The 228,770-nt window shown below is 42.1% G+C and overlaps 1 protein-coding gene across 1 annotated transcript; it reads left to right on the top strand.

The window, feature by feature from the left end:
* Positions 1-64,419: 64,419 nt before the first annotated feature.
* Positions 64,420-174,098, top strand: LOC124606459 (aspartate aminotransferase, cytoplasmic-like). The gene is made up of 8 exons (XM_047138440.1): positions 64,420-64,591; positions 102,608-102,789; positions 118,512-118,620; positions 118,857-119,074; positions 119,192-119,342; positions 119,428-119,593; positions 160,120-160,262; positions 173,851-174,098. Exons 1-8 carry the CDS (start codon positions 64,420-64,422, stop codon positions 173,991-173,993), a joined length of 1,284 nt encoding a protein of 427 aa, XP_046994396.1. The 3' UTR covers positions 173,994-174,098.
* The last annotated feature ends 54,672 nt before the right edge of the window (positions 174,099-228,770 follow it).

The raw sequence follows: 228,770 nt of genomic DNA, 5'->3' as shown, positions 1-228,770 counted from the left end.
AGGGAGGATTCGAACCTGCGACCGTAGCGGTCGTTCGGTTCCAGACTGTAGCGACTAGAACCGCTCGGCCACCCTGGCCGGCTGTCACGGTCAACCCCATAAATTCAAAAAAGTTTTAATATAGTTTTGGTAAAAGTATTTGTTCGAATCATTGTCCCAAAGCCATATACCGAACCAAAGTTCCCTGCCCATTTTGTCAAATGTAACTTTTGTGTCATTCTGTAGTCTAAGAGTATAGTTAATTAATTTTCTTGTTATAACAGTCATTCAGTCTCGTATAAAAGTAACTTCCAAGAATAACTGTTTACTTTCATTTTGAAGAGACAGTGTGGTCGCTTTGCTATGTCATTGTAAAGTTCAATTTTATGAGATTTCTTACTTTTAAACTTGATTTAGCGGAATATTAATTTTATGTATTTATTCAAAGTAAAGATGGCAGAACTTAACTTTATTTCTGGCACGTTCAGAAACATAACCTGAAAGAAAATATTTAAATTGCTCCATCGGAGCTGGTGACCAATCTTTATAGCTACAATTTTCTTTCAGTGGATCTGTCATAAGATAGAGTAGAACCAGACATGAAGAGCAACAAATAGCATTAAGAGTAAATGACACATTGGTGACAGATGTGTATAGTGTTGCAGAAATTTTTAACAAACATTTCTGAAAAGATGGGGTTGTCAGATCCGGTAGATGCTGCTATGGAATACCTCAGATTTGACATTTCAAGTCACTTCCATAATATGAATTTGACCCTCACTACCCCAGCAGAAATAATGTCCATCATAAAATCTTTAAAATCAAAAACATCTAGTGTGTATGATGAAATATCAACAAAGTTAATTAAAGAATATAATTCTGAGCTAAGTAACATATTAAGCTATCTTTGTAACCAGTCGTTTGTCAGTGGAATATTTCCTGAATGGTTGAAATATGCTGAAGTTAAGCCACTATTTAAGAAGGGAGATAAAGAAATAGCCTCAAATTTCTGTCCAATTTCGCTGTTGCCAGCATTCTCAAAAATTTTAGAAAAAGTAATGTACAATTCGCTTTATAACCATCTTATCTTGAGTAACATACTGTCAAAGTTACAGTTTGGATTTCTGAAGGGTTCTGATATTGAGAAGGCTATCTACACTTACAGTGAAAAAGTGCTTAATTCATTAGACAAAAAATTGCAGGCAACTGGTCTATCTTGTTACTTGTCAAAGTGTAAATCACAATATCGTTTTAAATAAATTAGAATATTATAGTGTAACAGGACATACGTGCGTCTCGCGGGCCCCGAGGAATCGCTTCATGACGTCATCAGTAAGGCTGAAAGCGTGACAGCGCTGCCTGGTGACTAGACCTGTAAACAACTCTGTTGACGTAAGTGACGTCACACGTTGGACACAGCGTTTGTACAGACTTGCCATCAGCTATTGTTTTGGAACGTCAAATCAATCCAGATTGTTTGAATGAAGCTTCCATTAACAGAATGAAATGTAGAAAGAAGGTTTGAATGCCAATAATCTGGATTATGGTGACATAATAATCCGCAGCGTAGTCAAAGTTACACATTAGAGTCTTACGTGATTGATTGAAGCCAATTGATAACAAATTATTGGTCGAAAGGCAGAGTGATTTATAGCATAACACATATTACGCATTGAGGACAATGTGTATAAATGTTTTTTAACGCATTAACTGCAGCTTACCAATGTAGGCTAACTACCACTGAGACGTTTGCAGCACGAATTTGTCTTTGAACCCATACCAGCAGTAGTAAATGCGGAAAAACAAATCAAATATGGTAAAGGATACGTATTGGAACGCCCATTGCATTTTTCCAGTTTGTGTACGATATCTGTAAATAATATGCATCAAAACACGTCGGATGATTGTTCATTTTCTAATATATGTTTTTGGGGATGACCCAGTAGTTTTATTTTTTTATTATGAGAAATGCATTAAATGTGGGAAAGTGCATTTAAATACGCCGCAAACAAATATTAGGCAAAGCCACACGTCTGTCTGTTATCACAACCGTTATTTCTCATTCGCTGTGTTACACAACTGTCGACGAAATTATCGATTTTCAACCTAATGTAGACCTCAGACTATGCTACAAATAGTTATTACTCCAGCCAAGGTTTCTAGGGGAAGGGGGCGAAATCCAGTATAGTGCTCTAGCCCAGATATGTGCTCTTGCCCAGTGTGTGTTACCGATATGCTTAAATTTTGATCGCTGTTTTTCTGTAAACAAACAGCTATATGCCAACATCTCCCTGTATGTAGTTTCTCAAAAATCCAGTTTATGTGATCTTAAGATAAAAAGAGCTCAATGAGGGAATATTAATAGATCCAAGCAGTAAGCCTACTGAGATCTCCAAATTGTAAGATTGCTATAGATGTAAGTCACTGATTGTCAGAGTGTATCAGTGGGGCAAAACATTTGAAGTAAATCACAAAGCTTAGGTTAGTTCAACTATTACTTCTTAATGTAGTAGGCAGTCACAATTTTCTTCCGTATTTTGATGTACATACATACTACACAAGCAACCAAATGGTACCTGGTGGAGGGTACCTTGTACCACTACAAATCATTTTCTTTCCTGTTCCACTCGCAAACAGAGAGAGGGAAGAAAGGCTATCTACCATCCGAACCCAGATTTCTCATGCCTTCTAAATTTTCTCAATAGTGTTGTACAAAAAGAACATTATTTTCCCTCCAGGGATTCTCATTATGCTCACACATAGTTTGAAACTACTGGTAAACTATATAGCATCCAGACTCTGAGTTGCTTCAATGTGTTGCTTAAATCTGACCTGGATCTCAAACATTGGAGCAGTACTCATGAATGTGTCACATAATTGTTCTATACGGGTGGTGTAAGTGATCTTCCCCTCATTTCCAGTCACAAACTATATTCATCTTCCCAGAGGAAGGAAGTAACAACCCTGAAAGCTAGAAAGGTTGTTTTTTTTTAAGTGCTGTTTTTCTCTCATACTTTGTAAAAGTAATTTCATAATTTTACAATGAGTACTGTCAGCGGTTCATATAATGGTAACATTAAAATCCTGTTAATTTGAACCTTAGTGTTAACATTAACTAGCGATTGCATTCGTGAGTCGAAGCATTATGTTTAATTATAGTTATAGAAGGAGAAGCTAATAAAATATTTTTTTTACTTTGTATTTTTTTATTACCTTAGGATTTTCAGTTTTCTGCCTGATGTCTAGCAGCAACCTGTTAAAGACTTTCAATCAGAATGTGATATTCCATTCTGAATCGTAGGCAGGGATGTATAGCCTACATGGACATTGTTTTTGCTTCCAGTATTTTGCAAGTTCATTTCACTGAACAGAGTAAAATTACCCCTATTATGAACAACAAATACTATTAGGGAGTAAATATGTTGACATGTAAGTGAAAGACTCCGAAGGGCTCTGAAAAGACTTCTGTAAGAAGCTGCGCTATCAATTTTACACAATAATTTTACTCACATGGATAAAATGTTTTGTTAACTTGCCACATCAGATTTGAATAAAATCGCAAGCTTTTCATAGCAGCCTCCATCACCGTCACCAGTAATGGTACTGGTGTGGTGTGGTGTAGCAGCACATTAAAAGTTAAACTTCCTGGCAGATTAAAACTGTGTGCCCGACCGAGACTCGAACTCGGGACCTTTGCCTTTCGCGGGCAAGTGCTCTACCATCTGAGCTACCGAAGAATGACTCACGCTCGGTACTCACAGTTTTACTTCTGCCAATATCTCGTCTCCTACCTTCCAAACTTTGCAGAAGCTCTCCTGCAAACCTTGCAGAACTAGCACTCCTGAAAGAAAGGATACAGCGGAGACATGGCTTAGCAACAGCCTGGGGGATGTTTCTCATTCTGGAAACATTAAAAGTGTTTCAATTGAATTGATTCTGCATTATTTCTCTTGCTCATGTCCTTGACATTAATGCTACCAAGTTGTGTTCTTGTACAGTAATTAGTTTCCATGTTATAACATGTTAAATATAGAAAGTTTAACTGTAACCAAGCAGTAGTTTTCTTTGATGACAATATCAGTTCCAGTGCACAACTGAATTTCAAAATCTGTCTTGTGGGGTGAAAATCCATTACTGCTGCTATCTTGTGCTGACAGTGAGATGACTTTCATAGAAATACTGAATTATTTCATTTGTAATACAGTTTCATAGTTTTTGTAGTTGCTCATGACCTTTACACTTGCATGCAATAGATGTAGCATCAGCATACAGAACTATCCTTGAATTTGGGGAGCAGTATTTTGTCATTTACATAAATCGACAAAAGAAAGTATCCCAGTACAAAGTCCTGGGTACCCTGTATTACATATCAGTAATTTTAGATCAGTGTATGCCACTCGCCATTCTTAAGAGTGAAAACTGATTTGTGTTAGATAAGGTTTTATTAAACTGTGAACAATTAGCAGTATTATTACCCAGCTGTTTTCCCAGAGTATTTACTATCTCTCTCTACAAGCAATTGATAGAGATTAGCTTTCCCATCTATAGCTTATCGCAGAAAGTTCAGTAACACCTTCAACATGTAAGGAATTGAGCACCAACTATTGGCACTTTTGCAACATCACCATAAGGTTTGATATCCCTATTGAAAGACGAGCAGAAATTTTTTGTTAATTGGTGCATAATAAGGTTCTTTTTTGGTATACCAGTGCTCAGTAATAACTGAAACATCTGGTTTATTAAAACATGCTATTATGTCCAAATCATTGTGCTTACTTCCTAGGCTCTTTAAAGTTTTGGAAGATGATCTTTGTTCGCAGGCTGCATTGTCACCACATGTTTTTTCTTTTTTTTGTTTGTAACCATAAATATCCTCATTAAGTAAATCAGATGTACTTGTCAAACTGGGAAGAGGACACAAAAAGGTCACACATGTACAAAATAATAATAAAAGGAAAGATTCAAAACGAATTTCTTACAGCAAAATGTAAAACTTAATTGTTTTTGGATATATTACTTACTTATATCCTTCATTCAAAAACTTAAGAAGGCTGTTAGTTTAGTGTCTTCAAGGCATAATGCTGTTTCACTGAGCATCGCAACAATCAAGCCTGAGATAGTAGTGTACTATGATACTACCTATGAAGAAATTGATGCACTGGATGCAAAGTGCACTGTTTAGTCTACCCAGCAGGTGTTCCAGAAGATGGCCCTGCACTATTCTATAGCATCATGAATATTTGTGTGGTATATACATTAATGATATATTCATCACTGACAGAAAATTTAATAATCACATTTTTCCGAAATGGCAGTTGATGAGATCATATCTGAAGAGACAGCTATCAACCCACACTTTCAGCATGAAGTAGGACTACAATTACCAGAATTCTGAAATGTGGATCTAGTAAACCTAGAGTTGCCCTAGGAAAATAAGTAAGATGTGACATGTGTCCCAGATCAAAGATGAGAAAATGAAAGGTTGCTGTATTAGTTATAGCACACAAATATGCAGTGACTAAGAAGTGTGAAATGACTGTGTTCAAAGCTATGTAGACTTGTTTAATTCCTAGTTTAAGTCATTCACATTATTTCATTGCTGTGTTTCCTGCTGCCATCCATCAATACCAGAATGTCAACAACTACTTTGTTACTTCAAAATCTTCAACATGTTCACTGTGGCTGACACAAAGGTCAATAAGAGCTACTAGCCACGAGCTTTCAAGTGTCAGCTGCAGTGAATGTGCAAAACAAGAAAATTTTTGCTATTTAATTTAAAGTCCTATTCAGCTTCCTTTTTCAGGCGTCTTTATTTTTAAATATTAAAACTGATGAGAGTTTCATTACAAGACGCCTATTTTTGAAATCTGGATGACATCATCCCAGCACTGCAACAAAATATGCACCATACACAACAGGTTCAATGTAATCTCTCCTCTCCACAAATTGGCACCTCAGATGTGTTATATGTCATATATATGTTATACATCATATAATACTACAGTTAATTTTCCATATATCTGAGCAAAACGAGTTATTGTGTGTCCATGTTTATCTCATCTAGGCATTGCATCTTTCCCTTAACTTCAGTATGCTTTACAATAAAATTTGTATGAAAAGTTTTCTGCGTAAATTACCTATTCTACAGCTAATGCTTGTGTAACCCAATGTGCCATTCAGGTGGGTTTACTGGTGTGTCAATATAATTGTCAGGTTTGGTTTGAAAGGGGTTCTTGAAATATATTCCCACATAAATTTTTATCTATTCTCGGTTGCAAAATATATTACACACTGTCAGTGCCATTCGTGAAATCTTCTCGGGTGATCAGCCGAGTAAAGGCGTCGTCTTCTCGCAACGTTTCGAAGGGTTTCGTACCCATCATCTTCAAGCGAAGTGTCGAGATGCTGTGTTGCGCGGTCCTATAAAGGCTCCTGGACCAGTGACTGATTCCGGGCGCCGACCAATCAGGTACCTGCGGAATCGGCCGCCGCGCCAGTGGTGGAGGGTTCGCGGCGCGGACCGGGCGTCGAGTCCCTGCCGGTTCCTAATACGTCTGTGGCCGCTACCGTCTTCTTGCCGGAGCGTTCTCTTCTAATTTTAGTTATTGCGGGATTCCAAGCTGTACTAAGTTGGAAACCAGTGTCTCGATTGATCAGGTTGCTGTTCAAACGAATTTCTACAGCCTCTTTGAAAACTGAATCCCAAAATCCTTTAGCGTCACACAGCTTCTTCGTACCCTCAAAGAGGAAGGTGTGTCCTTCGTTAAGGCTATGTTCCGCTACCGCCGATTTTTCTGTCTGACCAAGGCGTACATTTCTAATGTGTTCCGAGCGTCTCTGCGTTATGCAGCGCTGCGTTTGTCCGATGTATTTCGTACCACATTCACATTCAATACTGTATACGCCCGGAGTCTGCAGTCCTAGGTGGTCTTTGACTGAGCCAAGTATGTCCTTAATTTTACTTGGAGCATGAAAAATTGTCTTGATGTTGTGTTTCTCCAGAATGCGGGCAATCTTGGCTGTTGGCGGTCCCGCGTATGGTAGAAATGCCAGGCATCTGGTCTCATCTTCTTCTTCTGGTGTGTCTACCTTCCTGCTCTTGTGTAGGGCGCGCGAGATTTGCGTCTCATTATAACCGTTGCTGCGGAAGGTCTTCCTTAGGTGTTGTAACTCTGCAGGTAGGCTGTCATCATCACAGATAGACTTGGCCCTGTGCACAAGTGTGTTAAGCACTGAGTTGCGTTGTGCTGGGTGGTGGCAACTCTGTGCATGAAGGTATAAATCCGTATGTGTCTTCTTCCTATACACAGCGTGACCCAAGGTGCCATCAGGGTGCCTCTTGATTAGAATGTCAAGGAAGGGCAAGCTTCCGTTTTCTTCCACCTCCATGGTGAATTGTATGTTGCTGTGTATGCTGTTGAGATGTCGCAGGAAGTCTTGCAGGTTCTCTCTGCCATGTGGCCACACGACAAAAGTGTCATCCACATATCTGTAGAAGGCTTTAGGTTTCAATGGGGCGGTGTCCAGGGCTATGTCTTCAAAGTGCTCCATGTAAAGATTAGCGATGCCTGGAGCTAAGGGGGACCCCATGGCTACACCATCCACTTGTTCATAAAATTTGCCTCCACACTTGAAGTAGGTGTTTGTTAACACATGCCGGAACAGCTTTATTGTGTCCTCACTAAAGCGTGTTTCGAGCAGCGCTAGGGAGTCTTCCAGCGGTACTCGTGTGAAGAGTGAGGTGACGTCAAAGCTGACAAGAAGATCTTCTTTATCCAGGCGAAAGCCTTGTAGTACCTTCACAAACTCTGCCGAGTTCTTGACATGGTGCTCACAGTGACCCACGATCGGTTTGAGCAGTTGTGCTAGGTACTTGGCTAAACCATATGTCGGTGAGTTGATGGTGCTCACTATGGGTCGCAATGGAACTCCGTCTTTGTGGATCTTAGGGAGCCCATATAGCCGTGGTGGTGCCGGTGCTCTGGGGTACAGCTTCCTGATGACGTCCTTTTCCAGTCCAGAGTCATTGAGCAAGGCGATGGTCTTGCGAGTCACGGAAGCTGTCGTGTCCTTGTCCAGTTGCTTGTAGGCAGTATCTTGTAGCAGTGAGTTTATCTTCTGCCAATAATCTTCTTTCCTCAGTATCACCGTGGCATTGCCTTTGTCAGCAGCTAGAACGACAGTGTCCTCATCCTCACGTAGGGCCTTAAGAGCCTTCCATTCAGCAGACGTTATGTTGTTCTTGGGCATTTTTGCCTTCTCCAGGACCCTGCACGTCTCTCTCCTAACTTCCTCAGCTGCCTCCGTAGGGAGGCCGCGCACGGCTTGCTCGATGCTGCTGATAATGTCTCGCTTAGGTAGTGTCCTGGGTACTGGAGCAAAATTCAGTCCTCTCGACAGCACTGATATTGTGGTCTCGTCCAGTTCTTTGCCTGCCAGATTGATGACAGTCTTAGCATTGGTTGTGTGGTCAGCATGTTGCCGGGCTCCAGACAGTCTGGTGAACTTGCCACATTGTTTTTCCGTGGCTTTTCTCTTGTGGATCTCACTGCTTGCATATGTGTTTCCGTCGATCCACTCCCATGTGTGTGGTGGGAGATAGGATGCCAATCGAAGGTGTTGAGTAAGCAGCATCCTTGCGTTCTTATCTAACTCCTGCCTGGTGACCCGTATGTGTTCGCGCACCAGGGCCGCACCGGCTCGTTGTAGTATGCGTCTGGATCTTGTCGTGCTCACAGGGTGTCGCAAGTTGGCAAATTTCGGCAACACTTCTTTATCTCGACACCGTTGTAAGAAGGCCAATCTGCTAAGCAGCTTGCCCGTCTTGAGTCGTAGTTTGTGTAGCATCTGGTAGCTGCGATGGATATCCTCCCCGTAGAGGTATGTTAAATGTGATTTGAGACTTTCTCGGCGTATTCCATTCGTGAAATCTTCTCGGGTGATCAGCCGAGTAAAGGCGTCGTCTTCTCGCAACGTTTCGAAGGGTTTCGTACCCATCATCTTCAAGCGAAGTGTCGAGATGCTGTGCTGCTGCACTCATCTTTTGCTTTCCCCACTTTGGGGAAGTGTGAGGGGGAGTCTGTAGCCTTTTGGCTTTTACTCCCCTGTGTACATGTGTGTGTGGTTTTTCTATATATTTTTGGTGTCTGTGATATGTGATGAATTGTTGTGTGTGTATCTGGGACTTGCCTGAGGTAGGCGAGATGATTGGTGATATATGGGAAGGAACTGGATTAGGGATTGGGTATTGGGATTTTTCTCTTTGACTTAATCGTCGAAGATCGTCATAGGGCGCTTGTGTTTATCGCGGGACATGTCATACCGACCAAGGGAGTGGATGAGTGCATTTCCGGATCTGGAAGTACCTTCATAGAAGGCCCTTGCCAGATCCTGGAAACGCTCTCTCAGGAGTGGGATATCGGCTGCAGCGTGCAGGTCGTCTGTGGGGAATCCGAGAGGTAGATGCAGTGCCCTTCTGAGGGCGCGGTTCTGCAGCCTCTGGAGTTTGTCCAGGTGCTGCTTCGCCGCGTATCCCCAGACAGGGCACGCATACTCCATTACTGGCCGGATCAGGGCCTGGTAAACGTTTACTGCTACTGGGCAGGGAAGGGAGCTGTTTGTGTTTAGGATAGGGTATAGGATGGACATTCTGGCGCAGACATTCCTGTGGACCTCGTCTATGTGGGGTTTCCACGTAAGACGAGAGTCCAAGGTTACGCCAAGGTACTTGGCGGTTCTGCGCCAGGGGAGTTGGGTTCCATTTAGGTGGAGGTGGAGGGGGGGACGTTGAGGAGGTTCGCGCCTTCCGAGCCTGCGGGTAATCAGCATTGCCTGCGTCTTCTCCGAGTTGATGGTGATGCGCCAGCGACGGGCCCAGGTTTCTGTGTCATCTAAAACCCTTTGTAGCCTACGAATGACCAGGTCCTTGTTCGCATTTCTTGTGTAAAAGGCTGTATCATCTGCGTACTGCGCAGTGTGCACCAGGGGGGCCGTTGGAGTGTCCGCAGTGTACAAGCTGTACAATACGGGCCCCAGGACCGATCCCTGTGGCACCCCGGCACGAATACGCCTTCTGGTGGAGGTGGCAGTTTCTACTTTGACGGAGAAAGTCCTATTCGTGAGGTAGCTCTTGATTAGCTGAACTATGCTCCCTGGAAACCCTTGTGAGTACAACTTGTAGAGTAGCCCTCTATGCCATACTGAATCAAAGGCTTTGGCTACGTCTAGTAGCACTGTCCCGCAGTAGCCTCTGTGGTTGAAGCCCTCTGTGGCTGCTTCAACCATTCTCATGACCTGTTGTGGGGCAGAGTGGTTCTGCCGGAATCCAAATTGGAAATCCGGCAGAATTTGCTCTCTGGTAATATGTTCTTGTATGGGTTTTAGCAGGAGGCGCTCATAGATCTTGCTGAGTGTTGGCAAGAGGCTAATCGGCCTGTAGTGCTGCGGGAATAGAGGGTCTTTTCCTGGTTTGTGTATCGCGACCACTTCCGCATGTTTCCAGCAAGCTGGGAACTCACGGGAACGAGTAATCTCGTTGAGGACGTTCGCGAGGTGTGTGATCGCTGTGGGTGGGAGTTTTTTGACTAACTGGTTTGTGACACTGTCGTGCCCTGGCGCCTTTTTTATAGGGAGAGACCTGATTACTCTTGCCACGTCCTCGGGGGCAAAAAGTATGGGTTCGTCCTTTGGGTCCTCCTCAGCATTGAGGAAGACAGCCAGTTGACGACTGACTACCTCTTCATGCTCTTCATCCTGGGGTTCTGCCGTTTGAAACTGCTTCTCGAAGGAGTCGGCGAGGGCGTTGGCCTTCTCAGCATTGCTGTAGACCAATCCCCGCTCGCCGTGCAGTGGCGGCATCCTAGCGCGTCTTTTTGTGAATTGTTTGGTTGCTTGCCAAAGTGTATGATCGTCTACTTTGAGAGCTGTGAGGCGGTTTTGCCATTGCTGGTTTCTGTGCTCATTGAGCGCTACCTTCAGTTCTCTCTGTAGACGATTGAGCAGCCTCCTTGTGGCCTGATTTCTGGTGATCTTCCACTCTTTTGCCACTCTGTTCTTGTGACGGATTTGAGCTAGTAAGTGTTCCGGGAGCTGTATTTGCGGTGGAGGGCCATCCCTTTGTGGTGGGGTGGCCTCTTCCGCTGCCTGCAAGATGGTGCCTGTAAAGTCTAGTAGCGCTTGATCTACTGTTTCGGCAGTAGGTGGCGGAGCGCGAGCGATATCAGAGGCGACAGTTTCTTGGTATCGCTCCCAGTCTGTGCGTTTGTAAGACGTCTGGTACCGTGGGAGTGCTACCCATTCTCCCACATCGACTTCTAGAATCACTGGGTTGTGGTCGGAGGACATTCTGTTGATTGTCCTTGCGGTCACAAATCCTGCGATCCTCCTAGTGAGAGCTATGTCTAACACATCGGGCCTGCTTCCGTTTTTCGGAAAATGTGTGGGCTCGACTGGACCCCATGTTTCGAAGTGGTGGGCGCGCGCTAGTTGTTGCAGTTTGGCGCCTGCTCTGGAGGTTACTCTAGAATTCCAGTCAGGGTGTTTGGCATTGAAGTCTCCCCCTATTACGAGTTTGCCTTCAATTTGCCCTAGAGCAGCTATGTCTCCCTCATCTATCTGGTCATGTGGGGGTCGGTAGACTGCAACAATTGTTAGGGGTCCAGTGGCAGTGGTTACTTCCACCGCCACTGCTTCGATTTTGTTGGTAGCTGGTAAGAATACCTGGTGGTGGGGGATCCCTCTTTTTACATATATGGCCACTCCTCCGCCTTGGGTTGGCCTGTCTTTACGGTAGCTAATGTAGTTGGGAACTGTCGCTTTTACTCCCGGTTTTAGGTGGGTTTCCCCCATCATGCATATGTCGATGGAGAACTCCTTCATGAGTTCTCTGAACTCGACCTCTTGATTGACAATGCCGTCTGCGTTAAAGACGCACATTGTCAGGCCTTGGATGTTTGGTCGTCTATCCATGATGGGGTTTTGACGCTACTGAGGAAGTCGCAGAGGGGAGCGACTGCTGGACTGTTGCCTGAAGGGCAGCGAGGATCTGTGTGTTCTGCTTCTGGGCTTCCCTGAATTCCTTCATCATTTCCATGACGAGGTTCATGGTCTGCACCATTACACCTAACAACTGATCCATGGGGGGGAAGTGTGTCTGGGGTTTCCTAGGGCCTTCTCCGTCAAGTTGGACCTGGTTGTTGTTGCTGTGTTTTACCCGGTGTTGTTCTTGTGTTGGTGTCTGGTGTTGTGGTGGTTGGGCAATGCTTTCATGGTTCCTCGGGGGAGAAACCACTTCTGCGTATGTTGCCCTGGGTGTGTCTGGCCTTGGTTTTACCCAGGCCTTGTCTGTGTGTGTTGTCGTGTTTTGGTTTCTTGTGTGTCTGGATGGGTTCGTGGAGTTTTCTTTTCGTGTGTGGGGGGCGGCCTTAGCGCCCTTTGCCTGCTGTGTGTGTCTTTTATGGACCTCGCAACCTTGGTAACCCGCTGTGTGGTTTTTGCCACACAGCGCGCACCTTATTTGCGGGTCCGTGTGTTTCATGTTGCACGTTCGTGTGTCATGGGCCTCGGCGCATTTTCTGCACCTCACTGCCATGGAGCAGTGTGCCGCAATGTGGTTGAGGCCCTGACATCTGAAGCACTGCACCGTCTTGTTTTTGCGGCGCAGTGGTTCAGTGGTCACAGGGACAGCCAGGATCGTCTTAATGTCCCTTTTGTTCTGTGGGACGTCCGGCAGTGTGACCTGATACAGGGGCCATTTGCTCCCTATGTTTCCCATTTGTTGGACCGCCTTGACGATGTACCCCTGGGCAGTCAGGTCTGTTTTGATCGCCTGGGGGGCCACTCGTCTTGGTAGGTCCCTGATGACTATGTTTTTATTACGTGTTTTTGTTGTGGGGAAAGTGTAATGGGGTATGTTTTTGCTGTTGAGAAGTGTTTTTATTGTGGTGTAGTGCTCGAGTGTCAGTAATGTTATTTTTATTTTGTCACCACCAGCAGGTTTCGCCTTGAAATTGCCTCCCCCGATTGCTGTTTTTAACATTTCGTAGAGTTCCTCGTAGTTCTGAGAGAACTCTGCGACGATCGGAGGGAGGTGGTGGGTGACATGATTTTGTGTTTGTGTTGTTGTGTCTTGTGGTGCCTCTGGCTCATCGGCCACCGCTTGGAACCTGTTCGGGGTGGGTTCCACTCCCCGGGCCGGCGGGAGCCTCGGCTGGCGAAAGGTTTTCCTCGCCAGCACGAAACCATCCGAATCCTGCCCGTTTATGCGGTTCCCTTCCAGTTCCGGTGTTTCCTGGTCCCCTCCTAGGACGACGACAGGTGTGTCGGGGGCGCGGGCTCCTCAGAGGGTGTGGAAGTGGTTGGGATGGGGGTGGTGGATTGTTTTTTCCCCTTGGAGTGCTTCTCCTGCTTGACCTTCCTTACACGCCTTTGCCGGGATGTGGTGGACTTGAGTGGGGGGGATTTGAGGAATTGGGATCGGGTAGGGGGTTGGGTGGCAGTCGCGGGTTTGGGGAGGATTTTAGTCGGTTGACTGGGCTTCTGCTTGCCATTTAGGCTGCGGATATGTTCAGCAAGGAGGCCACAGCCGTTGGCAAGCAGAAGAGGGCTGAGGAGAGGGGAGGGAGGGGCGGGATCGCAAGTTCTGACGACGTATTTGTTTGTCTGTGTTTTGTGTAGGTTTGCCATGTCCGTAGCGGGAAGGGGGCTTGCTGCCAGGTTGTTGTCAGTTGCCGCCTTTGTTGTCACCGTTAGGTTTTCCGGTGGCATTGCTGACCCTACTATCACGATGGCAGACGCGGAATTCTGGACGGGGGTGGCGGAAAACCTCTCTGTGGTTCCGCGGCCCGCTTCCAGGTCCTGGCCTACATTTTCCCTGTTCTTGGGGGGGGCAGAGACTGACTCTGCGGCAGCCGAGGTGCTAGAGACGGCCGGCCGCGCGGCCCGCGGCAACAAGAAAACGCGCCTCGTGTCGTCGGCGGAAAGAGACCGCCGCGACCCCAAGGCGCCACCCAAACTCGGCATATCACGACGACGAGAGGACACGACAACTTTGCCAGGCGACGCCATGCAAATGTTTTTCCCAGTGCCGTCCGTGCTAAGACCTAGGCGCAAGTGCCCGTCAATGTTTTGATAAAAACAGAGCCGGAGAACACCTCTGTTTGTACTCCCGTGCTAGCGGGGGCCTATGGCTGACAGTACGCGAGTGAGAGGAGCGATGCTCAACCCTCGACTGCTACTCAGCGAGTGTCGAGATGCTGTGTTGCGCGGTCCTATAAAGGCTCCTGGACCAGTGACTGATTCCGGGCGCCGACCAATCAGGTACCTGCGGAATCGGCCGCCGCGCCAGTGGTGGAGGGTTCGCGGCGCGGACCGGGCGTCGAGTCCCTGCCGGTTCCTAATACGTCTGTGGCCGCTACCGTCTTCTTGCCGGAGCGTTCTCTTCTAATTTTAGTTATTGCGGGATTCCAAGCTGTACTAAGTTGGAAACCAGTGTCTCGATTGATCAGGTTGCTGTTCAAACGAATTTCTACAGCCTCTTTGAAAACTGAATCCCAAAATCCTTTAGCGTCACACAGCTTCTTCGTACCCTCAAAGAGGAAGGTGTGTCCTTCGTTAAGGCTATGTTCTTTGAGGGTACGAAGAAGCTGTGTGACGCTAAAGGATTTTGGGATTCAGTTTTCAAAGAGGCTGTAGAAATTCGTTTGAACAGCAACCTGATCAATCGAGACACTGGTTTCCAACTTAGTACAGCTTGGAATCCCGCAATAACTAAAATTAGAAGAGAACGCTCCGGCAAGAAGACGGTAGCGGCCACAGACGTATTAGGAACCGGCAGGGACTCGACGCCCGGTCCGCGCCGCGAACCCTCCACCACTGGCGCGGCGGCCGATTCCGCAGGTACCTGATTGGTCGGCGCCCGGAATCAGTCACTGGTCCAGGAGCCTTTATAGGACCGCGCAACACAGCATCTCGACACTTCGCTTGAAGATGATGGGTATGAAACCCTTCGAAACGTTGCGAGAAGACGACGCCTTTACTCGGCTGATCACCCGAGAAGATTTCACGAATGGAATACGCCGAGAAAGTCTCAAATCACATTTAACATACCTCTACGGGGAGGATATCCATCGCAGCTACCAGATGCTACACAAACTACGACTCAAGACGGGCAAGCTGCTTAGCAGATTGGCCTTCTTACAACGGTGTCGAGATAAAGAAGTGTTGCCGAAATTTGCCAACTTGCGACACCCTGTGAGCACGACAAGATCCAGACGCATACTACAACGAGCCGGTGCGGCCCTGGTGCGCGAACACATACGGGTCACCAGGCAGGAGTTAGATAAGAACGCAAGGATGCTGCTTACTCAACACCTTCGATTGGCATCCTATCTCCCACCACACACATGGGAGTGGATCGACGGAAACACATATGCAAGCAGTGAGATCCACAAGAGAAAAGCCACGGAAAAACAATGTGGCAAGTTCACCAGACTGTCTGGAGCCCGGCAACATGCTGACCACACAACCAATGCTAAGACTGTCATCAATCTGGCAGGCAAAGAACTGGACGAGACCACAATATCAGTGCTGTCGAGAGGACTGAATTTTGCTCCAGTACCCAGGACACTACCTAAGCGAGACATTATCAGCAGCATCGAGCAAGCCGTGCGCGGCCTCCCTACGGAGGCAGCTGAGGAAGTTAGGAGAGAGACGTGCAGGGTCCTGGAGAAGGCAAAAATGCCCAAGAACAACATAACGTCTGCTGAATGGAAGGCTCTTAAGGCCCTACGTGAGGATGAGGACACTGTCGTTCTAGCTGCTGACAAAGGCAATGCCACGGTGATACTGAGGAAAGAAGATTATTGGCAGAAGATAAACTCACTGCTACAAGATACTGCCTACAAGCAACTGGACAAGGACACGACAGCTTCCGTGACTCGCAAGACCATCGCCTTGCTCAATGACTCTGGACTGGAAAAGGACGTCATCAGGAAGCTGTACCCCAGAGCACCGGCACCACCACGGCTATATGGGCTCCCTAAGATCCACAAAGACGGAGTTCCATTGCGACCCATAGTGAGCACCATCAACTCACCGACATATGGTTTAGCCAAGTACCTAGCACAACTGCTCAAACCGATCGTGGGTCACTGTGAGCACCATGTCAAGAACTCGGCAGAGTTTGTGAAGGTACTACAAGGCTTTCGCCTGGATAAAGAAGATCTTCTTGTCAGCTTTGACGTCACCTCACTCTTCACACGAGTACCGCTGGAAGACTCCCTAGCGCTGCTCGAAACACGCTTTAGTGAGGACACAATAAAGCTGTTCCGGCATGTGTTAACAAACACCTACTTCAAGTGTGGAGGCAAATTTTATGAACAAGTGGATGGTGTAGCCATGGGGTCCCCCTTAGCTCCAGGCATCGCTAATCTTTACATGGAGCACTTTGAAGACATAGCCCTGGACACCGCCCCATTGAAACCTAAAGCCTTCTACAGATATGTGGATGACACTTTTGTCGTGTGGCCACATGGCAGAGAGAACCTGCAAGACTTCCTGCGACATCTCAACAGCATACACAGCAACATACAATTCACCATGGAGGTGGAAGAAAACGGAAGCTTGCCCTTCCTTGACATTCTAATCAAGAGGCACCCTGATGGCACCTTGGGTCACGCTGTGTATAGGAAGAAGACACATACGGATTTATACCTTCATGCACAGAGTTGCCACCACCCAGCACAACGCAACTCAGTGCTTAACACACTTGTGCACAGGGCCAAGTCTATCTGTGATGATGACAGCCTACCTGCAGAGTTACAACACCTAAGGAAGACCTTCCGCAGCAACGGTTATAATGAGACGCAAATCTCGCGCGCCCTACACAAGAGCAGGAAGGTAGACACACCAGAAGAAGAAGATGAGACCAGATGCCTGGCATTTCTACCATACGCGGGACCGCCAACAGCCAAGATTGCCCGCATTCTGGAGAAACACAACATCAAGACAATTTTTCATGCTCCAAGTAAAATTAAGGACATACTTGGCTCAGTCAAAGACCACCTAGGACTGCAGACTCCGGGCGTATACAGTATTGAATGTGAATGTGGTACGAAATACATCGGACAAACGCAGCGCTGCATAACGCAGAGACGCTCGGAACACATTAGAAATGTACGCCTTGGTCAGACAGAAAAATCGGCGGTAGCGGAACATAGCCTTAACGAAGGACACACCTTCCTCTTTGAGGGTACGAAGAAGCTGTGTGACGCTAAAGGATTTTGGGATTCAGTTTTCAAAGAGGCTGTAGAAATTCGTTTGAACAGCAACCTGATCAATCGAGACACTGGTTTCCAACTTAGTACAGCTTGGAATCCCGCAATAACTAAAATTAGAAGAGAACGCTCCGGCAAGAAGACGGTAGCGGCCACAGACGTATTAGGAACCGGCAGGGACTCGACGCCCGGTCCGCGCCGCGAACCCTCCACCACTGGCGCGGCGGCCGATTCCGCAGGTACCTGATTGGTCGGCGCCCGGAATCAGTCACTGGTCCAGGAGCCTTTATAGGACCGCGCAACACAGCATCTCGACACTTCGCTTGAAGATGATGGGTACGAAACCCTTCGAAACGTTGCGAGAAGACGACGCCTTTACTCGGCTGATCACCCGAGAAGATTTCACGAATGGAATACGCCGAGAAAGTCTCAAATCACATTTGTCAGTGCCATTTCAATGCAAAGATTTTAAATCTGCAACACAGTTGCAGCATACCTCAGAAATTTAATTTTAGTTGCTTCAACCAATGACAATTACGGATCAAGTCTTGCACTGCCCTGTTTTGTGTATTAACCCGTTGGCTGGCATGAAGGTGCCGGTGGTCACAGCAGATTGCTCTGCTGGTAACAACCAGGTATCAGCAATTTTACACTTTAATCTTACCGAGGAAAAATATTTACTTATATTTGATATCCCTTACCATTTCAAGACAATTTTTCGGTTTGCGGTATTTGTATTTAAATGACTACAAAGTTATTCATGAATTCAGTTTTAGATACATATTTTACATAGTATATTTAACTGTGTAAAGGATAATTCCTGAAACAGTAATTAGCATTCTAGCTGTATCTTTTTAGCCAAGGCTGTACAGATGCATATACTTCACACTAGTTCCTAAACGACTGCTTAACACATTGACTACCATGCTGCTGACAGCAGAGCAGAACACTTAATGCTGTATTCCAGACCTAATCATGTCAGGGCCAAGAAATGCAGAAGATAATCTCTCAGGGAGTACTATATTCTAATAATGTAAACTTATAACTAAAAAGGCCATTTCCAATTACGTCTACCAAGCAAATTATGCTTTGAGTCAGTGATTTCTTTTGCCATAACTGACTAGTGAACACGCATGCCATAGGATGGTGAATATTTATACTTTGCCTGTGAGAAGCAGCTATGCACATAGTCCAATTTATGTTGAAATTATCACCTGGGTATTTTAATTAAATTTGGTCTACTATAAGCAACATGATAAAGGAATCAAAAGAAACACACACACACACACACACACACACACACACACACACACACACACACACTGAATTAATTTCTTTATTAACAATGCTCGGATTTCGACATCACCATAGAGGTACCAAGCTTGATGCGCTACTCGTTTTTTTACATGGCTTCCCCAGTAGGCCTATAAACCATGAAACAGACAAAAAGCTACTTCTCGCTGTCTTCTCTTCTTTGGATTTTCACTTCAGAAACTGAAACATCCATTACAAAAACAGATTACATCACTCACAAATCTGGATTCAGTCATTGAAATTCATACCTATTTTACTGTAAAAAAATACTGACTGTGATGAATGATGTAATTTTGAACATTCAAAAGTTTTCAAATGTGCAGGCTACTGACGTTAGAATACAGTTACTACACACTTTTTGATCAGGAAAAAGTTACGATGATTGCAACTTAAATACCGAAGCCATTTGTTATGAGAATACGCCATTACCACAAATAATAGATGCATTGAAATAAACTTTACTGGGTAACATAATGCATCAGAATACTATAGGCAGAAAGAATGAAATTTCTGTAGATTTACCATACACTTTACTTTTCTTGAGCATTATAAGATTACTAACGGAAGTTACTTACCGCCCATTATCTGGAATATAAACTATCCCTTCTCCTCTGCAAACATCTGCTTTTGCAGCAAGTATTATCAATTTTTTTCCGTGATTGAAAAGCTTTAACGCACACAAATCACAATATCCGCCATTATACACACACACCCACAATGCATTAGCATGTCATGTTCAAAGAATATCCGCGTTTCGAAAACTACCAGCGATATTGGCTAGCGTGAGAGACGACGTCATGTCATGATGTGACGTCATGATTCCTCGGGGCCCGCGAGACGCTTCTAACAGGACATGCTGCAAAATGGTTCAAATCTTATATCTCTGGCAGGAGACCAAGGGTGTTATTAGGAAAGAGACACATTTCAAGCTATCAGGCATCATCCAACTGGAAACGAATTACATGTGGGGATTGAGATGTTACATACGGCTATATTGAACCCAACATTAAGTATTCGCTCGTTTATAATGAATTAACTTTATTTTGATCATGTTGGTACAAACATATCCGCTCGAATACAGAGTTCGGAACACACTAGGATCAACAGTTTTCAAAGAAATTCGTTCTCAAAGATGAGGCGGTTGACTCTTGCAGTCGATAACCGCCACAGAGCCCCCGCCAGTAGTGCGGAGCACGGTAAGGATGATGAGAGGCGTGTGTGCACCCAGCCGGCTGATAGCGCAGGTGCGCGTGACAGATCGTGTCGTGACAGGCGCTAGTGCGAGGCGCGATCGGACCATTTCTCGATGTCTCGGTAGGCGCGACCAGCGGAGGGAAGGAGGCGCGGAAGACGTCCAAAGGTTGATCGTGGCATGCTGCTGATGGCACGGTGGAAGCAGAAGGCAGCGGCATGTCGGTGGGGAGAACACCGTCGTACCGAGGCCGTGTTGCGCAGCGGGGTTTTGATCCGATCAAAGGCGCTGAGTGCGTCGAAGATGCGATGCGATATATTGCCAAAGTATTTGCCGGCGAGCGCCGCGGTAAGTGCAGCGTGTCCGGTAACAATTTGTTACTGGCCGTATGACATAAAGGAGCAAGCATGCTGTAGCTTAACAGGTTGCATAAGAGATGCCGGATGAGCAACACTCGCGGTAATGACAGAGTTATAGAAGCACTTGATGTCGCACCAGGGGAGAAAACAGCAAGCTGCACATGACTGACCTTGGCGGCGGATGACTTCGGTGTAGACGGAAGTGTCACCTCAGAGTCCGAGGACGGTGAGTGTGTTACAGCGGTGTTACTACAAGCGGAGTTGACACTGTCGGTGTTTTGATGTGCGAAAGAGCCGTGATCGAAGGTTGGGGGGCATGCCCGTGAGCCCGTGCATGATGCATGGCGACGGCGAGAGGTGGTGGAAGGCGGACGTGGTCGGTGAAACCATAGTCGGAGCAGGAAGGCGATGAGACGTAATGTGAACATAAAGAAGTTGAATCGGCGGATGAACTACTGGTCCTTGGCGGAGAGGCGACACAGTTTGATGGAACTGGAGCTGCGTGTGTGCTGTCGCTGTCGGCGCTGCGGTCGAGTGGTAAGGCTGCAAGCTGCTTGCGCGAAACTGCTGCACGGTCGTGTGTCGGAGCAGAAAGGTGCTCACTCGTCGAAGCAGAAACGGCAGATGTGTTGGTCGTGCATTGCAGAGGTAGTGAAGAGGACGGCAAAGCAAGCGGCACTGGAATGTGGCTGGTTATGCCGTGGTACAGAAACGAAGTGTCTGGAACTACCAAGGAAAGGTGGCAGCGGTGTAAATAAGTTGCTTGTATCACATCAGTAACGTAGAATTTCCACTTGAGGCGGCGTGATGATGATAGTTGTGACATCTGGGACATAGGTCCATGTAGCGTGATCGTTAGGGCATTAGTTGTAGCTGGTAGTAACAGCAAAGGATCGGAAGCAGTCGGAGGTAGAACAATGACAGGAGCATCTCGTTGTATGCCGTGCTCGGTCGGTGTCGGCTACAGCATGTGTAACTGATCTTGTACCAACAAGTTGTATGTCGCAATTTGCTCACGTAGCTGTTGCAGTTGTTCAGGTGAAAATGTATGTCATGAAGCAATCTGCTGTGTATCACTGAGTAAGATGGGGTCGAAATCGGGATCTGTCTCTATCAAAGGGTAACCTGGCGTACAAGACAAGGTCAGTGGTACAGTATTGACGTAACAGTTCGAGTAGAAGAGATTGTCTGTGCGATCGCGAATGTGAAACTCAGTACTCGGCGGCGGCGGAGTGAGAACACGTTCACTGCTGTATGAAGCATCGATACAGATGAAATCGTCTTCTGGGGTGGGTGAACAAGTTGCGGGCGCGATCGAGTAGTGAACGGCCGGGCGGTAAGCGTGCGGAGTGTCGGCGAGTTATTGGCAAGATGCGGGTGCAGTAGCAGTGGCGGGATCGTATGTCGCGCAGCTGTTTGTTTTGCCAAGGTCGAGGTCAGTGAGCCAGCAGGCCGTGACGTCGCTGTCGGTAGCGGTCGAGCAGAGTCGGTGCGTCTCGGATGCTGCGTAGAGGTAGGCGTGGCACGTGCAGTGTTGCACTGAGAATCAGCCGGCATTGTCATTGGTGTATTGTCGTTGATTGGTAGGATGCCCTTGATGAAATTGTTCCTGTGATGTTGGTGACAGGCGCTGAATTAAAGCGGCTTTCGCTCTGGTCTACTTGTCACTCAAATTGCCACAGATAATGTCCATAATTATATAATGATAGTCCTTTAGGTGCCTGAAGAGTACGAGGTACTTTCATTTTCGTTGGGGATACCATAAGAGGAGAATATATACTCCGCGGCCATGAACCACAATGGAAGTTGGTCCGAGAGAAATGTTGGTAGTTGGATGCTGCAAATGAGGGACAAGCGCGGAGAAGTGCAGAAAAGTTGGCGCGTACATTCGAACTCTGGATGACGGGCTGTGCGGAAACCGGGTCGAACGAATTTGCACGCGGCGCGGAAGACGCGGTAGCCGTGACGGGCGTTTGTGAATTCGACCGAGCATGCGATTTAGCCGTAGTTCGGAGTTCGTGCGAACTGGGATTTGCAACATCGTCCCCGTTTGTTGGAACCCATTGTTTGGCATGATTGTCCGATGTCGAAGCACTGCACAAAGTTCATTCATTACACAAAAGCAAGTCAAAATTGTCCAAATTAATCGGCGAAGGTGCACTGCACTGTTCAGAAGTGAAATTACCGACGCGTTGAGCGGGTTTCGACGGACGACGTGTGTGCTTCGGTCGCATTGTCGATGTGTGAGAAGGTGACGAAAGTTACCAAAAAGCACGATTCACACAAGAGTCGGGAATTTACACACTAATTACACTTCCTGTACACTGCATCCAGATGTGGCGTGATGCGAAGTCGATGGACGTAGAAATCCGACAAAGGGTTGCTGCATTGTTTGTCCATGGTGATGTTCCAGTACACATTTCTGGCATCATAAGCGGCGTTTGTGAGTGTCGGGGTCACCAGTGTGGGGATCGAGATGTTACGTACGGTAATATCGAACCCAACATTAAGTATTTGCTCATTTATAATGAATTAACTTTATTTTGATCATGTCGGTACAAACACATCCACTCAAATACAGAGTTCGAAACACATTGAGATCAACAGTTTTCTAAGAAGTTCGTTCTCAAAGACGAGGCAGTCGACTCTTGCAGTCGATAACCGCCACATAGTCGTGGGGTCCCACAAGGTTCCATTTTGGGGCCTTTACTTTTTCTCGTGTATGTCAATGGCTGTTCATCAGTAACATTACCAGATGCCCAATTAGTTTTCTTTTTTTTGCCGATGATACAAACATTGCAACAAATAGCAAATCAAGTGTAGTCTTAAAAAGATGAGCTAATAAAATATTTGTGGACATTAATCACTGGTTCCTAGCCAATTATTTGTCACTAAACTTTGAAAAAACGCACTACATGCAGGTCAGAACTTATAAGGGGTGTCCCACAAGTATATGCCTAACATATAATGACAAGCAGATAGAAGAAGTGGACAGTGTTAAATTCTTGGGATTACAGCTTGATAATAAATTCAACTGGGAGGAGCACACAACAGAACTGCTGAAGCGTCTTAACAACTCTCTATTTGCAATTCAAATTGTGTCAGACACAGGGGATATAAAAATGAAAAAGCTAGCATCCTATGTTTCCTTTCATTCCATAATGTTGTATGGTATTATTTTTTGGGGTAATTCATCAAGCCAAGTTTTCCAACTCAAGAACATCCTGCAGAAGCCTGTTTGGGGAACTAGGGATACTAACTACTGCTTCCCAATATATTTATTCCTTAATTAAATTTGTCTTTAAAAATATACCACTTTTTCAAACCAACAGCTCAATTCATGGAATCAGTACTAGAAATGTGAATAATCTTCACAAGGATTTAAAGTCTCTTAGTCTTGTTCAAAAAGGTGTGCATTATTCAGGAACACACATTTTCAATAACTTGCCAGCAGCCATGAAAAGCTTAACAACCAATGAAATTCAGTTTAAGCGAAGCCTAAGGGATTTATTGGTGGCCAACTCCTTCTACTTCATTGATGAATTTCTCAGTAAAACCAACTGATTTGTGTGTGTATATATATGAGTTCCTGCCAAACACATCCGCCCCCTGCCCGAACGGGTTGAGGCCATTAGTACGGTGCCTTTACCCAAAGATTTTCAGGGCCTCCACCGCTTCCTTGAAATGGTAAATTACTACTGTAAACACATCTCCCATGCTGCTAACATAGAAGCCTCGCTGACGGATGCTGTCGCAGGAAAAAACACTTCAGGGTCTCGTGCAGTCACGTGGACTCCAGATATGTGTTGCGCATTTGATAACCTAAAGTCAGCCTACAGATGGCCATTATGCTTACTCATCCCATTCCTGACGCTCCCATCTCACTTACTACAGACAAGAGTGATACAGCTGTGGGGCGGTAATTCAGCAATCCGTGGGTTCTGTTGTACATCTGCTCAGATTTTTCTCCCATGAACTGCCCGCTTCCCGATGTAAATGGGCGACCTTCAACCAGGAACTGTTTGCTATTTGCAACACCACCAAATATTTCCAAGACGATATCAAAGGTCGCCAGCTCGTCGTGTTTACTGACCACAAGACATCGGTATATGCTTTCCGTAACCCAGGCGAGGACTCATTCCTGAGATGTTTTTGACATATGGACCTCATATGTCAGTTTATGAACGACATATGTTACATCAGAGGGGCAGACAACGTCATCGCCAATTTTCTATCTCGTGTGTCGGTTTTATCTTACAACTGGACCTCAGTGAACTTCCTAAATTGCAAATGGAGGATACTGAACTTATAAACACTTCCTGGGTTATCATCACCCATCTGGTGTGACATTTCAACAGGACACATACATCCAGTGATTCCTGCACCTCTCCGCCGGGACATTTCTAATAGTATCCACAACATGGCACACCCTGGCATTCGCGCCACTGCACATCTGGTATCTGAACGTTTCATTTGGCCTGGGGTGATAAAACAATGTCGCAGTTGGGCGCGAGCATGTGTGGCTTGTCAGTGCGCAAAAGTAGATCGTCTCGCACAGCCCCCCATGGGTATGTTCGATGTGGTGACAAGATACACATCGATATCATCGGGCCCTTGACTCCCTTGGACCCCTTCTGTCCGCCACTGACAAGTTTACCCGCTGGGTAGAGGTAATTCCTCTCACTACTATCACAGCTGACGCAGTGGCCCGAGCCCTTTTATTTATGTGGATCTCATGCTTCGGCTGCTCAAGTTCCATCACCACTGACCAGGGACATCAATTCGGGTCCGCCCTCTTCTGACAGATTTGTGAACTGTGTGGGGTGAAACAATTTAGTACTACCGCATACCACCCCCAGAGCAATGGGCTTGTCAAATGCTGGCACCAAACGCTTAAAGCTTCCCTGACTTTCCATGGAGGTGAGTGGTTCAACGCCTTACCGTGGGTAATGTTAGGCATTTGGGCTGCCCACAAAGAGGACCTTAGCACATCCCTGGCAGAAGTACTGTATGGAGAACCCCTCACATTCCCAGCAGAGCTAGTCGAGCCTTCACTTCCTCCAGATCAAATCTGAAACTCGACATTCATGTTAAGTAGCTAATCACTAACATTCGCGTGCCCCCTCCTTGACTGTACTCGCTCCCTCCCGTATTTCTGCATAAGGACTTGGCGTCTTGCAGTGCACAATGACACCATTCGACCGGCACTCAGACCTCCATATTCAGGTCCACACAGAGTCATATCGTGGTGTACCAACACATTCAAAGTGCTCATTAATGGCAAACCTCAAAAGGTATCTGTCTGCCATCTCAAACTGGCGTGGTCTCAGGGAGAACTGCCTGATACCCCACCCCGTCAGCTCCCACCCCCTGCTACACCCACCTCACACGAGTCATCTACCAATGGTCCGCAGATAAGTGACACCAATTCCCGCATGTGCGACGTTATCCACTCCCAGTCGTGTGACAGTGCTACAGGTATGTGTGACATTCCCCTACAGAGTTACGCGTATGATGACCCCCCCTCCTACAAGCAGCCCCCCGCCTCTCCCCTGTTAGTATTTAGTGATGTATCAAGAGCCAGTCTCAGAACGTGTGATGTCGCCGCCGCCGACTCATGTGGAGATTCTGTCAATCCGTATACGGAAGTGGTAGTGAATGTTAACACAGCTCTAAAGTGTTTTTTGTTATGCAGTCGGATAATGTGTGTTTCTTCTATGAATGAGCCACCTCCCTCAATGACAACCCACATTCACCTTATCCAGTCTGTCCACTAGCCTGTTGGTCCTGACCCATCAATGGTAAAAGTCGTACTGCAACAGGCATTCAGGTCCACTACTCTGGCTCCTCACAACCCACTATCTCCTCCCCCTGATCCCTCGATTGCTGTTCAAGGATTCGCCCGGTCAGGCAGGACCATCTGCCCCCTTGCTTGCACGAAGAGTTCAGTTACTAATGTGATGTAAGGTATGGTTTTGGTTTAAACACACTCTTCCTCCCCCCTGGGTGTTTCCTTTACATGTATGCCCCAATATTTATGTTTTGTGCTCCACATTCTAGGGGGGGCTAATTTGGCGACTATTGACCAAGTTCCATGTAATATTTTCGTTTTGGTAAGCTTTTTGCAACTAGTCTGTGTCTGTGTGCGAATATAGTACAAATGTGCAGGGAGAATCAAGAATGTATATAACTATATATGTGCTTCCAAGTAATAAAATAGTGCTTATTAAATGTGGTATACTGTGCATCATTTGATCCGGCAATCCTACAACACTAAACCCATAACTTCTTATTCCAGCTCCAATGTGGGCATCTCATATATGACCATTTGCAGACCACATTGGCTTATAATGTACTAAGAGTGCATAGCATGGTTTCAAAGGGGGTAGGGCCACTAAAACAGCAGTAGCAGATTTCGCAACACATTTAATCAAAGTACTGAAAGACCAGGAAGAAGTTTGTCGTTTATTTCTAGAACCATTTTTTAGATTATGCTTAAATGAAATGCTGTGAGCTGTAAATGAGTAAAGGAGTAAGTATGCTGAAGTCAGTCTCTGGTGGCAGTCAGTCAGGGACTTGGAAATGAGATTTATGAAGAGACTGAAATAGCAAGAAAATACCCTGGAGGGGAATAGCTATTCATGAACTGAAGTTAAACAACACACATGAAAATAGAACAATCAATACTGAAGAGGTCAATATTGACTTTAGGAACCCAGTTTTCATTGAGGATCAATGTTTTAAAGAATGGAAAGGTCATACATAAAACAGGGACATTGGCTCGAAAATGAAAACAAACATATTTTTCATGAAAAACATATTCTCTAACATTAAACACTGCCACATTGTTTTAATATACTACTATGGCTTTATTTATTCTGACAGCCGTAAGTCCAGAATACAAGGCAGATGGTAGCTCAACCAACATTATAAATAAGATATGGTTGATACATGTTAGTCATCAAGTATAAATGCTCTATGAAAATATAGCACAACAATATGACACAATAAAAACATTTTAAGAAAACTCAAATAATACAATGATCAGAGTATACAGAAATTTTAGAGTATTAGGTCACTTTTACTATAGATTTTAAATTCTTCTATTGTGTAAAAAGGTTTTTTTCCAAGCCACCTTTTTGTAATGTTTCTGAAGAAGTTCCGTGTTACACTCCATGCTGTGATCATTAAGATATTAAATAATTGTATCCCCATGTCTGTGTAACTATTTTAGATTTTTTTTAAAGCCTAGTCACTGGGATGTCAATCATCCGTCTTTGACATGTGTTATATTTATGTATAGATGCCCACAGATCATTGCTGTCTTGGTTTTTCTTGATATGCACCTGGCTGCTGAGAAAGAAACAGTGTTACAATTATTAGTATCTTGAGATCTTTAAAGTATTTCCTATATGATACATGATTTCTTACTCCAGTAATGCACCTAATGGTGTTTTTCTGCTAGATAAAAATTCTTTTCACCCCAAAGGAATTGCACCATATCAGCACTGTATACATGAGGTGACTGTGACAAAAAGTATATTAAGAATTTACCAGTAGTTTGTGACTCACACAAGTCCTAAGTTTACTCAGCAGGTAGGTGACTTGGACTAACTTTGTGCATACATAATTAGTGTGAGTTTCCCAAGTTAATTTTGGATTGAGGTGAATGCCAAGAAGCTTGCCACAGCTAGTATAAACAATCAATCAACATCATCCATTTCAAGTAGGAAAAGCAACAGAAACAAGATGCCTGTGGTACAACAGGATTTTTGGTATCCGGCCTTAATGAAAACTCCAAGTTAACGGTGTTAAACGAAAGGAGAAATACCATCAGTGCTCACTCCCCTGATCTAAAGATTATGACTCTAAATGTGCAGTGCCTCAAGAACAAATATTGTGAACTCGAAATAGCAGTAAGTAACACCCAACCTGATGTCTTGTGTATTACTGAACACTGGTGTAAGTACTATGAAATTAGTAGTATTTATATTAATCCATTTAAACTGGCAAATCATTATAGTAGGAAAATTGCAAAAGGTGTTTGTGTTGGTATTTGCCTTAGACAAGAGTTAGAATTTAAAAAGAGATGTGAAGCAGAGAACTTAAGTTTTGAAAAGTTCTTTGAAGCAGGTGCTGTCCAGCTATATAGCCTGATGAAAAAAGTCATAGTCATAACAGTGTATAGGTCACCATGTGGAAACATAGAAGACTTTTTTCACAAATTAGAATTGTTGCTAAATACTTTTTACAAAAAAACTGTGATTATTCTTTGCGGTGATTTCAACATTAATCTTCTAGTTGAAAGTCAACAAAAAGGCAATTTTTGGACATATTAAAGAGTTTCAACATGGCGCCACACATAAACAATTCAACTAGAATAACAAACACCTCCAACAGCCTCATAGATAACATTTTCTCAAATATGTCAACAACTGACATAGAGGTAACAAACGTAGATTTAGGATTGTCTGGCCACAGTGCTCTCACCATTGATATCCCTTTAAGGTCAAAGGAAGATTAAGGTGTAAATAATATTTACAAAAGAAACTTCTCTATGGACATCTGTCATCAGTTCATAAGTATCTTAGAAAATGAAAACCGGTTAGATGTTACGAAACAAACAAGTACAGATGAGGCATATAGTGTACTTGCATTGAATTATATGATGAACTTTAAGATGTGTTTTCCAAAGAAACTGACCACAGTGAAGTCTACTGGACACAAAGTCAAGTTCTCGGATGACTCTTGGCATTAAGAAATCATGTGAAAACATGAAAAAACTCAATACAGCGTTGAGGGAGTGTGCAGATACTGATTTTACAGAATATGTAAAAAGGTGTACGAAAATATGCCGCAGAGTAATTGCAAATGCAAAGTTACTAAGTAATGACATGGAAATAAAACAGTCTAGAAATAAAACTAAAATAGCATGGGAAATTGTGAGAAGAGAAACCAGGGTACCTAACAAAGATAAGAAAATTATTCTAAAAGATGAGGAGAATAAAATGGTAGATAAATATGCCATGCCTAATCATGTACATAATTACTTTTTAAATATACCCCAGACATTAAGCAGGAATTTTGGGGAGCAGACTAAGAGAGCAACACCCATGGTAGTCAGCAGTATGATGGCAGTCCCAACAAATGAAAAGGAAGTTTTAAACGTGATTAAAAGTCTGAAGTCCAAGATGTCAGCTGGAGTAGATGAGGTGCCAATAATACTAGTAAAGAAAACAGCTAATCAAATAGCAAAAGCATTGGTGCACATAGCAAACTTGTCAATGGCTGAGGGTGTGTTTCCACAGAAACTGAAAATTTCTAGAGTCATTCCCCTATTGAAAAAGGGTGATAAGATTAAAATAGAAAACTACAGACCTGTCTCACTTCTCCCAACTTTCTCTAAGGTTTTAGAGATACTAATGAAATATAGAGTCACACATTTTCTTAATATCCACAATCCGATAAACAGTAATCAGCATGGAATTCAAGCTGGGAGAAGTACCGAAACAGCTGTATTGGAATACACAAAAGAAATAATCAGTAAATTGGATGAGGGAAAAAGTGTAGTCAGGATAAATCTAGATCTGTCAAAAGCCTTTGACAGTGTTGACCACAGCATACTTTTGGAAAAGCTTGAAGCTATAGGTTTCAGAGGACCAGTAAAAAAGTGGTTTGAGTCGTATCTGAAAAAGAGAATGCAGGTGGTTGAAATTTGCAGCACCAAATATTAACCAAAAAATTAAACTAGTATCAGATCCAAGGGAGGTCACAGTAGGAGTACCCCAAGGAAGTGTATTAGGCCCCTTGTTGTTCCTCATTTACATTAATGATATTCAGGTGTCAGAGAGAAAAGCTAGAATCATGTTATTTGTTGATGATACTAGTTTAATAGTTAGTGATATGAAGCAGTCATTGCAAAGTACTGTGGACTATGTCCTACAAGATATACAAAAATGGTTTAATGCAAACAAGCTAACACTAAATGCAAATAAAACTAATTATGTGCAATATGGAAAAATAAGTGATCTTGATGACCTAAATCCCACCATGGAGGGCAAACAGCTTGAAATAGTAGTGTTCAAAATTCCTGGGTATTCACATTGATGAGAAGATAAACTGGAAGGACCATGTGGTGATCTTAGCAATAAAACTAAATTCAGCATGTTTTGTACTTAGAATAATTTCAAGAGTTTGTGGTAATGACTGTACAAGATTAGTATATTTTGGCTATTTTCAGTCCATTGCTTCCTATGTGATAGTATTTTGGGGAAAAACAAATTGTCATCTAAATGAGATTTTCAAATTACAAAAACGCGCTATTCGGATAATGACCCAGAGCCCACCTCAAACACATTATAGGTCCCTTTTTAAAGCATTGAAAATTTTAACAATTCCATCATTATACATTCTGAAATGTCTGTTGGTGATCAAAAGAAATCAGGACAAAATGAAAACCAATACAGACTACCATAATTACGATACACAGCAATGTAAAGATCTCCACTTACAAGCGGTAACAAGAACTCGAAGTCAGGAACATGTATGTAATCAAGGCATCAAACTTTTTAGTGCACTACCAAAACATATCAAAGAGCTGGAAAATGAGGATAAATTTAAAACTGTTATAAAGAATCACATGCTTGACAAATGTTATTACAGCATAAGTGAATATCTCTGCGCAACTATATAAGAATATATCTAAAAACAAAGATGATGTGACTTACCAAACGAAAGTGTTGGCAGGTCGATAGACACACAAACAAACACAAACATACACACAAAATTCAAGCTTTCGCAACAAATGGTTGTTTCATCAGGAAAGAGGGAAGGAGAGGGAAAGACTAAAGGGTGTGGGTTTTAAGGGAGAGGGTAAGGAGTCATTCCAATCCCGGGAGCGGAAAGACTTACCTTAGGGGGAAAAAAGGACAGGTATACTCTCGCACACACACACATATCCATCCACACATTCACAGACACAAGCAGACAAATCATAAATAACGGTCTGGGCTTCTGCAAAGTGGATGCGAACCACTTAGGGATGTGTGTAGAGTCATGTCTTGAGGTTGCTACCTTATTTATTTTCAAAATCTTTGGGCAACAAGTCTTAAAAATGCCTGTGGGTACACTGATAGAAACTACAAATGCATTCTCAATGTTCTTACCATTAAACAGGTTGTCATTCCATCTAATCACCTGCAACAGTTTCATGTAGTTGTCAATATTTTGATCACACAGTAGCCTAATATACTTTGTTTTGATGCAGTCAAACCTAGTCTGTTAATTTTTAATTTTAACCATACATCTTCGTGGTTGACAGAAAATAAGTATTAAAGAACCCTAACTCATTTAGATCTTTTTCAACATTGGTGATGACATTATCAAGACAGGATGACAGAGTTATTGCAATTTTATTAACACAATTTGTGATCTAAACGTATTCAGTAGGTGAAGCTGCTTTGATGTCTTTAGCCTTACCTTATCAATGGTCATACCTCCAAAGATTAATATTCTGTATTTACATGGTTTTTTAAAGTTGAAGATCATTTTCTTCTAAGACCTGTGTAAATAATTCATGGTCCTATCTGGAGTATGGTATACTGGTACTGTTATGAGTTTTAATGCTGGAAGTAGTATTGCAGCTGCTTCAAGCACATTCTCTATACAGTAATCATCAACATTAAAGACAGTATATTGCAGATGTAGGTCACTACTAATATTTATTAAAAATCTCGTAAAATTCAGTCATATGCATATCTGGAACATTTCTCAAATCTGCAGTTTCTGCCTCATAATCTCTCTAATCAACAATTCATTATTATCAAAGTATTCCTAGGTAAAACTAAACTCCTTTCACTAATGTACTCATGTGTATAATAATGTACATCTTCTGTGCCATATATCTGGCGCCGGTGCTGCCACGGGTAATAGCTCTGCTAGATGCCTGGGTCGACCTATGCACTTGTGCTGCATTGGGTCTATCTGATTGGCTGTTGATGATGTCATCATGCGTATATAAGCAAGAAACCATAGCAGCCCCGGGAGTCAGTGAACTCCTGATGACGATGGGAGAGGTGGTCATCAAAAGCTTGAGGATTTTATTTGAATTGACATGCCTTGAAAACTGAAAACGTTTTATTCATGTATGCCACTGCGAAAGACTCCAAGTATACAATATTTAATACTTTAGTTAAATCAACGAAGATGTTGCAGTAACTTTTCAGCAATATGCCTGCCTTCTCTATATGCATGAACAAAATTTTATTTTCTTATGTCTAAGTAAATAGAACACTGCTTGTGCTATTACAGTCATGAAGATGTGTTGGTAAGAAAGCATCTAGCCTTGATGAAACATTACTAGTACCATAATATATGACTTTATTTTGTACATGAATATAAATGTGTAAAATTTTATACTGTCTTGTACTTTGTCAGACCAGTCCAATATCATGAATTTGATAAAATGAGCGCTAAATAAATAAACAATTAAAATAAAGTCTCAAGTACAAAGGTCAACATAATTCTGTGGGGGGACATTAACATCAACACTAAAATCGTAAATGAATCCAGCAGCATCTTTATAAACATCCTTCAAAGTTTTGGCATGTCCCTATTGGTCAATAGTGCAACAAGGGTTACAACAATGACTTCATCAGTAATTGATCATGTGGCCACAAATATGGACAGGTAAAAATGTGATGTAGCTGTAAAATATCTTGGACTATCAGACTATCTCTGTCAAATAACAACAGTAAAGTCAGGCATTGAATCATTCCCTAAACTACAAGCCTACAAACGACATCTATCAGAAATCAAAATAAAAGATTTTTCAAAGGAACTAGAAAACAAAGCTGGTATGAAGTGTATAAGGAAACCAATGTGAATATGAAATTCTCAAAATGGATAACAGTAGGTATTAAGAAGTCCTCCCAAACACTTAAACACCACAGTTCCATGAAAAAGATTCGCAATGATCCAGAATTCCTAAATTTGTATCATAGATACAAAAAGATCTATAGAAAGATGCTGATTGCTGCAAAAAAGTCATTTAATGACAAAATAATATATAATGCAGAGAATAAAAGCAAAGCAGTCTGGGATGTTATAAAAAAGGAAATGGGCAGAGGTAAACAAACACAGAATAACATACTGCTAAGGGAGGGGGAGAAAGTAATAGATGATCCACAGCACTTAGCAAACTATGTAAAGGGGCATTTTTCAAGTATTGCAGAGAAGTTACAGCAAACATTCCCCCACACAAATATAACACCTGTAAATAATGTTGCACTAAATAAAATGATGTTAATTCCAACCACAGAGAATGAAGTCAGTAAAACTGTTCAGAAACTAAAAAATAAAAGGTCAGTAGGCTTAGATGAAGTACCAATGTGTGTACTGAAATAATGCATAGGGATTATACAAGACTATTTAACAAATATAATAAATGAATCCTTCTAATCAGAGACATTTTCAGAGCAGTTAAAACTGGGAAGAGTTGTACCTTGGCTTAAGAAAAGTAATGCAGAAGACATAGAAAATTACTGGCCCATTTCCCTGCTGTCAGCATTCTCAAAAAATAATAGAAGTAATTATGAAAGACAGATTAATGAATTATCTGAATAAATACAATCTTTTAAACGAATCACAGTTTGGGCAAAAATATGGAGTCAGCGATAGCAGAATTCACAAAGGTTGTACTTGATGCTTTTGATAAAGATGAGTGTGTGACAGGCATGTTTTTGGATGTTTCTGAGGCATTTGATGCAGTTGACCACAAGAAACTATTAAATAAATTAGAAGCATTAGGAATAAGAGGGATAGCTAATGACTGGTTTCGATCATACCTAACAGATAGGGTCAAAGAGTAGAGATAACACATACTTCAAATAGATCTACACATTTAGTAAAACACTTATCAGAAACAAAATACATTAATATAGGGGTTCCGCAAGGTAGCATATTAGGACCAATACTGTTCCTGATATACATCAGTGACTTTCCCAGTTGTGTTACTCATGGTGAAAAAATCCTCTTCGCTGATGACAGCAATATTATAGTCACTGAGAAAACGAGAACGCCCTGTCGAGAAAGCAAATGAAAGTCTCAAGGAAGTTTATGACTGGTCGATAAGTAATAAAGTGACATTGAACATAAAGAAGACTAATGCCATGAATTTCAGTTTGAAGAGGAAAAATAACAATGATAAATTAGATGTAGATGGCACCTCTATAGACTGTGTAACAAATGCAAAATTTCTAGGAATGAATATTGATTCTCAGTTGAAGTGGTATGAACACACAAAGGTACTTGCAAAGAGAATATCATCAGCATGTTATGCCCTTAGAATCCTATCATCAGTGTGTAATATGCAGTGTCTTTTAGTTACATATTATTCATATGTACACTCAATACTAGTCGAGCTCATTCTAAAGATCTGTTCAGAACACGGGATTTTAACTGGTCCATGTGAATACATTTACCAGTCAGTTGTACACATCAAAAATAACATTGGTAATTACTGCACAAACAGCTATGTCCATGACCATGCAACAAGAGATACACTCAACTTATATTTACCAAGAAAAAATAAACATAAAACTCAAAACAGCATTTTCTACCAAGGAATAAAACTGTACAATAAATTACCAAAAGAAATCAAAGAAATTTCAAAAACACACTTATTTAAAAAGGCAGCTAAAAAGTACCTGTTATGCAATACATTTTATACATTGAAGGATTACTTAGCTAAAACAGAGTAGGAGTTTGATAAAAAATGTTATACAAATAATAATAATAATAATAATGATTATAAAATATCCAACATTCCACACAACACTTTCACTTTATGTTTTTTTCCTTTCTAGAAATACTTACCCCAAGCTATGCATGGCATGATACTAACATCTCCTCCTCTTTCGGAGCTCAACATCTCACTCATTATGGAGGGATGCTGACTCAGTTTTTCAGGATCGCAAATGGGAAGTTGTGATACAGAAAATGGCCCAGAGATCGCCAGTGTGCGTGTGTGTAATGAGTGACGTGTTATGAAACAATGCGTGTATAATGTGTGCAGTGACTGATAGTGAGATATGAGTGAACAATGTGGCATTACATTATTTAATAAGTTATTTGTAAAAAAAGTGCTGTATACCAGGAGTAAATCTAATGATTGACTCTAACTAGAAGTCTGTAAATATATGAATTAGCTTATTTTAAATTGATCTAAATTTGTAAATACTTTGACAGGTCCTATACCCTTGTAAAAAGCGATCTACGGATAATGAAGCAACTACTACTACTAACACTATATAAATACCACCAACTTCCACTTTCTCAAAAATAAAAGCTCATCTAGTTTTGATGGTGTTCCCAATAGGATACTAAAGACTTGTTTCCATGTGGTAAGTGGTGTCTGATCTGAAATATGTTATGCATCGCTAACTCATGGCCTTTTTCCAAGAGAGACTGAAATGAAACTATATTGCTACGGTGTACGTGGTACTGTTCACAGCTGGTTTAAATCATACCTGTCAGACAGATACCAGAAAGTAGAAATAGTTCACGAAGGAACCTCTTACTTTTCAGAATATAAGAAAGTTAGTAATGGAGTGCCACAAGGTTCTGTGCTAGGACCCCTCTTGTTCTTGATTTTCATAAATTACCTGCCAAACTGCTTAACACTAGCTAATGCTGTATTGTATACGGATGATACAAGTCTTTTTTATTAAAGCTCATAATGAGACTGACTTGCAACACAAAGTAGAAATAACAAAAGAAGAAGCAGGAAAAAGGTTTAGAGATAAATGTTTATTTGTAAATGAGAAAAAACAGTGTGGGTGAATTTCAGCCATGTATTGAAAAAAGTAAAACCCAATATAGTTTTGAAACTTCAAACACAAAATTTTTAGGTATCTGGTTAGACAAGCATTTAAAGTGGGATAAACATACTGAAATGCTGAATAAAAAGCTAAGTAAATGCTGCTATATACTCAGAATTCTGAAAAACTGCTGCAGTGAAAAAACAGTAATATGTGCTTATTATGCTCTTATGCTCTATTGTGGCATGGTGTCTTATTTTGGGGTAATTCAAATTTGGCAAATTGCTAATTCATTATTCAAAAACGAGCATTAAGAATAATGAAAGGGGCTGCACCAAGAGAAATTTTCAAATAATGTCACTTCCATGAAAGTCTTTTCGGGTTTGCTGCTGGATCCTAAAATCAACTTGACTCGATATTTCGGCGATCCAACTGTTCGCCACTACGTTGGTGTGGTGGATGACAGCTCTTAGGGTGCAGATACAAATCTGTGTGTGTCGGCTTTCGGTGAACGCTGTGTCCCAAAGTTCCATCTGGTTTTTTATAAACCATAACGTCTAAAAATGGAAGCATCCCATCATTTTCAACCTCCATAGTAAATTTGATACGGGGATGAAGACAGTTGAAGTGGTCCAAAAACCTGTTAAGGGCATCACGTCCATGCGGCCATATGAAGAAGGTATCGTCCACGTATCTCCAGAAGCACGTTGGTTGCAAAGCTGAAGTTCTCAGTGCCATAGCCTCGAAGTAGTGGCGTCCTTAGGACTTTGGTACGGAGAGCATATACTATTTCCGACGCAGACAGCTTAACCCAAGAACTTGAGCATTTGATGACTGTTTTTAAGGAAAATGGATACACTGAGAAACAGATTCGTCCGGCTATGGAATTTGGACCGTCTCCAGAGGTGTCCGAAGAGGAACATAGATCTGTGGCCTTTCTTCCTTATGCTGGAGGCTTATCGTTTAAGATTGGACGAATTTTAAGGAGTTTTAACATTAAGAGTGTGTTTCGTCCACCCTCTAAGATTAGGGCTCTGCTCGGCTCTGTGAAGGATGATTTGGGACTTAAGAAACCCGGGGTGTACAAAATCCCGTGTCAATGTGGGAAAGCTTACGTTGGCCGTTCTATTCGCACAGTGAATGACAGGTGTGTGGAACATCGCCGTCACACGAGGCTACAACAGCCGGAAAAATCGGCCGTAGCAGAACACTGCCTGAATGAGAGACATAAAATGAAATTTGAGGAAACTGTTGTAATTGCCAACATTTCCGGTTTTTGGAATAGTGTGTATAAAGAGGCGATCGAAATTAGGTTGGCTGATAATTTAATCAACAGGGACAATGGGTTTCCTCTTAGCAAAATGTGGAATCCTGTATTATCTCGCATCAAAACTGAACGTTCTTCGATGCGGCCTTGATTGCGATATATCGTTGCCAGCAGGGTTTCACTAAGGGCGGCGCCACCTCCCTGTTTTGGAAGTCAGAAACCGTGATAGGTGGCGCATGCGCCGTGTACTGAACGGTGGCCTATATAGGACGTCGAATTGCAATCTTGCGTCAGTTCTCAGCGGGACTCATCAGCAGAAGCAGCATTTCCTGAAGATGGCGAACAGTTGGATCGCCGAAATATCGAGTCAAGTTGATTTTAGGATCCGGCAGCAAACCCGAAAAGACTTTCAAGACTTATTACGCCGGGAAAGCCTACGTAGTCACAATGTCACTTCCATCTTTATACATCTACATAAGTATCTGCTTTTTCGAATCTCACTCCCAGTTTTCTTCTTCAAATAGTGAGTGCCATGACTACCCAACAAGACACAGGAATGATTTCCACAAAGAAACACACAAAACAGCCCAATATCACAATAGTGCAATATATCACCCCAAAATCCTTTTTAGTGCTCTTCCCTTAAGCATCAAAAAGATAGAAAAGTTTTACATTTTTAAAAATGAGCTTAAAAATGTAATTAAGAGAATGTTTTTACAGTGTTACAGAGTACATGGATTTTCAGAACATAGTGACATAGTGGTCAACGATAATTCATATTTCAACAAATGTATGAAAATAGCCTGTCTGTACACACTATAATTAATTAATTATTGTTTGTTCTGTTATTCTCTACCAGAGTGGTCAATGATAATGATAAGTCATATCTGAAAAACAAATGTATGAAACAGTATACACTATAAATAATTAATTATTGTTTGTTTTGTTAGTATCTACTATATGCTGCATGATATATATATTTAAATATGTTTTACCACCGTAGTCCTATGTTATTAATTTACTGTATAATTAAAAACTCATATAATGTAACATGACAACTCCTATATCATTGTATATGATAAAATGGATGCCAATAAATTACATTGTTAATCCCCATTTTAAGAAAGGTGATAATAATGTCAATAACTACCAACCTGTTTCACTGCTGACATCATTTTTCAAAATTCTTGAGAAGGTGATGTATTCTAGAATAGTATCTCACCTTAGCAACAATAATATCCTCAACAAATAACAGTTTGGGTTTCAGATGGGTTGCTATACTGAGAAGGCAATTTACACTTACACTCAGCAGATTTTACAGACATTAAATAATGAAAAAGTCCCAGTCTACAAGTCATTTGCCCCAGCAGGCAACTGACTTCTTGTAATTCATAAATCATAGTATTCTCCTTCATGTATCAAAGTTTTATAGGACTGAAGGTACAGCCAACCAAACGGTAATGTCATTTCTGAAGAAAAAAAAAATTAGGTCCACTATTGTTTCTCACATATATAAATGACCTTTCATCTAATACACAACAAGCACAATTAGTTTTTTTGCAGGTGACACTAGTATTACACTAAGTCCAAACATACATACAGAAACAGGAGAAATGGCACACAAGGTTCTTAAAAGTATCACTGACTGCTTTTCTCTGAATTGGTCTCACCCTCAATATTAAAAATACACAACATATTCGTTTCTCCACATCTAGGGTACTACACCAGTGGTAAGTGTAACACATGTCAAGGAAATAATAAATAGGTGGAGACTTCAAACTTTTTGGGTGTACATATCAATGAGTATTTAAACCGAAAAAAGCACATTCTGGAACTCCTAAAACAATTTATTTTAACCACAATTTCATTCAGAATTATTGCAAATCTTAATGAAAGACAAATCTGTACATTGGCATATTTTGTACATTTTCATTCAATAAAGTCATACAGAATAAAGTTATGGGGTAACTCATCTTTAAGAAAGGAAGTCTTGGTTGCTCAAAAATATGTTGTAAGAATAGTATATGGTGCTCACCCATGATCATCTTGTAGACATCTATTTAAGAAGTTGAGCATCCCAATTACTACTTCACAGCATATTTATTCTGCCATGAAGTTTATCGTAAATAATACACCACAGTTCAAAAGGAACAATAATGTACACAATTACAGTACCAGAAGGAAAAATGACATTCACTACTCCACATCAAGGTTGTCTTTAGCAAAAAAAGGGGTGCATAATGCTGCAACAAACATTTTAGATTGCTTACCAGTGATTTCAAATGTCTGACAGACAGCAAGTAAAATTTGAAACCAAACCGAGAAAGTTTCTCTTTGACAACTCATATTCTGTAGAAGATTTTCTATTATTGTAGTGTGTGAAATGTGACACACACACACACACACACACACACACACACACACACACACACACACACACTTAAAAATGTTCAGAATGTAACCATAAGTACAAATTCATTTTCGCTGTGAATGTAAAATGAGTTTCCATATCATCACAAATTAGTGTGCAAAATGATCCATGGAACACAAAACTAACTAACTCCACTATGCTACTGTGTTTTTCTGCAGGCATGTGGTACATTCAAATCCAACAGATCTTCACTTAGCCAATTTTCATTAACAAATGATACAATGTTCTTGTTCTTTCTTACAAGAATACTCACAAATTCAATATAAACAAACTGAGAGGGTAGCTGTCAACAAATTTTTAGGTGTGCATATTCACAAAAATTTTGATTGTAAAGCCAACATCCTATAGCTCACTAAGTGCATAAGATCTACCTTCTTTGCATTACATGCAATTAGTAGTGTATATAGTGGTCACTGTAGAAGAATTGTCTAGTTTGTATACTTCCTTTCTGCTATTACTTATGGTCTCAGCTTCTGGGGCCATAATAACACAAATTTGAAAACAATCTTCACTATAAAAAAAATGAACTTTTAGAATAATTACTAACAATTCTATGGTAACACCCTCCAAACAATTATTTCAACAGCTAGATATTCTAACCTTGACATGCCTGTTTATAACAAAGTGTAATTAATATAAAAAAGGTATAGTGACAGTTTCAAAACCAAGTCAGATCTTCATTCTTATAATACGAGTACAAGTATGTGCTTTGACATCCATATAAAAGCAAAAACAAGTCTTTGAAACAAAAACAAACATTGAGTGTATTAGATGCTACAACCAACTTGTGGCACAGATAAAAGAAATAAAAAAACTGTCTTCACTAAAGGAAACAGTTCCAGTATTCAAATTTTTAATGACTAACTGCTGCTGTAGTGTAAATGAATAGCAGCGACAAACTTGTAGCCAATAACTATATTCATTTCCAATACGCTAATAAGGTTTTTAATCAAGTGCTTGCTGCAATGTGAATGTATTTTTTGAACAAAAGTGTTACAACTCAGACTTTATTTGTATGTAAGTATCAACTATGTATGAGGGTTGTCCAGAAAGCAAGTTCAAATCAGTCGCTAAATGGAAACCATACTGAAAATCAGGAACATTTTATTTGCAAGAGTTAGCTACACTTTCCAGATACTTCTCTACATAGTCGCCGCTCCGTCTTAGACATTTGTCGGAGCGTTATACCAAATTTCCAACACCATTGTCATAGAAGGCAACTGCCTGTGCTTTCCAATAATTCTCTACGCTGGTTTATAGCGCGTAGCCTGTGCCCAAGTGTTGTCTTCGTATCCAGCATTTCATGTGAAAGAGATGATACTCAGGACGAGCCAATTAGGGCTGTGTTGCGAGTGATCGAACACTTCCCATCGGAAAGGCAGCAGGAGCGTCTTCACTACCCCCGCAGAGTGCAGCTGATAATTGCCATGAAGAAGGAAGTGCGTGGCAGTTGTGTTAGGTGGGCTGCATTCATTAAGGTGTAGCCTCTCAGTGGGCCCTCCTACTTGGCGCGAGACATCGTTATTGTAGGCACCTTTACTCGCTCACAGTGCACTCACAACTGAAAAGAGCGCCTTGATGCGATCGACGCTCATACTAAAAACACTACCCAACACATCTGTGCAAAGCTTCTTCGAGTTTTAACTGCAGTGTCCATTTCGCGACTGATCGGACAACCCTCGTATTACATACAAAATAAGTCTTTACGTTGGGCACTGCACACAGTTGTGTTATGCAAGGTACTGTACACCCTTGTATTTTTTATGCTATGTATTTTCTGGGAAAATCTATTCAGCGTATAGTGTCTCTGGCTAAATAAACTACTATTACTACTATTGCTACTACACTCCTGGAAATGGAAAAAAGAGCACATTGACACCGGTGTGTCAGACCCACCATAATTGCTCCGGACACTGCGAGAGGGCTGTACAAGCAATGATCACACGCACGGCACAGCGGACACACCAGGAACCGCGGTGTTGGCCGTCGAATGGCGCTAGCTGCGCAGCATTTGTGCACCACCGCCGTCAGTGTCAGCCAGTTTGCCGTGGCATACGGAGCTCCATCGCAGTCCTTAAAACTGGTAGCATGCCGCGACAGCGTGGACGTGAACCGTATGTGCAGTTGACGGACTTTGAGCGAGGGCGTATAGTGGGCATGCGGGAGGCCGGGTGGACGTACCGCTGAATTGCTCAACACGTGGGGCGTGAGGTCTCCACAGTACATCGATGTTGTCGCCAGTGGTCGGCGGAAGGTGCACGTGCCCGTCGACCTGGGACCGGACCGCAGCGACGCATGGATGCACGCCAAGACGGTAGGATCCTACGCAGTGCCGTAGGGGACCGCACCGCCACTTCCCAGCAAATTAGGGACACTGTTGCTCCTGGGGTATCGGCGAGGACCATTCGCAACCGTCTCCATGAAGCTGGGCTACGGTCCCGCACACCGTTAGGCCGTCTTCCGCTCACGCACCAACATCGTGCAGCCCGCCTCCAGTGGTGTCGCGACAGGCGTGAATGGAGGGACGAATGGAGACGTGTCGTCTTCAGCGATGAGAGTCGCTTCTGCCTTGGTGCCAATTATGGTCGTATGCGTGTTTGGCGCCGTGCAGGTGAGCGCCACAATCAGGACTGCATACGACCGAGGCACACAGGGCCAACACCCGGCATCATGGTGTGGGGAGCGATCTCCTACACTGGCCGTACACCACTGGTGATCGTCAAGGGGACACTGAATAATGCACGGTACATCCAAACCGTCATCGAACCCATCGTTCTACCATTCCTAGACCGGCAAGGGAACTTGCTGTTCCAACAGGACAATGCACGTCCGCATGTATCCCGTGCCACCCAACGTGCTCTAGAAGGTGTAAGTCAACTACCCTGGCCAGCAAGATCTCCGGATCTGTCCCCCATTGAGCATGTTTGGGACTGGATGAAGCGTCGTCTCACGCGGTCTGCACGTCCAGCATGAACGCTGGTCCAACTGAGGCGCCAGGTGGAAATGGCATGGCAAGCCGTTCCACAGGACTACATCCAGCATCTCTACGATCGTCTCCATGGGAGAATAGCAGCCTGCATTGCTGCGAAAGGTGGATATACACTGTACTAGTGCCGACATTGTGCATGCTCTGTTGCCTGTGTCTATGTGCCTGTGGTTCTGTCAGTGTGATCATGTGATGCATCTGACCCCAGGAATGTGTCAATAAAGTTTCCCCTTCCTGGGACAATGAATTCACGGTGTTCTTATTTCAATTTCCAGGAGTGTACTACTACTACTACTACTATTAATGTTTAACACTGCATGCCATTAGGCGAAGTGTAGCAAATGGGCACAATAAACAGAAGGAAATTATTGAGTGCAGTGGAGGTCTTGTTATAGTGTATGGGAATAATTATAGCACACAAGATGTCATTATCTTCAACTGTGTGAATTCTGAAGCTATTTTAATAGACCTCCACATGTTATCTGGACGAAATTAAAAGACATTGTGATGCCAGCATTAAATGAAGAAAATGGATTGAAATATTCGAAGGATTTGAACAGTACAGAAAGTTTCCTCATTGCATCGGAGCTCTTGTTGGTAAACATGCCAGAAAACAAAATTCAGAACATTCAAGTTCCTTATACTGAAATAAATACTTTTTTCTCTAGTGCTGCTGGCGCAACGTGGATCAGACTATCGTTTTATCTGGGTGGACACAGAATCTTATGGAAAACACAGCTACTCAGGAACTTTCAGAGATTCTGTTCTACATCAAAAACTCTCAGAAATTTTTTGGATGTACCAAAACCAAGAGCTTTATTAGAAAAATACGACATGGCACTTACGTGATTGTTGTTGGTGAAGCACTTAGCTGACGGGGAATTTAATAAAACCGTATGGCGGAAAGCAGCTAACTTATGGGGAAAAGAAAGATATTTAACTATCGGCTAACTTTAGCACGTAAGTATATTGAGCATAGTTTTGGCTGCTACATCACCCATTAGCTGTCAGTGTGTATCGTGTCGAACGCATTGTAAAAACGGTCACAGTACTTCACCATGATATTCGCACGAGAGGCGAATTTTTTATACCGTCACGCCACTACCCCTGCCCGGTAGACTGCCCTTCCGTCACGGTGATGTGCAGGTTTGGCCTACATCAAGGCGAAGCCAGCGCACTACGTGGAAGAAACCAAGGAAACCAACACCAGCCTCTCACTAGTATCGCTATCATTCTCTCATCAGAAAATGCATATAATTACAAACAGCAATTTGTAACATTGGTTTGCACGCCTCGTCACGTGTGCAGAGAGGTGACATCATTCCGCCTGGGAAGCGAACAAGAGAGACGCACGTTACCGCTCGGCGGCCAAAGGCAATCAGGCGCATTCTCAATATCAGCCCATATAGCTGTTTAACTCGCGCCCCAGCGAGTTAGCGCTGGTTCATAGGCAGTCTGTGAGCTCTCGTGTGGAGTTCGAGTGCAAGCAGCAGTCAGTAGAGAACAGCTATCAATCTGGAATCAGCAGTCTGCAAAACCCAGTCCACAAGTCTACTAGCCACTGCAGCCAATATTACGCAGCGTCGCCGGTAATGGACTTAGTTAGCTCTGGATAGTCTGTAGCTACTTCTGGGAACTGGCTGTGGGTCGTAAGAATAAAACGCCGAACGTACTTTACCCTCGGAATTTCGGAGAACATTCTCACGTTTGCAAGAATAAAGCGAGTCAGAGAATAAACTTCACTTGGGGATGTTATCGGCTTGAGTAAAAGGGTGGGGGAATCTGCTCGACTCGAAGAACTTTCTCCGATTTTGAATGAATAAAGTTAAGAGAAGTTTCACACAAGTGGAGAACGTTCCCCATTTTTTGGAATCAACTTGTAGCTTGCTTCGAGCTGAGTAAATTTTGTCGAGGTCAAGAATTACCGAGGGTCAACGACAAAACCATTATTTGGTTGGCGAATTTCCTTCCCAAAAGTCATGGAAGAGAAGGGAGCGACGTTCCAGACGAAGCGAAAACATTTTTATGCTATGTAGCAGACCCAGATTTTCGAAGGCGTAGGAGAAGACAGGTATAAACCAGACAGCTGTATCGTTGACATTTTCAGATGTTTTTCACCACGTTTTCTGAAGCATATATCATATATTTTGCTATGGAAAAATAAGTAGGCGGATCCAAAAAAGTAATAACTGGTTTATTACAAATCTACTAATTTGTTTCTCGTAACGAAATCTCAAGGGCGACCGCTGAAGTCCTTGACGCGCGGGAGGACCATTATGCGTCACATTTAACCAAAATTACCTAGTGTTAGGAAACCCTAAAAAAAAGGGTTCGGTTTGGAGTAGATGAAAATCTGATATATTCTTCAAATATAGTTCCCATAATATGTTCAGCTAATATCAATAACAAAAAAAATCCGGCATGTCCAAAATTCCGTGACATTTTCAGAAAATGCATTTTCGTAAACTATTTGTATGTTGTCTTAAATGCTTATTGCCGCATATAAAACTAAAATAGAAACGTAGTGCAACTCTTCTAGAACACATTGACTTGTAGATTGAATGGTTTGCTTGTTCCAGTGAGCTGAAAGAAATGTAAAATTACGTGTGTGTTCTGTGATGGACGCAGCAAAGACACACACTGGATTCCTTCTCAAGAAGGAGGGGAAGTAGTGAGAAACAACTCGCTCCTCAGAGAATATGCTTCAATATTTTTTATTCATGCAAAGCTGAGAATTTTCTCAAAGACCGTTCTTTTGCTCTGATACTCTTTCCAAAGGGTGATCCATTTTTTTATACATACCACCCTATATTGTGTCCTGGACTTAGTCTCAGCATGAACAGGCCATATTAATGCTTAACCCTAACTGGATGTTATCCTTGCTGTGTGTCGCAATAAATGAGTGTGTATGTACATTGTACTAATTTGGCAGCCGTATTCCAGAACGCAGCCACTACAGTAGTGTAGCTGTAGGAAACCAAACCGATACACATCAGATTTAAACTTGAAGACACCTTAGGAGGGAATCTCATGAGTATAAATGTTGCTCGCAAAGGACGACCCACTTCATCAGCAGATAACGTTTGGGCTAAATTTACCAATTATTTTGTTAATGAATGTAGACTAGAACACGTATATCATGTGATATGAACGAAATTGTACTTATTAACGATAAAGTTTTTCTTATTTATATTCATCTTTTTTTCTGAGAGTTCTTTTCCCTATCATAAGATCAAAACCAATTCTTCCCAAGCTCTTCGCTTAAAAACTTAATTTTTATACGATTCCGACGCTGTATTATAAATTGTTGGCTTTTTTTCTACTTCGTCGATTAGTAGCTCGATATCAATTTTCTCATCTTCGGTTTCACTCATTTTCGCAATGTACAACAAAGAAAAATAACAGAAAATACGTGTGGTAACAACGGAAATACGTGGTCAACTGAACAACAGCATAAGAGCGCCATCCATTTTTCTATCCGCACATCAACGTGTATTCGTCTGCGTCTAGAGATTTATTAAGACGACTTACGGATAGTTTACGAAAATGCATTTTGCGAAAATGTCACCGAATTTTGAAAGCTGCGCTAACGCACGCTCCTATGATCGATTCTATGTTGAATGTCAGATACCTAAATGCTTGATTTCTGTCACCTTAACTTGAGCGTTGTGGGTTGGACATGCGCTATGTGATACCCAACGTCCACCATAAGGATGCTCTTTCGTCACACAAACTGCCCTTCACCTCCACAAAGTAGGCTTAAGAGAAACACCTCAACATCAGAAGATGATTAAAATAACATAGCAATTTCGTTTGACTGGCATTACGATCGGTAACACATTGTTAGCAAGAGATTAAGGAAACTGAAACACGAAGTACTCAGTAACATCGCACCGTCTCTCATAACAGAATGCACAAACTTACAAAATAATCATGTATTTATTAAGAGCTTGTAACCTACACATATAATACGTATATACTCTGTACATACTAAGATAAATTCATTGGAAATAACAGATGTACTGCTAATGTAATACGGAGCTGCACACAGAGGCACTGGAAAGAGGAGAGGGGCTTCAAGAAGTAGCACTTATCCTCCCTGGAATCTGGATGGAGAGTTTTTATTCATTGCATAATTCTCATAAAACATGGACAGCCATAAATGCTCTGGGAAATAATGAGTTTTTTGTCTCATCTAGAAAATTAATTTGTTGTGGCATGACACATCGCGAAACTGACTGACTCATTTATAGCCAAATTTTCAATTTTAGATTCTTGCAACCCCTGGAAAAATTTTTGCTGACGCCTATGTCTGCGCGGAATGTTCACCAAATGCCAATGAAATTAAATTTAAAAAAACCTTTCCCAGTAACCTGTCCCATGTGTTTCATGGCGCTGTGTGGGAAAGTATTTGTTGTTACTACAAACTGTTGATAGTAACGACTACATGTGGAAATCCTCCTTACGGTAATTTACTGCGGATACCTTCAGCAGAGATATGTTCCCTGTAATTGAAAAGTAGAGCAGAAATCACAGCTATTTAAAAAAAACTGATCCACCGAACTCGTATCATATCTGTTGGCGGCAGCGTACTGGAACACATTCTGAATACAACGTACCTGGAGCCAAAGAACCCTCTTCGTGGAAACCAAAGTAATAACATAGTTAAGTAAGTTATGAAAGCATAGATCATATGAAACCCAATATGCACTTTTCAAACATGATACACTCAGTGCCATGGACAGATGAAACCAGTGTGATTCTGTTTCTAGACTTTGCATGTGGTTTGGATCACTACCTTGTTGATGGATTCTGCGGAAAATATGTTCCTATGGGGTACTTACCCAGGTTTGCAACTGGATCGAACATTTGCTGCCAGGCAGAATGCAGCGTTTTATAGTGGATGGGAAGACATCTACAGACAACGAGGGGTGTAACCCGACTGTTGCCGTTCATACTATCTGTTAATTTCTGAGAGGATGGCAGAATATTATTTCTTGACCTCAGTTTAGCTGTAGTCTTTGTTAGATGCTGCTTAAATGACAAGGTACAAAGTGGGGTTTAGCAGCTTCGACCATATGATTATCCCCCTTTGCTTTTGTCTACTTCGTGGTCTGGATAAACAGCCACACGAAGCTGGTAGATACGCAACTAAATCAAACGATGCGGATTGTTACTGCCACAATTAAGTCAACTCCAGTATTGTGGCTACTTGCCCTGAGAAGCATTCCAGTACCTAACCTTAGAAGAAGGAATAATCTTCTGAGGGAACGTAAGAAAATCTGCAACAACCAGCAGCTGCCAATTCGTGACGACATACCTGCTATCTGAATCAACAGACTCTGCTGCAGACATCCCTTACTCAGAACAGCTAGCAACCTTCTGGATAATAACTTGAATCTGCTCGAAGCCTGGACGCAAGAATTGTTTAATACGACTCCACCAGAGCTCCGTAGCTTTCTCCAAGTCAGCAATATACTCCATCTGTCCAGAGGACAGGGAGCGCACTCAACAGAATGCGGACGCACCGCGGGAGATGCGGTGATCTACTACACACTACACGGGTGAGGGAAGGCTACCAGGGCTGAGTGCACCTGTGGCTTTCCAAGACAGATTGTCAGACACATTATTAAAGAGTGCTCTCAAATTTCGCACCCTGGAAACCCCTCGGAATTCTTGGACACTACAGCAGAGACAGTAAATTATATAACTAATATGTCTGTGCCGGCAGTTGTGGCCAAGCGGTTCTAGGCGCTACAGTCTGGAGCCGCGCGACCGCTACGGTCGCAGGTTCGAATCTTGCCTAGGGCATGGATGTGTGTGCTGTCCTTAGGTTAGTTAGGTCTAAGTAGTTCTAAGTTCTAGGGGATTGATGACCTTAGAAGTTAAGTCCCATAGTGCTCAGAGCCATTTGAACCACTTTAATATGTCTGTAAATTTGTAAATTATGTAATCATTTTTTTGTCTTCGTGTATATAAAGTGATGTGTAACTGTCATAAGATTAATTATATGGGGAGGTTTTATGAAATTGACCTTACAGTAATATCCAGGTAGAGCTCGACAAAAATACAGCAGCTTGGTGGAGATACTGGAACTGCACATAAAAAGTTAAGTCTGTAGCGAAGAACCCGAGAACGAGCTGCTGACCTGATTGCAGGTAGAGGGCAGCCTTTCGTTCGCTGTTCGCTGTAGCACTCGATGGTTTGGGGGGGGGGGGGGGGGGGGGATAGCCCATCGCCCCGGAAGCTTTCTACGCCAGTGAGGGATCCCCAGTACTCAATTTGACAGCAGAGAGGGTGTACCTGGAGCTGTGGAGCTGTCCTGGGGGGACCGAAGAGGGAAAAATTCCCGCTTCTGCCCGGGATTAAACCTGTGGCTTCCAACACTAGAGTTTGGAGCTGGAAAAAAGTGCAGGTGATTCCTGTATATAAGAAGGGTAAAAGAACAGATCCGTAAAATTACAGACCAATATCCCTAATTTCGGTTTGCTGTAGAATCCTTGAACATATTCTTAGTTCGAATATAATAAATTTTCTTGAGACAGAGAAGCTTATGTCTGCGGATGAGCTTGGTGCGAAGCTCAGTTTGACCTTTTCTCACATGATATACTGCGAACTATGGATGACGGGCAAAGGGCAGATCTTATATTTATAGATTTCCGGAAAGCTTTTGACACTGTGCCCCAAACGAAGGAACAAGAAGATCGAATAAGATCACAGATATGTGAGTGGCTCGAAGACTTCTTAAGTAATAGAACCCAGTACGTTGTCCTCGACGGCGAGTGTTCATCAGAGACAAGGGTGTTGTCAGGAGGGCCCCAGGGAAGTGTGATAGGACAACTGTTGTTCTCTATATACGAGGGCTGTCCAGAAAGTAAGTTCCGATTGATCGCGAAATGAAAACCACAGTGAAAATCAGAAATGTTTTATTTGTAACACTTAGCTACACCTTCCAGCTACTTCTCTACGTAGTCGCCGTTCTGACTTCGACATTTATTGTAGCGTTGTACCAACTTTCCAATACCCTCATCATACAAGGCAGCCGCCAGTGCTTTCCGCCAATTCTCTACGTTGGTCTAAAGCTCGTTGTCTGTGCCAAAATGTTGTCTTCATAGCCAGCGGTTCGTTTGAGCAGAGATGAAACTCAGTGGGAGACAATTACGGGCTGTATTAAGGGTAATCAAACATTTCCAATTGAAACGATGCAGGAACATCTTCATTGCCCTGCTGAATGCGGCTGGGAATTGTCTTGAAGAAGAAACCACACGACAGTTATGTAATGTTGGCTGCACAGCTTCAGTGGAAATTTCTCACCAGGCCCTCGTACTTGGCGGGAGACACTATTTTCTAGACATTTTTACGAGCTAAGGAATGAAAAGAACGACAGAATTCTACCTAGGGTCACACTAGAGACACTACCCAACACATCTTTGCAAAGCTTTGTCGGATTTTCATAGTCGTTTCCATTTCGCGACCGTTCGGAACGTACTTTCTGGACAGCCCTCGCACATAAATGATTTGGCGGACGGGGTGACCAACAATCTGCGGTTGTTTGCTGATGATGCCGTGGTGTACGGTAAGGTGTCGAAGTTGAGTGATTGTAGGAAAATACAAGACGACTTAGACAAAATTGCTAGTTGCTGTGATGAATGGCGGCTAGCTGTAAATGTGGAAAAATGTAAGTTAAGCCGGATGAGTATGAAGATCAAACATGCAATGTTCGAATTCAGTATTACTAGTGTCCTGCTTGACACAGTCAGGTCTTTTAAATATCTGGGCATAGTGTTGCAGAGCGATATGAGGTGGAACGAGCATTTGAGGACTGTGGTAGGAAGGGCGAATGGTCGACTTCGGCTTATTAGGAGAATTTTAGGAAAAAGTGATTGATCTATAAAAGAAGCCTGCATATAGGACGCTGGTGCGACCTGTTCTTGAGTATTGCTTGAGTGTTTGCGATTCGAACCAGGTCGCAATGAAGGAAAACATCGAAGCAGTTCAGAGGCGCTAGATTTGTTACCCGTAGGTTCGAATAACTCGTAAGTGTTAGGAGATGTTTCGGGAACTCAAATGGGAATCCCTGGAGGGAAGACGACGCTCTTTTCGAGGAACACTATTGAGGAAATTCAGAAAACCGGCATTTGAAGCTGACTGCCGAATGATTCTTCTGCCGCCGACATACATTGTGCGTAACGACGACAAAGATAAGATACGTGAAATTAGGGCTCATACGGAGGTATATAAATAGTCGTTTTTCCCTCCCTCTGTTTGCGAGTGGAACAGGAAAGGAAATGACTAGTAGTGGTACAGGGTACTCTCCGCCACGCGCCGTATGGTGGCTTGTTCAGTATCTATGTAGATGTTGATGAACCCGCTTTTATTTTCATTTTGGTGGTTATTGTTCTCGGCATTTGATCTGGGCAGACGTCACAGGACACCTTTTCAAGTTGATCACTCAATACTTGTCAGTTTTCTTATTACAGAGGGCAGTCAGCCCTGCGACCGAAAACCCTGAGTTACCCAGCCGGCATCCGCTAGACCACTTTGGCTGCTGAAATCCCATGTAACGCATGTTTTCAAAACAGTGCACTTCAAGAAATGGAAAAGCTTGGTATACTTTGACTACAGCAGAAATTAGTCGGTGACCTATGCCCATATCCCTCTCGTGGTTTACGTGAATTTGACTTGTTACTTTTTTTTAGTGTCAAACAAAACAAAACGCATCAGTTTGCTACGAGAGAAAATAACGGCGGTCCAAGTCCTAGACACCAATGTACTACACATAAACTGCCTGTGTCAGAGGTGCAGAGATCTTTTTGGTGCTGCATCTTCGAAGTCCAACTGTACATTCCTCACCGGTCAAACTCACCCGATCGTACCTGCAAGACAGCTACCACCACGTCGCACTGCAGCATATAAACTCAGGGAACGAATGTGTTACGACAGTACCCAAGTACTGTGGGGTAAGCTGGTACACTTGTAAATCAATCACAGACAAATCTGCTAAAAGCGTAATACATTGTCGAGGTCCAACGTCCTCCAATATCGTAGGTGTAAATTCGTTACAGTAGTTGAACAAAGTCACAAATACTTCGACCAGAATCCACAGTGCTCACGCGAACGTAGCATTTTACTCTAGCTCCGACAGGACCCATACGCAAGAGAGAGTTACTTGCAACATAATGCAAATTACTAATCTGTCACAGTTTAAAACCCGTACCTGCAAAACGGATCTTGCTACCACACCACCAGGATAGTATAGAAAATGCTGGCACTTTCTCAACAAACAAAAAATAACAAAATTCTCTCCCTGTCGCGACCAAATGATCATCAGCGATACCGAGGCAGTAAACACTGGAATAGTAAGGACGTCCAACTTACATACTGTAGACAAATTGTAGTAATGGCGCCGCGACTGGGGTAAGCTTTGCGCAATGTCTTACATCGTCTTAAGTGTGCGAATTTGTCAAAAATCAAAAACTACATGTAATCAGCAAATAAATTCACTTACCACTCGACTTGACTTGCAAATACATTCTTTATCTAATATGCGCAAAGCCAAAGAGTATTTTTCCATAACTTTGGAGCTGCCTCTTGGAACATGTCCAACTGCTTCAGGCTTCCGTCGCGTTATCCTGAAAAATGGCGGATCCTCCCCATTGCTGCCCGTCCTGGGTGACGACGATGCTACACTATCATCCTTACGACCTGCTAATGTATTTGTTTATTAGAATACCTTCCGTCAATCGCTTCATGTGATCCACTCACAGAATCATATCTGCCAGAATCTTGTCTATCTTCTAACAATTACAATTCGTAACTTTATCATGTCCTACCTTACCTCTGTCCTTTTACGAGACTTTAGACTCTTCCGGCCGCTTGGAATGAAAGAAAGTGTGTCCTATGCTGCAAATTTTCACACTATTTTAACTTAGGACCGAGTTCGCATCCATTCGCCAACCTTCGAAACTTTCCCGACACCATGGCTTCACCCTTGTCCCATCGACTTCAGTTATCGCGGCCAACAGCACCCAATTCTGCGGTAATGTCAGAGTCTGCTCGCATTTGTCACTCACGAATTTATATCAATCAGCTCAATTAAAACTTGAATTGTAAGTAGGCTCTTTAGGTTTTTATGTTGGTAACGCCACGTAGCGCTCTGTATGAAAATCACTGACTGTGCTGTGTGCAGTCTGTGGCTGGTTTGCATTGTTGGAATATTTGCTATTGTACTGCTGGGCAGTTGGATGTGAACAGCGCGTAGCGTTGCGTAATTGGAGGTGAGTCGCCACTAATGGTAGACGTGGGGAGAGAGATCGCAGAATTTTGAGAGCGGTCGATCTTGGACGTGTGTCCATCAGAGAGAGTAAATTTGTAATACTGTATATCATGAACTGATATATATATATATATATATATATATATATATATATATATATATATATATATATATATGATGACTTTTGAATATTATTAAGGTAAATACATTGTTTGTTCTCTATCAAAATCTTTCATTTGCTAACTATGGCTATCAGTAGTTAGTGCCTTCAGTAGTTACAATCTTTTATTTAGCTGGCAGTATTGGCGCTCGCTGTACTGCAGTAGTTCGAGTAACGAAGATTTTTGTGAGGTAAGTGTTCATGAAAGGTATAGGTTATTGTCAGTCAGGGCCATTCTTTTGTAGGGATTATTGCGCTAAAAATATTGTGTGTCAGTTTAATGTTGATCAGAATAAGTAAGGAGAGAAATGTCTGAGTACGTTCAGTTCTGCTCAGCTGTTTGAAAATCAATTAACGTAAGAGGTTTATCAGCACAGTAATTCATTAATTTTTCTAAGGGGATGTTCCAGAATGTCTCGTGATTCGCAACTCGGATCACTCTGATGTTTTTTCCACAATTCTTATAATAAAATTCTCTATACGTCTAGAAACGATTATACGTCCTCTGTTATTTCTTTCATTATTTTCATTTATCCAGCTATGGATGAGGGGCACAGTGAGAATTTACACTGGACAAACATACCACTGCTACGTCTTATGTCTCAACTAGAGGCAGTCTATGTGATTCAAATGTTTGGGAGGAATAATGACTTGAAATGTTAAGAAATGTAGGAATGCATTTTCGGTTACCAAGAGAGTCAGGATATTAATTCCAGAGTATATGAGTACTCTGCATCAAATATTCAGCTCTGAGGACGAAATGGTGAGGCACAAGTGGATAAAATGGAAAATCATTGCGCAGTGCACATTAGATCAAAGTGCTCTGAGGAAGGTTGTGAGTGGTAGGGAAGATCCATCGTGGTTCAATAGCTGTGACAGAAAGTTGCTAGACTTAACCGAAGTCAAAGCCTAGTTTTCAAAACAAAAGCTGAACGAAGTCAACACCCACATCAGAAGAGCAATGTGAGAAGCCATCAGTGCATTCAAAAGTAAAATTTGTACCCGATCTGACTAATAATCCTAAGAAGGTTTCGTCTTATGTAAAGTCGGTAAGCGAATCGAAATTATCTCTTCAGTTTCTCAATGACCATATTGGCTCTGAAAGAGAGAGAAGACTAATTCTGAATCCGATCTTCCGAAATTGTTACCCTACGAAAGATCGTAAAACTATTCTTCCTTTCAAACATTGCAGGAAAGCTTAAATGGCAGATACTAAGATCCCAAGTGACCGAGGAGCAGGAAATCAACTACAACTGATCAATATTGGAAAGAAATCTCGAGTGGATGAGACACCTAAAAAATTCTGCAGAGATTCTGAGAAAGAAGGCGCTCCCCTTCTAGCAATAGTCTATCGTAGTTCGCTGGAGCAACGAAGGGTACCAAACGATTGGAAAAAAATCGCGTCATTCCTGTTTACCAGAAGAATCACTGGGCAAGATGCACATACTGAAAGGCCTATATCACTGACATCAATTTGTTGTAGAATTACACGACATATTTTACGCACATGTATTACAACGTTTTTTAAGAACGAAACTCCCCTCGATGAAACTAACACAGATTCCGCAATGAGAGACCGTGCGAAACACAGCAGAATGTTCCAATCCGACGTACCGAAACCTACCCTAAAATTTTTCACACTAGAAGAATACGCAGAATGAAATGCACCGTCAAATTTTTAGCTGTTAAGGCACACTGCAGGTAAAAAACGTCAAATTCACTCGTTTTTCACACTGGGAAGAATACGCAGAAAGAAATGCACCGCCAAATTTTTAGCTGTTAAGGTACACTGCAGGTAGAAAATGTCAAATTTACTCGTTTTTGCCGCACGAAGAGCCGCTTATAACAGTGTTTTGAACTATTTGTACAGCCATTCCTGCCTAACAGGCGGATCGGTCAATGCACGGACGCAGCGTTGACAAGAGAACATAACGCCACGTAGCCCCAAGTCCAAATTGCACAGGCGCGGAATTTAAGCACTTAAACAGTACCAAAAATGCCTCAGATAATTAATTTTTTTGAATAACTGGCAGTTCATATCAACGGCTAAACGGTCACGGCCTTATTTGTTACCCAACAGACTTAGTAGTGGAAAGAAAATCTAGGCAGGGTATGATGTTACACTAGAGACGACTTTCGTCAACTGGTTCTTTAATCTGTTGACATGAAATATTTTATAATAATTCTTGTACCACAGTTGTTATTAATAATTTTTCAATAATGTATATTTTGCTAACAATGAAACAGTTCCTTAATTATTCCCTGCAGTCGTAACAAAAATGTGAAGTGTGTGTTGGATGACGAAAACAAGCATTTTCCTTAGACCCTGCACACCTGATGAAAAAAAAATTAATGCATTCAGGCACTTCACAGCAATTACTAGTTGTCTTTAGTCAATGGAGATACTATCGAAAACAGTGCTGCCAAAGCAGAGTTACTAAACACAGCCTTCCGAAATGCCTTCACAAAAGAAGACGAAGTAAATATTCCAGAATTCGAATCGAGAACAGCTGCCAACGTGAGTAACGTAGAAATAAATATCCTCGGAGTAGTGAAGCAACATAAATCACTTAATAAAAGCAAGTCTTCTGGTCCAGACTGTATACCAATTAGGTTCCTTTCGGAGTATGCTGATGCATTAGCTCCATACTTAACAATCACATACAACCGTTCGCTCGACGAAAGATCCGTACGTAAAGACTGCAAAGTTCCACCGGTCACACCAATATTCAAGAAAGGTAGTAGGAGTAATCCACTAAATTACAGGCCCATATCGTTAACGTCGGTATGCAGCAGGATTTTAGAACATATATTCTGTTCGAACATTATGAATTACCTCGAAGAAATCGGTCTATTGAGACACAGTCAACATGGGTTTAGAAAACATCGTTCCTGTGAAACACAACTAGCTCTTTAATCACATGAAGTGTTGAGTGCTATTGACAAGGGATTTCACATCTATTCGGTATTTCTGGGTTTTCGGAAGGCTTTTGACTCTGTACCACACAAGCGGCTCGTAGTGAAATTGCATGCTTATGGAATACCGTCTCAGTTATGTGACTGGATTTGTGATTTACTGTCAGAGAGGTCACAGTTCGTAGTAACTGACGGAAAGTCATCGAGTAAAACAGAAGCGATTTCTGGCGTCCACCATGGTAGTGTTTTAGGCCCTTTTCTGTTGCTTATCTATATTAACGATTCTGGAGACAATCTGAGCAGCCGTCTTCGGTTATTTGTAGATGACGCTGTCGTTTATCGACTATTAAAGTCATCAGAAGACCAAAACAAACTGCAAAACGATTTAGAAAAGATATCTGAATGGTGCGAAGATTGGCAGTTGACCCTAAATAACGAAAAGTGTGAGGTCATCCACATGAGTGCTAAAAGGAACTCGTTAAACTTCGGTTACACGATGAATCAGTCTAATCTAAAAGCAGTAAATTCAACTAAATACCTGGGTATTACAATTACGACCAACTTAAATAGGAAGGAACACATAGAAAATGTTGTGGGGAAGACTAACCCAGGACTGCATTTTACTGGCAGGACACTTAGAAAATGTAACAGATCTACTAAGGAGACTGCCTACACTACGCTTGTCCGTCCTCTTTGAGAATACTGCTGCGCAGTGTGGGATCCTTACCAGATAGGACTGACGGAATACATCGCAAAAGTTCAAAGAAAGTCAGTACGTTTTCGAAATTTGGGAGAGAGTGTCACAGAAATGATTCAGAGTTTGGGCTGGACATCATATTTCGTTGCGACGGAATCTTCTCACGAAATTCCAATCACCAACTTTATCCTCCGAATGCGAAAATATTTTGTTAACACCGACCTACATAGGGAGGAACGATCACCATGATAATAAGGGAAATCAGAGCTCGTATGGAAAGATACAGGTGTTCATTCTTTCCGCGCGCTATAGGCGAGATGGGAATAATAGAGAATTGTGAAGGTGGTTCGATGAACCCTCTGCCAGGCACTTAAATGTGATTTGCAGAGTATCCATGAAGATGTAGATGTAGAATAGGGATGGAGGAAGAAATAGTGGTGGTCATTGTTCTGCATATTGTGCTGTGTACCATTTGCTTTGTTGATGACATTTGTAAAACATGGAAATGCAAGCTGGCAATGCAGAAATGACTAAAGTATAACAATACTTTACGCTGATAAACATGAAATGACAAAGAGCTCTCGGAAATTACATTGTTCGACAGTTTACTGAATAAATACTTTGCACTGTCGAAAAATTTGTTTATTTGGAGTCTGAATCACACTATTAGTTTTGGGTGGAGGCCAAGAGTCTAACAAAAGGAATGAATTGTTTTCTGCATCTGGTAAGAAGATGTTTCAGATGTAATACTTAAACTTATCCTCTCCAGTATTTCCAGATTGCTTTTTTAAAATTTTGATCCCATTTTTCCTCAAGGATTCTGAAGAAAGATATAAAGCTGTGGAAACAGTAATCCACTGATATTTACCACTGGAACTGTTGTCTACGAATGTGTCATGGCATTTATCGACCTCAAAACGATTCCGTGTTTTTTCGCTCGAAATTATAAAGCTTGGTTTGCATGCAGTTCTTGCACCAAACCTGACTGTTGGCTTAATGCACATCATTTTAGGGGTAACAAGAAACTTGGTATTAAATCACATACTAATTTCTCTATAGTATTTCCTATGAATGACATCCCTTCCACACATTTACTTGAAGTAAACTTCGTAATTTTGCGACTTCCTTGACCATACAGTTTCCTGAATCTGCTTAACTAGATCGAAGACACCTGTAAATCAGTAATGTTCACCTCACTTTCAAGTCGGAGGGCCCAGTCTTGTATATTTCCGTTTCTGACTGATGCAATGACTCTTACGAGCAGTGCTAAGTCTTTCGAACATTTTTTGCTTTCATACTTTTGCGAGTTTCATTTTGGCACAGATTTCGTAGCTCATATGAATCTTTCTCCCGTTTATACAATTCACGTTCAGATTTTGTGAAACGAAACTGGTTTTGCACACTGTTCAACTAGAAGCATTTTTCCCCTGCTTCATTTAACCAGAAAATTTACAGCCTTCTTTTTATCACTGAGAGCTATTATTGTAACGGAATCTTTGGGCTAGGAAGATACTGTTTTTGTTCTAGACTTTAATTAGCAAAACAACCATCGTTCGAACCAGCAGTCACGAAGTCGTCAGAATTATTTCCCATTTCTTCTAATGTTTCCTCAATTTCTAAAGAAATGCCGACGTCACCGAAATGAATGTCCGAGAAATGAACAACTAAATAAAGGATATGCAGGTCTTCAGGAGAAGTAGGTGATTTTGATTGGTACCACACTCTTCATATTTCATCTTTGCAAGCTCCTAAACATTAATTGGGTTCCACTTTACTGTGGAACTCCGAAACCTGCACAAATCAGATGCTATTAGCAATCATAGACGAAGGAACCACAAAGAAAATTAATTCAGTTTCATCTCCATTGTTAACACTTAGCCATATCACAAAGGCAACTGCTAATTATTATGGATATTAAATGAGTTGCAAATTCGAGCGAATAGTGACTGTGAACAGTTGCGTCAGAGACAGTATTAACGGAAACTGAAATTCGCTTAACAAATTACGACTGCGTTGTGGCGTGTTGTCTGTATACCGATGCACCGTCAACCGAGGCTATGGGCCGGCCGGGTTGCACGTGTGTTGTCTGCTACAGTTACGGTAGGGATGTACATTTCTCCAGCCGCCTAGTGAGCTACGAATTTGGCTGTTGTCAACATTATAAAAATGCTTGTAATGTGTCTTAGCAGCTAAAATTTTGAAACTGTGTTTCTTTCAGTGTGTTCTTTATCAATAAAATATTTCAGGGCAGGTTTCGACATGTATTGGACCACTCCATGACAAGCTCGCTCCCTTCGTCCATGAGATCCAGACCTCCATAGACAACGTCGTCCAGGTTTATGACGTACTCTTCGCGATGAGAAGATCAGAGACTGGAACTCTTACGGAGGTTTATCGCCAAGCATTCTTACCATGCGCCAATCGCGATGGAGTGGTCAGTTATAATGGTGCTAGAAGTACGCTCCGCCACACTCCTTAAGGTAGCCTACGCAGTTTAGATGTACAAGTAACGGGAATTTTGTAATCATGCATGTTGCATCAGTTCGATTCGCGTAATTTTGTTGTTCTTACTGTCGGTAAACATGTATGAAATGTATTTTGCATGTCGGATATTTAGTCTATTGTCACCTGTCAAAAAGGTTGCATGAGTTTTGGTAGTATCTGCAAATATTTTTGTGTATAAAGGTGGATCAGGGAATTTGTATTAAATTTTGTTATAAGAACGGAATAAATTGCAGTAAAGTTTTAGAAAATATTAAATATTGCGTTTGGTGACTCCGCTAGGAGGAACCGAGCGAGGTGGTGGAGTGATTGTCACACTAGGCTCGCATTAGGAAGGACGACGGTTCAAATACGCGTCCGGCCATCCAGATTTAGGTTTTCAGTGATTTCCCGAAACCGACTCAGGTAAATGCTGGGATGATTTTTTGAAAGGACACAGCCGATATCCTTCTCCATTCTTGAAACAATCCGAGCCTGTGATCCATCTCTAATGACCTAGATGTCGTTGGGACATTAAACACTAATCATCCTTCCTTTTTTTTCTATGAGGAAAGCGTAGGATTGCGAGTGGTGTAAGCATTTTGAATCAGGCCATGAATACGTCGAAGATGACGAAAGACGAGCGTCCTGGCCGCCACTACACAGCATCAACTGATGAAATCACGCAGAAACCGTAAGGAATCATCATGAACGATCGCCTTGAAAGAGGCTTGTTCAACTCTCTTTTCATATACATGTTATTTATCATACTTTATTTAACTTGGAACCAGTCTGACAGCTTAGTCTTCCGCTACCTTTTACCATACTTCTGTCCTGTGCTTGAGGAAAGAATTCGTACGGACAAGTTTGTTTTATTTGTGTCTCGCATCATCAACCTTTTTCCTCTTCCTAATTCACATCACGAATAAACTCTGTAGTGTGTGGAAAATTGAGTGCGCATATGTACCGGTAGAAATTACAGTAGTTCCTTTCCCTCTGTGTAAAGTCATGGAAATTTTCCACTGAGTCCTGTTCAGACACGCCCTGTAACCTGGCATGACGTAGTGCAACGAACATGCTTTTTTTTAGCGTCTTCGGACCGTGCAAGCACTCACCATCTGTATTATCAGTTTTTCCATTCACACAACACTCACTCGCCGTGGTAAAAAAGGAAAAAAATGGCACACCTCGGCGACTACAGGCCAGTGGTTAGAAAGTTTTCCGGACACTCATGTTCGGAATTACTTAAATATTCGTCTGCGATCTATGTAACTATCGCGCTTTACTCGAGCTGATAACCAAGAACTGTATTCGAGAAGAACCAAATTTCTATTCTAAAAGTTTTTCAGTAGTATAATGTGGAATTTCGTGTTACCATTGGTCCCGGCGGAGGTTCGAGTCCTCCCTCGGGCATGGTGTCCTTAGGATACTTTAGGTTAAGTAGTGTGTAAGCTTAGGGACTGATGACCATGGCAGTTAAGTCCCATAAGATTTCACACACATTTGAACATTTTGTGTTATCATTCTCTTCTATCTGATGCTGAACACATTTCCGTTTGTAAATTGGTGCACACTTGTGTTGTGCGGAGTGATTACTGACTAATTTTTTTTTTAATGAACCATGAGTGCGACCTTCATACTGACTTATCTTTGTGTGAATTTCTCAATTCTTTCTATTTACTGATCATCTTCAGCGAATTGTCTGTAACTTCAGTTTTCAATTTTAATTATTCTAGTGGCCGAGCGGTTCTAGGCGCTTCAGTCTGGAACCGCGCGACCGCTACGGTCGCAGGTTCGAATCCTGCCTCGGGCATGGATGTGTGTGATGTCCTTAGGTTAGTTAGGTTTAAGTAGTTCTAAGTTCTAGGGGACTGACGACTTCAGATGTTAAGTCCCATGGTGCTCAGAACCATTTGAACTATTTAATTATTCTAATTGTGTTTCACGTTTGTGTATGATAATTCGGGATAAACTTGTACATCTGTGGGCAGCCGAGTACCACACGAATCCGAGCAGGGGAGTTTCGCTAGAAGACGGGTTAAATGAACAATTTTTCACTGAGTAGAACAAATATCCACACACATGCTCAGGTTTATGGGTACTGAACTTCATCGATTTTCTTGTACGTTTCGGCTTGGCTTTCGATCTGTTGCCCATTCACTCTAGACACACCTAACTGCGTTACACCCAACCACGTGAGCAGAACTAATACCTGTGTGGCTGGGAATGACTCAGTAGACTTTGGTTTATTGATATAACTGACGTTTACCAAGTGTAGCGGACTTTGATTCCTATCTCATTAGATCCCCTCCTGCGACTGTAACACATGTTGATATCAGTACATGGTGGAATTTCTCCGGTGATTTTATGTCGGTTCCTAATGTCTAGACTCCTTATTTCTTTCCGCAGATTCACGTGTTGTTGTTACAGATAAAGATTGTCTGTAGAAACCTCCCCTACATCTTAAGGAACCAGGATGATTCAGTGTTGTTTCTGCATGCATGGTATTTGGTGTGAGACTGAAGGGCTTTTCTAGCAGTAAATGCCCATTTTATAGAATACGAGTCACTTCTTCTCTGGCCGGCCGAAGCGGCCGAGCGGTTAAAGGCGCTACAGTCTGGAACCGCACGACCGCAACGGTTGCAGGTTCGAATCCTGCCTCGGGCATGGATGTGTGTGATGTCCTTAGGTTAGTTAGGTTTAAGTAGTTCTAAGTTCTAGGGGACTTATGACCACAGCAGTTGAGTCCCATAGTGCTCAGAGCCATTTGAACCATTTGAACTTCTTCTCTCAGCCCCAGTCATGAGTCTGCGTATTTCTGTTTCCTTTTTGAGATCGTTAATAGAAAGAATACTCTAATTAGGAAATCTGTGGCAAACATGTAACGAAACAGCCTCCGTGCATTGTTGTGTCGAAGTCCAGGCCTTAATTCCGTTCCGCTTTTGATTAATCTACAGGGTCATAAAACAAATTTCAGCCGGAATTCGCACGACACTGCACTTGGTGGAACTGAAGCATAGAAATGCCAGTTACCCCAATTTGCAAGGGTCATAATACTCTTCAAAATTCTTTGATATATGGCGAAAGGGATGCCCCAGAGAATAATACATAAATACTAACAAGAATCAGGAGTTCAAATAACAAAATAACAAGCGTAGGGATCCGTTTTAGCCTGATCACAATCAGGGAAGTCGATGATGATGTTGGCCTACCAATTAGTTTATGCCATGGAATTTTTCGGATGTGTTGTGTATGGAATAAGTGACTGCAAAATCTTTCCGAAAATTGTTGAATTTCGAACAAAAGTAGTGACGACTGCAAGTAGTTCAGCAGTCGTTAGTTCAAGTTAACAACGATGCAGAACCATTAAAACGTGTCATAACAGGTAATGAGACATGTGTTTCCAGATATGTCGAAACTAAACCTCCATCGTAGCAGTGAAAACATTCTGGATCGCCAAGAGCGATAAAGCTCGCGAAGTGCGATCAAACGTGAAAGTTATGCTCACTGTGTTCTTCGATTTTTAGCAGTATAGTGTGTTTGTGCGTGCGTGTGTGTGTGAATTCCTAAGGGACCAAACTGCTGAAATCATCGGCCCTAGACTTACACACTACTTAAACTAACTAATGCTAAGAACAACACACACACCCATGCCCGAGGGAGGACTCGGACCTCCGACGGGAGGGGCCGCGCAATCCGTCACATGGCGCCTTAAACCGAGCGGCCACTCCGTGCGGGTACAGTGTACCAAGAATTCTTGTCACAAGATCGAATGATTAATAAGGAATAGTACTTTCATGATGAACGTCACTGCCCGAAGCAATCCGAATACAAGCTCGAATTTGTGGGGAAATATTTCATGGCTTTTAGCACCACGATGATGCATCTGCTTGCACTTCTTTGCTTGTTTGTGAATGTTTGGTCAAAAACAATGTCGTTGTCATGCCCAGTCTCCATATTCGCCAGACACGGCTCTATGTGACTTTCTCCTATTCCAAAAAATAAAGGAAGCCGTAAAATGGTTCAAATGGCTCTGAGCACTATGGGACTTAACATCTGAAGTCGTCAGTCCCCTAGAACTTAGAACTACTTAAACCTAACTAACCTAAGGACATCACACACATCCACGCCCGAGGCAGGATTCGAACCTCCAACCGTAGCAGTCGCGCGGTTCCGGACTGAAGCGCCTAGAACCACTCGGCCACCGCGGCCGGCCGAAGCCATAAAGAGTCGAGGTTTTATAAGCGCTGACGAGATTGAAAACGCATTGGCGACGGGTCCCAAAGAGCAAATTTCGGTTCCAGAAGTGTTGCGGAGCAAGGAAAAAGCGCTGGCAAAAGTGTATGATATCTAATGGGGACTAGTTTACAAGAGATAGCATTTATATCGAGGAATAAACAAAACTTTTTCCAAAAAAAGGAATAATTCCCATTGCTTTTGGAACACATGTCGCGTATGTAAAAATATGAATTGGAATGACACATGGACACCGTTGAAGATAATGGTAATAACAGGTTACGGTTCGCTGCTGGGATCTTAGGTAAAGATATTACAGACCGGTTGCACAGATCATACCTGAATGCTGCTGAAGGGATTGAGACCAGCATCAGGTTGCACCGAGAGGGTACATCGAATGTACTGGTGTGTATATATACTATAAAAGGCGGTGTGAATGATCACTAGCTTGTTTGACTAGCGAAATAATGAAAAAAATCGTAAGTGTCTGACACTCAAAGAAAGACACAGTGTACCTCATCAGAACGTGCTTAGAAAACTCCAAGAACTGTTCTTAGGGCAGAAACTGATAATATTCTTCAATCCTTTGCTATCGACCCCGCCCACATGTCTCAGACAAAATTAGGCATATGGCTGCTCGCATACAGAGGCATAAAAGCAGTCGTTCGTCTCACAGTACATCCACCTGTGACTGGAACAAGGAGAAACCTCAATATACGATACAGTAGGAAGTACCCTCTGCCACACACTTAACAGCGGTGTATAGATGTAGATGTAGCAGTCCAGTGCAACGATAAACAGGGTTGATGTTAAGTGCTGTAGATGTGACGGCAATGTGACGAGTGTCTCCCTTGTTGCGTAACGCATTCAAAGGTCGTTGTTTTGCAGCAGTGTAATCTCTCCGGCTTGTCTGCGTCTGCTCCTCTAAGCTTGGGCGGTGACGAAGTACGAGCGCTCCCGAATAGTAACGAATCCTCTCTTGTTTACGTATGACGTAATGTGCACGGGTCAGCGCCGGCAGTCGTGGTAAAGCCATGCGGCGGGCAGCTTCGCTCATTCCCCGGAGCCTGCGGACGCAGCTGGCCACGAACGCCGAGGGGTCCGTGTTCGACCCCGTGCAAGCTGCGCCCCCTCTGGAATTGTGGAAAGTGAGGACGGGGTTCGCGCAGGACACAAGCGAGAACAAAGTCGATCTCGGCATCGGAGGTATTTCGTTTTTAACTTTAATTTCACTCGCGTCTGCTGTGCGTACCACGCAGCCATAGCTTCATATAACATTAATAAAACATCTGTGCGGTAGCGTTCTCGCTTTCCGTGCACGGGGTCCCGGGTTCGATTCACGGCGGGGTCAGGGATTTTCTCTGCCTCGTGATGATTGGGTGTTGTGTGTTCTTCATCATCATTGACTCGCAAGTCGCCGAAGTGGCGTCAACTAAAAAGGACTTGCAATACGGCGGCCGAACTTCCCCGCATGGAGCCTCCCGGCCAACAATGCAATACGATCATTTCATTTTTTCAGTACATCTGATGATTACAACAAATTTATGTCAGCATATACAGAATACACAGCACCTGAGAATTGTGTTGATCCCTACATGTTGCAGTCTCTTAAAAAAATCAATTTTAAATTGTTATACAACAGCCCTAAAGCGCAAATCAATTTCTGAAATATTTTGAAAACATTTTTTTGTATCTTATCACTGAAAAATGTCAATTGCTTCCGAATAATAAGAAATGTGAGGTCATTCACGTGAGTTTTGAAAAGCATTCGATAAATTTCCATTACACAATAAATCATACAAATCTGAACGCTGTCAATTCAACTAAATACCTGGGGATCAGAATAACGAGCAACTTAAATCGGAACGATCACATAGCAAATGTTACGGATAAGGCGAACCAACGACTGCGTTTTATTGGCAGAGCACTTGAATATGCAACACGTCTACTAAAGAGACTGTGTGCATTACGCCAGCTCCTCCTCTACTAGAATACTGCTGTGCAGTATGCCTAGTTTACACGACGACATTGGGTTGCGCCACTCGTTGCGTGTAATGTGTTGCACGCAAATGGTTTCATATTCCACTGTAGACACGGCGAAACCAGTATACACTTCAGTTTCGTCGTTTTGTGGGTTCCTGAGTTGTGTCTGAAATGAAAGTTTTGGCTGCTGCACGTCGCACGTGTTGTGATTGAGTTAAAGCTTGTTGCGTGGAATCACTGCATAAGAAAAAAATAAGAAATGTGTTTCGATTCGTGACTGGATGAAGAAAAGACGTCAGCGCGATTGCTTAGCATCCTTGCTGAAATAATTTGTAATGGAAGACCCAAGAAGTTCTTTTAACTATCTTAGAATGTCACCAGAACTGTTACCGTTTCTTCTAAATAGAGTTAATTATGCGATAAGTAATAAAGATATTGTAATGCATGAAGCACTGTCGCCAGAACTGAAATTACATATCACATTGCATGCACTGAGCATGCTATAAGATGCTGTTTTAGTTGGGGACGACGCTTTTTCATTAATACCAATAATTATTAACAGTAATAATTGTTAACATTAACATCAGTAATTATTAGAAGTAGGCGGCATTAAGAAGAGGACGGTTTGCAAACGAATCCCTTGAAGTGGCAATATTTCAAAATTCCAACATTTGTGAATGGGGAGCAATGCTGCGACATTTTAAATAGATGAATATTGAATAAAGAATTTAGCTTCTTGAGTTGTGTAGCCTTCCATCCTGTTAACAATGTTCCTTAAAAAAAAAGTGGGCTAACTCGAACTATAGGATTTAATCTTGTAGACAAGAGCACTTCTACAGCTAGAATTACATTTGCTTGTATTTTTCTTAATTCAAGTTGTAAATGTGCTCCTAATTCAATAAATTTTGCCCTGCAGCTAAGATATTGTCAAACTATGTTCTGATCACACATGATGGTCTCAGCGGCAGCAATATGTTGCTTATTTTTGTAACCAGCATCACTGAAATCAAATGGTTCAAATGGCTCTGAGCACTATGGGACTTAACATCTGAGGTTATCAGTCCCGTAGAACTTAGAACTACTTAAACCTGACTAACCTAAGGACATCACACACATCCATGCCCAAAGCAGGATTCGAACCTGCGACCGTAGCGGTCGCGCGGTTCCAGACTGAAGCGCCTAGAACCGCTCGGCCACACCGGCCGGCTCACTGAAATCCCACAAACACTTATGCAACTCATAGATATCCAAAAATTGAACATCATTCTCCGTTCTCCACTTCATATTTCAGTTTTTCTACAATCTACGAACACACATAACCTCAAAACTCATGCAACTAGTGTCGCCAAAGTTGGAACACGCCGAAAGTGTTGTTTCACCAACGAGTTGTGCAAACGCGCAGCGCGTGCAAATGCGCAGTGGCCGGTAGTGCAGTTGCCTGCAACCTAGTGTCGTCGTGTAAACTAGGCTGTATGGGATCCTTACCAGGTAGGATGGACGGAGGATATCGAAAAAGTTCAAAGAAGTGCTGCACGTTTTGTATTATCGTGAAATAGGGGGGAGAGTGTCACTGAAATGATACAGCATTTGGGGTGAACATAATTAAAACAAAGGCGTTTTTTGTTGCGGCGCGATCTTCCCACGAAATTTCAGTCGCCAACTTTCTCTTACGGATACGAGAATATTTCGTTGACGCCCACCTACACAGACAGAAATGAGTAACGTAATACAATAAGAGAAATCAGCGCTCATACCGAAGGTCTTTCTTTCCTGCTCGTTTTTTTCCGGGCCCTATTCGAGATTGGAACGGTAGAGAAATAGTTTGAAGGTGGTTCAATGGACGTTCTGCCAGATACTTACAGGGTGTTTCAAAAATGACCGGTATATTTGAAACGGCAATAAAAACTAAACGAGCAGCGATAGAAATACACCGTTTGTTGCAATATGCTTGGGACAACAGTACATTTTCAGGCGGACAAACTTTCGAAATTACAGTAGTTACAATTTTCAACAACAGATGGCGCTGCAAGTGATGTGAAAGATATAGAAGACAACGCAGTCTGTGGGTGCGCCATTCCGTACGTCGTCTTTCTGCTGTAAGCGTGTGCTGTTCACAACGTGCAAGTGTGCTGTAGACAACATGGTTTATTCCTTAGAACAGAGGATTTTTCTGGTGTTGGAATTCCACCGCCTAGAACACAGTGTTGTTGCAACAAGACGAAGTTTTCAACGGAGGTTTAATGTAACCAAAGGACCGAAAAGCGATACAATAAAGGACCTGTTTGAAAAATTTCAACGGACTGGGAACGTGACTGATGAACGTGCTGGAAAGGTAGGGCGACCGCATACGGCAACCACAGAGGGCAACGCGCAGCTAGTGCAGCAGGTGATCCAACAGCGCCTCAGGCTTCTGTTCGCCGTGTTGCAGCTGCGGTCCAAATGACGCCAACGTCCACGTATCGTCTCATGCGCCAGAGTTTACACCTCTATCCATACAAAATTCAAATGCGGCAACCCCTCAGCGCCGCTACCATTGCTGCACGAGAGACATTCGCTAACGATATAGTGCACAGGATTGATGACGGCGATATGCATGTGGGCAGCATTTGGTTTACTGACGAAGCTTATATTTACCTGGACGGCTTCATCGATAAACAGAACTGGCGCATATGGGGAACCGAAAAGCCCCATGTTGCAGTCCCATCGTCCCTGCATCCTCAAAAAGTACTGGTCTGGGCCGCCATTTCTTCCAAAGGAATCATTGGCCCATTTTTCAGATCCGAAACGATTACTGCATCACGCTATCTGGACATTCTTCGTGAATTTGTGGCGGTACAAACTGCCTTAGACGACACTGCGAACACCTCGTGGTTTATGCAAGATGGTGCCCGGCCACATCGCACGGCCGACGTCTTTAATTTCCTGAATGAATATTTCGATGATCGTGTGATTGCTTTGGGCTATCCGAAACATACAGGAGGCGGCGTGGATTGGCCTCCCTATTCGCCAGACATGAACCCCTGTGACTTCTTTCTGTGGGGACACTTGAAAGACCAGGTGTACCGCCAGAATCCAGTAACAATTGAACAGCTGAAGCAGTACATCTCATCTGCATGTGAAGCCATTCCGCCAGACACGTTGTCAAAGGTTTTGGGTAATTTCATTCAGAGACTACGCCATATTATTGCTACGCATGGTGGATATGTGGAAAATATCGTACTATAGAGTTTCCCAGACCGCAGCGCCATCTGTTGTTGAAAATTGTAACTACTGTAATTTCGAAAGTTTGTCTGCCTGAAAATGTACTGTTGTCCCAAGCATATTGCAACAAACGGTGTATTTCTATCGCTGCTCGTTTAGTTTTTATTGCCGTTTCAAATATACCGGTCATTTTTGAAACACCCTGTAAGTGTGAATTGCAGATCAGTCACGTAGATACAGATGTATCTTGCCGTTACTGGTGTCAAATATTTTGTTCAGTATTTTTAGCATGCAAGTTTTCGGCAATAATTGGTAAATCACGGCGTTTTACATTCAACAATTGATCATTCAATACGGTTTAGCTGTCTGACGATGAACAAAATGTTCGAAATCGGTAATAAGTATGGCAAGAGACGAGAAAATAGTTTGGAAATGTTTGATGAGTTGGTTTGTGGATGGTAGCTGCTATAAAACGTTTTATAATACAATTTTGGAATCATAAACATGTCATCTACTAACAAAGTAGCTGTAGTCCACAATTAGTTTGTAAAAGTGAGTTCGGGAGCACCACAGGTTCGTGTTATACAGTGTGTTTCAGGAGGATTAGTAAATATGCCATGTAACATGTGCCCAATTTTTATTGAGTACAGAGATAAGGCTGTTAGTATGTGACCCAAACAAACTTAAACAAAGGCAATTGAGGACGTTCACACTTAATTTTCTTCCGGGGAATATCAGGTTTAGACGAAGTGTCTCCCGGCGACTGCAATGTGCAGGAGCCGCGTCATGCTGAATGAACTTACGTATTCTTGTTGCCAAAGGAATCTGTTCCAATAATGCTGGAAGCTCATTTTCAAGCAAGTGTAGATAACGGGTCCTGTAAGACGATGCGGTAACACATCAGGCCCAGCCAACTCATTGCATATCAAGCCAAACCACACAGTTACAGAGAAGCGTTCTTGAAAATGTGTGTCCACAGTGGCATGTGAGTTTTCTTCAGGCTACTAATGTGAATACGAGTTTCATTGATGTCGTCCTGTGTGAAAGTGGCTTCATCAGTTAAGAGGAAAAATGAGATCACCTGGCGATTTTCAAGTCTCCAATGACAAAATTCGAATCGTCTCCTGCTCGAAGCTGTCGGATGAGTTGTAATTGATACTGATGGAACACGTGCATAAGTAATGTCCGCCATACTTCTGTACACTATGTGATCAAAAGTATCCGGACATCTGGCTGAAAATGACTTACAAGTTCGTGACACCCTCCATCGGTAATGCTGGAATTCAATATGGTGTTGGCCCACCCTTAGCCTTGATGACAGCTTCCACTCTCGCAGGCATACGTCCAATCAGGTGCTGGAAGGTTTCTTGGGGAATGGCAGCAGCCCATTCTTCGCGGAGTGCTGCACTGAGGAGAGGTATCGATGTCGGTAGGTGAGGCCTGGCACGAAGTCGGCGTTCCCAAACATCCCAGAGGTGTTCTATAGGGTTCAGGTCAGGACTCTGCGCGGGCCAGTGCATTACAGGGATGTTATTGCCGTGTAACCACTCCGCCACAGGCCGTGCATTATGAACAGGTGCTCGATCGTGTTGAAAGATGCAATCGCCATCCCCAAATGCCTCTTCGACAGTGGAAAGCAAGAAGGTACCTAAAACATCAAGTAGGCCTGTGCTGTGATAGTGCCACGCAAAACAACAAGGGATGCAAGCCCCTCCTTGAAAAATATGACCACACCATACCACCACCGCCTCCGAATTTTACTGTTGGCACTATACACGCTGGCAGATGACGTTCACCGGGCATTCGCCATACCCACACCCTGCCATCGGATCGCCACATTGTGTACTGTGATTCGTCACTCCACACAACGTTTTTCCACAGTTCAATCGTCCAATGTTTACGCTCCTTACACCACACGAGGCGTCGTTTGTCATTTGCCGGTGTGATGTGTGGCTTAAGAGCAGCCGCTCGACCATGAAATCCAAGTTTTCTCACCTCCCACCAAACTGTCATAGTTCATGCAGTGGATCCTGGTGCAGTTTGGAATTCCTGTGTGATGGTCTGGATAGATGTTTGCCTATTACATATTATGACCCTCTTCAACTGTCGGCAGTCTCTGTCAGTCAACAGACGAGGTCGGCCTGTACGTTTTTGTGTTGCACGCGTCCCTTCACGTTTCCACTTCACTATCGCATCGGAAATAGTGGACCTGGGAATGTTTAGGAGTGTGGAAATCTCGCATACAGACATATGACACAAGTGACACCCAATCACCTGACCACGTTCAAGTCCGTGAGTTCAGCAGAGCGCCCCATTCTGTTGTCTCACGATGTCTAATGACTACTGAAGTCGCTGATATGGAGTACCTGGCAATAGGTGGCAGTACAATGCACCTAATATGAAAAACGTATGTTTTTGAGGGTTTCCGGATACTTGTGATAACATAGTGTATGTGGAACACCGATAGATGCAGAAATTCTACGTGCACTTTTTGAAGGACTACGTTCTACCTACTGAATGATGTCTTCTGCTTCATCCACAGTCTGTTCATTTACACATTCGATAAATACACCCATAGCAGTCTATAGCAACCGGTGTAGCAACACACGAAACGAAAATGCATTGAACTCAACCGTATCCGTGTACTCGATAAAAGCGGACACATAGTTATATGGCTTTTTTTATTGCAGTTCTTCTGCACTACCACCTCGTAAAATATTTACCATTGCTCCTGAAACACCCCGTAGAGTCGTTAGAGTTTACAACATATCATCAAAATGGTTCCTTTTGAGGGCGTTGCTGCAGCGTATATACAACGTAGCGCGTCTACAAAGCAAGTATATAAGCACTGACATGCAGGCACGGATTAGTGTAGTGTTCGTGTCTTTCTGGCATGTGTGCGGTAAATGCTGAAACGAGAATTATGGCGACGTTATTACCAAATGCGTCCAAAGAGTACCAGCGGGAGGAATGTGTATGAGGCAGCATGTCTGTCAAAAAGGAATGTTCCTGATTCGTGATAACGCACGTCCCTATCTCGCAAATGTCGTAACGCAGCGAGAGACACTCGAGCACCCTCCCTATAGTCCTGATCTCTCTCCATGCGATTACAACGCATTCGGTTCCTTAAAAAAGGCTTTGAAGGGTCAACGATTTCTGTCAGACGAGGATGTACAGCAGGCAATTACGGACTTCTTCACGCAGCAGGACACGGTGTTTTACCAAACGGTATCTTCAACCTGATGCGCCGGCGAGATCATTGCCTCAATGCTCTCGGCGATTTTGCCTGATTGGCGTATCGAGTCTGGACTGTAGGGCCTTCGAACGGAAACTTTTTGATCGCCCCTTACATATAGCCTACTCACATAGTGGATAGGGTTGGTAGGTCTGTGCTGTTGGCCGCGGACGATGCTGTTTCTACAGCCATGTTTCACCGCCAGAAGACTTTGACGAAATGCAGGAAGACCTGCACAGGTCTGGCACAGGGACTGGTAGTTGACCCTAAAGGTAAACAAATGTTTCACACTGCGTGTAAGCAGCCGAAGAGATCGACTGCTGTTCCATCGGCGATAAATAACTGGAGAGAGTAACAATTGCAGGATACCTAGGAGTGGGCGTTCGGCGCGGTCTAAAACGAAGCAGACGTCACGCTCAGATTTGTTGGTAGAATCTTAAGAAAATGGAGTTAATCCACCAAAGAAGTAGCTTACGAATGCATCGTTCGATCGATTCTTGAGTGTTGCTTGCCGGTCTGGGACCGTTATCAGGTAGGATTAGTAGAAGAGGCAGAGAAGATCTAGAGGAGAGCGGCTCGTTTCGTTACGGAATCCCTCAGTAAACGCAAGATAGCTTTCTGGAAGTGATCATCAAATTATAGTGGCAGACTCTACGTGAGAGGTCGATCGAGCATCACTAGTATCTTCCACAGCGAGAGTTTCAAGATCTGCTGACGATATCATTAGTTCCTCTTACACATATTTAAGGAAACGTTCGTGACGGTAAAATCGGAGTAGTAAGAATTTATAAGGCGGCATACGGACAGCGTTCTCTATGCAGAACAACTGCGAATGGAACAGGTGAGGGAGGATATAAAGTCGTAGCAAAAATGCCTGAAACTGGCCTGCAGAGTTTGTATGTACAGGGTGACAATTATTGAACTACATGAAAAAGACGTAAATTAGTTACAAACTACTACGTGCACACACTTTATTCAACATTTAAACTTCACTACAGATTTTCACATTTAGGTTATCACATGTTCGATATACCTGCCATCGTTGGGGATGATGTTGAGCAGACGAATAGCGAAATTCTGCATCACCCACTGGAGTGTCGGAACATCGATGTTGTCGATGACCTCCTAAATAGCTGTTTTCAGCTCAGCAATGGTTTTGGGGTTATTGCTGTACACCTTGTCTTTAATACAGCCTCACGAAAAGGAGTCACATGTGCTCAGATCCGGAGAATATGGCGGGACTGGACATTGCACACCACACAGTCACCCGTCGACGGTGAAGAGACTTCTCGATCGCGCAATGCGATTTCTCAGTCCCCCAAATGTCGCCAACTTTGATTATTGGCGAACCGATTGAAATGAAAGTCGGCTTCGTCACTAAACCAAACCATACAGTGCTTAGTAATTCCCATCATGCTTCCGCGGCCAACCCTGCAGTTTGAACGTCCTAACGCAAACCCTCAGAAGTTATGACGATTTTATTTCATATAGTTCAGTAATTGTCACCCTGCAGATGTCAGTTTTTGAATTTTCTGACGAGAGGGTAACTGTGGTAGTAATAAGGAATCGGTGTTTCAGCTTTTTAATCATGTGAAAAAAGTAACTTTCTGGCTGAGATGAGAGGGAACTGCAGAAAACAAGTTGTACTTGTTGTCCCACGCTAAGTCTGTTGCGTAAGAAAGGAGGCGCATTGTCACAAATAGTACATGTTGCCGGTTTCCTGTAGAGACAAATCTGCTCAGGTTCAGATAACAGGTGCATCACAGTGCAGGACTGAAATGGCCCCAAAACTGGAAACATAATCCAAATATGAACTGCGTTGGACAGTACGATACTTGTGGGCAAAACGCTAAATTGCACACAGATTCACAGTGAAATTTAGGCAGTATATGGACTGCATGCAGTGTCGCGTGCAGCCGTAGTGAAATGGTGCCAACAATTGAAGACAAGCGCGGAAAAATAGAGTAGCCATCAAATGTAGAATCTTAGAGATAAGTGTTGCCATCTGTTTCTGGGTACGGGAAGTATCAAAACTGACATTGGTCTCGCCCTTAAATATCACTTAGGGGTACGACCAATGTCAATTTTGATAGTTCCCGTACCCAGAAACAGATGGCAACACTTATCTCTAAGATTCTACATTTGATGGCTACTCTATTTTTCCGCGCTTGTCTTCAATTCTACCAAGGCCGCAGAGACGTGTGTCAGACTGATCGGGAAGGAAGGCCGTCGATAAAGGCCACAGAAGACAATCTCCAGGCAGTTGGAGAACTGATTCGCAGCAATCCGAACGATGAGGACGTTCACACAGCTGTTCTCGAACGGCCTTGTGACCGAGGAGCGTATTTCTATCGTCTAGGAGTTGAACGATTGGTTGAACTTCTCGGCTGTTGTTTACTGAGACTCGATGGCTATGTTGAAAAATAGTGCCATGAATCTGTGCAACTTTGATGTACAGTGCAGCAATCAATAAAACTTACTTGGTCTGCCATAATAATATGCAACTTACTATTTGAAGTAGTCTTGTACCACTCACATGAGGAGAATAGGTGATTTAAATCATCTTCTGATGTTGAGTGTCACGAATAATATAGGTGGTGATTGGGGATACATCCATGTTGAAAGCTAACTTGTATCGTTGTCCTTACATACACCCTGTCGCAGGTACAAGGAGTAAATCATGGTCTTCTGGGCTGGGAGTTGGGGAGGGGAGAGTGGTGGAACGGGGGTTGAGGGAGCAGGATCCACTAGCCGCCTCTCTGGTGCTGTGTGTTTGTTCCCAGACTTTATTTCCAGGCGTTCTCGGGTCTTCGCTTTGAGTTCACTGACGTTGTTGGAAACTTTCAAGTCAGGGTTAAGCGAGTCCCCCCTTTCCTTTGTGAGGGAATCCACATTGTCTTTTCGTTGGATACCTTACTGCGATGGATTCCAGAGAAACTCCACCAACTTTTCATACTACATCAGTTCAGTCCCTCTATACTGCTGGGATGTAGACAGGCGACACTCCACTTAACGATATCTTGTTCAGTCCTGTAGTGTATGTACCTAAGAAATGGGGGTGGTGGGATGATACGCAGTAACAAGCTGTGATGTACATCATCATCAGTTTTCTAATACGTACCAGTAGGTCCTTTGCGTCTCTATTTCCCGCGATCCACTGCTTCCTACTTAAATATCGCTGTATCTGCTGCCATCCATCACATCACCGCGGATCTGAAATCTCTTCTTCCTTCACCTTCTCTACCCTTCCACTCTTCTCAGTACATCTTCATTTTTCACTCCAAACATCAAACTTATTCTTTCCACACTCCACCAAGTCCACATTTCAAAAGCCTCCAGCCTCGGTGTACCTCTCTTCTTCAATGCCCACATTTCAGCACCGTACAGGAGGACATTCTAAACTCAACATTACTTTAGTGGTTTCCTCAAATATTTGTCCATGTTGTTACAGAAAATTCTTTTTTTCTTGCAAAACGCCTCTTTCGCCATTGCTATCCAGGTTTCAATTTCTGTGCTACTTTTCCCAGCCAGTTTCTCTCCTGTTTCCTAGGAATTGAAAGCTTTGCCCATGTTCTAATATTTCTCCCTTCAGCATTATCTTGGCCCTTTTATTTCCTCCCAGTACCATTACTTTAGTTTACTTTGTATTGATTTTCATTCCATATGTATTTCCTTTAGCTTCAATGACACGCACTACATCCTGCAATACTTTTGCACCTGTTGACAGAAGTGTCATATGCAGACCTCAGATGCCATGTTCTGTACCGCGTGACGTAATATGAAGTATGGTGAGAGAACTTAGCCACTGTAGTGTTCATTAGGGGTGCTATAACGAAAGCACTCCAAGTATTTTGTGAACAAGTCACAGCGATAGGTCCCTGAACATTTAAATTGCTGTAGTGAGAGTCAAAAGCAGAAACAGTGGCCCAGTGTGACATTTACCCCAGCGTTGCGTCTGTATCTCACGCCCCCCTTCTTACAACTGTAGCAGCCTGCAAAGTGGAGAGCCTGCACGTTGACCACTGCCTCTGGAGTCGGCGATGGCGGGGTGAGACCGTCCCACTTGGAGATCAGGACAAAAGAAGGCGCAACCCACATTCGATTCATAACTTATTTCCGACCTGCTGCTCCATTTGCCGAGTTGTCTTGAATATGTTGTCAATGTCAGGCGTTTAACTCTTCTGGATCAGATGTGTGTTGCACGGAACGAGTATCTGAGAAAAAAGAATTTCGAAGTGCTAGTAGCTCTGGTGAACATGCTAGGAACGAAATGTCCCCGTTCAACAGTGGTTGATATTCAGCAGCGCGCTTTTTGTTTCAACTCAGAAACGGAAATTGGCCTTGAGAAGCTCCATTAGTTCAATTAATTTCTGAACAACTGACGGATTCCCAAGTTAAGAATTTTCGCAACGTAAATCTCTCTGCCAGCAACTGGCGACAAATATAAAGATGCATCTCTGCTGCTTTCAAGAGCAAAACAGTGATCTGTATTGAGGGCCTCGCTCCGATACATATTCTAGCGCAGCGGTGCTGTATTCCTTCTAATTTGGCGAGGCGGTGGAGTAAAGTGAGACGTCCAAACTAACAATGCAGTGCCTTGTTACCCGGGTCATGCTTGAGCGCGCGCGCGCGCCCACACACACACACACACACACACACACACACACACACACACGCACATAGACAGACACACAAAAACAGCCCCCCCCCCCCCCCCCCCACATCATGTTCCCAAGCCACAGCGTTATGTAAGGATGACAAATCTACGGAAGGCATTACTTAACTGAGTTCAGTTATTCATTCACGCGTCGTGCTATGTAAAGCCCTTTAGAAACAAAATCCTCCTGTTATGTGGAACAAATGAACGTATGTATTAACAAAAGAGAAGCAGCAACTCTTATAAACCTAATGTTAACACCGTGTTACAAATAACCTGTCACAGTACTGATTAACTCTATTTGTGCTAAGTTTAGCCTCGCAACTTAGGAGGAAGGTGGCTACTTAAAATAAATAAATAAATAAATAAAAACTGCTGTTGGCCTCCTACTGGTAGTCCAACGTTTACTTGATTACATTGGTACTTTTGAAACAAAATAGTTACCCGTGTCTGTTTACAATACACTACTGCTTGTCAAACACATTTACAAAGAGCACTGCCACTGGCATGTAGCTAACAGGGAGTTTCAATCCTTGTATCTACATAGTCATATAATGTGCAAGAGCACCTAGTGATGTAGTAGAGATTACCAATTTATTGCTTTATATTACACGGGAGCTTGATGACGACCTGTGTACTTGGGTACTTAAATGCACTCTGATACCAAGAAAAGATAGCGAAGTCTACATTGAACTTATTTCTCTGGTTTTTATCACAGTTGCGAAAATCAAAGTTTAGCGGAAACAGATTAATGTTATCAGTAAAAAGAACTGTAAGGAGTAAATATACTGAGAAGTGAGTGTAAGAATTCAAAGATCCTTGAAGGGCTTCTACAAGATGTTTGCAGACAGTATCCACATATAGCACTGAATGTCCTTGCAAAATAATGTAGTTGTACGACATGTAACTCAGGAGATACATGAAAAACAGCTTTTGTTTGAAATAGAGTGCGTATTACCCAGAATATATTCATCCAGTGTTTCATGCTGAGACCACTTAAAGAGTTCCAACACATTTTAAACGTAATTTCAAACCTTTCATAAATCACCCATCGTGTTGGTATGGGGTGCCATTGGTTTCACGTCTCGGTCACCTCTTGCTCACATTGACGGCACTTTGAACAGTGGACGTTACATTTCAGATGTGTTACGATCCATGGCTCTACCCTTGATTCGATACCTGTGAAACCCTACATTTCAGCAGGATAAAGTACGACCGCATGTTGCAGGTCCTGTACGGGCCTCTCTGGATACAGAAAATGTTCGACTGCTGCTCTGGCCAGTACATTCTCCTGATCTCTCTTCAATTGAAAATGTCTGGTCAATGGTGGCCGAGAAACTGGCTCGTCACAATATGCCTGTCAGTACTCTTGATGAACTGTGGTATCGTGTTGAAGCTGCATGGGCAGCTGTACCTGTACACGCCATCCAAGCTCTGTTTAAGGGGCTCCGGAACGCCCTATACTTGCAATGTTAAAATAACACTTATAAATTACATCTTTCCTCACAAAGTATTTGAGGTAGAAAGTTGAACTTTTTACAGATTATTTATTGGAATATGGGCTACAACTTAACACAGGGATTTTACAAAATTTTAGTTCAGTTATTAAAGATGATTTTTTTTCAATTGTAATGAAAATTCACAACATTTTTTTGCAATTTTTTATTTATATATTCAAAAATATACAGTTTTTTGGAAAAAGGCTGTGTTAAATTATGCAGAAGGTACTGTGTAACATTTACTGAAAGTTTGAAACAAATATGTTTGGAAGGTCCTTAGAAAACATGTAATTAGTATGAGAAAATAAAAGTTTTGGGAATCGAGCGACAAAGATTGGATTAACTTTTTAGTGCATTCCAGGTCCATAGGATGGATTATCTTCATCCTCTGCAAACTCCTCCTCCAGCTTCCTCTTGTTCCTCCTCCTGTTTACTCTTGCTTGTATTTCTAGACTCTTTACAGCCCTGTCTGCAGCCCGAAGGCGTTCCTTGTCTAAAGCAAGCATCGCTCGTTGTTGTGTTCGTAGATTTTGCTACCATTTTCTTCAGTTGCAGTTACTGCAACACTGTTCCAAAAGGTGGTCATGTATGAACACTTATCACATTTAAGTTGTATTTCACTAGCAAGTCCTACGTGCTTTATTATGGAGAGTTCCAGACCAACTTCACTACAATGAATACATCTTACACAGTTTGAAAAAATTCCTTTGAGAACCGACATATCAAATATTTCATTCACATCCGATTCGCCCATAAAACATTCATAGTTTTCACTCATTGAACCAAGCTTCTTCTGTGAAGTATTTTCTTTCCCACTTTGACTGCTATGGGCAGGTGTACTTGAGAGGTTAGGTTCACTCACTTGGTTATCGTCTTTATTGTTTACAGTAATAACACATACCTTTGGCTTTCCAACATTTCTCCTTTTCTTAAAAGCCTTCAGAGGATTTCTAATAACTTTACTTTTACTCATTATTATACTTCAACAAAACAGAGACTCAAGAAACAGAATTAATTACGAATATTTTCGAGATAACGACAGAGTAAATAAACATGAAACAATCGACAATCACACCAGCGATATATATTGAACCATCACAGGTTAGCCACAACACATACTTTATCTCACATCACTAAAATGTACCTGATGAACACGGACGTTAATAATAACACCATTTGACAGCAGTTTAACAGCGCCACAGTGGGTCACGCCCATGTAGAACACATTTCAAAAAAAATTTAAAAATAGTTGTAGTCATCGGAATTGAATAAATTATATATCTATTAAAAGGTAATAGTCTGCAGATTCAGAAAACGCAAAAAAGTAAAAATTGAACTTTTCATGATTTTGAGCCTTTTTGGAGCCCTTTAACTCAATGCCCAGGCGTATAAAGGCCGTTATTACGGCCAGAGGTGGTTGTTCTGGGTACTGATTTCTCAGGATCTATGCACCCAAATTGCGTGAAAATGTAATCACATGTCAGTTCTAGTATAAAATATTTGTCCAATGAATACCTGTTTATCATCTGCATTTCTTCTTAGTGTAGCAGTTTTAATGGCCAGTAGTGTATTAACCAGATGTCACCTTCAGAGTTAACGGCACTGTTGTGATGTGACATTACTATAGTTTCAAAATTTATAATTTGTTATTATTAAAATAATGGCAGCACAGAAATTGGACGAGTAGTTTTTGTGCAATAAGCTTTCACAGAAATTATGTCTGGAAAGAAAGAAAAACCAACAGAAGTGGTTTGTTCGTGAAGCACTTCCGAAATAATGTTCATCTGTTTCTTTAGTTACACCGGACATTCCGCGACCATTACTTGAGGCATTCGAAGAACAGTTAATTCTGAAGTATTCAACAATTTATTCGCAACAAATCATCAATCAGGCTGCGCTACAGACGGCACCTTTGTCAATCGCACGCGCCGTACCATGCGTCGTTCACAGCTACTCGGGAGAGAGACAGCACTTCTAAATTTATAACGCAGTACCACAGAAGAGCCTATACCTATACAAAGTTACGTACATCTGAATTATTAAGCGTCATATTGTAAATAAGCCCATTAATGTGTTATTTTTTTCTAGATGGTTGATGGTATTCAATGCCCATCTCAACTAATAATACATCAGACATCAGATAACAAGCCAGAAAAAACTGTACCATTCTTCTTCATGACAGTACCCTCGATGACAGCCTGTCAAAATTTCGGTTATTCGACAATGAAAAACATGGAAATAATGTCTCATTGCCTGTACTCATGTGATTCGTTCACAAATGGCACTACCAAACTGATAACAGCCTTAGCCAGAAAAGCCCTTCAATCATCAACAAACACATCACTGATGAAGCTAGCACACTGTTATGAAAATTAAAATAAGCGTATAATAAACACTGAAAATACTTTAGCCACGAGTGTCCAGAGCAACAAAATGACAGCTCCTGGAAGATAGAGTTCAAAACTGGTTGATGATGTGAAATTCTTAGGTTTATATTTACAGAGTAGTCTAAAATGGAACCCATATTCTTGTTCCTACAGCTAAACTATCATCTAATTGCAAGTCTGTATGAAAACATTAATGACAATTAAAAGCCATCTGAAACTAATTAGACATGAATTCGCTGAATCTGAATATCTAGGCATCAGCTGTCTTAGGTATATATGTATTGGTCCGGTACAAATTTTCATGTGTCACTAATAGGTAGTACATCTATACTTACACAGGTTACGCCTAGATTTTAGCAGTCAGGGAATTTATTTTGAACTATCATAAATCTGCTATGTGCTACAGATACTGAAAGCTCATTTACCGTCAATATACTGGGGAAAAGCACTCAGTACTGTAAACAAAAATAAAAAAAAAAAACGAGATACCAGTCATATGCTACAGGAAGAGACAAAGTTCATGTCATCTTCTTTTCCTTACACTATAGATCCTCCACCTTCCATCCTTACTCTATAGTTCCTGCATCTTCCATCCTTACACAGGGGGTGGACAAAAATATGAAAAAACCAAAAGCACGACACGTTACCATGCCACAGACGGTGTAGGAAAACAGCTGGCATTCAAAACAGCTTCCAGTCCTATAGGAATGGATAAAAAACACAGCCCATGTAATTATGGTTTTCAAGGAAATCTCATAACATTCTTCCAGCAAAATAGTGGCAAGTTCCGGTAAGATGATGGAGGTAGATAGCGATCACGCAGCCACCTCACCAAAGGTGGATGGTGTGTTGGAGACCTTAGTTGTGCAGGGTGGGTCAGCGTTGTCTGATGGTTTTGAATCTATAGCACACTGTCACATTTTAAGATATACAATAAATGACAGATTACATCTTATACACTGAGCACCAAAGAAACAGGTATAGGCACGCTATTCAAATACAGAAAGCTGCACGGGATTAGCCGAGCAGTCTCAGGCGCTGCAGTCATGGACTGTGCGGCTGGTCCCAGCGGAGGTTCAAGTCCTCCCTCAGGCATGGGTGTGTGTGTGTTTGTCCTTGGGATAATTTAGGTTAAGTAGTGTTAAGCTTAGGTACTGACGACCTTAGCAGTTAAGTCCCATAAGATTTCACACACATTTGAACATTTGGTATACAGACATATGTAAACAGGCAGAATACGCCGATGCAGTATATACACTCCTGGAAATTGAAATAAGAACACCGTGAATTCATTGTCCCAGGAAGGGGAAACTTTATTGACACATTCCTGGGGTCAGATACATCACATGATCACACTGACAGAACCACAGGCACATAGACACAGGCAACAGAGCATGCACAATGTCGGCACTAGTACGGTGTATATCCACCTTTCGCAGCAATGCAGGCTGCTATTCTCCCATGGAGACGATCGTAGAGATGCTGGATGTAGTCCTGTGGAACGGCTTGCCATGCCATTTCCACCTGGCGCCTCAGTTGGACCAGCGTTCGTGCTGGACATGCAGACCGCGTGAGATGACGCTTCATCCAGTCCCAAACATGCTCAATGGGGGACAGATCCGGAGATCTTGCTGGCCAGGGTAGTTGACTTACAACTTCTAGAGCACGTTGGGTGGCACGGGATACATGCGGACGTGCATTGTCCTGTTGGAACAGCAAGTTCCCTTGCCGGTCTAGGAATGGTAGAACGATGGGTTCGATGACGGTTTGGATGTACTGTGCACTATTCAGTGTCCCCTCGACGATCACCAGTGGTGTACGGCCAGTGTAGGAGATCGCTCCCCACACCATGATGCCGGGTGTTAGCCCTGTGTGCCTCGGTCGTATGCAGTCCTGATTGTGGCGCTCACCTGCACGGCGCCAAACACGCATACGACCATCATAGGCACCAAGGCAGAAGCGACTCTCATCGCTGAAGACGACACGTCTCCATTCGTCCCTCCATTCACACCTGTCGCGACACCACTGGAGGCGGGCTGCACGATGTTGGGGCGTGAGCGGAAGACGGCCTAACAGTGTGCGGGACCGTAGCCCAGCTTCATGGAGACGGTTGCGAATGGTCCTCGCCGATACCCCAGGAGCAACAGTGTCCCTAATTTGCTGGGAAGTGGCGGTGCGGTCCCCTACGGCACTGCGTAGGATCCTACGGTCTTGGCGTGCATCCGTGCGTCGCTGCGGTCCAGTCCCAGGTCGACGGGCACGTGCACCTTCCGCCGACCACTGGCGACAACATCGATGTACTGTGGAGACCTCACGCCCCGCGTGTTGAGCAATTCGGCGGTACGTCCACCCGGCCTCCCGCATGCCCACCATACGCCCTCGCTCAAAGTCCGTCAACTGCACATACGGTTCACGTCCACGCTGTCGCGGCATGCTACCAGTGTTAAAGACTGCGATGGAGCTCCGTATGGCACGGCAAACTGGCTGACACTGACGGCGGCGGTGCACAAATGCTGCGCAGCTAGCGCCATTCGACGGCCAACACCGCGGTTCCTGGTGTGTCCGCTGTGCCGTGCGTGTGATCATTGTTTGTACAGCTCTCTCGCAGTGTCCGGAGCAAGTATGGTGGGTCTGACACACCGGTGTCAATGTGTTCTTTTTTCCATTTCCAGGAGTGTATAAGACAATTATAGATCAATTATTTTATCTTGGCGGTTCGCGCATGCCCGTCCAGACGCGGGAGATCGCTGCGTTGCCAGTTGCACGCGCCAAGAGAAGCAGCGCCATAGTATAGTTCACAAACTTACGTTTAGGGGGCAGCGCGCAGTTTATGACGTAAAGCCACCACGGCCGCATTAACCATTTCGCTGCTACAGAGACGTGCTCCCCGCATTCCGCGCTGTGCGCGATTTTGTCATCACTGCACTGCTCGCCTGTGCAGACACTTGGTGTTTCGACTGCTTTGACACACTTTATCATTCGATTTCACAAAAACTATTTGGCCCAATAATTTGATTTTTACACATCTTATTGACTGATACCTTCCACCCATAAATGACTTAATTTTGTTTCGATGTTCAACGCAGTTATTGTGCAGCATAAGATGTAGTAAACCATTGCACGAAATTTTGAAGAGTTTGCAGAGGTAAACTTTCCGCATGGTCGATTTTAGTTGCCACTACAAATTTCAAAAAATTACATTCAAACGAATAAAATTCATGAAGTAAGACACTTCGATGTTGTTTTTAAATAAAGAAAATACTAAGCACCGAACAAGGTTTGTACTCAGAACCTTTCGCGTAGCAGCCAAACACTTTAACCATTACCCTTACGCAACTCGTCATTCAATAGACCTTCCAAAGGACTTTAAAATAGCATGCAAAATACAGACAAACACTGTTGGTGTGACTATGAATTACTCACGTTTCATCGAAGTACAATAGGAAAGAAACAATTACCGCTGTTCTTTATTGCGAAAAAGAGGTTAGTAAGAATGATACAAACACCTTTCGTTGCTATCGCCTGAATTAGGAGGCTTATTGCATGTTTGGTTTAATTAATTAATAGAATATGAAGCAATTGGTATAAAGAATGCTTTTTCCAAACTTTCTATAAAAGAAAGTCTGCTATCAAGACATTGCTTTTGTTCAGTTACTTTATTTATGACTGAACGTTTCTAAAACTGAAGACTCTTGTCTGTGCTCTGCACTGCAGTCGAACTCTGGCAACGTCGCTCTCTGTTCATTGGCTGACTGTATTTTGTGACGTCAGATGCGCAGAATGAACCTAAACTCGGCCGCCATCGCAAATGACGCGCACTTTAGGGTCAAGTGCAGTTGTTAGACCGGTTACTGCTGCTACAATGGCACGTTATCAAGATTCAAGTGAGTTTGAACTAGGTCTTATAGTCGGCGTATGAGCGATGGGACACAGCATTTCCGAGGTAGTGATGAAGTGGGGATTTTTCCCATACAGCCATTTCACGAGTGTATTATGAACATCAGGAATCCAACAAAACGTCAAATCTCTGACATCGCTGCAGCTGGAAAAAGATTCTGCAAGAATGGGTCCAACAACAACTGAAGAGAATCGTTCAACGTGAGAGAAGTGCAATCCTTTCACAAATTGCTACAGATTTCAGTGCCAGCTCATCAAGAAGTGTCAGCATGTGAACCATTCAACGAAACATCATCAATATGGGCTCTCGGAGCTGAAGACCCACTCGTGTACTTTTGTTGACTGCATGACACAAAGCTTTACGCCTTGCCTGAGCCTATCAACACCAACACTGACTGTTGATGACTGGAAACATGTTGCATGGTCGGACGAGTCTTGTTTCAAATTGTATCGAGCAGATGGACGTGTACGGGTATGGAGACAACCTCAGAAATCCATGGACTATGCATGTCAGCAGGAGACTGTTCAAGCTGGTGGATGCTCTGTAATGGTGTGGGGCGTGTGTCTTGTTTCAAATTGTATCGAGCAGATGGACGTGTACGGGTATGGAGACAACCTCAGAAATCCATGGACTATGCATGTCAGCAGGAGACTGTTCAAGCTGGTGGATGCTCTGTAATGGTGTGGGGCGTGTGCAGTTGGAGCGATATGGAACCCCTGATACGTCGAGATACGACTCTAACAGGTGACATGCACTTAAGCACCCTGTCTGATCACCTGCATCCATTCATGTCCATAGTGCATTCTAACAGACTTGGCTAATTCCAGCAGGACAATTGCTACAGAGTGGCTCCAGGAACACTCTTCTGTGTTTAAACACTTGTGTTGGGCACCAAACTTCTCAGACATGAACATTATTGATTATATCTGGGATGCCTTGCAACGTGCTGTTCAGAAGAGATCTCCACCTCCTTCTACTCTTCAGGATGCATGGTGTCAGTTCCCTCCAGCACTACTTCAGACATTAGTTGTGTACATGCAGCATCATATTGTGGCACTTCTGCATGCTCGTACACAATATTAGGCAGGTGTACCAGTTTCTTTGGCTCTTCAGTGTGTGTTAATTTTGAAAGAAATTAATTACTTGTGTAAGATAATGTCCTTTAAGTACTGTCCCTGTTTTTGCCACACTTGTCAACTGTTTGTGCGAAGCTTGTCATCACAGTCTCCAACATGTTTGGGGTGTATGATGAATCTCTCACTCAGTGGTATGCTTTAACTGAAGCACAGTACATGGCATACTGGTGTACACTTTTCTTGAGGAAGCTCCACAAGAAGAAGTCACACAGAGTAAGGTCTGGAGAACGAGATGGCCAGTCAACATCTCACCTGTTAGATGTCACCTTCCCCAGAAACAGCTTCTTTATTTCAGACATACACACACGGGAAGTGTGAGCTATCGTACTGTCTTGCTGAAACCAAGAACTTTGACGACTTACGCCACGGTGATGAAGTTCCAGGACGAGAAATAACGTTCTGAGTTCACAGGGACGGCTCTCCCATTTTCTTTGAAGAAATGAGGCCCTAAGAAACCAAATTTCCACAATCCTGCCCGCAATGTTGCACTGTCACAATATGGTGGGGGCTGGTGCAGCTGCGGAGGGTTGTTTGGAGACCAGTAACGGCAGTTTTGTTTATTAGTAATGATGTTTAGGTAAAAATGAGTCTTATCTGATATTAAAATTACAATTCCAGGTTCTTCTACCAACATCTTTCTCATTACTTCAGCAAAACTTCTCATTCTCACAAAATCTTGAGGCTTCAACTCCTAAACAATCGCAGTTTTGTAGGGATGAAAATTTAGACGGTGTAAAATGCGTCAAACGGACGAGTTTGATAACCCAAGAGACTGTGCATGTCGTTTCGCAGATCCGCCAGTGCTCTGCCAAATTGCACGATGCACAACTTCAATGTTTTCAGGCTGACGTGGCTGTGTTTGCACTGCAAAAACTGTTTCATGAAAGTTCTTAACCTATAGCAGAGTGCGATTGCAGGGTGGAATTGCACGATTATGTAGAACGTCTAATTGGAGATAGAACTTCCTCTGAGCGGTGGCCATACATTCTGCATGTTTAAAGAATGTCTCTACGATGCACGCATGGTGTTGTGCGGTCCACCTCTCCGTTGTCACTAAACTGCTGCTGTCGGGAAGACAATGAGTCCAAGCAAGCTATTCCACTTCTCTGACTCGAGCGCTACTGCTCAAGTCAAAGGTATTGGGTAATGCTGACTCACCCTTTAGAAGTCTACATTTTGATTGTCCAGGAAATGTTTCACGTCGAAAATTACCACGTCGTCATTCTAGAAATGCCTGCCACGCAATGGTTTCTTCATCAAAGGGAAAAGTAAGAATTTGCTGGATGCCGTGTCAGGAGAATATGAGGTGAGGCAATATTTGATAACCCAAAGAAGCACAATGTATATGATGTGAAGAACAAGCTTGTAGCGAAAAGAACCTCGTTCAACAATTTCCAGCTTAGACAGGCTATTGTAACATCGCCAGGGGATTTCGGTAGTTTACTTGAGTGACGTAGCATCACACCATAGTAGCCCCAAAAACACACAGCATCACCTTGGCTGATGATTGGTGTGTCATCGACTTTAATAACACAATAGAAGCATATATTTCTGTTGTTGTCTGTTGTTATAATAGGCGCTTTAAAAATTCTAATGGAGTCCAATGATTCACCATTTCTTACACTTCATTCTACTTTCTAATACACATATATTTTTGTAAATGTAATTACTTGTGCTTCAAAACCGAATTTGTTGAAGATTCTTGCCGTTTGTGGCTCAGATTTAGCAGCAATTGTGGAAATGGTTTCTCCTGTGTTGGGAAACAGTTTTATTGCTGTTGACGATTTACTATCACGTTTGTGTGGTTTTGCCTTAAGCTACAGTTGTAGTGGCTTATTTGATACGTTAAATAATGTAGGTATTACATTGCACATAGGTTTCCTACGTTCCACGTTTGCTGATATGGCTGAAAGAGTAGTGAACAAAACTCTGCTTTGTCGGGTGGAAATAAGACGTCTTTCTGTTAAAAGTCGGGTCTTCTGGAGTTCGCTAATAGTGTTTTGTTATTAAAGGAAAACGCTGTTATTCAGTAAATGTTTGTATGTTACAAGAGAATTATAAAAAACTGTCCGGTAATGCGCGGTTTTGTATCTCCCAGAACCCTCAGGGCACTAAAGAATCACAAATGTGGTGTAATTAATTTTTTACTTATTGTCGACTTATAGCGCACTGCATATACGGTACTTCCTGTTGTAAGAGTTATGTTACATGTCAATATAAACGTTAATATTCGCACTCATCTTACATCGTATTCAGAAGTGTCGGTTGCTGACCGTTTGGGGCGCTGTTATCACTGGGGATAACGAAAACGAGGCTGAGTGTTGCGAGTATGTTATCCGTTCAAATCGCACAAAAAGGGAATTCCGCGCAACAGGTCGGATAGTGCCAGAGGCAGTCCTCTAAAGTCGGATTTTTAAATCGGACTCCGATATCACTAAACACATCTCAAAATCAAAATGATCCAAGCTTTTGCACAGTACGATATATAATTTTCCTGGACTAATATTCGAGCAAAATAGATCTTCCTGCAGGAACACTGATCTAAATCTAACGTCTCGCTCCATAGAGGGAAGTAAACGCCAACAAGAACTAGTGGCCATCATAACAGACGATTTTCAACCACCGTCAGTCGTTGAGGACACTCGTTTTCGACGTATTGTTGCACTGTTACCGGTACACCCAAATATTCGATACCAAATCAAAAAAAATTGCGCCACATGACTTAAGAAAATTACCAGAAAGTGAAAGAGACTGCAACCTAGGAAGTGAAAGATTCCACCTGTGTTTCTTCAACAGCTGATATTTGGACCTCGCTGAACTGTGAGGCATATATGGCTGAAACTCGTCATTTAATTAACAGTAACTGCGGCCATACAGCTTATCCACAGTGGCAACATAAACATAAAACAGATTGTTTGTTTTGCACACGTAGTGTTATTTAGTTGTGAAAAGTTCTTTGTGCAACTACGGTGAACTCTCTATTATACAGTAAAAATCCAGAAAAATGGTCAGTTATTTCAAAACAAGCTACAATGATAGTGAAAAACTTCATGAGTTCCAGTATCTAATGAAAAAACCCGTAGGTAAATTAATTCAGGAATCGTAAGTCCGATTGTACGGTATGTTTAATATGGTACAACGCCTACTGGAGCAAAATGAATGCATTGCAGCCTGTTTATCATATTTGCATTCAGGTGTTCTGAGACTGACAGCTGACATTGGCGAATGCATTAGTGTTTAAGTGCAGACTCTGCAACTGACGCACGAAGGGCTTGCGTTGCTAAAAAAGAAGACTAATGTATACCAGTGACTGTTTGCTGGGCCCTATTTTGATTGTACATGAGGTTGGCTTCTTCGTACCCATCGGTAAGGCGGCCTGAAGATGGCATAGTGAAACGCCAAAACCAGTCGCTAAAATAAAATTGAAAATATAAACGGCTGAAGGTGTTTTTGATTTGACATTTATAGTGAACAGCAGAAGTCCTGCACCCATCCTGTGTAGATATGGACTTTTTACAGAGAACTACGATTGATGATGGCTGGCCCCTGCCACTAAACTCAGTGAAACATCACTCACAAAGTAATTTTAATTGGACTATAAATGCAGAGATATTTTCTGATGATCAGTGCCTGATGTAAACGTTGATAGCGGATGTTAAAGACAAATAAATTTAAGTGAATAGATGAAAACATCTGATATCGTTAGACTTCACCTGTAATCGTCAGACTGCGGCACGTGGCACAAATCAAGTATTCATGTGGCCCATAATTCTCGAACAAAATTTACGATATTAGCCATTCGGCACTAACAGAAGAATCCAAAAAATCAACTAATGATAAGAGCTTTCTAAGAGTGTAGTTTTTCTGCTGAGTAACAAACAAAAATAACTACAAAGACACAATGTAACATTTTAAGATGTGATTAATCTTACTTGATGATGGTGAATTTAGCCATGAGCTAAGAAAAGTTGGCTGCCTACCCCAGGGACAGATGAGTATGTAGCAAGGCCACTCCAGGGCTATAGGACATGAGAGGGGAATGTTTTCTATTATTTGTCTTTCAGTACAAATAACTCAATGGGCATGTGTAAATTGTACTGATTGACACGATCCAGCAAGACTTGACACTCTGCGGCAGCAAATCGAGGAAACTCGGGCAGCAGCAGAGGCTCACGACAGATGGCAGACCATTGGCCAATGAGATGCACACGGCAAGGTCAACAAGCAGTCTCTGACATGATGTTGGTATTGTTTACGTTTTGAACAGGCAAGAAACTACACATCCCCTTGCAGTTACCCAAATGTTAACAGCAACCTGGTGTAGGCCCGACCGGTCGCTATGAGACGATGTTCCTATCCACCAATGGTTACAAAACATGAGTATGCAACTTGTAAAGAGACCCAATGCTTCCGCTTTTAATTATGACTGTTCCTAGGTTGAATTTACATATAACATACACAGGTGGAAATGGAAGGTGTTACACCATGAACCCTTGACCTAGTGCTGCCAAACTGGTACTGCAGTATTTACATGCTTGTGTGGTATGTCGATTCCAATTTCATACTTTGGTGAACTTATTTCCTCTACAGGGAAATCATTTCCTCTAAATAAAGAAATTTGGGACTACATGATGACTCTTAGGCGTGTGTAACATCATTGGAACTTTTCAGATGGAGATAACAAAAGAGCATGCCAAGAGAGTGTTAACATGCAGCTTATTAACATCTTTCAAAGTTTGAGAAAATCTGAATCAATGACATGATGGACATGGGAGCATCATACCAACACCCTGCATAGACAGTAGACTCTAGCACAATGTCTGTACAAGTGAAGAGTGATGGGGAGTTGAGCTCAGGTTGGCTCCCCCAATGGGGGAGGGTGCCAAACAGCAAGGGCATCAGTCCCATTGAATTAGGGAAGGAAGTTGGCCATGGCCTTTCAAAGAAACCATCCCAGCATTTGCCTGAAGCGATTTAGAGAAATCACAGAAAACCTAAATCAGGATGGCTGGAAGTGGGTTTGACCCGTCATCCTCCCAAATGCGAGTCCAGTGTGCTAACCACTGTGCCATCCCGCTCAGTGATGAGGTCAAGACAAGAAGAGTGGGCACATGTCCTTCCAGAAGGACTACACCATGACAGGATTGTACACTTCATTGACTGGCTTTGACGAATAGATGGATGATAATAGTTGAGATCAGAATGTCAGAATCAGTTAGAAAGTACTAAAAGCTGTGATGAGATATCAGGCTGCCATGCACTATTTACTGTGAACACTGTACCACAGACAATAGAGATTTTCATGCTGTAGAGCCGGAGGCAGCTGGGACATTGAGTGATGTTCTGTGGTGTTCAGCGATGGGTCTCACTTCTGTTTGTGGCCATCAGATAGATGTCAATGTGTCCTTAGATGACCAGGTTCAACCTCAAAAGAAATAACAATTCTCGAGACCCACAGTGTGGGGAGCTACTGGATATGACAAAAGGACTGACCTGGTAATTGTTTTAGGGAGAGACAATGCCTGAAAGTCTGTGACATGAATGGTAAACCGTGTTGCCACACCTTTAATGACCAGGATGCCAAATGGCATACTCCTGCAGTATAATGCAAGCCTTCTATAAGCAGTCTTCATTTAACAACACAGCACGTGTTTCAGGCATGGCAAGAGATACCTCACACTGACATTTGGATGCTATTTGCCCCTATACCACAACAAATACAAGAGTGCAATTGTTCTCAAGAGCATTACACCTCATACTGATGTTGGTGATGGTCACCAGTACTATATGGAATGAAAGTTCAATAATCTAATACCAATTATGTTGATAAATATTGGATTAGTGTTTCACAGTGTATGACTTTCTTTTTCTTTCAGGAAAGAGCAGCCGCAACATTCATCATGTGTTTGTAAGGTCACAGTGAAAGTGACAAAGAAATGCTCAACAAACTGCAGTGGAAAAAGTTACAAGATAAACCTCTTGCATCATGAAAAGCTTCACTCAAAAAATTTTAAGATCCGATGCTGCAAAACAAGTCAAGAACCAGACATTTTCTCCAACATAAATCTTGCATTATGAGCAAAACGCAAAAAATTAAATAAATTTGGAGGTTAGACAGAACATTATCATCTGTCTTCCTTCCTGCATATCATCTACGAATGGAATAGGGAGTATTAGAAATGAAATGGTACTGGTACACTACGTACTGTCTGCCGCACACCTTATGTTAGCCTATGGAGTATAGATGTAGGTGTAGATTTGGTGCCTATATTTTCATAGGAAATGATTTCTCTTATGTTACCAGAAAAGACAGATCCTCAAGTGTCATATGCTGTGGGTACAATGGCAGTGATCGAGCGGTATGGGAGTAGAGTCCCTTCGATGAGGCTTGAGGGTATAGAAGAAGATGTTGTACTTGGACACACAACACAAACAAGAATATTAGTACAACTTTATTAGACTGTGACATGTATGTCAATCACCATAACGTACACTGAATACAATAAGATAAGGCAAATGTATGTAACCAGTAATAGCATAATAACTGGGCATGAGCATAGCGCAGCAGGGTTTGCAAAATGATTTAGATAAGATATCTGTATGGTGCGAAAAGTGGCAATTGACCCTGAATAAGGAAAAGGGTGGAGTTATTCACATGAGTACTAAAAGAAATCAGGTAAATTTTGATTACGTGATAAGTCACACAAATCTGATGGCTGTAAATTCAACCACATACTTAGGGATTACAATTACAAATAACCTAAATTGCAACGCTCACATAGATAATATTGTGGGTAGAGCAAACCGAAGACTGTGATTCATTGGCAGAACACTTAGAAGATGCAACAGCTCTACTACAGAGACTGCTTACACCATGCTTGTCCGCCCTATTCTGGAGTATTGCTGTGCGGTGTGGGATCCGCATCAGGTGGGACTGACGGATGACATCGAAAAAGTACAGAGAAGGGCAGCTCATTTTGTATTATTGTGAAATAGGGGAGATAATGTCACAGACATGATGCGTGAATTGGAGTGGCAATCATTAAAACAAAGGCATTTTTCATTGTGACGGGATCTTCTCATGAAATTTCAATCACCAGTTTTCTCCTCCGATTGTGAAAACATTCTGTCAGTACCCACCTACATAGGGAGAAATGATCATCGAGATAAAATAAGAGAAATCAGGGCTCGCTCAGAAAAATTTAAGTGCTTTCCCATGTGCCGTTTGAGAGTGGAACAGTAGAGAGACAGCTTGAAGGTGGTTCATTGAACCCTCTGCCAGGCACTTTATTGTGAATAGTAGAGTAATCACGTAGATGTAGATGTAGAAATTGGGACTTGACTGTGGTGGGCTCTATCAGAATTTCACAGTATTGCTCTTTCACAGCGCACTCTCGCATATGACAACACACTTCTTATGCACACGGCTTTCAAGTATGCACACATTGCTTCATTCCTCTTCCCTTGTGGAACCGTTCAAATTCACAAGATGTGCATAGTGTCTTCCTCTGTGAGGCTCTGACTGAGATGACATGCTGATACTGGGGCATATGGTCGAAGTACTTGGGGTGCGGGCAGTGTCACAGTCCACCTTATAGTGTCAACCCCAACAGTAGGGTGGATAGTGTCTGCACAAGGTCTATGTCCATATCAGATCCAGGACCTGGTGGTGGTGCCCTCACATTTGGTGGCTGAGGCAGAGGAGATGGCTCCAGTATGAATGGTGGTTGCGTTGCTAGTGGAAGTAGTACCGGAGAAGCTATGCGAGGTTTGCCCACCAGTGACGGGGGACCCTCGTATGTCATGGCAGAGACCCAGCTGCATCAGGTGATCCATCGTGCGATGCACTCTGGTGTGGTGACATCAGTGTCCCAGACAGGTTTATCCAGTTATCCACACACAGGCGCAGTTGGTCATAATGACATGCACAGAGGCCCTCCATACGGATGTCACAGAGATGGTGGCTGCAGCATCAGGAGATGATAGCGGCAATCCATTTTGGATGACGGTCAAACCCACGTGCTCAGACAGCCACCCCATGCCAGAAATGGAACGACGGCTGCACAGGTTGGCATCCCTGACCAGGCCACAGGAGATGCAGGAGCATCCGGTGTTGATGCCTCTTGAGCAGTTCAGCAGGGCTGTTGTCACCAAACAGTGTGAACCAATAGGAAGACAGAAATTGGTTGAAGGCAATGTCAGATGAAAACCAAGTCACATAATTTTTCATTTGTGTTTTGAATGTTGAAACTAATCTTTCGGCCTCATTGTTGGACTCCAGGTGGAAGGGCAGGGCAAAATGCGGTGGATTCAATGGACGTTACAAAAGGAGGCAAACTCCTGCAAAACAAACTGAGGGCCGTTACTGGCGACCAACGTTGCCAGAAGTCCTTTGATGAAAAAGATTTTTGACAGGGCTGCCACAGCAGCAGAGGCCAAAGTTGATAGACAATGAAAAACATATGGGAACAGAAAGAATGCATCAATTACTATTAGCTAGTATGCATTACGGAAACGGTCAGTGAAATCGATGTGGAGATGGTCCCAGGCCTGCGAAGGTTGTAGCCACGGACACAATGTTGCCTGCAGGGCAGCCTGCTTCGATGTGCATTTAGAACATGCCATAACCAAACAAGTGATGTCACCATCCAAACCAGGCCAAAAAACATGACGATGGGCTAACGCCTTGGTGCATGATACCCCCTCAGTGATGAATATGCAGCAATTGCAGGATCTCTGAATGGAGAGCTGATGGAACCACTATTCAAGGAGCTGAATAGGTCGTATCCAGAACATCATCAATTACAGAGAAATGATGCCAAAACTCATGGCAGTTACAGAGGGGATCAGAAGTCCACATGGACGTGCCTCATTGATGTGGACACAGAGTAACTCCTGTTCAAAAACTATGTCCAGACTGGTCAGAAGATGGGAGAGCATGTCAGCATCCACATGTTTACCCTTGGGATGTAAGTGAATCTCGTAGTTGTACCGAGAGAGACAGAGCACCCAATGCTGAAGGCAATGCACTGCTTTGTCTCGCAACGATGCTGAGGAGTTAAGCAGCAAAACTAAAGGCTTGTGATATGGAATTTTACACTATGCAGGAAAACATGAAACTTCTTTAATGCATAAGCAATGGTGAGGGCTTCCTTCTCTATTTGTGAATATCTAATCTGAACCAAATTAAGTGTCTTTTATGAGTACACAATAGGCTGCACAGAACCATCAAAATATTTATGAGCTAACACTGCCCCCAGCCTGTGCTGGAATGCATTTGTTGCTAACACTAAAAATGTACACCCAGCTGGTAGGTTATGAGGCAAGGTGCAGGTTGTAACATATACTTCAGTTTGGAAAACGCAATTTCACATGCCTGCAACCAGTGGAAAGATGTCCCCTTAGGCAGCAAGGCATGTAACAGTTGTGCAACTTACGCTGCCCCTGGCAAAAATTGATGATATGCAATCTTACCTAACAAAACCTGGAGTTCCTTGACTGACGTAGGATGCAGAAGAGAGACAATGGCAGAGACATTCTGAAGAAGGGGTTTGATACTGGCGCTACAGACATCAAATCCAAGATGAACCAAAGAAGGCTGCAAGAAGCAGCACTTCCCCAAATTGCATCTTAACCCAGTGGCCTGTAACACCGAAAGAGCGTACATACGCTGTAGAGATGTTCAGCAGTGGAGGAGCCGAAGACCACAATACCATCAAGATAGTTGGCACATCCGGGTACAGACTTCTTGAGCTGTTCGAGATATCATTGCAAAGTCCATGGGGGCTGGTCATGCCAAATGATAACCACAAGTACTGATACAAGCCAAAAGGTGTATTAACGACCAACAGCCGTTGACAGTCAGTATCAATGGTAAACTGAAAATATGCATTGGAGAGGTTGATCTTGGAACAATACTGACCACTAGTGAGCTTAGCAAAAGTTCATAAGGGCACAGCAAGGGATATGTGTCAATAATAGACTGAGCATTGACAGAAACTTTGAAATTGCCGCAAAGGCATAACCATCCTGCCAGCTTCTTGACAATGACTAGGCGGGGAGGGGCAGGGTAGCCCATTCGCTGGATGCAATTGGTTGGACAACCCTGGAGGCCATGAGGCAGTTGAGTTCTGCGTTGACTTGGTCATGGAGCGCCAGCGGCACCGGGCGAGTCCAAAAGAAATGCGGTCTGGCCAAAGGCTTCATGGTGATGTGGCCTTTGAAATTATTACCACAACCCAAACCCATGGAAAATTCAGAGCATAAAGGATCGAGCTGTGTGTAAGGCAGTTGATTAGAGATGAGATTAACTTCATCAGAAATAGTAAACCCGAAAAGGCTAAAGGTGTCCAAAGCATACAAATTTTAAGTGCATGCGGCAGATGAACCACAGATTTGTTTGTGACTGGGGCCAAGAAACTATATAATATCAGAATATTTTGTTTATTTTAAGTGACTAATGTACATGACACTAGCACTAAAGGGGGAGAACCCAAGTCCACGTACATTAGCAAGTTGAAAATGACACAGCAGCACCAGTGATGAGTTGTATGTGCAAAACCTTCTGATAAATCTTCACATCAATAAAAAGCTTATTCAGCGCAATGGAGACTGACTGCTGATACGCAACTGACATCCATGGTCAGCATCTGCAAGAGGCTGTTGGAATTTTGCATTACAAACAGGAGCAATTTGGCCCATTTTGTTGTACTTGCAGCAAATGGCCCACTGCTGGGGACAATCCGGCCTATCATGAGTGGCAAAACATGACGGGCAAGAGGGAAGTGAGGAGTGCTTGTGGTGTTGTTCATTACCAGGCTTGCTGTGCTGCCACTGTGGCCATGGCTGCCATAATGAGGTGGGCCAGCCACCATGACATTTTGCTTGCATGTGAACCACTGCCACCATATTGTCCCCCTGTGAACCATCCCACAAATGGGGAGGTGGATGGAGTTGAACTTCTGCAACCTCATACGATGACTCAATTTTAGTACCTGCAGCCCTCAAAACCTCAAACGATTGTGTAATAGTCAGAACATCATAGAGGAAAGGGTTTTCACACTGAAGGGCCTACTCACGAACCTCATGGTCAGGGGCCAACCGAATGATTGCAACATGAACTTGGTTGGAATATGACTCCTTATGTACGTCAGTGGCAAACTAACAACAATGACCTAAACCATGAACCCCAGCTACCCAAGTCTTATAGGAATGTTCTGGTTTCTTGTAACACACAGAACTCAACTCGAGGGGCAATGATGTGTGTGCGTTTACAGTAATATTTCAAAAGAAGGTCACACATGTTATCAAAAAAGAGTGAAGATGGATCCTGTAGGGAGGGGGGGGGGGAGGGGGGGGGGCAGTTGGCAATGGAGTTGATACATGGGAGGTGATAACTAAGGAAAAAAGAAAGCATGGCATAAACTAACTTCAGTCAATCCAAACACATGACAATGCTGGTACAACTGTTTTTCATAGGCTTTCCATTCTTTGACGGACTCAATGTAAGCTGGAAATAGCAGTGTAGCAACAGGCAAAACAGGATGTGCGGCAGGTGATGTAGATTGAAATGGACCGGGAAAAGCCAAAACAGAGGCAAACATTTGCAGTACCTGGATTTGGTTGTGTTGTGCTGTGGCGAACACCCCCTGCTGTTGACTGAGATGCTGCAATAAGAATCCCTTGCTGATCAACCAGATGGTGTAACAACTCATCAGTGTCACCATTAGACATCATAACTCAATGGGGGACCAACCAAAGACTGAAAACTGCGTGGAGGACAATCTCTTACTCATTGTCACTTGTGTTGTACTTGGACACAAAACACAACCAAGAATGTTAGTACAACTTTATTAGACTGTGGTATGTACACCAATCAGCATAACATACACTGAACACAATAAGATAAGGCAATGTATGTAAGCAGTAATAACATGATACACAAGTGCGCGGATAGCACGGCAGGGTTTAAATAGGCCTTCGCCCATGGCAGGTTCTGTCAAAAGTTCACAGTATTGATCTTTCATGGCACACTACTAACACACTGCTAGCAGTGACACACACTGCTAATGCGCATGGTTTTCAAGTGCACATGCATTACATCAAAATATTTTCCCCCTCCAGGCTATATCTGGCACAAGTGTCAACTTTAATTCATCCTGCACTGTCAAGCAGTTTTATTCACTCACTACTTAATTTATTGTCATTTGTTGTACAAGTCTTGCAGCAGAACCACATTACTTTACTAGAACATCTGATGTTTACAACAAATCTACGTTAGCACACTGTAACTAACAATTATATAGGAAGGTACACCCTTTTAAAAGTTTACGATTATTTTGTAAGCTACTGCTTTTCCTGATACAAGGATGCTGATGATATTAGTAGGAAATTAGTCTGCATGATCTTTTAAATACAGTTTGTAATGGGTAATTGGATTCTATTTAATGTCGTAGTGGTGTGTACATGTTATTGTAAAATGTATAAAAATGTAGCAGCAAGAAATAAATAATCTCTGACTATTCTTATTTATGTGCTGCTGATCCCAACTATAATGAGTTTCAATAGTCCTTTATTTGACATTAAAATGTATGCACCAAATAATTAATATATCACACCACAACCTCTATCAATAACAACACTGGTGTCATAAGTATTCTTATTTAAAAGTCACTGATAAATTGTTCTGGGAAAAATTAATCTTACGCATCAGCCATAAAATTATGTCATTTATGTAAAGTCTAAGATTGTTCTACTGAATGTTATTTTCATTTTTACAATAGAAAAATAATAAATTCCTGTGGGTTCTTGTCCTCGGAGTTCAAATATTGTAATGTATTGGAACATATAGAAATTATAGATAAGTAAGTACCCATTGTGTGTTGTGTCCTTTGCAAAGACATCCATATGACCATTTTGTTTGATGCCTTAGTGTGATGAAACTCCGGAGAAAGCTCACCCAGGTTCCACATTGCTGCAGCTCAACTAGCTTCTCCATAAAGATCATAAGATCCATGGTGTTGTCCCTGCCTGTTGCTGGGGCACTGAAAGCCAATTCTACTCTTAATATTGTGTATCCCATCTTGATGGCGGTTGAGGTTGCACAATGGTCACTGCCTCTATGGTAAACACTACTGTGTTCTGCGACATGGAGTATTGCCATTCTGCTTAGAGGTCAGGACAGAAGAAGGATTGCCCACATTTTCTTGATCAGCTATTTATTGACTTGTTACTAATACATCTGGTCAATGTATGTACACAGAGCAAATCCCCCTTTTATCAATTTTTCAAATAATAAAGGTTCATCCAAGTTTGTAGCAAAACAGACAAGTGAAAGATCCTAAACTAACATGCACAATCTATCCTATATCTATAGGAATTGATATTTAATGACTGCTTTGAAATGATAAAAGTTGCTCATAGTGAACAAGTTTAAGGGGCCCCATCAATGTCTCTCAGTTCAACATCACTCATCCTGCTTAGCCACAGGTCAGTTTCTTTCATCAATTTCACATTAAGAATAATTCAAATGAGTGTTTAAGACTACTTCCGATATACAACCTTCACACAAGGTCACCTATAAATAGAAAAATCTCCTACCCACTACTAATGGGTCACTACTCAGTCTTTAAACTGTTCATAGCTCATTAGTCTTCTCAATGAGCTTTACAAAATGATTTTCCACTCATACTCAATCACATCATGACTTAAATGGTCCTTGTTATCACTTTTAAGAAATTTATACTTCAAAAGTAATTGTCCGCCTGCACTTTTGGGCTGCAACCTCACCGTCACCCTTGATGACTAGTCCCTGACTGACTAATTCCAGTGTCTCAGACTCATGCACAGTCTACCTGAGATTTCCTGACTGTTACTGAAAAACAAAACTAACTTACAGAACATAAATGATATTGCAGCCACTGGAAAAAACTGCTAATTTTCATATTTAGTAATAGTATTGATAATGGTGCTCTTAAAGAACATTTTCATTCTCAGTGCTGGTTTCCAAAAGGGTGCCTGCCTCAGTTTCCTGCTCCTTACTGGGCTGTATGCTTCAGCTGTTTTGAATGAAACATTCTCTACCTGCTCTGGTTGCACTGTGGATACAGAGGCGTGCACACATTGGCTGCTTGGCAATCTTTGTCAAACGATTTTAAAGAGACTATTTGGGAAAAACTGTTATTCTCTCACATCTAATAGCCCTATTCACCAGCTTCATGATGATGAACTGCCAATCAGCTTGTCAGTGGTCATACTTATTGTGAAATTTTAGCAATAAGGATAGCACTGCATGAAATTCAAATTGTTTGCAATGAAAACTATGGAGTGCTATGAGTTTGTATTTGGTGCATGTTACATCAGGCATTGCTGCATATGAAATGTAGCATAACACATTCAATTTTTTTAAACTTGAGACAGGGTCTATACCTATTTTTATGGCATGGCAAACTGTAGAGAGAAAGTGAAATATTCATATCTCTCATAACTCATAAACCGTTGGTTGCGAAAGCTTGAATTTTGTGTGTATGTTTGTGTGTCTATCAACCTGCCAGCGCTTTCGTTTGGTAAGTCACATCATCTTTGTTTTTAGATATAACTCATAAACTGTTTGAGATACTGAAACAAATTTTTTGCAAATAGTAACATACACAGCAGGCAGCAGTTTGCCATGTTGTTAACATACAAAAGTCACCTACTGCAATATATGGGCAACAACAGATTTTTCAATTAAATATTGTAATTATTTTAAGAGTCATTGGTAACTGGTGAAGTGAGAATTAGTATGGGTTTGTAAAAAAGTAAGTTAAAGACTCAAATATCTGTTATACTGAGCTTCAGCTTTTCATATGTTATGGACCTGACTTGTCCTCAGTTGTTTGTTTAATAATAGACTGTTTCAGGAATCTGCCACATCTAGCATTAGCATTTTAGTGAGGTGAAATTGTGCAAATAACATTGTATTTGGCAACAGAAGCTAATTTTAGCACAGCAACAACAGAAAGGGAGAAAGGCTTGCAAGTAAGATGAAAATAAATCTCTCCTGTTGCAGTTTCAGCATAATCCTGTAACTAATTGTGGATTTTAACAATAAATGATTGACTTGTCCAGTTATTGATTTTACTGGCATAATCTGTTAATACGATCATATGCAGACTCGCAAGCTGTAGTTTAAAAGTTCTGTGAGAAAGGCATTTGTGTGAAGGCTTCAGCTGTAGAGCTACAACTCTCCTACCATTCTGTCCCCTCCACAAGGGAGCCCCCACCCTTACCATTTCCCTCCTCTTCTGCATTAGCTGCACAGCTAGGGGCCACGTGATTTTGTAAGCACTCCACATGGGGTTGCTATTCAGTAGCATGCTTTTTGTTTTTTCAAACAAACAGTAAAACTGGAACGAGATATTCACTGTGCAGCGGAGTGTGCACTGATATGAAACTTCCTGGCAGATTAAAACTGCAGAGCACTTGCCCGTGAAAGGCAAAGGTCTCGAGTTTGAGTCTCGGTCCGGCACACAGTTTTAATCTGCCAGGAAGTTTCAAACAGTAAAACTGGTCCACTGAAGCTTAAGTTAATGGGGGCTTCCTATTTCTACATCACCATAATGTTCATGATGACACAGTGGTATTACCATGTATGGTAGCTATATGGCTGTCTCAATATAATCACTGACAAAAAAAAATACAAGCCTTTCCCATCCCTGGGACACTATTGCCCTACTGAGTATGTGATGTGCCCGTGATGATCCTTCTCAGATGACTCAGTCAGTAAAGGCTGCTCTACAGCACTTATGAAAAGTGTGATATGGAATCTTAAGTCCAGGTAAATGTCTTCTCACCCATTACTGTTGTTGGTGTTCATCTTATAACGTCTTTTCAAGGCACTATCCATTCCTTTAACCTGCTCTTCCAATGCTTGACTGCCCTCTGACAGAATTACAATTTCACTGATAAACTTGAAAGTTTCTCTAAGTCTACAAATGCCCTACACACAGGGCTACCTTTCTTTAAGCTCTCTCCTAAAATGTATCTTAGGGTCAGTATTACTTCCTGTGTTCCTATGTTTCTCTGGAACCTAAACTGAGCTTCCTCAAGGCTGGCTTCTACCAGTTTTCCACTATTCTGTAAATAATTCTTGGCAGTATTTCACATTCATAATTTATTAAGCTCATAGTTCGGTAATATACCAATATATATACTTGTCAGCACCTGGCTTCATAGTAATTGTAATTACTATATTATTCTTTAAATGTGAGGGTGTTTTGCCTTCCTCATATATCTTCCACACAAGACTGTGAAAGTATCCAAAATAAATTCATACTGCTGTAAAAATATGCAAAATAAATCAGCATATTATCAAATAAACACTATGCCAAAAAAAAAAAAAAAAAACATTCCAAACCAAGTTTCTTGATTAATTTATCTGTGTTGTAGTTTGTTATATGGCTGATATGCTGGATTTTTATGCAAAGTCTTTCATGTAGTGTATCATTAATATCACATAACAGATCCAAAACACACATTAAAATATACAATGTAGAGACCACTGGTGATTTTTTATTTATATATATATATATATATATATATATATATATATATATAGGGAAACATTCCACACGGGAAAAATATATTTAAAAATGAAGATGATGTGACTTACCATACGAAAGTGCTGGCAGGTCGATAGAAACACAAACAGACACATACATACACACAAAATTCAAGAATTCGCAACAAACTGTTGCCTCATCAGGAAAGAGGGAAGGAGAGGGAAAGACGAAAGGAAGTGGGTTTTAAGGGAGAGGGTAAGGAGTCATTCCAATCCCGGGAGCGGAAAGACTTACGTTAGGGGGAAAAAAGGATGGGTATACACTCGCACACACAAACACACACAAATATCCAGCCACACATATACAGACACAAGCAGATATATATATATATATATATATATATATATATATATATATATATATATATATATATATATAGGGAAACTTCCACGTAAAACTGGAAGGATATTTCATGTTCTATCATAAGTGTGCACTTACATTATATTCCTTGAATACATGAAAACTTTGTGGGGTGTGGTATGTACTCTCAATCTTCACTGTGGGTACTGCTACATATGTTATTAAATGATATTCCAATATGAACACATGTAAATAGATACATGCAAATAAGACCAAGTTACATACTCCATTATTTCCAAATATAACAGAATTTATTAATGTTTAGCCTACAGGACCAATGAAGGCAAGCCATGGGTGTTACCAGTGGTGAAAAGAACTGAACAAAAAGTTGTGACTGACGAAAACCTGAACCATGAATATCTGATGATTCTTGGGATGGATTCACTCGGCTCTGCTGCCACTAAACTCCTGCTGGGAGAAAAATCGAGGGCTGTTCTTGAAAATCGGGTATGGCAATATTATCTACAGTAAAATTTTATATTTGTAGTGTGAAACATGTAATATTACATTAAACAATGGAAAATACAGAATGGAATGTAACAAAATAATCAAAAGATAAAAAAGTCTACTCACCAAGTGACACCAGAATACACTCATAAAAGACTGTTGTAATTGGCAAGCTTTCAGAGCCAGTGGCTTCTTCTTCAGGAAGAAGGGTTGAAGTAGAAGGAAGAAGGGTGAAGGAAAAGGACTGGAAAGGTCTAGGAAAAAGGGTATGATATGGTCCTAGTCAAGTCTGGATTTATCTTTAAGTAGGAGTGGGAGGGCTAGGCCAAGTTCCGGGGGATTGAGCAATTCAGGCTCCGACAGAGATAGCGAGTGGTGCACCTCAGAATAGGCAACTCCCTCAACCTAAATACGCTCCCAAGGTACAGGGTACAGGATCACGGTTGGGTGCGGAACATCGGAAACCAATGTCAGCCCTGCAATGATTATAAATACAAACATTTGTTGTCTTCCCAAACCTTAAGTCAGAAGAAAGTATATAAAAGGATATACCAAAATAAAGATTTAAACAGTATAAAACTAGAAAAATGTAATCAACCAAGCAACAAGCCCAGAATACTACAGCTGATGGCCATAAGCTACCAGGTAAACCTGCTGCTGGTAAGACTATTAAATGCCCAGAATTATTTTACCCTTTAAATATTAAGAGACGTATATAAAGGATATATATACACTCCTGGAAATTGAAATAAGAACACCGTGAATTCATTGTCCCAGGAAGGGGAAACTTTATTGACACTTTCCTGGGGTCAGATACATCACATGATCACACTGACAGAACCACAGGCACATAGACACAGGCAACAGAGCATGCACAATGTCGGCACTAGTACAGTGTATATCCACCTTTCGCAGCAATGCAGGCTGCTATTCTCCCATGGAGACTATCGTAGAGATGCTGGATGTTGTCCTGTGGAACGGCTTGCCATGCCATTTCCACCTGGCGCCTCAGTTGGACCAGCGTTCGTGCTGGACGTGCAGACCGCGTGAGACGACGCTTCATCCAGTCCCAAACATGCTCAATGGGGGACAGATCCGGAGATCTTGCTGGCCAGGGTAGTTGACTTACACCTTCTAGAGCACGTTGGGTGGCACGGGATACATGCGGACGTGCATTGTCCTGTTGGAACAGCAAGTTCCCTTGCCGGTCTAGGAATGGTAGAACGATGGGTTCGATGACGGTTTGGATGTACCGTGCACTATTCAGTGTCCCCTCGACGATCACCAGTGGTGTACGGCCAGTGTAGATCGCTCCCCACACCATGACGCCGGGTGTTGGCCCTGTGTGCCTCGGTCGTATGCAGTCCTGATTGTGGCGCTCACCTGCACGGCGCCAAACACGCATACGACCATCATTGGCACCAAGGCAGAAGCGACTCTCATCGCTGAAGACGACACGTCTCCATTCGTCCCTCCATTCACGCCTGTCGCGACACCACTGGAGGCGGGCTGCACGATGTTGGGGCGTGAGCGGAAGACGGCCTAACGGTGTGCGGGACCGTAGCCCAGCTTCATGGAGACGGTTGCGAATGGTCCTCGCCGATACCCCAGGAGCAACAGTGTCCCTAATTTGCTGGGAAGTGGCGGTGCGGTCCCCTACGGCACTGCGTAGGATCCTACGGTCTTGGCGTGCATCCGTGCGTTGCTGCGGTCCGGTGCCAGGTCGACGGGCACGTGCACCTTCCGCCGACCACTGGCGACAACATCGATGTACTGTGGAGACCTCACGCCCCACGTGTTGAGCAACTCGGCGGTACGTCCACCCGGCCTCCCGCATGCCCACTATACGCCCTCGCTCAAAGTCCGTCAACTGCACATACGGTTCACGTCCACGCTGTCGCGGCATGCTACCAGTGTTAAAGACTGCGATGGAGCTCCGTATGCCACGGCAAACTGGCTGACACTGACGGCGGCGGTGCACAAATGCTGTGCAGCTAGCGCCATTCGACGGCCAACACCGCGGTTCCTGGTGTGTCCGCTGTGCCGTGCGTGTGATCATTGCTTGTACAGCCCTCTCGCAGTGTCCGGAGCAAGTATGGTGGGTCTGACACACCGGTGTCAATGTGTTCTTTTTTCCATTTCCAGGAGTGTATATATAAAACAAAGATGATGTGACTTACCATACGAAAGTGCTGGCAGGTCGATAGAAACACAAACAGACACATACATACACACAAAATTCAAGCTTTCGCAACAAACTGTTGCCTCATCAGGAAAGAGGGAAGGAGAGGGAAAGACGAAAGGAAGTGGATTTTAAGGGAGAGGGTAAGGAGTCATTCCAATCCCGGGAGCAGAAAGACTTACCTTAGGGGGAAAAAAGGACGGGTGTACACTCGCACACACACACATATCCATCCACACATATACAGACACAAGCAGACATATTTAAAGACAAAGAGTTTGGGCAGAGATGTCAGTCGAGGCGGAAGTGCAGAGGCAAAGATGATGTTGAATGACAGGTGAGGTGTGAGTGGCGGCAACTTGAAACTAGCGGAGATTGAGGCCTGGTGGGTAATGGGAAGAGAGGATATATTGAAGAGCAAGTTCCCATCTCCGGAGTTCGGATAGGTTGGTGTTGGTGGGAAGTATCCAGATAACGTGGATGGTGTAACACTATGCCAAGATGTGCTGGCCGTGCACCAAGGCATGTTTAACCACAGGGTGATCCTCATTACCAACAAACACTGTCTGCCTGTGTCCATTCATGCAAATGGACAGTTTGTTGCTGGTCATTCCCACATAGAATGCATCACAGTGTAGGCAGGTCAGTTGGTAAATCACGTGGGTGCTTTCACATGTGGCTCTGCCTTTGATCGTGTACATCTTCCGGGTTACAGGACTGGAGTAGGTGGTGGGGGGAGGGTGCATGAGACAGGTTTTACACCGGGGGCGGTTACAAGGATAGGAGCCAGAGGGTAGGGAAGGTGGTTTGGGGATTTCATAGGGATGAACTAACAGGTTACGAAGGTTAGGTGGACGGCGGAAAGACACTCTTGGTGGAGTGGGGAGGATTTCATGAAGGATGGATCTCATTTCAGGGCAGGATTTGAGGAAGTCGTATCCATGCTGGAGAGCCACATTCAGAGTCTGGTCCAGTCCTGGAAAGTATCCTGTCACAAGTGGGGCACTTTGGTGGTTCTTCTGTGGGGGATTCTGGGTTTGAGGGGATGAGGAAGTGGCTCTGGTTATTTGCTTCTGTACCAGGTCGGAAGGGTAGTTGCGGGATGCGAAAGCTGTTGTCAGGTTGTTGGTGTAATGGTTCAGGGATTCCGAACTGGAGCAGATTCGTTTGCCAGGAAGACCTAGGCTGTAGGGAAGGGACTGTTTGATGTGGAATGGGTGGCAGCTGTCACAATGGAGGTACTGTTGCTTGTTGGTGGGTTTGATGTGGACGGACGTGTGAAGCTGGCCATTGGACAGGTGGAGGTCAACGTCAAGGAAAGTGGCATGGGATTTGGAGTAGGACCAGGTGAATCTGATGGAACCAAAGGAGTTGAGGTTGGAGAGGAAATTCTGGAGTTCTTCTTCACTGTGAGTCCAGATCATGAAGATGTCATCAATAAATCTGTACCAAACTTTGGGTTGGCAGGCCTGGGTAACCAAGAAGGCTTCCTCTAAGCGACCCATGAATAGGTTGGCATACGAGGGGGCCATCCTGGTACCCATGGGTGTTCCCTTTAATTGTTGGTATGTCTGGCCTTCAAAAGTGAAGAAGTTGTGGGTCAGGATGAAGCTGGCTAAGGTGATGAGGAAAGAGGTTTTAGGTAGGGTGGCAGGTGATCGGCGTGAAAGGAAATGCTCCATCGCAGCGAGGCCCTGGACGTGTGGAATATTTGTGTATAAGGAAGTGGCATCAATGGTTACAAGGATGGTTTCCGGGGGTAACACATAGGGTAAGGATTCCAGGCGATCAAGAACGTGGTTGGTGTCTTTGATGAAGGATGGGAGACTGCATGTAATGGGTTGAAGGTGTTGATCTACGTAGGCAGAGATACGTTCTGTGGGGCTTGGTAACCAGCTACAATGGGGCGGCCGGGATGATTGGGTTTGTGGATTTTAGGAAGAAGGTAGAAGGTAGGGGTGTGGGGTGTCGGTGGGGTCAGGAGGTTGATGGAGTCAGGTGAAAGGTTTTGCAGGGGGCCTAAGGTTCTGAGGATTCCTTGAAGCTCCGCCTGGACATCGGGAATGGGGTTACCTTGGCAAACTTTGTATGTTGTGTTGTCTGAAAGCTAACGCAGTCCCTCAGCCACATACTCCCGACGATCAAGTACCACGGTCGTGGAACCCTTGTCCGCCGGAAGAATGACGATGGATCGGTCAGCCTTCAGATCACGGATAGCCTGGGCTTCAGCAGTTGTGATGTTGGGAGTAGGATTAAGGTTTTTTAAGAAGGATTGAGATGCAAGGCTGGAAGTCAGAAATTCCTGGAGGGTTTGGAGAGGGTGATTTTGAGGAAGAGGAGGTGGGTCCCGCTGCGACGAAGGATGGAACTGTTCCAGGCAGGGTTCAATTTGGATGGTGTCTTGGGGAGTTGGATCATTAGGAGTAGGATTAGGATTAGGATCATTTTTCTTCGTGGCAAAGTGATATTTCCAGCAGAGAGTACGAGTGTAGGACAATAAATCTTTGACGAGGGCTGTTTGGTTGAATCTGGGAGTGGGGCTGATGGTGAGGCCTTTGGATAGGACAGAGGTTTCGGATTGGGAGAGAGGTTTGGAGGAAAGGTTAACTACTGAATTAGGGTGTTGTGGTTCCAGATTGTGTTGATTGGAATTTTGAGGTTTTGGAGGGAGTGGAGCTGGAAGTGGGAGATTGAGTAGATGGGAGAGACTGGGTTTGTGTGCAATGAGAGGAGGTTGAGGTTTGCTGGGAAGGTTGTGAAGGGTGAGTGAGTTGCCTTTCCGAAGGTGGGAAACCAGGAGATTGGATAGTTTTTTGAGGTGGAGGATGGCATGCCGTTCTAATTTATGGTTGGCCTGTAGGAGGATGCTCTGAACAGCCGGTGTGGATGTGGGAGAGGAAAGATTGAGGACTTTTATTAAGGATAGGAGTTGACGGGTGTGTTCATAGGCTGAGTTGATGTGTAGGTGAAGGATTAGGTGGGTGAGGGCAATGGATTGTTCAGTTTGGAACTGGTATAGGGGCTGATGGAAAGAAGGGTTGCAGCCAGAGATGGGAACTTTAAGTGTGAGGCCTTAGGGGGTAATGCCAAATGTCAGACAAGCCTGAGAAAATAGAATATGGGAGCGTAATCTGGCTAGGGCGAAGGCATGTTTGCGGAGGGAATGTAAATAAAACTTAATGGGGTCGTTGTGGGGGTGTTGTGAGGGTGACATGGTATTAGAAGGTGGAAAGTGTAACATGAGGCTGAAATGAAAATGAAAATAAAAATATATGGGCAGGGATAAAGGTGGACTGGAAAGTAACTGGAGATCTGGTGTGAAAAAAGGCGAAAAGGTGTTGGTTACAGCTGGGCTATGTTGGACTTGGGTTGGTAGACCACGATGTGCACGAAGGTTAGGTGGTTGTGTTGCCGCCAAAACACGTTAGAGGACGGATAAATTCGGGAAAATTTCGAAAAAACTGCGTGTAAATTCAACCAAACAGCCCTCGTCAAAGATTTACTGTCCTACACTCGTACTCTCTGCTGGAAATATCACTTTGCCACGAAGAAAAATGATCCTAATCCTAATCCTACTCCTAATGATCCAACTCCCCAAGACACCATCCAAATTGAACCCTGCCTGGAACAGTTCCGTCCTCCGTTGCAGCGGGACCCACTTCCTCTTCCTCAAAATCACACACTCCAAACCCTCCAGGAATTTCTGACTTCCAGCCTTGCATCTCAATCCTTCTTAAAAAACCTTAATCCTACTCCCAACATCACAACTGCTGAACCCCAGGCTATCCGTGATCTGAAGGCTGACCGATCCATCGTCATTCTTCCGGCGGACAAGGGTTCCACGACCGTGGTACTTGATCGTTGGGAGTCTGTGGCTGAGGGACTGCGTCAGCTTTCAGACAACACCACATACAAAGTTTGCCAAGGTAACCCCATTCCCGATGTCCAGGCGGAGCTTCAAGGAATTCTCAGAACCTTAGGCCCCCTGCAAAACCTTTCACCTGACTCCATCAACCTCCTGACCCCACCGACACCCCGCACCCCTACCTTCTACCTTCTTCCTAAAATCCACAAACCCAATCATCCCGGCCGCCCCATTGTAGCTGGTTACCAAGCCCCAGAGAACGTATCTCTGCCTACGTAGATCCAACACCTTCAACCCATTACATGCAGTCTCCCATCCTTCATCAAAGACACAACCACTTTCTTGATCGCCTGGAATCCTTACCCAATGTGTTACCCCCGGAAACCATCCTTGTTTGATGCCACTTCCTTATACACAAATATTCCACACGTCCAGGGCCTCGCTGCGATGGAGCATTTCCTTTCACGCCGATCACCTGCCACCCTACCTAAAACCTCTTTCCTCATCACCTTAGCCAGCTTCATCCTGACCCACAACTTCTTCACTTTTGAAGGCCAGACATACCAACAATTAAAGGGAACACCCATGGGTACCAGGATGGCCCCCTCGTATGCCAACCTATTCATGGGTCGCTTAGAGGAAGCCTTCTTGGTTACCCAGGCCTGCCAACCCAAAGTTTGGTACAGATTTATTGATGACATCTTCATGATCTGGACTCACAGTGAAGAAGAACTCCAGAATTTCCTCTCCAACCTCAACTCCTTTGGTTCCATCAGATTCACCTGGTCCTACTCCAAATCCCATGCCACTTTCCTTGATGTTGACCTCCACCTGTCCAATGGCCAGTTTCACACGTCCGTCCACATCAAACCCACCAACAAGCAACAATACCTCCATTATGACAGCTGCCACCAATTCCACATCAAACGGTCCCTTCCCTACAGCCTAGGTCTTCGTGGCAAACGAATCTGCTCCAGTCCGGAATCCCTGAACCATTACACCAACAACCTGACAACAGCTTTTGCATCCCGCAACTACCCTTTCGATCTGGTACAGAAGCAAATAACCAGAGCCACTTCCTCATCCCCTCAAACCCAGAATCCCCCACAGAAGAACCACAAAAGTGCCCCACTTGTGACAGGATACTTTCCGGGACTGGACCAGACTCTGAATGTGGCTCTCCAGCAGGGATACGACTTCCTCAAATCCTGCCCTGAAATGAGATCCATCTTTCATGAAATCCTCCCCACTCCACCAAGAGTGTCTTTCCGCCATCCACCTAACCTTCGTAACCTGTTAGTTCATCCCTATGAAATCCCCAAACCACCTTCCCTACCCTCCGGCTCCTATCCTTGTAACTGCCCCCGGTGTAAAACCTGTCCCATGCACCCTCCCCCCACCACCTACTCCAGTCCTGTAACCCGGAAGGTGTACACGATCAAAGGCAGAGCCACATGTGAAAGCACCCACGTGATTTACCAACTGACCTGCCTACACTGTGATGCATTCTATGTGGGAATGACCAGCAACAAACTGTCCATTTGCATGAATGGACACAGGCAGACAGTGTTTGTTGGTAATGAGGATCACCCTGTGGTTAAACATGCCTTGGTGCACGGCCAGCACATCTTGGCACAGTGTTACACCGTCCGGGTTATCTGGATACTTCCCACCAACACCATCCTATCCGAACTCCGGAGATGGGAACTTGTTCTTCAATATATCCTCTCTTCCCATTACCCACCAGGCCTCAATCTCTGCTAATTTCAAGTTGCCGCCACTCACACCTCACCTGTCATTCAACATCATCTTTGCCTCTGCACTTCCGCCTCGACTGACATCTCTGCCCAAACTCTTTGTCTTTAAATATATCTGCTTGTGTCTGTATATGTGTGGATGGATATGTGTGTGTGTGCGCGAGTGTACACCCGTCCTTTTTTCCCCCTAAGGTAAGTCTTTCTGCTCCCGGGATTGGAATGACTCCTTACCCTCTCCCTTAAAACCCACTTCCTTTCGTCTTTCCCTCTCCTTCCCTCTTTCCTGATGAGGCAACAGTTTGTTGCGAAAGCTTGAATTTTGTGTGTATGTATGTGTCTGTTTGTGTTTCTATCGACCTGCCAGCGCTTTCGTATGGTAAGTCACATCATCTTTGTTTTTAAATATATTTTTCCCACGTGGAATGGTTCCCTCTATTTTTATATATATATATATATATATATATATATATATATAAAAAAACAAAGATGAGGTGACTTACCGAACAAAAGCGCTGGCAGGTCGATAGACACACAAACAAACACAAACACAAACATACACACACATATATATGTGTATGTTTGTGTTTGTTTGTGTGTCTATCGACCTGCCAGCGCTTTTGTTCGGTAAGTCACCTCATCTTTGTTTTTTTATATATATATATATATATATATATATATATATATATATATATATATATATATATATATATATATATATATATAAAAAAACCAAAACTATGTAACCAACCAAGCCACAAGCCCAGAGTACAACTGCTAGTGGCTGTAAAACATTTGCTAATAACAGTATTTTCAACTGTACACTGATTGAGCATTCAACAGCGCCCTTTCAAAAGGCTTTTCTTGTGGCTTGCCATTAAACAAATTGTGATTCAATGGTGCATGTTAGTAACAACAGGAAATATCAACAGCACTCTGTCAAGAGGTAGTAATCTCACCAAGTTATTAATAATCACAGAGCAACGACGTATTTGGTTATATCAGTAATTTCAACTGCATGCTCATTGAATACTCAATGGCAGTCTGTCAAAAGGTTCTTCTTCTTGCTTGCCGTTAAACAAATTGTCATTCAATGGTGCATGTTAACAACAACAGGAATATCAACGGTGCTCTGTCGAAAGGTAGTAATCTGGACAACAGTATTTAATGATAACACAGCAACAATGTATTTGGTTATAACAGTAATTTCAACTGTACGCTCATTGAACACTCAATGTCGTTCTGTCAAAAGGCTCCTCTTTAGCGGGTGGGGGGAGTGGGGGTGGAGGGGGGGGGGGGGGGGAGGAGGTACAATGTACAATGTACGAGGGCAGTTCAATAAGTAATGCAACACATTTTTTTTCTGAAACAGGGGTTGTTTCATTCAGCATTGAAATACACCAGGTTATTCCCCATCTTTTAGCTACACAACACTATTTTTCAACGTAATCTCCAATCAATGCTACGGCCTTACGATACCTTGAAATGAGGGCCTGTATGCCTGCACGGTACCATTCCACTGGTCTATGTCGGAGCCAACGTCGTACTGCATCAATAACTTCTTCATCATCCGCGTAGTGCCTCCCACGGATTACGTCCTTCATTGGGCCAAACATATGGAAGTCCGACGGTGCGAGATCGGGGCTGTAGGGTGCATGAGGAAGAACAGTCCACTGAAGTTTTGTGAGCTCCTCTCGGGTGCGAAGACTTGTGTGAGGTCTTGCGTTGTCATGAAGAAGGAGAAGTTCGTTCAGATTTTTGTGCCTACGAACACGCTGAAGTCATTTCTTCAATTTCTGAAGAATAGCACAATACACTTCAGAGTTGATCATTTGACCATGGGGAAGGACATCGAACAGAATAACCCCTTCAGCATCCCAGAAGACTGTAACCATGACTTTACCGGCTGAGGGTATGGCTTTAAACTTTTTCTTGGTAGGGGAGTGGGTGTGGCGCCACTCTATTGATTGCTGTTTTGTTTCAGGTTCGAAGTGATGAACCCATGTTTCATCGCCTGTAACAATCTTTGACAAGAAATTGTCACCCTCAGCCACATGACGAGCAAGCAATTCCGCACAGATGGTTCTCCTTTGCTCTTTATGGTGTTTGGTTAGACAACGAGGGACCCAGCGGGAACAAACCTTTGAATATCCCAACTGGTGAACAATTGTGACAGCACTACCAACAGAGATGTCAAGTTGAGCACTGAGTTGTTTGATGGTGATCCGTCGATCATCTCGAACGAGTGTGTTCGCACGCTCCGCCATTGCAGGAGTCACAGCTGTGCACGGCCGGCCCGCACGCGGGAGATCAGACAGTCTTGCTGGACCTTGCGGCGATGATGACACACGCTTTTCCCAACGACTCACCGTGCTTTTGTCCACTGCCAGATCACCGTAGACATTCTGCAAGCGCCTATGAATATCTGAGATGCCCTGGTTTTCCGCCAAAAGAAACTCGATCACTGCCCGTTGTTTGCAACGCACATCCGTTACAGACGCCATTTTAACAGTTCTGTACAGCGCTGCCACCTGTCGGAAGTCAATGAAACTATATGAGATGAAGCGGGAATGTTTGAAAATATTGCACAAGGAATTTCCGGTTTTTTCAACCAAAATTGGCCGAGAAAAAAAATGTGTTGCATTACTTATTGAACTGCCCTCGTATAAGAAAAGAGCAATCTTACCACAAGAAGCCAGGAACTCGATAATACAAACTGCAGAACATCATGTCTCCAGGCACATTGCCTCACCGCCCTTCTGGATGAGATGCAACACAAACCACGAAGAGGCGTGGCTTCCTACCTCAAAACAGTTCAGTTCACCATACGATACAATCCCACTCGTGAAACTCGGCCGTCCACATGGGCCACCTACCACAAAATGCCCATATGCTAGTATGTCCTCTCTCTCTGAAAGCCACCAGTGACCCCCTGCTACACATTGTGACCCCCTCTGGCTATGCACCAGAGGAAAGAGAGCATGGCTCAGAGGAGATTTCAGGAAAGTCATCCAGAACTGCGGCTCAGGGCAGACTTACTGTACAGGAGTCTTTCCTTCTCATCCCATAATGGTAAATCTCCCCTGCCCTGGGTGACTTTCCCAAAATCTAACCTTTTTCCTAGACCTCTTCAGTCTTTTCCTTCACCCTTCTTCCTTCCCCTTCAACCCTTCTGCCTGAAGAAGAAGCCACTGACTTCAAACGCTTGCCAATTACCACAGTCTTTTATATCTGTGTTCTGCCACTGCTTGGTGAGTAGATTTTTTTTTATACATCTAATTAAATAATTTTGTTAATAATTGATTGTTTTCGTTGTAATATAATGAAAAGGATAGACTGCTACTCACCATATAGTGGAGATGCTGAGTCGCAGAAAGGCACATTAAAAAGACTGTCACACAATTAGCTGGAGCCAGCCAGCTGCCGGAGACTGTGGTCATGTGTGTGTGAGTTGCATTTGCATGAGTGTGTGCATGTGTGTATGTTGTCTAATTCCAACGAAGGCCTTGTTGACCGAGAGCTAAATGTGTGACAGTCTTTTTATTGCGCCTTTCTGCAGCTCATCTATATGGTGAGTAGCAACTACCCTTTTGATTATGTTGTTAATATTATATTAGACTGGTTAAAATGTATTTTTAGTGGATGTTCTTCTAAGTATTTAAATAAATTTAAAGATATTACTTAGTATCCACAACAGGGAGGTGGAGAGGGGGGAAGGGAGAGAGGGTGAGAGGAACAGGGAGTGATAAAGGACAGGTATCAGGAAAGGAAAGACAGGTGGAAGTCATGGCAGACGGGATGCAAACTGTTGCATTGAGGGTATTGGGACAGTAGGTTACCGTAGGTTGAGGCCAGGAGAATTTTGGGAGTGGAGAACATGTTGTAAGGATAACTCCCATCTGCACAGTTCAGAAAAGCTGGTGGAAGATGGGAGGATCCATATGGCTTGCATATTGAAGCAGCTATTGAACTAAATTTTGTTATGCTCACCTGCATGTTGTGGCACCATTTGGTCTACAATTTGCTCTTGGCCACAGTTTGGCAGTGGCCATTCGTCCTGATGAACATCTGGTTGGTAGTCACAACAAAACAAAAATCTGTGCAGCTGCACCAGAACTGGCATGTGACCTGGATGCTTTCACAAGTAGTCTGGCCTTTGATGGGGTTGGATAAACCTGTGATAGGACTGATTTAGGAAGTGCGGGCTATCTGGACTGGACAGATCTTGCACCTTGGTCTTCCACAGGGATATTTTCCCTGTGGCAAGGGGTTGGGATTGGGAGTGGGATGGGGATGGACTAGGATGCTGTGGAAGTCAGGTGAGCAATAGAACACCACTTTAGGAGAGGTGGGAAGGATCTAGGGTAGGATGTCTCTCATTTCAGGGCATGATAATAGACAATCAGAGCCCTGGTGAAGGATGTGGTTCAGTCATTCCAGTCCAGGGTGCTACTGGGTGGCAAAGGAGACACTCCTTTGTTGATGGTTCTTGGGGGTGGTGGGAGGACTGCGGGTGTGAGATGGAATGGCACAGGAAATATGTTTTTGTACTAGGTCGGGCAGGCAGTGCCTGTCAGTGAAGGCCTTGGTGAGACCCTCAGAATAGTGGTAAATGAAGTTATTGTCACTGCAAATACACTGTTCTACATCTACATCTACATCTACCTGATTACTCTGATATTCACAATAAAGTGCCTGGCAGAGGGTTCAATGAACCACCTTCATGCTGTCTCTCTACTGTTCCACTCTCGAACGCGAGAAAAATGAGCACTTAAATTTTTCCATGTGAGCCCTGATTTCTGTTATTTTATCATGATGATCATTTCTCCCTACGTAGGTGGGTGTCAACAGAATGTTTTCGCAATTGGAGGAGAAAACTGGTGATCGAAATTTCATGAGAAGATCCTGTCGCAACGAAAAACGCCTTCATTTTAATGATTGACCCTCCAATTCACGTATCATGTCTGTGACACTATCTCCCCTATTTCATGATAATACAAAACGAGCTGCCCTTCTTTGTACTTTTTCGATGTCATCTGTCAGTCCCACCTGATGGGGATCCCACACCGCACAGCAGTACTCCAGAATAGGGCAGACAAGTGTAGTGTAAGCTGTCTCTTTGGTAGACCTGTTGCACCTTCTAAGTGTTCTCCCAATGAATCACGGTCTTTGGTTTGCTCTACCCATAATATTATCTATGTGATTGTTCCAATTTAGGTTATCTGTAATTGTAATCCCTAAGTATTTAGTTGAATTTACAGCCTTCAGATTTGTGTGACTTATCGCATAATCGAAATTTAGCTGATTTCTTTTAGTACTCGTGTGAATAACTTTGCACTTTCCCTTATTCAGGGTCAATTGCCACTTTTCGCACCATACAGATATCTTATCTAAATCATTTTGCAAGTCGTTTTAGTCATCTGATGACTTTACAAGACGGTAAATGACAGCATCATCTGCAAACAACCTAAGATGGCTACTCAGATTGTCTCCTATGTCGTTAATATAGATCAGGAACAATAGAGGGCCTATAACACTTCCTTGGGGAACACCGGATATTACTTCTGTTTTACTCAATGACTTTCCATCTATTACTACAAACTGTGACCTTCCTGACAGGAAATCATGAATCCAGTAGCACAACTGAGGCGATACTCCGTAGGCACGCAGTTTGATTAGAAGATACTTGTGAGGAACGGTGTCAAAAGCCTTCTGAAAATCTAAAAATATGGAATCAATTTGACATCCCCTGTCGATAGCAAATATTACTTCATGAGTATAAAGAGCTAATTGTGTTTCACAAGAATGATATTTTCTGAATCCTGAATGGTTAGGCTGTATGGAATGGATTTTTTAATGTGGAATGGATGACAGTTGTCAAAATTTATATACTGTTGGCTGTTGGTGGATTTAATGTAGACAGAGGAGTGGATGGAAACATCAGAGAGGTGGTGGTCAACGTCCAGGAAGGTGACACACTGGGTTGAGAAGGACCAGGTGAAGTGGATGGGAGAGAAGGCGTTGAGGCTATGAAGGAATGGAGATAGTGTGTCTTGGCCCTGAGTCCAGATCATGGAAGATAGCATCAGTGACCTGAATGAGACTAGAGGTTTGGTGTTTTGGGAGGCTAGGAAGAAGGTCTCCTCTAGATGGACCATAAACAGGCTGGTAGAGGAGCATGTCACACTAGTGCCCATTGTTGCCCTGCGGATTTGTTTGTGTACATTCCCTTCCAAGGAGAAGTAGTTTTGAGTTAGGAAAAATTCATTAGGTACGAGGAATCAGGTAGTGGATCTGGAGTCTTAAGGACATTGGGAAAGTTAATGTTAAATAGTGGTAAGACCATGGGCATGAGGGATGTCAGTGTATAGAGAAAGGTGTTGTCAACAGTAATGAGTAGGGATCCAAGAGATAAAGGGGTGGTGGTGGTGGAGAGTTGATGAAGGAAGTCGTCAGTACCTTTGATGTGGAAGGGCAGATTACAGGCAATAGGTTTGGCTGTTGGCAGTCTAGTCCTTCTACACTCCACCAGACAGCGCTCTTCTTTCTCCCCACCTGCATCCTGCTATCCTTCACCTTCCCTGACGCCTCCAGATTGCTTGTAGTCCGAACTGCCATTGATGGTGGTCATGTGTGTGAGAGGTTTGCTAGCTTGTCTGAATTAATGTGTTTCCTTTTCTGAAGAAGGCTTTGGCCGAAAGTTAACAGTCTCTTTGTTGTGCCTGACTGCAATTCAGTGTGTTATCTTTACAGTAAGTAGCAATCTGTCCTTTATCTTATATTATGTGTCAGTTTTCTTATTTACATCTGAAGAGACATTGTGTGAAAAATCAGTGATGTTATAAATCTTGTTTATGTGCCTATCAACAGCTCAGTGCCTCATCATAGTGAGATATCACTCTTACTCATTTTATTATTTCTATTCCACCCAGAAGTTGGCATCATAGTAATGTTTAATAGCAGTCATCCAACATATCTTTCTTGTGGTTTTTTGCCATTAATTGATGTAGGTATTTCACCACAATATATTCCAGCTCCAAGTTGGATGTCAAACACTGTTATCAGCAAGGATTTGTTATCAGAAATATCAAAAGTCTGACTGGAGTACAGACATTAAGCACACAATAACAACAATGTTTGCAGCATTTGAAGAAGCTGGCTGGGTCAGTTGCTGGTTACTGAACACAGCTAGAAACTCAAAAATATATTTCAGTAATTTTAACCAAACTTAACACACACATGACATCATATATAGGAAAAAATAATGACTGGCTAAGACATCCCTAGCTAAAAGTCCCGATACAAGATAAGACTAGGATAAACAAGCAACAGGGTAATGTCAGATAATTAGCTGGTTTTCCATAAATTCCAACATGGAAAAGAACCTCCAATGATGTGTACTGACTCGAAGAAATGATTAGTGCAGAGAAACACTGTACTGCTAACCAACTACCATGACTGATAGTATGAGTATGTTATATTTATCAGAAGAATTTGCTTTATTTATATTCTAAAACACTTCAAATAATCATACTATTGCAACTTTTGACAACTGCAATGATGCTGATGACTAGGGAAAACTGATAATGAGCCTAAATCCACAGTAAACAGTGTTATTGAATACAAACTGACATAAAAATAAATATCACACAATACCACAAAGATTCAATTAGAGAAGTCAGCACACTTACAGAAACATGCAAACAGGTATAACTGCAGCAATTCTACTTCAAATGTTTTTGTTTTGGTTGTTAGTCAGATACTGTTAACTGTGACATTACTGAGAAATACTAGTATTACATATGAACTTCAGTATTTTTTATTAGTATTACTTTTTAAAAAACTGGCAGCTTCAATAGTTGCCACTTTATTTAATACTGCATTTATGTTCAAATACATCTCCAATAATTTTCTTTTCAAGGCATTTGGTGTGCATTCTCTCAGCGGGACAGGGTCACTGAGAATTGGAACAGAGTTCCTATCAAAAATACTAAACTACAACACTGCTTATGTTTCCAACCCATCATGGGGTATGTTGAATTCGACTTTCTTCTAGAAATTTTGTGATACATTTAGGCTTATTACTAAAATCAGAAGAAGATCATGAAACCAATTGACAATTCCTGTACAACAGTTCTAGGTAAATTATTTCATTAAAAATGAAATGAAAAGCAATGTATGTATGAATATTTAATATGTGATAATTAAAACTGTAAGAAACAGATTTTAAAAACCAGTTTAACTGGGTACAAAAATGTAATTTCAGATAACCATCAAAAAATTCTGCACTACTCTGGGTTCGGCGACATTCGGCAGTACCGATACTGGGACCCTGCAACAAGATCCCTGGATATTGATGGACTGATAAATGATCTTTCTACTGCACCAGAACATTCTGTCATTATATTGCATGTTTGTGCTCATAATCCAACTGGTTGTGATCCAACAAAGGAACAGTGGATCAGAATTGCTGATATCATGCAAGTAACTGTCAAAAATTTGCCATCTCACAGAATGCAAAATGTTTCAACATTGATGAAATGATTAATTTTAATAAGTATTTTCTGTAATGTGACCAATTACAAAATTTTATTTGTATAGGAGAGGAAGCTCTTCCCTTACTTTGATGCAGCTTATCTTGGCTTCGCATCTGGGGACCTGGAAGAAGACGCTTGGCCTGTTAGATACTTTGAAGAACGAGGTTTTGAACTGTTTTGTGCACAATCATTTGCAAAGAATTTTGGCCTATACAGTATGTAATGAGCACAATCACTACATAAGAATACAGTTTGTATTTTGGCCTTTTAATGTAAACATCTTTTACCCTATTGTTTTAGGTGAAAGGGTTGGGAATCTTGCAATTGTAGTCAAAAAACCACAAGACAAATTTAAAATACAATCTCAGTTCAATGCTATCATAAGACCTATATATCAGAGCCCTCCAGCTCATGGAGCTCGAGTGGTTAATCACATCCTTAATGATCCAGTCCTCAGTAATGAGTGGTAAGTAGATTTAACTGATAATTTTACTGTTTGTCTGTAGCTGTAGTGCTCAGTTTAAAGACTAATTTGATGCAGCATTTCACACTAGTTCATCTTCTGCAAGTATCTTGATCTCTGTAGAACTATTACAAGCTACATCCATTAGAACTTATTTTCTGTGTTCAGCCTTGGCCACCTTCCACAATTTTTATGCTTGATCACCAAATCCTAAATTAGCTATTACTCAATGTTTCAAGATATTTTCTGTCAGTCAAACCTTTCTTTTGGTCAATTTATGTTATAAAGTTTTTTCTTCCTGATTTGATACCTCTTCACTTGTCACCTGATCTAAACATCTAGTCTTCAGCAATTTTCTGTAATACTGCATTTCAAAATCTTCTATTTTCTTATTGTCTGTAGTGTTTATCATCTAATCTCCATAAAAACACAGTAGAAGCCTGATTTAACACAGTTGTCAGGGGACTGCTTTACTCACACTTTATAGCACATCCGTGGATCACCGAGAATGAGCTGTATAATGACAAACTACGCATAGGAAGTTAGGAAGAACAAATAATGCAGTATTATACAATGAAGTGACAAAAGTCATGGGATACTTCCTAATATAGTGATGGACCTCTTTTCGCCTGGCGTAGTGCAGCAACTCAACATGGCATGGACTCAACATTTATTTGGAAGTACCATGCAGACATATTGAGCCCTGATGCCTCCTCTATAGCCATTCGTAATTGCAGAAGTGTTTCCGCTGTAGAGTTTTGTGCATGAACTGACCTCACGACTATGTCCCATAAATGTTTGATGAGTTCATGTCAGGCACTCTGAGTGGCCAAATCATTTACGCAAATTGTTCAGAATGTTCTCCTAACCAATCATAGCCAATTATGGCCTGGTGACATGGTGCACTGTTGTCCATAAAAATGCCATTGTTATTTGCGAACATGAAGTGCACAAATGGCTGCAAATGATCTCCAAGTAGCTGAACATAACCATCTCCAGTCAATGATCGGTTCAGTTGGGGCAGAGGACTCAGTCCATTCCATGTAAACACAGCCCACACTATTATGGAGCCACCACCAGCTTGCATAGTGCCTTGCTGACAACTTGGGTTCATGGCTTTGTGGGGTCTGCACCACACTCGAACCCTACCATCAGCTCTTACCAACTGAAATCAGGACTCATCTGACTAGCTCATGGCTTTATAGTCGTCTAGAGCCCAATCGATACAGTCATGAGCCCAGGAGAGGTATTGCAGGTGATGTTATGCTGCTAGCAAATCACTTGTGTCAGTCGTCTGCTGCCATAAACCATTAACAACAGATTTCACTACACACTCCTAATTGATATGTTCGACTTGTGTCCCACATTAATTTCTGCAATTATTTCACATAGTGTTGCTTATCTTTTGGCACTGACAACTCTATGCACATCCTGCAGCTCTTGGTCATTAAGTGAACGCTGTCAGCCACTGAGTTGTCCATGGTGAAAGGTAATGCCTGATATTCAGAATTCTTGGCGTACTCTGGACACTGTGGCTCTCAGAATACTGAATTTCCTAATGATTTCTGAAATGAAATGTTCAATGCATCGAGCTCCAACTATCATTCGGCATTCAACACCTGTTAATTTCCGTTGTGCAGCAATAATCGCACTGGAAACCTTTTCACATGAATCACCTGAGTGTAAGTGACAGCTCTGCCAAGATATTGCTCTTTTACACCTTGTGTGCATGATACTACGCCAATATGTATATGTGTTTATTGCTATCTTATGACTTTTGTCACCTCGGTGTACTCTATTCTATTTTAATTTAATGAACATTTGATGGTTAACATTTCAGAAACTTACCAAATAGGGTACAGCAATTGGGCAAACTTCACTCAAACATCGCCCAAACAGTAATCCGAGTTTCAATACAGTATATAAAGTACACTCTCAAATACAACAATAACAGAAGGAAAGTTGCTACTCACCATATAGCGGAGATGTTGAGCTGCGATAGGCACACTAGAAAGATTCACACAATCATAGCTTTCGGCCATTAAGGCCTTTGTCAGCAGTAACACACGCACACACACACACACACACACACACACACACACACACACACACACACACACACAAAAAGTGCAAGTGCAACTTTCACACACATCTGCAGTCTCAGAGAGCTGAAACTACATTGCGAGCAGCAGCACCAGTGCATGATGGGAGTGGCGACTGGGTGGGGTTAAGGAGGAGGCTGGGGCGGGGAGGGATAGTATGGTGGGAGTGGCGGACAGTGAAGTGTTGCACTTTAGACGGAGGGTAGGGAAGAAGGTGCGGAGGGGGGTGGGGGTAAGTAGTGGAAAGGAGATAAATAAAAATAAAAGAAAAGAAATTAAAAGACTGGGTGTGGTGGTGAAATGACGGCTGTGTAGTTCTGAAATGGGAACAGGGAGGGGCCTGGATGGGTGAGGACAGTGACTAACGAAGGCTGAGGCCAGGAGGGTTACGGGAACATAGGATGTATTGCAGGGAAAGTTCCCACCTGTGCAATTCAGATAAGCTGGTGTTGCAGGGAAGGATTCATATGGCACATGTTGTGAAGCAGTCACTGAGATGAGGGATATCATGTTAGGCAGCGTGTTCAGCTACAGGGTGGTCCACTTGTTTTTTGGCCACAGTTTGTCGGTGGCCATTCATGCAGACAGACAGCTGGTTGGTTGTCATGCCTACATAGAATGCTGCACAGTGGTTGAAGCTTAGCTTGTACATCACATGACTGGTTTCACAAGTAGCCCTGCCTTTGATATGATAGGTAATGTTAGTGACCGGACTGGAGTAGGTGGTGGTAGGAGGATGTATGGGACAGATATTGCATCTAGGTCTATTACAGGAACATGAACCATGAGGTAAGAGATTGGGAGCAGGGGTTGTGTAAGGTTGGATGAGTATATTGTGTAGGTTCGGTGGACGGCGGAATACCACAGTAGGTGGGGTGGGAAGGATTGTGGGTAAGACATTTCTCATTTCAGGGCACAACGAGAGGTAATCGAAACCCTGGCGGAGAATGTAATTCAGTTGCTCCAGTCCCACGTGGCACTGAGTTATGAGGGGAATCCTCCTCTGTGGCCGGGCTGTAGGACTTTGGGAGGTGGTGGGAGACTGGAAAGACAAGGCACGGGAGATTTGTTTTTGTACAAGGATGGGAGGATAATTACAGTCAGTGAAGGCTTCAGTGAGACCCTCGGTATATTTAGAGAGGGACTGCTCATCACTGCAGATGCAACGACCACGGGTGGCTGGGCTGTATGGAAAAGACTTCTTGGTATGAAACGGGTGGCAGCTGTCAAAGTGGAGGCATTGCTGGTGGTTAGTAGGTTTGATATGGACGGTGGTACTGATGTAACCATCTCTGAGGCAGAGGTCAACATCTAGGAAGGTGGCTTGTTGGGTTGAGTAGGACCAGGTGAAGCAAATGGGAGAGAAGTTGTTGAGGTTTTGGAGGAATGTGAATAAGGTGTCCTCACCTTCAATCCAGATAGCAAAGATGTCATCAATGAATCTGAACCAGGTGAGGGGTTTAGGATTCTGGGTTTTTAGGAAGGATTTGTCTAGATGGCCCATGAATAGGTTAGCATAGGAGGTGCCATGCGGGTACCCATGGCCGTACTGTGTATTTGTTTGTAGGTAATGCCTTCAAAGGAGAAGTAATTGTGGGTGAGGATATAGTTGGTTATGGAGACTAGGAAGGAGGTTGTTGGTTTGGAACCCATAGGGCATCTGGAAAGGTAGTGTTCGATAGCAGTAAGGCCATGGGCATTAGGCATGTTAGCAGGGCACCGTGTAGGAAAGGGAGAGGAGCTGTGGAGAGTTGGTCGAGGAAATGGTTGGTATCTTTTATATAGGAGGATAGGTTCCGGATAATAGGTTGAAGGTGTCGGTCTACGAGAGCAGAGATTCTCTCAGTGAGGGCACAGTAACTGGCCACAATGGGGCATCCTGGGTGGTTGGGTTTATGGACTTCAGGAAGCATGTAGAAGGTGGGACTGCGGGGAGTGGTAGGAGTAAGTAGAGAGATTGACTCTGGGGAGAAGTTCTGGGATGGGCCTAACGATTTGAGTAGTGACTGGAGATCCTGCTGGATTGCTGGAATGGGATCACTGTTGCATGGTTTATAGGTGGAAGTATCTGACAGCTGACAGAGTCCTTCTGCCACGTAATTCTTGCGGTTCAAAACTACGGTGGTGGTGCCATTGTGTGCAGGTAGGATTATAAGATTGGCATCAGTTTTTAGATGGTGGACTGCGGTTGTTTCTGCAGATGTAAGGTTAGTATGCATGTTGAGGCAAGGTTCGAAGATAAGAAATACTGGAAAGTTAACAGGGGGTGGTTTGGAGGCAGTGGGAGTGGATCACGGTTGGATGGAGGAGTGAACTGAGATAGGCAAGGTTCATTGTTGGTCTTTGGTTGAGTCTGATTGGTCGGGTTGGTGGCGAAAAAGTGTTTCCGCTGTAGGGACTGGGAGAAGGTCTTTAACTAGTCCTGCATGGTTGAATTGGGGGGTGGGGCAAAAGGTGAGGCCTTTGGAAAGGACTGATATTTCTTTGGGACTAAGGATTCTGGAGGAAAGGTTCATGACAGTGTTGCAGGTCTGTTTGGGATTTGAGTTCTTTGTGGTGGTGGTGGTGGTGGTGATGGTGGGGATGGAGGTGGGGAGGGGGAGGGGATTTCGGAGGGTGGGATAAATGTAGTAGGTTTGTCTGCTATGAGGGGGTGTGGGGGAGGTTTGGAGGTTGTTGTAGAAGTGGTGGACAGTGGTACTTCGAGGCAGGAGTAGGAAATGAGCAGGATGGAGAGCTTTTTGAGGTGGTGTTGTGCATGTTGGTCAAGTTCCTGCAGGGCAAGAATTTCAATGTGTGTTATGGGTTCCAGGAATCTGGGATTACATAGCAGGAGAATTTTGCGGATGGAGAGAAGGTACTGCAAGGAGGATTGGGTTTGGTTGATATGGTTTTGCAGGACTTTGTTGGTGAGGGCTAAGGATTGGCGGAATCTGAACAGGTGGAGGTCATTGTGGAAGGAGGGGGGGCAACCAGAGATGGGTAATTTGATGGTAAGACATTAGGGGGAGATTTCATGAGCTAAGCAACAACGCAGGAACAGTATGTGGGACCGGGATCTGGCTAGGGATAAGGAAACTTTTCTGTATTGACTCAGATGGAAGGAGCAAGGACCCATGGTGGTGCAAAAATGCGAAAAAATACATAAGAAAGTAGAATTACGTCCAAAGAAATACGCAAAAATACACGCAATTACGTGTGAAAAGTACGAAATGGATGCACAGGGGAAAAAAGAGATGAAATCTGAGGAAGACGACGGTAGTGGAAGCCGAAAACGACTAAAATTGGCGAGAAGTCACAAAGGTCAAAGTAGAGAATAACCAATCATTAATAAATATATTACTGTGGGTCGCAAGTTTGAGGGCGGATAAGCATAGAGAAGGGGGAAGGCAGATGTGACTGGATGAGGTGGATTTAGTGGGTGCGAACAGGGATAGAACGGACAAAGTGTGGGGGGCGGGGAGGGGTTCATAGTTAAGAGATGTAAGATCTTGTGGCACCGGAAAAGTGCGGGAGATAACACGCAAAAAATGTGGGAGATGACACAGGGAGCGTGATCAGTTTGAAGGTATAGGCTTATTTATATCGGCGGAAGTAATGTGGGGAAAAAGATGCGGCACCAACAATCAGCGTGTTCTTGCCGCCGTATGTTGCGCGCTGCTGAGTCCGTTGATACAGTGTGCCTCATATGTTGTGCGTGCAGTGCGGTTCACAAGTCAATAAGAGAAACACAGGAAAGAAAAGAAAGAAGGATGGACACTGAGTATAGCGACGTAAAAGAAAGTAGTTACAAAGGAAAACAACACAGGATTAGGCTCGAAGAGAAGCCGTCAGGCAAAATTCAAACAAAGGAAATTCCAGGATGGAATGTAACAATAAGAGAAGGAAAGTTGCTACTCACCATATAGCGGAGATGCTGAGCCGCGATAGGCACGATAAAAAGATGCACACAATTATAGCTTTCGGCCATTAAGGCCTTTGTCAGCAGTAGACACACATACACATGCGCACACATACACTCGCGCAAGCGCAACTTGCACACAAACCTGCAGTCTCAGAGAGCTGAAACTACACTGCTCTACCGTATCTTCCTTCGCCGTCGGCGTTGTCGTGGTTACCGTGAGACACCGTTATACCAAGAGGAAAGGCGTGTCGATCTTAGAGCATGAGATATGATGACCTTAAGCCATAGACAACACACAACGGTCACGGTAGCACCTGATTCCAGAATAGCTGCAGTAGTTAAGATCTACGAACTATCCCCTGTTGACCAGGTCCCCAAAACTTAACTCGTAACGAGATCCCTTCAAAGCAAATTGTCATAACGATCGTCTATAAAGGCTTCGTACAACGAGAATAAATGTTACAGTTTATGGAATAATAACAGATACGACCAAACTGTCTTGTCTCTTCTGCTTTATTTAACATAACTTCGTTCACAGTTTCATTTCGCATTCACCACTCATTCACCGAAACCCTTTGATGAACAGTTTTGGTTGCTTAACACCAACAGTCAATGATAATGATACAGCTTTTCTCCTTTTTATAAATTGAACCCCGCTCTCCGTGATATAATAAAAAAAACCGGTCTCAATAACGTGTGCCTCGTGAGACGCGAATAGACTTATCCTGGAATTGACCGCCCTGTAGGTGTACTCAATTTAATGACCACACTTCACTGTCGGCTATTTCGCGTAACTGAATGTCCATTCGTTAATCTGATTATACACTGTAGCTATTTAAAATTCGCCCCTATATTTTCCACAACGCACAATTAGCACTTCGTTACTGGTTTTCTTTTTTTTCTTCTAAGAGTAAACGGAAAAAAAAGACGACGTATCATCGGCTTAGTCGATATAAAGCAAAACACCTTAATATGTCCAATTTTACCTCTTCATATAGGATCAGCTACCTTACTCATTAATTTATTACATATTATTTCCAATAATGCTAAACAGGTATCGCCGTTATATTTTAATTGTATTCAAAAGCATGTTACTACTATTATGACCGACCAAATCATAACAAATCGCGCGGCGTGCGTTTTTAACGATAACTTTACGCTATTCAAGTTCCGTTACAGCTGTCTTGACTCGTAATGTTACACGGCCTCCCAGACTGTGATGTCTTGAAGAGGGTTCCAGACAGAACAGGCTTATTTTTTTTTTTTTGTGTACTGTGACAGGAGAGGGTATTTGTTTCGGCGAATACACTCACTCTCAGATTCACTCAACAAGTCAGTACATACATTCTACAATATTTAAGTTGAGTTAATGGGCCTAGACAAAATGCCCTTAACTAAATTTCACATTTGTTTATAGGTTGTCTTAGAAACACTTCACACTAATCACTTCATATTCACACCACATTTTTTTTTCTTGGATGAAGCCCTCAGTTCTTCAACCGACTGTGCAAGGCAGGGATCACAGCCGGGTTCGACAATTGGCATCCTAGGTCAAAACCCTTATCAGGCCACTTGTTTAACCAGAGAGGATTTGGTCCTTTTCTTTTCCTCTTAATTCCACTTTTAAATCATCCATCCTCGCTGTTCGGTGAGAGGATAAATCGTATTTCAGCGTCGTCATTGCTGCTGATACCAAGAAGGTATCTCATGGAAATCGTCGGTACATTTTTTAATTTTCTTTGTAAGTTAGTATAAGTACGTATTTATCCATGGGTGCTTTTATTTAGTCCACTGAGTGTAGTCTTGGTATCATTCAGTGTTTCTTGAATCTATATTTTGCTCATTATTGATAATACTTCTTCAGGTCTATGTGAGGGAACAAGCCCTTAATTACATCAGTATCACAATCTGCCAGGAGGTAGCTCCCTTCATGAGGTATTTTCATTATTTTATATGGACCTGTATATAAATATTGCCATTTCTTATTCAGTCTTTTCCTGGTTGATGCTTTTGGGTGATTTCTCAATAAAATTTCTTCCCCTACATCATATGTGACTACTTTCTTCACATTTTTATCAAAACGGGTTTTTCTCAATTGTGCTTGATGCTTCAGGTTTTCGTAGACCTTCTTCACCATATCTTCTTTCTTGGTAATCTTTTGTTCTATCGCAGGTAATTTCTTCATCCATTCTGGCACAATACTTTCACCAAATACTATTTGGTTAGGTGAATAACCTGTCGATAAGTGTGGTAAGTCATTATACACTTTCTCAAATTCATAAATCCAATCGATCCATTTATAATGTTGTTTGGGTATGTACGTCCGTAAAAATCGGTTCAACTCTCGGAAGATTCTTTCAACCGGATTTCCACAAGGGTAAAATCTTGAGATGTAAATGTGCTGGATTCCTTGTTCTTTCATAGTGTCTCTCCATACTTTGCTTGTATAATAAGCAGCGTTGTCTGTCAAGATCGTTATAGGTTTGCCAAGCTCGGTTATATAGTTGTTGATAAATTTGCGTAACATGGGTCGAACGTGGAGATTTTTCAAAGGATATAATTTCACATATTTTGAAAAGAGATCATAGAAAGCCAATACATATTTGAACCGTCCACGTGTCATGGGACATGGCCCACAGACGTCACATGACACCAACATTAAAGGTTGTTGTGGGATGATAGGATGTAATTCTATCTTCCGACAATAGTTTATGGGTTTCGCCTTCTGACATATTTTGCACTTCTTAATAATATTTGTAGCTATACGTCCCAAATTTGGATGATAGCAGTATTGTGCTATTTTGGCTGTACATTTAGCGGCACCAAAATGACCCCAATTCAAGTGAGTGTACCATACTAGTGATTCTAAATATTTATTTGGAACAAAAACTTTCCAAACATCTTCTTCATCCTTCCTCCGATACAATATTCCGGATTTTAATTGATACTGTTCTTGAGAGTGACTTAGCGTTTTGCTTTCAACAGCATGCCTAATGGCTTTCCACAACTTATCATCTTCTTGCAGTTGTGGAAGACTTCAAGATAGCTGTGAAATCTGCCTCTCACAATATTACCTTGATAAATTCATGACTTTAAAGTCAATAGTCCGTTCTTCACACTCGTCGTCATTCTTTCTTTTCGGTAGTCTTGAAAGAGCATCGGCTATGATGTTGTCTTTCCCTCTGATGTATTTGAGCGTAATATCATATTCTTGCTGTAGCAAGGCCCACCGGGTTAAACGTGAATGGAACATCCTTCCTGTTAAAATAAAAGATAAAGCTTTGTGGTCGCAGAATACAATGATCTTCTTTCCATATACAAAATAGCGAAACTTTCTAAGGGACCAGACCACGGCCAGTACTTCCAATTCAGTAGTACAATATGCACGTTCACAGCTAGAGAGTGTTCTGCTGGCAAACCCAATTATCTTGATGGTACTGATATCTTCTGGATTGTCCATCTGGAAAAGAGTGGCACCCAATCCTGTTTCAGAAGCATCCGCAGCAATATAAAAATCTTGATCAAGTCTCGGATGATGTAACAGTGGAGCATTAGTCAAAGCATTGCGGATGTTATCAAAAGCTTGCGTGCATTCGGAATTACAGTCCCATATGACATTTTTTCTTAACAGCCGTAACAAACAGTCTTGGCTTACTAACTGATTGGGTAAAAATCGTCGAAAAAATGAAACTAAGCCAATAAATGACTTTAATTCCGTTCTATTCTTTGGATAAGCACATCTGTTAATCGCATCCATCTTTTTAGGATTTGGTTTTATCCCTTCAGGAGTGATTATATGTCCAAGAAATTTCAATTGGTTATGAGCAAACTTGGATTTGCTCAAATTTACAGTAACTCCGTATTCCAAAAATTTCGCAAAAACTCTTCTTAATAAGTTCAAATGTTCCTCCCAAGTTTCAGAAGCAATTAGCAAATCATCCACATATAAAGTAACTTCATTCAAAAGGTCTCTGCCCAGTACGGTATCTAATGCCGATATGAAAACACCACCGCTTATTTTCAACCCAAATGGCATGACAGTAAACTGGTAACTTCGGCCCAGAAAAACAAATGCAGTATATTTTCTAGATTCTTTCGATATTCTAGTTTGCCAATATGAACTACGCATATCCAAAGAAGTTAAGAAGCGGGCACCATAAAACTTTTGTACTAACTCTTCTAGGTTCTCCGGTCGCGTTTGTACAGGTATAATGATCTTATTGATCTCTCTGGCATCCAACACCAATCTGATGTCACCATTGGGTTTAATTACCGCCACAAGAGGGTTACAATATTCAGAATCTGAGGGCTCAATAATACCCCATTCTAACATTTTATTGATTTCCTTTCTGACTACTTCTTTCTTTGTCCATGGGATAGAATAGGAAGTACGACAAAAGGGTTTATGTGCATACGTCTTTATATGGTATTCAAAGTCTTTTATTATACCCGGACGTTTACTAAAAATCGACTGATACGCTTCCAACAAGTAGTACAGTTCATCCCTTTGAATAACAGATAAATATTCTGATTCTAACACCTTTTCCTGCAATGACACTTTATCCATCATTTCTTCAGAACATTCAATAAGGCATATATCATACACATTTTCATCATCCATACTGACATATTTTACCATTAGATTCATACACAATTGATTTGGAATTACTCGGCCCTTTCTCAGGGTGGCTGTCAAAACATTACCATTGGAATTAAATATACATTCACCTTTCTCTAAATTAATGATTGCACCGGTCTCACATAAAAAATCCAAACCCCAGATACATGGTACTGTCATTTTAGGAACAACCAGGAATGTACTTTCTATTTGAGCCCCCCGTATTGTAACGTCAAAGTACCTGTTTCACAACTTTTTGCATTTTTGCGCTGAACGCGCCAGACACGGTACATCCTGTGATAGGAAAAGTGGGCATTTTTACCCCTCGGCTTATCTGTTTTAAACAGTCCAACGTCATGACACTAATAGTTGCTCCAGTATCAATTAATATTTCAACATCAACATTATTTATACTTGTTGGAATTATTGCCTGTAAAATTTGTCCACATTTATTAGAAACTTCAGGTTTTTCTTCAATTAATTCATTCCTTATATCCTGATCATTATTGTACCTTAATACTCTCAGTTCAAATTGATGCCTGCCTTCCTTCTCCTTTCCAGTCATCCTAGGAAGGCATTTGGTGACTGGTATTAGTTTAATCTATCTCGTTGAGTCATCGGTGGGGGTTCATGAACTTCCACAATCCGTACAGTACGATCCGAGTTGTGGTATTCACCCCGTCGCACATTGGATTCACCCCGTCGCACATTGGAGGCTCCTTCGCCCATTGGTATAACTCCTTGTGCTGGATGAGGACTCGAGGCATTTGTTTCATCCTGCCGATGAACATTATGCTTCGAATTATCTTCCCAAGGTCGAATGCAATTAGGTTCATCACTTGGGTACCTGTTACTCTTATTAATATCACTACTATGCACATTCACGTCACCACATCGAGGTTTACCTCTAGTACAGTAAGTATCTCTTCTATATTTATTATAATCATTGTTTTTATTGCAACCATAGGATGAAGATTGTCCACGCTCCTGTGATGCGGGTTTGACCTGGTTTTCGGTATTATTATTATCATACGTTAAATTATTATTATAATTATTCGTATTACTATGAGTGTGAGTCGACATTTGATTACTGCTCATTTGTCTTGCGTCTTCCATAATCATATCTATAGAGTCAATCACCGACAAGAATTGTTCTACGTCGTGGTCAGGAACATTTATTAACTTTTCACGTATATTTATGGGCAACCTTCCCTTCAAAATTCTGATCACTTCCTTGTGAGAAATTGGATCACTCCAATAACGTGTCTTATTTATGTACTTCTCAAAATATTGCCTTAAAGTACTCCTTTTACTGTTAAAATACTCAGGTTGGTAAACCTCTTTTCTTAATTTCTCTTGTTTACTCGACGACCAGTATTTAGCCAAAAAAAGTTGTTCAAACTCAGCGCAAGTATGGCAACTTTCACTTACTTCGGCGGCCCATAATGCGGCTTCTCCGGTAATTTTGGATACTATAAATTGAAGTCGGTCGTGTTCTGACCAGCTACGCGGAAATATTCTTTTGAAATTATTGATAAAGATTTTCGGATGCAGGTTGTTCTTTTCAGTGGAGAATGTTGGGAATTGTCTACTTTCAAAAATGCTGTTCTCCACCTTTAAAGAAGACAAATATCCTCGCTGACCAAAAGAATCATCAACTTCCCAATGCAAATTTTCACCACAATTGTACTTCGTATTATCACATGTTCGGTTGTTTTTCGACCTATTCTCCGAACGTTCGTCCTCTGTCAACAACTTTTGTGATGATTTTCGTTCTAACTCCGCCAATTTATGATTGGTTTCCTTTTGCCATTTAGGTAACTCATCAACTATTTTGTCTTTTATTTTCTGAAATTCGCTAGTGAAGAGCTTAATTAATTCATCATTTCTACTTAGGTGCTCATTGATATTTTCATTTGGCTGGGATCCAATAGTAGTCTTAACCTTGTCTACAATTTCATTTCCTTTTATTTCTATCCATTCAGATAGATCTTCGTCAAGTCTTTTAGTTTGATCTACTAAATACTTGTCAATCCCCTTACGAGCATCAGACTCAAACTCGACTATTTGTTTCGAAAGCTCTTCTATCTGTGCGCTAGCATTGAAACAGCTGCTTTCACACTTAACCATCCTATTGGACAGGCCATCATAACTCTTCGAAACTACCTCATATTTCTTTTCTACGTCATGAAGTTTTCCCATTAAATTATTATATTGCCTTTCTAAGGTGTTAGAAAACTCTACATCTAGTTCTCCAAATTTCGCATTTAATTGAGTCTCCCAGTCCGCCTTTAATTCTTTCTTAGTATTTTCCAGTTTATAATCAAAGGTGTTCAGTTTGCTTTCCAAAGAATCCATTTTAACTTCTAATGAACCAAATTTGGCCTCAAATTTTTCATTTAACTTTTGATTGTCCTCTTTTAATTGCTTATTATCTTTTTCTAGTGAACCAAGTCTTCCATTCATTACACCCATTTCATATCAAACATTATGTGATTAATATTTCCATTTTGAGGATAAACTTGCTGATCTACTTCCGAAACCTCAAGATCTTTATGTTCTCCCACGCTGCTTACCTTACTTATCATTGTATTTGAATCTCCTAACGGCTCTAAATCAATAACTGTATTATTATCTGTACATGTCTCCTGTCCCACATTGAGCTCATGGGATGCATCATCCCTTTCCTCTTCACTTTCCTCTCTCTCTCTACTCATTACTCTACTCAACTGCACATTATCATGTATTCTTTTCGTTCGTTTTGACATGATTATTCACTACCAAGACATACGCTTATTTTCACTATGTATTTATATATATTTATCTACCGAAATCACAAGTCTCAGCTTCCTTTTTTGTTTTATAATTATACAGTTATTTTAATCATACCTGGTAGTATCGCTCACTTTTAGCGATTATTGAAGAATACCTCTTTCATTGGACAGACTCACTGGCTGCTACAATATTTTCCAACTCTAGGGTTCGTGAATCCGGATGACACTCGACTCGATGCAGCAATCCTCCTCGATCGAGCCGCACGTTGTGGCGCCACTTCTACCGTATCTTCCTTCGCCGTCGGCGTTGTCGTGGTTACCGTGAGACACCGTTATACCAAGAGGAAAGGCGTGTCGATCTTAGAGCATGAGATATGATGACCTTAAGCCATAGACAACACACAACGGTCACGGTAGCACCTGATTCCAGAATAGCTGCAGTAGTTAAGATCTACGAACTATCCCCTGTTGACCAGGTCCCCAAAACTTAACTCGTAACGAGATCCCTTCAAAGCAAATTGTCATAACGATCGTCTATAAAGGCTTCGTACAACGAGAATAAATGTTACAGTTTATGGAATAATAACAGATACGACCAAACTGTCTTGTCTCTTCTGCTTTATTTAACATAACTTCGTTCACAGTTTCATTTCGCATTCACCACTCATTCACCGAAACCCTTTGATGAACAGTTTTGGTTGCTTAACACCAACAGTCAATGATAATGATACAGCTTTTCTCCTTTTTATAAATTGAACCCCGCTCTCCGTGATATAATAAAAAAAACCGGTCTCAATAACGTGTGCCTCGTGAGACGCGAATAGACTTATCCTGGAATTGACCGCCCTGTAGGTGTACTCAATTTAATGACCACACTTCACTGTCGGCTATTTCGCGTAACTGAATGTCCATTCGTTAATCTGATTATACACTGTAGCTATTTAAAATTCGCCCCTATATTTTCCACAACGCACAATTAGCACTTCGTTACTGGTTTTCTTTTTTTTCTTCTAAGAGTAAACGGAAAAAAAAGACGACGTATCATCGGCTTAGTCGATATAAAGCAAAACACCTTAATATGTCCAATTTTACCTCTTCATATAGGATCAGCTACCTTACTCATTAATTTATTACATATTATTTCCAATAATGCTAAACAGGTATCGCCGTTATATTTTAATTGTATTCAAAAGCATGTTACTACTATTATGACCGACCAAATCATAACAAATCGCGCGGCGTGCGTTTTTAACGATAACTTTACGCTATTCAAGTTCCGTTACAGCTGTCTTGACTCGTAATGTTACACGGCCTCCCAGACTGTGATGTCTTGAAGAGGGTTCCAGACAGAACAGGCTTATTTTTTTTTTTTTGTGTACTGTGACAGGAGAGGGTATTTGTTTCGGCGAATACACTCACTCTCAGATTCACTCAACAAGTCAGTACATACATTCTACAATATTTAAGTTGAGTTAATGGGCCTAGACAAAATGCCCTTAACTAAATTTCACATTTGTTTATAGGTTGTCTTAGAAACACTTCACACTAATCACTTCATATTCACACCACATTTTTTTTTCTTGGATGAAGCCCTCAGTTCTTCAACCGACTGTGCAAGGCAGGGATCACAGCCGGGTTCGACAATTGGCATCCTAGGTCAAAACCCTTATCAGGCCACTTGTTTAACCAGAGAGGATTTGGTCCTTTTCTTTTCCTCTTAATTCCACTTTTAAATCATCCATCCTCGCTGTTCGGTGAGAGGATAAATCGTATTTCAGCGTCGTCATTGCTGCTGATACCAAGAAGGTATCTCATGGAAATCGTCGGTACATTTTTTAATTTTCTTTGTAAGTTAGTATAAGTACGTATTTATCCATGGGTGCTTTTATTTAGTCCACTGAGTGTAGTCTTGGTATCATTCAGTGTTTCTTGAATCTATATTTTGCTCATTATTGATAATACTTCTTCAGGTCTATGTGAGGGAACAAGCCCTTAATTACATCAGTATCACAATCTGCCAGGAGGTAGCTCCCTTCATGAGGTATTTTCATTATTTTATATGGACCTGTATATAAATATTGCCATTTCTTATTCAGTCTTTTCCTGGTTGATGCTTTTGGGTGATTTCTCAATAAAATTTCTTCCCCTACATCATATGTGACTACTTTCTTCACATTTTTATCAAAACGGGTTTTTCTCAATTGTGCTTGATGCTTCAGGTTTTCGTAGACCTTCTTCACCATATCTTCTTTCTTGGTAATCTTTTGTTCTATCGCAGGTAATTTCTTCATCCATTCTGGCACAATACTTTCACCAAATACTATTTGGTTAGGTGAATAACCTGTCGATAAGTGTGGTAAGTCATTATACACTTTCTCAAATTCATAAATCCAATCGATCCATTTATAATGTTGTTTGGGTATGTACGTCCGTAAAAATCGGTTCAACTCTCGGAAGATTCTTTCAACCGGATTTCCACAAGGGTAAAATCTTGAGATGTAAATGTGCTGGATTCCTTGTTCTTTCATAGTGTCTCTCCATACTTTGCTTGTATAATAAGCAGCGTTGTCTGTCAAGATCGTTATAGGTTTGCCAAGCTCGGTTATATAGTTGTTGATAAATTTGCGTAACATGGGTCGAACGTGGAGATTTTTCAAAGGATATAATTTCACATATTTTGAAAAGAGATCATAGAAAGCCAATACATATTTGAACCGTCCACGTGTCATGGGACATGGCCCACAGACGTCACATGACACCAACATTAAAGGTTGTTGTGGGATGATAGGATGTAATTCTATCTTCCGACAATAGTTTATGGGTTTCGCCTTCTGACATATTTTGCACTTCTTAATAATATTTGTAGCTATACGTCCCAAATTTGGATGATAGCAGTATTGTGCTATTTTGGCTGTACATTTAGCGGCACCAAAATGACCCCAATTCAAGTGAGTGTACCATACTAGTGATTCTAAATATTTATTTGGAACAAAAACTTTCCAAACATCTTCTTCATCCTTCCTCCGATACAATATTCCGGATTTTAATTGATACTGTTCTTGAGAGTGACTTAGCGTTTTGCTTTCAACAGCATGCCTAATGGCTTTCCACAACTTATCATCTTCTTGCAGTTGTGGAAGACTTCAAGATAGCTGTGAAATCTGCCTCTCACAATATTACCTTGATAAATTCATGACTTTAAAGTCAATAGTCCGTTCTTCACACTCGTCGTCATTCTTTCTTTTCGGTAGTCTTGAAAGAGCATCGGCTATGATGTTGTCTTTCCCTCTGATGTATTTGAGCGTAATATCATATTCTTGCTGTAGCAAGGCCCACCGGGTTAAACGTGAATGGAACATCCTTCCTGTTAAAATAAAAGATAAAGCTTTGTGGTCGCAGAATACAATGATCTTCTTTCCATATACAAAATAGCGAAACTTTCTAAGGGACCAGACCACGGCCAGTACTTCCAATTCAGTAGTACAATATGCACGTTCACAGCTAGAGAGTGTTCTGCTGGCAAACCCAATTATCTTGATGGTACTGATATCTTCTGGATTGTCCATCTGGAAAAGAGTGGCACCCAATCCTGTTTCAGAAGCATCCGCAGCAATATAAAAATCTTGATCAAGTCTCGGATGATGTAACAGTGGAGCATTAGTCAAAGCATTGCGGATGTTATCAAAAGCTTGCGTGCATTCGGAATTACAGTCCCATATGACATTTTTTCTTAACAGCCGTAACAAACAGTCTTGGCTTACTAACTGATTGGGTAAAAATCGTCGAAAAAATGAAACTAAGCCAATAAATGACTTTAATTCCGTTCTATTCTTTGGATAAGCACATCTGTTAATCGCATCCATCTTTTTAGGATTTGGTTTTATCCCTTCAGGAGTGATTATATGTCCAAGAAATTTCAATTGGTTATGAGCAAACTTGGATTTGCTCAAATTTACAGTAACTCCGTATTCCAAAAATTTCGCAAAAACTCTTCTTAATAAGTTCAAATGTTCCTCCCAAGTTTCAGAAGCAATTAGCAAATCATCCACATATAAAGTAACTTCATTCAAAAGGTCTCTGCCCAGTACGGTATCTAATGCCGATATGAAAACACCACCGCTTATTTTCAACCCAAATGGCATGACAGTAAACTGGTAACTTCGGCCCAGAAAAACAAATGCAGTATATTTTCTAGATTCTTTCGATATTCTAGTTTGCCAATATGAACTACGCATATCCAAAGAAGTTAAGAAGCGGGCACCATAAAACTTTTGTACTAACTCTTCTAGGTTCTCCGGTCGCGTTTGTACAGGTATAATGATCTTATTGATCTCTCTGGCATCCAACACCAATCTGATGTCACCATTGGGTTTAATTACCGCCACAAGAGGGTTACAATATTCAGAATCTGAGGGCTCAATAATACCCCATTCTAACATTTTATTGATTTCCTTTCTGACTACTTCTTTCTTTGTCCATGGGATAGAATAGGAAGTACGACAAAAGGGTTTATGTGCATACGTCTTTATATGGTATTCAAAGTCTTTTATTATACCCGGACGTTTACTAAAAATCGACTGATACGCTTCCAACAAGTAGTACAGTTCATCCCTTTGAATAACAGATAAATATTCTGATTCTAACACCTTTTCCTGCAATGACACTTTATCCATCATTTCTTCAGAACATTCAATAAGGCATATATCATACACATTTTCATCATCCATACTGACATATTTTACCATTAGATTCATACACAATTGATTTGGAATTACTCGGCCCTTTCTCAGGGTGGCTGTCAAAACATTACCATTGGAATTAAATATACATTCACCTTTCTCTAAATTAATGATTGCACCGGTCTCACATAAAAAATCCAAACCCCAGATACATGGTACTGTCATTTTAGGAACAACCAGGAATGTACTTTCTATTTGAGCCCCCCGTATTGTAACGTCAAAGTACCTGTTTCACAACTTTTTGCATTTTTGCGCTGAACGCGCCAGACACGGTACATCCTGTGATAGGAAAAGTGGGCATTTTTACCCCTCGGCTTATCTGTTTTAAACAGTCCAACGTCATGACACTAATAGTTGCTCCAGTATCAATTAATATTTCAACATCAACATTATTTATACTTGTTGGAATTATTGCCTGTAAAATTTGTCCACATTTATTAGAAACTTCAGGTTTTTCTTCAATTAATTCATTCCTTATATCCTGATCATTATTGTACCTTAATACTCTCAGTTCAAATTGATGCCTGCCTTCCTTCTCCTTTCCAGTCATCCTAGGAAGGCATTTGGTGACTGGTATTAGTTTAATCTATCTCGTTGAGTCATCGGTGGGGGTTCATGAACTTCCACAATCCGTACAGTACGATCCGAGTTGTGGTATTCACCCCGTCGCACATTGGATTCACCCCGTCGCACATTGGAGGCTCCTTCGCCCATTGGTATAACTCCTTGTGCTGGATGAGGACTCGAGGCATTTGTTTCATCCTGCCGATGAACATTATGCTTCGAATTATCTTCCCAAGGTCGAATGCAATTAGGTTCATCACTTGGGTACCTGTTACTCTTATTAATATCACTACTATGCACATTCACGTCACCACATCGAGGTTTACCTCTAGTACAGTAAGTATCTCTTCTATATTTATTATAATCATTGTTTTTATTGCAACCATAGGATGAAGATTGTCCACGCTCCTGTGATGCGGGTTTGACCTGGTTTTCGGTATTATTATTATCATACGTTAAATTATTATTATAATTATTCGTATTACTATGAGTGTGAGTCGACATTTGATTACTGCTCATTTGTCTTGCGTCTTCCATAATCATATCTATAGAGTCAATCACCGACAAGAATTGTTCTACGTCGTGGTCAGGAACATTTATTAACTTTTCACGTATATTTATGGGCAACCTTCCCTTCAAAATTCTGATCACTTCCTTGTGAGAAATTGGATCACTCCAATAACGTGTCTTATTTATGTACTTCTCAAAATATTGCCTTAAAGTACTCCTTTTACTGTTAAAATACTCAGGTTGGTAAACCTCTTTTCTTAATTTCTCTTGTTTACTCGACGACCAGTATTTAGCCAAAAAAAGTTGTTCAAACTCAGCGCAAGTATGGCAACTTTCACTTACTTCGGCGGCCCATAATGCGGCTTCTCCGGTAATTTTGGATACTATAAATTGAAGTCGGTCGTGTTCTGACCAGCTACGCGGAAATATTCTTTTGAAATTATTGATAAAGATTTTCGGATGCAGGTTGTTCTTTTCAGTGGAGAATGTTGGGAATTGTCTACTTTCAAAAATGCTGTTCTCCACCTTTAAAGAAGACAAATATCCTCGCTGACCAAAAGAATCATCAACTTCCCAATGCAAATTTTCACCACAATTGTACTTCGTATTATCACATGTTCGGTTGTTTTTCGACCTATTCTCCGAACGTTCGTCCTCTGTCAACAACTTTTGTGATGATTTTCGTTCTAACTCCGCCAATTTATGATTGGTTTCCTTTTGCCATTTAGGTAACTCATCAACTATTTTGTCTTTTATTTTTTGAAATTCGCTAGTGAAGAGCTTAATTAATTCATCATTTCTACTTAGGTGCTCATTGATATTTTCATTTGGCTGGGATCCAATAGTAGTCTTAACCTTGTCTACAATTTCATTTCCTTTTATTTCTATCCATTCAGATAGATCTTCGTCAAGTCTTTTAGTTTGATCTACTAAATACTTGTCAATCCCCTTACGAGCATCAGACTCAAACTCGACTATTTGTTTCGAAAGCTCTTCTATCTGTGCGCTAGCATTGAAACAGCTGCTTTCACACTTAACCATCCTATTGGACAGGCCATCATAACTCTTCGAAACTACCTCATATTTCTTTTCTACGTCATGAAGTTTTCCCATTAAATTATTATATTGCCTTTCTAAGGTGTTAGAAAACTCTACATCTAGTTCTCCAAATTTCGCATTTAATTGAGTCTCCCAGTCCGCCTTTAATTCTTTCTTAGTATTTTCCAGTTTATAATCAAAGGTGTTCAGTTTGCTTTCCAAAGAATCCATTTTAACTTCTAATGAACCAAATTTGGCCTCAAATTTTTCATTTAACTTTTGATTGTCCTCTTTTAATTGCTTATTATCTTTTTCTAGTGAACCAAGTCTTCCATTCATTACACCCATTTCATATCAAACATTATGTGATTAATATTTCCATTTTGAGGATAAACTTGCTGATCTACTTCCGAAACCTCAAGATCTTTATGTTCTCCCACGCTGCTTACCTTACTTATCATTGTATTTGAATCTCCTAACGGCTCTAAATCAATAACTGTATTATTATCTGTACATGTCTCCTGTCCCACATTGAGCTCATGGGATGCATCATCCCTTTCCTCTTCACTTTCCTCTCTCTCTCTACTCATTACTCTACTCAACTGCACATTATCATGTATTCTTTTCGTTCGTTTTGACATGATTATTCACTACCAAGACATACGCTTATTTTCACTATGTATTTATATATATTTATCTACCGAAATCACAAGTCTCAGCTTCCTTTTTTGTTTTATAATTATACAGTTATTTTAATCATACCTGGTAGTATCGCTCACTTTTAGCGATTATTGAAGAATACCTCTTTCATTGGACAGACTCACTGGCTGCTACAATATTTTCCAACTCTAGGGTTCGTGAATCCGGATGACACTCGACTCGATGCAGCAATCCTCCTCGATCGAGCCGCACGTTGTGGCGCCACTTCTACCGTATCTTCCTTCGCCGTCGGCGTTGTCGTGGTTACCGTGAGACACCGTTATACCAAGAGGAAAGGCGTGTCGATCTTAGAGCATGAGATATGATGACCTTAAGCCATAGACAACACACAACGGTCACGGTAGCACCTGATTCCAGAATAGCTGCAGTAGTTAAGATCTACGAACTATCCCCTGTTGACCAGGTCCCCAAAACTTAACTCGTAACGAGATCCCTTCAAAGCAAATTGTCATAACGATCGTCTATAAAGGCTTCGTACAACGAGAATAAATGTTACAGTTTATGGAATAATAACAGATACGACCAAACTGTCTTGTCTCTTCTGCTTTATTTAACATAACTTCGTTCACAGTTTCATTTCGCATTCACCACTCATTCACCGAAACCCTTTGATGAACAGTTTTGGTTGCTTAACACCAACAGTCAATGATAATGATACAGCTTTTCTCCTTTTTATAAATTGAACCCCGCTCTCCGTGATATAATAAAAAAAAACCGGTCTCAATACCGTGTGCCTCGTGAGACGCGAATAGGCTTATCCTGGAATTGACCGCCCTGTAGGTGTACTCAATTTAATGACCACACTTCACTGTCGGCTATTTCGCGTAACTGAATGTCCATTCGTTAATCTGATTATACACTGTAGCTATTTAAAATTCGCCCCTATATTTTCCACAACGCACAATTAGCACTTCGTTACTGGTTTTCTTTTTTTTCTTCTAAGAGTAAACGGAAAAAAAAGACGACGTATCATCGGCTTAGTCGATATAAAGCAAAACACCTTAATATGTCCAATTTTACCTCTTCATATAGGATCAGCTACCTTACTCATTAATTTATTACATATTATTTCCAATAATGCTAAACAGGTATCGCCGTTATATTTTAATTGTATTCAAAAGCATGTTACTACTATTATGACCGACCAAATCATAACAAATCGCGCGGCGTGCGTTTTTAATGTTAACTTTACGCTATTCAAGTTCCGTTACAGCTGTCTTGACTCGTAATGTTACACTGCGAACAGTAGCACCAGTGCATGATGGGAGTGGCGACTGGGTGGGGGTAAGGAGGAAGCTGGGACTGGGAGGGGGACGGATAGTATGGTGGGAGTGGCGGACAGTGAAGTGTTGCACTTTAAACAGAGGGTAGGAGAGAAGGTGCAGAGAGGGGAGGGGGTAAGTAGTGGAAAGGAGAGAAATAAAAATAAAAGAAAAGAAATTAAAAGACTTGGTGTGGTGATGAAATGACGGCTGTGTAGTGCTGGAATGGTAACAGGGAGGGGCGTGGATGGGTGAGGACAGTGACTAACGAAGGTTGAGGCCAGGAGGGTTACGGGAATGTAGGATGTACTGCAGGGACAGTTCTCACCTGCGTAATTCAGAAAAGCTGGTGTTGGCGGGAAGGATCCATATGGCACAGGCTGTGAAGCAGTCATTGAGATGAGGGGTATCATGTTTGGCAGCATGTTCAGCTATAGGGTGGTCCACTTGTATTTTGGCCACAGTTTGTCGGTGGCCGTTCATGCGGACAGACAGCTTGTTGGTTGTCATGCCTACGTAGAATGCTGCACAGTGGTTGAAGCTTAGCTTGTAGATCACATGACTGGTTTCACAAGTAGCCCTGCCTTCGATGTGATAGGTAATGTTAGTGACCAAACTGGAGTAGGTGGTGGTTGTTGTTGTTGTTGTTGTGGTATTCAGTCCTGAGACTGGTTTGATGCAGCTCTCCATGCTACTCTATAGTGCGCAAGCATTTTCATCTCCCAGTACTTACTGCAACCTACATCCTTCTGAATCTGCTTAATGTATTAATCTCTTGGTCCCCCTATACGATTTTTACCCTCCACGCTGCTCTCCAATGCTAAATTTGTGATCCCTTGATGCCTCAGAACATGCCCTACCAACCTGTCCCTTCTTCTTGTCAAGTTCGGCCACAAACTCCTCTTCTCCCCTATTCTATTCAATACCTCCTCATTAGTTACGTGATCTACCCATCTAATCTTCAGCATTCTTCTGTAGCACCACATTTCGAAAGCTTCTATTCTCTTCCTGTCCAAACTATTTATCATCCATGTTTCACTTCCATACATGGCTAAACTCCATACAAATACTTTCAGAAACGACTTCCTGACGCTTAAATCTATACTCGATGTTCACAAATTCCTCTTCTTCAGAAACCCTTTCCTTGCCATTGCCAGTCTACATTTTATATCCTCTCTACTTCGACCATCATCAGTTATTTTGCTCCCCAAATAGCAAAACTCCTTTACTACTTTAAGTTGTATCATTTCCTAATCTAATTCCCTCAGCATCACCCAACTTATCCTCGTTTTGCTTTTGTTGATGTTCATCTTATATCCTCCTTTCAAGACACTGTCCATTCCGTTCAACTGCTTTTCCAAGTCCTCTGCTGTCTCTGACAGAATTACAATGTCATCAGCGAACCTCAAAGTTTTTATTTCTTCTCATGGATTTTAATTCCTACTCCGAATTTTTCTTTAGTTTCCTTTACTGCTTGCTCAATATACAGATTGAATAACATCCGGGAGAGGCTACAACCCAGTCTCATTCCCTTCCCAACCACTGCTCCCCTTTCATGCCCCTCAACTCTTATAACTGCCATCTGGTTCCTGTACAAATTGTAAATGGCCTTTCGCTCCCTGTATTTTACCCCTGCCACCTTTAGAATTTGAAAGAGAGTATTCCAGTCAACACTGTCAAAAGCTTTTTCCGAGTCTACAAATGCTAGAAAAGTATGTTTGCCTTTCCCTAATCTTTCTTCTAAGATGGGTGTAAGGTCAGTATTGCCTCATGTGTTCCAACATTTCTACGGAATCCAAACTGATCTTCCCCGAGGTCGACTTCTACCAGTTTTTCCATTCGTCTGCAAAGAATTCGCGTTAGTATTTTGCAGCCGTGGCTTATTAAACTGATAGTTCGGTAATTTTCACATCTGTCAACACCTGCTTTCTTTGGGATTGGAATTATTATATTCTTCTTGAAGTCTGAGGGTATTTTGCCTGTCTTATATATCTTGCTCACCAGATGGTAGAGTTTTGTCATGACTGGCTCTCCCAAGGCCATCAGTAGTTCTAATGGAATGTTGTCTATGCCCGGGGCTTTGTTTCGACTCAGGTCTTTCAGTGCTCTGTCAAACTCTTCACGCAGTATCGTATCTCCCATTTCATCTTCATCTACATCCTCTTCCATTTCCATAATATTGTCCTCAAGAACATTACAGGGGTATGAGCCATGAGGTAAGAGATTGGGAACAGGGGTTGTGTAAGGTTGGATGAGTATATTGTGTAGGTTCGGTGGATGGCGGAATACCGCAGTAAGAGGGGTGGGAAGGATTGTGGGTAGGACATTTCTCATTTCAGGGCACAACGAGAGGTAATCGAAACCCTGGCGGAGAATGTAATTCAGTTGCTCCAGTCCCACGTGGCACTGAGTTATGAGGGGAATCCTCCTCTGTGGCCGGGCTGTGGGACTTTGGGAGGTGGTGGGAGACTGGAAAGACAAGGTACGGGAGATTTGTTTTTGTACAAGGATGGGAGGATAATTACAGTCAGTGAAGGCTTCAGTGAGACCCTCGGTATATTTAGAGAGGGACTGCTCATCAGTGCAGATGCAATGACCACGGGTGGCTGGGCTGTATGGAAGAGACTTCTTGGTATGAAACGGGTGGCAGCTGTCAAAGAGGAGGCATTGCTGGTGGTTAGTAGGTTTGATATGGACGGAGGTACTGATGTAACCATCTCTGAGGCAGAGGTCAACATCTAGGGAGGTGGCTTGTTGGGTTGAGTAAGACCAGGTGAAGCAAATGGGAGAGAAGTTGTTGAGGTTTTGGAGGAATGTGAATAAGGTGTCCTCACCTTCAATCCAGATAGCAAAGATGTCATCAATGAATCTGAACCAGGTGAGGGGTTTAGGATTCTGGGTTTTTAGGAAGGATTTGTCTAGATGGCCCATGAATAGGTTAGCATAGATTGGTGCCATGCGGGTACCCATGGCCGTACTGTGTATTTGTTTGTAGGTAATGCCTTCAAAGGAGAAGTAATTGTGGGTGAGGATATAGTTGGTTATGGAGACTAGGAAGGAGGTTGTTGGTTTGGAATCCATAGGGCATCTGGAAAGGTAGTGTTCGATAGCAGTAAGGCCATGGGCATTAGGCATGTTAGCAGGGCACCGTGTAGGAAAGGGAGAGGAGCTGTGAGAGTTGGTCGAGAAAATGGTTGGTATCTTTTATATAGGAGGATAGGTTCCGGGTAATAGGTTGAAGGTGTCGGTCTACGAGAGCAGAGATTCTCTCAGTGGGGGCACAGTAACTGGCCACAATGGGGCATCCTGGGTGGTTGGGTTTATGGACTTCAGGAAGCATGTAGAAGGTGGGACTGCGGGGAGTGGTAGGGGTAAGTAGAGAGATTGACTCTGGGGAGAAGTTCTGGGATGGGCCTAACGATTTGAGTAGTGACTGGAGATCCTGCTGGATTGCTGGAATGGGATCACTGTGGCATGGTTTATAGGTGGAAGTATCTGACAGCTGACGGAGTCCTTCTGCCACGTAATTCTTGCGGTTCAAAACTACGGTGGTGGTGCCATTGTGTGCAGGTAGGATTATAAGATTGGGATCAGTTTTTAGATGGTGGACTGCGGTTGTTTCTGCAGATGTAAGGTTAGTATGCATGTTGAGGCAAGGTTCGAAGATAAGAAATACTGGAAAGTTAACACGGGGTGGTTTGGAGGCAGTGGGAGTGGATCAAGGTTAGATGGAGGAGTGAACTGAGATTGGCAAGGTTCATTGTTGGTCTTTGGTTGAGTCTGATTGGTCGGGTTGGTGGCGAAAAAGTGTTTCCACTGTAGGGACTGGGAGAAGGTCTTTAACTAGTCCCGCATGGTTGAATTGGGGGGTGGGGCAAAAGGTGAGGCCTTTGGAAAGGACTGATATTTCTGTGGGACTAAGGATTCTGGAGGAAAGGTTCATGACAGTGTTGCAGGTCTGTTTGGGATTTGAGTTCTTTGTGGTGGTGGTGGTGGTGGTGGTGGTGGTGGTGATGGGGGTGGGGGTGGGGTGGGGCGGGGAATTTCGGAGGGTGGGATAAATGTAGTAGGTTTGTCTGCTATGAGGGGGTGTGGGGGAGGTTTGGAGGTTGTTGTAGAAGTGGTGGACAGTGGTACTCCGAGGCAGGAGTAGGAAATGAGCAGGATGGAAAGCTTTTTGAGGTTGTGTTGTGCATGTTGGTCAAGTTCCTGCAGGGCAAGAATTTCAATGTGTGTTATGGGTTCCAGGAATCTGGGATTACATAGCAAGAGAATTTTGCAGATGGAGAGAAGGTACTGCAAGGAGGATTGGGTTTGGTTGATATGGTTTTGCAGGACGTTGTTGGTGAGGGCTAAGGATTGGCGGAATCTGAACAGGTGGAGGTCATTGTGGAAGGAGGGGGGCAACCAGAGATGGGTAATTTGATGGTAAGACATTAGGGGAAGATTTCATGAGCCAAGCAACAACGCAGGAACAGTATGTGGGACTGGTATCTGGCTAGGGATAAGGAAACTTTTCTGTATTGACTCAGATGGAAGGAGCATGGATCCATGGTGGTGCAAAAATGCAAAAAAATACGTAAGAAAGTAGAATTACGTCCAAAAAAATACGCAAAAATTCACGCAATTTTGTGTGAAAAGTACGAAATGGATGCACAGGGGAAAAAAGAGATGAAATCTGAGGAAGACGACGATAATGGAAGCCGAAAACGACTAAAACTGGCGAGAAGTCACAAAGATCAAAGTAGAGAATAACCAATCATTAATAAATATATTACTGTGGGTCGCAAGTTTGAGGGCGGATAAGCATAGAGAAGGGAGAAGGCAGATGTGACTGGATGAGGTGGATTTAGTGGGTGCAAACAGGGATAGAACGGACAAAGTGTGGAGGGTGGGAAGGGGTTCATAGTTAAGAGATGTAAGATCGTGTGGCACCGGAAAAGGCATTACCTACAAACAAATCAGCAGTACGGCTATCGGCACCTGCATGGCACCATCCTATGCTAACCTATTCATTGACCGTCTAGAGGAATCCTTCCTAAAAACCCGGAATCCTAAACTTCTCACCTGGTTCACATTCATTGATGACATCTTTGCTATTTGGATTGAAGGTGAGGACACCTTATTCACATTCCTCCAGAACCTCAACAACTTCTCTCCCATTTGCTTCATCTGGACCTACTCAACCCAACAAGTCACCTTCCTAGATGTTGATCTCCGCCTCACAGATGGCTACATCAGTACGTCCGTCCATATCAAACCTACTAAACACCAGCAATGCCTCCACTTTGACAGCTGCCACCCGTTTCATACCAAGAAGTCTCTTCCATACAGCCTAGCCACCCGTGGTCGTTGCATCTGCAGTGATGAGCAGCCCTCTCTGAATATACTGAGGGTCTCACTGAAGCCTTCACTGACTGTAATTATCCTCCCATCCTTGTACAAAAACAAATCTCCCGTGCCTTGTCTTTCCAGTCTCCCACCACCTCCCAAAGTCCCACAGCCCGGCCACAGAGGAGGATTCCCCTCATAACTCAGTGCCATCTGGGACTGGAGCAACTGAATTACATTCTCTGCCAGGGTTTCGATTACCTCTCGTTGTGCCCTGAAATGAGAAATGTCCTACCCACAATCCTTCCCACCCCTCCTACTGTGGTATTCCGCCGTCCACCAAACCTACACAATATATTCATCCAACCTTACACAACCCCTGCTCCCAATCTCTTACCTCATGGCTCATACCCCTGTAATAGACCTAGATGCAAGACCTGTCCCATACATCCTCCTACCACCACCTACTCCAGTCCGGTCACTAACATTACCTATCACATCAAAGGCAGGGCTACTTGTGAAACCAGTCATGTGATCTATAAGCTAAGCTGCAACCACTGTGCAGCATTCTATGTAGGCATGACAACCAACAAGCTGTCTGTCCGCATGAACGGCCACCGACAAACTGTGGTTAAATAACAAGTGGACAACCCTGTAGCTGAACACGCTGCCAAACATGATATCCCTCATCTCAATGACTGCTTCACAGCCTGTGCCATATAGGTCCTTCCCACCAACAGCAGCTTTTCTGAATTACGCAGGTGGGAACTTTCCCTGCAATACATCCTACATTCCCGTAACCCTCCTGGCCTCAATCTTCGTTAGTCACTGTCCTCACCCATCCACGCCCCTCCCTGTTACCATTCCAGCACTACACAGCTGTCATTTCATCACCACACCAAGTCTTTTAATTTCTTTTCTTTTATTTTTATTTATCTCCTTTCCACTACTTACCCCCACCCCCCTCCGCACCTTCTTCCCTACCCTCCGTCTAAAGTGCAACACTTCACTGTCCGCCACTCCCACCATACTATCCCTCCCCGCCCCAGCCTCCTCCTTACCCCCACCCAGTCGCCACTCCCATCATGCACTGGTGCTGCTGCTCGCAATGTAGTTTCAGCTCTCTGAGACTGCAGATGTGTGTGAAAGTTGCGCTTGCATGAGTGTGTGAGTGTGTGTGTGTGTGTGTGTGTGTGTGTGTGTGTGTATGTGTGTCTACTGCTGACAAAGGCTTTAATGGCTGAAAGCTATGATTGTGTGAATCTTCTTATTGTGCCTATCGCGGCTCGGCATTTCTGCTATATGGTGAGTAGTAACTTTCCTTCTCTTATTGTTTCATTCCACTCTGGATTTTGCATTGTTTGACACTATCAAATACAGTATGATAATTTACAACACTCCATAAAAGCTACAGAATTCAATTAGTTTCCTTTGACAGTTCATTCCACATAGTTTCTTTAATGTGTATTGCTTTTTGTTCATCAGATGCAACAAGTCAGTTTGGTTTGGTTCAATTTGTCACTCCATCAATTCATCATCCTCATCCTTGACTACTTCACTACTCTCCTTCTATATCTACATCTGTACTCTGCAAACCACTGTGAGGTGCATGGCAGGGAGTATGTCCCATTGTACCAGTTATTAGGGTTTCGTCCTGCCCTATTAACGAATGGAGCATGGTAAGAATGATTATTTGAATGCCTCTGTGTGTGCAGTAATTATTCTCATCTTATTATCACAACTCCTATGTGAGCAATACATAGGGGGTTGAGGTATGTTTCTACAGTAATCATTTCAAGCTGGTTCTTGAAACTTCGTTAACAGACTTTCTTGGCATAGATTATCTTCAAGAGTCTTCCAAGTCACTTCCTTCAGTACCTCTGTGACACTCTCCCACATATCAAACAAACCTGTGACCATCCCCACTGCCCTTCTCTGTGTATGTTCAGTATCCCCCGATATTCTGTCTGTTATGGGTCCCACACACTTGAGCAATATTGCAGAATCAGTCGCACGAGTGATTTGTAAGCAATATCCTTTGCAGACCAATTGCACTTCCCTACTATTCTATCAATAAACCAGAGTCTACCACCTGCTTTGTCCATAACTGAGCCTGTTTAATCATTATATTTTATATCCCTCCAAAGTGTTACACCCAAGTATTTGTATGAGTTGGCCGATTTCCACAGTGACTCATCAACATTATAATCACAGGACACTGTTTTTTAGTTTTGTGAAGTGCACAATTTTACATTTCTGAATATTTAAAGCAAGTCGCCCATCCCTGCACCACTTTGTAATCTTATCAAGATCTGACTGAATATTTATGCCCCTTCTTTCAAGTAATACTGCATCATCCACAAAAAGTCTGCTGTTACTATTAATATTGTCTGCAAGGTCATTAATATATTAATATATTAATATAATAAGCTCCAGTGGCGGACACTTCAAGAAAGGCGTTACGCAATACGGAGAGGTTTATTATCGAAATTACGAGAGAGCACATTCCGGGAAGAGATGGGCAACATATTACTACCGCCCACATATATCTCGCGTAATGATCACAACGAAAAGATCCGAGAAATTAGAGCAAATACGGAGACTTACAAGCAGTCGTTCTTCCCACGCACAATTCGTGAATGGAACAGGGAAGGGGGGATCAGATAGTGGTACAATAAGTACCCTCCGCCACACACCGTAAGGTGGCTCGCGGAGTATAGATGTAGATGTAATATACAACATGAACAGCAAGGGTCCCAACAAACTTCCCTGGAGTACATCAAAAATTACTTCTGCATCTGATGATGACTCTCCATCCACGATAACATGCTGTGACTTCTCTACCAAAAAGTCCTCAAACCAATCACAAATTTTACTTGATACTCCATATGATCGAGCTTTTGGCAATAAGCACATATGTGGTACTGAGTCAAATACTTTTCAGAAATCAAGAAATGTTACATCTACCTGATTGCTTTGATCCAAAGCTTTCAGTAGGTCATGTGAGAAAAGTGCAAGTTGGGTTTCACATGACTGGTGTTTTTGAGGAGGTCATTCTGTTCAAGATATCTCATTACATTCGAGCTCAGAATATTTTCTAAGATTCTACAACAAATTGATGTGAAGGACATTGGACGGTGGTTTTGTTGATTGCTTCTACTACCCTTTTTGTAGACAGATGTGACCTGCGTTTTTTCCCAAGAACTGTGCATGGTCTTTAGTTAAAGAGTTCTATGGTACATTATAGTTAGAAGAGGGGCTCTTATTGAACCAACTGGTGAAAATGTCACATGTCATCCAGGCATTCTTTGAATTGTAGTGATGACATGTTCACATGCCTAAAACATCTCAGGCTTTTACTTTTACTTATACAAACAGGTTTCAGCTAATGGCTGCTCAACTTTGTATAAAGAGTTCTGGTTGGATGCGATTGATAATAAAGCACCATTTTATGATAATTACACACTTGACAATCATTCATTTCAGGAAATTGTGAAGCAGATTCACTATTGTAAGACCTTCCTTCAATGGTCTTTGACAAATGCCTTGGCAACATTTCCATATTGAAAACCATCTGTTAGAAGGTATAAAATCTTTTTTACCATGTAAATCATAATGAAAATTTTCAGCTTGGAATTTAATAATTGGCCCACGAAGTGGCACACTTTCACTTCCATTTATTAAAAACCTCCTATAAAGGTGTCTACTTCACTGTCTTTTCCTAGTTTAGTCCTTTTTCTGTCCATTCCCACATCACTCTCAGCGTTTTCAAAACTTCTAAGTTTATTCTGTTATTTCACCCATCTCCTGATTGTGTCTTCAGGTACACCACACTAGCTTTACAAACTGCCAATTGGCTTCTGTGTTGGGTTCTTCGGCCGACGTTCACCTAATGATTTTTCTGACGTTTAGCCAGCACGAGTGGCTGGCATTGTCAAAGCTTCACCCTCCATTGCCGATGGTGAACTGGAGCCGAGCTCACGGCTGCAGACTATATGTACCTGGTGCGCCAATGCCCGAGGGCTTCTCCACGGTCATTTCCAGTGCGGTTCTCCTCTTGCTTCCTGCAACGGTCGTTTGCTGCAGTACGGGAAGCCAGGATCTGTTTACCTTAAGGCTTTCCTCTTTCTTGTTGAAATTGTTCGCATGGGAATGGTATACGGTATATTCCTGACATTGCAAGTGGGTCTCTTTTCTCCTTCACTGATCTAAGACACTCTTTGATCTCCCTTGTTGGTTTGAAAATCGTCTTTACGACATGTTTGCGAAATATACGGCCGATTCTGTCTGTCACTCTGGGAATGTATGGCAGAAAGGCTGTACCCGACATTTCTTTTTCTGGTTCCTTACTTCGATGAGTGTTTGGTTCTGTTACACTTCTAATATAATTTGTGGAGTATCCATTGCTCCTCAGAACAGTTTCCAGGTGTTGCATTTCTCGTTTGAGGTGTTGCGGCTCACATATTCATCCTGCTCTCGTTATGAGCGTACTAATCATGCCTCTTTTCTGGCTCGGGTGGTGGTTTGAGAGTTTGTGCAGGTATCAGTCCATGTGTGTCAGTTTTCGATACATGCTGTGTCCCAGGTTTTTGCCATCCCTTGTGACCAGCACATCTAGAAATGGCAGTTTCTTGTCCTTTTCTACTTCCATGGTAAATGTTATGTTGGCATGGAGGCTGTTCAAGTGTCTTAGGAAGTCACCGAGCTGTTCTTCACCATGGCTCCACACCACAAATGTATCATCGACGTACCTGTACCACACCTTAGGTTTGCAAGTCGCCAAGTCCAGTGCCTGTGCTTCGAATTGTTCCATGAAGATGTTGGCCATCACTGGACTAAGAGGACTACCCATGGCGACGCCTTCCAGCTGTTCATAGAAATCGCCATTCCATGTGAAATAGCTCGTGGTGAGACATGCAAAGAAGAGCTTTTTGATGTCTTGCGGGAAAATGGAACCGATGTGCTCCAGAGCGTCACTGAGTGGCACTTTTGTAAATAACGAAACAACATCAAAGCTGACCAGGATGTTGTTTGGTGCAAGTTTCAATTTCTTCAGCTTCTCAATGAAATGTCCTGAGTCTCTTATGTGTGTGTCGGTCTTCCCCACATGTGGCTGGAGCAGAGAGGCCAAGTGTTTTGCCAGTTTATACGTCGGTGAGCCAGGAGCACTAACGATCGGTCTCAGTGGAACGTTGTTCTTATGGATCTTGGGTAATCCATACAGCCGAGGTGGTAGGGGTTCTGTATTGCGCAGGTTTCTCTGTATGTCCGCCGGCAGAGAAGACGCCTTGATTAATCGATTCGTATTCCGTGTGATACGCTGTGTCGGATCTGCGCTTAGTTTTCAGTACGTCGTCGGATCTAATAGGTCTCGGATCTTTTGCTCATAATCTTCGGTCTTCATTACGACGGTCGCATTCCCCTTATCGGCAGGCAGTACCAATATACTCTTATCAGCGTTGAGATTCTTAATGGCTTGTACCTCTTCTTTCTTCAGGTTTCAAGCTGGTGGTTTTGCTCGGCACAGTATCCTGGCTGTTTCAGTGTGTATTTCCTCTGCCCTTTCACAAGGAAGGGTCCGAATGGCTGCTTCGGTGTTGGCAATGACGTCCTCCATAGGTGTAGTTCTTGAGATTATAGCGTAATTCCCTCCTTTTTGAAGAACAGACACTTCCTCTTCGGTCAATTGTCGTTCAGTGAGGTTGGCCACCATGTGTGACATGTCACAAATCGCCACGTCAGTCTGCTTCTGGCATCTTTCAAACTTTTTCATCTGTCACTCGGTGCAGCGCTCGAGTTCATTCTGCATGCTCCTGTGAGTGATGCTGTCGATCTTGTCCCAGTCGTCTCGATGCGTTCTGCTACTTAGTTGATAGAAAATGTCCAGAAGTTCCTGATCCGTTCTTGCCAAGTCTCTCCATGTTGTATGAATTCGCTCGCGAAGAAAATCTCGTTCCATTCTGTCGTAGATACGATGTGCTTGGGCTGTGGTGAGTAGGCGCTTACATCTCAAGAACGTCAGTGTAGCACATTCATCTCGGCACCGTGACAGAAAGGCGAGAGAGGACATCAGTCGCGCTTTCTTCTTGCGTCCTGACATTTCATTGAAAAGCTGAAGAAACTGAAACTTGCACCAAACGACATCCTGGTCAGCTTTGATGTTGTTTCGTTATTTACAAAAGTGCCACTCAGTGACGCTCTGGAGCACATCGGTTCCATTTTCCCGCAAGACATCAAAAAGCTCTTCCATGCATGTCTCACCACGAGCTATTTCACATGGAATGGCGATTTCTATGAACTGCTGGGAGGATTCGCCATGGTTAGTCCTCTTAGTCTAGTGGTGGACAACTTCTTCATGGAACAATTCGAAGCACAGGCACTGGACTTGGTGACTTGCAAACCTAAGGTATGGTACAGGTACGTCGATGATACTTTTGTGATGTGGAGCCATGGTGAAGAACAGCTCGGTGACTTCCTAAGACACTTGAACGGCCTCCATGCCAACATAACATTTACCATGGAAGTAGAAAAGGACAAGAAACTGCCATTTCTAGATGTGCTGGTCACAAGGGATGGCAAAAACCTGGGACACAGCATGTATCGAAAACTGACACACATGGACCGATACCTGCACAAACTCTCAAACCACCACCCGAGCCAGAAAAGAGGCATGATTAGTACGCTCATAACAAGAGCAGGACGAATATGTGAGCCGCAACACCTTGAAAGAGAAATGCAACACCTGGAAACTGTTCTGAGGAGCAATGGATACTCCACAAATTATATTAGAAGTGTAACAAAGCCAAACACTCGTCGAAGTAAGGAACCAGAAAAAAAAAATGTCGGGTATGGCCTTTCTGCCATACATTCCCAGAGTGACGGACAGAACCGGCCGTATATTGCGCAAACACAGCGTAAAGACGATTTTCAAATCAACAAGGGAGATCAAAGAGTGTCTTAGATCAGTGAAGGAGAAAAGAGACCCACTTGCAATGTCGGGAATATACCGTATACCATGCACATGCAGACAAGTTTATGTCGGAATGACTGGATGATCAATTAACACCAGGATCAAAGAGCATAAGCGACATTGCAGGTTGGGGCAGGTGGAGAAATCGGCCATGGCAGAGCACGCACTGAATGAGACCAACCACGTAATAAAATTCGCTGACACAGAAGTTCCGGCTGTAGAGAAGCACTATCACACGTGCTTGTTCAGAGAAGCTGTAGAAATACAAAAACACGCGAACAGTTTCAACAAGAAAGAGGAAAGCCTTAAGGTAAATGGATCCTGGCTTCCCGTACTGCAGCAAACGACCGTCGCAGGTAGCAAGAGGAGAACTGCACCGGAAATGACCGCGGAGAAGCCCTCGGGTGTTGGCGCGCCAGATACATATAGTCTGCAGCCGCGAGCTTGGATCCAGTTCACCACCGGCAATGGAGGGTGAAGCTTTGACAATGCCAGCCACTCGTGCTGGCGAAACGTCAGAAAAATCATTAGATGAACGTCGGCCGAAGAACCGGAGACAGAAGCCAATAGGCAGTTTGTCAACAAGTGGCCACGAAAGCCTTAACAATTTTGTACACTAGCTTTAGTTTCATTGTTCTTCACATGGTCGATAATTTTTATTTTCTCACTCTCAGGATATGCTTCTCATTTCTGTGACATCATAATAAGCATGCAGAAATGTAGACAATGAATCATAATTGATCAAACAATGGAAAATCCCAGTAGGAATGTCAACAATGAAGGAGTTATAGTAATAAAAAATGCGATAGGGAACATTGTACTATATAGAGTCAATGTAAGATACAATGAAGTATAGGTTGCACATAGCACTAAACACATTTACTGGACAACAGAATACAGATTACAGAATAGGCTGAGCACTCTGCTATCGTCTGTCAACAGGATGCCATGACCCTGAGGTATGGATAGTTCCAGCACTGAAATGCTTCTCCTGCCTGTGTTGGGTGGTGGTGTTGTTGTGGATTTCTTGATATTGTTGTTGCCTTGAGGTTGGACTTTGGTAGTGTCGTCAGACTAACCAAGATTGCTGTTTCAGTCAATGTGTCTTGGCTGGTGCCATAGGTGTGAGCAAGACAGGAACTCCCTCACAAAGCAATTGTTGCTGTGAGTTGGCTAACTTAGGACACCACTGGCAGCGAGGACGGTCGACTCAGTGCCAGTGTAGATCAGGCTATCATACGCTGTGCCCCCAGCGCAGGTTGTGACAAAGGGCATGAATGTGTGTGTTTTTAGAATCAGCACAGTATTTGCAGAACTGCTGTGCTGTTCCACAGTAGTGTTTGTAGAGAGGAAGAAATGCACCAATTGATGGAGAAGGTCCATATGATACCCTTGGGGGAGATGGAGTACAGCTCACAATGCATGGTCTTGCACCCACTGTAATTGTTGTATGCGGGTGTCAGCGGCATAGCCCCATATGACTGCAGAATATTCAAGCAGTGGATGAAGCAGAGATTTGGCCAAGAACTTGTTTGTGATCGCTTAAGTAATAATGTTTCTTTGGCAGTTCATCAGAGCATGTAAGGGGCTGACTCGGGTGTAAGTGGGCCTGTAAAGCATGTGGACACATGATCTCTGAAATAATGTGTGTCCTGAGTGAAGGCAGGGGCATGAGGGGCCATATTGCATGTTCAGAACAGAGATTTTTCACTGTTCTGCACAATACATAATTGTCAAGAAACTCTGCCCAGTTCACATGTGCTCTTATGTGTTGAAGCAAGTAAGTTTTGTGTCGTCGTCATTTATTTTCGTGTTACATCGAGTTTATTATTTCTGCTGTTTTATGTTAAGACTATGGAACTGTACTGTGGCTGTGTGTGAAAACTGCTATCAGAAGACTAAAGGCAGTAGTGTTGCCCATCATACGTTCTCCAAAAATCCTGAAGTGTGTTTATCTCTGCAGAAGAAGTGATAGTATTAACATTAAAAATGCTACTATCTGTAGCATACATTTTAAAGAAGATGATTATTTACATGATCTCCAAGCTGAATTATTGAAACTTCATCCAAAGAAGACCTTAAAGCTCACTGCAGTTTGTACATTGCATCTTACTGAAGCCAGTTCTGCTGCTTCTTCATCCTCTGTCTGACAAAGAAGTGACACAAGAAAAAATTGTGAAACATGTCAATGTGCACTTAACATGCTAGCTTCTTTGCCACCAAAGAAAATGAAAGTAGATCTAAGCACAGGAACAGAAAAAGGACATATTGAGGATGAAATGAAGGGACTTGAAAAATAATCATCACTACCGAGGAAAAATTACTGTCTCATGCATTATGCAGACAGAGGAAGCAGTGCCACAGCCTTCAGTGTGGACAAACTGCTGAAGTGATAAGTAATGTAGAGCAAATTTTGCAAAAAGCATTTACACACACACACACAACTAAATGTCTCATGAACACCAAGAAGAGTATACGTTGGAGTCAGGAAGATAGCAAAGGCTTCCTTCTGCACTCTCTGTTGAGAAAAAATTACATTTATTACAGGAACATAATAGATATACCATTACTGGGATTTTCTACGTTAAAAAGATGGATTTCTAATGGTCTTTGCTGTCTTCCTGGCATTTTGATGGATGTGTTGCACTTAATGAGTAAGCAAGCAACAAGATTACATGAAGCAGAAAGGCTGTGCGTGTTGAGTTTTGATTAAATGAATGTGGACAGTTGCATATGCTTACAGCCAAGAAACTGACACTATTTACAGGCCACATAGCCAGGTGCAGGTTGTTACGGCATGTGGTTTATGTGGAACCTGGAAGCAGCCTGTGTATTACAATTTTGATATCACGATGAATCAAGGGTTGCTGATCAGTATCAACAAAGAGATGCAGAAAGTGGGATTTGTTGTAGCTGGTGTTGTATCTGATTTGGGTGGTAAAATTGGGAAGTGTGGAAGGACTTCCACATTGACTACTCAAACACATGCTTCATCAAACCTAACGATGAAATGACACATGTTTGGGTATTTGCTGCTGGACCACATATGTTGAAACTTTTGAGAAATCACTTTTTGGATGATGGTTTTTCATTAAGAAATGGAAAAACAATAATAAAAGGTGTAATCAACAGCTGTTGCAGAAAGATAATGGTGAGTTAAAACTGTGCCCTAAACTTACTGCTCATCATCTGACAGTTTCCAGAAGGGATTGACAGTGTGTTCATCTTGCCTGCCAGCTCTTTTCCAACACTGAGTCAGAGGGAATTTCTTTCATAATGACTGAAGAAAAAGACACTGCAGAACTCTTGAAGTTGGTAAACGATACATTTGCCGTCATGAATTTGAGGGTACCTGCTGGCAAGTGACCAGTTGCAAGTGATTTTGCATTGTGTATGGAGACATAAGAGGAAGTTTTTCACAGAGTCTACACTGTGAAAAAATGAAGAATAGAAAAATCGTAAAACTTTACTTCCTTTCCAAAAGGGATTACTCACCTCAACACGGTTACTACTGGGTTGTTTCTCTGATTTGAAACATAGCTATGATTTGACCTCAAGGTTCAACCAAGACTGGCTGGAAAACTCATTTTTACAGATAAGAGCAACTGTAAGAGTTTATGATCATCTCTTACCAGTGGAGTTCAAAAGTCATTTGCGTATCTTAATTATGAACAAAAATATTGCTAACATTCAGTTACATAATTCTTCACCAGTTGAAGTGGAAACTGGTGCAAACTACCTGATTTCCACGTTATCTACAGGACTATGCTGGACATTAAGGAAGCATTTTCAATGATGGAGGGTGAGCAATAAATGAGAGACATTACACTACTTGATTTAACTGTTTTATCATTGATAGAAGCTTCAGAGTACTCTCTAGAATGTTTCACTGGATATATTGCTTTCAGATACACCTGCATACACAAATCGCTTAGCCATCCTACTGGCAAGATAATGTAAGTGTCAGAAGAACCTATAAGTTCTGGGCAGCTTGATACACTCTCCCGTGGTGGCTTAATTGTCCTTTCAGACGAGTGGTTTGAAGTTGTTAAGAAGTTAGAGCTGCTATTTTCAAATTTTCATGGTAGCAGTCTGTGTAAAGATGCCAATACAGTTAGCAACCTGTGGAGACTTTTAAGTGGGAATTTTCCAGCTAATTTTCAAGAGGTCATCACAGTGCATGATAAAGACCAGAACCTTTATCTGAATAAGACACCTCAACACATCAACAGAGACACAGAGGGCCAAACAGCAGCAGCAGAAAACAGCGCACAGGTGGAGAGTTTTGGCAGTTCCTTTCAGATCAGATTAAGATATTTAAATTCTTCTTCAAATTGATGAAAATGAGATGATTAATTTTCTAGCTTCTGTATCATCATATGTAGTAATGGGTCAAATAATTGGTCTTATAGCGTTTTCTTATTGTTTAATATCTGCATGAGAAAAGTGTTATAAACTATTTTTGACTGTGATGCAAAAAATATATTTAGCAGACTGAAAGCTCTTGTGAGTGTTGCATTTACATATGACTGAAATTTGTATAATATTTGAAAAGGAACGGAAGGATGCCAGGTTGTGAGTTATCCAATAGAAAATAATGAATAATAGAATAGACATGTTAAGGGAGCCACAGTCAATAGTTTTGCCATTACTAGGAAGATATATAAGAGTTTTATTGCCATAAAAAGTATCAACATTCAGTCCCCGTATAGATTAACTTCTATCGAACCCCTGACTGGTTACATTACCATTCAGTTTTAGTGAATTAACGTAAGTATGAGTGGAATAATAAAACATGCAAATGAGAGAATATGTCTCGTGCTACTGATGCTTCTCAACAGTGATGTCATGTGGAAGTGTTCGCTGTGTTCAGCAGCATTGCTCCAACTTTCCATGTAGGAACCTTGGAGTGAAGGTACATTAGTAGGAAAAGACAGATTGCTACTTACCTTAAAGATCACTCGCTAAGTTCAAACTGGCAAACTTAACAGTCTTTCAATTGTCGCTGTCTTCAACTTATCAAGTCATCTTTATTTTAAGTAGCAATCTATCTTTCCCTACATTAATGAATAATTCATGATCCGCATGATGGTTAGGCTCATTTGAATTATTGCCAGGCGCTCTTGCATAGTCACTTTGTTGAATGCATCACAACTGTGTGATGTGACTTCAAACCTCCTGTCCAGCAACAATCCTGATATGTTCATAAGATGAACAAAAGGTTGAGTTTAATTATGACCATCTATTTTGGTTACTGTTTACAGAGGTTGGATGTTTCAGCAGTAAATTATATAGCAGAAGGGCTGGGCTACATGGAGACTGTAATAAAGTTTTTTTCAATTTTATACAGTATACTGAGACTGCAAAAACCATTCATACATATTTTACTCTGGGGGACCTACTTCATACAGAATTATATCTGAATCCATGGTGTATGACACTGCAGTATTTCTTCCAGAAAATACATCCTAGAAATTAAATTTAAATACAGTGTTAATATATTTCTCTTTTTCAGCAAAACTGTGTTTTATTTCTAGTTTATGTCTTCCACAATCAATTAGTTACCTGCTCAAGGAGCAAATCTTTTCTGTTATTATTAGTGTCTTATTTTATAATCTAATCCCATGAGAAGCATCTGACTTGACTTGACTCCATTAGCCTAATTTGAGTTTGATTAATATTCATCTTAGAACATCTTCCCAGGAGATAATCCATTCTGTTCAACCTATCTTTCAAGTCCTCTGCAATCTCTGAGCAGGTTACACTGTTAGTGGCAAAACTTTGAGACCTTGTATTTTCTCCCTCAACTTTTATACCTTCTCTGTATGTTTTCTGTTTCCCTTACTACTTGCTCTATGTACAGATTGAATAATGTGGATAGGTTACAACCCTGTCTCATTCCCTTCGTAACTACTGCCTCAACTTTTATGCCTCTGTTTGTCTACAATTACAATATGATTCATTCTGATCACATTTAATTTTATTTCTACATTTCAGGAAAGACTGTGTGAAGATCATGATGAAACGGATACAGGAAATGAGGTCAGCACTGAAGTTGTCTCTAGAAAAGCTACAGACACCAGGTAACTGGAACCATATAACAGAACAGAAAGGAATGTTCTCATACACTGGCCTCACAGGTACGTCATCCAATTTGTATGTGTTTTTTCTGCTCATCTGTGCATTGTAGTTAATAGGAACATTTATTTAACTAAAAGAATAGCACAAAAATGTGGATTACTGTGACCCTTGGCTGAGTCATGTACCAAGGATGTGACCAATATGCACGTGTTACGGTAACTGAACTCAGTACTGTGTCAGAGGACAAAAGCCCACAATGAACACATCTAAAATGTCCTTCTGTGATGATGCATTATGGGGGACACTATGACGAAGTCTGTGATCAATGGTCGTGGCGACGAGCTGAGGAAGCAGGCCATTCAAAGCAGATGTGATCCTGCAAAGGCACGAGACAGCACTGTCGGATGGGTAGCAGCAACAGCAGGTGTTGTGGTCTGAAACATTGGCTTGAGGGAAGCTGGTAGTTGGCATAGAGCTGAGCTGGCCACAGAGGAGCTAAGTGGTGACCCAAGTACCTGACACTTGGACACCAATAGGTAGATGCCTGCAGTGGTGTTTACCATGACCTGCATGCCACATATTGGTGCCGCCCAGCCCTGCATACTCTTCATGGATATTAGACATTAGTACTGATTTATTTAATTAACCAGTTTTCAGTTTTCAAGGTGACTATTATTATAGTTTGACCATGGCCTCATTAGCTGGAAACTCATTACCTAACTAAATTAATGCTGTATAACATCCACAACTTTGTGCGTATCTTCTATGTATATATATCTGTCAAGCAGCAAAGGAATAATCAGTTAACATGTACCAGAATCTTTTCTTAATTTCTATTTAGAACATGAATGGGTTGCAGTATGGGTCTGAACTTCTTTAATTTTAGTGTTATGTGATTATGGCACTAAAAGTAGAGAAGTGAGATTTATGACTTTTTGCTATTTTGTTGAAATCCGACACAGTGAGACTGTGACAGTGTGGCAGTACAGGTTAATTCTTACAAAAAACTAAAAAATAGCAATCAGCCACTATTAATATGCTATTTATTAAAAATAAATAGTTCTGTTACTGGTTTCAAACTGAATGGTTCATCGACAGACTGGCGTTCATGTTTATAATTTCATTTAACTCATGCTGAACATGGGATGCTGGCTGTTTCTGACTGTAGCAAAAGTTTCGTGGAGGGGTGATGTTATCAAAAAGCCTCCATCATTTTTGTTAAATCCTGCCCAGTCGTCAAATTCAGGGTGTCTAGGAAACCTACTTTCTCCGATTGCTAGACGACATTCAAACAAATTGTATTAATGAGTTTTATTACAAAATGGAATTTACAGATACTTAACTTGGATTACAGAAATGTGTCGCAAGCAAAGGGTGACATGATAATAATAATAATAATAAAGATTTTATTGTCTTTAGGCCATTACAGCAATTGACAACGTCAAATGAAGTTACAATTTATAATACAGTGTGATAAGGTATTGACTACTGAAATATTTTAGCTTATATTACAATCAATGTACAGTGGGTCATCTGTTGGATTACTGCATTTTACAGTTGAAGAATTCATTGATATCATAGAATGAGTGGGCAATAAACCATTCATGCAGTCTTTCTTTGAATGTATGTTCAGGAAGATCCTGTATGGCATGTGGCAGCTTATTAAATAGCTTGTGCCCTGTGACTTCATAGCTATTTATTGATTTTGATAGTCTGTGGTAAGGCGTGTATATGTGTTTGATGCTTCTTGTGTTGTAACAATGTACATTTTCTCTACGTTTCACATCTTGTAGGTTCTTCTTCGTAAAGATTAAGACATTGTATATATAGAGGTTTATTACAATCATAATTTTTTGTTTAGTAAATAAGGGTTTGCAGTGAGCCTCATGTGAAGAATTTGTAATTATCCTAATGGCTTTCTTCTGCAATAATAGGATGTCATGTATATGACTACAGTTACCCCACAAGATAATGCCATAGGATATTATACTCTGGAAAAATGCAAAATAAGATGATCTGATGTATGTTTCAGGAACACAATTTCTGAGTTGTCTTAATAAATAAATTACTCTAGATAGTTTACTACTAATATAGTTTACATGTTGGCCCCAGGATAACTTTTCATCTAAATAAACTCCCAGGAATTTAACAGAACTAGGGTCATCAGATAGTGGCTTGTCTCTTAGAGTGAAGATTATCTGCTGAGTTTTATTTTCATTTAACAGGAAACTATTTGCTCTGAACCAATATGCTGCATGAGTGAGTGTATTTTCAGCACAGGTTTTAAGATCATTAAGACTGTTACTGCTATGGAGAAAAGTCGTATCATCTGCATACAATACAGTGGTGGATCTAATAAACGAGGGGAGGTCATTGATCATTATCAGAAACAGGAAGGGCCCCAGTACAGATCCCTGAGGCACACCTATGCTAACATTTTCTATGTTTGACATTTCCTTATCAACACAAACTACCTGTTTACGGTTGTTGAGATAAGCTTTTAATAGTCTGAGACTGTTTTCTTTGATGCCGTAGAATTCTAGTTTCTCTAGTAGTGGCATGTGCTCAACACAGTCGAAGGCCTTGCTTAGGTCACAGAATGAGACCTGAGCAAAGCCTTTGTTCTCAAAAACTTTGAGGATGTAACTGACTACCGTGTTGATTGCATCAATGGTCGACAGATTCTTCCTAAACCCGTATTGTGTAGCATTAATTATTCCTAGATTCTCAAAGTGAGATGATAATTGTTGGTACATGATGCATTCTATTACCTTGGAGAATGTGGGTACTATTGAAATAGGCCTGTAGCTAGATGGAGAGTCTTTATCTCCCTTTTTGTATACTGGGACGATCCTAGACAGTTTTAACTCATCAGGAAAATATCCCTCAAGTAAGCACTTGTTTATGCAATGGGTTAAGGGGTAGAGAATGCAGTCACACACTTTTTTTAGCAGGTTGGATGATATGCCATATATATCTAAGCTATCAGATGATTTCAGTTGTTTTATGACCCCTTGTACATATCTAGGCGATACTTCGGAGAAGGTTACCATGCTTGTATTTAGCGACTGTCTACCCCAATTTTGGGAGAGTAACTCTGATGGACTAATGTCTGGTTTGATAATTGCGTCTCCTATTTCTTTCACTGAATTAATAAAAATCTCATTGAGTGTTTGTGGTGGGATATTAATTTTGTCTTTTTTAGTATCTCTGGCAGCACTGTTAATTACTTTCCAAGCAGTTTTGCATTTATTGGTGGAATTATGTATGCTGTTGGCATTGTAGGTTTTTTTGGCTTGCAGGATGGCTTTTTTGTATTCATTCCTGCATTCCACATAGGCTGATTTGGCACAGTCAGACTTCATACTATTGTATATGTTGTACAGTAACAAAACTTGTTTCTTTAGATCTGTCAGCTGTTTAGTGTACCATATATTTTGTCTGTTTTGAGATCTGGATTTGTGGCTGCTGTCCATTATTTTTATTTTCTTTATGGGAATACTGTGGTTAAATAGGGTCAAGAATGCATTAAAAAATCTATCAAATATTATTTTGGCTGGCAGATCATTACTTGATGTGTAATGTCCATCGACACTACAATGGCCAAACCAGTCTCTGTCAGCAAGGGAATTACGAAATGTTTTAATTTTATCCTCAGTTATGGGTCTGGTAATCACAACTGTTGGGACAGGTCTGTTTGCATTGCACCTATTGAGGGGAATTTTACTTGCATAATTTAGAGATACGGAGTCATGGTCAGAGAATGGGAACACTACAACTTCGCATGTGTTTTCAGTGGTCTTGAAGTTTACAAAGATGTTATCTAAACATGCTTTGTTTCTTGTGGGCCTGTTATTAACATGATGTAAATTGTATTGTCTTAGCAAGTTTTCCAGATCTGCAACACTACCCTTACATTTAGTAACATCAAAATCAGCATTGAAATCACCTCCTATTGCAATATCATAATGTAGCCATTTAATATTACTTAATTCACTCAATAGCATGTCCATTTTTTCTAAAAATATGTTAATGCTTCCCTTTGGTGATCTGTACATGGATACTACTATTAGCTTATGACTATTAATGATTATACCCGTAACTTCAAAGTGTTGTTCATCACACAAGGAATTTAGGTCTAGTTTGGTTATTGTACAATTGAGTGACTGGTTGGAATAAATTGCCACACCACCTCTAATGTGCTTTTTCCTACAGTAGCTATTTACTATACTAAAATTGTCAAATTTGGCAACTGCAAGTTCATTCTCATTAGCCCAGTGTTCACTCAGACAAAAAATATCAAACTGGTTATCAAGTCCAAACTCATTTATGATAAGTTCTTTATCTTTCAGTCCTTGAACGTTAAGGTAACATATTTTAAGATCCATGCTATTATTGCTAACACACTGAACACTATGGTGATTGGTTTTCAAACGTTTTTCAGGGCTTATCTTTTGGATTTCTGCCTCTTGTTGCCTTTTACTAAAAAATTGTTCACTTGGAGTGGTAGCACATCTACTGTTGTATACCTACTCGTCCCTCCTTGTGATGATATTGTAGATGAAGCTGCTACTAGAGGAATTGATGTAACTGCTGTTATGGTGTCTGGAGGCACTGTTGTGGCACCTGGTGACTGAGGAGATAAGGTGGTTGCTTCTTCTTCTGCTGCTGTTGAATCTTGCTGGTGAAGTGTGATAGGTACTGCTGCTGCTGCTGCTGCTGTAGGCATTGTTGTGGCAACTGGTGACAGTGGAGATTTGGATGTTGCTTCATCTTCTGCTGCTGTTGAATCCTGTTGATGAAGTGTGGTAGGTATTGCTGCTGCAGCATTTGTTATGTGTGTAGGTACAATTGCTGCTTCCACCTCTACTTCTGCAATAGAAGTAAACATTTCTTCAGGCTCTGCTTGCGTCAAGCAAGGAACTGGAAGAGCAGCAATTACTTCTTGGTTGTCAGATGCTTTCAGTATCATGCTGATGTTTTGGCACAGAATCTTCTTGCCTCTGTTATTAAGGTGCATGCCATGTCTTGTGTAACAGTCTCTTTGCAAGGAGTCCATACTTATAAAATATGCATTTTGGTAGGCCCTGCAAATCTTTGAGTATTGCCTGTTTGCTTTTATGATTTCCACGTTCACACATGACCATCCCGAAAGGTCATGCCTATGTGGAATTCCGACTACAAAAACTGATTTCTCTCCTGTTGAATTTAGTATTGCTTTAAGGTTTCGTGTTGCACTGTGAAGGTCGTTTTTATATACATTATTGGCTCCTGCTATGATGACAATATGACGATCATTTTCAGTTTCTATGTTTCTAACAAGTTCTTGGATGGGTGCACCTGGTTTGACAATACTAGTTGCTTGTATACAATGACTGTAACGTAGTATTTTTGCGATCTCATGTCCATGGCTATCAGAGAATATTTTCACTTTGAGTTTGTCTTCACGTTTATAGTGGAAGTTTCTGCTCATGTGCTTGTCACTATATAGATTCGGCGTGTTGTTGTCGTCACAGTTTTCCGTGGATTCCACATTTATATCCGAATCTAGTGCATGAAAACGGTTTTTTGTTACCACAGTAATTCTACAGTCACTGAATTTCACACGACCAACCCTTTTTGGCCTAGTAAACATATGTTGCCTTTCTGCCTTTAGGCCTATATCCACTTCAGAGCACTCGTTTATTGTAGGTAGGACACTGAAACTGCTTTTATTGCCGCGGTTCGTTCCATTCGTTGTATTTATCACCTTTTCGCTTCTTTCTTCCGTGATCATGCTAGTCCTGTGCTCCCAGTTCCGTGTTTTACTTGCTTTGGCGATCGGGATATTACGCGCCTTTTTCAGTTCGGCATTTTCATTTTCTAAATGCGCTATGTCCCACCTTAGTACATCTACAATTAATTGCAGGCTTGATACACGTTCATTTAGCTTCACTATTTCACTGTTATAATTTATGTATGTTCCGTTTTTCACCACACAACTATAACTTTTGTTCACTTTCTCACTATAAACAACTGTACCGGACGCCATGTTGCAAAATGTTCTTCAATATAAGAATTCCCACATCCATGTTACACAGATGTGAATACAGTAGTCGCTGCTATACAAGTCCCTAATCTTGAAGCTGCTCTTCAACTGGGCTGCGACCAGTCGGGTGCAGCTGTTATGTCCTCTTCACCTAAGGGCGACTGCTGTTGCATTTTCATCCTGTAGAGGGGTTTGTGAGTGTGCTATTGGCTGACATCTTTTCACAGCCATCTCTTCTCTCTCACTCCCGACTGGTGTGCTGATGATTGACTTTATGCCATAACAGTTTTATGGCACTGTTGACTGTTTATGAATAAGTTCATATTTTGCACAATAATAAGCAAGATTCCACACTTTTCTGAACTTTATACAGATAGACAGTATATATTTCCAGACCCACTGCTCAGATAGTACACTATGGACTTTATAAACTGTATCAACAGTACGGAGAACAGAAATCATTTTAAAAGTCTATGCATCTGAACCTTTACATCTCTGTACATACACTGCTACTTAACAAAAAAAGTGAAGTACCCAGAGGGCAAGGAGGAAATGAAATGAAATAAAATGAAAGTTCACAGGTTGAGAGGGTATGCGATATTATTGCAGTTGCTACAAAATCGGGAAAAACTGACAGAGAACTTGGCTGTACGAATTCACGTATCAGTACGACACTGCAGCCCCTCTGGCCTGAATGTGTGCACTTAATTGGTGGAGAAGAATGTCATAAAGTCGTCGTACCCTCTTCTGAGGCAAACTCCCCACAAAAGTTGCAACTGGTCCTCAAGATCCCAGACACCAGAACTGGGGCAGAGCTGATGCCCGAGCTGGCCCCACACATCCTATCGTAGATAGATCTGCATATCTTGCTGGCCACATGGATACCTCAACATCAGGTAGACAATTTCCAAAGATGCATGCCACGTGTGGGTGGCATTGCATTGTTGAAAAATGGCACCACGATGCTGTCACACACAAAGTAACACATTAGGATGCGGGATGTCCGTGACGAAATGTTGTGCTGTCAGAGTTCCCTCGATCACTACCAGTTGTGTGTGACCCGAAGCCATACCTGATGGCTCCCCACATTGTAACACCAGGAGTAACACCACTGTGGCTCTCCAAACCCTGGAAGAATGGGAGCACTCTCCAGGTTGCTACCACACTCTCTGAGGGTGGTCACCTGGTGTAGTGCAGAATGGTGATTCATCGCCAAACACAAATCATCAGCAGTCCACAATGCTCAGAAATGGCACCACTCCGGACACAGCCATTTTGCTGTGGTGTTAACAACAGCCCACACACTAAATGATACTCCCTAGTCCAGCTGCTGCTAATCTTCGACAAATGGTTTGGACTGACAGAATATTGCAGGGAGTCCATGACTTGTTCTTGGATGGCAGGCAGAGATGTGAAGGGATACAATGTGTGTGGCCTACTACATGGTGATCATCAATCCTGGTGGTAAGATGTGGTTGATTGTAACCTTGACAAGAAGTAGGTCTGCCCTCACATTCCCCAACTGTCCAACATTGGCCACTGTCACATTAGAATTCCACACAGATCTAGTTATTGCACGACTTGACCAGCAGGACAAATGGAGATCCACAATGAGGCCTCTTTCAAACTGTGCCAGCCTCTGATAATGCTGTCTCATACAAGTATGTGGCATTTTGTGTCCTTCACAGAGATCATGCAACATCTGATGCTGTTTATGTCCCTTATATACCCTACGAGGCCTGGTAACAACACTAAACATGAACATTAATGCTCAAGGGTAGCCAGTCTAGCCGTCATGGAAAATTGCAACTCTCATCACTTGCATACGTGCTGATGATGTGTATGTGTACAAAGTTAGACTGACATCCAACCACATTTTCTGAATGTTTCACGTTTTTTGTAAGGTAGTGCATATAAAATAATAATATACAGTACAAAAGTAATTCAAAGCAGGTAAAATAGAAATATATACACCCACAACATACCTCACCAACTGACCATCCTTGAAAAAGGACCTTGGTATTCAGGTATTAAGTTAAAAGAAGTCTGCCCAAAACTCTATAGCATGATTTACATGACAGTAACTTTCTGAAAAAGCATACAATGCCACCCAGCAGAAAATAAATTTCAATGTTAATAATTACATATTAAATTATATTTTTAAATTTTATCTTTGAAATAATTAGTGTTAGAAAGTCCGATCAAAATAGTTTGTCTTTAGGAAATACATGATAGTGAATGTTTTCTGTTCAGGATGTTTCCTTTATTACAAGTACACATGCTTCATACAAGTGTAAGCCTACAGGATCATAATAAAGAACTGTTAATTCAGTCTTTAGCTAGTAGAGGAATCTGTGTTTAATAAGTTTAATGCATCAAAAATAAGAGGTTTTCAAACTCAATTACACACAACATTTCAATGATGCTTAATTCCACATGTCATGTCTAGTTTCAACATAGCTGTAATACACACAGCGTTGTTGGTAGCTGAACAGAATGTGATTTACACTAGTTCATGTTACTCGATTTCTATTGATTCAGCTACTCCCGTGGGCCACTGTGCCAGGAATTTTCTTGGAGTGCAGAAATAGCACCAAATGGACACCGAACAATGGACAAATTATTATGACAATAATGGAAATTTGGATAGTCAGCAATACACATGCCATCACCTTGACTGAATATGATAATTCTGATCGCTCATTATTTCCTCATCAGAAAAACTTTCATGCATTTCAAAAGCATGCCTCTCAACGCATGAGAAAGCAATAAAAATTACATTAAAGGATGATGACAAGAATTTGATAATACAGCACATGGCAGTTGGATTAGAGCAATCATTCAGATGAGAGAGGTTAAAATGGATAACAGAAAATTGCTAAAATGATAATCTCCGTTACACCACTCAACCATGCCAATGCATACAATTGACTTATGCAACTATACGCAGGTACATAACTCTGTTTTAATCTGTTCTTAAAGACTAAAGGAAATAAAACTGACAGGAATGATGGGAATAAATGACACACTTTGTAACAGTATATTGCCACAATGGTCATCTTGATGATTGATTTTCACAATGGCCTAACTGTGAAAATATAATCCTTGTTTCCCACCAGCTGAAATCATCCCCATGGCCATGCTTATGGTCATGGGCTTTTGGCACACATCAATTGAGACTGATATGTTATCAATGGTAAGGACACACTGCATTGTTAAGCAATTGTGAATGCATTTTCTGACAAAACACAAAAGAAATGTTTTAGGCTCTTGGCTGGAAACAAACTCGATTGTTTTCAAGAGCCAAGTTATCAAGAAAGCTGATATAGTATTTGTGTTTAGTCAAAAAGAAAGACAGCCAAAACAACCTACATAAAGGTGAACAGAGAACATTTATTTCAAATCCAACAGAGTACAACTGTGCTTCAGTTGAAAGACACCACCAACTGCAATCTAAAGAAATATATCATGTATGGTAATGAAAGATGCCAAACACCCAACTTTGTTTAGTGATACAACTTGGAGAAAATTTTGAAAGCAGAGTATGCTACAAAAGAGAATGCAGGGAAATTGACAGAAGTAGCTTAATTACATGCACCTACAATAAGTGCTACATGCAAAGCCTACAATAGTTTCCACTGTTATATCCCGGTGAAAGATTTACCAGAACATCCTAGGAAATTCTGTAATACTGTTCCACCATTTGGAATCCTTACCAAGAAAGTATACTAGCAGAAGCTGAACACATTCAGAGATGTGCAGCTAGAGGTGGAGCAGATTAGTACAGTGCATACACTAAAGTTAAAGAGATTCTTGGGGAACTTTGGATGGAAGATGGACATTGCACTCTGAAAACTAGACTGAGGAAATTTAGAGGGCTAATATTTGAGGAAAACTATGTGACACTGTCACTGCAATCACCACATATCTCACATAGGTATCTTTAGAGTATGGTGAGAGAGATCAGGTCACATAAGATGTGTACAGGCAGTCAGTTTTTCTCTCACTCAATTTGAAAATAGAATAGCACAAAAAATTGCTAGTGCTGGTAAGGACCACCATTTACCATGCATTGTACAGTGGCTTGCAGATTGAATAGCTAAATGTAGACAAGGGGAACTATTCCAATGAGTCATATCTCGTTTACGGACACATGAGGACCAACATCAGCCTTAAGTAGTCTTCTTTTTGTGCTCATTACTTATGTTAAGACACAGAAAGTTTGCAGCACATTGCTAGAAATATAAAAGCTTTTGGACAAACTCCTTCCTCAGAAGTAGAACTCTCACACATTCGCACAATGCTACTGTCTTTGGCTGTTGGAGACGACTGTGATTGCTTCGGATGTGAGCAATCGTAATAATCTTCCTACAACTTTCTCTCTGTTTAGCTGTTTAAGTTATTCACATTCATTTGGAAATGCTAGCCAATAAATGTGACACACTCAAAGAGTTTACCAGTCATTCACACTTGGGGACCATTATGAGTTAATAAAGAAATAACAGAAAAGTAGCAAAAATATTTCATGTACAAATGCTAATTTTAAGCAAGATTATTTAACAGCAGAAGGGAACATGTTCACACAGGAACTGATATCCCACATATTGGCCTGACTTGTAGCAATAAGTACTCAAGCATACTGCCTCCCTACCATGACAATTACATATACTATTCAAGAAAGAAACACCTCACACTAAATACATTGTGCAACAGAATTAAAGGATCATGTTTATGGAACCTTGTAATTGTCAACAAAAGAGAGGCCCCAGCATGGCAAAACTTTCAGTGGCACCCATCCACTTTTACTGACAATTTTAAAAATGAATGTGTACAGAAACAGCACATAAAGTAGTCTGAGGTGCATGCAGGCAGGTAACTTGATTTACAGTGGTGTCAGTGAGTTGCCTACATGTAGGTACCACAGATTACTTTACAGGTTGTTTTAGTACAACAGGATCGTATGTTTCTCAATAAAGGTGGGCAAGTGCCATTGAGGGGTTTTGCCAAACTGGGAGGTTGGTCATTTTATTCATGTGTGTGTCAACATTTCATCCCATCCCCCCCCCCCCCCCCCCTTGCATAAAACACCACAGGGGGACCGAAATAGGAGGGATAAAAATGCATTTAGTACTCTTTCCTGATACAGATCATGTTCAGATTTTGTAGAATGGTTTTGAACAGTTGTTCCAACTTTTACACAAGAGTAAAAATGTGATTGAACCGTCCTCCAAAGGGATCACATCAGGTTTAATGGGGATGCAGCCTCACAATATCCTAAGAGAAAGGTGGAAACATATGATGATTCGGCAATGTCAAAGTTTGTTAAGAATGTATTCCTGTTGTTCATTGCACTGCTATCATTTTCAATCACGAAATGTATGGGAATCAACACTTCAGGGAAAGCGGTAGTTCCATTGATGCCCTTTATAGCACTCCTTCAGGTCTTTTCATGCTGATTCTGAGCGGTGTTTGGAATGTTTTTCTCAACTCATAAGTAAACCACATGAATTCAACACTGTGTGTCGTGGTTCTAACATCTCATGACACAGGCATCAAAAGAAGGGGTGAAATGTGGGTAAGAGGGGCTGTCACACGACATGTCAACAATGGCATTGGGTACAATTGTGGTGAATTTTGGTGCCAATGTGACATCATTAACCCACTTTACACATCACATGAACTTCTGAGCTGTGGCTCTTTTTTCACATATGTCAACACCTTGCTATTTTAAGCATAACTGAGCCCAAGGGTGACTGCAGGGTGCCACATATTTGTACCATTAGAGAGGAAAGTTGTATGCACTTTCAAGCCTAATTTAAAGCTTAGGTGTTGCAGAGGGTGGGAATTACAGTGTTAAAGGAAGTGATCCTTTAATTCTGTTGCACAATGTAATTTCTTAGGTATCATACAAAAAACAGTGTTGAAAGGGAAGATGAAAAATATTTGTGTTAACAGAAGTGTTATGAGGCATGTCTTTTATGTCCAATGCATAACTGTTGTCAGCAATCTGGATACATCTGTTGAGTATACGTATCTATTGGTTACCTGCAGACAATATAATAGAAGAATGAGTGTTTGTGTATGTTCATGCTTATTTACAATGCTTCAGTTAACTTAAAATCCCAGTGTGTGAAATATGTGCAGTGATTCACTTTCTATGTGGAAAATAGTATAAAACATGCAAAATTCATTGGCAAATTAGTGAAGACTGTGGTGAGAACACTGAGTGGTGGAATGGTAAAAAAGTGGTTACAGCATTAAAGAATCCCCATCCTAATGTTCACTTAAACTGCTGACTACGTGCACACAACCAGTCAAGCAATGAGTACTTTGAAGTCGTTTGGGTGCTGCAGTAAGTAATAAAGGTAATGAATTTTTTAGACAAACTGTCACTGAAGATGAAAAATGGATGCCTTCTACTAGACCAGAGTGAAAATTACAATCAATGCTTTGGAAGCATTTAACATCACCAAAGGAAGTGAAGTCCAAGCACGCAACTTCAGCCCAATTAATCACATGCACTGTGCTTGAGATAGGCAAGGAGCATTGCTTGTGGATTTTTCACTCCAGGATAACACACTTAAATCTGATACTTTTGTGACATATTAACTCAACTCTGTCAAGCAACTGCAAACAAAAAGCTTGGCAAGGTCAGTAAAGGGGTGTCTTTGCTTCATGACAATATTCACCTGCATATCTCTCAGCAAATGCAAGATCTCACTGTATCATATGTCGTCATATTTTTATTGTAATTGCACATTTCATATTATGTTAGAGAGGAAATTATCAATGGATAATGTAACTACCTCCCAACCAATGTGATGTAACTCAGTGGAAAATGAATATAAAAATACCTTCATTTCTCTCCTGAAGTATTCCTCTATCTGATTCATTAGTGTACATTAAACAGCGATTAGAATGCTAGATTGTATACTTTATAATAACTCAATGAATTGCTGGTGGGATAGGCACTATAATGAGACTGAGAACATAGCCGTGTGTGTGTGTGTGTGTGTGTGTGTGTGTGTGTGTGTGTGTGTGTGTGTGTACACTCGTGCACTCGTACCCAGCCCACACCCCACTCCTACCTCCATCACTGCCCCAGGCTCTGGTTTCCTGCACTCTCACTCTCTTCTCCAAAGTCTACCTCATCTCCTGCTCTCTCTCCCCCTTCTCAGTTCAATCCACCACCTCACTATGTGGTGTGAAACTCTCATTGCCTGCAGTGAGAATGAGCTCATAAGTGTCACATTCCAATACCCTGCGGCTGTCAGCCACAGTTTCCCTACCCTACCCCACCCTACCCTACCCTACCCTACCCTCCCTCCCATGCCAACATTTTGCCCCCATCCACTCCATATGACATGACTACTCATCCCTGTCAAGCTGCAGTGCAGACACAATATAGTCAGCCAGGACACTGTAGCTATACAGGCATGTGTGCACTCTATATCCCTGAAGAAGGGTTCACCTAGAAGCTAGTAGTATTCTCAGTCTCAGTTATGTACCAATCAGTGACTCAGTGTCCTATCTGGTGAGTTATTTCCTTTCATCCTTAAATTATGTATAGTACATATTTTGCTTGTACACATAAAATAACTACTGTTGTTTTGTTGCAGCCCAGCAAGTTGAGTATTTGAGGGATACATGGCACATTTATCTTTACAGCAGTGGAAGAGCAAATATGTGTGGTTTAAACACCAAAAACGTAAATTATGTGGCAAAAGCATTCAACGATGCCATCAGAAATGTGGCTCATTAACAGCTCTCAAGAGCTATAAATTACATGAATGGCTTTAATACCATACTTCACCATGAAGATGTGAAAATAGTGAAATTTGAATAAAATTTCAATCATAAATACAAACTCTGCAATTTTATGTGATACACACCCGTAGCACACACTCTAGTTCCCCACTCCTTTCCCTGTTGATTTTGCCTCCTGGTAGACAAGGTACAAAACCTCTCCCACTGATCTACACAATACTTCTTATTCTAGCCTTTCTATGGGCATCTCATACATCACCATTTGCAGAACCATACTGGCATACAATATACTGAACAGTACATAGCACAGCCTCAAAGTGGATAGAGTCACAAAAAAGCAATATCAGGTTTTACAACACACATAATCAAAGTACTGAAAGAACAAGGAAAACTTTGTAGTGTATTCACTGATCTGCCAAAGGCCTTTGATTGACTAAATGTGTCACATATTTTTGTTAAGAGTAATTTCACAATTTTGGTAAAACAGCTGAATCAGTTAGTATTATAAAATCAGTAACCACTATTTAGAATAAAATCACAAACTGTGTATGATGCATACACTATTCCAAAAAGTTTTATACTAGGGCAACTTTTTTAAACTCATGTCAAAATGAAATTTTAGGAGCTGAAAATGAAAATTGAACTATGTATGCTGGTATCAATCTTTAGTACTAATTAGTAATGGACCTGCAAGTGGCGATGTATGCAGACATGGAAACAGCAAGAAAATACTTTTGAGGGGAAAATCTATTCATAACTGAAGTAAAACAACACACATGAAAATGGAGCAAGCAATACTGAAGAGATCAATATTAACTTTAGAAATACAGTCTTTGAGGATCTCTGAAGCAAATCCCTTAGTTTGAATATAGACTCTTTTATGTATAGGAAACTCATACGTAAAACATAGGAATTGGCTAAAACTGAGAAACACATTTCTCTTGGAAAAGAAAAAAAAATCCCCAAAACACTCAATAAGGACACACTAACTTAATGAACTATTACAGTTATATTTACACTCACATTTAACATTGCATACCATTACACAAAGTATAGAAATGACACAAGAAGCACAAAAAAGTTATTAAGTATGCTGGATGTATTCAGTAATATTCATAGTATATTGGAATACTTACAGTACATAAAGTACCATTATTTTTAATTACATAAATTGTCTAGTGATTTTCATCAACCAAATACTACCTCTGCTGCTGTCTTCCTCTGTGTGTTGGGGGGGGGGGCAGAGAGAGAGAGAGAGAGAGAGAGAGAGAGAGAGAGAGAGAGGGGGGGAGGGATGGGGAGGGGGAGAGGGGGAGGGAGAGGGGCAGGGGGAGGTGAGAGGGAGGGGGATGGGGAGTGGGAGGGGGAGGGGGGGGGAGAGAGAGAGAGAGAGGGGGGGGGGGAGAATGAGAGAGATGGGTATCACAATCACAAAGGATGTTGCAGATCACTTGAGACAACAACTACATTTAGACAGTTTGCTTGCTTTTTTCTTATATATTTGTGTCTTTTACATCTACATCTACATACATACTCCGCAACCCACCATAAGGTGAGTGGCGGAGGGTACCCTGTACCACTGCTAGTTATTTTTATTCTAGTTCCACTCGCAAATAGAGCGAGGAAAAAAAAGACTGTGTATATACCCCCATATGAGATCTACTTTCCCTTACGTTATCTTTGAGGTCCTCATGCGAAGTATATGTTGGTAGCAGTAAAATCATTCTGCAGTTTGCTTCAAATGAAAGTTCTCTAAATTTTCTCATTAATCTTCCTCAAAAAGAACTTCACCTTCCCTCCTGGGATTCCCATTTAAATTCCTGAAGAATCTCCGCAATAGTTGCATGTTGTTCAAACCTATCACTAACAGATCTAGCAGCCAGCCTCTGAACTGCTTCGGTGTCTTCCTTTAATCTGACATGGTACATATCCCAAATGGTTCTGCAGGACTCAAGAACAGGTCACACTGGTGTCCTAAATGCAGTCTCCTTTACAGATTAACCACACTTTCCTAAAATTCTCTTAATAAAATGATGTCAACCATTCACCTTCCCTACAACAATCATTACATGATAGCTCCATTTCATAATGTTTTGTATCATTACGCACAGATATGTCAACAACATCAGTGTGTCAAGCAGGACATTACTCATGTTGTATCCAAACATTATGAGTTTGTTTTTCCTACTCATCTGCATTGACTTACAATTTTCTGCATTTAGACCTAGTTGTCATTCACCACACCAACTAGAAATATTGTTCAAGTCATCTTGTATCCAACTACAGTCACTCCCCAATGATATCTTCCCAAACACCACAGCATCAACAGCAAACAGCTGCAGATTGCTGCCTCCGCCAGGTCATTTATGTACTTAAAAAATGGCAGCAGTGACTTCACACTTCACTGAGGCACTCCTGACAATAATGTTGTCCCTGATTAACACTTGCCATCAATGGCAATATACTGGATTCTGTTAGTTAAGGTGCTGGTTGAAACCTGAAATTGATAGCAGTGAGATTTTTGGGGGAAAATTTAAGTTTATATCGAAAGGATAGGCAAATGGGAAATGGAAGTAGTGTATCTTTCGCAGTAAACAAGAAACTAAAATTAACCCAGATAGAAATTGAAGCTGCATGTAAGACTGTTTGGCCAAGATTCAGTACCAGTGGTGGACATAAAATGATAATTGGACCCACCAGACTCATCTTCTGATGTAACTAAAAACTTGAGAGAAAACCTCAGTTCGCTTGTAAATTCAGTCGCACTGTAATAAACAGTGAAGGCTCTAATCATCCAACAATTAATTAGGAAAAATACAGTTTTGTTAGTGGTGGGCATGATAAGACATCCTGGGCAACAATGATTACCAAAGTACAAAAGACAACTGAAACAAGTGGCTTTTCATAAATCATGCTATGTCCTGTATTCAGACAGTGTTCTGCAATTGCCGACTTTTCCAGTTGACGAAGGCATGTATGATGCTGATGTTCATTGCAGCATTCTTGCACAGTGCAATGTATATATGCTGCCCCACACTGACAAGGAATCTTGTACACACCACATTTCCTCACGCCAAGATCATCCTTAACCGAATACAACAGGTTTCTCTTAGAACATATTCTGAGCTCAAACATTATGAGGCATCTTGAACAGAATGACCTCCTCAGTGCCAACCAGCATGGATTTTGAAAACATTGAACATGTGAAACTTGTACTTTTCTCACATGACGTACTGAAAGCTTTGGATCAAGGCACTCAGGTAGATGCTGTATTTCTTAATTTCCAAAAAGCATTTGACTCGGCACCACACCTATGCTTATTGTCAAAAGTACGATCACGTGAGGTATCAAGTGGCATTTGTGAGTGGACTGAGGTCTTTTTAGTAGGGGGGGGACAGCATGTTATCTTGGACAGATCATCAGATGTAGAAGTTACTTCAGGTGTGCCCCAGGGAAGTGTGTTGGGACCCGTGCTATACATGTTGTATATTAATTACCTTGCAGACAATATTAATAGTACAATCAGCCTTTTTGCAGATGATGCAGTGATCTATAATGAAGTACCATCTGAAAGAAGCCACACAAATATTCAGTCAGATCTTGGTAAGATTTCAACATGGTGAAGAGATTGGCAACTTGCTCCAAATGTTTAGAAATGTAAAATTGTGCACTTCACAAAATGAAAAAAACATTCTATCCTATGACTAAAATATCAGTGAGTCACTGTTGGAATCGGCCAACTCATACAAATAGCTGGGTGTAATACTTCGTAAGAATATGAAATGGAATGATCACAGAGGCACATTTGTGGATAAAGCAGGTGCTAGACTTTGGTTTATTGGTAGAATACTAGGGAAGAGCAAACAGTCTGCAAAGGAGATTGCTTACAAATCACTCACATGACCAACTGTACAATATTGCTCAAGTGTAGGGGACTCATACCAAATAGGACTAAACAGGTGTTGAATGTATACAGAGAAGTGCAGCACTGATGGTCATAGGTTTGTTTGATTTTTGGCAGAGTGTCACAGAAATCCTGAAGGAATTGAACTGGAAGACTCTTGAAGATAGATGTTCGAGGTCTGTTCAAAATATTCTCGATCTTTGTCCACAAAATTTTTCTACACTTAGCTTTTACTTATTGTACATGGTCTTCTTTGAAATGCTTTCCTCCGCAATTAGTACACTGGTCCCATACACCTCTTGCTGGAATGCGCAAAGTGCCATCTGCAAATTTTCTTTTATCTCATCTGTCATTGCAAATCTTCATCCTTTCAACTGGGTTTTCTATTTTGGAAATAGAAAAAATCCACAGGTGCCAGGTGTGGAGAGTACAGAGGATGAGGCAGCACAGTGATTTTGTTTTTTGTGCAACTGTTACACACCAGTAGCATTTTCGTGATGCAAGAGCCACATTTCAGGCCATTTCCCTCTCACATTTTTTTGCAGGCATCGCAACACATCCCAATAGTACCATCGATTAACAGTTTGTCCCTGTGGCATGAGTTCATGATTAACTAATCCTTCAAAGTCAACAGCATGACTTCGACATTTGACCTGACCTGATGAGCTTTTCTTGGCCTTGTAGAACCTTTCCTGACCCATTATGAAGATTGAACCTTGGTCTCAGATCATAAATATTGACCCATGTCTCATCACCAGTTATGATTCTCTTAAGGAACATCTCGTTCTCATCTGTGCAATCCAAAAGCTCTTCACAGATTGTGAGGTGAGGTTTTTCAGGTTTTGACTCATGGGCCATGGACGAACTTGGTGGCAAGATGAAGCATTTCAAGATGCTATCTCAGGATTTCACGACATGGTCCAATTGAAGTGTTACATCTTCTGCAATCTATTTGACAGTTTATCTTTGATCGGCATGCACAATTTTGTTGACGGTCCTGACATGAGTGTCATCGGTAGACGTTGAAGGGTGTCCTGAGAGAGGGTCTTCTGTAACTTCCGTCTGGTCAATTTTCAACCATGTGAACCATTCGTAACACTGAGTACACCTTAAGCACTGATCACTGTAGGCTTCCTGCATCATTTGGTGTATCTCTGTAAAGGTTTTCTTGAGTTTCATGCAAAATTTAATGCAGATGTGTTGCTCCTCTAACTCTGACATCTTGAAATTTGCAAACTGTGTGATACAATGTTGTACTCAAAACAGCACTGAACAATAACTAACAGACATACTGTAACGTGCGCGTGGGGCACACAATACTCATTAAAGCCTGTACTATGGTAAGTGAGTGGGGTTTACCTTACAAGACAGGATTTTTGTATAGATATTGACCGCGTGTACCTGAATGGTGGCAAATCAGACTTACACCCACTCTGTAATAACAATGATACGTCAGATAAGTCCGAAATGCAACTACACATCAGGACGGACAAGAAACAACACAGAAGATGCTACCAATTTGTTAATAATATGGTCGCCAGCCTAATTAGGCATTAACTGAGTTTCTTTCCTGTACAAGTTGGTGTATATTCATGCAAACCAACACGTAGTAACACTGCATAATATAGCAAATTTTAGAACCAGAAAATCTATTGAACTGATAGTTTCACGTTCTGTACTGATATGGAAAAACCATAAATACATAACACTACACTATAATGTATACTACAAAACTTCGTAGTCTATTGATCTGATTAAAATCGGGCGTAGGTTACCCTAGAAACAGCACTTTCGAGTCACACACACAATGTCAATTTTGATAAAGATAAAACACTGATAAATTTTGTCCTTTATATTGACTTTAACTTTTGCTGGTCAAATCGATTTAGAACACTTCAGAATTCAAATGAATAAAAAAAAGGGGGGGGGGGGACCCTGAAACTGTTATGATCACTGTATTAAAAAAATTAATTACTGACACCGTTATGCGCTCAAGATTTCCAATATATGAGTTACTACTCTCTTTATCTTATTTCCTACTCATTTAAATACCTTTATATCTGTCTCGAAATAATTAAACTTCATTACTAAATCAATATTAAAGTTATCTTCCAACTTTGTCAGACCTTCGTTATTCATTTACTGGTTCATTAACAAAACAGTTCTTTAAACACCATTCTATCATAGTTAGGTTTGCAAGTAATTATTATTAACACAAAATTTAATTTTTCATTTCGGGACACTCGGATTCCACAACATTTGGAAAGGACCCTATCTAGGTTAGTTGTGAGGATAGGAAAGTTCTGGTAAAATTTAAGTAGTTATTGAACAGTATGGAACAAAAGTAACACTGGTCCATACGAATACAGTACTAAAAGTCTCAACCTGTTTGTATCGATGCGGCGGTTGGCAGGCGGAGAGATGGCGAGGCACAGAGCACACATACAACCACAGCTATGGCTCTTGACGTACCGGCACTTTATTTCTTCATAGCGTCGCAATACTTTTCCATTTAGTGCCTATGTAATTTTGCCATGCTGTATGGGCGTTGGAACGGCCTACCTGAGACTCAATGAAACTATGTCTTCCAGGAGAGCCTCCTCGCTCCAGAACGTGTTGCTCAGACCAATGCCAAACTCCAACTACTACTGCTGAGCCCGTTGTGCCGTGCAGCGCCCGTGCGCATTTTCCCGTGCTCGCCTGCCATCCACCTTTTATCGCTCCCTTACAGACAGGGTATTCACCCGAGGTTTTGCCTATGTATGGACCAGACGCGCAGTTACAATTTTAAATATCTTACAACAGTATCAACATTTGTTACATTTCAATTCTATTACAATATTGCTTGACATTTGACATAAACATTAATATTCACATTGAAATTTGTTTTACAGTTTTCTTAACATAATGACAAAAAAAAAAAAAAAAAAGAAAAAAAAAAATGAAATCAGAACATCAATCACACTAGTTTAATGAAAAATCAGATGGAAAAAAAATTATTTATATGTACAAAAGTACAGCGTTGTTGTTGTTACAATACAACAACGAAACTTCCACCTGTTGCACATTAAACATAGGTGTGTGCAAGGATGCCAACTGCATTTTGCTCCAACACACCTTCAGCGCAAAATTACAAGTGTTCTACAATTTTTTGAACAGACCCCATAAACTATTCCGAGAAACAAAGTTTCAAGAACCGGCTTTAAATGATGACTTTGGAGTATACTTCAACCCCCTACGTATCACTCACATAGGGATGAGATTAGAATACTTACTGTACACAGAGAGGCATTCAAACAATTGTTCTTCCCATGCTCCATACGTGAATGGATTGGGAAGAAATCTTAATAACTTGTACAATGGGATGTATCCACTGCCATGCATATCACAGTGGTTTGCAGAGTATAGATGTCGATTTAGATGTCAAGTCTTCGAGCTATTAACATATCTGGGAACCTATTCCATATGTCCGAACCTTTGTTCCCAACCAGCAGGGGGCACTTTTTTTATTATTTATTTACACGTCAAGTTCCATAGGACCAAATCTCCATGGCCATGGAACATGTGAGTTCATGAAATTACAACATAAAAGTAACAACAGATAAAAATAAATGTTTATGAACCCAAAAAAGTCAGTCCATAAGTTTAAGTAAATGCAATCAACAATAAAACAAGAAACAGCTTAATTTTTCAAGAACCTCCTTGACAGAATAGAAAAAATGACCCATGAGGAAAGTCTTCAGTTTCGATTTGGAAGTGCATGGATTACAACTAAGATTTTGAATTTGAGTGGTAGCTTATTGAAAATGGATGCAGCAGTATACTGCACACCTTTCTGCACAAGAGTTAAGGAAGTCCGATCCAAATGCAGGTTTGATTTCTGCCGAGTATTAAGTGAGTGAAAGCTGCTTATTCTTGGGAATAAGCTAGTATTGTTAACAAGAAATGACAGTGAGGAATATATATATATATATATATATATATATATATATATATATATATATACTGAGAGGCCAATGTCAAAATACCCAGACTCTTGAATAGGGGTCGACATGAGGTTTGTGAACTTACACCACTTATTGCCCAAACCACCCATTTATGAGCCAAAAGTATGCTTTTAGAATGGGAAGAGTTACCTCAAAATATAATACCATGTGACATAAGTGAATGAAAATAAGCAAAGTAGACTAATTTTCATGTCAAGCGATCACTCACTTCAGATACCATTCAAGTAGTAAACATGGCAGCATTAAGTCTTTGAACGAGATCCTGAACATGGGCTTTCCATGACAGTTTACTATCTATCTGAACACCTAGAAATTTGAACTGTTCAGTTTCACTAATTATATGGCCATCCTGTGAAATTAAAACATCGGGTTTTGTAGAATTGTTTGTTAGAAATTGTAAAAACTGAGTCTTACTGTGATTTAGCATTAGTTTATTTTCTACAAGCCATGAACTTAGGTCATGAACTGCACTATTTGAAACCAGGCCAATGTTGCACACAACATACTTTACTACCATGCTAGTGTCATCAGCAAACAGAAATATCCTGTAGTACTAGAGGGCATATCATTTATATAAATAAGGAACATGAGTGGCCCCAACAGTGATCCCTGGGGCACCCCCACTTGACTGTACCCCACTCAGACCCCACATCACAGCCATTCTCAACATTGCGAGTAATGACCTTTTGCTGTCTGCTGCTAAAGTAAGAGGCAAACCAATTGTGAGCTACTTTCCATATTTTGTAATGGTCCAACTTCTGGAGCAATATTTTGTGATCAACACTATCAAATGCCTTAGTTAAATAAAAAAAAAAAAAAATATGCCTAGCATTCGAAACTTTTTGTTTAAACCATCCAGTAAATCACAGAGAAAAGAGAATATAGCATTTTCAGTTGTTAAATGACTTCTAAAGCTGAACTGTACATTTGATAGCAAACTGAGTGGTATAAAATGATCAATTATCCTTACATACACAACCTTTTTAATAACTTTAGCAAACACTGATGGCATAGAAATAGGTCTAAAATTATCTAAATTATCCCTTTTTATAAAGTGGCTTTACTACTGAGTACTTTAACCACTCAGGAAACTGACCATTCCTAAAGGAAAAATTAAAAATATGGCTAAATACAGGGCTAACATGTGCAGCACAGTATTTTAATATTTTGCTAGGCACTCCATCATAACCTCAAGAGTCCGTGGTCTTCAGTGATTTAATTATTGATTCGCTCTCCTTCTTGTCTGTATCACAGAGGAGTATTTCAGACATCAATGGTTGGTTGGTTGGTTGGCTTGAGGGATAAAAGGACCAAACTACAGAGTCATCGGGCCTTTGTTCCGGATGCAAACAAGGCTCAGGGTAAAACATCTCCCAAAGTACAGTTCGGAAAGTAAAAGGGGGGAAAAGGAATGTGGAACCACACCTAAAAAGAAAACGAATGGCATGAACAAAAAACAGGGAGATGATACACCATAAGGAAAAGTAGAAAAAGGCATTAAAACCATAGTGCGGATGGTCTGGGCTGGCTGGTCACAAGAATAAAAGTGGATGAGCCAGCCCCACTGCAACACATTGAAATGTCCAGCACAAAAAGGCAAGGCGAGATGAACATACATGTAGGGAAGAGACGAACACAAAGAGGAATGAATGCAAACAAAGGTTGACAGAGTTAAAAGGGAGGGAGGGTGGAGGTCCCAAAAAGAAGGCCAAATGCCTACCCTTAGATGGTATGATAAAAAAAAAACCCTCATGAATAAAACGTAAAACTAAATCTGCTGTTGAGGCATCATTGCCCAACACTGAAGGTAGAGTTCTGGGAAGGTTAAAGGTCTGCTGCAGAGTGGCTAAAATTGGGTAGTCCAGCAAGATGTGGACGACAGTCAGAAGGGAGCCACAGTGGCCCCAAGGTGGGTCCTCGCGATGGAGAAGGTAGCCATGTGTTAGCCACGTATGGCCAATGCAGAGCCAGCAAAGGACAACTGATTCCCTGCAAGTGGCTCGCATGGATGACTGCCACACACTCGTCATCTCCTCGATAGCACAGAGTTTATTTGGTGTGCTCAGGGTGTGCCATTCAGTGTCCCAAATCGCGGAAACTTTGTGGTGGAAGACTGCTCGCAAATCGGTCTCCGGGAGGCCAATATCCAGAGATGGTTTACTGGTGGCCTGTTTGGCCAAGGCGGTCAACATATTCATTGCCCGGTATCCCGACATGGGCTGGGGTCCAAATAAAGGTCACTGAGCAGCCACTAGTGCAGAGGGCATAAAGAGACTCCTGGTATACAGTACCAAAGGATGCCTATGGAAGCACTGGTCAAGAGCTTGTAGGCTGCTTAAGAAGCCACTACAAATGACGAAGGACTCATCAGAGAAGGAGCGGAGATGTTCAAGAGCACGATAGTTGGCAACCAGCTCTGCAGTGAATAAGCTGCAGCCATCCAGCAGGGAGTTCCATATGGCCAACGTGAGCATAAGTGAAGCCTACAAGACCGTCGACCAGTGATCTGTCTGTGTAGATTATTTCTGAGCCCTCAAACTCACCAGGAACAGAGAGAAAATGCTGACAGAGGACCTCAGGTAGGACTGAGCCTTTGGGGCCAAGCAATAGGTATAGTTGAAGCTGTGGCTGAGGTATGGAACATGGAGATGTATGGAAGCGAGCCTGCAGGAAAGGTGGTAAGGGGGAAGTGTGAAGGTCATGAAGAAGTTCTGGGCCGCCGTTGCGGGAGATGGACCCCCGTGTTGGGGAAAAGAAGATGGTAATTTGGGTGGCGAGGTGAACTATGTATGTGGGCGGTATAATTTGCAAGTAATATTTACTGCTGGAGCCACAACGGAGGACCACCAGCTTCTATAATGAGGCTGTTCACGGGGCTGTATCGAAAGGCTCTCGTAGCGAGGCAAACTTCACAGTGGTGTACAGGGTCTAGTAGTCTCAGTGCAGAAGGGGCGGCTGAACCGTACACCACACTTCCGTAATCAACACGGGACTGTACAACGGCTTGGTACAGCCGCAGTAGTGTATGACAATCAGCACCCTAGTCGGTGTAGCTCAGGCATCGAATAAGATTAAGGTGCCACCAGCACTTGTGCTTAAGCTGACAAATATAGGGAAGCCAACTTAAGCGGGCATCGAAGACCAGTTTTAGAAAACGGTAAGTCTGCACTACATCTAGTAGTTGGTCATCGAGGTAAAGTTCTGGATGGGGGAGATGGTATGACGACAACAGAAGTGCATCACACAAGTTTTGGCAGCCAAAAACTGAAAGCCATCCTTGAAGGCCCACGACTGCACCTTCCAAATAGCTCCCTGCAAACGGTGTTCAGCTGCAACAGTAGAAGAGGAGCAGAACTAAATACAAAAATTGTCAGCATATAGGAGGGGAGAGACCATCAATCCTACAGCTAGTACGAGACCATTGACGGCAATTACAGAGAGCGGGACACTCAGGACAGAGGCCTGTGGGACCCCATTCTCTTGTGCATGAGGTGCACTATGGGAATCATCGACACAAACTCTGAAAGTGCGGTTTGATAAAAAGTTCTGTATAAAAATTGGGAGTGGGCTCCGAAGACCCCACTCATGCGAAGTAGCGAGAATGTGGTGCCGCCAAGTGGTATCGTAGGCCTTCGTGAGATCGAAAAAGATGGTGATGAGGTGGTGTTGCCGGGAAAAGGCTGACTGAATGGCAGACTCCAGGTACACCAAGTTGTCAATGGTGGAGTGTCCTTGGCGGAAACTGCCCTGGGACGGAGCCAGAAGGTCCCGAGACTCAAGGAGCCAACACAACTGCTGCCTCACCATATGTTCAAGAAGCTTGCACAGGACATTTGTAAGGCTGACGGGGCGATAACTGTCATCATCTAGTGGGTTCTTCCCGGGCTTTAGCACCAGAATGATGACACTTTCCCATCACTGTGATGGGAATTTGCCATTGTTCCAATGTGGTTGAAGACAGCCAGGAGGCGGCGTTGGGAATCCAGCGACAGATGTTTCAGCACTTGCGAATGGATGTGGTCTGGGCCAGGGGATGTGTCAGGATAGTTGGCAAGGGCACTAAGGAATTTCCACTCACTAAAAGGGGCGTTGTAAGGCTCAGGATGGCGTGGAGCAAAAGAGAGGCGGTGAGGCTCCACCCTCTATTTGAGGAGATGAAAGGTGGGGTGGTAATTCGCCGATGCAGAGATGCGAGCATAATGCTCGGCAAGATGTTCTGCAATTACATCAGGATCGGGTGATACAGCTCCATTTTTGGAAATGCCAGGTACACCTTCTGGGTTCTGGTAGCCATAAAGTCGGCGGAGCTTGGTCCAAACCTGAGAGGGGGAGGTTCAAATGGTGGATACATAGCGTTCCCGCTTCTTTTGTTTGATGAGGCGGCGAGCCTGCACTCGGAGCCGTTTGAAGGCAATAAGGTTCTCCAGGGAGGGGTGGCAATTATGTCGTTGGAGGGCCCACCTGCGATCTCTAATCGCCTCTGCCGAGCGGACCCGGAAGAACAGGGAATTACAGATTCTGTGGCAGAAACAATGCCGGTGGTGATAGAGTGAACCACCACATCAATGGCATCATTGGGAAGAGGCTCAATAGTGGCAATGGAGGTGAACAAGTCCCAGTCAGCCTTATTCATAGCCCATCTGGAGGGGCGCCCAGGAGAGTGATGCTGTGGCAGTGTGAAATGTGTGGGGGCACCATTATTTAAAAGAGAGAGGTCGAGCTGTGCCAACACTTGCTCAATGACAGTGCCTCGGCCTGTTGCCACCAATTCACACCACAGAGAGTTATGGGCGTTGAAGTCGCCCAGTAACAGACAAGATGGCTGCAGCTGGGCAATCAGTGCAGCCAAGACATGATGTGGGACACCACCATCCGGTGGAAGATAGAGACTACAGACAGCCTGAGGCATCCACACCCTTACAGTCACAGCCTGTAAAGGTGTTTAAAGAGGTACATACTACTTGTAAAGAGAGTTAAGGACATAGACATAGACTCCACCAGATACCCTCATATAAGCTGCCCGATTCTTATAATTACCCTGATAGCCATGGAGAGCAGGGGTTTGCTTCGCTGGAAACCAAGTTTCCTGGAGAGCAATGCAGAAGAAAGGGTGGAGGCTGAGAAGCTGTCGGAGCTCAGCAAGGTGGTGGAAAAAACCGCCACAATTCCACTGGAGGATGACGTCAGTATTAGGCTGGAAAGACATGAAGCACTCAAGGAGGCAGGTTACACCTCAGGGTCACCTGCTGCCACTGACTGAGTACATGTGAGATTGACTTCCATGGTGCCTGAGGGTCCGGCGAGAGCTACGTCCTGAGCGGACACTAGAATCTCCAACTCATCCACAGACGCAGAACTGGTAGGTAGCAGTGATGGTGGGGTTGCCACCACAAGTTCCTTGGTCTTAGGGGTTTTCTTTTTTGACTTGTCTCGCTGTTCCTTTGGTTTCCCTGGCTGGGAGGGCTTCACGGATTCAGTCTCCGGGATCGAGGAGGATCGTGAAGCCCTATGACCAGCTTCTTCTGGACACTTCAGCCACTGGCGGACATCAGCCTTCTCACGAGGAGAAACCTGGGAAGGAAGGGACCCAAAGGATCCCTTCTGAGCGAGAGGAGCCGAAGAAGGGGTACATTTCTCCCGCTTAGAAGGGGGGATGGATTTCCCCGATGGTTGGGGGAGTGTTGCTCCTGAAGTAGGTGGTGCAGGAGCAACAGGGAGGGAAGCACCCCCCCACCATCAAGGGGGCAGGTGTAGTCTTCCGTCTCTGAGAGGTGACTGTTGGAGGTGGAGCTCATGGGGCTATAACAGTAGTAGTGGCAGCGTAAGAGGTGGTCATACAAACAAGATGGAGGCGTTCAAACTTCTGCTTACACCCAGTGTAGGTCAGTCGGTCCAGGGTCTTATATTCCATGATTTTCCTCTCTTTCTGGAAAATCTTGCAGTCTGGTGAGCAAGGTGAATGATGCTCTGCGCAGTTGATGCAGATGGGAGGCAGGGTACACAGAGTATTGGGATGTGTTGGGCATCTGCAATCCCGACATGTGAGGCTGGAAGTACAGCGGGAAGACGTATGGACAAACTTTCAGCACTTAAAGCGCCACATTGGGGGAGGGATACAGGGCTTGACATCGCAGTGGTAGACCATCACCTTTACCCTCTCAGGCAGTATATCACCCTCGAAGGCCAAGATGAAGGCACCGTGGCAACCTGACTGTCCCTCGGACGCTGATGGACACGGCGGATGAAATGAACTCCTCGACACTCTAAAATGGCGCGCAGCTCTGCATCGGACTGCAAAAGAAGGTCCCTGTGGAATATGATACCCTGGGCCATATTTAAACTCTTATGGGGCGTGATGGTAACATAAACATCCCCAAACTTGTCACAAGCGAGTAATACCTGTGACTGGTCAAAGGATGCTGTTTTTAATCAAAACTGCCCCAGAGTGCAATTTAAGCCTTCCAACTCCCCAAACTTGTCCTCTAAATGCTCTACAAAGAACTGAGGCTTCATCATCATGAAAGACTGCCAATCAGCTCTCGTACATACTAAATACCAGGGCAAAAATAAGCTTCACTGCCACCCTTAGCCTTTCATTCATCTCATGGTGTGGCCAGGGAGGGGAACGATTCAGGGTCATACGTGTTTGCATTAAAGTGAGCAGCCGAATGCTTAGAGACCACTGGTGGTTGGCCACCAGCAAGAGAAGAAGTGCCACGCTTCATTGCGTGTCATCCACCCTGATGCCACCCACTCCGACCAAGGGCCCTCCCCACGGGCGCCACCCAGCCGCAGCAAGGGCCATTGCTGGGAGTCCCGATGCCCCAGGGAGATAGGCGTCTACTACTTGGCATATGTGGGGAGTTAATGGCACAGACATCAGCAGAACAATCCCTGTGTTGTCAGGGGGCTACAACCAACAGGGTACATGGCAGCCCCACCACAATGGACTGGTACCATACTGGATATCAGGGGCAAAGAAGTCCATGGCCGTCGGTGCAGAAAGCGAAACCACATAGTGCATGGATTATCCTCACCCAAGAGATGGAGAATGGGCAGAAATGCAATGTGACGATGAGAAAGGGGCTAAAGATCTCAATGCAGATGGACACAATGCATCAAGTAAGGCGCCCTTCCATAATTGGCTCGCTCTTTGAAATAATTTTGAAATATGGAGGTCAAACACAAGATGGGACCATCACATAAAGGCCAAAATGTGAGACTCCTTTTAGTCGCCTCTTATGACAGGCAGGAATACTGCGGGCCTATGCCAACTCCCGGACCTGCAGGGGTAGAGATCAATGTTGGAAAGGCATTTTCCAAGAAAGTTATATGATTCCCAGTAGAAACTAAATTCTTGTTTAATTCACCAGCAATGCTCATAAAATGATTGTTAAATACTGTACATATATCTGATTAATCAGTAACGGGAATATTTTACTGCGAACTGACTTTATATCATCGACCTTGTGCTGCTGACCAAACACTTCCTACACAACTGACCATATGGTTTTAATTTTATCCTGTGAATTAGCTATTCTATTTGCATACCACATACTCGTTGCCTTCCTAAAAACACTTTTAAGCACCTTACAATACTGTCTGTAATGGGCTACTGCAGCTTGACTGTGACTACTTCTAACATTTTGATATAATTCCCGCTTTGTTCTACATGATATCCTTATCCCACTAGTCAACCACCCAAGTTGTCTATTACTGCTAGTACCACGTTTCGAACGTTATAATGGAAAGCAACTTGCAAAGAGCATGAGAAATGTGTTAAGGAAAGCATTATATTTATAATCTATATTATCAGCACCATAAACATCCTGCCACTCTTGTTCCTTGACAAGGTTTAAAAAAACTCTGTATAGCTATTGGATTAACTTTCCTGCATAGTTTGTCATTAAATGTGACATTTGTTTGAGTCCTAAAGTGTTTTAGTGTTAAAATTTGTGCATCATGGTCTGAAAGGCCATTCACCTTTTTACTAACAGAATGACCATCTAGTAATGAAGAATGAATAAAAATATTGTGTATGGCTGTGCTACTGTTCCCCTGCAACTAGTTGAATCAGATCGTATGAATTTATGAGATCTATCAACATCCTTTCTCATGCACCATCATATACAAAATTTATATTGAAGTCACCACATGTAACTAATTTCTGGTACTTCCTACAAAGTGAATTAAGAACCCTCTCTAGCTTGAACAGAAATGCTCTGAAGTCAGAGTTCAGGCACCTATAAACAACAACAATTAGAAGTTTAGTTTCACTAAATTCAACTGCCCCTGCACAACATTCAAATATCTGTTCAGTGCAGTGCCATGATATGTCTATGGACTCAAATGGAACACTGCTTTTTTACATACATAGCCACTCCCCCATCCGACAATGAACTCCTTGAAATACAGCCAGCTAATCTGTATCCTGGTAAAGAAAGCCTCTGAATTGTAAATTATTTGAGTGTGTTCTGCCATACCAATAATTTCAGGGTCAACGTCTATAAGCAGTTCACTAACTTTATCTCTAATACCTCTTATATTTTGATGAGATACGCTAATTCCTTCTCTACTTGGAAACATTACATCCTCTGAAGGTAAACTCCTTGTTAGAGGGACTTCCTTTAAGTAGGTATACCTATCAGTTGACTTCAATCTAAAAAAGGTGCAGCTCTAACACCAGCTACTACAGGAATTTTTCCTTCGGTGATCCCAGCACCACCGCCACCCATTAAACTGTCACCTATGAGCTTTGCCAGCCTCTCTTTCCCATACCTATTGGAGGTGCAAGCCAGGCACTGTGTCAATGCTTTTGGGAAATTTAGAAATGTGGAGTCTACCTGTTGCACTTGATCCAAAGTTTGCAGTATGTTGTGTGAGAAAAGGGCAAGCTGATTTTTGCACACACGATCCTTCTAAAACCGTGCTGATTTGTGGACAGAAGCCTTTCTGTCTCAAGAAAATTTGTTATATTCAAACTGAGAGTATGTTCAAGACTTCTACGTTAAGGATATTGGTCTGTAAATCTGTGGATCCACTCTTTTACCCTTCTTATATATAGGAGTCACCTGCCTTTTCTTCCAGTCACTTGGGACTTCGCTCTTGGTGAGAGATTTGTGATAAATTCAAGCTAAGTAAGTGGCCAGTGTCATAGGGCATGCCTTGTAAAATTGGACTGGAATACCATCTGGACTGATGACTTATTTATTTTCAAATCTTCCAGTTGTTTCTCTATGTAAGGGATGCCTATTACCACATCGTCCATATGGGAGTCTGGGTAATTGTCAAACTATGGTATGTTTGTGAGGTTCTCCTGCAGGAATTATTTCTTAAACGTGAAATTTAAAACTTCATTGTTCGTTTTGCTATCTTCTACTGCTACACCAGACTGGTCAGTGAGTGACTGGATAGAAGCCTTAGACATGATTAGCGATTTTACATGGGACCAGAATTTTTTCATGTAGATCTTTTTCTATGATATGACAATGGTAGTTGTATGCATTATGCATAGATCTTTTTGAAGAGGCACAAATCTCTGCCAAACTTTGCCTGTCATTATTTGTGTGTTCTTTTTGTACCAAGAGTACAACAGCCTTTGCTTTCTAAGCATTTTCAAAGTTTCTTTGTTAAACAATGGTGGGTCTTTTCCATCGTTAATTCACTTACTAAGCACATACTTCTCCAGAGCACGATTTACAATCTGTTTTCAACTTTACCCGTAATTCCTCTATATCCATCATACAGGAACTAAATGATGCCAATTAATTATTTAAGTGGACTGCTAACAACTGGTTATCTATTCTTTCTAGCAGAAATACTCTTCTAGGCTTCTTTATCAATTTATGAACTTTATAAAGCATAGTCACTATGACGGCATCATGGTCACTTATCCATGTCTCTATACTGATTCTGTTGATAAGATCAGGCTTGTTGGTAGCTACAAGGTCTAAAATATTTGTATTGCATGTGAGCTGTTGAAGTATCTGCTCAAGACGGTTTTTGGACAATGGATTCAAAAGTAATTCGCTAGACTGACTGACTGTGCCTTCTACAATGAATCCATAGATGTCCCAGTCTGTCCTTGGAAAGTTGAAGTAACCTCCAACTAGTATTGCATGATCGTGTTGTATAATTAACTTGATTTCACCTAGACTTGTTATACATGAGCAGATAATTTCACAATCAAATTCGACCTCAACAGAGAGAATATTTTTGTAAACTGCAATGAACACTCTCCTCCTATGACATCTAATTCATCTTTCCAATATACAGTCCATGATTTGCTAAATATGTCAGAGCTTCCTGCTTCGGATTTCAGCCCGCTCTCAGCCCAAAAGTACTTTGAGCATGAAGAACTTTCCTAGAGGGCAATAAATCTGGGAACTCTCATTACAAATATTTCAACAATTTACTGATAAAATTTTGACAATTGAAGTGTCTGTACTTTGAAAGTGGTCCGGATTTGCTACCTGGATATCACCTGGCGAGTGTTCATCAGAGTACCTCGACCTACCACCAAGTCTAGAAGTACTCCACTGCCCATGTAGCTCCTTCCTTTGTGTAGCACACCCATGATCTGTCAAGGGGAGGCCTGCACCTCCCCACCCAATAATGCATGTCCACAAATCTGCATCCAAGACCATCACAGACTCTATGAAGCCTTTGGTTGAGATCCTCCACTCAGCTCCAAACTGAAGGACCCCAATCAACTCTGGGAACAATGCTACAAACTGTCAGCTCTGCTTGCACCATGCGCATTAGGTCATCTGCATTGAGCACTTCTGCTAGCCATTTGTAAGAATTGAGGACAGCCTCAGAACCCATGCAGCAGGTGTTGTTTGCATCAACATGTGCCACACCTTGCACACGACTGCATTCTGCTCACTTGATATCTGCAGGCAAACCACCTCCATATCTCGGATGAGGCCCCCTGGCAGACATACTGAGTGCATATAGACTTGCTTTCTGGCCTGGAATGCTATCTCACTAAGTCACTCTATAACATGCCTAATGTTGTGACACCCAATAACTAACAAACGCATGCCCCTGAGTGCCTGCTTGGACCCTGCTGAAGGAATGGGCACCTGCTCACTCACAGCGTGAATAGGCAAGGCCAGATGGCCAGTCTCCACATTAGCCCTCCACCAATCAGCCAGTTGTAAGGGTAGATCCATCAGGCTGTGAACACTAGAAGATGCCTCAGCAGCAGAGCATGTGGATGAAAGGAGCAATGCCTGAAGTGTCCCATGTGAGGCCCTAAACTCTCGCTACATTCAGAGGTAGCAGCCTGAAGGCAGCTGACCATAGCCAAATACACATTCAGCTGTTTGCAAACTATGAGCAACTTCTCTTGTTTCTGTACACAGCATACACGCACCCTAAGCAAAACTAACTGAAGAAGTAAACTATAGAAGCAGACAGAAACCTAGATATGCAACTCGCTACCCTCCTACAAACTGCACACATCTGTATAAAAGAATTAATTGTTTTGTATAATAAAATTGTCATATATGCTGGACACTTCAAGAGTCTGTAAATTGGTGTAAACTGTTACACACACATATTTGTTTTGTTTTTCTGTACATTGACTTTGAAATATTCCTTCAACACTTTCTTATGGTGATAAAGTGGAAGGTGCTATTCCTGGGATTAAAATAAAAGTAAAACCACAGTAGATGTAAAAGAAATGTACATGGAAATATGACTGGCAGACCACTTACCAGAAACATGGGTGAGACGGTCACCCTGTTAACACATTAAGTACATCTCCCTAAAGTGTTTGGAAACAAAAGGCCTTGCCGACTCGTACACTGTGAATCTGCAGTCTAACTGTGAATGCATGAAAGTCCTATAAAACTGGAACAGACATGCCCTGTCTGCTCCTCAAGACCTGTGACTATGGCAGTTTACAACATTCAGTGCCTTCTGGGTTCTTGCTCTCAGGTCTCTCAAGTGTTGTAAGCATGGTAGTTTAGAGTAAAAAATGAAGCCCAGAAACCTCACTGAGTCTTTAAAATGTAGAATGATGTCCCTCATATGCAAGACAGTAAATCAAAAATACGAGAAGAATGATTATAATAAATACACACACACACACACACACACACACACACACACACACACACACACACACACACACACACATATTTATCTGCAGAGAACTGAAAACCCATCTTTGCAGCCAATCTTCTAACCTTTGAACTGTAAGATACTGCTGACTGACTCTGTTGCAACATTGGAGAAGAAACAGGAAACAACAAAATCGTTCACAAGTAAGGAGCACTGTACAGGGCTCTGTACCATGTTCGTGATACTGTTTACGGCTATGACAAAGAGGATAAAACTTAAAACATTGTCCTGAGGAACACCATTCTGCTGCTCCAAATGATCCAACAGCATGTCACAAACTTGAGACCTACCAAATTGCTTAGACCGGAAAGACTATATGATCGTGGGGAGGTAGCCACGAAAGCCCCATTGATGGAATTGCATGAGAATATTATGTCTGCAACTAGTGTTGTATACCTTACTGATATCGAAGAATATGACGATACAGTGATGTTTATGCAGGAAATCCTGCTGAATAGCCGTCTCTAGGAGGGTCAAATTGTCAATAGTGGACCGAAATCTCTGGAGTGCACTCTGAGAGCGGGTAAGTAATTGCCTGGTCTTTAACAACCAGACCACACGACGGTTAACCATTCGCTCCAGGATATTTCTTAAACAGCTCACTAAGGCAATGCTCCAGGTCAGGTAGCAAAATGGCCCATGTGTGTTGATTGGACACTTTTACACATGCAACAAAGAAGAAGATGGCATACAATGTCATGTCACAAGACATGTAATGTCAAGCTTAGTTAACAAGTGCAATAACATCTGGAGCATTACTCTCAGACATTATGAAATTTCTAGATTGGCTTATTGTGGTAGTTATTAAAATGAGCTGTGACTGGTGTCGATATGCTGGGCGAGAAACAGTAAATGCTGGAATTATATATGGGTGCTTGTGTTAGACACCAAATGACTGTGGTTAGACAAGAATAATTAATCAATTAACAAGTCATCAGTGAACACTGCAGCAATAATGAACACAACAGATCGGACATAAAGAGTTGTAATAACACAATCGCATCCTTTGAGGTGCGTTCAAACCCATTACACACTACCTCAGAATTGCACCTGATCAGCTGATCCAGGGGCACATGTTGACATTGACCACTGAAATGCTGTTGACTGTCTACCTTATAAAGGTTTTACTGAATCAATGGCATGTTTCACAAGTAGTGTATGGAGAGTAGGAGAAGACCAACACAGTGTGTTTAAAATAAAAAGGTAAGATTCCAATATTCATTTTAGTTATTGGCAACATATATTCAAACTCTGGACTCTCACGATTTCATGGACCTGTAATGGTTTTTGTCCTTTTTTTCACTTTTTAAGTGATTAGCATCTTATTACATGTGGCAATCCACATGAGCTTTTGAGTCAATTGTTGGGCAACTTCTAGTCCACTGAAGTTCATACTGACAGAAAATCTAAAAATTAATGTTTACAGTTATTTTGTAATTGACATTAACACTCCAATACAATAACATTAAACCTGCATAAAATGTACATCCTTAACTTCCCAGATCTCAGATACTCATTGGCTTATTATGGCAGTTATTAAAATGAGCTGTGACTGGTGTCAATATGCTGAGCAATAAACAGTAATGCCGGAATTATATATAGGTGCTTGTGTTAGACCAAATGACTATGGTTAGACAAAAATAATTAATCAATTAAAAAGTCATCTACCCAGATCTCAGATACTCATTTCTGTGAGACCCACGAAATACAACAAAAGCACTGCAGTTAACCTCAAAATAACTAAAAAACCTGAACATTTTAGATTTTTGTATTATGTCAATTACAATTTACATAAATTAGAAGATATTTCACAATAAACATGGATGAACAGTCTGTGGGCCAGTGGTAGTCCTGGTTTAAGTCTAAAGGCCGCAGGAGACATTACCACCTACAGACGCAGTAACTGAAAGGAGGAAAAAGATTAGGACTTCTTATCTGACTGATAATCACATCATAGGAGCTTCAGAAGTAGTTCTCATTGCGGAGGAGGCGAGAGAAAAGTCGTCATGCTTTATTCAAAGGCACCATCTTAAATCTGCCTAAAGAAATTTACTAAAGCCATGGAAACAAATTCAATATCTAAACATTGCAATACCTGACTTGTGCAATGCTGTGGCTGTTTTATTCAATTAAACAACCAACGTAAGCAGTATTCAGGCACATCTTTAGATACAATAAATTGTTTGTATCCTAGACTTACAGTCTTACCACAAATATTTAAAGGTATACATACAGAAGTGTATAAAATAATTCCAAGGTTGTATATAAAAATGATGTCACTAAGAAACTAAATAAATTTCAAATGATATATGGCACAATACACAGAACAACAGGTGGTAAGACTGAAAGGATACAAAGTTAAAATTTTATGAAGTAAAGGCTCCTCCTAATACATGAAAGCAAATCTTGGACATTAGGCCTAATTAGAAAAAGACAAAAGCAGTGAAGTGGCTCGTACTACTTGTGCGAATGAGCAGACACAGCAATGTATTCTTTGACATTATGTTTTCTCTACTTATTCCTTGCTGCTTATTTACTAATGTACCTAGCACTATGAGTAGCATGCACATCGTAATTAATACATATTTGGAATAAATCTGTATGTGAGCAGAGTAAATGTCACAGTGTTTGATGGTTGAGATAATTTGAGACTTCAGTTTCTGCTACATCAAACAGATGATGTTCTCGTGATGTCGACATCTGAAGAGGAATGTTTACAGCATTTAACTCTGTTGCTTGACTGTTTGCTCACGCAGGTCCAGTAATAAACCCTTCAAAATATTTTTGGGGCAACAGATGTTCATTTCCTGGGATACGCTACAGACGAAAATGGCATATGTCCTCCTCGAGATAAAGTACAGCCATAATCGCATACCTTCATCCAGTCACAATTAGAGAGCTTCGTTGGTTTCTCGCCATTGCAAACTGCTACCAAAGCTGCATTTCCAAACATGCTCTGATCACAGCTTCATTAAATGAACTTTTTAAGGGAGCACCAAAACCAAATGACACATTACAGTGGACAAGTGAAACAGACTCTGCTTTCCAGGCCATAAAAATGGCAACAGCAGACGTTACATGATTGGCACATCCTACAGTGCAAGCTCCACCGGTATGGTTGATGACTCTTTTACCAATATTGGAGGAGTACTGCAATGATAAGTAGACCTTGTTGGCAACCACTTGCATTTTACAACCACAAGCTGTCACCCTCCCAACAATCGTGGGCAACATACAACCATGAATTATATGCTCTAATTGAAAAATTCAAACATTGCAGAAGGTTGACACTTTAGTATTTATACACATGACAAGCCTTTTACTTAAGCTTTTAATGTGAAAGTGAGCAAGCCATCTCCAAGACGGTTGAGGCAATTAGACAACATTGGTCAATTTTCAACTTGTTTTGTTTATGTACAAGGCAACCTCAATTAGCTCGCAGATGCACTGTCCTGTGCTGAAACCTTGAACGCATCAGAGCATACAACAGCACAGATCAAAATTATAGCTACAGCCATCAATTTTGATGATCTTGTGCAGGCACAACAGCATGCTGAGGAATTACACATGTCGCTCGTGCAACAATCAGGTCTGACACTATGTCAGCTACTGACACCTGAAATGAAGCTAGACTGTATTGTGACATTTCCAGAACATGACCATGACCATTTGTACCACAAAACAGCCTAGTACGTCCGGGAGTTTCGAGGCATCACTAAGTTAATCAAGCAAAGTTTCATATGGCCCAAACTGCATATGGATTGTAAAGCATTTGTAAAGAGCTGCATCATATGTCAAAGGAATCAAATCTCGTGACATGTTAAGACACTACTGGGTACATTTGTACCCCTAACCAACAATTTGAACATATCCACATTAACATTATAGGTCCTCCCACCATTTCCGAAGGCTACAGTTACAGCCTCACAATGGAGGACCGATCCACCAAGTGGCGATAAGTATTCCCAATGACAAATACCATGGCAGAGACAGTGGCCTGAGGCACTGCTTACTCTGCTTCTTGGGCTCCGAACATCTTTCAAGAGTGGTCTTATGACCTAGGCAACCAAACTCAAGAACAGTCAAGAGTCAATTGCTGGCAGCATTCATGCATGATGGGACAGATGACAACACAGCATTGTCAGAGTTCGCTGTTAAACTGAGAGTGCATGTGCGCCAGTTTCAGGTCATCGTCCCCAGAGAGCAAACTGGGTGACGTCTGTTCATTTTCGCAGATTTAGACAGCTGTATACACGTATTTTTGTGCAATGACTCTGTTTGCAAACCACTTCAACCACCATCTGAGGAATCATATGCAATATTAATTAGAAGCAGCAACACATTCAGAGTTGACCTCATGGTGCACTGACTACAGCTGCCCCTGACCGGATCAAGCCTGGATTTCTTAATGCACAAGATGCCACTAAAGAGCCAGCACCACCAGTTACAAAAAGTGCAGATGCCACAATGGAAGACCCTTCTGTGTGTTACCTTGCTGACGTTACTGTGGGGAAGGCAATGAAGCTTACCCACCCTTCAACCAGATTTCACTGGATTCAAGAGTGCTGTGACAACTTGATCTGGTGCCATGTTAGATTCAGCATGAAATATCATTGACACTGTAGTGAGTCGTCCTACATGTGTGAATGCACAGAGACAGTGATGCAAAGTACAAAAATATTCTGTGTGTGTATTCTTCTATAATGTATTCCTCGAAGTTACTTTTTCCACTGATTACTCATTGCTTCTTTTTCACTAATAATGTAACTAGTGTGATGAATAGCACACATCTTGTAATTAATATATGTACTGTATGTGGAATAAAGATGTATTTGAGCAGAGTACCACAGAAGAATACAGTTGGATGAAATGAAATTTTTAAGGGAAGTTAAATTGTGTACCTTCCAAGATGAAACACAAAACAGTCTCATAAGAGAAGAACTTACATATATTATACTAAAAAAGTGAAACAAACACAGCAAAGATGCATAAAATGGAAACAATATATCAACAGAATGGGATAGAGAGATTAGTCAAATACCTAATTAACTATAAACCAATATGAAAGGGAAATGTACTATGAACAAGGAACAGATGGCTTCACTTATGACAAAACAGGCTATATACCCTCACCATGAAACAAAAAAGAAGTTATTATAGCTACACATCACCAAAAAAGGAAACAGTCTACAAGCAGTTCACTGAAGTTGTGCTAGAGTCAGGTGTTGCATAGCATTCACATAATGAGTTACAGGTAATAATATCTACACAAATTGGCTCTGCTAAGGAATTAATAAGTGAAGTAGGAGTTGGCTGCCAATAAATCCTGTAGGTTAAACCCTTTATGGTTTCTGGTAAGGCATCGAAAATTGTGCATGAACAATGGCCACCTTTTTTGTATGAAAATGAGTGACAAAGTTATTGTGACAATTTTTCTCATTTCTGGTATTGACTTCATAAACTGAGCTAATGGTTTGAAATAGACATATATGACTTACTGTGCACTAATCATCCACAGATTGTGGTCCAAGAAAACCTTGGGGGTGGGGGTGAGGGGTGACACGTGGGAACACCATTACTGGATTCACAGCAAGAGTGGAAATGCAGCAGTCCCCGTGGAACTCAAACATATAAAAATCTCTCTTCTGGCCACCAAGGGAAGTGGAGTATTTAGTATGTTCTTAACTGTCTACGCTATGAAGTTGGAAGATCCAAACATAATCTAAAAAGCAGGGAGGTGGAGGGGGGGGGGGGGGGGTGGATTTCCAGTCAGCACTAAGAGCTGTGACAACAGAAGTGCAAACTGTGGAGGACTTTCACTACTGCTGGCTGTGCTCTGAATACTATGCCAAGGACAATCTCTGTCAGGTAGCTCCAAATGCTCTTCCACTTATACAACCAAAAATTTGAAAAAAGAAAAACTTATGAGAAATTTCATTCGGGAATAACTATATGGAGGAGCAGTAGGTAACATACAGAGTTCTTTGAACATTAGCAAAATGATATGTTCCGAGCCTTGTCACACTGGCCATCTACCACACCCATAGGCTATTCCCAGTCTGGCCACAAAGGACCACTCCTTTCATTACCCAATACTAAATAGGACTGGAGCAACTGAATCACATGTCAGGGTTTCAACTATCTCTCATTCTGCCCAGAAATGAGGAATACTCTCTCCACCCCTCCCATAGTGGTAATTCCGCTGCCCACCCAACTTACACATATTTTTTAAGAATAACCTGTCATTTGACTGTGTATTTATCTTCTGTGCTATCAAGATTTCCATTTTGTGTATTCACAATTGTGATTAAGGACAACCATCAGCTGTAGAATTGAATAATGACAGTGAAAATTTGTGCCAGACTGGGACTCCAACCCAGATTTGCCGCTTATCATGAGAGGTTGCCTTACTATTTGGCTATCTGTGCACGACTCATGGCCAGATCCAAACTTGCGTATGTCATCAACATGTGTAGGGTCTTGCCGGGAGTCGTGCACAGATAGCCAAATGGTAAGGCGGCCGCTTACGATGCCATGGGTTCGAGTCCCAGTCTGGCACAAATTTTCACTGTCATCACTCCATTCTACAGCTGATGGTTGTCCTTATTTGCAATCACGAATACACGTCCAATGAAACTTTGCATTGTAATCAGAATAACACAGTTACTGCAAATTGTATCTAAATTTCGGTTGGCACAGGGTGACAGATAAGCAGAAGGAGCAAATCCCAATTTCCTCACGCAGTGCAGTAGTATTTTGTACTACATGCAGTATCCACCCTTGCCATGGATATTTCTTTCCACAGGGCAACTGCTGCATGTTGATATATTCCACTAGTTATCACACAGAAAATGGAGACAGACAGGTAAAAAATACAGATCACAAATTATACATTCTATATTCACAATATTAGATATCCAGTTACAGCACTGGACAAAAGTCATCTCACCACTATAATCAGTGTGCAGATTAGGTTCATGACCAATATTTCTCTTTTGACTGTTCCACATTCCCGAAAGTTTTGTCACTGATGAGCTATATGGGTTGTTGCATCTTTAAATACTGTTAACACAGTATTAGCATGGTTGTGCTAAAATGAACCCATTTATAAAATGAAACTATGATGATGACAGGAAACTGTGTTAGAATTGAAGGCAGTGACACTCAATTAAAAAAAATAGCTACACAGAATTAATAGAAAACAACTTTATTGATGCAAAGAAATTCATGAGAATACGTTACAAACAAAAACTTGTGATTATCACAGCCCTTTTCACTTCTCAGAGTGACTCTGTCACTGTTGACATTTTACTAAAGTATTACCTTTAGATCTATCAAAATTTGCTATGGTTTCTGTGTACCAGTAGTAGATATGCTAGAACAACAAATCTGTTTCTAAAATTAAAAAAAAAGTGGCAAATTCGTCAATCTCAGATGGAGAAATCTAAATGACTTTCATAAAGAGAACTCTGATTAAACAAATCTAAATAAGCATTCTGTTTCTAACACTGCTTTATCAAAGATCCCAACGTCGGCCATCTGAGGCTCTTGAAAGGACAACATAACTCTCTCTAAACAATATCATAATATTGAAAAATAACGGAAATGACATAAAATCACGGCAATGGAGAAGCCGTATAAGCCCTAAACCATTTCACAAATAGAATCGTCTCCACAAAACAACTGAGTACAGAAGAGATTTGATTAAACGTGGTTACTACATACACTGGCTGGAACCACAACCTTAGGTGTTGCTACCTTTCTTCTGTTCATCAAATATCCCATTTAGACTTTTTCTTCAGGAAAACTTCTGAACCTTCTTTATCAACGGCGGTGTAATAACCCATGCCTTCGTATTTTGATCTCATGTAAGCGATGTATCCGACGCATATTCCCATACACATTAATCCTATGCCCATTACGACTTTGTTCTGTAACAAAAAGTTCATACATGTTCCAGCACATATCTACTTATGGCAAATAAAGTAACTGCAAACGCCAGAACTATGGGTAGTAAATGTTTATGTAGAAATTATTTCGTGGCTAGCTTTGACTTTGAAAGATAAGAACGAATTTTTAATTTTAACACATCACTTTTTATAGATATTGTGGTGTCAAGATGCAATAATCCTATTTTTCAAGTTGCTATTTTTATATTTGACACAGCGAAGTTACATAAGGGGGCACAGTTATTACGCGTATCTTACAGGTTTGGTATATAATTCGAAGTTCGTCACACGAAAAATGGCAGATGTTCTTAATGACTTTATGCCATCACCCGGAGCTCGCTCCTGTTTTGGAGCTTCTTCTTTTCCACCCATTATTTACAAACAGAAAGCTCTTCGGCTACAACACACTCATCTTTGCTACGAGAATATTCGCCAAAGACGTGAAACTACAAAGAGATGTATGAAACAAGATGAAACCTTAGTTGATTTGGTGTGTTTTGTGTTCGAGGTTTTATTTGGAAAGCACGTGCACACACAACGACCTGTCTGCGCAAATACCTGCCCATATTTCGTGTGAGTATACAGATGGTTGTATGTGCAGAGGGAATTTGCATACACGGTGCGCAAACATGGAAGCTGGAGTTGGAGATTTGAGCAACATTGCTGAAAACTGTGGATAGCTACCACGTCTGTGCAGACAAATCATAGCGTGTGAACAAAATCGCCGCAAACCTGGCGCGCGAAGCGCGTTTGATTCAGCTGTTTGTTCACTATAGAATTTCTCGTCTGCGTTTTCACAGTGAATTTTAAAATGGCAGATACTTGTCAGTAGAAAATTCCATTGGTGAATTTACTGGAATGTGTAGGTGGCACATATGTCTGTGGAAAATTAAGAACGAGGTCTACAGCAATCGAGATAAGAAGGCAGCTGCTTATAATTATTTAATAGAGAGGTTATGAGTGGTTGACCCTATGGGAACCAGAGGAACATTTGTAGGAATTCGTGTGGCAGTGAGTACGAATGATATCCAAGAACCTTAGCCATGAATTGTACACTTCCCCACTTTATTAACTCGTGTACAACCAATGCTATCAGAGTACAATTTACACCATCAGATCAGAGTGTAGAGCAATACGGACAGGACAACAAAGACAATAACTTCCAAAGAGGCACCCTTGTTCATTGGTTTTTGTGTTGATACCGGCGGTCGCTGTTGATGTCAGCAGTTGATGCTGCCACACCGTCCTCTACCTCCTCCCGGGGCGGAGCACTGCTGAGTGAGTAGGAAGTATCTCTTATCTCTTTCTGACATGTACTCTTGTGGAAATGCTGGCGTTGGGGAGGTCTGCGGAAGTGGGAGCGAGAGTGGTTGGTGGTGGTGTTGCTTGGGGCTGCCTGGCACATGTCGAACATTGCTGGTGAAGCTGCGGTATCGGCGTGAAGCTCCTCAGCGGTGGTGTTGGAATCAGATGTTGTCGTCCAGCAGCCAAGCGGATTTGAGCAACTGGAGCAATACTGTCGATAGTTTGCGTTTCACTAGTGCTGAAAATGCCTGTTCCCTGTGTTGGAGAACTTTTTTTGATCCATCGTATGACTGTTGTTATGCTGCACTAACCGTGTCACGACACAGTTTGATGTGAATGCAGTAACATAATGCCATGTCCACGAAAACAGGCCTTACACTATGTGCATGGAGGAGGGGGCAGTGTGATAAGTAGTGATGAGCCATTTAGGTTGGTGCATCGAGGATGATAAGTCTGATGTGGGTACCGGCAGTGAATGTAAGAGGAGGTCTGCCAGCAGTGTGAGGTATTCACCAGGCAAAACCTTAAAACCTCTGCAAGGGAGGACTTATGGTCATTCTTGTGTGCAGTGTGGACACCCAGTAACATCCACGTCAAGACTTTGGTCCATTGTGCATCATGGAACATCGAAGTGACCTTGAGAGTGTGATGCCATGTTTCCACTAACTCACTACTCTGCAGTTGGTACGCAGTTACATGGAAGATTTGCAAAGAGGAGTGACTCGAATTGTTGTCCTTGGTTAGTCGAAATGGACAACAAGCATCCAAATCGAGATATCCACAAGTCTATGAATGACTGTGGCATAGATTCAGCCATAATATCCTGCAGTGGACGAGGTTGGTTGGTTGGTTTGGGGAAGGAGACCAGACAGCGTGGTCATCGGTCTCATCGGATTAGGGAAGGATGGGGAAGGAAGTCGGCCATGCCATTTCAGAGGAACCATCCCGGCATTTGCCTGGAGTGATTTAGGGAAATCATGGAAAACCTAAATCAGGATGGCCAGATGCGGGATTGAGCCATCGTCCTTCCAAATGCGAGTCCAGTGTGTAACCACTGCGCCACCTTGCTCGGTCGCAGTGGACGAGGCTCTTTACAACTTGCTGTACGGTCAACAGCCAATAGGATTTGTTTATAGCTGCAGGATTCTGGCAAATGTCTGATTAAATCCATGTGAACATGCTGGAAACGCCATTTTGGTACTATATAAATGTGCCTTGTGATGGAAACGTATGGCGTCCAATTTTGCTGCACTGCCATGGAATGCAGGTGTGTGACCATTTCCTGCAGTCTGCCTTAATTCCTGGCCAGACAAAGAGTTCCATAATTTCTCATGGTAGGGCAAACTGCTGGATAACACAGATAATGTAAGCACAATATTGTGCATGCATGTCTGAAGGAACATTGTATTGTTTTTCTTAACAACATAGGCACTGCAATATCATATTTATCCCTTAAATGCGAACATTTTTAGGTTAGGCTTTACTGTGACTGTTACTGACATTAAATGAAACAACAAGTTCACTGTTACCAGTCACAGTAACAGTGAACTTGTTGTTTCATTTAATGTCATATTTATCCACCTATACCAGACAGCGCATTCAATTAAAATGGTCTCCCCTGTACGGGAATTACGTAATGTGTGTATGAATGTAGGTTGTGATGCTTGAATGACAACATATGTAAGTTTGGGTCTGGCCATGAGTCGTGCACAGATAGTGAAAGTGGCTAAGGTGATCATTCACGCAAAGTGGGAAATCCATGTTCGTGTCCCAGACCAGCACAAATTTCCATTGTCATAATTCCTTTATACAGTTGACAGTTGTCTGTATTTGCAGCTGTGAATACATTTGGTGATTGTGTAAGCTGTCAAAGATCGTTGTCCTGAATGACATGGTCTACCCTGTGACATGTAACATCTTAATTGTACTATAGAGCCAGGTATCTACATGTCTTGGAGCTGCAAGCTCGTATTGGGGGTCCTGTAAGGAGGAACTATAACCTTTCTTCTTGTTCCTGTGCTTCAGCTAAATCACTGAAATCAATGAGCATGCTGAGGTCATTAAAGTAGAACATACGCTACAGTCCACCAATGTGTCGGATGTCTATTGAAAATTGAGCAAAAAAATTGAGATGTTCGAAGTAGCAGGAGGAAATGTCCCTACTATCGTTGGAGATGGCATGAAGCAATGGACAATGACTTGTGGAAAGTGTGGGGGGTTGGCCCTTGATGTTTTCAAAAATGGTTCAAATGGCTCTGAGCACTATGGGACTTAACTGCTGTGGTCATCAGTCCCCTAGAACTTAGAACTACTTAAACCTAACTAACCTAAGGACATCACACACATCCATGCCTGAGGCAGGATTCGAACCTGCGACCGTAGCGGTCTCGTGGTTCCAGACTGTAGCGCCTAGAACCGCTCGGCCACTCTGGCCGGACCTCGATGTTTTCCCTGTAGTATTTCACTGCCTCATAAAGCACTAGTAAGTCGTGGTCATATGCTGACCGCAACCATTGATATCCTTTTAACCTGCAGGAGGTATATTGTAGTGGCTGGTGGATACCATTCACTGTTTGTTGTAAAAATGCGGCAGTGGTGGTATCACTAGCGTCAACAGTGATATGCTGGTGGGCTGAGGGCGAGGAGTAAGCCAACGTCACTGCTTTCAGCAGTGACTGTTTGATAGATTCGAAAATAACACAGCCTCCAACCGTGGAACAGTTTGGTTTCCCTTAGCGTTCATACCGGAAAGGGCACTGGTGAGAGGTGCTTGTATACTTGCTGCCTGTGAAATCTGAAGCCAATATAACTTGATCACATCCACAAGTTCTTTGTAAGTTGAGTGCCTGGATTTTAGCTGACTCAATTCACTCCTTTCCTCCGTCGGTTTGATCTGCTCTGTCGAAATGGAGTGACCTAGAAATGTCGCCTCCTGTTGTAGTGGCGTTGGCGTTTTTCGGTGTTCATTGTTATGCCTAACCGTTCCAGGGTGTTGTAAATCAGTTTAAAGTGATCTTCATGCTCGTGTAGTGAAGAAGAAAAAATGTGTACTTTGTCCAGGCTTGAAAAGCAAAATAGGAAATTGCGCAGTGTGGAGCTGATGAATTTCTGCTGCATTTGTGTCACATTTTTCAGCACGAACAGTACGTGCAAAATTAAAAGAACCTAAAAGGGGTAATAAGTGCTTGGGCGACTTTTGGGTATTCATGAGGAGGAATGCACTTGTGCACAGCACTGCCAATGTGTGTGTGGAACCAACTGTTGTGCGCAATTTGTTGACCAATGTCTGTACTCCAAGAGGTGGGCGGTGCCCAACAGTCTGTTCTCATACAGGCATGGTGCATCTCTGCCACCACAGGGCGATGACTGTTACTTGTAGAGTCAGGCATTTTCAGGCATGTCCCGTGCTGTTCAGGTGGCACCTTTGCATGGAGGGACAAAGTAGCTGACACTGTCCCTTGTATAGCATGTTGGCGTGCATGAGAAGATATCAGGTGTCCTCACTAGTCGTTAGAAACGTCAACACACAAGATGGCTGCTGAGTGTAAGTACTGTTGGTGGATGCTGGGTATTGAGTGCAGCCATCTTGCAACACGAGAACAGTGTCTGTGAGCTGTAACGTAACTTCCTGTAGGAGTCATTTGTTGAATATAAAAAAATGTTTGAATTTCATGAGGCAGTTTGATTCACCACATTACCCAGAGGTGCCAAAACGGTGAAGGTGTCTTACTATTCAATTGTTCAGAGTATACAGCCTGTTGGATGTAACAGACTTGGCTGCTTCAAATGAGCAGTTATACGACGATCTCAAACTAAATATGTGGTTGGTCTGATGGGAACTGTGGTAGCTTTGGAGGAATCTGTTGTACAGGGTAGCTGGTGGGAAAGTGTCCAAGAGGTACTAAACTTAACGAATGGGTGTCATTGGCATGCGGAATCCACTGACTGGTTGTGACGTGTTAGCTACCCCAAAGACCTTGTGGTGTAGCTCAGCCTGTCGAACTGAGCCTCCGGTTAAAAACGGATTTTTTTAACCTGAATGTCTGGCGCAGTAGCACACGTCACGATGGGAGGAATAACGCACTGCAGCAGCGCTTGTATGCTGGTATCAAGCGCAGGTTCTGTAGCCCAAGTAGGTGTAATTTTTTTTATGTTCATTCATCTAAGAAAAGTCCATCAGGTAAATGGACGGCTGCGTTGGGTTGCCATGTGGCAACATGGCATCAGCCCAAGCGAGAATACACACTGGAAGTGGCTGATGGTCACTTACACTCGCACTTGCGGACTAAAGTGGTTGCATACAGCTCGGCAAACTGTGCAGTCCTTAGGACAGCTCGTTCAAACTGGCGAAAATCCCTAGTAGCTTTTGATACACTTTGATATCCATTGTCTCGGCGATAAGGCGTGTGGCATGTTCACAGAGTTTACACAGAACAAACTATTCTAGCAGATCACCAATGTAGGAATTTGTGTGGCGGTGAGTATGAATGATATCCAGGTCCTAAAGCCATTTATTATACAGTTTAGCACTTTATTAACTCTTATGCAAGCAATACAATTAGAGTACGCTTCACACCATCATATGAGACACCAGAACGATAGTGGACAGGACAACAAAGAGAAATATTTCCAAAGAATCGCACGTCTTCATTTCTTTATATCGAGACCGATGGTCACCATCGATGGCAGCAGTAGATGTGACCACATGGTTAAAAGAAAAAAATAATGTCAAGATTTTGGTATTGTGACTTCCTCTGCTTTCTAAGCGATTCCATGAAGATAGATCATGTAAAACACAGTATAAGGTTTATCTTGTAGATAACAGTGACTATTACTTAACTTTTGCAGCTCTTTTCACTTATCTATAAGATAAAAAACGCATAAGCAACACCTGAGAGAGATTACTGCAAATATTAGTACAGAGCTTTACCCAGTTCCTGTTTTTGATGGTATTGACAGAAATTATTTCATCCAATTGAGGTGGCTCCAGCTTGTATATAACTTAACCTAAATTCTCAGTCCTGCTTGCTTTGCACATAGAAATCTCTCTCATTATGATGGCCTGCAAAAGACATTCCTAACGTACTTTCAATCAATACTGTTCTATGCCATAATCTCATGCGACAGTGTAGCAAAAAGAAATAGGGTCTATCTTTCTAAAGAAAAATACAGTCAGAAAATTGTTTTAAGCTGATAATGTAAGAGCTTGCCGCAGTGCCTTCAGGGCCAAAAGAGTCTTACACTGGCTTTACTTCATAATGTAATATGCGGTTCATAAGTGTGAATTAGATCTGAGCTGTAGGATTCAGTACCACAATACTAGAAGTAAAACTTTCTAGGTAAACTATTGCTGGGGAGTAGAATAATGCTGTTGTACATGTTTCAAAGTTTTTAAAAGTAGTACCAGGCAAGGTCAGAACGGAGAAAGTTAGCTCTGCACCTATTTATTGCAATGTTTGTATCGTCTGCAAACAATATAAACTTTGCATCTGGCAATGTAACAGACAAGAGGTCATTAATGTACACAAGGAAAAGTAACATATCTGAGATGGAACTTTACAATTAATTCCCAATCAGATGAAGACTGACTGCTGACTGCACAGATATTTTGCAACGACACTCATTGTTCCCTGTTAGTTAGGTAAGACTTGAATCATTATTCAGCACTGCCAGTGACACCATAATGTTCTTATTTACTTAAGAGAAAGCTGTGCTTCACACAGTCAAAGGTTTTTGATAGAGCACAGAAAATGCTAGTGGCCTCTAATTTGTTATCTAATGAATAAAGTACATTATCACTGCATGTGTAAATAGCCTTCTCTATATCGGAACCCTTAAGGAACCAAACTGTGACTTGGACAATATATTATTTGCAGTCAGATGCTTAAGAAGACGCTTGAACACAACCTCCTCAAATATTTTTGAAAAAACTGGCAAAAGTGAAACTGGTCGATAATTTCATGGTATCTCTTTACCCCCTCCTCTTCTTGTAAAGAGGCTTATCTTCAGCACATTTTACCCAGTCTGGAAACGTTATGCTGATAAGAGATTGATTAGAGAAATAACTTAAGATAGAACTCAACTCACGTGAACACTCTTTGATTAATTTCACTGATACGTCATCACAATCATTAGAATACTTTGATTTTAAGGAGTTTATGATGGATGCTGTTTCTTTGGGAGAAGTGAGTGTCGTTTTCATTTTACTGAACTTATTTGTAGACACTGGTCTCAGCTATTCGATTGCACTGTTTGCTGAGCCTGATAACCCCAAGCTATCAGTGACAGAAATAAAGTGCTTGTTTAAGAGGTTTGCAACACTACATGCACTTGTTACCAATGTCTCACATATTTAAAGAGCTATCTGTTCCTCTTCCTTTCTGGCTCCAGCTGTCACTGTCTTCACTACATCCTGTACAGCTTTAATTTTGTTGCATGATGTAATTATCTTTTTTCATAATAAAGCTGCTTAGATTTCTGGATCAGTTGCTTCAATATTATACAGCATTCTTTGTAATGCACTACAATGTTAACATCAGATCCGTTCCTAGAGAGTAGATATAGTTTCATTTTTGTTCCACATGATACCTTTATTCCTTGTGTGTCCCAAATTTCTTTCTTTAGACTTCTGTTTGATTTGAGTTACCATTAGGGGAAAGCAATTTTCAAATGAGAAAGTAACTTTATTAATGTATGTTTTGTGTTTTGCAATTCAGTCAGAAATATTGTAAACATTTATCCACTTCATGTCTTTGAACAATCTCCTAAAATTCTCAGTTTTGGCTGATTTTTATCCTCCTGTACTCTGATTTAATAGATTTTCTATCCTGGCAAAGTAAACATTTAACATAAGATGGTGCATGTCATGATCAGATAGCCCATTTACTATTGGTTTTGTGGTAACTCTTTTTTCCCTAGATTTGTCTGCGAAGATATTATCAACAGCAGACTCAGACCATTTACATACCCTAGTTGCGAAGTTCACAGTTTGATGTTGTATGACTCTATCTCTCTCAACAGGGCTATATGTCGCCGAGTTCATAAGTTCCACGTTTTAAAATAACTGACCAGAATTTTCACGTCTCCTGTCTGATTATAAAAGCAAAAGTTATTATTCCTCTCCGTAATATTCAGTATAGAATTGCACATAAATACACTATGTGATCAAAAGTATCCGGACACCTGGCTGAAAATGACTTACAAGTTCGTGGCGCCCTCCATCGGTAATGCTGGAATTCAACATGGTGTTGGCCCACCCTTAGTCTTGATGATAGCTTCCACCATCGCAGGCATACGTTCAATCAGGAGCTGGAAGGTGTCTTGGGGAATGGCAGCCCATTCTTCGTGGAGTGCTGCTCTGAGGAGAGGTATCGATGTCGGTCGGTGAGGCCTGACACGAAGTCGGCCTTCCAAAACATCCCAAAGGTGTTCTTTAGGATTCAGGTCAGGCGTTGTGCAGGCCAGTCCATCACAGGGATGTTATTGTCGTGCAACCACTACGCCACAGGCCGTGCATTATGAACAGGTGCTCGATGGTGTTGAAAGATGGAACCGCCATCCCCGAATTGCTCTTCAACAGTGGGAAGCAAGAAGGTGCTTAAAAAATCATCAATGTAGGCCTGTGTTGTGATAGTGCCAAGCAAAACAACAAGGGGTGCAAGCAAACACGACCACACCATAACATCACCCGCTCCGAATTTTACTGTTGGCACTACACACGCTGGTAGATGATGTTCACCTGGCATTAACCATACCCACAGTCTGCAATCGGATCGCCACATTGTGTACCGTTATTCGTCACTCCACACAACGTTTTCCCACTGTTCAATCGTCCAATGTTTATGCTCCTTACACAAAGCGAGAGTCATTTGGCATTTACTGGCGTGATGTGTGGCTTCTGAGCAGCCGCTCGACCATGAAATCCAAGTTTTCTCAGCTCCCGCCTAACTGTCATAGTACTTGCAGTGGATCCTGATGCCGTGTGGAATTCCTGTGTGATGGTCTGGATAGATGTCTGCCTATCACACGTTACGACCCTCTTCAACTGTCGGCGGCGGTTTCTGCCAGTCAACAGACGAGGTCGGTCTGTACGCTTTTCTTGCTGTACGTGGTGGTGGTGGTGGTGGTGATGGTGGTTAGTGTTTTAACGTCCCGTCGACAACGAGGTCATTAGAGACGGAGCGCAAGCTCGGGTTAGGGAAGGATTGGGAAGGAAATCGGCCGTGCCCTTTCAAAGGAACCATCCCGGCATTTGCCTGAAACGATTTAGGGAAATCACGGAAAACCTAAATCAGGATGGCCGGAGACGGGATTGAACCGTCGTCCTCCCGAATGCGAGTCCAGTGTGCTAACCACTGCGCCACCTCGCTCGGTGCTGTACATGTCCCTTCATGTTTTCACTTCACTATCACACTGGAAACAGTGGACCTAGGGATGTTTAGGAGTGTTGAAATCTCGCGTACAGACGTATGACACAAGTGAAACCCAATCACCTGAACACGTTCGAAGTCTGAGACTTCCTCGGAGCTCCTCATTCTGCTTTCTCACGATGTTTAATGACTACTGAGGTCGCTGATATGGAGTACCCAGTAGTAGGGGGCAGCACAATGCACCTAATATGCAAAACGTGTTTTTGGGGTAGTCTGGATACTTTTGATCACACAGTGTAAGTTGAGTAACACAATTTCGTGCGCATGATGAGATAAATTTAGTGTAGGGTTAAGGACAGCAGTTATAACTGAGCTTTTAACAAGCAGGTTAAACATTAGACTATGATCGAGGACACACATGGTGATAATGTCAGGATATGCTAAGGCATTTGATAATTTAATACGAGTGTGACCACACGTCTTCCTTTTAGATGATTGAAGCATATTGTAGTTATATTAGTTGTATACGTTCTGAAATATCTCACTATTTCGGGAGGAGATGGTAAATTGCAGAGACTATCAAAGTAGTATGTATACAAATTAGCCTTGTTCTTGTAACACACCAAATGTGAACCTGGTACACATTGAGTGTGGAAGCTAACAATCTTGCTCCCGTGTCTTCTAGGTGTTTTGGATAAAGACCCACTCATAAACACGCCCAGTTTCTTAGCGTGATATTCTAAGTCAATATTAGGAAGCGCTCTCGTTGGAGGACTTAAAGGGGAAAAATTTTATTCAGGTTCAGACCCTCTTCATTTGTCTTACGTGGTCCTAAATACAAGCGCTTCCCTTCACGAAGTGCTATTTCTTCCATTGTTTGATTATGTCCTTGAATCTCTGCCAATTGTTTGCAAGCCACCTTTGCCTCATCAGCTGCTTTAGCAATGCCTGCCGCTCCACCAGCTGATCTTCCAGAGATGAAAACGCAGCGAATAATGGAATGAGAGAAACTATTCCACCTGTTTTGAGAATGGGTATTATATATTTTCTGGAGTGCAATTTTGATTTTGGAGCAACTTGCGAATGAATTTCACGAGCTATTTTCACAACTGTTGTGAGATTACTGCCTGGAATCAGACACTTTATAGTACTTCAGACTGTTTTAATTATTCTGTACATAGCTAACGTTCTCAGCATTCTTCTTTTTCGTATCCATATTCACATCAACTTTCATTGCACCGGGAGCTGCTGAGGCAGCTAATTTCCTACTGAGCAAAGCATCTTTTGCTTTCAGTCTTCACCATGCCCTTTCTGCCAGAATCCAGTCTGCTCAATGTCTGACAAGTTGTCTGGATACGCTGTATAAGTGATGTCATGTTTCTTGCATGCCACATCTTGTGAACAGATTCTACCATTCCCTCTGTTCAGCCTGTAAGCTGCCACTCCGTAATATTTGTTGATTTATACTTGATTTTTACTTGATATAGTCTGATTGACTGGAAAATTAGGCATCGAACATTCATAATTAGTCATTGTTGGAGGCAGAACTAACTTCCAAGTAACATGTGCCAAAATCTGTAGTTCTGACCGTGTGCCTACGGCACATGGCCTGTCTATTCTCCCACACATTTCTATTATTCGTTCCCTTCCGGAATATTCTAATAATATCGAAGGGGTTACAATATGTGAACACTTTTGCGTGACACAGTCAGTTTATTTCACTTTAAATTCAAGTGTCATGCTCCTACTTCTTCTGTTCATACTCACACTACAATTACAGTCACTCATCTATACACTGATTATATGAATTTACCTTCGGCGATTTCTTACCGTACGAAAGAATTTCATTGTATAACTTCCTTGATACGAAATTAATCCCGAGCTTTAAAATTATTATTTTGACCACGATCGCTTCTCTCAACACATACGCGTGCTAATCGCGTGACTGCTTTGGTCGACTCACTCCCCCTTCCTGCCAAACTATCTCCAGGGGACAATATGTCCCTCATAGAACTACGGGGCATCCTCATCGGCAATGCTGCTGCGCTGTAGCAAAGGAGCGTAAGAGTAGATTTTATCTGTCAAGTGTAGGATCGAGATCTAGATTTTATCTGTCACTTGTAGGATCGATATCTGTACAGTTACAAGGCGTGCCATCTGCTTTGTTTGCGACCCACAGTATGAGTTTTCAGATATATGGAGTTCTGTGTTTATGTTCTTAATAAAACTATTAAGGAGAGATCAAGCTTGCTTCTCCTTCTTCATTGCTCAGTTTGCATCTCATGGATGACATGGTATACTTTATGCAGTTCTCTTAAGCAGATAGTTGCCGCAAGGCAGAAGATTCTTTCTACAAGCCTCTTCTATATATAGATGCCGGATGGCAGTAGCATCCTTATTGTGTTTCAAGATGCGATTCAAAATGGTTCAAATGGCTCTGAGCACTATGGGACTCAACTGCTGTGGTCATCAGTCCCCTAGAACTTAGAACGACTTAAACCTAACTAACCTAAGGACATACACACACACCCATGCCCGAGGCAGGATTCGAACCTGCGACCGTAGCAGCAGCGCGGCTCCGGACTGGAGCGCCTAGAACCGCACGGCCACTGCGGCCGGCAAGATGCGATTCGAGAAGCATGCACTTCAGCTCTCAGTTCTATTAATGATGAAAGTGGGTTGCAGTCATAGAACGCAAACATAGTGATCTATTTCCAAAAACAATTAGATACATTAATTGTGCCCTTCCAACTCTGGAAAAAGAATGTATCTTCTCTTTCATAAAAATGACCTCAGATTTAAGAATATGTGAATATGTGTGTATGTTCCAAATCGCTTCAGCAATAAAAGCGTAAATTTACAGCACAAGATTTTGAAAACTTGAATGATATCGGAATTTCATATGTTCACTTTAAGTGGATTTAATATTGTCTGACGTAGCACTACCACTTTATGTTTTTATTTTCGACGGTATTGCTTGTGATAAGCGTGATAATACGAAGAAATACTTACCTACGAATCGTCACTATGGAATAGATAACTTTTATTTATGCTAAACGTATAGGAAAATTATGAAACAATTAGAGACAATCCTAATGTACGAAGACGTGCTGAAAATTAGTTTCTCCGATGTTCTTATGTGAAAACAATGAAAGATATTTAAATAAAACAAAGGTTATTAACATTGTACATCTTTATTCATCATGGCTACATATTTATTTCTTAACATAGTCACCCTGGTGACGAACAAATTCCTCTCAGTGAGAGACCAGTTCGTTGACACAGTCACTGTATGATGTCTGACATCCCTGACGGAGCCACAGCCTCACCTCAGCTTCCATCGCCTTATCATCATCACATTGAAGTTCTCGAAGGTGTTATTTCAGTTTCAGAAACAGATGAAAATCGGATGGAACCAAGCCGTGAGTGTATCGAGGGTGGTCGGTGACAGTGAACCCAAGCATGGATTGTGGCACATGTCGCAGCACTCGTGTGTGGCCAGGCATTGTCTTACTTAAGGAGAGGATGCTCCATTTGTGGATAGACTATTCGGATACAAAACTCGCTTACATCACACTGTTTCTAACGCTGCGAAATAGTTACATTACATACTGTCAGGTTACATATTACAATTTGGAGCCCTCTAGAGGCAGAGGGCTGCAAATAAGTAAACGGGAAGAATAAAGAAGAATAAAGATGTAGAATGTTAATTTGTTTTACATAAAAAGATTTAAGATTCTTGAGGTATTTTTGTTCTGTCGTTGCAACTACAAAAGTGCGTGTCACCAGACGCGTTTCGTTCTATTGAGGTAAAGAATCATCAGTGGTCTGTAAACACGTTATTTTCCATTTGGTTTCCTTTAAGATCGAAGAACAGTTCGTTAACAATATGTTAGTTTGTACTTCCGGAGATTCTCGCATGATTTCTCACTTGCATCGGGAAATGCCGTCTGCTAGCACATCGTTTCTGCTTTTCTTCTTTAGCCACTGGTAGTTATGGTCTAATTTTTGGTTGATCTGCAGCACTAAGCAGTTCTTACGTTTTGCCCACCATTGTTTACTGTTTGTTTTTATCCTTCTAAGTATGTGTTGTGGTTTGTGTTTTGTAGTGTTGTCAAGCTAATTGTGCCACTAGTTTGATCTACAATTTTTTTGTCTTTTCGATTATTGTATGTGTGTAATTCTATTCAATTATGTTGCTGTATATTTATGTAATGGGTAAGAGTAGGGAAGGAATAATGATGGAGTATTTTTTTAGATGGGTTAGGAAGAAACGAAATAATTAAAAAAGTAACCAAACCACAGCAGTACATACAACCTGCACTACTATAAAAAATTACATTCAATGACTTACCACAACAATTTCACACATAAAATTGGTAACATATTCAAAAAACAAGGCATAAACACTGCTTACAAAACGAACAATCCAATACAAAAGCACATCCCAAAACTGAAATCAAAACCAGATACCATATTCTGTTATCTATCATCTCAGTTGCAGAGAGAGTGAAAAGATATACATTGGAATAGCTGACAGGACATTCGACACAAGATATAAAGAACATATGAGAGCATTTGAATACTGTAGAAGCCATTCAACATTTGCAGATCATCTAAAACAAAGCACCATAGACCAAGCAATATTGAAAAAATACATGAATATCATAAAAATCAGTAAAGGCAGACACTTCCTCCCCTTCCAAGAAAATTTCCACACTCACAAAGCATTAACACAAAATAAATAGTTACCCAATGACGAATTAAATATTGGAAACAAGACTCTATATAAAATAATTGAGATATAAAATTACATGAGAAAGAAAAGAATTTTGTCCATCCTTCACCCCCTCCCACTCTCCCACCCTAGCTCCCTCCCCCTCCAAATTAAATTTCACTTCTTGTTCCTCACCTTCTCCTCCAACTCACACTCCATCACACTACTATAAACTTATGTCCACTCATCATAGTTTCTCCCTCCCCACCTAAAAAAAAGTACTCCATCAGTATTGCTTCCCTACTCTTACACATTAGATAAAGATACAGCAGTATAATCGAGTATAATTATACACATACAATAATCAAAAACAAGAAAAAAAATGTAGGTCAAGAACAAACTAGTGGCAAAGTTAGGTTAGCAACACTACAAAACACAAACCACAACGCCTACTGAGAAGTGTTAAAAGTGTAAAGAGTGGTGTGCGAAAGTTTGTGGTGGGAAAAACATAAGTAATGCATAGTGCTACAGAACAACCAAAAATTAGACCACAACTACCAAAGTCTAAAGAAGAAAAACAGAAACGATGTGCCAGCAGAAGCCATTTCCCGATGTAAGCGACAAATCAGGCGAAAATCTCCGTAAGTAGAAACCAATACATTATTAACGAACTGTTTTTCGATCTTAAAGCAAATCAAAATGTAAATAACGTAATTACAGACCACTGATGATGCTTTACCTGAATAAAGCGAATCGCGTCTGGTGAAAAAACAAGCATTTTTGTAGTTACATCGACAGAACAAAAATACCCTCAAGAACTGTAAAGCACCTATGGACAACATGACCACACAAATGAAGAATTTAAAGATTTAAGAGTTTTCACATAAAAATTTCGGAAGCATCACTTTTGAGCACACCTTCGTAATTATTCTTTTCAAACAAGATGAGTATAATCCGAGCCATAAATTCAGTGATCATGTCAGTCCAAATATTTTTAATACATTCCTGGAAATGTGTAATATAGCGTTGAGTGAGAATGCATATAACTCTGTGGTTATAAGCAAATTTTAAACAGTGGTCGATATTGTACAAGGGCGGCAAAAAGAACTCCCCTATTTCCGGAATGAATAAGAACAAAACCTTATGAGATATCAACAAATGCTTTTTGTTGAAATAAACAAACTGAGACACCCTGGATTTTAGTACCCAACAGGAGAAAGTGGCAGGATGTCAAGTCTGGTGAATGTGGAGACTAGCCAATATCACCTCATAAGGAAACGACGTGCCCAGGTAACGTGTCTCTCAGGATTTCAAGAGAACGATGGGATGTGTGGGACGTTGCTCCATCTTGCTGACACCAAACGTTTTCTGCTCCAAGTTCGTTAGAATATCGCCCACTTTTGGTCGGAGAAAGTTTTGCAGTATCTGACAGTAACGATCGCTTTTTACTGTCACCAGTGGCAGGTTGCGAAAGATTTTACCAGTGTGCCAGAATGCGGTGGCCTACAGCCTTTTGACTTACAAAGGTAGTAATCGTAACTAAATTGAATATATTAATGATACATATACAAATCAAACTCTTTTAATATATTTAAATTTTACACTTAATCATTTAACATTTAGAGGAATAAAATAAAATGGAAAAAATAGTTGTAGCAGTAGTGGGAATCAAACCCAAGCCAGTTTATTGCCAGTTGGTTCGCTTGACCACTTTTTTTTCCAGATATTTGCCGTCATATTCTTGTATTCTGCTGTACTACTGATTTTTTTCATGTGTGACTTGCAGGTGAAGTTAGGGTCGGGAACGTGACACAGCCCATCCCCTCTCCACGAGGAATCCAGTTTTCGGCTACCAAGCCGACACGTGAATCACTGCTCAAAATCCCCTCATACGCTTTACTTTTTCCTACGGTCCACTCAGGCGAAACGTTCTAGTAACTTGAAAGGGGCGTCTGCCTGCTTCTACTCACATAGCTTGAACCAAATCGATGAGCCTCCTCCCACGCCTCCTGTTGCTAGATTTACGTTTGAGGTAGATCTACCTAACTCTCTAAGTCTCACTATCTCCTCCATAAATCTGCTGGAAAAAGGCCTCATTAACAGGTCATACTGAATTTCTTCATATACTCACGTTTTTACCACCACTTTTTGACTCATAAGGATAGAAATTGTGCCTAAATTGAATATATTAACTTTATATATATAAATTTAACTGCTTAAATGTATTTAACTTTTGTAGTTAAGCGTTTAACATTTTAAGGAATAAAAAAATGAAAATCAAATCTGAGCCAATGAATTGCCAGGCAGTGCACCAGACATTTCGGCCACGACGCTGATACATCAACCGCTTTTCAAAAATGCGTCATACTCTACGCTAGCACAATACATCAGACGCACTTCCGATGAAAAATACTGACCTGGTACTGTGAGCAACATAGCATTCACAGTACCGGAAGGGATGACGTCACATCAGAACACACGCAGCCGAAAACAGACAGCTGCATTCCTTCTCTCAGTTTAACGTAGAGCGGCTGATGATCAAATGTTCAAATGTGTGTGAAATCTTATGGGACTTAACTGCTAAGGTCACCAGTCCCTAAGCTTACACACGGCTTAACCTAAATTATCCTAAGGACAAACACACACACCCACGCCCAAGGGAGGACTCGAACCTCCGCCGGGACCAGCCGCACAGTCCATGACTGCAGCACCCTAGACCGCTCGGCTAATCCTGCGCGGCGGCTGATAATCATTTCAGCACGCGAGCCTGGTTTCTATTTATTGAGGAGAAAGCCATAAGAAACACGTTTTCGTCCATCTTATTTGCATACAAGTTCGGATTCGAAGAGAAATGGCGTAATTTTAGCGGAATATTAACAGAGTGCCGTAGAACATCAGCACATGATACAGGGCCGTTCCTGACTCGAACTGCCACAAGCATTCTTCAAAAAAGTAGCGACCCTACACGCCAAACTCAAAAACTGCATACCAAAGTGTTACTTTTGGGCAGTGAAGCGAGCATTGGCAAAGTTCTCGGATGTTGTTTGCAGACCAGTACCTGAAATTTTATTTATTTACTGCACCCAAAAAGATGAAACCTGGCTTCCTCCATAAAGAGAGTGATATCCGCGCAGTGCACGCTTCGAAGACTGTCTTATACAGGTTGCACAGGCTCTGCCACTCAATTCTTGAATCATCACAGCCTTAAAACGATACATCTTTAGATCTTTCTGAAGATTTCTCCGAACACTTCAGTTTTATAAGCGTTGTGCCGTTGCACGCTTTCATACTTAGCACTACTAAGACTGCTGAATTGAATGCCAATTGCGAACCTGTTACAGTATGAGGGTAATCAGGAGATTTCTTTTGTAAAGCAGAACTTGTTTCTCTAAAGTTCTGAGTCCATTTGTAAATCGTTTTCTTAGTCAGAGCAGGGTCACGTCGACGAAGCGCAAAGTGTACAAGGAAAGATCGCTATGTCGTTATCGGCGATTCGTCAGTTTTAGTAAACCCCTCGACTACGTACGCACGGCTCTCACGGGACCAAGCCATGGCTGATACTGTCAATAACACATACACAGCAGCCGAATGACATTACTCCCACAACACAACATAGTTCCCTCACTAAACTGTGAGGTCTCAAAATCGTGGATTTCTTTTTGCCACACCATGCACAAGTATTAATTTCAGTTACTATATTTTATTTGAGGTCATGTGTTACATGTGAGCAGTGGTATCTAAATCTACCGGGTGATCAAAAAGTCAGTATAAATTTGAAACCTAATAAACCACGGAATAATGTAGATAGAGAGGTAAAAACTGCACACTTGCTTGGAATGACATGGGGTTTTATTAGAACCAAAATGCAGGATGGCTAAGCGCGTGAAAGATCTCTTGAGCGCGTCATTTGGTGATGATCCTGTGCCCAGCCGCCACTTTCGTCATGCTTGGCCTCCCACGTCCCCAAACCTCAGTCCGTGCGATTATTGGCTTTGGCGTCACCTGAAGTCGTAAGTGTATCGTGATTGACCGACATCTCTAGGTATGCTGATAGACAACATCCGACGCCAATGCCTCACCATAACCCCGGACATGCTTTACAGTGCTGTTCACAACATTATTCCTCGACTACAGCTATTGTTGAGGAATGATGGTGGACATATTGAGCATTTCCTGTAAAGAACATCATCTTTGCTTTGTCTTACATTGTTATGTTAATTATTGCTATTCTGATCAGATGAAGCGCCATCTGTCGGAGATTTTTTGAACTTTTGTATTTTTTGGTTCTAATAAAACCCCATGTCATTCCAGGCATGTGTGTCAATTTGTACCTCTCTATCTACATTATTCCGTGATTTATTCAGTTTTCAAATTTATACTGCCTTTTTGATCACCCCGTATATTTACATACATATTCCGCAAGCCACCACACGGTGCTTGGCGGAGGGTACCCTGTAACTCAGTCATTTCCTTTCCTGTTCCACTCGCAAATAAAGCCCTAATTTCTCGTTCCTTATCGTCGTGGCCCTTACGGTAATGTACACAACGGGCCATTAAAATTGCTACACCACGAAGATAACGTGCTACAGACGCGAAATTTAACCGACAGGAAGAAGATGCTGTGATATGCAAATGATTAGCTTTTCAGAGCATTTACACAAGGTTGGCGCCGGTGGCGACACCTTCAACGTGCTGACATGAGGAAAGTTTCCGACCGATTTCTCATACACAAACGGCAGTTGACCGGCGTTGCCTGGTGAAACGTTGTTGTGATGCCTCGTGTAAGGAGGAGAAATGCGTACCATCACGTTTCCGATTTTGATAAAGGTCGGATTGTAGCCTATCGCGATAGCGGTTTATCGTATCGCGACATTGCTGCTCGCGTTGGTCGAGATCCAAAGACTGTTAGCAGAATATGGAATCGGTGGGTTCAGGAGGGTAATACGGAACGCCGTGCTGGATCCCAACAGCCTCGTATCACTAGCAGTCGAGATGACAGGCATCTTCCCCGCATGGCTGTATCAGATCGTGCAGCCACGTCTCGATTCCTGAGTCAACAGATGGGGGACGTTTGCAAGACAACAACCATCTGCACGAACAGTTGGACGACGTTTGCAGCAGCACGGACTATCAGCTCGGAGACCATGGCTGCGGTTACCCTTGTCGCTGCATCACAGACAGGAGCGCCTGCGATGATGTACTCAACGACGAACCTGGGTGCACGGATGGCAAAACGTCATTTTTTCGGATGAATGCAGGTTCTGTTTACAGCATCATGATGGTCGCATCCGTGTTTGGCGACATCATGGTGAACGCACATTGGGAGCGTGTATTCGTCATCACCATACTGGCGTATCACCCGGCGTGATGGTATGGGGTGCCATTGGTTACACGTCTCAGTCACCTTTTGTTCGCGTTGACGGCACTTTGAACAGTGGACGTTACATTTCAGATGTGTTACGACCCGTGGCTCTACCCTTCTTTTGATCCCTGCGAATCCCTACATCTCAGCAGGATAATGCACGACCGCATGTTGCAGGTCCTGTACGGGCCTTTCTGGATACAGATAATGTTCGAATGCTGCCCTGACCAGCACATTCTCCAGATCTCTCACCAATTGAAAACGTCTGGTCAATGGTGGTCGAGCAACTGGCTCGTCACAATACGCCAGTCACTACTCTTGATGAACTGTGGTATCGTGTTGAAGCTGCATGGGCAGCTGTACCTGTACACACTATCCAAGCTCTGTTCGACTCAATGCCCAGGCGTATCAGGGCCGTTATTACGTCCAGAGGTGGTTGTTCTGGGTACTGATTTCTCAGGATCTATGCACCCAAATTGCGTGAAAATGTAATCACATGTCAGTTCTAGTATAATATGTTTGTCCAATGAATACCCGTTTATCATCTGCATCTCTTCTTGGTGTGGCAATTTTAATGGCCAGTAGTGTATGTTGGCGGCAGTAAAATCGTTTGGAGGTCAGATTCAAATGCTGGTTCTCTAAATTTTCTCAGTTGTGTTCTTCGAAAAGAATATCGTCTTTCCTCCAAGGATTGCCATTGTACTTACATGTTGTCTGAAACTGCCGGTAACAAATATAGCAACCCGTCTCTGAATTGCTTCGATGTCTTCCTTTAATTTGAGCTGGTATGCGGATCCGAGACACTCGAGCGGTACTCAACAATATGTTGCACCAGCGTTCTATATGCGGTCTCCTTCACAGATGAACCACTTCCCAAAATTCTCCCAATAAACAGAAATCGACCATTCGCTTTCCCTACTTCAATCTTCCCATGCTCCTTCCATTTCATATCGTTTTGCAACGTTGCGCCCCGACATTTAAACGATGTGACTGTGTCAAGCAGGACACTACTAATGCAGTATCCGAACATTACGGGTTTGTTTTTCCTACTCATCCCCATTTATTTACACTTTTCTACATTTAGAGCTAGCTGTCATTCATCACACCAATATCGTTCTCTTTATTCTCATGAAGTAATGAGTGCTGTCGACAAGGAATCTCAGATCGATTCCATATTCCTAGACTTCCAGAAGGCTTTTGATACCGTTCCTCAAAAGCAACTATTCATCAAATTGCGTGCATATGGAATCTCAGTTGTGTGACTGAATTCGTGATTTCCTCTCAGAGAGGTCACAGTTCGTAGTGGTAGACGGTGAATCATCGAGTAGAACAGAAGTGATATCTGGCGTTCCGCAAGGTAGTGTCATAGGTCCTCTGCTGTTCCTGATTTACGTAAATGATGTAGGTGATAATCTGATCAGCCCTCTTTGATTGTTTGCAGATGACTCTGTAATTTACCGTATAGTAAAATCATCATCAGACGGTCAATTCCAATTAACAAATGATCTAGAGAGAATTTCTGTATGGTGCAAAAAGTGGCAATTAGCACTAAACAAAGAAAAGTGGGAGGTCATCCACATTGGTACTAAAAGAAATCCGATAAATTTTGGGTGTACGATGAATCGCACAAATCTAAGGGCTGTCAATTCGACTAAATACCTAGGAATTACAATTACAAGCAACTTCAATTGGAAAGACCATATAGATAATCCTGTGGGTAAGGCGAAACAAAGACTGCGCTTTGTTGGCAGAACACTTAGAAGATGCGACAAACCCACTAAAAAGACAGCCTACATTACACTTGTCCGTCCTCTGCTGGGTTATTGCTGCGCGGTGTGGGATTCTTACCAGGTGAGATTGACGGAGGACATCGAAAAAGTGCAAAGAAGGGCAGCTCGTTTCGTGTTATCGCTCAATAGGGGTGAGAGTGTCACTAATATGATACGCGAGTTTGGGTGCAGTCACTGAAACAAAGGCGGGTTTCTTTGCTGCGAGACCTATTTACGACATTTCAATCACCAACTTTCTCTTCCGAATGCGCAAATATAAGAGAAATCAGAGCTCGAACGGGAAGATTTGGGTGTTCCTTTTTCCCACGCGCCATTCGAGAGTGGAATGGTAGAGAAGTAGTATGAAAATGGTTCGATGAACCCTCTGCCAGGAACTTAAGTGTGAATTGCAGAGTAACCATGTAGATGTAGATGTAGCAATTTTGTCTAAGTAATCACGCATCCTCCTACAGTTACTCAACTTCGACACCTTCCCGTACAGAACAGCATCATCAGAAAACAACTGCAGATTGCTACCCATCCTGTTCGGCTGATAATTTATGTGTCATTTAAGTATTATGTATAGAAATTGAGACGTTTGTTTGTAATCGGTTCGGTAGTCAACATGTCTCTCAATGCGACTGGACGATAGAAATATCGACGAAATATTCTGAGAAAACTGGCCTTCCTGAAAGAGAGAGAGCGAGAGAGAGAGAGAGAGAGAGAGAGAGAGAGAAGGTGCTCAGCTGACTGTACTGGAAAGTGTGTTTAGACCTGTTCTTCAGATTGGGAGAGCTATTGCGGAAGGAGAATAAGACATGCATAGACTAACGAGTTTGGTCTAAAGAAAAGAAAGCAGCTACGAAAGTAGAAGAAGATAATGATGATGAATATGATGTAGAAGAGAGTAATATAGATTAAGTACAGCCGCAAATGAACATTATGCTACAGGCTTGGAGTACACTGTTAACATAACTTTTTAGTAAACCAACAGACAGAACAGATGTTACGGTGTATGGTAACAGATTTGATCAGACAGCAAAAGTTTGGATGACTAGCAATTTGCAAGTGACTGTCGACGGAGGTGATTTAATAATTCACAATGCAAGATACGCTGGGACGAGAGGATCACATAACCTGTTGTGTAAAATTAGACCTCCTAAAACAAGTTACACAGCACGAGACCTTCAAAATTATGGTAGAATTCTCAAGGATAGCAATACTCATAAGCAAAGGTATCTCTCTCACAAACGATTAAATTAAAACTGAGGCTATAAATACACTCATATTCTCCGCATGGAGAATACGACCAAAACCGGCCAAATCGCATCTACTGATAATCCACCACAGAAACCTCACACAACATAAACAGCAAAACCCTGAAGATGTGGAAATAACACTCTGGGGACAAACAGTAGAGCCAAAGAAGACAGCCAAATACCTAGACCTATTAGACTGACAACCTACTCAATTGTAAAACCAACTCAACACAAAAAATAGGTATAGGAAGCACAAAACTAGCCAAAATCAAACTATTACAACACAGAAACGGAGGCGACCCACACCACTCGTGCTACATACATAAAAAATGTACGTAAGGCCAGTACTAGAGTATGCAGGAATAGCATGGTGCGGAAACATAACACAATGTAACCGAATTAAATCTACTGATAGAAGAATGCTAAGAACACTAGCAAGAAAGCCACGAGAAAGAACGACAACATTGCACACAACTCTCGATACAGACTCAATGGAAGAACGATTAATAAAGCAGATAGCTACACATTATGACAATAGACTAATCACGAACGAGACCATAAAAGACATAATCATCAAACCGCATTTCCACCTCAATCTACCACGCTACAAGTAGGCATACCCACCACAAATTGCCGCAATAGCAACAGAACAAATTCACCCCGGAAAACACAAGGATTTAGAAACAATTACAACAGGAAAACAACTGCCAGAGCACCTGCAATTCGACAGCACACCAAACTAAATAAGAGACAGAAAGAAACAGGAAAGACACCCAACCCTGGCTGAAGTTTTATGGGGTTTCCCTCAGCTGTAAGACAAATGTCAGGATTGTGCATAGTCCCCAAATCCAACAAACCAACTAATAAATACAATAATATAAAAGAAAAAAATAGATTAGAACACAAAGAATATAAGACCAAACCTACGCAATCTACCAAATAAAAAGTGCCACAACAGCATAACATAAGGATAAGCTAAGGCACCAAAGTGGCATTAAGCCCTCCATGAGCCCGCCCCACCCTTACGGTGGAGGAATGAAAGTTAAAATAAATGATAAGCCTAAATTAAATAAAACTAGTAGATCATTAATAAGAGATGATGAAATACATATCGGAATGGCAATGAACGAATATGTGCTTGAAATTCGCGACTGGAAGACAGTCTTCACCGAATCGCCAGCACATATCGATATTGTTCACTAGAATAATCAGAATGTACTGGTGGAGCGATTAGCACTTTGCTAGCTTAGAAAACAGCAGGAAATAATTCAGGTGGTAATGAAATAGTATCTACTGGAGAGGAGCTTTGTGATGTCTGACAAAAATGGAAGAGTTGGACGCTGCATAGAACATTCCATCAGCTGAAAGACATTCCCAAAAAACGGTCATCCAGAAACAGTTCAAGTAATTATTGCAGGAATTTTGCATATCGAACAGCATGCACTGGATTATGAGCAAGGGATGGTATTTTCTTATGCAGAAGAAATGAAAACATTGGCAGATAAATAGAGCCAGTACCACGCCGACAGTGCAGAACGAGGAAAGCAAAGCACATTCCAAGTGAGAATCTGTGATATAGTGTTGTAATCTAACCTTCCAAGGACGCTGGAGAGCAGTGGGTCTAAGTTGACATGCCACAGGATGCACGACTGTGTGGAATTATTATAACCCACGTTCAAAGAGTGTTTCTATCGCAATTTTTTTGCGCAAAGTTGCATCACACAGAAGTGAGATCCAGCTTATCCGTTTCCAAGAGATTCAAGAAGCTAGAGAGATTCACTTTTCGGGATGTCTTAGGGGAGCTTGTGTTCTTGGGACAGAACCCTTGGAAACAACGACAAGACAGACACCATATCCATATAAGTATATAGTTCTGGCAATACCGGCCATGACCTTCCTCTTCTGTGTGGATGTACACATATTATCCGAACTCTTGCGGGACCTGATAAGAATATCTTCCACGAGTAATTAGTGTGTTGGGTAGGGACACTACGAATCTAGTATGTGGACATATAAGGTGAGAATGTGGGTCTCGCAGGAGGCGTGCGCGAGATAGTCCCTGCAGTCGCACTATCCTCTGTGCTCTCGGTGGCTCAGATAGATAGAGCGCCTGCCATGTAAGCAGGAGATCCCAGGACCGAGTCCCGGTCGGGGCACACATTTGCACCTGTCCCCGTTGATATATATCAACTCCCGTCAGCAGCTGAAGGTATTGATATATAATTCTAATTTCGAGACAGCAAAGTTACTTATTAGTGGTTAATAGTCTCATTTTTGCATATTTTTACCTGATGGTTCAGCAGCGAGATGTACTACAAAAGCTGGAAGACTTACGAGAAAGCTTTTAGTTGATGCTGAACAATCAGAGGGGGGGCGGGGGGGGGGAGGACTGTCATTAATGCAGCTGCCGTCTTCACAAAGATACAGCGTGACTTTTTCCACCGTGTACAAACTCTAAGGACTGATCGACGAGAGGATACGGAGCAAGAAAGGTCTAATGAACTTACGTTCGGGAATGCATGGTTTCAATGCTAGAGACCACTTACTTAATCATACTTTGTTACAGAGACTGTGGTCAAGCACGAGCTGTACCATGCAGCCACAGTTACAGTATGTGCTGAAAATGGTTTCCATGTGCCTCAACGCACACTGGTACGCGCCTTAGCATGTTCTGCCTCACATGTTCACATCGGCCAGGCTGCATCTGAACAGTGGCAAAGGCAGTACGAATACACTGCTCCAGTGTCTCCACATCTGGAATGGGGATACTTTTGAGATGGCCCCAGAATCAGAAATTGCACAGGCTGAGATCCAGTGAACGAGCAGGCCATGCAATTGGACGCCCTCGTCCGATCCGTCGACCAGGGAAGACACAATTGAGTTGTGTCCGGACGTTAACGGCGAAGTGCGCTAGAGCACCATCATGTAGCAGCCACATAACCCTTCAAGTCATCAGCTGCACTTTTTCCAGCAGTGGAGGCAAAGTCACCTACAAGAAACACCGATAGTTCCGGCCTGTTAGGCGATGTGGAAGGAAGGCTGGTACCAAAATATGGTCGCCAGTTACCCTGGCCTACACATTTCGGCTGCACTGACGCTGATTCGCTGTCACCATACCATGGGGGTGCTGCATACCATCCCACAGATGACTGTTATGAAAGTTGAAGATACCACTACGCTTAAAGGTGGCCTCATCTGCCAATAGGATGGATGACACAAATCCCGGAATCGTGGTTGCCTGGCGAAGAAACCAGTGACAGAACTGCTCCAGATGTGGAACGTCTGTCGCTGGTAAGCCCTGCACACGATGTATGTGATAAGGGTAGCAGCAGTTGTCTTGGAGAATGTTCCACACGGCCGTCTGGCTTACCATGTACTGGCCGGCCAACTGCTTTCCACAATGTTTATCACATTTTCCTTCTAATCTGGTGTTTGAACATTTCGGGTGCGTTCTTCATGATTTCCTACTTCTTGAAGCAGGTCTGTCTCAGAAAAACGGCGAAACACCCTTGCAAACATGGCATGCTGTGGTTGTTGTCGTAGGGGACAGTGCTCCTGATACAACCTTGCTGCCCACCTCCTGTTGCCATTTGCCTTTCCGTAAGGCAAGCTTTCGATTCGAATACGGAACCACCGTGTACGACGCTGTATCACATCCACTACAAGGTGAGTCAGCAAGAGAAGTCAATCGGACACATTATCAATTACAACGGCAGGAGACAGCGCTATGGCGTGACGTATGAGAAATAGTACCACCCTCTAGGTGGAAACCGTGCATACTGTAGCTATGACTGCATAGTACAGCGCTTATTACACTACAGTCTCTGTTAACAAAGTGTGATTGAATAAACGGTCTCTAGGATGGAAACTATGCATTTCCGGACATAAGGTCATCAGATCTTTTTTGTTCTGTATCTTCTCACCGATCAATCCCTAGAATTCATACACGGTGAAAAAAATCACCCAGTATAAATAAAACAGGCAGTGCTACTAGTAAGA

The sequence above is a fragment of the Schistocerca americana genome, chromosome 3 (genome assembly GCF_021461395.2).
Source record: "Schistocerca americana isolate TAMUIC-IGC-003095 chromosome 3, iqSchAmer2.1, whole genome shotgun sequence".
NCBI classification, from domain to species: Eukaryota; Metazoa; Arthropoda; class Insecta; order Orthoptera; family Acrididae; genus Schistocerca; species Schistocerca americana.
The sequence above is the reverse complement of the archived record's forward strand: the minus strand, read 5'-3'. Positions and strand labels throughout refer to the sequence as shown.

What these genes read in the sequence shown, in the direction of transcription:
- LOC124606459 (XM_047138440.1), top strand. Translation starts at nt 64,420, where the DNA reads ATGCGGCGGGCAGCTTCGCTCATTCCCCGGAGCCTGCGGACGCAGCTG. An exon ending in CCAGTCCTCAGTAATGAGTG is followed by an intron (nt 119,594 to 160,119) that starts GTAAGTAGATTT and finishes TCTACATTTCAG; the next exon opens with GAAAGACTGTGTGAAGATCA. An exon ending in CTCATACACTGGCCTCACAG is followed by an intron (nt 160,263 to 173,850) that starts GTACGTCATCCA and finishes GTTTTGTTGCAG; the next exon opens with CCCAGCAAGTTGAGTATTTG.